This window comes from Neofelis nebulosa, chromosome 17, assembly GCF_028018385.1.
Source record: "Neofelis nebulosa isolate mNeoNeb1 chromosome 17, mNeoNeb1.pri, whole genome shotgun sequence".
In the NCBI taxonomy this organism is placed as follows: Eukaryota; Metazoa; Chordata; class Mammalia; order Carnivora; family Felidae; genus Neofelis; species Neofelis nebulosa.
The window spans coordinates 33,703,175-33,939,500 of NC_080798.1; the positions used below are offsets into that span (position 1 = coordinate 33,703,175).

General features: G+C 48.9%; 2 protein-coding genes across 4 annotated transcripts; one reads left to right on the top strand and one right to left on the bottom strand.

The window, feature by feature from the left end:
* The first annotated feature begins 11,641 nt into the window (after positions 1-11,641).
* On the top strand, positions 11,642-181,912 carry GNAO1 (G protein subunit alpha o1). Of its 3 annotated transcripts, XM_058706794.1 has the most exons (9): positions 11,642-11,773; positions 11,998-12,040; positions 96,457-96,598; positions 156,038-156,198; positions 161,508-161,636; positions 162,863-162,992; positions 176,030-176,183; positions 179,356-179,571; positions 180,573-181,912. In XM_058706794.1, exons 1-8 carry the CDS (start codon positions 11,656-11,658, stop codon positions 179,541-179,543), a joined length of 1,065 nt encoding a protein of 354 aa, XP_058562777.1. In that variant the 5' UTR covers positions 11,642-11,655; the 3' UTR covers positions 179,544-179,571; positions 180,573-181,912. The 3 variants fall into 3 exon arrangements, with proteins under 3 accessions (XP_058562777.1, XP_058562775.1, XP_058562774.1); XM_058706792.1 differs by having other exon boundaries at positions 179,356-181,912; XM_058706791.1 differs by lacking the exons at positions 176,030-176,183; positions 179,356-179,571; positions 180,573-181,912 and adding exons at positions 166,974-167,127; positions 169,241-172,995.
* A 2,508-nt stretch (positions 181,913-184,420) lies between these two features.
* AMFR (autocrine motility factor receptor) lies at positions 184,421-229,470 on the bottom strand. The gene is made up of 14 exons (XM_058706790.1): positions 229,010-229,470; positions 219,830-219,922; positions 215,750-215,914; positions 214,315-214,467; positions 211,232-211,272; positions 210,935-211,067; positions 208,389-208,522; positions 207,413-207,523; positions 199,129-199,319; positions 196,778-196,881; positions 191,695-191,829; positions 189,905-189,988; positions 186,688-186,872; positions 184,421-186,042 (listed from the first exon to the last, which is right to left on the bottom strand). Exons 1-14 carry the CDS (start codon positions 229,262-229,264, stop codon positions 185,895-185,897), a joined length of 1,932 nt encoding a protein of 643 aa, XP_058562773.1. The 5' UTR covers positions 229,265-229,470; the 3' UTR covers positions 184,421-185,894.
* Between the last annotated feature and the right edge of the window lie 6,856 nt (positions 229,471-236,326).

The window sequence follows — 236,326 nt, forward strand, 5'->3', positions numbered from 1 at the left end:
CCCTCTAATCCTCTGATGGTTTTTCCCAATCTTAGGTAGTTTCCTCACATGCATGTAACAATTAGCAATTTGAATACTCAAGAGGGACTCTGCAGATATCCAGAGTTCTCTCTCTGTGCAGATCTCTCCTTCCAGAATTCTGTCATGAGAACTCTAGTTTCCTTGGTCCTTCTGGATTCTCAACTCCATCTTCTCAACCCAAGGAGTCTGCTGAACTTCACCTGGATTCTCCCTCCCTGTACCACAGCCTCAAAATTCCCTCAAGGCAGTAACCTGTGGAAATCATAGGGTTGCCTCATTTGTTTCCTGTCTCGTGTCCCTCAATACTTGGTGTCTGAGATCTTGAAATACATTCTTGTGCATTCTGTCTGATTTTTTTCTAGTTGTTTCAGTAATAGGCAGTGCCTTCTTGACCAGAAGTAGAACTCTTTACCTGGGTTTCTTGATGTCCCCTGGGGGTTCCAAATGATTCAGAATTTTTTTTTCACCACTGGGAGTGCCTTCTCACACACCTGATATAATGGAATAGGAGGTACATAACATGCCCTTTGAAGTATTTATTTCAAAGAATGTTTAACCTGAATCTGAGGAATATTGCATCTGAATCAGAGTGGGCCTCATATAAGCCACAACTCCACAACAGAATTTCTTTTGCACCTGAATTCCTCCTGTCTCCAGAGCTCCTGTGTCCAGCTCCTTTCTCTTTATGCCAATCTATACATGAATTTATGTTATTCCTATAATGTCATACACAGGCACTTTGATAAGAACAGTGTGAATCCAGATCCAAGAGGAGGAAGACATATTCCTCCATTGCCTTAAAATGCAGGCTGCTGGTGGAGACATTGATTCATGCATCTCTAAAATATTCAATTATCTTTACCACAGAGAAGTCAGAGCCCAAAGCGTAGAGCAAAATCTGTGTTCTTTATTTATATATTTTTTTAAGTTTATTTATTTATTTTGAGAGAGAGAGCAAGTTGGGGAGGGGCAGAGAGAGAGGACGGGAGAGATTCCCAAGCAGGTTCAACACTGTCAGCACAGAGACTGACATGGGGCTCACACTCACAAACTATGAGATCATGACCTCAGCTGAAATCCAGAGTTGGATGCTTAACTGAGCCACCCAAGTGCCCCCAAATTTGGACCCTTTAAATTGCGGTATGCTTAAATGACTTACTAGCCGATTCAAGAGCCAGGAATTAGAACCTTTATAAGGTTTTCAATAAGCAGAAAAGTAGAAACAAAAAATAATATCCTAAAACGTAACAATGATTATGATATTTAGAAATTCCTCACAGAAAAGTGATTTTCTCACGATTTGTCAAAATCAGGTTTGATTAGTGATAGGATGCCTAAGGAAGGATCAAGACCCAGAAACTAGATTGAGCTTCTCAAAGTATTTTTGTACTATTTACCTCAAAATTTAAAAGATAAATGTTCAAATTCAGGTTTCTAAATCCTGTTTCAGAATAACTAAGTCACAATTTCTAAGGGTGAAGCCCCAGAACCTGCACTTATAATAAGCACTCTTGGTGATTTTTATGCACATTAAAGTTTGAGAATGACTACAGGTAATCCCACTGGAACTAAGCAGGATAACAGATCCACTCAACAGAGACCAAAAGGAAAAACTCCATATATGCAGGCAAGACATGGCGTTAAAGGAATGTGGCAGTAAGCAGATAGCTCATGTAGAACATAATAGGAGTGGGAGAAAGGTCCTACAATGTCAACAGATGGAAACCAAAAGTGGAGAGATGTATTAGGAGTCAGGGATCAGCAATAGGTAAAGTTTCAAACAGACAGATGATAGGCATCAGAGATATAGTAGCTTGTAGTAAGTCATGCAGACTTAAGTTTAGGAATTGGGTTCTAATATCCACAGGGTTGAAGGCATCAAAGTAGAACTCCAATCCCAAAGCAGGCTGAGAAAGAACCTGAAAGAGCCTATTACTGGAACTAGTCACAAGGACCAAGGTTAGAGCCTACTCTGTAGGGCCAGGGTCAGCTCACAGAAGGACCAGCACAGAGACTGATTTGATGCTCAGCCACCAAGCAGTGTATCTAGGGGTTCTTAAATTTCCTTGCTCATGGCCTGGAGCAGTCCAGGATCCACCACAAGAGTTATCTTGCTCCAGGGAGGTAAGTGGCCCCATGGAAAGGACTTATGTGACTCAATTTCCCATTCCCTACTTGAATTCTGATGCTGTCACAGGAGTGATAGTGGTTTTCCTCAGTAGTTACAATGCTGGCAGCTAGCAGGGAAAGAGGCTGATTCCTAACTAGAATAGCTCCCTAAGGGGAGAACTGAATTCTGGAGCCAACAGCAAGTTGTCTTCAACCCCCCAAAATTCTGAAATGTCATAGCCTAGTCACTCCAGGGTAGAGAACCCAGGTGTTCTCTGTTCAATTCCACTTTTCTTCAACATAGCAGATGAGTTTTGTAGTGAAAGAAAAACTTTAATTTTTATCTCACTATTGGATGAACCTATAAATTCTTGGTTCTTTCAAGCTTAGAACTGGTATCTCTGAAGTTGTGAAAGCTTATGCTGAACCCCTCTATTCCCTTGATGAAACCCAGCAAACAGGCAGGGAGCAACTAGTAGTCACTAACCAAGTGCTTACTAATCTGGCAAATGTATTCTGGGGTATGGGAAGTAAGTGAAGCATTGGGAGAACTATTACAGCCAATGCCAGAGAAAATCACAATGGGAGTACTGAACAGATCTAGTGGAGGGTGTTGAGATAAGGCCTACCCCTTGTCTGGCTTATCTGCCCCTTTGGTTACTTACCACTGACTGTGGCACTCCTGGATCTATGGGACTCCCTTGGCTATCCCTCCGGAGCCCTGTGGGATGTTCCCCACTCATCCCATTCACCCACCAAGAAATACTCTCAAAATCAATTGAGTGGTGATTACGAGCCATTATCTGCCTACTGTGCTGAAAGGAATACAAGGCAATCTGGAGAAAACCTTTCACCATTGGCTTAAAAAAATCTCCAGTATATCTGGAAGTGATGTCACTTCTAAGTTGAAAAATCAAAGCCAAGCTACAATCCTTTCATAATATTGGCTTGTTTTGGTTACAAAGTGTTCTATTTCTAAAGAAAATACCATAAGACCTATGAAAGAGTCATTCTTGATGTGAAGGGAGGAAAAGAGAAAAAGGAACCATTTCAACAGTGGAACAGATGGATTCAGAATCAAGGGTTAAACGGATTTGTAACATTCCCTTGCTCCATAGGAGAAGCCTATGGCTCTGCCTCCTATAGTCTCCCTGATGTCACTCTCCAGGATCTCTGTCCACTTAAGTCAGATTTAGAATTGTGTATGTGGAACACAGTAGGTGCCTAAAATTCAATTCCTTGATTAAGGGAATGAAGGCCTAGAAAAAGAACTAAATTTTCCAAAGTTGGCTGAACCAAGACTAAAAGTTCTGTCTTTTGATTCCCAGTCCAATGTTCTTTCCACTCTGTTGCCTTTCTTGATTTCATTTATTATTTGTGCAAACCTACTGGGACTAAAGCTTTCTAATATTATCCTTTAACAGTTGTACATAATTTACTCCCAATTTCTAGTTGTTATCTTTATGAAAGAGGGCATGTCACAAAACATGGACATAATTTATTCTGTATTAAGAGCTAGGAATTATTTATTGGAATAAATATCATCGGATCACATATTGCTTGGATAAAGTCCACTTATGATGATCAATAATACCTGACAAGGGGTGGGGGAGGATTATTGAGCAAAGTAAAAACTAACTAAAATGTGAATAATACAATTGGTCTAGATGCTACTTAAAAAGAGCAACTTCGATATAATGTTTGAACCACGGATCCTAGGGAAGTAGCATCATATAACATGAAGACTGTCTTGGAACATAGAAAATTGAGGGTGACCATATTGATTACAAAATTTATCAGCTGGTCTTGGGTAAATCACTCGAACTTCTCTAAGCTTAACTTCAGTACGCATAAAATGTAAATAGAAATTTTGGCTATTTCAAAGGGTTGTTAAAAGGATCAAATCAAAAAATGTATGAGAGATTGGTATAATTCAAAGATCAGAGACTATGTGCACCATGATGCCAGGGGACCACATGCATTGCATTCCACAGTTTACTCCCAACACAAAGCACAGAGTCTGTCACATGGTACACACACAGTGCACACATATTATAAAGGCAATGATAGGGGAAGTGTCATTCTTATCACTATTTTCTTGCCAGAGAACTGTTCATGGGGTGGGGGATAAAGCCAAGTGTAGGAGTGGAGCAGGGGTGGGGAAAGTGAAATAGAAGGAAAAATGATTGGCGTCACTTCTTTCCTAGAACAGAGGAGAGGTGGTGGAATCAAAAGAAAGGATGATCAAATTGACCCATTCTTTCCATGCCCCATTTATCCCACCTCTTAATCTCAAATCACACGATTGATTTTTTTTTTTTTAAAGATTGCTTTTGGGCATCCACCTCATTAATTTTGGTCATTTAAACTACGGCATTCAGTGTTTTTACTGAGATCTTTATATGTCCTCTCTTTGGTGACTGAGAATAACACTGCTTTAAATTTATATTGGATATAAGTAATTCAGCGTTCTCCTCCTCCTTTTTTCTTTCCTCTCCTCTTAGCCCTCTCCAAAGCTACAGTGGCCATGGGAAGAGGCAGCAGACTGCAGGGACAGCTTGAGAGGAAAATCAATCTAGTTCTTTTCTTTCTACTTCAAGCTCTGAATGAGTCTAGCTAAAAGTCCAATGGGATAGTTGTCTAGCTAAAAATGTGTCTCTTTCTGAATTGCCCATCTTCAATTTTATAGATGTACCCCATCACACACATAGAAATTTCAATAAAATGCTTTTTCTCTGCCACAGAGGTCAAGGTTTTTCAGGCCTTTGGGGAACAGGTAACATGCCCAAATGTCAGCTCAACTGAAGACAGTGTTACCCCCCATGGAACACCATGTTCTTGGCATTTGGCAGACTTTGGGAACACCCCAAATCACATGTAGAGGATGCAAACAAGTCACAGAATTAAATCAGTCTAGCCAACCTACTTCTACTCTCACACTACTTCTAATGAACTTGAATTAATTAAAGCCCTCCTCGTCCCCCTACTCATAATTGTTACAGCCAATTCAAACTGATTTTACTGGATTCAGATAAAATTCATCTACTTTTTGCTTTCGCAAATAAAACTGACAGGAACAACAACAACAACAAAAATTTCTATTTGTAGAGAGCAATTGATAATTTTTTGGACCTTGAAGCTTACAGAAGACTAATGAGATAATGTCTAAAACGTGTTGGAGCTGCATGCATGAAAGGCTCTATGGAGATAGAAAATACGATAAATAATGCAAGAAACCTTCATGTCAGGAAATCTCCTGTCTTCTGGAGGACTTAGTAAGTATTAAATAAATGCTTTACAAAGACATACCTGCTAATCTTATCTGTCAACTTCAGCCGGGGGAGGTTGAAAAGTACTATTTTTCTCGGTTCTGAAGAAAGATTTTCCAAGAAAATTCCAACACAGACCACAATTGGTAGGTAAGGCCTTCATATTAAGCCAAGCTTCCAACTTCAATTTCAGCACTTGGTCAATCTTATCAATGTGAAAGCACTAGTCCTACCCCCTCAAACTTTCCACTCAATCTCAGCCAAATGCATCCCTGGGGGATTCTTTTTCTACCCTAAATTGAGAAAAATCACAAAGTGCACCCTCTTTGGGGCTCTTGAACCATCAAAGCACACTCAACAAATAATGTTCTCAAGAGTGACCACATAATGGATTTCAATAACTTAAGAGCTCAATTCAATTACCTACAAGTCTTAATCTGCTCCTTCATGCAAGTCCCTTCATTTAAAAATACACAAAATCTTTATTTCTTCCCATGGCATCTTTTATTCCTAACATTATAAATAAAGAAACTACTTTTTTCATGAACTCAACAAAATAACAAGACACAAAATTTATCAAAGAATTTTCTGATGGATTCTTCAAAAGCATTTGGTATACATTCTCTTCTTATCAGCTCCTAAATGCCAATAAATCTCCCACTTGCTTATTTAAAGTCAGTATCATTTCAGTTTTCAGAACCTTACTTGAAAACAAGCCACTATCATTTTGAACTTAATCTTAAAAATCTTCCCAAGTCATCAAGTCACAAAATTTCTATTCGAAAAAATCAAAAGGTCTAAGCGCTAGGGAGAACTTTGACAAGTGATCTGATTTAACTCTTGCCTATAGATAGGTGAATTTAATTTACAAGCATTAAAACTGATGACCTGTGGACAGTGGACCATGCTTGACCTTCTGGGACATTCACAAAGTGATAAGACAACTCTCTCGGCCTCAAAGGAATTTACATGCCAGTGATGTTTCTCAAATTTTGTCAGTATCACTTAGGGGAGGAGATAGGATTATAAAGATGAACATTTCCAGGCTCAATCTCAGACTTACTCATTCAGAAATTTTAGGGATGAGACTCACAAATCCACATTCTTAAAAGCATCCCAGGTAATTCTTAGCACCATTGAACATTTGAGAACCACTGTTCCAACAGGTCTGAGAAATGTGCTCAAAATAATATCAGTCATAGAAGTGTTGAATGTGGACTAAATGGTGGTGCGGGCTATCTTCTAGGAAAAGAAACAAAAATTTGATCAGTATCTTCCTTCATTAAAACCAGATATCTACCAGAATATACTCAGTCATCTGTTAGTCTGGCCCAGACATTTTTGTAAGTTATATTGACCACTAAGTTATATTGTAAGCTATCAATTTCATAATAGAAACCCTTAGTAAGGAAACTTAAAATCTCTAGTGATCTACCATTCCCCCTAAAACACCAAATTCACCTGACATTTAGTTCGGTTTCATTTAGTTCATGAACCACACGTTTTTAGCTTAGTTTCTTACCATGACAGTAGTATTCCAAAGGAATAGCAATTCTCACGTTTTCCTTTGACAAAAATATTTTTAAAACAATAAACATTTTAGAAGTTGAGGGGCACCTTGGTGGCTTAGTCGGTTGAGCATCCAACTTCAGCTCAGGTCATGATCTTCCAGTTCATGATTTCCAGCCCCGCATCAAACTGTCTGTTGTCAGCACAGAGCCCACTTTGGATCCTCTGTCCGCACCCCCCCTCCACCCCTTCCCCCCCACCTCAAAAATAAATAAAACATTTTTTAAAAAGTTGAATTCAGAAACATGTGAGATGTCTGAACTTTTAAAAAGTAACCTCCTACCAGAATTAATTGGCACATACAGATTGTATGTATAAGCTCCAACATTTTGTGTACAGAAAAATCATCTGGGGAGTGGCTATCAATATGGAATGCAGAAGAGTCTGACTTGGTAGAAGTAAGGTGGGTAACTGAATTTTTATGTAGCATGCCAGCTAATTCTGATGTGAATGGTTTTGAATAAAACATTCTAGGGATTTTAAGAATCCAAGCTTATACCCATCCAAACCTTTCTTTGAATCAAAATCAATATATTAAACACAAAAGATTGCCAATACATGCATATTTGATTAATTACAAAAGGGAAAAATAGAGAAGTTTGGTTCATCTAATAAGAACGTACATTCTTTAAGTCAAAACTGGAGGATCTTGCATGTATCATAAATTACTGTCCTCCAGAATTAGAAGCCACATGTAGTAAAAAGGCTTAACATAGGCTTTTGCTGTTGTTCCTCTTATAAAACATTCTAATTCATTTTAAAACTCAGGGGTGCTTGGGTGGCTCAGCTGGTTCAGAAGCCAACTTCAGCTCAGGTCATGATCTCATGGTTCAGGAGTTCAAGCCCCTCGTTAGGCTTTGCACTGACAGGGAGAAGCTTGCTTCAGATTCCCTGTCTCCCTGTCTGTCTGCCCCTTTCCCAGAGCGCGCTCTCTCTCTCTCTCTCTCTCTCTCTCTCTCTCTCTCTCTCTCTCTCAAAAACAAAAAAAAACCAAAACAAACCAAACAAACAAACAACTTAAAATATGTCGAACAGTGTGTGAGAATGGCAAGGCAGACAGTTGACTGAGGACTGGGTAAGTTAACATGATTCTCTGGCCAACAGCAATAATCAGAGAAACATAGTTCTGAGGATCATACAAAATAAGCAAATGAATTTGTCCTTTATCACTCCTGATGTTAGGATTGTAATTTCCCTATTCCCACAGGAATTAACTGTGGACAAATTAAACACTTGTGGTATTATCTAATTACTAATAACTTGCAGAAAACTGAGATGTTCTCATGCTCACTTCTTTTGTTGGGAGGGTGAATATCAGTGGGTTCTGGGGTTGTCAGCATTCTCAGAGTCTAGAAAGTATGCTTTATATGCTTATACAACATGTTATTTCTCAAATAATCCACAAATACATAAAAGGAGCCCTGGTTTATTAGTTAACGATGGTGTAACCTTGAACAAGTTATTCACCCCTTCAGAGGCTCAGTTTTCTCAGCTGTAAAATGGATAGCCAGGCTGATCTGGATTCATACTCTAGGCTCTTTCCACTCTGCCATGACACTCCCAACACCACAGTGTCTAACCGAGGTTTACATGGGAAGATCCTAAGAGGTAATTTTTATAAAAGTGTTCCATGAACTGTAAAGCACTATACAGACACAGTGCATTATTAGTTGCTTTATGAAGCCCAGTTATAAAGATGCAAAGTGACCCAGAGAAAGAAAACAGGGTAGACAAACCTGAAATACAATATCTACAGTACCTAGAACATTACCTGGTGCATGATAGATAAGGTGCTTAATAAGTAAAGAAGTAAAGAAAAACACACACACAAAAACAGGTCTATGCCTTCACCATACTAGGTGTGATACGAAGAAGAAATAAATGTAACTAAAATCAAGGATAGTTTGATTCAACCATATAAGCCACAATTCCCCAATAGCCTAAGATCTCAAAAACTACTTGATATGAAAGAGGATTAAAATATAAGATATGACCCATCATCTTTTAAAAAATGGTTATATTCTTACCTCTTTGGTCTTTCGGATGCAGCCTTGTAGGGATAGCAGAATCTGGGTGAGTTGCTGAAGTTTTTCCCTATATCAGATCTGCATAATCATCTTAGCAACCTGTAGAGGCAATAACAGATTGTATAGAATGTTGGGTACCTTAAGCTCTGTTTTGGATCTGGAAGGCTGACTTTTAATGACACACTAATTTTCAGCAAACTAGATATATCCCTTAAGCTCCCCTCCTCAACAGACCAAAGGAGGCTGGGGTCTGGGTAGGCGAAGAAGTTATTTATTTTATAAAACAATTCTTTATGAGTCCTCTGTCAGTTTCCTAGAATACATAAAATGTGATTCAAATTTAAATATTCAAATTGCATTACATACAGCTTTTGACATAGCTATTTATAGAAAGAGACAAATAACACATTAAATTCAAGGGAAAAAATGTTTTCTTCTGGGTGGGCCTTAACTGCCTTCTCCTCCACCCCCATTGCAAATATATTTTTATGCTGGGTAATATTTCCAAAACAGGGGTGCTTTTTTCTGTTGTTGAAATGAAACAAACAAGTTTGCTTTCAGAGCCATAGAAGTGCCCAACTGTTAGAAAAAACATTTTCTGCTGGCCTCTTGCCTGTCCTATCCCCATGCAACCTTTCCTATTGGCCCCTTTCTCTAGGAGGGCCCCTGAGGCTGTCTGCTGGAACTGTCTGCTGTAAAACCATTTTGTGCAGTGAGAACTAGTCTCTTCAAAATCTCAGAGACCACCCAGAACACGCCTGATATTTGGCAAATGTGTATGTGTTTCCTCGGTACTTGATTAGCTGTATGCTGAGTAACTGACCTGGGTTTCTGGGTCTTTATTTGAAAAAGAGATGGGAAAGTGTTTTTTAAAAATTGAAGAAAGGAAGAAAATCTCTTCTCTCACCAAAAAGCGACTTAACATTCATTTATTTGTGTTTGGGGGAAGGAGCAGGACAAGGGAATTAAATGCCAAGATTTCAACCAAGCGAAACCGTTCAAAATGAGCACAAGCGTTTAAATTCTGTGTTGAAAGAGCAATGATGTGCTAGAAGCTCATGAAAACCTGTCCCTCCCAACCAAAGGCTTCCCAGAGTGGGACTTGTCTCCTGCGCTGATACCTATGGCGGGGAATCTCAGAGCAGGGTCCGCGAAGGCACAGGGAGGTAGAGGCTCCTAGAGAACAGGCCCTGGCTTTGTCTCATCCTGCTGTGTTCCTCTCCTCACAGCCTCTACTCTCACATACTAGGTGCTCAATTAATGATGGTGGGTCGCAGGAAAAGAACAATCCGCGACCGCCCCCATGCCCCAGGCGAATTCACCGGAACGCGGGTTTACTCCGACCCACTGTCTCCTCGCGTTTGCTGAGGTCACTTGGTCTCGGCTGCCACAGCCCTGACAGCAGAAGAGTAACCAAGAAGGCGAGCTGCTGGAGCCAAGATGGAGCGGAAGCGGGAGGACGAGCAGGGCGGCGCGGGGCGCGAGCTGGGGGGCCCACCTGACCGCGGCGCGGGCGGCCCAGACCCGCGTTCCCATTGACCAGGAGGTCGGCGGAGCCCGCGCGTCGGGCGGGGGCGGAGGCGGGGAGGGGCACCCCGGCGCGCGCCCGGCCCCAGGCTCCGCCCCCGCCAGGCCCCGCACGCTCCCACCTCTGGGAGCCGCGGGCCCGGGGGCGCTGGGTGGGGGGGGAGGGAAGGCCGCGCGCGCGCGCGCGCCGCCGCCGGCTGACGCGGTTCCCGGCGCGCGCGCCTCCCCCGTCCCCCACCCCTCCCTGTCCCGGGGGCCCGGCGCGCGGCCCTGCTGACGTCAGCGGGCGGCTTGCGGTGCGGGGTGCGCAGAGCCGCTGGCGCACTCGCGCGCTGCGCTCGCCCCCTCCCCCGCCCGGGCTGTGGCGCGCGCGCTCGCTGGCTCTCCCTTCATTTTTTTCTCCCCTCCCTCCCAGCCTCTCTCCCTCTCTCTCTCTCTCCCTCGAGCTCCCGGCTGCCTGCGGCTCCCTCGCTCTCCCTCTCTCTCCGGTAGGCTCCACCGAGCGATGCGAGCTCTGGGAGACAGCGACGCCGCCTCCCGCTAGAGACCTGCCCCCCGACCCGGCCCCCTGCCCAACCCTGCCCTGCGCGCAGGGGTCGACGAAGGCGCCGCGGACGCACCGACGGCTGAGGACCCGCGATGCACATGCACTAGCAGCACCCCCTCTCTCACTCCCTCCACACCCCGCGCCGCCGCCTCCTCCTCCTCTGGCAGCAGCGGCAGAAGGACCCACCCTGCCCCCCACCCCACCCTCCGCCGGCTCCGGCTGCGGCTCTTGCCTCAACTATTATTTTATTTATTTTGGGTCGTGCACAAGCCTCAGTGCCTGCAGCCCGCGCCTCCTCGGACCGCGGGCGCCTCTTCCCTCGGCCCCGGAGCCCCAGACCCCGGCCACCTTCGCCTCGACACCCCTAGAACCCGCCAGCTACCGCAAGTCTCCGCTGCTGGAATCTTAGCGGCTGTCTTTTTGGGGGGTCCTGGTTTCCCGACATTTTTGTTTTCAACCAAGGGAAGGATATCGTGGTTTTTTCCCCTTTGAGCCCAGGCTCTGCTCTCTGGGGGGGTGGGGGGCGCGCCGAGCCGGGGAGCCGTGCCAGCCGAGTCGTGCGGGCTGTGGCAGGGAAGGGGCCACCATGGGATGTACTCTGAGCGCAGAGGAGAGAGCCGCCCTCGAGCGGAGCAAGGCGATTGAGAAAAACCTCAAAGAGGATGGCATCAGCGCCGCCAAAGACGTGAAATTACTCCTGCTGGGTAAGGACCGGGGCTGCCACCCCCATCTCCCGACCCCAGCCACTCCGCACCCACCTCTGCCCTCTCTCCCACCCTACTCGTGTCTGGGGAGACCTGGTCCCGGAGTTGGCACCACTGTGTGCCTAGGATCGTCCATCCTCTCGCATGCCTTACCTCCATGCCTTCCCCCCCCCCCCTTCCCCTAAGCTGACACTCACCAGTTTTTCCCCCGTCTGTCCCAACAGGGGCTGGAGAATCAGGAAAAAGCACCATTGTGAAGCAGATGAAGTAAGTCCCTGTGGCCTTGGGATTTGTACTTTTATTAATAATTTTTTGTCATTTGTATTATCTTGCTCATTACACATTGCTCTCCAGGCCTGGTTTCTGATTCGTGTACACACACACACACACACACACACACACACACCTGGATTTGACTCCCCTCCCCCACGCCCTCCGTTGGTTCTGGGTCCTCCACCCCAGCTCCCCGGTGGGTGTTTTTTTTGCGGAGGGGGGAGGGAAGTGGAGTGCCTGTAGTTGTATGAATGACAGTGTCCGCCATATTGATCAGAACATCACACTATTGGCATGATTATGATCATTACTCTTTCTTGCCCCTTGTATGTATCACTACCTCCGTTTCTATCTATATGTCTCTGTTTCATTCTGTATTTCTCTCTCCTCCTCCCTCCACCCCCTCCCCCTTCCACATCCACAGTCCGTTCCCCCTGCTCTTCTCCTGGGGCAGTGATTTTGAACTTGGCTAAAACATGGAAAGGACCCAGCCCTAGACTGGGGTGGAGGATCAAGTGTCTGCTGTTCATGGATTTGGTGCTGAATTGGAGGTTGTGGTTTCTGCCCCCCGCCCCCCAAAAGGACTAGGGTCAGGGGAAGGGGTTATGTGGTAGGGGAGGGGGGTGGATTTCCAAGCAAATGTGGCTGGCACAGCTGTATCCAAGGCAGAGGTGGAAGGGGAACTCTGGCTGAGGCTGAATGCCTGTCCCTTGTGTCCCCCCTCATCCCTCCCCCCCCCCCCCCAGCGTTTGGTCTCCTGACCGGCAGTTTTCCTTCACTCTGTGGCCTTTATCAATGTATTTATTTACACTCTGCATAGGCCATGTTCCATGTAATCTACCCACAATGCGGATTTCAGGCCCCACTTGCCACCGCCCCCTTCTGCCTTAGATATCAGTTTCCCCTCCTAATTAACTGGGGGTGGATTTGAGTGATGGTTGAAAATTAAAACAAAATGGGATATTTCTTCCCTTCCACACTTTCTCAGTAAGGAGCCTCGCCCCTCCTTCCCACTCTCAGGCTTGCTTCTTGCCCCATCCATTGGGCAATTCCTAGCGAGCCCACAGGCAGCTTTGCTTGGGAGGGGGTGGCCTGCGGGGAAGGGGTGGATGCCCTCAGGGCCTCCCGGCCCCGCTGCTTCCGTTGGCCTGTCAGTTCGGGACGGAGGAGTTCGTTAAGACCATTTAGCGAGGATTCCACGTCGCTTTGCTGTGACACCTTCGTGCACACACAGCTCCTAATTAGGGGTTGCTGTGCAGTAAACAAAAATGATTATTTTTCAACTTGACAGAATAGCTGAAGTAATTGCATCCCGTAGGAAAACAATGGAAAATAAAAACCCCTTTGGCGGAAAGGTGGGTGGGAATCGAAGCATGCTTGCGGTTTCAGAACCAAGATGCAAAAAATCTTGCATGTGTAACAGGCATGACAAGCGGCTTCTAGGCGGCGCCATGATGGTAGGGAGTAGCGACTAGGAGACAATTCCCCCCACCCCACCCCGTCTGTTTGACATATTCTTATTTTCGTTAGAGGGCTCCCTGGGGCTTTCTTTGCAGAGGCCCCTCGGCTCGCCGCACCCCTCTGAGCCACGGGTAATTTGGCCTGGGGCTTCTCTGGAGCTTGTGCAGCCCAAATGGATGGAGAGGCGGGGCCGAGGGAATTGCTCTTTGCAACAAGGTGCATGTTGCATCTGCCTGGAGCCCTTGCAGGTCGGTAAATGCAAGCAGCGCCACCCCTCTCTCCCAAAGGGGGATGTTTCAAAACTTAAGAAGTCTGTAATCTGCAGTGGTGGCCTCGGAGCCGGGTAGAAGCACCAGCCACAGGGGCTGGGTGAGGTTTCAGGCGTTGCGAGTGGTGGACAGCGCCCAGCTGAGGCCGGAAAAGTCGATGGGGCTCAGCTCGGTGACGCTCGGCTCAGTTCGGGGCGGGCTGGGCGCGGGGCTCGGAGGGACTCGGCAGTGTTCGGAACGGAGTCGGGGCCCCAGCGGAGAGAACCCGAGCCGCTTCGGAGGGGGCCGAAGGCATTCGGAAAGACTCGTGGGAGGAGTGGGGCGGGGGGGGGGGGTGAGAACGAAGGAGGGAGGTATGCTAGAGTCTGCAAATTAACTTTGCGTCCACCAAAGCAACTCCTTACCTGCTTTTCCCGAACATGCCCCATAAATTAGGTTGATTTAATAAGAAGTTTAAAAATATATACTGACTCCCCCAAAGGGTACCTCACCTTTTTTATTCAAAGAGAGCTGAGCTCTCTGAGGAAATAGGTGTGCCATTTTAAAATGAAAATTCCTAATTATATACTGGGGCAGGGAATCTTAAATGAAGGCTGTATGTAGACTTTCCCCGGAAAGTCTTATGTGTCTCAGATTTAGTTACACCGAGGAAGACGAAAAAGTCAAGCCTTTGATGTTTGAGATGGTTAAATCAGATATCTGAACATTTCTTCTCTTTTCCCTGTACTCCCCACTTTTCTTACTCCCACAGAACACCTTTTTGTAGAAAAATGTCAGGCAAAACTGAGGTAAAACTATTAATTTTTTTAAACACACCAACTCTTTAGGAAATAGGCTATGTTTGTTCAAAAGGTCAATCAGAAAGATTTCTGGCCCTGTAAATTTTGCCACAAGGGACCCTGGCATCCTGTCCTCCTGAAGCATTCATGAATGGCAGCTTTTCCTGTGAGCCCTCCAGCTTGGCTTGAAATAAATCAGATCAGGGCCTTGTGCCAAGCTGGATGCAGGACTTGTTTTATTAACCACAAAATGTGGGATTGGTGTCACTGTATCCTAGTGACAAATTCTTTTGAGTCCTCCTTTGCAGAGATGATTTTCCTGATCGCCACGACTGAGAATCACTTGAGTCAGGAGACCTGTATCGTGGGTGGGGCTGGGCCCAAAAATGTAGGTGCCATTTCCAGAAAGCAGTTTTGGACTTGTCTGTGCAGTGTGATTAGTGACCGACCTATCAGGCCATACATATGAATGAATTCGGATGTTGCTTTATTTTACCCAGGTAGATGAAATTAAAGAGTTCTCCATGGGTGATGCCCTGTGAGAACTTGATGATTTCCTAAGGGGGCCTTGGGCTTAATAGTTTCTGTTGAACAGAGAGAAAGAATATTGATATTCAGACATCTCCAGACCCTTTTAAACCAGCGTTTTCAGAAGAGCGTGCCATTTAGCCTCTTTTCTAATCCATGTTGTGGCGTGCTGATTAGAAGGAATAGGCTTCCATATATGCCATAGTAATTGAAGTTATATGATAAAGGGCTAACTGATGCTACTTAAAACAAAGTATTAACACACACATCAGCCTAGAAATGTTGCAGGAGACCGACCTTTGCAATTCTTTTGCTTGATACATGTTGTAATGGGAAACTTACAGCCATTAAAGAGATGCCACAGATGAGACTGTCATTTTACAAGCCTGATTCTTAGTACTTTATTAAATTTGTTAAAAGTTTCATTTGAACATAGCTTGCTGGGCTGTTGTTGTTGTGTTTTTTTGCATGTGTGATCGTGAGCTAGCGTCTGGGAGTTCTGGGTCAGACAATCCAAAACATTTCAGTTCTAAGAAATAACAATCATTGAAAGAGCACAAATAAAATTTTACACACACCATGAACAATGACCTTTTTAAATATGTGGTATTTAACTTGTGCTTGTTAGGAGGTGATGACCTCACCTGTGATATGGGCCTCATCATTTTTGCAATCCATGGGACTGTTTTATTCAGCCTAGTCAAAATTTTATTTTTTATTTGTTTTACTTATTTGTTTATTTTTGAGAGAGCAAGAGCATGAGCAGGGGAGGGGCAGAGAGAGAGGGAGACACAGAATTCGAAGCAGGCTCCAGGCTCTGAACTGAGCTGTCAGCACAGAGCCCTACATGGGGCTTGAACTCGCGAACCGTGAGATCATGACCAGAGACGAAGTCGGTTGCTTAACTGACTGAGCCACCCAGGCACCCCTGGACTAATCAAAATTTTAAAAGGAGGTGTTCATTTTATTTAATTTCCAAAATCCTTACCAAGAAATCTCTTAAAGAATTATATTTTATGAAGTATGAAATCAATAGAATATCCTTTTTAGTGACTTCCCGTTTTGAACAAACAGTGACAAGTGCTTGGGCATTCTACCTGATGAAAATGTAAAATGAGCTGTGGAGGTGCTATAAGAACTGCCCTCATCTGAGGTGTTGAGTTCTCTGTGATGTCACATTCAGGCTCCCTGTGTCTGGAGCATTAGGTGGACTTTTAGGAGATAGGGAGTTGGAAGGTGGCAGTGAGGTGTGGCTTACAAGCTGCTGGCTTTAAACACAAATGGACAAAGTAAAATGGAGTACTCTGGATGTGCACTCATTCCCAAGGCGCCTGCTCAGTGCCATTGTAAAACAAATGCCAGGATTTGTCCGGTGAAGACGTCATTTCTTGTACAAATATCCCAGCCCTTATAGTGGGTTATGATTCAGAGGACAGACCCCATCCTGTTGGAGAAGGTAGTCTTTTAAAACGTCACCTCCTCCATGGGGCGCCTGGGTGGCTCAGTCGGTTGAGCGTCCGACTTCAGCTCGGGTCATGATCTCATGGTCCATGAGTTCGAGCCCCGCATCGGGCTCTGTGCTGACAGCTCAGAGCCTGGAGCCTGCTTCAGATTCTGTGTCTCCCTCTCTCTCTGCCCCTCCCCTGCTCACACCCTGTCTCTCTCTCTCAAAAATAAATACACGTTAAAAAAAAATAAAAACGTCACCTCCTGACAAAAGCTGGTGGCTTCCTCCCACCAGCTGACCCTGCTTTTGTAAGTAGGGTGTCTTCTGTTTGGCTTAGGTTCACAACAAGCCTGTGTTCAGTCAGCACACTGCTGTTCAGCACCTCCCGAGTGGCAGTAATGAGTGGAAGGGAATGGCCACTTGCAGCCATTACTCTGTAAAAGTGCAGCCATCTAAAAGGGCATTTCCTGCGTGTCCCCAAAGGGTCCCATGTTGAGGCAGCACTCCGGAGAACCACCCTTCTAGGTTTGTGGACTTGTTATTTCTGCAATCATCTCTTTGGCTGCTTTGCCCCTTCCCCTTCCTCCCTTCTCCATGTTTATTCAAATGGATGCACCTCGCTCTCTGGAGACAGCATGATCGCAAACAGAATGTCGGATCAAGTAGCAGATGAGTTCTCCTTCGCTGATGGATGGTGCTCTCTCCTTGCTTACTGTTCACTGAGCTGTAAATACCAGCAGACCTTCTTGCCAGAAAAGTAGCAAACAGTCCACCTGATCTCCTCAGCAGTCAGCCATGGAACTCTTGAACCTGAGTTACCTGTTGAATTCTCAAGTAGAACCTGTCTGCTTGTTAAAAGGGTTGTTTCTGATTAGATTACATGGATGAGGCTTCATTTGGGATTGCCATGGCTCTAAAGGAATCAGACTTTCTGTTCTCTCTCCGTGTAGGACTAGATTACATTTATAGTGCTCAGAGTCAGAGTATTGGCTTGTTTCTTTACCACTCGGAACTCCCCAGATTATGATTGTTCTCCTTAGTACACCACATCTGCTACAGATAGGACGGGGTCACTCATGTTTCTCAGCTGCTCACGGCACTCTACCTCTATGAACACTGGAGATTTAATGTGAGTAGAATAAGGTCCTGTTTTTCTGACATGTGGTGAGCCCATCTGGATGCAGGGACTGGGTTAGCTGTCTCCCAGGGTGTCTTCAGGGTCTCCTGTCTAATGAAGCTAGACAGATCATTATCACAAGAGCACGTCGTGATCTGAAAGACAGTAGACAAGCTGGGAAGGGGATGATTTCAAAATGAAAAAAGACATTTTGGAAAGGGTTACCCCCAAACTTTGTGTGTGTGTGTGTGTGTGTGTGTGTGTGTGTGTGTGTACACACATGCTAGGTGAGTTTAAAAACAGTGAATGAGCACTTTACCTTACTTATGGACTGCATCACCATAAACACGTTGACGGTACTCAAATGATCTCCATTCTAAGAATTTGTTTAAATTTATATCACATTCTTATTTTATCTATCCTGTGCTTCTCGCGCATGCTACACAGTCCTGGTTAGAAAAGACACCGTCCGGCAAATCAGTCATTAGCGTAGAGGGGGAAGAGAGGAAGGAGCAGTGGCCTGTTACCGGTTCAAAGAAAAGCTAGTTTCTTTTTTCGAGAAGCAGTTTAGCATGCTTCTCTAAAATTGAGAGGTGATTAAGAGCATGGACGCTGGAACCAGACTGCCTAGCATCAAATCTTAGCTCTACCACTGATTAGGTGTTAGTAACTTAAACAAGTTACTTTACTTTTTGTACCTCAGTTTCAGTGTCTTTGCCTATAAAAATGGGGCTGATAATAAAAACGCCACCTAAAGGAGTTGTTGTGGGCAAGTGCCCTTATAACAGTGTTCTAGCAATCACTATACAGACGTCAGCTATAGTTTTCATTCCTTTGATTGATTAGTGGGTGTTCCCTTCCCATATGGAGTTGTCTTTTCAAGTATGTGGGCCTTGTCTTCCTTAAAAGCCAGAAGGGGAGTGCAGTGGTTCATGCTTATGGCTTCTCCCCCTTGGTGCTCTGCAGTACGAGTTATATAATAAACTGTGTTGTCATAACTGATGTGACATTTTTGATGGTGCAGCTGCTTCAAGCCAAGAAGCTGGAGTGATGTCACAAAGAGTGGGAAAGAGCACTGGACCAGGAGTTAAGGCTAGTGGCTCCTCCCGCCACCTGCCCCTCTGGGGGTACTGTTTCCCCCAGCTCCTTCCCTGTCTTAAGTGGCCCATGAAATCAGAGCTACCTTCATGTCAGGGTCTTGAGGTCTTTGATGCAAGGTTCTAAACATAAAAGCATCATTTATAGTTCCATCCTGCGGTGGGGGGCGGGGGGAGTACGGGGTACCCATGAAAGCTCTTTGAAGGCCAAGATGATTGTAGAAAAGCGACCTTAACCACAAAGCTTTGTCAGCCAAGAAATTCGTAGTTCTGAGAGGCATTTTGAGGAAACCACCTCTAACCAAACTCTTGATGCAGATGTGGTTCTCAAACCAAAGAGGAGGATCCGAAAGTATCCTGCTGGTGAAAAACAGGATGTTTCTGGGAGGAGACCCCCAGTGACATGTTAGAGGGAGAAGTGGTTTGTCGGTGGCTTCCAGGAGTCTTAGAAATAGAGACAGCCTGGCCCCACCAGGGGTGGCTGCAGGTGAAGGAACTTGCTTGGGTTCAGGTGCCTCAGATCCCAGGGGTCTGCCCGCAGACCAGTAAACGGGGAGGATCAGTAGAACTGTGTTTTAGTTTTGACTCATTCTCTGATTCGACTTTGGGCAGGTCGTTTAGCCCCTCGGAGCCTTGGTTTGTTCATCTCTTAATTAGAACGTGGGCTTTCACCACAGGATCTCTCAGGCCTCTTTCAGGTTCTTAGCTCTAAGATCCAGTAAATGCAGAGAGAAACCTAGAAGCCTGAAATGCAGGGGGGAATAGTGGGAGTATTTACCGCCCACAGCTTTTATCTGCTGAGCCATCTTTAGTTCTAATTTTCTTTACAGAGGAGAGGAAAAACATTGTGCTTTTCATAGCACACACACAAAAAATAATAAAGTAAAATAAAATCCTGCAAGGCTAATAGTGCCCTGAATTTGTCCCCCTACTCGCTTAATTTCTTAACCAAGAAGGAGGAAAAAGAAAAGGGGAATAGTATGTAAGGATAGTATTCCATGGCAAGAATTTACCCTGGATTCTCTGCCCATGTCATAGCCAATTGACAGGCTTTCTGTGGAAAATTGATACTTTACAGGGACAGCTTCCCCATGTCATAAAATCAACTCTGGGTCACCCGCCTCCAGAGGCTCAGAGCACTAATGTTTATTACACATTGTAAATTAATTATGTGTTTAATATATCTGTCTCCTTTGCTAGTCTTGGTGCCCCTTCCTTACCAGGGCTTCCTAAAGCAGAGATGGTGACTTCTTTTTGCTCATAATACAGCAGTGAGTGCAATGTCTGGCACACAGGAGGTGCTTCACAAATGCTTGCTAAATGAAGAAAAGAGAAAGGAATGAGGTTCACAGGGGATACAAACTCATTTCTACATAAGCCAGCATAATAACACTGAAAGCCTTTGATGTTCATAGCGTTGATCATTTTCAATCCAATCCATTATCCTCATTTGTTTTTTCACATCAACCTATGCGGAAATACAGTCATCAGCTCCATCTTACAGATGAGGAAGTAAAGCTCAGAGAAGTTGGGTGGCTTGCTCGAGACCACACAGCTTCGTAAGGCCACAATTTGTTTAACTCCAAAGCCTATGTCCTTTCCATTCTAACACTACGTGGTCCTTACTAGACCACCACCAGTGTGGACAAAAGAGAGCTGGCAGACGGGACCCAGTGCCCATCAGCAAATGGGATGTCACTAACTTTGGTTGAGGTCAGTGGCTGAGAGAATAGCAAGTGTTCGATTGGTGCCGGATTTTTGGAGGTGGAGGTGGTGGCCGTCCTCACATATGACATTAATTCTGACACCAGAGTGTTTCCTAACCCTCATCTAGACAGCCTCTGAAATAGTTTTCTGTCGCTGCCTCAGAAATGTGGGCCATTTGTGGGTGCGGCCACTGAAGACTTTGGCTTTGGTAGAAGCAGGTGATTCAGAGGAGGCTTGAGAAAGACAGGACAGTAGTATATACATCCATTCAGCCACCTTCCATCCATCCATCCATCCATCCATCCATCCATCCATCTTTTCATCCACAAGCATTTACTGAGCATTTATCAAATGCTGGACATACGCATGGTGTCATGGAAGTAGAGAGGAAGGCCTCAGTCCTTGCCCTTAAGGAATTCAGCCTAAAGGGAGTTACATGTAAAAGACGCTTATACTTCAGAGCAAGCAGCCAGTTCTCCCCACAGGAGAATGGAGGCCACCAAATCTAGGCAGGAAGTTTGGGTAGAAAATGACACATGGGCTGAGTCCTAAAAACTAGTGGTAGTTAGCCAGGTGGAAAAGGGAATCCCAAGGGGCGCCTGGGTGTCTCAGTTGGTTAAGCGTCTGACTTCAGCTCAGGTCATGATCTCACAGTTCGTGAGTTGGAGCCTCACATCAGGCTCTCTGCTGACGGCTCAGAGCCTGAAGCCTGCTTCGGATTCTGTCTCCGTCTCTCTCTCTCCCCCTCCCTCACTCATGTTCTGTCTCTCCCAAAAATATTAATTAAAAAACAAAACAAAAGAAGGAATGCCAGGCAGAGGGACCAACATGTAAAAAGGTGCTAAGATAGGTCACCACACGAAGCAGGCTGAGGATGTAAAATACTTGATTTGAGGAGTGTCCAGAGATAAAGGATGAAAGAGGAGACAGAGATAGATTGTGAAGGGCCTTGTCTGTTGTGCTAATAACTTTAGATTTTATTCTGAATACAATGAGATGGCACAGAAGGGCTTTTTTTTAATTGAGGTGTGATTAACGACATTATATTACTTCCAGGTGTACAATGTAATGATTTGATATTTGTGTAAATTGCAGAATGATCACCACAATAAGTCCAGTTAACATCCATCACCACACATGGTTACAGATGTTTTTCTTGTGATGAGAACTTTCAAGAACCATAGGGTTCTAAGGAAATGGGTGGCAGGATCATTTTTTGCACTTTAGGAAGATCACCTATGTGGACTAGAGAGAATCATGTCCAGAGGTTAAGAGACCATGTGGAAATTTATTTCTGTGACCCAGGTGGGAATAGAATAAGAAGAAACTCAAAGCAGTGGAGTGGGAAAAGGGTATTTGGGCAGTGGAATAATTGAACTTATTTGATTAGTTGAAAGGGGATTGGGGAGGAGCTCCGTTTTAAAGGATATAGACAAGGGGGCACCTACCTAGCTCAGTTGGTAGAGCATGAGACTCTTGATCTCAGGGTTGTGAGTTTGAGCCCTATGTTGTGTGTAGAGATTGCCTTAAAAAATAAATAAATAAAGGATATAGACAAGACTGGGTCCAGGATTCCTGGTTTGGGCTACTGGTGGGATGACGGTGCCATTCCCTGAGATGGAGGAATGCTGGAGGGAGAAGGAAGGCTTGGGGAGAGAAATGAAGACTTAATTTTGTTCATGTTGGTGATTTTTGTGGATCAGCCAAGTGGAGATCCCTGGCAGGCAGTCAGATATGTGGAGCAGGGTGTAGGACACACCTGGGGAGAAGGATCAGTTTGGAATTCTGTGGTGCTGTGGGCAGTGGGAGCCATGAAAGTCGGTAACCTCACCAGGCTGAGTGAAAAGGCAGAGGATGCACCCCGTGCCACGTGCACACACCCCAGCTCCAGGATGTGACAGTCGTTTAGGAAGAGGAGCCTGCGAGGGAAACTGAGAAGGGATGAGCTGAGGGATGGAAAAGAAACCGAGGTAGAGCAGCATCATGAAAGCCAAAGAAGGAAGGGGTTAATTGAGTCAGATACTGCAGTAGTCAAATAAGCTGAAGACGGACTCATGTCCAGTGGGTCTGGAAAGTTGCTGGTGAATTTGGCAAGAGCAATTCCGGTGGAGTGGCAGGAGAAAAGCCAAATTGCAGTCGGAGTTAAGTAAGTGGTACTGAGGAAGTGGAGGCTGTGAATGGAGACTCCTGGAAAAGAAACCTGGGTTCTAGAAGGAAAGGGACAGAGGGAGGCAGGAATGCAGTGAATAGGGTTGAGCAGAGGCTTTATTGTTCATTTGGCTAGCAAGGTGGGACCTGGATCCACTGAGAAGCAGAAAAGGAAGAGCCCAGATGGAGGGAGATGTTGAAGGTATGGGAAAAAAGAAGTGGTAGAAGGAGTGGAGCCCTAAGAGGATGGGCGGAAACAGGGTGCAGAGTATGGTTGAGCGACCTGATGTTGATGTGAATGTGTGTCACCTGCCCTGAGACTGCCAGAGGGGCCGTAAGGGTAGGGAGATGGGGAGTGCATAGGGAAATTTGGAGGCGGGATGGTGGGCACAAGACGTTGAGGGAGTTCCTGCCTTATCTTTTTTTCTCAAGTAAGGCGCATTAAAAAGCAGCTGTGCTCATTTACTGGCACACACCAAAGACTGGTAACCTTTCTTCCATTCAAACCATTCATGTATTCATTTACCCAGTATTTATCTAGCACCCGGTATGTGTTAGGCACTGTTCTAGGAGCTTGGAGATCCGGTGGTAAGCAAGTCAAGTCCCAGGGGACTCAGGAAATAACTTCATAAACAAATATTCAGGCACCGTAATTGCAGACTGAAAGATTTTCTGGAGCCACACCTTTGGTTAAGACCTTTTGCTGATCACCGAGGGATCCAATTCCTGCCGTTAGAGAGTTGAGTCAGTTGAAGGAGACAAACTGGTGCGGTGAAAGCACGGAAGAGACAATGGCAGAGTTTAATTTGGACAAGGGCTTAGAATTACACATGCCTCAAGACAGCTAGGTGGAGAAATGAGAGTTCAGTGGACACCCATTGTTTTACTCTTTCCAGGCTGCTCCGGTGAGGCTGCCCATCACTGCCCCCTGCCACTTGAAGATAAGAAGTGAGTGTGTGACTCAGGCCTTGCCATTCACAAAATCCCATTCTCCTGGCCACAGTGATTGGAGGATGGGATATGACTCAATCCAAGCCAGACAGAGTCCTTCTTTGGAATTTTATAGTCAGTAGGGGAAACAAGCTCTTCATCAAAGAAGGTCTTCACTGGGTTGGAGTGATGAAAGCCTAGAGCTGCCTGTGGCCACATTTCCACGTCTCCATTACACTGCAAGGAGGAAGTTCGCTTCTCATGGGAAAGACTGAGGCTTTAAGAGACTGGGGCGTGAGGGAGGGAATGAGGAGAAGACAGAAAGAGACAGAGGAAGCCAGAAAGACATCTGATGATAATTATTATAATCTCTGAAGCTGCCTCTATGGACCTGAAAGTTATGTGAACTAATAAATCCTTTCTTTTACATAAACTAATGTGAGCTGGAATTCTCTCCTCTTCACGCAGGAAGAAGAAACAGTGTGAGCTAAAGCACAGAAGCAGTACTCCACTGTGCAGGGCACCATCAGGGAGCAGTGAGCAGTCTTACATGACCGAAGCATTGGGGTTTTGTGGGTCTATAAGGAGAAGTGGTTAGAAAAGAAGAGTGGAGCTACATTGTGAGGGTTCCCAGACCGCCTTGCCAAGGTGTATATACTTTGAATACAGATTAGGGTGCCTTTCCCTCTGTGGTAGGGTAGTAGGGTGCCAAGTCGGCAGAGCTTGAAGAGGAAGAGTAGACAAGAGGCTTAAAAGCAGAGAGATTTTTGTAGTCTGAACTAGGAAATTGGAAGGAAGGGCCACGAGGAACGGGGTGGGGAAGAGATTTTGGAGGCGGAGTAGGTGAGACCTGCTGTCTGCTTGAGTGTGGGGAAAGAGTAGATCAGAGGAGTCCTCCAAGTTTTGAATCTGGTGTTGGAGTTTAGTGATGACATCAAGTTAGGAGGCATAAGAACAAGGAGAGGGGTAATAGTAGAAGGAAGAGGGCAAGTCAGACCACAAGCACGAATTTTGGCTCCTTGAAGGATAACTTTTATGTTCCACTCCCAGTGTTCAGTAGTCTTCTTAGCCAGTCATTCTAGCATTTGGATGGGAGGTCAGGGCTGGAAGGAGGACTGGGCTCAGCTGCCATGCACAGTAAGGCCATGAGAGTAGATGCAGTTTCCCTGGGGTGGTATGCACATGGAGAGGAGAAGGGTCCCCTTCCCCCGCCCCCCGTTGTGGAGGTGAGCTGGGAAACCTGCCTTCGGTAAGCTCTAGACTCCTAAGAAGCTCCAACTGGGAAAAGGGGCTGGGAGTCAGAGGAGCGGAGGAGAACCCTGCTGGGCGCTCTGCAGGCAGGGACTGTGCCTTGGTTAGTTCTGTGTGGCAGCACGGTTCTGTTCTATGGTGGTTCTGTTCCCTGGCATTGCCAAGCTAGATAAGGACTGAGAAGGAGCTATCGTGTTTGGTGATGGAGGCCTTCAAAAGAGCAGTTTCAGTGGAGGGAAAGGGAGAGAAGCCAAACTCAAGAACATTTTAGGGTGGATAAGTCTGGCCTAGGAGTAAAGAAACCTGAGTGCTACCCCAACTCAGTCCCTATTTAGCTTGGTGGCCCCAGGCAAGTTCCGGAGCTTCCCTAGGCCTTAGTATCTTCACATATAACGTTAGAAAACTAGACCGGATATTCTATAAGCTCTTGCTCAAATCTTGAGGTCATAATTTAAATTTTGCTGTCCAACAAAACAGATGTTCTCATGGCAGAGGAATTCCCTGCCTTCTCCCTTGGCCACCCCCAACTGAGATAATAAATTATAACAAAATTAAGCTTTTAGAAGTCTAGTGCTAATTGAGAAAGAAAACTGGGACATCAGCTCAGGGAATTGTGGACACCGGTGCATGTGCGTCCACGTGTACTCTCCATTGAGAGTGTGGAGCCCTGTGCGGGAGGAATATGACTCCGAATGGTATCAGGGTTTACGAGACCAGAGTCCTATGTTGCTCTTCCCTGGGGAGGAGTGCTGAAGATGTTCCTGGGATGCAGAGACAAAACAACCTTGGGGGTCCCCTCTTTGTGAGCTCGCATGGCTAGGAGAAAGAAGGCTTGTAGCCTGAGCTGGCTCCAAGGGGAGTGTGGGGGAGCTCCAGCCAGGGTAGACAAAGAAGAGCTGGAGGGACCCACGCCTCAGGAGAGAAACAAGCCTGAGGGCAAGTGTAAGGGAGGTGCTGGCTCTATCTCTCAGGCACCCTGTGGCTCTGTCCGTCGGGGGGCTCTGGGTAGATGGTAGAAAGGCATCTGGTTCTGAGTCATTCCTGGTCTTCTACCTTTTTTCCCCGGTGTACAAAAAGGCCTGTCTTTTTTGAACCCTTTCCTAGAAGTGTCAGCTATGTGGACCTCACTATTCCCTAACTTCTTTGGCGCGTGTCCGTTCATTCTGTGAGTACTGGTGTTAGACCAGTCGTGTGTTGGCGCTGAGTTTCCAGAAACAGAGCTCTTAGGAAGACTGACAAGCTGCCTGCCCTCAAGGACCTTACAGTTTTGGAGAAGGGAGATAGTAAACAGGTAAATGAATGAGCAAGGTCATTTCAGACAGTGATATGTTCTAAAGGAGGAAATAAGGCTTAAAAACAAGAGAGTGGTTGGCAGAAATGAAGGATAGGGAAGCAGGTCAAAAAAGATCTGAGGAACAGGGAATAGAAGCAGAAGCCCAGAGGCAGAAATGAGCAGAAAGAAGGCTAGAGAGGCTGGACCTTAGGAAAGGAAAAGTGACACAAAATGGGATTAAAGAAGCTGGTGGGGGGCACCTGGGTGGCTCAGTCAGTTGAGCGTCCTATTTCGGCTCAGGTCATGATCCGTGAGTTCGAGCCCCACATCGGGCTCTGTGCTGACAGCTCAGAGCCTGGAGCCTGCTTCGGATTCTGTGACTCCCTCTCTTTCTGTCCCCTCCCCCCACCCTGCTCACAGTCTCTCTCTCTCTCCCTCTCTCTCTTTCTCTCTCTCTCTCTTAAAATAAACATTAAAAAAAAAAACATTTAAAAAGAAGCTGGCGGAGTGGGGTGCCATTGTTCAAGGCCTGGTGGCCATGCCAAGAGAAGCATTTAGATTTCATGCTGAATGCCATGGGCTGTTGAAATAGGGGACAACTTGACCTGACTTATGTATTAAAAGATCCCTCTGCATTCTGGAAAAAGCAAAACCATAGGGACAGAAATCATATCACTGTTTTGGGGGGATGGCAGGAAAGAGGACTACAAAGGGGCACAAGGGAACTTTCAGAGGCGATAGAAATATCTGTCTCTTAATCATACGGTGGTTGCACAACCATCTATGTTTATCAAAACTCGTCAAACTGCATCCCTAAAAGGGGTGAATTTACTTTAATTAAATTATAATTCAATAATCCTGACTTGTCAAGTGTACATTATTTAGTTTAAAAAATTTTAGTAAGCCTTAACAAAATCCCTTTGGCTGCTTTGTGGAAGATGGAGCGCACAGGCCTTGCACAGTCTAAGCAGTACCCCCACTGCTGGTCCCACGATTGAGCCTATATTATGTGCCGTACCTGGTGGCTTTCTCATCAGTTTATTGATGTGTGTTCCCAGTTTTCCTGTTTTACTTAGCTTTCCTTTATAATTGGCTTGAGAACTCAATGTGGGTAGAAACCATCTGCTTCCTTTGTGTGGGCCCATGGTAGATACTGTTACATATTATTTTCCTTACATTTGAATGGCACTCGAGAGTTTACAAGCTGCTTCCACATTCATTATCACCTTTGGGCCTTACAACAGTCCTGTCAGGCTGCATAGACACCCCTGGATCCCCATCTTACAGAAACTGAGATGAAAAGAAGCCAGTGTAGCAGTATCAGAGAAGTGTGAAATTTGGCCGTCTTAGCTTTGCCGCGTGTTGACTACCAGTGTGATTTGGGGAAAATTATTTAGTCTCCCTGAACCCCAGTTTCTTAATTATTAAAAAGAGATAAAGAGGAAACACACTGCAGGTATGCTGTGAGGATTGAATGAGGTAACAGAGCTGAAAGCACTGAGCACATAGTTGAAATTAACTCAGTGTGAGCTATTTATATCATTTTTACTATCAGAGAAGACAGATTTATTCAATACGATGTGGTCAGTACATGATGGAACTCAAGCCCAGTTCTTCTGATTTCAGGTGTGTGTCTCCTTCCGCCACATCACTCAGTGCATTCTTACTGGTTGGCAATTGATTGGTCCTGGGCTAATTAATTTTTTTTTTAATTTTTTAAAATGTTTTTATTTATTTTTGAGACAGAGAGAGACAGAGCATGAGCAGGGGAGGGGCAGAGGGAGAGGGAGACACAGAGTCCAAAGCAGGCTCCAGGCTCTGAGCTGTCAGCACAGAGCCCGACGCGGGGCTCGAACTCACAGACTGTGAGATCATGACTTGAGCCGAAGTCGGACACTCACCTGACTGAGCCACCCAGGCACCCCTATCCTGGTCTAATTAATTACTCTTTACCAAGCTAGATCTTTCAATGCAGTCATTGATTAATTCAACAAATACTTATTGAGCCCCCACCATGTGCTCAACACTGCATACGATATGATGGTGAGCCAAGACAGGCTGGTTCTCTGCCTTGAGAACAGAGATGCCCTTACAATTAATAAGCACCATAGCCAGGATGCTGAGGGCATTCCTTCGTCAATTTGGGGTGTGGGAAGACTTCCTGGAGGAGGTACTTAGAAAATGTCTTTTTTTAACAACGAAAAAGTCTTTTTTATTGTGACATAAATATACATGCAAAGTGTGCATTTGTTTTAAAAGGCAAACGTTCACGTAAGCTTCACTAGGTAAAAAACTAGGATGTTCTTAACAGCCAGGAAAGTTCCCTAAATACCCCTTCTTGATCCCTACTACCTTGATTTTCATAGTGTTTCTTTGCCTTCTTGTAGAGTTTACCACCTATGTATGTATCCTGTAATCATAGAGTTCAGTTTTTCCTGGTCTGGATGTAATTAGAATCATACTGTTATATATTATTAAGTCTTATATCTTTTCTTCGATATTGCTTTTGTATTATTCATCCATGTTGTACATAACTGTAGTCCATTTATTTTCATTGCTATATAATATGCTATAGCATTCTCTTCTGAATATTTATAATTTTTCTGTGTAGCATTCACAAATATTTGTGTGTATTGATGAATATGCTATATATTATTGACTTCACTACTATATAATATACATAGCCAGCTATTTGCTGGCTATGACAATACTGTAATTTATTTATCCATTCTACTGTTGATGTACCTTTGGGTTATTTTGAGTTTTGGACAATTGTGAGGGATAGTGCTATGAACACCTATGCGGATATATATCCTAAGGCACGTGCATTAGGATGTGAAGTGTTCTTTGAAGTGGAATTACTGGGAATCTTCACCATTATTAGATAATGCCACATTATTTTCCAAAGTGGCTATTCCATTTGATAACTGCACTAGCAGACAGAATTCCTGTTGTTCTAAATTCTTGCCAAACTTTAAAATTTTTGCCAACTGTATTGGTAAGCAGTAGTATTTCATTGTGCTTTTACTTTAATATTCTAGCAGCTTTTCACATATTTTTTGGACATTTGATTTCCTCTTTTGAGAAACACCTGTGCTTTTATTACTTTTTAAATTAGGTTGTAATTTTATTAGTAATTTTTAGGCATTCTTTATATGTTCTGGATACTAGTCCTTTTCCAGTGTTATTCATTACAGCTATTACCTCCCATTCTCTGGCTTGGTTTATCGCTTTGTTAATGGTGAACTGTGATAAAAAGATGTTCTTATTTTTAATGTAGTCAGAGTTTTCGGTATTCCCCTTTTTGATTATTGTTTTTTGTGTCCTATTTGAGAAATCTTTCTTTCTTTATCTCTAAGTGATAAAAGCTACCCTCTTTTATCCTCCTGTTCAAAAAAGCTTTGAAGCTTTTTTCTTCCATATTTAGGTTTTACAAGAATTCACCTGTAATTCTTGTATGTGGTATAAGATAGAGGTCTTGTTTTATTTTTTTCCCTAGTAGACACCTGTTTGTGCCAGCATCGCTTATCCAAAAGGCCATTTTTTCAGGCACTGTTCTGTAGAACCACCTCTATTTTAAGTCGTGTGTTTATATATGCAGAGACCTGTTTCTTGTCTCTTTAGACCATTCCACTGGACTCTATTCCTATGTCAGTGCCATGCTGTCTTGATTACTACAACTTTGTAACATGTCTTGATGTTTAGCAAATCCCGTCTCTTCTCATGGTCATCTTCATCAATGTTTGGCTGTTCTCAGCCCTGTGTGTTTGCATGTAAATATTAGACTCGGTTTATGATACTAATCTGTTCGGGTAGAATTGACATCTTTAGATTTGACATCTTTAAATCTTAAGTTTTGCTGATCCATGAACATGTTATATTTCACCATTTATTTAGGTTGTCATAATTTCTCTCAGAAATACTTAACATTGCCCATAGAGATCTCATATACTTTTTGTTAGATTTATAGCTAGATACTTGATATTTACAGTGGTCTTATAGCTGCCTTTTTTGAATTGCAGTTTGTATTTGTTGCTGGTCTAGAGAAATACAACAGATTGCATATTGATTTTGTATTCATCAACCTTACTTCATTTTTATATAAATCCTAATGGTTAATCTGTAGATTATGAGGCCCAGAGAAAGGAGTAACCTGTCTAGGTTCCCATGGCCTTGCTAGTAACAGAGCAAGAATGAGTGTGGTCCCATTTTTCCCGTTTCTGCTTCCCAGTGACTGTTCAGGAAGGGTTGGGGTAGAAGGACACAGCTGGGGAGAAGGAAATCACATTTACCAAACACCTGTTATTTACAGTGCTTACTACATATGTGAGCTTAACTTACTGGAGGCTGATTTTTGGTTATCCCCATTTTATAGATGAAGGAAGTGAGATTCAGAGAGGCTATTCGAAATATTTGTTCAGGGTCACACCTTGGTTTATCACTGAGAGGACATTCCAAAGCTGGAGGTTTCTCTCTCATGCATGTACCAGTTTGCACACCTTCTGTATACGATTTTGGATACCCACAGAAGTCTTTGGGCCTCCTCCCCTCAACCAGGCTGTCTCCCGGGCCTCCGCCCTGTGCAGATCTGCCTCTAACAAAGCTGTGCTATCATCTTCAGACTCACACAGGCCTGCTTCTTGTCAGCTCCTAGGTTGAGTTCCTACCCAAAGTCCTGAGATCACTTTCATCCTGCCCTCTCCAACCCCCCCACCATGGTTCCCTCCCAACTGAGAAAATTAGTTCACAAGTTGTTGGGTTCTAGGAACCAAATTAGGAGTTGGCCTGGGCATCTTGTTTCGGTCCTGACTTGAAAATATGGTTGCGGTTTTATGACTCTGCTTTGTTATACAGTGGACTAGAGAGAATTTATGGTTGCAGTCCTTCCTGGCTCCCCTTGCCCCAGTCTGACTGATTGGCGGGAGCTGCCTGCACGCAAAGAGGAGGTTTGCTGTTACTGGCTGTGCAAAGGAATTGTGAAATGCTGTTTGTGAACACAGCCCAGCAGTGCTCTATTCAGTGTGACAGCTTCCTACTTGGGAACACACAGCCCTTCGCAGGGTGACTGTAAATTATGCAACTCCAGAGCTAAACAATGAGGACTAATGGGGAAAAGGAAGGGACAGACTGGATTTCAGCCTGGATTTCAGCCTGGATCTGCAGTGGTAGAGCGCAAGCTTAGGCTACTTGGCGATCCATGGGAGGAAGGTCTTTAGCAATTGAGAAAAGCCAGGAAGTCCTGTCACAGTGCTACTTGTGAGAGTGGGTTTTACTTTTTTAAAAATGTAAATGTTCTTTTCAAACTCTGTTTATCAATTCAGGGAGCGTTTTAGAAACTAGGAGAGACATTTACAAAAGAAAGTAGTCATATGTTGTTACCCAAAGTAATTGAATGCTGTACACAGTATTTAACCTTTGTCCTCATGGCCCCAAATCATCATTTTTTTCCTTACTGCTTTGTGCTAAAAGTCAGCAGTGCCCCTCAGGGCAATTGATGTACAGACCATTTCCCACCCCCTGCCCCCCCTGCCCTGCCCCCATGGTCTTAGAATGCAATTAACTCCACTTTGATATGCTTTATATAATTTTCCTGTCTCTTCACTTGCTGTCATCTGTCATGCCTTGATGCTTTCTGTGTTCCTACCTCAAGCCTTATTTCCCTTCTCTTGTTCTACTCTGAATCTGTAATGGCCTGGAAAACTACGTGACTAGGTCTGTCACAAGAGTGTGTAGGGCAAGAATAAATAAGGTATAAGTGAGGACCCCTTCTACAAGTAGAGTGCTTGTGCTTTAGTGCCCAGACCTCTCTGCACTCCTGCCTCTTAACGGCATGGCATTAAGTATGTAAAACTGAGTTGGCAACCATGAAATGCTCTACAAATGTACATGATGGTGAAAGGGTTGCTGTTGTTGTGCAGCCTGGTGCTCAGAGTTCTTCATTGTCCTTCATGATTCCTGGCAGGGTTCTGATTCACAGAAATTGTTGGACAAGTAGTTTCCAGATAAGAGTGATGCACTGTCATTTACTACAAAAGATGTTGGGCTGGCCTTAGCAGCCAGGAAGCTGGTATGAAGAACCTCTGCGGTGAAAGGGTTCTGCTGGGCCCTTTCTGTAAAATGACGCAGGCACACATGGGTGCCACAGGGGTCAGCTGTGTGATCGACAGGGCCATCCCTGGAAACCCTCCGCAGTAGTGGGCATCACGGACATCCGCTCACCTGCATGAGAACTCTAGGTCACTTGGCAAATCCAGGCCAGACCCAGTCGCTACTTTCAGGAGACCAGCACTGAGGGAGAGGGTGGGCCGCCCCTTCCTGCTGGTCTCCTAGCAGAGGAGGTCATCACTGGCCCTGGTTCTGCCGCCTGCTCTGCCACAGCACAGTTCCCAGACCATGAGCCCTGAGGCTTGAACAAGGACAGGAGGCCGTCCTACAGTCGACCTCATTCAGGGCTGTTGACCCAGGTGTGGCCTCGGCCTTAAACACACCAGGCAAGCAAACATGGTGTTGAGGTACAGATTCCCCGGGAACCAGAACCAGGGGGCAGGTCTCCTCACGTACAGCCAGAAAGTTTAGTGGTATACAAGTGAACACGTGTGTTATCCTATTTATTTTAACGTGTTTTAGGACGAAAGGTCCCTAACACATCAATACCGTGGTGTTATAAATAATTGTGGTTTAGGATGCAGTTAAAGTAGCGGGACTTTTTTTTTTCAAAGGCATAAAAGCCATGAAGGTGGCCAAAAAAATGTTTGGGTAGTGCTATCCTCAGACCTTCTGACAGTATGGGAGTGCTGATTCTGAGCAGGCCTCGCCCTCTAAGGGGCAAAAGAGTGCCTTGAGAAGGCTCCGCCTCTGTCATCTTGGGTAGGTGGTAGCAGTGTCTCTTTCCCAGCCCCGGGCCCATGAGCTGCCCCACTCAGTCATCTTCTTCCCCCCACTTGCCCGGCAGGCATGTCTGGGCCTGGCCTGGGGCCCCTCTTTACCATCTCTTGCTGAGCCTTTCTCTGGGTGTTGCGCATAGCCTCTCCTCGTGTGTCTTCCAGAAATTCTGTTTTTGTCCTTCACCATCCTGCTCAACCACTTCATGGTTTCCTCTCACCCTCTGCATAGGATCTACAACTGTCCTTAGCTTTGAGAACTTACCCCAGTCCAGCTTCCCACACTGATCCTGAGCTGTCTCTCATTCTGTATAGAATGCTTGTCTCTGGGATCCACCCATGCCCATGCCTCCATATTGCCTCTGTGCTGGATGCTGAGGCAGGCTTCCTGTCCTCTTCGTGTGCAGGCCTGGCCTCTGAGGGCCAGCTCAGTTCTCATCCGCTCTGGGGGGGGGGGGGGGGGGCGCTCCATTCTCTAAATCACTTTGTATGTGGTGCCTGCACCACAGCATTAGAGTTTTTAAACATGCTGTCATGGTCCCTAACAGATTGCCCTTCTGTTTATCTGGTCACAGACACACGAGCGCACACACTTGCACAGGTACCAGAACAGACTTGCTCACCGCGGGCCTGGCAGAGAGCTCTGCCCATGAGCCGTTTGGAGAGAAGCAATTTGAGCTTAGTGGGGAAGTGTTCCAGCTCTTGTGCTAGCTCTGCCTGGTCTGAATCCTCACCGTGCCACCTGTTAACTTTGTGACCCTGGGCAAGTAGGTTTGAGGATGATGGGAAACAGAGTAGAAAGAATTTAGCTCCGTACTAAACACCAAATACACATACACTTGGTATGTGTAAGACTTGCTTCTTCATCTGGGCTCTAAACCTCCTGTGGAAGGAATCCCGATTCATAATCATTTCTACCCCATAAGCCAGATAGGTCTGAGGTGCATAAAGGAATATTCAGGGTAAATTTACATAGTAAGTCAGGTAGCCCATTTACACTGCTCTGAGTTTTCTTGTAAACTGTTGGGCATAGAAGTTTTTGCAATGCTTACGTGAAACTTCAGTATGCATACGTGGTATGTATTACCTGTATATTTGGGTCCCCAGTGGATTAAGAACTGCTGAGCCTGGGGCACCTGGGTGGCTTGGTCGGTTAAGCATCTGACTCTTGATTTCAGCTCAGGTCATGGTCTCCTGGTTTGTGAAATCAAGCACTGCATCTGACCCTGTGCTGACAGCGTGGAGCCTGCTCAGGATTCTCTCTCCCTCTCTCTGCCCATCCCCTGCTCGCACACACTCTCGCTCTCTCAAAATAAATAAGTAAACTTGAAAAACTAAAAGAAAGAATTGCTGAGCCTACCACATCACAGGCTGGATGGAAAAACTATAGTAAGTGCTCCTCACTGGGCACTTACTATATGCAGGAAGAGGAAAGGGCTCTGCTGCCTGTCCAACTGTGGAGGCGACTTCCATCTCTGACTACATTCCCTTCCTGTCTCCCTTCCCCACAGCCTAGGCCTGTGCCTCTGCTCCCTTGCCCTACACACCTTCACTTTGCAACTCATTCCAGCAGGCGTTAGGGCCAGGTTTAAGCAGTAGAGGAGTTTGTGGCAGGGCTACGATGCTAAGCCTTCCTACTGCTAAGGGCAAAAACCTAAAAGAAGTAATATCTCGATCTAGGCAGTGCTTATGTAGGCTATACATTTAATCTAATCAAATCTGAGGACCTGTACACCTAAGATTTTTGTGTCTTACTATATGTCTTGTTCTATATATATTACTCCATGTACCATTTCTCAAGCCTTTAAAAGGCGGCGATAGTATTTTTTGTTAAACAAAGGGCCTGGGAAATTACGCAATGCCCCTCTGAATCTACCAGCCTTGGGAAAGTCTGATTCTGTGGGGAGCAGATGGGGGTACTCAAAAGAGGAGGACATGCCCACACCCTAGTTTTTCCCCACTCAACTACTAGCATCAGCCTTCTGTGAACTTCCTTCATCCCCCACATTTGTACCTGCAAGTGGAGGACTGGGAAAGGATGCCCCAGCACCCACTTTGGATGCCCCGAACTGCCAAGCACCCAAGTTCGTGGTCACAGCCCTCTCTTTGGCACAAACCTGCTTGCCACTGTGAAGCACAGGAATTCATGTCCTTTCTCTGCCATTTGCTGGGCTAGGAATTAGCAAGTCCTTACCCTCTCTGAGCTTCTGGGGTTTTTTACCCCCTGTAAATTGGTGATAAGACCTGTGTTAGTCTTAACAGGAGTAGCAAATGAGATCGTGGATGTGAAAGTCTCATAGGACCATAAAACATAAACGTCAATAAAGTACACCCCCAAGGTCAGCTTAATTCCACTAGTGTTTGAGGGCCCAGGTTTTGAAGAGCAGTAATGTCCAGTGGTTCAGTGTGCAGGCTCTAGAGGCAGCCTGCCTTGGGTTCATTGGCCCTGGCCCTGCCACTTACTAGCTGTATGACCTTGATAACCTGCTTACTGTCCTGGTGCCTCAGTTTCCTCAGTTGTAAACTGGGGATAATGACAGCACTTGCCCTACAGGGTCGTACTAAGGATTAGAGGAGTTAATCCAGGTAAAGAACTTTGCTCAGGGCTCAGTTATGTAGCTAATACTACCATGAGCAAGGCTGGCTGCTGGGCCTTGAGAGGACATCTTTATTGAGCAGAGACTGGGGGCAGAAAAAAAAAGTCTCGTTTGAATATAACTCCTTTGTGCACTAGCTATATTTTCCATGACTTGGGTCTTGGGATAGATTATTTGCTGTATTTGGTAAGTTTTTCCATCCTGAAACCTTTAATCTTTTGAGTTTGCTTAATAAATAAAGGCCCCCTGTGACATGTCCTTGCCTTCAGAGTTCTGCTGCAGCATCACTTGTGAGCTCTCTGATTTCCAATTCAGCGAAAAAGTGACAGACTGGGTCTTCTGGCTCAATTCAAGGTGATTGCTGCATAGTCATTTTTAACAGGACACCAGATTTAGCTAAATGCTTGCAGCAAGGTAGTGTGCATATTCAATTCAGAATGCTGGTTATATGGGCTGAGCCTCTACATCTTTCTGTTATGAGCCTGGATTCTAAAAAGTCCCATACCGCTGACATAGTGGCTTCTGTGCTGCCTACGGGGAGTGGGGGGGGGGGGGGCAGGGCAGGAGACCCCTATCATTAGAGTCGAGTGTTGACTCTTTCTTTACCCATCTTTTTGTTTTTTAAAAAAATTTTTTAATGTTTATTTCTGAGAGACAGAGAGCGTGAGTGGCAGAGGGGCAGAGAGAGAGGGAGACACAGAATCTGAAGTAGGCTCCAGGCTCTGACCTGTCAGCACAGAGCGCAGTGCGGGGCTCAAACTCACAAACCGCAAGTTCATGACCTGAGCTGAAGCCCAGTGCTTAACCGACCAAGCCACCCGGGTGCCCCTTCATCCATCTTTTTAAATGAGTATGTATGAAGAAGCCCTTGGCTGGAAACTGTAGGGAACTCAGAGAAGTAGGAGGGCCACATTTGTTGAAAGTCTGCCAGGTTCCAGGTGTTCTACATGCATTAAGATTATTTGGTCATCAGACATTATACCGTGAGTTACTTATTATGACTTTCTTCTTACAGATGAGAAAAACTAAAGCAAGTCTGTTGTCCAAGTTCACCCTCCTGGGGTGTGGCCTGGATGTCATCCCAAGAGTTTTCTGGGACCCTGTATTGCATTATTCCAGGGTTACCATTCACATTGTGTTATGTATGAATGCTACATCCAGGATCTTTTTTCTGATTAGCTTCAAATCAAGTAGGAGAGAGAGAACACAGAGGTAAATAAACAGTAACACAGGGTAAAGTCTGGTAAGGGGCAGAGAATGTGCTGTGTATGTTCCTAGGAGGGAAGAGGCACTTACTCAGATGGAGGCAAGGAGGTGCCAAGTAGCTCATAATTTGAAGTCAGTTCTGTTGTGTTTTGCATTGTGATCCAAATGTCCGATGCATGTTTCTGATATTCTAGGAAATGTCAAGAACGGCTATTAAGCTGTGACTAGCCATAAGTGGTTAGGACATCCTCTCAAATGTCTGACTGTGGCTTCCCTCTTCTTTTCCTCCTTGCCCTTTTCGGGAGATAGAAAATGTTCCATCGCATTAAGTAGGGCTGTTCCCTCCCCAGGCTGGATGCTCAACTGGTTCACACAGTCCTGAGTCAGGAGGTGATTCATATCTGGGCCTCAGATGCCTTTCCTGGTAGGTGGGGATGGACCATCACCCAGCCTTTCGGTTCTTGCAGGGGTGTGAGTTGTAGGGAGGTACCAGTGTCAGTGGAGAAAACCAGATGAGAGCATTAATGTTCTGCTGCAGTAAGTTTGGCAAGAAAGATTTCCAGCATAAAATTCTCATGTAAAATGTGAGATGGTGAGACCTGATGGTGAACTTGGGGCCCAGCCACACCGCCCACCATGCTAACTGACTCCACGGGCCACTTGAGAGTGGCATTTGCTCTGCTCCCATGGGAGCTCAGCTGAGACTTGCTGACGCCCTGCTGCCCGATTCCCTAGGACAGGCTCCAGGTTCTGCACACTCTGGTCCTGCCTGCCTCTCCAGCCTCTTCCCTTGCCAGCCACCTTGCCTCCTTGTATGCTGATCTTCCTTCCATTTCTGACACAGACTCTGTGTGGTCTCTCATGCATCTCCAGGCCTTTGTCCACATTGTGCCCTATTCCTGGAGCCCTTTTTACCCTACTCTGCCTGCCCAAATCGTACTCAACCCCCAGGCGTCAGCACAGATAGGACTTCACAGAAGCCTTCTCTGAACCCATAGGCCACTGGTATTCCCTCGCACATTGAACAGATCTACCCACTGCTCCTTCTATTATCTTTTCGTTATGGGTATACGCCTACGCCTTTTTTTTTTAATATGAAAGACACCACTTTGAGGGAATGTGCTCAGTTGGAGCCATTCCTTGCCTCCACCCCTAAGCTACACCTCTGAGTTGACCCATTCCAGAGAGAGGCCCCTGCATCCGAGGGACACATTTTTTTTTTTTTTTTGGAAATGTATTTGTGTTTTTATTCAGGAACAATCAAAATGTTTTTGAAGTACGATTTTGGTCCATATCATATAATATAAGCAGTTTCACCCTGCTCCCCCCACCACCCCTTATCCAAAATCCATGGATGGAATATCTAGGAAATGCACAATTTACATCTTAGAAATAGCAGCATCCCCACAGGGGACCTCGTGAGACCTGGAGACTTAGCCTAAAGAAGGCAGCCTACTCTTCCACCTATAACAGCCATCGTTCAAAGGCAAGTTACATCTTTCTCTTAAGATGTCAAGGACGTTAAATGTCCTAAGGTCAAGGACTCAGTTGCTTGTGGAGATGTTGATGCACTCAGGGAGCATACTGGTACCTGATTACCATTATTTTTCCATTCCAGTGGGTCTTGGGTTGAAACTAGCACTTTGGGTTAAGGTCTGCTGTGATTAACCCTCCCCTCTCTTGCAAGCCCCAGTTTAGGGAGGAAGTCCCTGCATGGTTGAGAAGTCAGCCAGGCTTAGAAAGCTAAGGTGTCCCATAGCATCTTTGCTCTTGCTTATACCCTCTCACAAAAGAAGGCTTCCCGGGAATCCCCTTAGTTGCTCAGGTCATCATGATTGTAATTGCCTTCCAGAAAGCCAGAGGTCTTGAAAGGCTTCTCTTTGGTAGCAAATAATAGGAGCTCTTTCCTTCTCCCACCCTATGTCCCATCCCCCAGATAAAGATACTAATACACAAGAAGGAAATTTAACTTTTTCTAGGCCACACAGCAAACCAGCAGTCAAGACTTGAACCCATATCTCTTGACCCTTGATGCAGGCCTTTGTCCATTGCCATGTTCTGCTTTTTCTGTGGTCTGTCATGACTTCCTCTGTTCTCTGGAAGCGTCCTGAAACTCTCAACCTACAAAATAGCCCCTGAGAGAGAAGCATCTGGAGGCATGTGCTAAAATTCCCAGAGCAGAAGGGAAACCTGTCTTGCAGCTCCCATCAGTAGGGTAAGGCCCTGGTGCCTCGGGCTCTCCAAGGTCTGAGAATCTCAATTCCCAGAACTACAGAAGACCCTCGTCTGTCGAAAAGTCCGGCAAAGTAGAGGAAGATTGTCTATCTGGCTGATGCCGAGAAACAGTGGGACTGGAGTTGGAGCCCCAGAAACACGACAAGGGCAGGAGATGGAGGCGCTCACTGACGGAGCTCTTCCACATCTATTCTTTTTGTAAAGCCTTCCCACAGCTCCTTGGACAGCTGTGTGGACCTCTCTTTGCAGGTAAAGAAGCTGAAGCTGGAGGCAGACCTGGGACAAGGGCTCCGACCCGGTAGCCTGGGGGTCTGCCATTGTTCCCACCCACCTGCAGAACTTCATCCCCACCTCCTCTGTACGCACTTCCCTCCTCCCATGAAGACATCACCTTGGAGGGTGCTCCCCAAAATGATTCACTAAGAGCCTACTACAGCCAGGCTCTGTGATAAGTTCCAGGCTTTGGGAACAGAGTGGTACTTGAATTTTCTCCTGCAAGTGTTCAGAGCCTCCTGGAGGAGACGAGGGCCTAAAACTGGGGTTGTTAATGTCCTTCGGGTCACAGACCCCTTTGAGAAACTGACGAAGGCATTAAGAGTCTCCTCAGGAAAATGCCCCTGCGTTTTTGAATTTGAAGAAACACTGCATACAGGGTCAATAGTCTCCCAAAGGGAGCCCCGGACCCGCCACACCCTGCCTGGGGTGCTCCTGGATCGCAGATAAAGAAACTCTAGGCCAGATAATGATATCATAGCCTTGTTCCTTGAGAAGAGTTAATTCTCTGAAGACATCTCGTCACAGTGAACAGAGGATGGGAGCCTGCTTGTGCCTTTGGGATCGTCGTTATCATTTGGGCAAAGTTGTACATGTGCCAGCGTCCCGTAGTCTCTGATTTGTTGTCCCAGGGTTGGGGAGGAAGCCAAGGCACAGAGAAGGGTGACCAGCACCAGAGCCAGCTATGGTGCTCAGAGAGAATGGAGACGTGGGACCCAAGCGCTCTACTTCTGTGGGGGATGGCAGGAGGCCAGATGGGATGTGGGGGAGACTTAGGAAGAGAGCCCAGAGTTAAGCACCAAAGTTTTTGCAATGGGATTTCACAGGGTTTTTAAGAGCTCAACTTTGAGATGAACAGGAGGTTTAGAAAGCCTTTATAAGGTCTTTCTAAGTACTGCTGACAGCTAAGAGTGGCATGCCCCTGAGAGTCTATGATTATCTCACAGGAGAGATCTGTATGGGAGCCTTATTAAGAACAGAGCATGTCAGTGGGAGGGAGGAAGGGAGCAGCAACGTGTTCACAGCTCTGGAGGGCAAGTGAGGCAGCCTCCTTGGTTTGCAACGTGCCTTGCAGTCCGTTTCATTATTTCTGCAAAGACCCACGAGAGTGGCAGAGAACCCCATGCGCCCCGGAAATTCCAGGACACTAGGGTTGTCGTAGCAAGAGGTAGTGGCTGCCCGTCTAAAGGTATCCTTAAGATAAACATGGGCTCGGGGTCTGCCCCTCTACATCCAGAGTGATGTGACAATCTAGATTAGAAGGTACCCCTCAGAACCTAGAGCCCTACAATTCCCTGGATTGGTGGCCTCCAAAAAAGAGCATAAAAGATGTTGCTTCAGTGAGATCTTAATCCCCTCCCATGTGCTCCCGTGTGCAGGGAGTCCCAGTCAGCCCCGCCAAAGACTTGAGGTTCACTCTGGAGCCTGGGAGCCTGAGCTTCCACATCAGGTGGAAGTGCAGAAATGGAATGGGCCAAGGATAAACCCAGGAGACGGATCCTGGGAGAGCATGCGGTCCAACCCCTTCATTTGACACATGGGACAGCAATGTGACATGGCTTTGCTGCTAGACTTGTGAGAACTGCTGATGAGGGCGATAATAATAGCTAGCATATTTTGAGTGCTTGCTGTGTGCCAGGCACGGTGAATTGATAATATCTTATGCATTCTCCGTGAGATGAGCATCATAGCATGGTTGGGTGTCCGTGTTATATACATGAAGGCCCTGTGGAGAATGTGGGCCCTGGAACGTCAGCCCTCAGCTCCGGTACCTTCTGGGTGGGTCCTGGGTAGTAACTTAATGTATTAGTTTCCTATTGCTGCTCTTCCATATCACCACACATTTTGTGGCTGAAAACAATACACATTACTATCTTGGCATTCCGTAGGTCAAAAGTCTGGTACAGGTTTCATCAGACTGAAATCAAGGTATTGACAGGCTTCATTCCTTTCTGGAATCTCTAGGGAAGAATCCCTCTCTTGCTTTTTTAGGTTGCTGGCAGAATTCACTTCCTGGGGGTTATAGGAGGCCCTCTTTTCTTCCTGGTTATAAACTGAGGGCTGTTCCCGATTCCTGGAGGCTGCCACCTTCCTTGGCTTGTAGCCCCTTTTCCTGCATCCTCAAAGCCTGCAGTGGCAAGTGGAATCTTCTCCGTTGCATCTCTCTGGTCTCCCTGCTGTCATTGCGTAGCTCTCTGACCCAATTGGGAAAGGATTCATGTGATTAGATCAGGCCTACCTGGATGATCCAGGATAATCTCCTCATCTCAATGTCCATAACCTTAATGACATCTGCAAAGTCCCATTTGCAGAGTCGGGTTGCAGGGGGGGAGGGGGGATTAGGGTGGGGCTGTCTTTAGGAGGCCATTCATTATTCTCTTACCACAGTGAGAGGGAAGAGCACTTGACTTCTTGGTTTTGTTAAGCAAGGAAGATGAGGGCACCACCTTTGGACTGCTACTATGAGCATTGAATGTAACCGCCATCAGCAGAGGTCCTGGCACAGTGGTAAATGTTTACTTGGTATTAGCCGTGGGGTTTGCTGTCAGACCTGGTCTATGGTTGAGACTAAGAGACATTATGTAACTTGCCCAACGAATGACATTCAAAACTCCATGAGAGAAAAGAGTGCATTTCATTCATCCCCCATAGCCCTTAACACAGTGCCTGCCTGGAAAAGATGCTGAGTACACGTATGTGGAATAAATGACTAAGAACCAAAAAGAGAAAATGACCTGTATGAGCACTATTAGACTCAGAGTATGTCAGAGATGGAGAGAACCTCAGTCCAAGCCCCTCATTTCACAGCTGGAAATCAGCTCAGTGGAGAGGGAATCTGCCTCAGGTGACCGGTAATGGCAGAGCCCCAGAATGTAGCCTGTGCCTCCCTGGCCAGTATGTCTTTCTCTGCGCCAGCCTCTATTTACTTCCGTAGGGGTTTCTAGACCCTGTGGTCCTGGCCAAGCCAGAGGCAGTGCAGTGGGACAGTGGTGTTGACTCTGACCCTGGCCCCTGGCACAGCCTTGGAGAGAGAAACTAGCATAGAGGAGAGAGCCCCTTACCCTCTCTTCTTAGAGGTAGCCTTCGTCAAGGCCTATCTGTAGCTTGTTGCTCAGGCTTCTCTAGATTTCTAGAGGCAGCTCCCCAGTAGAACACAACCAGATGCCTGATACCCACTCATAAGGCTGCATGGCATAGTCAGGGCGCTTGGGTATAGTGTACCCAGTTCACTTACAGCCTTATGGGACCATGGGCCATTTGGTTCCTTGGGACTCAGTTGCCCCATTTGTAACCCATCTGAACATCTCCAGGGTCCCAAGTGACAATCCTGGACTTCAGGCCCGTTTCAGAGGGATGGTTCAGGAACATTCACATCAGCCTCAGACAGAGATGTACTGTTGTCCCGAGGGCTCCCTGGCTCTGCTTAGGCTAAACACAGCTTGGCAGCCCATGAGATCTTTCTGGACAGCTGGTAGTGTTCCCTGTCTCCGTGAGAGCCAGCTAAGGCGGGACGGAGTAGCACCCAGTGTCTGTGGCCCCTGAGGCTGTGCCAGGCTGCCCCTGACACGAGGCCACCACAGGGAAAGCCATTATATTTCTGTAGAGCGGAACGTGGCATATACCCTGTCTCGTGGGAATTACGGCTTCACTGTTGTGTCTGATTGTGTGAGAAGAGTTGAATCAACTCCGAGTTGTTCCTTTCTAGGCAAGAGATGTCAAATGTCACAATGTCAGGGGTACCAGGTAATTTGTTGGAGGAACGGAGGATGTGGCGTACGGTACTGTGAAGGGGGAACTGACGTGTGTTCCTGCCATTTGCCAGCCCAGGCTTGGCACTTTTGCATATTGCCTACTTTCACTCCAATCCCTTGAGGCAGGTATGATTTTTCCCAGTTTTACAGATGAGGAAATGGAGGTTGGTAAGTGGTGACATTCCTGGTCACCCAGAGGGTACTAACGGGAATTACGTGGGCTCTAACTAGTTGGATCTGGGCTTCATTGGCCATCAGGTCAGCATGTAGGTATATGCATTCTGTCCAGATCCGCGGGGGCCAGAGCCACCTCCCCTACCTTCTGATGGAGGATGGAGCTCGTTCTAGCAGAGAGGGAACGGGTAAAACAGTGCTGCGATGACAGCCCCTTTCATCGGTACGACAAAGTACTTACCGAGTGTGTGCTGTGTGTGCTATTCTGGACACTGGTGATGAAACTGTAAGGGCAAGAGTCAGAGTCCTTGCCCTCAGGGAGCCGCCATTCCAGTTTCAGAAAGACACACAACACAGATAATAGATGACAGATACTTAATGCATGGAGAAAACTAGAAAGGAAAACGTGATGGAGGGCAGCTGGGGAGCTGCTTTAGCTAAAGTGGGTCAGGGAGCCAGCCTTCCTTAAGGAAGGAAATCTTAGACCCCAATGATGAGAAGGGGTAGTCATGCAAAGACCTGGGAAAGAACTTTCTAAACAGGAAGAACACAAAGACAGAGACAGCGGTGAGCACATGGTGATCGGATGATAGGAAGGCTACCAGGGTGGCTGAAGCCAAGGGAGTGAGGGGGAGGGGGAAGGGAGGCCGCAGCCCTGGGAGGAGCCTAGGGGCTGTCGGGAAGAAAGTGTGTTGAGAAGCCCCTGGAAGGAGTGAATTAGAGATATGGTCTGATGTATACTCACTCTGATTGCCATGTGGAGGGCAGGCAGTGGAGGAGCAGGGGGGGACCAAGGAGACAGGGAGACGGCCTCAAAGTCCTCCAGGTGGGTGAGAGGTGGGGGCGACTGGGACCCGGGTTGTGGCCGTAGATGTGAGAAATCACCAGAATTGGGCAATATTTGCAGTATGATGAGGACAGTGGTGTGCTGGGAAGCGAGCCCGAGTGGAAGGGAAGCCCTTGTTTGTACCGTGCCAGTTTCTGTGGTGTCCCATTCCCACCATGGCTGCTTCCAGACTGCCAGTCTGACAGTGCGTGATACACAGGCAGCTCTTGCGAGCCAGGGTGAGCCCACTCCGGCACACTGCGGTCCCGCTGTGGACGGTCAGGAGGCAAGAACTGTGTTCCAAGGGCTTCGGGCTGAGCAGCATCGTGGTAGCGGTGAGCTCCACTGAGGTGGTGAGGGGCAAACATGGTTCTGCTGTGGCCATTTTCACTTTCACATGCATATTAGACATCTGTTTTACAAACTCTGGGCATGTGCCTACTTCATCTCACTTAAATGTCAATCCTTCCGGTACCGGTGCGGTTGGTGGTTTCTTCTCCGTTTACAGAGCAATAAGTGCAGATAAAAGGGGCTAAAACCCTGACCGAGGTTGGACAGCCAGTAAATGGCAGAGCTGAGTTTGAACTTAGTTGGGTCTGATGTCACCGTCAAGAACCTAAGTGTCGTAGCCAGAAACTATGCCATCTTCGGCTCTACAGTACATTTCTTAGGATTTTAAAAGTGGGTCTTGAGTAGGTTTGGGAACAGCCTCCAGACCAGAGATTGCAGGATGGTTGCCTAGAGGCCATACCCCACCCTCAGATGTGAATGGAGTATGGGGGTTTGGGGTTTTTTGTTTTGTTTTGTTTTGTTTGAAGATGGGGAGCTTTTCTTGTTTGTTTCATTTTGGTTTTTGCCTTCTATGGCATTTTTTTTAAAAAGAACAAAGAAAGAAATGCCATGGCTATAGACGAGTGTGTGTGTTCTCTGGCCACCACCTCCATCCCCACCCCACCCCTTCACTGCCTACCTGCTTAACGCATGTGTGGCATAGCAGGATCGACAGGAAGGTCTCACCCTGGAGTGGGCTTGACCAGGCGACCCTGAGCACTGCTCTGGAGCTGGTGGCACTTTCCAGAGCCAGGGAGAGGGTCCGGCCTACCTCCATCTGACAGGTTCATGTATTCCAAGTGCCACCAGTGAGCAGAGTTCCCCCAGGCCTAGTCTGGGCCCAGCCAGGCTGCGCTAGGATAGGTCGAGCACACCTGGGAGGTAGCAGGTCTCCCTGGACATCTTGGATGTTGCCCCTCGTTAGTAAAACATGTTTGGGTCTGTATCCTTAATATATGTAATTATATTCTGTATGTTAAAATGCATAGGGACAAATAGGAAAATTAACTACAAATTACTGTAACTAGAAATGTTAGTGTTTCTCCCACGCCCCTGTGGATCACGGGAGCATACCCCCTCTGGTTCCAACCCACTCTCATCCCGAACCTGCTGGCCTGGGGCTAGTGCAGTGGGAAGAGCCTGGCTGGTTCCAGGTCCCAGGTCTGCTCATTAGTTTGCTGTGTGCTGTGAGCACGTCTCCTCACCTCACTGCCTCACTTCCTCAGGTCCACATAAATGTCTCTCTCTTAGGTCTTTTCCGACCACCCACCCCACGTAAACCAGCATCCCACCCTACTGTTACTACGTCTTCTCTTTCTCTGCCTTTTTCTTCCTGAAAGTACTTACTATCCTCTGACATGTATATATATATTTTTGTTCATTATCTGTGTTTCCCCATGTATGCTCCATGAGAGCAGGGATCAGCTGTTCTCTGCTGTGTGCCTGGCACATAGAAGGAACTCAACAAATATTTGTCAATTGAATGAATTTCCTTTTCTCTGTATAACTGAATGCTTCTGAGTGAACCTTTGTGATGAAGGAGAAATGAAAAATGACTTTAATGCTCAAAAGGAGGATTAAGAGAGTAGAGGTAGAATCATTTTAAGGAATGTCTGCTTTGTTGGAAGACACCACAGTTGTCTTTACTGATTGTTGGGGGATAGAAGCTACACGTAATGGGATCTCTGCTGACCACCAGGTACTGTTCTAGGAGGTAATAGACAGACAGACAGACAGACAAAAAGAAAGAACTTAATCTTCACAATAACCCAGTGAGGCAAGTTTCATTATCTCAATTTTATGGAATCATAGCAAACAAACAAACAAAAGAAACGGCCCAGAAACTTAAGTGAATCTCACTGGAAAGCGCCTAAAACCGTGGCAGGCACCCAGTGAGTATCTGGGGATGGAAGAAAGCCCCGCTATTTGTGTTCCTAAAGCTTCTCGGGCTCTTCGACCAGAGAGCCTTCCTGGAAGAGGGGTGTATGCCCAGGGAGGTCAAAGGACATCACCTGAAGCAGCCTACTTCAGGCCCAGAGTTTCTGTGATATCTGGCTTTTTATTCTGAAGCCTCATGTGAAATTCGTATCACAAAACAAACTCGGCTTGTTTGTTTTACTGTAAAAATGATGCTTTTGATTATTTAGCTACTTACATTATAGTTTTGTGTGTTTTGTTTTTTTGAACTTCCATTAGAGCTGCTGCTCGTGGGTGGTAAGCTCCTGGTGTGAGTTTTATATACCAGAAGTCATCCAGCCCAGTGTGCAAAGACCACAGTGGAGCCGGGTGTGGGGCCTGGTCTCTTCCATCCCCTCAGCGGGATCTCGTGCCACTTGTCCCTGTGTAAACATGGCTTGTCCAGAGGAAACGGGATGTTCACTTCCAAGCCCGGGCCATCTGTTGTTTCAGAGCTGGATGGTGGCTGCACCTGGGCGAACGGGGCCTTCAGCAAACAGTGCCTTGCCTGGCCCCCTGATAAGGGCTTTACCTCTCAAGCAGATTTTATAGCTCTGCCCTTCATCCCCAGTCAGAGAGTGGGTGGGGAGACAATGCAATAGCCCCGACGCTGTTGGAATAACCTTTATGGTTTGTTTTCTATAAACCAAAGGTCCAAGGTGGTATGTGAAACAGACCGCAGAGACTTGGCCTGCAAGACGCTGATGTCGGGAGAGCTAAGGGCCTTTGGGAAGGGACCTCTTGTCAGGTTAATGCTTCAGTGGCGGAGTTTCCCATCACCTCTCTAAGGAGGGAGTAACAGCATTCCGCTGGGTCTTGGGTGACGTTTCTCTGAAGAAAACGTCTGTGTGTCTTTGTTGGCCTCCTTCTAGAAGCACAACCCATGCATGTTCAGAGGCATACAGTGGTTTACAACTGGAAGGGCTCTTAGATTCCATCCAGCTCACACATTTCACAGATGGGAAACTGAGGCCCTGCCCCACTGGGATCTGATACATCCTCCACTTCATGGATATATCATGAAGCCAGGGCCCAAAGACACAGCAAGAGGCAAAGAGAATGAGAGTATTCAAGTCCAAAAGAGGACACACTGTTACTTGGGCAGTTTGGCTTACTCTGTCTCTGAAGAACTTGGTTGGTCTCTGTTCAGACCCAGCCCAGCCAGGTCCCAAACCTCTGAAGCCCAGGGTGGCTGACTTGGGGAGCCACTGGGAGGTGGGCTCAGAACAGACTCACTCTACCCACCTTCATTCAGGTCTCTAACCAAACGTCACCTCTTCCAGGAGGCCTTCTTTTAAAATGAGAGCCTGTCTTTTAAAATAGCACCCCTCATCACTCACTGTCCCCTTCCTTTGCTTAATTCTTCACCTGCCACGACCTCTCATGTGTTTATTTGCTCATTCTCTGTCGTCCCTTTCTAGAACATACATTCCCTGAAGGACAGGGCCAGGTCTGCTTTGTTCACGGCCATATCCCCAGAACCTAGAAGAGTACCTGGCATGTTCTGTGTGCTTAATGCATATTTGTTGAATGAATAAAAGGAGGAATGGGGGGTTGTGAGGGATCGGAAGAAATAAGTATGGTGCGGAGGTACTGGGAGGAATCGGGCAGTTCTGAGAAAGATCAAGAGATATGGAATGGGCAAGAAGAAGCGTGTGGGCTGGGGGCCTCTGCAGGATGTGGAGCACACGGAGACCGTCAAGTAGCCGTGGGAAGGAGGGGTGGTGATAGGGTAGAATCAGAGAGATCACCGTATTTGGGGGAACAACTGGGAGGGACTGGATCAAAGAAAAGAAGTGAATATCCCCCTCATTTCTGAACCAATTACATAAATCTGAACACAGACTCTGAGTCTTTTGAAACTCACCGAGCTTGATACTAGGCACTGGCATCTGAAGTCAAGGGTTTTTGATTCCCTGGTGGCCCAACCTATATTTCCCAAAGTGCCTCTGGTCCTTTGAGGCTCAGTAGCTTCCCCCTAACAGGGCAGGGCCCTTGGCAAGGTGAGCCTGGTCCCAGGAGGCAGGTGTATCTCAGTTACAGTGTCACCCCGTGCTGCCTGCCACCGGGTGTCAGATCATAGCGAGAAAGAGATTGTGGGAGCCCGAGGGGCCCCTGGGCCATCTGGTCCATTCCCATCTATTGCAGAAAGGTGAGTGGGGCCAGTGCCTGGAGTGGATAAAGGACCTCCCTGAGGGCACACAGCAAGACAACGGCAGAGCTCAGACCAGACCAGAACCTGCTTTTTTTAAAAATTCATACTTCACTATTGTTGTTGCTCTTTTGATGTTTTCTCCCTCCTAGGGCCTCCCCTACAAAAATAATAATAATAACAACAACAACAATCCCCAAAACCTTGGCAAGGGCCTCCTGATGTCTGCTCTAACATGACTGACCCCCTTAAGCCTTATAGCTCTGAGGTAGTTGCTGGAGAAGTTCATACATTTTCAGAAATGTGCCCAGTGAGACAAATGATGTTTCAGGCTAAAGAAAGTGGTTCCAGTGCGCCAGGTGTTTCCCAAGTTCATATTCCTTGGAATTCTGATTGCATGAGCTTTTAACATGTGGTCTATACCCCCTCACAAAATAGTTGTAAGGCAAGTTAAGTCTAGAAAATCCTGCCGATTAAATCCCCATCTTGGAGAAACACAATGGTCTTTAGCATATTAAAGGCTCTGAGAAGTTCTGTAGTTAAAAAAACTCCCAGCAGCTCTTTTTGTACAACTCAGTTTCCCACACTCGTTTGACCTCAGAACTCTTTTTGCCTGAAAACTGTCGGCCTCTCACAGATCTGGTCTCCTCCAACCACAGGCCAACTATATCACTCACTCAAGTTAATACCCAACTTTTACTTATATTTTATACGCTCCTGGGTTTTTTTACTTTAATAGTAAACATACTGGGGAAAAAATAGTCATACTGACCTCCTCCAAAGGGGTGTGGCAGGGTGCCCCCAACTAGCCTTTGCTTCTTCTTCCTAGAAGGACAAAAGAATGACAGCTTCACAAGGACATCTCTTCGTTACACTTATAATTCTGTTTTTATTGTCTTAAGACAGCCTGCGGGCTCTTCCCATTTTGTGGGTACAGCCAAACACGTCCTCTACACAAATGGCTCTCAAGACAAGCCGAAAAGAAGTCACCATCAGGAAACCGCATCAAAGATGCTCACATAGCTTGTGAGGCAGGTGTCATTGCACTTAAGTGGGTTTGAATCCTGCAATGACCAGGGAACGTTATTTCATCTGGCTATAGTCTCAGTTCCCTCACCTGTTCAATGGGGTGCCCACAGTATCTGCCCAAGACTGTTTGGAGGTTTACGTGAGATCCATGTGTAGCATTGAGGATGGTGTGCAGTGCAGCTCCAATACCTCCTGAGCACTTACTGTTACTGTTAATATCACTAGAATGAGAGCTCTGTGTAGACATCAACTTTGTTTTGTTCACTGCTGTACCCCCAGTGTTTAGAACAGGGGCTGGCACATAGTAGATGCTTAGTAAAGATTCACTGACTGACTGAGAAGTTGAATGGATGGTCTTCTCTGTATGGACAGCAAAGCATGTTTCTGAGAATCAGATTCCAGCTGAGCAGGCACCAGGTTAGAAATGAGCTGCTTTCTGCAGGGCGAGGCTTTCACTTCCTCTGCCCTATCCTCCCTGTGCATCAGTGGGGAGCCAGCACCCAAGAGGATATAAGTCACAATGTGGAACTCAGAAGCAGAGCGTGAGGCAATTTCCTGCAAGGTGACGGTGTCATCTGAACGTTTCAGGCCTCGAGGTTCCAAGCCTTGTGGATTTCTATTCCTGGTTATTGCATGCAGGTCTGTGTTTGCCCCAGCCGGAGAGTTGCCAGCATGAGAACCACTTACTTGTGCAGTATCACAGGAATGAAGCTGCCTCTGGAGCTGCTTTCCAGAAGGGGAAGTAGTCCTCGCTGTCAAAGCAGGACCAAGAGCCCTTTGGCCACCTTAGCATTCTTGCCCCCCAAAGGCTCCACATTCCTTCCTCTGGGGTTTGCACCACAAAATGGCATGTGAACCCTTAGCCTGCTGGTGTTGATTTTATTTTCTCTTGAGGAAACAAAACCGAGGCACTAGACCAAAATAAGCAGCCCAGATGTTGTGCTGACCCTGCTCTGCTGGGAAGCCGTGATATTGATTTGCCCCTGGCCTCCCTTTGCCTTCAGTAACCTCAACTCTGCCTGGGATACCTAAGCTGAGTGGTTGATTCCTCTCCATTCCGTGGCAGTGTGTTCATCCAGACACCTACACCCACGTTGTTTTATTCCTAAAGGAGCCAGGGTTTACCTAGACTTTGGTATTTTTAAGGACTGTGAGTGGCCCAGCCCTCCTGGTCTCTGGTGACACCCCAAGGAGAGTCTACCTGTCTCGCCCTCTCTGGCTGGAGGACCCAGTGGCAACCAGTCTAGGGAGTGGCAAAGGCCTGAGCAAAACTCGCGTGACCAGCCAGACTCATGGCCTTAGCCCTCTGGCCCAGAATGTCTTAGGCTGGGGATACTTAGGATTGGGGAGGGATGCACATCAAGACTGATCTCTGCAGAGGAGGTGGACAGAAATGCTGGGGGCCTGCAGCTGAACGCTGTCTTTCAGGAAGTACAGCTGGAAAGAGAGGTTAGCTGTGAATCAGCCAGGCCTGAGATTCCCATGGGTTCTAACAGCCAGTTTGGAGAGATCTCACGAAAGACAAAAGCCTGGGTGAGCCTGTGAACTATTTCAGAGCTGACTCAGCTTTTCTCAGTTCTGCAGCTTCCATTTTCCCCAGTCCCTGGGTCATCTGCTTCTCATATCCAGAAAGTCTTCTCTGAGAGCATGGAGTTCTTGAGGGCACATGGTTCAGAAGAAGACCAGCAACCACCCCACCCCCCGCCCGCCATCCCCACAACACTCTTGTTCTAGGACCACAGTGGGTGTGCAGACAGACGGTCCTTTCCAACTCAGAGATTCCCCCAAGAGAGCACATTCTAGCCCTAACAGTTGAAGAGACCAGTCTGCCTGTCTCCCCATGGTCAGTGGTCTGGGTCGGAGACCCGTTTCACTTGGGGTGACAAGTGCATGGCCATCTACAGCTGCACTGCACCTGGCTTGTGAATATTCAGCCATCAGTCTCCCCTGCAAATGTTATCCATGTCTCTCTTACCCCCAGCTCCCCAGGGAGTTTAAATATGGGTCTGGGTGCTTGAGATCCACAGATGACACCCATTCTCTGACCAGGCAGAGATGCTTAGCCACAGCTCACAACTCTGAGGGTGCAGTTGGAGACCGGGGAAAGGGTATCAGATTTGTGCCCTCTTGAGATGAGTTATTTCTTCTAGTGTGACTCCCTCAAAGAAATTCCAGGACTTCCCTCTGGTGGCATGTGGCATCAGGATGTTAATAAAAGACTTAGTCCATGTAGATTGTCAAGAAACATGAAATAGATTTAGAATCGCAAAGAAGTTAGGAGCTTCAAGAGAGTAAGAGAGGATGCAACTACCCTGCCCTTCTAAATCTTTTTTTTTTTTTTCAGAGACAGGGAGTGAGCAGGGGAGAGGGTCAGAGGGAGAGAAAGAATCTTAAGCAGGCACCACACACTGGGCATGAAGCCTGAATGGGGGCTTGATCCCACAACCCTAGGATCATGACCTGAGCTAAAATCCAGAGTTGGACACTCAACCAACTGAACCACCCAGGTACCCCCCACCCCACCCTTTTACAAAGGAGGAAGCTGATGCCCACAGAGGCCACAAGGACACACAGCAGGTGAATGGCTTCCACTCTGGCAGCCTCTGCCGTCTGTCATTTCCCCTCAGCTCCTAGGGTGTTCCCTTAGAGCACACACCAATCTAAAACCTGTCTCCAAAGGCAGTGCTCATGGTGGAATGCTTGCTAAGAGAGAACCTTCACTTTCATGGGTCTTTGATGGAGATGTGGAGTGTGCCCAGCCTTCCTCAGGCCTCCCTGACTATTCTGCTCTGCAGGCTGCAGCCTCTGTGTCCTTTTATCCTTTGACCACCTAGCTCTATCCTGGGACTAAGAAAAAGAGTAATCCCACCTTGCAGCTAGCCTATTGGACCAAGAGGAATGTGCATTGATTTTGGCAGGAGGTAAGATATTGATCTTCATCGTTGGACCTGTGTGCATCTCATGGCCATGTGTCAAACAGGGAGGGAAATAGAGTGGCACTTTATGTACAGGACTTGGTAAATCTTTGTCATTTGAAATCATCACAAAGAGGGATCAAGACTCCCCTGTTTTCACCTGAGCTGGTGAGTCTGAGTCACAGTGTATTTTGACACAGGGAAGCTAAGCATTGGTCTCAAGGTAAAGACTGTGTCAGCCCAGTCTCCATTTGAGTCCAGGCAGTCATTCTTGATGCTGCTTCATAGGTAAAGAGGAAACAGTGTTCTCCCATCATTACTTCTCAGATCTTTCCAGAAGAAGCTGAACTGGTTGACATTTGCTGGCAAATCCACATTGATCTCCTCTGAAGAAAAGAAATGAATGACATAGGCAATTCTGGCCGTAGTTGATATTGAAGACTTTTAGTACTGTTGAAGAGAAGGGAACGTATGTTAAATTGTATCTTTTCTGTTCCCCCCACAATTCTCTCTCTCTCTCTCTCTCTCTCTCTCTCTCTCTCTCTCACACACACACACATACACACACACACACACACACACACACACACACACACACACACACTGATCAGTTTGAGTCTGTGGGGGTAACTGTCAGAGGTGGACTGAAGGAGAGGAAGGGGAAATAGAAATGCCCTTCTTAGGGACCTTAGAGATTCCCAGATATGATTTCCAACAGGTATGAACCTCACTGGTCCAGGCCAGCCCAGTCAGTTTAATCGGCCAGGGTCAGAGAGATAAAGTACCAGTGTTTGGTCAAACTGCAAACAAAAGTCAGGACTCCCAGTCCAGTGCTCCACTTTACTGTACCATGTTACTTCTCTCACCTGAAGTGCTCTTTCCAGGCTGGCCCATGACTCCCCAGAGCAAACTGGTCTCATGACATTATAGTCACACGAGCAGCTTTTTTCTCAAACTCAGCGATCGTCCGTAATCATCACCCACCTTATGGCTTTGAATGGCTTTTGTTTGTTCCGCAAATCCAGACTCACCAATAGAGAATGAAGCTTTAGCACCATTAAGTATTTTGAGATTCCGAATACATTCTGGAAAGGGTTGTCAGAAGTGCTTTAGCCAGTGGCGTGTTGGTGGAGCATGTGTGTTTTTACATTTGGATACCTGTGTCTAGTTACATTGCCCACTGCTGGGTGATCCTGGATAGGTTTCCTTCATTTATCTGTGCCTCACTTACCTCATCTATAAGATGGGAATGATAGGACCTAATTTATAAAATCAGAAGGATTAAGTGGAATGCTGGTGGCACATAAAATGCATTCAGAGAGTATTTGCCATCGGCATCTGTGACGTCACCATCATCATCAGTTTATTCTTCTCTCTCGTTTTCGTTTACATTAATCTCTCTTATAGTTGTAGATGTTATCAACCAACACAAATAAATATGAAGAATCAAAGCACTAAAGAGTAATGACATTAGCCTGGTGGGGTTTGTGCAGTCATTCAACAGATAATTTATTTTTTTTTTTCAACATTTTTTATTTATTTTTGGGACAGAGAGAGACAGAGCATGAACGGGGGAGGGGCAGAGAGAGAGGGAGACACAGAATCGGAAACAGGCTCCAGGCTCCGAGCCATCAGCCCAGAGCCTGACGCGGGGCTCGAACTCACGGACCGCGAGATCGTGACCTGGCTGAAGTCGGACGCTTAACCGACTGCGCCACCCAGGCGCCCCAACAGATAATTTATTTTAAGCACTGACTATGCGCAAGACATAGAGCTGTATTTTGGGGTGAATATAATAGATGTTCTACCTCCATGAGTCCTATCTCTTGGTAGGGAGACAGGCATTTATTGGGTAATTACCAGTATGCAGAGTGTCACCACGTGGATACCCTATGTCTGATAGAGGAAGGAGAGAGAAGAAATCATGCATTCTGGTGGCCACCCCACTGTTCCAACCAGAAGAACGCAATGATCTCCCTGGAAATCAGTCTGTGTAAATTTAACTCTAGAGGGAAAAACACAGCCGTTCCATTTCCAAACTGGAATTCTCCCCCCCCCCACCCCATGTGTTTTTGGGAAGCACAGATGCCTTGGCATTTTCCCTCTAACAATAACAGAGATTGTTCACAATTATGAATGGTTTTGGTTGACTTCAGCTCCAACAAAACCATGAATCATTTCATAACTTCTGAAATTGCAAAGAAATAACAAACACCGTGGCTCCAGGGGGAAGAAATGGACAAGTTATGGGGCACAGAGTCATCTAAATTAAAACATGAATCCTTTTTTGTTTATTTAGTAGCTGCACATTGCAAGGCCAGCTGACAATGGATAAAAAAGCCAAGTTCAGTATCTTGGTACCTGGGGGTACCACTTGTACATTCTCATCTGTGTAATCCATAACTGGCTATGATATAACCTCCTTTCTTCGGTTTTCTCAAAGCTTTGAGCCCAAAGCATTATTTCATACATTTTACCATGTTCTAAGGAACTGAGAGGGAAAGGAGGTACATGGGCTGAGTCTCATGTGATAGAGGGTCTCCATCATGAATGGCGTTACAGATACCCACATGCATATACACCCTTAAGGGGGAGCACTTTTTCCAGTAGTCTTGTTGCATCCTTCTTATACTTGGCCATCAGACCAGGTTTTCGAAGGGTGGGACTGAGAGGGTCAGACTTCCCTGATATGTGACAGCCTATGTATGAGGTGCCAACAGGGCCTAGGACTTGAGATACAGGCTAAGATATAGGTTGGCAGCTCCTTCTCTTCCATCTTAATCTAGAAGGATGCTTTTTTTTTCTTTAAAAAAAACGTGCATCCTGGACAAAGACACCCAGATGTCCTTGCCCATGCATGCATTCAGAGGCACAGCCAGGCTTTAACATCTCAGAGTTGAGACTAGGTTGGCAGGTAGGGGCAGACATATGATAACAGTGCCATAGTCTCTGAATCTTGCCTTGCAACCTGTTGACATTCTTTTTTAATGTTAGTAATGTCAGTGTAGCTATAAGAATTTGTCGAGGGGCACCTGGGTGGCTCGGTTAAGCATCTCTGTCGTGATTCTGGCTCAGGTCATGATCTCACAGTGCAGAGCCTACTTGGGATTCTCTCTCTCACCCTCTCTCTCCACCCCTCCCATGCTTGTGCTTTCTCTCTCTCTCTCTCTCAAAATAAATAAATAAACTTAAAAAATGTTGAAAAGGTCCTTCTTTTGGAAAATAGGCTCCAGAGAGCCATTGCTGCCCCAAAACTCTACTTCTGCTCCTGTCTTCTCCACCCTGAGGGGGATAAGACAGATGGCCGTAGGCTCAGACCTGTTGCTCTGGCGTGCCCTTCCATACACACATTTGTTTTTCGTAACATTTTTATTCACAATTAACACTTGCTTATTGTAGATAAGTTAGAATATAAAGACTTAAAAAAGGAAGAAACTCAATATCATCTGGACTCCAACCAGGAAAGCAGTTAGCATTTTGGTGTATATATTTCCAGACTTCTTTTGATGCATGTGTATGTGTTCTTAAACAAAAATTAATATGAAACCAAACACATAATTTTGTTACCCCTCCTTACACCTTTTTTTAAAGTTTATTTATTTTGAGAGAGAGACAGAAAGAGTGAGCAGGGGAGGGGCAGAGAGAGAGGTGGGGAGAGAGAATTCCAGACAGCCTCCACACTGTCAGCACATAGCCCCCCCCCCCCCCCAACATGGGACTCGAACTCAAAAACCACAAGTTCATGACCTGAGCCAAAACCAAGAGTCAGACGTTTAACCAACTGAGCCACCCAGGTGCTTCTGCCCCTCCTTACACTTAATATAGAACATTTTACCATACCAACAAATACAGTTGCCTAGCACTTTGCGTGTGAGAGAGCTTTCCTACTGTTTCTCCCTTCTTGCCATTAGAGAGCAGAGACAATAGAAAATGCACTTAACAGAGCACCTGGGTGGCTCAGTCGGATGAATGTCCAACTTCGGCTCAAGTCCTGATCTTGCATTTCATGGGTTTGAGCCCCGCATCAGGCTCTGCACTGACAGTGCAGTCCACTTGGGATTCTGTCTCCCTCTCTCTTTGCTCCTCCCCTGCTCATGCTCTCTGTCTCAAAAGTAATAAATAAATGAACATTTTTAAGAAAAGTGGAGAGGCACCTCAGTTAAGCATCTGACTCTTGGGCTCTGGTCATGATCTCACCGTTGGGGAGTTTGAGCCCCATGTCAGGCTCTGCGCTGACAGCATGGAGCCTGTTTGGGATTCTCTCTCTTTCCCTCTCTCTCTGCTCCTCCCCTGCTCGCTTGCTCTCTCTCTCTCTGTCTCTCTCTCTCTCTCAAAATAAATAAATAAACTTCAAAAAAAGTAGTCTTAGGAGATAGTTTAAAAAGAAAATGCACTTTACCATTGCATCAAAGACTGACATCTTAGGCACCTTTGAAAGTTTTGCAGTAGCCAGTCACAATCACACCACCTGAGACACTTCCACCTCTGAGTGGTGATTATGAGTACACTCAGTGCATCAGCCATGAGCCATGGCCAAGGTGAAGGCCAGCTCTGTAAAGTACACCACCAGCTTTGCCACTGTATATCATGGGAAATCGCCTTGGTGCTGCTCAGAAGCACTGAGCAGGTTGCCTCAGCAAAGGAAATGCTTTAATAGAACTCTCTTTAGTAATTAGATGCTTTAATAAAAAGCAGCCAGCTCAGTGTTCCCTTCTCCAGTCAAGGCTTACTCCAGCTGGAAAAAACCCCCCAGGGACAGAGAAGGTCCTAGGGATGCACTGGACAGGCCCTGTCCCCCTACCTGCTGAGCCAACAAGGACTGGTCAGATACTACCAGATGATAATATCTGTCCCCCTTTTGCGCCTATATCTGGAGGTTCTAAGCCATCATATTCTTCTGGTTTTAATGAAGGACTGTTTCAGTGATAAATTCTAGAGATAATTGCTGAATGTTAATTATACTGGGGAAAAAGTTAAGAATTTTCATATTTAGAACAGATTGGCTAATGTGGGAGCTCACTACGTACAATCTAGGTGCCAGACCCTTCTGAATGTCATTGTGAATTATCACCGTAGCCTTCAGCGATGGTTGTCTTTCCCAAGGTGAATAAATAAGATTGCTGTTTATTCATTAAAAGACAGCATACGGCATCTTAGGATAGACAACTTGGCAGAGGCTGTGGTAGTGCCTTTGGAGGAGAAGGGTCTTAGCAACTGTCCTTGGGCCATTCAGAACCGGAGTCCTGTCTCCACAAAGGTAGGTCAAGCTTTTGAATCAGAAAAACAACCTGTCATTGTCTCCTGGAACTGCAGAATGTGAACAGGTGACTGGTCTGGAAAGTGAAGCAGGAGGCCTCATAGAACACACCCTGGGTTCGGGGCAGGGGCTCCAACCAGCCCCTGGTGGCTGCGGAAGAGATGGGAAGTGTGTCTGAAAGTCTCCTCAGCAGCCTCTGGGGAAGTGCCTTCTCACTGGTTTTGGCTCAGTCTGTACAGGGCTCAGGAGTGGTACAGCTGGGCATGGAGATGTTGTCTTGTGGACACCATTCCCTGGACCTTGCTTGTCCCATCTAGTGGTGGAAAGTGTTCTGCTATTCCTCATATCCAAATTTAGTTGAGCTAGCCATCATTGGGCACCCTGTCTGTTGCCTTGCCTTCGCGTGTCTGTGGGGGAGGCAGGTATGAACATGATAGTAATTTCACTCCCCTGCGTGATATCAGTTTTCAACTATTTATTTCCCTAAAATGGTTTTTTTGTCCCATGAATCTAGCCTGGCCCTGTTTAATGCTTTTATTTGATGGTGGGTCCCAAATGTGTATACATTTGAATTTGAACATGTTTGATGGCATTTCTTCTGTTGTCTAGGACTTTTATCTGGATCTCATATAAAAATCTAACTTTTCCCATTTCTGTAGACCTTTGCCAGTTCCTCCATGAAATGCCTACACAACATTCTAAGAGGTTTGTGAGTTGATCTTGGTTTAATTGGTTGGTCTAGATTGTGATTTCCTCTCTCTCTCCAAGCACAAGGCTACTCATGGCTGGGTACCGAGGGTAACAAGGTTGTGAACTGTGAAGCAGACCAAGGTGTTCTCCTCAAGTGATGTCATCCTTCAGATCCCAGATGTGGGAGGGATTTTTGGAAAACTGTAATAGGACAAGTTCTCCACGGGCTCCAGTTTGATTTGTCTCCACACAGGATGGCCATCCTTGTGCAGAGGGAGAAGGCAGGTGATAGCCAAGGCCAAGATGCCTCCAGAGGAACAATGCTCCTTCCAGGAAGGTGGCATTGGCACCATTCAGCTCTCTATAGGGCTCTGTACTCTTCATACTCTGTGTGCTAGGTGGCCCGGGCTCTCCTCACTGCTTCATGGAGCAGGGGCAGACCTTGAAAACTGAGCATTTCTGCTGCTGCAGCCCACCAGGAGCCATGCAGCGCTTATCTGCAGACCCTGCATTGCTCCTGTGGAACTTTTCCCAGTAAGTCCAGAATACCTTGGGTGAGTGCTGATGCCCAGAGCCTGTGTTGTAATTCCCACTATCAGGGAATGCCAGTATGATTGAGCAGCAAAGCTTGGGGGTGGGGAGGTGGTGAAGCATCCCTTCTCAAAACACTGTCTCAGTGTGGAACATTGAAGGTACAGGCATGACTGTATATATAGCATACTGTTCACTCACTAAGTGGGAGGAAGTGAGCCCCTCTTCTGTTCTCTTCCAGTCATTCTGATCAAGTCAAGAAGAGAGTTTCAATTGGGCACTAAGATGTTTTTAACATCCTTCTCTAAGGCTTGTTAATCTTCTTTTAACAGACAGCATTTTATTATATGGTTTTGTTTCCTTTGTATTTACTTTCATGGTTATCTCCTATTTAAAGCACGTAATACTGACTTTCCATTTAAGGCAACAATATAGAATTTCTTTTTTAAATAATAAGATATATTTGTTTCTAGTACATAGAATTGTATTAAACTGTTAAGCTAATCGAGTGTGGTGGTACATAGCTATGACCAAAAATCATGAGGGTGGTCCTTGAGTGACCAAAGTCTGAGAAATGCTAAATCAGACCTGTTCCTTACCATGCAGTCCAGCATCCTTTCTTGCCAAGGCAGCTGAGAAGGCATTTTGATTGAGTGTGTGTGGATTGTATCACTCACAGGAGCTCCCGTCTACAGGCCTGTGGGAGCTGAACATGAGCTGAGGTCATGCTGGTGCTGGCAGAGACCCTGGCCTTGAGCCTTAATGGGAAGCTACACTTGGGAAAATAAAAAGCCCCGGACTTGGGAGTTCCCTGTACCATATCTGGGAACAGCCTGTATACAGGGTGGTCACCATGGAGGATGGGGCTGTGGAGGTCACTCAGCCCACTCTCCTGCCAGCCTCGGAGAGCCTCAGGGACTACAAAAATACTAATAATAAACATGTATTGGGCTTGTACTACATGCTGGCACTTCACATGAGTTATCTTATTCTCATAATGCTAAAAGGTAATAGTGGTGGTCGTAGTAAGAAGAGGAGGAGGAAGAAAAATATGGGGAAAAAGTTAATATTTATTGAATACTCTCCTCGAAATGATCTGCAGATCCATTGCAATGCCTATCAGAATCCCAGGTGCCTTCTTTGTAGAAACTGACAAGCTGATTCTAAAATTCATATGCAATTTCAAAGAACCCAGAATAGCCAAAACCACAAAAAAAGAAAAAGAAAACAGGACTTATACCTTCCCGTTTCATGACTGACTACAAGGCAGCAATAATCAAACAGTGTGGTACTGGCACAAGGGTAGACATATAGATCAATTGGAATAAAACTGAGAGTCCAGAAATAAACTCATTACATATATGGCCAACTAATTTTTTATAAGGGTGCCCAAACCATTCAGTGTGGAAAGAATAGTCTTTTCAACAAGTGATACTGGGACAACTGGATAGCCACATGCCAGAGAATGGTGTTGGACCCTTACCTCACACCATATATGAAAATTTTCTCAAAACGGATCAAAGACCTAAATGTAAGAGCAAAAACTATAAAACACAGGGATACACCTTTATGAGTTTGGTAAAGATTCTTAGATATGACACCAAAAGCAGAAGCAACAAATTAAAAAACAGATAAATTGGACTTTGTGAAAATTAACAGTCTTTGTGTTTCAAAGGACATCATCAAGAAAGTGCAAAGACAACCCAAAGAATGGGAGAACATACCTGCAATTCATATATCTGCTAAGGGATTTGTATCCAGAATATATGAAGGACTTCTACAATTCAAGAGACAAATATCCTAATTAGAAAATGGGCAAAGGACATTTTCTAAATAGACACTTCCCCCAAAGATGACATCCAAATGGCCAATAAGCATATGAAAAGATGCTCAACATCATTAGCCATCAGGAGAATGCAAATAATAAAAACCCCAAGATACCACTTAGCACCCAGTAGGATGGCTAGAATGAAAAAGTTAGGTAACTAACATTGGTCAAGGATGGAGATATCAGAACTCTCATATACTCCTGGGGGGAATGGAAAATGATGCAGCTGCTATGGAGAGCAATCTGGCAGTTCCTCAAACACTTGAACATAAAAGCTACCTTATGACTCTGTGGTCTGACATTATGATGTCATGATTGGAAAACAACCCGAATAGACAAGTGGATAAACAAAATGTGGTACCTCCATACCATGGAATATTATTCAACCATAAAAAGGAACAAAATACCGATACAGGCTATAACACGGATGAACCTTAAAAACATTGTACTGAGTGAAAAAGGCCAGTCGTAAAAGATCACATACTATATGTTTTCATTCATAGGAAAGTCAAGAATAGAGAAATGGTTAGGGACAGAAAATAGATCACTGGTTACTTAGGTAAAAGAAGGGACATGGGAGGGGAGGTGGGGGAAGGTGATAGTTAAAGACTATAGGATTTCTTTTTGAGGTAATAAAAATGGTCCAAAATTGAGTGTGGTGATGGTTGCACATATCTGTGAATATACAAAAAATCATTGACTTGTACGCTTTAAATAGGTGAATGGTATGATGTGTGAATTATATCCCAGTAAAGCTATTAAAAACATTTATTGAGCACTTACTAAGTGCCAAGCACCAGTCTAAGCATTTTACCTATATTAAGTCATTTTATTTTCACAGCCACCCAATGAGGTATGCCTCATTGTATGAATATCCCCCATTTTGCAGCAGAAGAAACTGAGGCAGAGTTGCCCGAGGCACTATTTTTACCCAAGCACATAAGGAAGACAAGGCACAGAGCTTAAGTGCTCTGTCTGTGGTCATGTAACAGTCACACAGTGGAGGGAGAATTGTAGTCTGGTACCAGACCCCTCCCCCACTCTTGGCCACTCACTGTGCGGGTCTAGACGGAAAAGAAAGGGTCTCTGTCCTTGGGGAGTTAGTGTCTACTTGCACACCCAAGAAGCATTGTCTGGATGACACTAATTCATGCAGACTTCAGTTAAGGCATGGCATTACTGGGCCTGTTTCCTCTTTCTTAAACCATGTCTTAGGCTAGATGCAAGAGGGCCCCGTCCTGGGGTTTTTGAAGGTAGTAATGCAGGTCTGTGGACAACCTCTAGCATTAAAAAAAAAAAAAAAATTCTAGCAGCTATCCTATCTGTGAAAAGGCCTCACAGGCTAATGAGACTGCTGAGCGTCTTTGCTCTTGGCTGGAATCACATCCAACCAGGGCAGTGCCCTGGTTACCTCAGGCTGCTGAGAAGCTGATTAGCAGTTGCATATCTGACTGTGCTTAGCAAGACTAAGAAATTGAATCCTTCATTGCTTGAGAAGGGCTGTGTGGTGCAACAAGCCTTCATAGCCTGTTTTCTGAGCCACTTGGTGGGAGAGGCCAGCACTCATCTGGAGGCCTCCACCTCTTTGTCAGACTGTGATTCTCCAAGATCCTTGGACTCCCACTGGACTTGCCTGCCCTGGACCCCTGGCTTCCTGTGGTCACTCAGATCCCAGCTAAGGAGGCCTCTCCTCACCACTCAGGAGTTCTCTGTGGAAGGCTGCAGCCAAGGTGGTCAGTGGGTGGGGGCTGGCCACCACAGCCAGGCGCACCCATGCTGTCAGGAAAATGGGCTGGGCCCACAGTTCTCCCAGCCACCACCGCTTTTTCTCTTTAAATAAGCAGAAGGCAAGGCCCCAGGCCCACTCACTAACACCATCCTGCATTATGCCTAGGGAGCTCTGAAAATAAGTCAGATTAGGAATAATTGAGGTATAGGCTGCACCAATGGCCCCTCAGGTCTACTCCAGCATTAGTGTTCTGTGTCACTGATTTTCAAAACCTGTTTTACTAAAATGTTTCCACTGCGTAAAACAGTGCCTTTGGGATCAGCCTATACTAGAGTCTAAAGACAACGGAGCCAAGATGAAGCCACTGAACAACACTGATTTATTTTTATAGATGAGGAAACCCTTTTGGTTTATTTAAAAAGATGCCTCGTCTACCACTATTGGTCTGGGGAGATGTGGCCTTTCTTAGGCTGTTGTTGCTGATCTGATAATCAGGATCATTTATCCGCTCGTAGAAATAGGGGACTGCTTCTTCTGCCCTGTGCAACTACTAAATTCATTTTGTATGGATTTGTCCTGTAATCACAGCCCCGATGCTGCATTTGATTCAGCTTGGCTGGAGGATGCTCAGGTCTTTTGTAGATGAATTCATGGCCCTGACCAGTTAGAGAGTGGCATGCCCTTAGGGGAGCCAGAAAATCTTGCTCACTGACTCATTCATTAACACACAAACACAGCAGAGATGGCCCTAGGTATCTGGGAAGCCTGTAGAAGTTGAGGTGGATGCGTTCCTGACCCAGAAGGAGCTGATAAGTGTCTAAGAAGGTAAATGTTTTATAAATGCACGCACTTATCACTCTAATGCAAAGGCAGGAAACGCTTGAGCCAGATGGAGGGCTGGGCGCTTGAATGTAAGGAGGAATTATTGGCTGCGAGAGGCCGAAGGAAGGTTTTCTGGAGGAGATAGCATTTGAGCTGATCCCTAGGGAATCAGTAAGATTTGGGAACTGATATGGTGTACTTTCTCTGTCAAAACCTGGCCCACAGAGAACAAGAATCCTAGCAGTTGAGACAGAGTACCAAGCCTGGAGCCTGCAAACTGAGGGGGTAGATGAAGGGGAGAGTTCCTAGAAGATTATCAGGGTAAATCACTCCCCCTCTCTGTTCTGAGTTTTCCATTCTCAAAATGGTGAGGCTAGTGAGACAGTGGTCAGCCACTTTGTGCTCTAACTTCTGAAAATTCAGTCCAAGCTCCTTGTTTTTTAGAAGCCCTAAGGTGAAGTTACCATCCATTAGGTGGTTATCATGGCCACGCACTGTGCCAAGTGCTTTACGTGCACCAGAAACACCCAATGAGGTCGTCAGTTGCTCACCAGGTCCATCTATTCACTTAGCAAACTGAGTAATTCTGTGTGCCAGGTACTGCCCTAGGCACAAAATGATGAACAATACAAGCATGGCCTGTGCCCGAATGAGGCTTATACAGTTTTATAGAGAATAACAATAAACACACAAAGGAATCTCATGACAAATTGCGGAAAATGCAGGCATTTTAGGAGAGAGGCTAATGAGAGTGTTATAACTTAGATCCAGTGTGTTGGGGGAAAGGGCAGCACATTCAAACCCAGAACCCAAGTGGTAATGACTCTGTTTCTTCGCAGCTAAGATCTCTGCAGGGTCCATGAGTGAGTCGGGGACGGAAGTTCGGCCTCTCAAGGCCCCAGGTTCGCCTCCTTTCCTCACAGCCCAGCCACCCCTCAGGCACATCCCTGTCTGCCTGACTGGTGGGAAACATGGCTGACTCCTACCAAGACACCTATTTGAGGTGAAGTCAGAGCAGCCCTAACACCCAAACTCCCCTTTTCATCCAACTCCTCAGGACGCATGACTCTCAAGTCCTAAAACAGTCATTGAGCTTTCCTCCAAGGTCATGTTTGGGAAACCCCTGTTTAAATCTGCCAGCTGTAATCACAAAGGGCATCGGTGAGAAAACCCGTGCTGTAGAGTTGGTGTTCGTGGCGACATAACCCGGTCACAATCTGGGACAGATGCAGGGATTCTGCATTGCAGGTGTCTCTGGGCCCTACCATTGCCCATTAATGGATGGTCAAGTTCAGGGTCTCCCAGCTAAATTCAGCTCTAGGAAACTTCCCAGCAGGGGCCATGGACAGGGAGCCAGTGTGTTCATGCACCAAAGGAGCTTCTCCTCTGCCCAGGATTCCCCTTCAGGAAAGCTCCCCGCACCGCTGTCCCCCACAGCCCCCAGCACTCCTCTGTGGCTTTATTGTCTGTGCTTTGTGATCTCCCTCACGTGTCCTCAGGACCCCAGCAGTCTGTCTGTGGCCAGTCTGCTGTCCCTCCTCTCCTGCCTGCCCCTCCTTTTCTTTCCTACAGCCCTTTCCCCTGGCACAGCGCTCTTGTCTCTCTTCCCTGGGTGTCCGCCTCTACAACAAGATGTCTTAAAGAGCGAAATTTTAATTTATGTTTGTTAATTAAATAAATTGATCAAATAAGCCTTTATATTATGTAATATTTTGTATGTATAAAAAGCCTATATAATATCAATATAAAGTATTAACAGCCAGTTTTGCCAAGTTAAATGTCCTATGTGACCCACCCCTGGAGTGACAGCCTCTTTAACTGGTCACTTTTCTCCTTTGTCCCCAATGTAATTTATTGTCCACATATCTGCTGAAGTAGTCTTTGCCCAGCTCAGCTCCCCTCAATCACACACACACACACACACACACACACACACACACACACACACAAACTGCACTCCACAGAGCACGCGGGCTAGGGCTGGCCATTCTGAGCAGCACAGAACCGCCTGCGCCCTGCAGTCTGCTGTCTCCCTGCCTTGAAGTGCAGTTTCCTTTACCTGGAATAACCCCACCCACATGTCCCACATCTCTGCCTGTCACACCCACCTCTTCTAGGCCCCAAAGTGTCATGGTTTTTCCCAAAGCCGCACCTGATTTCTCCATGGGCTGTGCTTCCTCCTCCTCTGAGCCCCTTTAGAACATGGGTGCTTTTTCTTTCCTCTTGCAACATCTCACATTTTGCTGCTTTTTGTTTTACTAAGCTTAGTTTTTTCTAGATCTTATCTCACATACAGGATTATAAGCCTCTTGTAGACCGCCCCATGTCTGAATTTGCAGAGCCTAAGCAGAGCACCAAGCACATAACAGATGCTTGGTAAATCATTAGATTACAATGAATTGAACAGTCCTCCTCCAACTCACATCTTCTTCCCTGAAACCCTGTAAAAATAGGCACCTGTTGGTCTCCCTAGGGAGACAGAGTTTCCTTGGGCAGGAATATGGTTGATTCTTGATAAATACTGCCTGGATGCATGAATATTTGCAAGTATTCTGCCCTAGATAGAGGGTTGGACTGAATGGTTTCTAAGGCAAAAAGAAATGTTAACCTGTGCCACTTCTTGATAAATAGCTTCCATATAATGATATTTGGAATTGCAAATTAAATATCATGTAAAGACAAAGCAATTATGATATTGAATGTGAACTTTTACAAATACCAGATAAGGATCACAGCTCTCAGAAAACTACTCATAAAGGTTTGAAGTCTCTCTGTAAGTGTCTTTGGGGATCAGGGGTTGTGAGGGAGAGTTTTTGTCTACATGGTCTCACTTATCCGTGCCTTTAACACAACACAAACTGCTTTGCTTTAAAGAATAATACTTTAAAAACATGATAAGAAAAACAGGCACAATTCTTTGAAACAATTTTTAACAGTATAATATATTTATGCCTTCATTTTTACTGTCATAACAACAGAGAATTTATCATATAAAAACATCCACCACCCTTAACTGTTATTTCTGTTTTCCTGTGATATTCTCCAGTCCTTGTCCATGTGTAGCAAAGAAGCTTTCACTTTTTTTTTTTTAATTTTTTTTAATGTTTATTTATTTTTGAGAGAAACAGAGATAGAATGCGAGTGGGTTAGGGGCAGAGAGAGAGAGGGAGACACAGAATCCGAAGCAGGCTCCAGGCTCTGAGCTGTCAGCACAGAGCCCGACGCGGGGCTCGAACTCACGAGCTGTGAGATCATGACCTGAGCTGAAGTCAGACGTTCAACCGACTGAGCCACCCAGGTGCCCCAGAAGCTTTCACTTCTGCCAGAAGTGAAATCAGAGTGCTGATGCGCATGTGAAATCATCATGAATGTGAAATCTAATAGATTTTGTGAGCTCCCACTAAGTATAAAACCCTGTGCCCAGAGCAATGGAAAATACAGAGTTTGTCCCCTGAGTGAGTGTTTACTAAGTACCCGCGGTGTGCCTTGAGCTTCTCTGGGCTTTGAGAAGAGGCGGTGAATAAGACCAGCCACCAAAGAGAGAGAAAAGTAATATATCTGGGGCAGGTAAGCTATGAAGAAAAATAAAGCCCAGAAGAGGGATAGAGGGAGCTGCTGTTTCCTGAGGGTGGTCAGAGACATCCCTTCCAAGGTAACTCTAAGAGATTTGAAGGAAATGTGGGAGAGTGGGAAGAGTGTTCCCAGCAGAGGGAACAGCAAAGGCCCTGAGGTGGGGGCCTTTGTGGTGTGTTTAAGGTCTGGGGAATGGTGGGGTCAGGAAATATCAGGTCAGGAGGCTCAGGTTAGCCATGTTTGAGGCTCAAGCAAGGACTTGAGCTTTTTTCTACGCATGACAGGAGTCTTTGGAAAGGATTACTCTCACTGTGGAGAACAGCCTGGGGACAAGGACTGGAAGCAGGGAGATGGCTAGGGGACTGTTGGGAAGTTGCTCAAGAGAGACCTGTGGTGGCCTGGACCAGGGTGATAGTGCTTTAGGGAGGTGATAGAGCAGTCAGGTTCTGGATATGCTTTGAAGGTAAGAGGATTTCCTTTCCTATTGATTGTGTGAAGAGAGGAGTCCAGGGTGAATCCAATGTTTGGGGCCTGGGTAACTAATAAAACAGAGATGTTGCTCGCTGAGACATAGAAAAACACAGGAGGGACAGATTTGGTTGGCAGAATCAGGAGTTTTTTTGGACCCGTGAAGCTAGATATGCCTCCCCCTAAGGTCATAGCAGACATTGCCACAACACTCTTCCCTGCTCAACTCAGATGTAGGCCCAACATCTCAACACTGTGCTTCAGAAACCCGCTCCTAAGATGAAGACTGTTCCACTTTCCTAGTATTGATGGAAAATCCAGTGAGTGTGCATTGGAGAGGGGGCTATTCCTAATGACTGGTGTGATCTGGGAAAGTTCCAAGGAGGAGAGGATGTTGAAAGTGAGCTTTCCTATCAGGGGACTGTTGGCTGCAAGTAACTGAGAACACAGCCCAAAGTGGCTTAAACCTTATAGGAATTTGTTAGCTCACAGATCAAGAAGCCTGGAAATTAAAGCAGTCCCAAGGTTGCCAAGTGAAGCCATCAGGGACCCAGGTCTTTCTGTCTCTGCATTCTGTCAGTCTCACACAAGCTAGCTCCTCGCTACAGCAGCTCCAGGCAGCATGGTTTCACATACCTAAATCCAGGCACAATAAAGAGCCTAACCCTTACCCGTTTCAAAATCCCCAGTGGTAGGCTTGACTTTATGTCTCATTGGACAGATTTGGGTCATACTTCTCTTCTTAATCCAGTCACTGACAAGGCAGGTAGTTAAATGAGGAGCTTAGACCAGTCAAGAAGAGTTATAGACATCAAAACACAGATTCTACTTGGCCAGCAAGGAACAGAGAGAACAAGGTGGATGGCTTGGCCACCAACAGCATCTGCCCAGCCTTGAATTGTCTGGAGCAATTGGTGCTGAGAAGTAGGAAGGGAAGGTGTTCTAGGTGGGATGAGAAGTTTGAGCAGAGGTACAGAAGCATGAGATACAAGGTACATCCATCAGACAAACTGGGTTGTTGAGTTGTGTACGAGTGTGGCAGAAAGGCCAGAAAGAAACCATAATCACAAAGCTTGTTGGGGACCTCTCAGATAATCAGGCGTCTTCAGGGTCTTTAGGCCCTTAAAAACCACAGATCTCTCTGCTTTCCTCTATGTTAACTTCACTCTCAGATGGGCTCACCCCTCAGGGCCACAAGGTGGCCGCCTCAGCCTCAGGCCATCCATGGCCTCACTTTAAATCCCCTTACAAAGTGTGAGTTTCCTGACTGGGTATCCCAGGAAAAGGCTTACTGCTTCTCACTGATTCTAATTGGCTGACATCCCCATCCCTGAGTCCCTGAAGCAACCACCGTGGTTTTGAGGAATGCAGTGTGCTCAGACCTCACCTCAAAGACATTGACCCAGAGCCAGGGAGGGGAGGTCCTCCAAACTCCTGATAGAGGAGTTGTGGATGCCAGAACACAGCTGGTGAAAAGGTGACACAATACTTGGAAGTCCCAAGCCACAAATATCCAATCTAAGATTCTACCTCCACATCCAAGGAATATCTAACAGATTTTATTCCACCATCCCTGACGTGTTTTACACCCTACAACAAGCTAGCACAGACACCTCGTTTAATCCCCACATATCCCTAAGGTGGCTGGATGGGAATTAGCCCACTCTACAGATGAGGGTCAGAGAAATTAAATTATTTATTCAGGACCATCCAGATAGGAAATAGCAGATCTGGCGTTGGAATCCGGGTCTTCTGTCTGTAAGACCAAGATTGTAGCCTACTCTGCCAGGAAAATTGCCCATCACATTTATGACTCACTCAGCCTGCATGCATATTTGAAGAGAGAAGTTCTCAAAACTGCACAAATGAAATCAAGTTGAAGAGTCAGCTCAAGGAGTTACCGTCACTCGAAGGCTTGCGATATGTAAATGGTAAAATAAAGAACATCATTAAGCTCAAGGGCATGTTTTAATAACAGTTAATTAACTTTTACAAAACAGTCAGCAAATATTTCCCCCTTCTGCTGAGATGGGTCCTAGGAAGGACTGTAAGATAGAACCCCAGGTGGCCGAGTATGCGCTGGCTTTTCCTAACAGCCTCCTTTATAAAGAAGAGCTTGCCTGTGGGTGACTGTCCTCACACTCCCCACCCCCCACCCCTTGCCAGTGTGCAAGCCATCATCAGCTGATAGTCCTGCAGATCACGTGGCAGAATTCAGTCTGCTCCCAAGGTTGGTACCCTGAGCTTTTCCCACCAAGTGGCATTGTCTGCCTACCGTCCACCTCATCTGAACTTCAACTCCAGTTGGCCAGCCAGGCTGCCATTTCCTGTGATCAGGAGGTGGCTCCAGGATGGATTCTAAGGCACCCTGTTAGATTTCTGGCTGTTTGTAAGTACTTTTTCTGCGGTCCAGATAGGACCAGAAGGCTTCGGGCAAGAGGGCACTAGCTACCGTCTCCAGTTCTCTGAGGCCCCGTCATGAAGACAGCAAATTAAACCTGTTCCCTACGGATGGAGCAAGGGCAGAAATTACAGGGATTAAAAAGAAGTCATCCTCCACCCTCAAAGTAGGGCCACACCAAAGAGGATAGAGGGAAGTCCCACTGCAAGTGAATTGATCAGGCCAGAAACTTGTGCTTATAATTCATTGAGAATATATATGAAGGTACAAGGTAAATTGTTGGTACTGTACTGTGTCCCCGTTGGTGATTAGTCTCCGGATGGCAGAGCAGTAACAGGACTGAGTGGGACAGCCTCTGTGAACCCAGGTCTTCTGACTCCCAGTCCCTCAGCTGGTTCCCCAGATGCCAGGATTCTGCCAAGACCTGCTCAGACGAGGGCTCGGGGAGGCAGTGAGCCCTGTGCTGTACTGACCAGGCTCAGCAGGTCAGTAGGGTGCAGGGAGAGCAGGGCCAGCCCAGGAGGGAATTAGGACGGGCTGGAGCACTCTAGCACTTTGGTTTTGGAGTTTTGGAGTTAAACAGAAGCCTGGCTCTGCCACCTACTACCTGTGTAACCTTGAGCAAGTGAGTTCATTTCTCCAAGCCTCCACCTCCTCCTCTGCAACTTGGGGATAAGAGTAGCTTCCTCGGTGAGGGTGAAATGAGATGGTGCATGCACTGAGCACACTCTCCAGCACAGAGCAGTTCCTCAGTATGTTCCCCTCAAGCCATCCACCTCTTTGGTCCCAGCCCAGCATCTGGGCCCCCTCCAGGGGCTCCAGTGTTGCCTCGGTACCCGCCTTCTCTGCAGACCAGACCGCAGCCTCGTGGAGTTGTCAGACAGGGAGCAGCTCATCCAATACCCTCACTGGGAACACTCCAGAGGATTCACGGATGCCCTCCACACGTCTGCCCCTGGCCCCGGGCTGGTCCTGCTATTCCTCACGGGCAGTTGGGTGGGCCCTCTGTTCATAGGGAAGAGACGCCCTGCTGCTGCTCCAGTGTGCTGCCCTCCCACAGCTCATGGGGACTCCCTGGCAGGTGGAGTCCAAGGCTCCCCGAGGAGTTGCCCCGCAGAGTCCGACTCAGAGGCTGCAGTAGGGCTTATGGGTGATGGATGGGCCAAACACGCTTGCCTCTTTCCAGTTCATCTGGGGAGCTGCTCTCTCCTGACCTCTGAGTGTCCGATGAGATAGCAGCAGCAGCCACCTCTGGAGCCAAGTGTTTGCGCAGGAAACAGCGTCACCCTCCTCCGGGCCTCCTCTAGCCTGGCCCAGGTTCTGGCCAGCTCTCCTGAAAAGGCTTTCTCGAGGACCCTGGGTCTGCTGCCAGGACCCGTCGTCCCCACCGCTCCTCCACCTCACCCGCGGCAGCGTGTGACTTGTCTTATCACAGAGATTAGCAGGAAGGAAGCCTGGGATGTGGAGTCAGAAGACCGCAGTTGGAGCCCCAGCACGGCTCCTTGCCAGCTCGTGACCTTGAGCAAGTCACATTACCTTTCGAAACTTGGGCTTTTTCTTCTGGAAGGTGGGGAGAAAGAGGATAGCTGTCCCTTTTCCTTATAGAATATATATGTACGTCAAGTAAGATAGCCCATAATGTAGTGCTTGGGTGTTTGAGAAGCTTTTAAAGAAAGCCAGAGGTGAATTTGAGAAATGAAAATATTTTTTATAGTCCAGTGGGACAGATATTGACCACCCTTTCCATCCACGTGGTGTTGGTGAGTGAAAGCAGGCACACTCTCACTGGACCAATCAGCTGGTTTCAACGCTGATCTCTATGTTACCCTGCTGGGTCCCTCTCGGGTCCCCCAGTAAGAGGCAGGTGGGGCTCTGACTTAATAGGCTGTCATCTTGTGGAAACAGAGCTGGGGGCTGTGTAGGTGGCTGAGGGGGAGAGGGGAGCCAGCACTGAGCCTTTACCTCCTCCTTAGGCTGGGAGCGGGAGGGAGATGTCAAGTCTTCCTGGGCTCGAGCTCCCAGTTAAAAAAACAAAAAATGAAAACAAAACTGTTGTTGAAATTCTAACTGAAATATGTATTAACTTCCAATATACGGGGTTGGCGTTTTTGTTTTTTTTTAATATAAAGCCGGTCCCATTCAAGAACATGTTTCTTTTCTTCAAATCTGTTCCATAGCTTTTAGTGACCTATCTTTTTTTTTTCTTTAAGTATAACATACCTAGTAAAAACACACAAATCCTAATGTACAACCTGATGAATTTTCACAAAGTGAACACACCCAGATACTCAGCACCCAAGTCAAGACGTAGAATGTGACTGGCACCACTCTCTTTCTATCATTATTCCCACCTGGGAAACCACCCTCCTGACTTCCAACAGCAAAGATCAGTTTTGCCTATTTTGGTATTTATATGTAAATGAAATCACACAGTATATGTTCTTTTGTTTGGTTGTTCACTTAACGTTCAGGTCTATCCATTCTGTCGTGTATGTAGTTGTAGTTCCTGCACATTGCTGTATAGCATTGCGTTGTGTGACTGACCACAGTTCTGTTTATTCCTCCTCCAAATGATGGAGGTGACTTCCGGTTTTGAGGTATTGCCAATAGTGCTGCTAGGCACTGTTCATGGCTTTTCGCGAACATATGTACACATTTCTCTCGGATATATACCTAGGAATGGAACTGATGGGCAGTAAATTTTTATAGTTTTCTTCATGTAGGTTCTGAAGGCTTCTTGTATAATTTCTCCCTAGGCATGTATAATTTTCTCACTGTTGTGAATGAGCTATTTGCTTTATTTTCTTGCTTTAGGTACTTACTGCTAGGGGGGAAAAACATTAATTTTTGAATATTTATCTTAGATTCGGCCACCCTACCATTTCTCTTATTAATTATAGTAGACTTTTTTTTTAAACAATAGTCTCTTAGTTTCTCTGGATATCCAGATACCATCAAAAAGGCATTTTAGCGGGGCACCTGGGTGGCTCAGTGAGGTAAGCGTCTGACTCTTGATTTCAGCTCGGGTCACGATCTCACGATTGGTGAGGTCGAGCCCCACGTTGGGCTCTGCACCGACTGAGCAGAGCCTGGACCCCGTTTGGGATTCTCTGTCTCCCCCTCTCTGCCCCTCACCCATTTACACACGTGTGTGTGCACACGTGCGCACGCTCTCTCTCTCAAAATAAACGGATAAACTTCTTTAAAAAGGTATTTTAGCTCTTGTTTTACATCACTGATACCATTTTCTTGCTCAACTACATTAGATGGTAGTAGCAGATCCCGTTAAGTACCAATGGTGATTACTGCCATCCTTATCTAGCGCTAGATTATAATGGAAATGATTATAGAATGTACTGCTTATAATCATATTTTCTGTTAGGCTTTGGTAAACAGTTTTTATTTTGTATGAGTCATTAGCATCTATTCCTTGTTTTTAATGAAGGGTGATTTAAATGTTACCAAGTACATTTTCAGCGTCTATTGAGGTGCGCAAATGCCTTTTTCCTCTTTGAGGTTGTCCTAGATAATACCGTTGAACCACTCAAATTCCTAGAATAAACCTGTTTCATTGTAACATGTTTTCTCTCATGATACTTGGCTATATTCCATGTGGTAATTTTCTAAAATAATTTTTGCATCACTTTTAATAAATGAGAATGGTCTCTAGTTTTCTTTCTTGTGCTGACTTCTCCATGTTTTAGTCATTAAAGTTATGATGGCTTCATAGCACTAATTGGGGAATTCTCCATCTTTTAGTATGACCTAGGATCCTTGAAATAAAGTTGGAATTGTCCGTCACTAACAGTTGGATAAAATTCACTGAATCTATTTGGCATTGAATACTTAGTGCCATTTTCAATAACAGATCTTTACTCACCTTTCCAATTTTTTTCCTATGGTAATTTGTTTTTTCAAATGTTCTTCTGCTTATTGGGTCAATTTTAGTAATTTATGTTTGGCTAGGGAATTATCAGATTTTCATGTTGGTGGCCATAGCTCTGCGTGCAGTGTTCTTTTATGATTTTGTTTTTCTCTTCTGCAGCTGTAGTTGGGTCTTCTTTCTTATTTCTAATCTATGTATATTTGATCTTCTCTTAGTCAGTCTCATTAGGTTTTATTTTGCTTATTATATTTATATTATCTGCTCTTTTGTTTTTTAATCTTATTAATTTCCACTTTTAACTTTATTAATTTTCAATCAGAGTTTCTTTGTTTTGGTTCATTCTTTTTCTGATCTCTTTTTTTTAAGAGGTTTTTTTTTTAAGTTTATTTATCTTAGAGAGAGAGAGAGAGAGAGAGAGTGTGTGTGTGCATGAGCAGGGGAGGGGTAGAGAGAGAAGGAGAGAGAGAATCCTAAGCAGGCTTCGTGCTGTCAGCATGGAGCCTGATGCGGGGCTCAATCCCACGAACCGTGAGACCATGACCTGAGCCAAAAGCAAGAATCAGACACTTAACCAACTGAGCCACTCTTTTTGTGATCTCTTAAGAAGAAGGCTAAGTCCCTTTATTCTTCATATTTCTTTTTTAATATACCAGCTTTGAATTTCCTCTCAGTATGATTCTGTCTCATGAAATTGTTATGAAAGTTTCTCTTTAACTGCATTCTAGATTGTCATTTCCCTTTTGATTTCCTCTTTAATCCTAGATTTATCTTAGAGTGGGTTTCTTAATTTCTAAGTCAATATTTTTCTTCTCACCTTTTTTTAATTTCTAATTTTGTTGACTGTGATCAGATATTGTGGTCTATAAAACTTTCCTTTGTAAAATTTGTTAAGGTTTTATCTCTGAAACCCAATACGTGATCAATTTTTGTAAACGATTCAGGTCCCTAAAAGTAGTCCATTCTGTATTCAAGGACTGTAAGGTCCTGCATATTTCTAGTAAATCAAATTATATTATTCGTTTTCTTTGTTACCTTAATATTTGCCTAGGGGATGGGTTCATTTCTGAAATAGACATCTTTGAAATTTCATGCTAAAACTTCATTTATTCCATTTCTAATACATGCTTTACATTTAGCTTGTCTCTTGTTTGATGCCTACAGGTTTCAGATGGTTGTAACTGCCTCATAAAGCATTCCTGTTATCATTAAAAACATCTTTATTTATCCTATGTGATTTTTTTAACTAAAATTCCACTTTATCTAATTAATTTTGACACTCCTACTTTCGTTCCATTTGCATTTGCCTGGTATCTATTTGTGCATTTATTTTCAACATTTCTACATACCTTTATTTTAATTAGTTTTTTAATGAAATTGTGTACCTGGGTTTTGCTTTTTGTTTTAATTTTTTAACCAATCTGACATCTGCTGTCTCTTAGTGAGAAATTTAGCCCATTAAATGATGTACTTGATTTTATTCCTTCCACCTAATGGTATATTTTTAATTTCCTTCCATCATTATTTCTGTGTCCTTTTTTCTTCTTGTTTGTGGCGGTTTGATGTAGTTGCTTTGCATTTCCTTTTTTTCACACGCTAATTTGGAAGTTCTCTACTTTTCCATCGTATTAAAGGTTACATTCTTTTCCCCTGAATTCATAATCAAGTACATATTGTTGCACTATTATTTGAAAACAGGATAACATGAAATGACTATATCTCCCTCCAATATGCCCTATTTCCTCTCCACTCTTCTCTACTTCAGTGGGATGAGACCTTGGAAGACTTTTACTCTCCTCCTCTTCAACTCCTTGATCTTGTTAGGAAAATTTAATATTTTTAGCTTTGGGCCTCTGTTGGAATTTCCCTCATAGTATGGCCCTTCTATTTTCAGAGTCCTTATTTGCCAGTTCCATTTAGGTTTAGGAGAAAGGGGAGGGAGCAAGTGTGTGAGATTCTGTATTCATCATTTTCCCGCACGTTAAGGTCTCTGTGCTGGAGCATTTGTTGTTTTGTTGCTTTAAGTATTTTCCATAGCTGGAATGTGTGGGTGATAAACTCTGTGAATTCTTGCATATCTGGAAATATTTCTTTTTTCCCTGAAAAATGATGAGCAGAATATTTGAGGGGCTTTGGCTCTCTTTTCTGAGTAGTCTGTACGTGGTATTACATGCTCTTTTAGCTCCTAGTATTTCAGATGAGAAGTCTGATGTCACTCTGATTTGTTGTTGTTGTTGTTGTTTTATTTTCTTATAGGCAATATGTTCTTTCTGTCTGGAAGCTTTTATAGTGTTGTGTTCATTCTCAAAGTTGAGGAACTTTACTAGGATAACCTACGTGTATGTTTCTTCTTGTCATCCTTCCTGGAACTTTGTGAGCTCTTACAGTCTGCAGACTCAAGTCTTTTTTCAACACAGGGGAATTGTCTTCTATTTGTCATTTAATTACTGGCTCTCCTCCATCAGTTCCTTTTTCTTCTTCTAGAACTCCCAGTATTCTTGGGTTAGATCTTTCTGGGTCTGTCCTCCAGGTCTTTTATCTTTTCCCTTACAAGTTTTGTCTCTTTATTTTTGCTCTATACTTGGATTGTTTTTCCATATGGTCTTTCAGGCTGCTAACTCACATCTCAACGAGGATTCATCCACTATGGTTGGGAAGACTTTTTTTTTTTTAATATGCAGTAAATCTTTTATATCTGCCCTGAATTGCTTTAGGGCACATGTAATTTTCTGTTTGACTTGTCATTTGTCTCTCGGAGCTGCTCTACTTCACCAGGCATGTGTACTATTTGTTCTGACGGGTCTTCTGCTGCTGGGACTTGGAAGCATGTTGTGAGTGTTCTTTGCTCTTTGTTGGTGCCTCGGGTCATGGAGTTCAGAGCAGTAGCCCTGCGCTGTGGGGTGGAGCCGCCCTTGCCCTCTGGGCCGGTGGTGTCAAAGCAGGTGAGCCACCAGTCTGTTTGGGGGTCATCTGAAGGAATCTTTTCTCCCTGGCCTCCCTGTTCTCCTTTGGCCCCAGAAGCAAGGGTTGTGGGGTGCACAGCCCACTCGTAAAGAGGTCCAGGGACACCTGGGCCAGTCAAGCAAAGATGTCTTTCCCTTCCGTCCTCTCCGGACTCCCACACACATACTGGGCCCCAGGGGTCTCTCTCGGCCAGGCTCTTTCCAGCATCTGCATCTGTTGGTCCTTGTTCCCACGTTCTCTGAAGCTGGTCTTCAGGTGAAGGGGAGAAATCCCCACACTGGTTTTTTACTCTTATCTCCCACATGTACCCCCACCTGCCCAAAGGCCTTAGTAGTTCTCAGGTTCAGGATGGGCAGATAGATTGGAGATGCTAATCTCTTTCAGGTTGCTCTGTTCCCAGGATCCCAGTCATCTTCTCTCAGTTTTCAGTGGGTCAGCTGAGACCGGATAACCCCCTACCCTTCCCTTCCTCAGGGCAGGCTGTCGTTATGCCTGGCACCCAGGCACTTTATCACCCCACCCCCATCCCCTGAAGCCCTCTCCACTCTTTTGTCTGCTGGAATCAGATTAGACACTGGACTAGATTCTAGAATCATATGCTCCTGAGTCCCTTGTATTGAAGGCTGGGTGCTGCTGATGACCCCTGAGATGATTTGGTCTAGTAACAGGGACACAGTGTTCAATACCAGTGAATCCCATGGTGGGAAAGGTTGTTTTCTCCTCCCCCCCCCCCAATTCTCTTTCCATTCTTCTGATTATGAGAAATAGAAAGTCTTGAGTTTGGTGTTACTATGTCTTTGGCACCTCTTTAGCACTTATTAATCTCCCTTTTAACAAAAAAGAGAGCAGGTGTCATGCTCAGAGTCTTTGGTAGGCAACAGTATTTGCCTTTAGCTGGGGTGGGGAAGGCTGACAGAGGAGGAGGTTTGGAAGGAAAATCAGTAGTTCAGTGAGGGACCTATTTGGCCTGTGGTGCCTAGTGCATATCTAAGTGGAGATGTTGAGTAGGCAATCCAGGGTCTGAGCCCCGGGGCATTCCACTGTGTAGGGATTGGAGTTCTTCCCCATCGTCAACCAGTGCATAGGTACCTTTCCCACTTGTTGGCTAAGTGCCTTTGCATTGGCTAACTCAAGAGGTTTGCTTCCCATCACTTCTGGACCACTTCTCGGCAGCCGAGACCACGTGATTGTCATTAGTGCTCCATGCGTCTAACCCGGCAGCACTTACTTAAGTGCAAACATGGACTGTGGCCAAACGTCCAGCTGTGCAGGGCCTTCTGGAGCGGCCGTGCATCTTGTCAGATCCATGGGGTGTGTGGGATCCTCAAACAAGGCTGCATAAAAAGATGGAAGCAAAGTGGACTGGTTTCACAAGTTTGAACATGGTTCATACTAAATGTTCCGGATTCATCGGACCTGTCAAATTCCTAGCTACTACCCATATTTACCAGGGTGACCAAAAAAAAAAAAAAAAAAAAAAAAAAAAAAAAAAATGGAAGAAGAAATCTACCATTAGTTTAGCACTTTTCCTTCCTGCTGACAGGCTGGAAATGTTTATTCTGCAGGAACATGTGGTTAATGTCACTTAACCAGCTCTTTGAAGGAGTCACAATGGCAACAGAACCAGCACGCAGAAGACTGAAGGCTGTGGATTAGTGGGGCCTGTTTGGTTGCCGGAGTGCATTCACCCTGCTCACAGCAGGCAACCAGACTCAGGTCACACTCAACAAGGCAGATCAGCATGTCTGGTTTTTTTCAGAAGCCAGAAGTCAGTATCTTTTTGTGAGAATTCTCCTGATTTGTAAACATTTGCTCCAATAAAAAAAACAAAACTAAACAAAACAAAACAAAAAAACCCTCAAAACCACTGCAGGCCAAACAAAACACATCTCTCTCTCTCTTTCTTTCTCTCTCTCTCTCTCTCTCTCTCTCTGGCCCAAATCCAAGCTACAGCTGGCTAACTTGAGGCCTCTGTGCTGGGCCAGTGGGCCAGCCAGTCACTCTGATTCTCATACCCTCCCCCCACCCCATGACTGTAAAATGGGGCCACTGCTAGGGCCCTTGGGATGGAGGTTAGGGAGGGAAACCCTGCTTCCATCCCCAGTTCTGTTTACCAGCTCTGAGACATTAGCCAGACATTTGGGTAACCTCCTAAGCCTCAGTGTCCTTACCTGTAAAATGGGGATAACTGTTACTTATCCCTGATATTTGTTGTGAGGATTAAATGAGATAACATACATAAATACCGAGTCCAAAGTTGGTGTTTACTAACTCAGTAGGAGCTGTTATTATTCAAATAATATCTGTGGAAATGCTTGGAGAACTTAAAAAGGAAGCGCTGGGTATCCGTCACTGCTGGGGCAGTGGCACACGAGCCACAGTAGGAAGCTCCTCACTGTATCTCTTCAGCAGCGGGAGGCAGCAGGGCTGGACCGCGAATGGCCTCTCTCCGCTCTCTCGCGTTTATTTTGTTCATGATGCAATGGTAGTGATGATACTCCTAAAGTCCTGGGACCTGCTGTCCGGGACAACCCGGTGCCGTGCCCCCACTGCTCCCCTGTGGGCTGCTGTCGGAGGCTGGCCGCCCTCCCACACATGGACCCTGACACACTCAGCCTCTGGGCAGCCCTCCCCATCCAGAATGGAGGGGTGCTAGAGAGACGGAGCATTTCTGCCATCCCCTTTGGGAGAAGTGAGGGATTAGTACATGCTGTGAGAGCAGGGCTGGGAGATGCTTTAGTCTGAGGTTGGACGGGGGAGCCCCTTGCGGCTCTGGCCCCCAGAGCCCTGTTGGTGCTTCGCGTTTTGACGTGACATCGCCGTGCAGGCCACCCTTGTACACAGCTCTTTGTTCTTTGTGGAAAGCACTGCCAGGCACACACTTGGCTTCAGACGGTCCATTATTGGAGGCTCAGAGTACGGTAACAGGCTTGAAACAACAGACCCTGCACCAGGAAGCGGAATATTTGCTTAGGCGTTCTTGCACAGCCGGCCGAAGAGCCCCGGGGATGATTTGTGATCGGTGCGAGTCAGCAACCCCGTGTTGGGGCTGGGGAATGCGGGAGCCTGTGCAGGAGGAACGGCCTGCGTCCAAAGGCATGGGCAGCACCACCCAGGAAGGCCCATCAGGAACTGGAGCCACACACCAAAATCAGAGCGAGTGCACCATAAGCCCCACACCCTGCCGGAATGCCACCTCCACGTGAGGGAGCGAGACCCACACCGAAGAGGCAGAGACCGTGCTTTGCGCTTAGTAGGTGTCAGAAGGTGTTTACTGAGTTGAATTCCATTCTTTGGCAACTCTGTTTGCCTCCGATGCTGGGAAATTGTGTGTATCGTCTGCCCCTCCCGCCATCCTTCCCAGTCCCTAACCACCCCTGTTCCCAGAGGCATGCACGTTGGAGCTCAAAGCGCAGAGGATGCGAAAGTGTCCTGGGGTGGTTGTCTCAGCAGTTGGCTATGGTGATAATAAGCAAAGATGAACGGGGTGGGGACATGAGGCAGTGTCAGGGGTCTCCCAGGACAGACGTCGTCCATTCGTTTGTTGTTCACACCTCCTGCAACCTTGTGTCTGGCTCTGTGGCTTTCAGCCCAGTGAGATAGCAGAGGCGCATCACCGGGAACCGGAACATCAGGTAGAGCGCATTGAGTGGAGTGGATGCCGTACCGGGAGTCGTCAGCAGAAGAGCCGGGACAGGGCTCATCTGATGAGGATTCATTGAAGGCGCTGGATGTTTCACAAGGGCTGCGACTTTCCAGTTAAGAAACCTGGTCGCTGGGACCCCTTCTTAATATGGAAGTGCCCTTCCCCCTCCTTTCCAGTTGGCCAGCATTCTTGCCCCTCATCAGCCTGGTCTCTCCCCCTGGATGTGCTTGAGATCATCAATGCTTCTTGGAAATTGTGGTCCACGGGGCTGTCCATAGAGTGGTTAGGAGGCTGGATTCTTGGGAACACGTCCATTTATTGACCCTGAGAAAGCTCACTAACTGCTCTGTTAGCCAGTTTCTTGGAGAAAACTCAGCCTTTCACTAAGGCTGGATGCTGGGACGTGAGGCCCAAGGGTTGTTGGAAGGAGTGAGTGTGTGAATATCCATGAAGCCCTCAGCACATGCCGGCCACCTGCGGGGGTTCAGCAGATGCTCGCCACCATTGTCCTTCCCCAGGACCCAACCTCACTGCCCCAGGCCTGGCTGAGTGGCGTGCCTTAGAGCTCAGACAAGTAGGCAGTATGCATTTCTCCTCTCTCTACCAGAGATCCCACTTAGAGTCTGACCGAGTGAACAGATTCTCTCAGGGTGGCAGCTTGAGAGGCCCATCCCCTTTGGAACGCTTGATGTCATTCTGAACCAGTTTCAGGCTTGATTCACATTCATAGCCCCTCGGCTGCCAGCTACTGGCCCAGAAGCGGGTCTCTGCCTCAGCACAGGCTCAGAGACCGTGAGGGACCAGGATTGGCCTCACGGATGAGCAACAGAGCCATCCGCTGAACCCCGAGTCCATTGCAAGTCAACCTCAGCCGAAGTGAAAATCCACCGAGAGGGCACAGCTGGGCCCCCACCAGCATCTGCTGCACCTACGGCCTGAGCCGTGTGCCTTTGGCCAGAAGAGCAGAACTCACTGCCCCATCCCCGACATCCCTAGAGAGGCGAATGGATGTGGAAGCCCACAGAGCGATTTCCGTGGACTCTCTTTTTTGGGCTGTGACCATACCCTAGTGGTTATTAACGAGGCGCTTCCATCTGCTTGAGAAAGGCTGGGGCGGGAAGCCCCGGAGGCCACGGCGGGGCTACTTAAATCCACCACACAGAGACCGCCATCCTTTCTGGGCCACATCCACCACCAGGGAAGGAAGGCTGGCGGGGCTGGGTTTTGCTCCGTGTTTCTGTGACTGTGTGTCTCTCGGTCTGGCAAGGCAGGAGGGCCTCACCTGGAATTCTCCCTCACCTTCTTTCAAAGACCCAGCACAGATATGACACGCAGGGAACCAGAAGACTGTGGCTTCCACGGTACACACAGGCTCAGGACCTGAGTGCAGGTATGGTCCTCTTTGTCCGGCAAAAGTTGGCATGATGACTGACCACTGCTGTCTGCTTTGAGGGAGACGCGAGTTACCTTAGAGAGGAATGTGGACTCTGACTTGCTTTTGGCAGACCTGACCACAAGTATTTCCCCCCAGCGGGCATGAGAAATGTGATTTTCCCCAAGGAGCCCTGTTTCGGTGATCTGTACCTTTTGTCTTGAACTCTCCTTGGCAGGGATCTGAGAAGGGTGCTTTTTATTTGTCTCTTTGTTTCAGAACAAACACTCACCTAGAATTGTCTGCCATCTGGGACAGTGCTTGGGAGGCTCTCTGGCAAATCTCAAAGTTATCCCCTGGGTGCGTGCCAAGCACTCTGAACTGGAGAATGAGGATTCTTTTCATGCCCCTTTGTCTCTGCAGGTCGGGGGTGGTGTTTTGGTGTCCTTCCTCCCAATCACATGGTAAGAAGCGGAAGAAAAACAAGTCCTCATTTAAAAAGAACAGGAAGGGGAAAACCAAGAGCCTGTGAAAACCCTTTTCCAGGCTGCCTAGATCTATAATCTAGAAGAGAAGCAAGATGAGTGAAGTTCTGATGCTTTTTTTTTTTTGGCGGGGTTGAGGGGGGGGGTGGTGGGGAATGGCTTATGGGGCAATGGAAAGACTTTGAGAGCTGCTGGTCCCTGAAAAATGCCTTCAGGGTAAAGTGACCTCCAGCCTGACTTGGCCACTGTAAAGTTGGGACAGGTGCTTTCATGCAGTGCTGTAGCCGTCAGAGCCCTGAGAAATCATGCAGTAAAACCAGACAGCCCCCTTTCAGATCAGGAGGTCTCTGTGGCTAGTCCAGTGTCCTATCACCATCGTGCCAAACAAACTCACAAAGGCTGTGCAATGTCTCTGGGGTCGTCATCGTTTCCATGTGGCTGAAACGCAAAAGGAAACACACTGGATCCTGCAACTGAGTAGCCTGGGCATGGCTGGGCAGGTGTAGAGCAGGAGCTCACCCAGGAACTGAGGCTGGAGATAGGGAGAGTCCCCATGGTGGGAGGAGAGATGGTTCTCCAAAGGAAGGGAGCATAGAAGTCGGGCAAACAAAAACAGCAGATGTCCGCTACAACCCTCATTTGCCATTTACAAAGCTCAATCTTGCTCATAGGCGGATTCTGCCGTGACTCACCACTGCACCCCACGGTGAGTGGCGAGGGAGGCACAAGGAACCCAGATAGGAGCCCTCCCACAGATTGTCAGAGTCCCACCTGGTCTGCTTGGGTGACAGAGCCTGTCATCCTGGGGTTGGAGGGAAGATGCTTTAGATGGCTTGAGTTGGTGAATAGCTAGTCTGTGAACTGTCTGCCAGAGACAGTGGGTTCTAGTGGTCTTTTTCCTCTTTCCTGTGGTTCATGAGACCACATCCAGGGGCTCATGAGCAGGGATCATACATAATGAACAAACCTACTGTAGACAGGCAGGGGAAAAGGGATTTTTCCCCCAACGACTGAACAAGAGGAGCAAAGCTCTGCAGCGTCACTTGTGCCTCCTCCACAAAACATAATTAAAAAGCTGTGCACGCTGCCCACCAATGTATAAAATCATTCATATACTAAACATAATGTACTAATAAGAATACTCCGTTTCATTATGTCAGCAGCAGAAGAAAGGGCGGTCTAGCGGCTGCCCTAATCAGGGAGATGGGAAACCAGAAATGTTACTTAGATTTGGGCAGTAAAATCGACGCTGAACCAATTTGCCTCACTCACAGGCTTTTACTGTGTTTAATGAAAGCTCACGTCTTTACATAAGGCATTGTAAAAAGGGCTCGGAAGCCATAAAGCTCTCGGTCATGTCTTTGCAACGTAACCACTGAATTTAACAGTTGGATTTCAAAAAATGGCTTTGGAGTTTCCCAGAATTGAGCGTGGAGTGGGCGGCGTAAGGTGGCTGTATGTCCTGACCCTTAGAAAACCTACGGGAACCAAGATGAGGGGTAAAAGGGAGTGAACTCGCACGGGTGAGTGAGGGAGTAATCCTCGTTACCATCACTGGGAAAAGGGCCACAGGTTCTGGTCCCGAAGGGGGAAGACTGGTGAGCACCCAAGGTCGGGTTGAGGTAGGGGTTGAGGTAGTGGTGGTGGGTCAGGGAGCACATTCGTCCTGGCCCACAGTGTAAAGGCCACCCAGCTTCACAGGAAGGAGTCCTGTGTAGAGCTGCCAAGAGGTCCCAAGCGGCCGCCTGTTTCATTCAGCCATTCAGCCAACATTTACTGACCATTCACGAAGTCTAGGCACTTCTTGGGGACACTGTGGTCAGTGAACGAGACAGACAAGGTCACTGCCCTCGTAAAGCTCATTGGTATGTGGGGAGGCTGTATACAAGGAAGTATACACATCAGGCAGTGATGCATGCTACAAGGGAAAATAAGGCAGGAGAAAGACAGGGAATGATAGAGACCACCAGAGTGGTCTGAGGAAGTGACATTTGAGCAGAGCCTGAATTTAGCGAGGTACGCAGGTCTCTGTTTCAGAGCTGCCCAATCTTTTTGTCCCTCAAGAGCCCGTTTAATTTTTTGTACCCGTGTTTTATGAGCTGTGATATTCCAAAAAGACTGCATTTGGCAAAGACATAGATATGACCATGGAACTTGGTTGACCCGAGTGAAGCAGGGTGGCCACAGGGAATTGACACACCCCAAGTCCAAAGCTAGGGCAACACACAAAGGACACGTCTTAGCTCACTGTAGCTGGTCAGTGGTAGAACCAAGGCCAGACCCCCCCAGGTCTCCTGAGTGACAAAACCAGGTTGTAAGCTGTCACAGCAAATGGCAGCATTTCCTAAAATCCCTGGCATGGGAAGGGCCAGCGGCTAGAGTCTGGGGGTGGGTTGGGAGGCCAAGGGTATTGGCAGAGGAGGCAGGCAGAGCTCCCTCAAAGGCTTTCCTCTAACACCAAGGCGGAGCCCCAGGTCGAGGCGATGGTGCTGACCTAAGAAAGGTGGGCCACAGCCCCTAGCTCCCTGGGGACTTCTCTTCCCCACTTCACCTGGGGCTGTGATGCTTGTTAGTGGCCAAACAGCATAAGAACCTGGGTCTTCTGCCCCCAAGTGCAAGACAACAATGTATGTCTCTAATCCAAGGCCAGGGTCCCAGGATTCAGACCAACCATGCTGCCATGAAGAGAAAAAGGAACAGAGCTCTAGAAGGCAGTGTTCCGAGCATCACACCCCCATGGAATGAGAGCTGGCCTGTGCCCCCCCTCACCCCCTGCACAGAGAGTCTTGGGAAAGGGCAAGGTCCACGTTGTTTTCCAGATAATGGCAGCAGAGGCTCTGTACTGGAATCACAACGAGTCCTGGCCTTGCCCCTGGCTCCGTCTGGTGACAATTGGCAGCTGACATCATTGCTTCTGGCCTGAGTTAGCCCTTATTAAAAATGGCATCTTTATAACAGATTTCTGCAAGTCACTGTCAACAGGACACATCCCTTGTTTTGTACCAGTCGTCCCCCTGGGGGACTGATTTGTTTAATACTATTATTTTAAATACCCTTCTATCCTGTTATTCTTAGAATTCCAAGTTTTAAATACAGTATTAATTAGTAAGGGATCTTATCTATTTTTAAAAAATAATTTTTCTCGTATCATACAACTTCACCCCACAGTTAAATAGCCGGTTTTAAGTTGGATCTCTCTTTTCTTTTCAAATAGCTGAAAGATCCCATCTGTGTTCACACAGTTCACTTGAGCCCAGCGCGTAAGGCCAGGGGTCACCCAGCCTCTGGCTTGTTCCGTCCAGGTTTTGTAGCTTTCTGCCTTTTTTAGGAGAAATTCGCTCATGGTCAGGCACCCTCCCCAACAGCTGACTTTGAAGCTGGGGGGAGCTCCCGTCCACAAGCAACGCGAGCGTCCCACTGACGGCAGCATGGTTGAATGACTCAGGCCCCACTCCAGTGATGGGACACCAGGCAGCCAGCGACAACTCCTGGATGATACAGAGGCACACGGCGTGATTCCGTTTCAGGAAAGACAATACACATATGGGCTCCCAGATAAAAGGACTGAAATGTACACTAACATGTGGACGGTGCTTCCTCCAGGTGGTGGGATGATGGCGATTTTTTTTTTCTTATTCTTTTTTGCCTAGCTGTGTAAGTTAGAATCCCTAACTGTTCTGACAACAGGCCTTTCAGTCAGAGCTGGAGAAGTCAGGGAAAGAGGAGGGAAAGCTGCTATTTAAAAGCGATCCACACTTAGAGCAGAATCAATGGTGGAAGTCATAATGGTTTGTGGGGGACACGTTTTTTGTTTTAATAGGTTGCTGTTTGTTTTCATGTGTATTATGATAAAACATAAGTTGTACGTTGGCCCTACATGGTCAGCTCCCTGCTGCCCTCTCTGACCTCCTCTTCCACTCTCCCTGGTACCTACTCTATTCTAGCCCCTCTGGCTCTTCACCATTCTGCTAACACACAGGGTGCCCCGGGCCTTTGCACTTGCTGTTCTCTCTACTTGAAATGTTCTTCCTCACATACATACAAGGTCCGGTCCTCATCAATCAGGCCTCAGTTTCACATGCCCCCTCCTTTCCTGGCTCCTAACTCCACACCCCCAACCTCCTCACTCTACCCTTCTTGTGTCATCACTCTATACTATTTCTTTATTTACTTCTTTATTCTCTGTCTTCCCCAGCTAGACTGTGAGTCCTTTGAAGTCAAGGGCTATGTCTGTCCTGCTCACCACTGTCTGCTGGGTGCTGTATGAACGGCACCTTACATGTAGTGGTCAGTTGTGTGGATGAGGAAGAGGAAGCCGTCACCTTCAGGAGAGCTCTGGTTTTGCCAATCAAGGAAGCAGCCTTTATGCTTAGGCAAGAGCGAAGCTTCTGACCTGTCATCAGGGCCTCTGGGTCCCAATGACTCTGCTCTTCTGGAACTCTGGGAAATCAGAAATCAGGGTCTCGGCATAATTACTTTGTAAAACACACACATCTTACCTCTGCCCAGCCAGTGGTCTCTGAGCCAGTCGTTCAAAGCATGAGTACCCTCTGGTCCCTCAATGAACTCATTCATTTAGGTCAAGACCCTGCTACACTGGGTAGGAGGGGGACCCGTGTCCCGACAGATAAGACTAGAGGCTTAGCCCTGCTTTAGCACCAATCGGTCTATATCTTTTAAGTAATGTCAGCAACTGGCAACTAACAGGCCTGTGTACCAGGGCCTCCCCACATGTTCTTTAATACTACTGACAGCCTGTAAGGGACATCGTCATTATCCCCATTTACAGAATAGAGATCTGGGCCCACAAAGATTGAGAACCTGCCCACAATCCACACTGTTAGCGAATAGGACGGTCAGTGTGTGTCCAGCTCCTAATGGGTGCTCATTCTATATTGTGGAAGGAAGGAAGGAAGGAAGGAAGGAAGGAAGGAAGGAAGGAAGGAAGGAAAGGAAGGAAGGAAAGGAAGGAAAGGAGAAGGAAGGAAGGAAGGAAGGAAAGAAGGAAGGGTGTCCTCACAGGGATTGGGGCTGCTGCATGTCCTGGAAGCGCCCGCCTCCCATCCACCCCCTGGCCCCACCCACACAGTACCTTCTGGACCACTGTCGACCATTCTGCTTAGTCCTCACTCTTGGTGGCATCACAAAATCAGGAGCCAGGGTCTCTCCTGCGGGTCAAACCCTGCCGGGCACGACACTTTGGCTCTTTGTCAGATGAAAGAAATGTGACCCTTTTACATTTGGTGTAAAAGTTGGTGGGAGCACCAATGGGAAAGAAGAGAAAGGCCTTCAGCAGGGCCCTCCCCTCTGCCTGTTATCCTGGGGTGCCTCCCGTCGGCTGCGCCCGCTTCAAGCTGTCTGCTGTTCCTGCCAGCACCCTTAGCCTGGCCGGTGTTTGTGACATTTACCACATCGGCTTGGCTTACTGTTTCTACTTTTTCCAGGAGGTTGGGTGGAACCCTCCCTCGGGAGGAAACATCAGACCTACGCCGGCGCCAGATCCAGAGCAGCCCTCCCGACTGGGATCTCCGGCTCCCAGTCCCACCCGCCAGCCCAGGAAGTGCCTTCTGTTCCTTTCGTACATTTCCCCAGCACCCTGTGTGCCTGCCAGGGCCTCCGGAAGACACACGGAGACCATGCAGAGAAGTGGCTCTCTGGAGCGCCACCTTGGCATGTGCTGTCCCCCCGTGTGGAATCCTGTCTCTGTCCCTGTCTGTGCAGCCAGCTTGTGCTCAACTCTCCGTGATACTTCCTGAGCCCGTGCTGGAGATCCTCCTCTTGGATCTCTTTCCAGTGGTATTTTAATTCCTGGTAGTGCTGACTCCAATTATAATTTAATTAAGCATTTGTGAAATTACTTATTCAATATCTACCTTCTGCAATAGAATTCAAGCTCTAGGAGGGCAGGAATTGTGTCTGCCAGTTCATTCTTGTCTCCCCAGCACCTGCTACAGTGCCTGGTATATAGGAGGTACCAGAAAAATACATGAAAAGTGAAAGAGGGAATGAGTGAATGAATGAATGAATGGACAAAGAACACCCTCAAAGAAGCCTCCAAATTATTGGGAACTAGAGATTTTAAGACAGAAGGGGAAACAAATCTTTCTGTTTTGCAAATGATAGATGTTTTTCTCACCTGGTATAACCCATCAGCTCCCCTGCCTCAGGGCAGCACTACGGGAAGTGAGAGGCCTGTGGCACAATGGAAAGGCCTCTGGGAATTTTGTCCGTGCTCTGCCACAAGCTAACCATAAGCCTGTAGGCAAACCTCTTCTCTCTATGTCAGTTTCCCGGCTGGAAAATGACTTTCTATGCTGGTTCCAGGAAGGACCATTTCCCTATCCCAGGCAGAGGGCATCCTGGTAGGAGCACGATCTACCTTGCACGATCTACCTTTGTTATCAGATGGCCCCAGGGTTGATTTCGCAGTTCAGCAGCGCCACTGGGAGCCCCCTAAACCCCTTTGACCTGCCATTTTCGGGGTGGTGGCATTTAACCTCACAGTCACAAGATGGCCACCATGGTGCCAGTATTTACTTTTCTCACAACTACATATAAAGGCAAGAAGCCAGGGTGTGACCAGTGGAGGCACAGCCAGGGTCACAGGGTCAAGGAAGTAGTAGACTAGGGAGGCAGGAAAACTGCTCTCAAAACCCTCTCTCTTTGGACCAAGAAGGAAAACCATTTCTCGGAAAACCATTTCTCAGAGGCATTTCTGGCCTACTCCCCTTCATCTTACTTGAACTGGATCACGTGGTCACTCTTAGCTGCAAGGGAGGCAGGGAAAGTAACTCACTGGGGTGACACGGGAATGTTGGGTGGTGGGCAAAACGTCTGACACACAAACCCTTCAGTTGGCCCTTGGCAGATAGTACTTAATATCGCTAGCCTTGCCATTCTTAACACTTGCCTTATCATCCAGAAGGAGAGCCCCGGGGAGGCAGGGACCAGGCCTCAAGGCTTCAAAGTCTTGAAGTCAGGCTTCAAGACCTTAAGTCAGGCTGAACCCAAGTGAAACATGTCAGGAAAGTCCTATTGATTAATGATTCTACCCCTTTTTACTCTGGTCCTCTCTCCCGGCCATAATGGTCCCCCTGTTAAGCACAAGTGTCTGTCTCCCACTGAAAATGATGTGTTGTTCTTTCAAATACCAATTGCACATTTTTTTAATGAGACAAAACCAACACGTACAGAGTAAAAAAAAAAATCCCTGAATGCCACCACCCAAAAGTGATTATTGATGATACTTTGTTAAGCATTCTCCCCCTCTCCCTCCTTTCTCCACACCCCTTCCTCCTACCAACACCGTCACATGCAAATGTAGTTTTATAAAAATGGCCCCAGAGGACACACACATTGTACTCTAACTGGTGTTTTCACCTTAGGACCCGGTTCAGGTCCCATGCTCTCTGATGGGTTCTGTGGAGCCCCTCATTGCTGGTGTGTGAGCCATTAAATCACTGCATCTCACTGTTCACTGTTGGATTAAATATGTGTGGTCCTTTCCCACCACGGCTCGGCAGAGGCGTGGCCCCAGGGCACATGCCCATTGTGGATCAGTCTCCCTGGTGAGTGTCACACAAGTGAGGCACCGAGCACTGACCTAACGTGGACAGTCAACATGTGAATCTCCAGCTGTGATCAGAAACACATTTTATGACATCACGGAGCAGCACCCAAGTCAGAAAATCCAGCTTTTTAACCCACTGCTGCTCCTGTGATGTTCGTTAGGTAAATGAGCAGATTCTCTGCTTGAGTGCCAACAACGCCCCCCTCTCCCTGCCCCATCTTCCCTTCTGTGGCCTTGCTTGGCTTCCTCCTGGTGGGCAGTGGTCCTCTTGTGACCTCCTGGCCTCCCTGCCCTGTGGCCCCTGGGTCACGTCCTCTCCTGAAGAGGACAGACATGGTGCAGCCAGCCAACTGTAGCTCCACCCCAACCCTGCCCCGCTCACCAAATATGATAACAATAATAATAACAGTGGGGCTGATTGAGTGCTTATGATGCCCTGGATGCCCAGCACTTGTCTTTACAAACCACGACTGGCGAGGAGAGTTACTGTTACCAGGCCCGTCTCCATGGAAGGTTGAGGAAGCTGAAGCACTGAGCTGTGAAAGAGATTGCCCAGCCCCACAGTTTGAGTCTGGCTCCCAAAGCACCCCCTGAATCTAGACCCCCAAAGGGACTATGGTGGAGGATAGAGAGACAGTTCCAATGCAGGGGAAAGGGTGCTGAGGAAGGGGAGCAGAGGGGCGTTTAATCCAGCCTACAGATGGTGTGAAAAATCGTGTTCCAGTAGCTTAGGGCCCTGAGTTCTTGAACCTCCCAGAAACTGGGGGTAACAGTATGTGCGTGGGGGCATTTGCCACAATCTCAGAGGCATCTGTGATTCAGAGAAGGAGAGTGGCTGCTGGGCCAGAGGATCCTCCAAGGTCCTTTCCAGCTCCTGAGCCTGTGCTTCTGTGACCATATAAGGCCACTGTGCCCAGGGAGTCTCACTGCAGCTGAGTGCAGTCCTACACTGAGAGGGGAAGCAGAGAACAAGAGAGCCCTGGTCCAGGCCTCCTGCGAGGTCCCAAGGCAGTAAGGAGGGGGAGCCAAGGCAAGGGAGGCCAAGGGTCACTCCTTGTTTGCCTCTTCCCAGAAAGCTCAGACCTGTTCCAGTGGGCTCGGATGCCACCCTCCCCCGTTTCCCCCCCGTTTGCACTTGAGGTCTCCTCCCTCAGTTGTGTTGCCAGGTTTCCAGAGTCTAACTGGTGGCTTCTGTCCAAAGGGAAACACTCAGGTCTGCAGTCAGCCCTTGCCTGCTCCCCATTTCTTCTTGGTCCACCCCTCAGAGTCTCTGAGTTTGGGATGGGCACCATTGTGGCATCTAACTTGGCTTGGCTTTGCTACCCTGGCTCTGCAGGCATAGGAAATCTGGTGGATTCCCACCCCAACACACACACACACCTGCCTCCTTTAGTGGGCTCCTTCGGGGGGGGTGGGTCTTAAGCATCTGTCTACTCCAGTCTCACATTGTTAATGTCCCACTTTCTCTGAGTACTGTCCAGAGCGCAGTCCTGTGCCAAATAATATGGAGAAGAGGAACTGAGACAGACGAGATGTGGTACCTGGCCTCCAGGGACTGACAGGCTGGTGGTAAAGACAGAGAATTAATAAACAAGTTTACTAGGAGATGATCTCTGATTATTGTTATTATCAAGGTGCAAATCATGTTTTAGTCATGACTCTTAGGTATAAGTGACAGAAACCCAGGTCAAATTAGCTTAGGCAAAAATAAGAGGGAATTATTTGGCTGCTGTCACTCGAAAGTGTAGAGATAGGGTTAGCTTCAGGCATGGCTTGATCTAGTGGCTCAAGTGATTCATGTCTCTGGGACTTGATTCTGCACTTGGATGAAGATCAGTTTATAGGACTATTGCAATGTGATGCCACTGACTATTGCTAAAGTGTCTCATACAGCCTTGCTCCTGCTTTCCAAACCCTGGTATTATCTCCTCCAGGGCTCAGACCTCAGATTTCCCTGGGCTGCCTCTCCAGCCCCTGGCCAGATTCCTCCTTTCCTTGCCCCACACTCCTTGGGCTGATATTATAAGACATGTTCTGATACTCACTGTGTATGTGAAATCTCCGGACCCTCTGGGAACCTGGATACAGGGATCCAGAGCAGAAGAAGCACTTCTGCCTCTGTGTGTCTGTCTGGTGGTCACAGGTAGGGTCTCGAAGGCCACTTTGACACCTACCAGCTGTGTGACCCCAGGTAAGTGGTTCCATCTCTCTAGTTTCGGTTGTCTCATCTGTAAAGAGGTGATGATAGTTTTTATCTCCTAGGATTATCTTGAAGATTAGATGAGAGGGTACACGTAAAGCCCTTAACAGAGAGCAAACCCTCAGACATCAGCTGCTATTATTATTGTTTCTTTTATACTGCCAATGAAGGAAATTCTATTTCGGGGATTTTGACTGTGGAATGAGGATATATATTACTAATAGGTACCATTTATTATATACTTATATATGACTGGCACTTTCCATTTATTCCTCACCCAACAGCCCCTTGCAGATGAGAAACCTAAGACCTGAGGGGTGAAATCCTTTACCAATGACACCCAGCTCGTCAGTGGTAGAGCTGGGGTTTGCCCGCACCTGTGTGACTCCTAAGACTAACCACAGCTCTGCTCTGCCTCCAGAATGTGATGGCGAAATAGAAAATCAAGGGGCCTTAAGTGATACTTGTAAGGACACACGACTCAAATCAATGCTGGGGGGGGGGGGGGGGGTGCGGGTAGCGAAAATGAACAAGGTGGTATGGAAAGAGTCCTGGAAGGGTGGACACTAAAAACTGCAGTGTCTTTCCCTGAGTGATGGGATTACTGATGATATGGGTTGTTGTGGGGGGTTTTGTTGGTGTTGTTTTATATGGCCCAGATTTTCTAGTGTTAGCATTTACTACTTGGTAGTTAGAGGGCAATATAAAATCCCACCCTGAAACAGGAAGTCCAATTCTAAGCTCATATGAGCCAGTTTGTACAAGGTATGGAACTCATCGTTGTGACCGGAGCAGGTTTTTCCCACATCGCGTCATTTCTGCAAACCTCACATGAAGCTTCTGTACCTCAGGCCACCCCAGGCACCAGGCTGAGACCTTTCTGGCAGTTTTTGACCCAGTCCAGCTGGTATAGAAGAGCGTCCCGGTCGACCCGCACTCCACTCCTGGGCTGAGAAGACATTAGGCCAAGTACTTAATCTCTCTCAGACTCTCTTCCTCTTCTGTCAAACAGAATAAAAAACGTCCCCTCCCTGCCTTATTAGGTGGCATAAGGACTGATACTCATGGGCGTGGACAATGATAGCCCCATCCCTAGTGTTTCAGGGGAAATCCTGAAGGCAGCCAAGGGTCTAGAGAGTATTTCCGGGAGAGTGGTAAGGCCTCCTGGTCCAAAATGAAGCATGAGAAACTAACTGCACTGACTTCTTCAGAGACAGTGTCACGGGGACCGGCGAATCCCGGCTCCACCTCTCAGGTTCCCCAGCAGGTCCCACCCTCTGTGGGGAGGCTGGTCGCGGAGCCTAGGTAACAACTGGCTTTTTTATATAGCTTTTTAGTTGTTCTAAAGTTTACAATATGTGTCTTAACTTACCGTCTTTACTTTGAAGTGCTTCCTGTGTAAGAATTTTTCAACAGCGTGTTTGCATTTTATCCCTCCTATCCTTTGTGCCGTCGTTGCATAAGTTTTGCTTTTACATATGTTATAAATAACACAATATAGTTTTTTTAGCCTTTTTCCTCTCTTTGCTTCGGTTTGGATAGTTTCCGTGGCTGATTGTTCAAGGCCACTAATCTTCTATGAGTTAGTTGCATACTGTGAAATGTTTATATTTCCATCTCTAGACATTCTGTTCTGTTCTTTTTTATATCTTCCATTTCTCTGCTCGTTATGTTCATGTTTTCCTTTAATTTCTTGAAAATATTTTAAATAGGTATTTCTAAAGTCCTTGTTAATTCCATCACCGCTGTCACTTCTGAGTCTGCTTCCATTGACTGATTTTTCTCCTGGTTGTGCATCACACCTTGCTTCTTTGCATAGCTGGGAATTTTGTATTGGGTGCTGGACATGAAAAAATATTATATTCTTAAGTGTCTGATTTTGTTGTCCTGATTTAAACAGTGTTGGACTTTATTCTGTCAGGAAATTAAGTTACTCGTGGGTCAGCTCAATTTTTTAAAGCTAATTTTTAAGCTTTGTCAGGGTGGGTCTAAAGTAGCTCTTACTCTGGGGCTGGTTTAGACCTACTACTATGGCATGAGCCTCCTAGGGTCTCTGCTGAGTGATCTAGCTGTTCAACAAGGACTCTCCACTCTGCCTGGTCAGAACTCACACATCTCCCAGCCTTGAGTGAGGTTTGGGAAGTGTTTGCCTTATAAGCTCCCTGATGCCTCTTCCTTGCTGAGCCCTTGCAATCTCTCCCTATTCAGCCAAAGACTGAGGAGACCCCCCCATTCATATATCTACTGCTTGGCTCCCTCTCTGTAGATTTCTCTCCCTGGTACTCTGCCCCTCAAATTCCAGCCACCTCAGGCTTCCTGGACTTCGAGCGTTGTCTCATCAACTCAGTAAGACCGCTGTGCTCTTCTTGGGTTCTCCCTCCCTGTGCTGAGGGCTGGTAAATGCCTCCAGGTGGAAAGCCGAGCCAGTCACAAGGCTACCATATTTGTTTCCCTTGTCTTCTGGATCACAGGCCTGTACTACTTATTCCCTAGTGTCTGAAACTTCTTGTTTCTTATATTTTGTCCAAGTTTCTGATTGTTTACAGTGGGAACTAGCCATTTCCTTTAAGATCCCTCTGGGGTGCATCAATGATCCAGGCTACGTGTACACTCCCTCCAGAAACTTGTACAGAAATGGATTTAGGGTCAATAAAAGTCCATGAAAAGTCACAAGGGTCATTCTGATCTGCTTCTTAGAGAAACCCAGGATAAAGACTCACAACCCGGTATCAAGTCAAATTTTACAACAGAAATTGTTAGTGTCCGTCAACTGATGGATGGATAAATAAAATGTGGCATATCCATACAATGGAATATAACCGGGCAATAAAAAGAAATGAAGTCCAGGGATGCCTGGGTGGGTCAGTCAGTTGAACATCTTACTCTTAATCTCACCTCAGTTCTTGATTTCAGGGTTGTGAATTCAAGCCCCACGTTGGGCTCCACACTGGACATGAAGCCTACTAGAAAGAAAGAAGGAAAGAAAGAAAGAAGGAAAGAAAGAAAGAAAGAAAGAAAGAAAGAAAGAAAGAAAGAAAGAAAGAAAGAAAGAGGAGGGAAGGAATGAAGGATGGAAGGAAGGAAGAGGGAGGGTGAAAGAGAGAGAGGGAGGGAGGAAGGAAGGAAGTCAGGAAGGAAGGGAAGGAAGGAAGGAAAGAGAAAAAAAGAAAGAAAGAAAGAAAGAAAGAAAGAAAGAAAGAAAGAAAGAAAGAAAGAAAGAAAGAAGAAAGAAATGAAGTACTGAAAAATGCTGTACCATGATGAAATGATGAATCTTGAAAACATTATTATGCTAAATGAAAGAAGCTTATCACAAAAGACCACGTGTTATATGATTCCATTTATATGATATGTCTAGAATAGACAAATCTATAGAAACAGAATACAGATTAGTGATTGCTTACTGTGAGGTGGGGAGTGAGTGAAGATTACTAATAGGTATAGAGTATCTTTTTGGTGGGGGGACAAAAATTAAACTGTAGTGATCATTGTTGAACTATGCAAATATACCAAAAACATTGACTTGCACACTTTAAATGGGTGGATTGAACGGTATGCGAGTTATGTCTCAGTAAAACTGTTTTTAAAAAAAGAATTGTTAGTGATTTTCTTCTGTACTGAAGGTAATGAAGGAATGGAAAAGTGCCGTGTTGATGTGGAAGTCTCAGCTCTCATATTGATGTATGTACATACCATAAGTAGTATTTAATTGCAAACTGGAAAATGTGTCCAGAGAAGTATTTACACAGTTTTCTTGGGGGAGGTGGTGGCCACTGTTGGGTGTTCATCTCAAAATCCATTCAGTCTTTCCTCGTTACTTCAGCTATAGGAGAACTCTTGCACCGTTTAGGTTTTATCCCCTCTTTCTAGCTTTTTCCCCTACCTGGAACCTGGTCGGCAGTAAGCCCGTACCGAGTGACTGCTCTCTGCAGGGAAAAGGGACATCAGGACATGTCTAGCCTTAACCTTGACCTCGGAGGAATCTGAGAACAGGAGAGCAGAGAGTATCGCGTGGCCTCTGAGAACTGATGGCACTTTTGTGTCCTCCGTGTCACTATTCAGAGCCACCAGAATAAGGGTGACACAGTAGTTCAATCCCAGCCAAGGATGGAAGAGTAGGCACCCTCCTTCTGTTGGTTTTTCTGTTGTCAGAGACGACGACGGTTCATTTAAGTGAGTCCTCTTTCCTTCAAGCACTGTGAGTTTTCTGCAAAAGAAAAATTATCATTCATTTGCAGGCTTCTTGCCGGGGTCTTCATCAATGTACTTCTAAGTGGAAATTTCAGTTAAGACCCTGAGCTTTGCTTAAAAATACCAATAGCTAACACTTACTGAGTTCTTCGTGTGTGCCCCTCCTGTTCTAAGCACTTTCAAGTATTATCAGCACCTTGCCAACTGGTACTTCTTTCACTATAAATAGGGAGTGTAAAGACACTGCATTTCTTTTTGCCACTACTCTGTCTCAGCTTAATTTCAGTAGGTTCTTCCTTCAGATTTTATGGTACTGATGCAGCAGCTCAGTAATTCGGCATCCGGGTCGGACCCAGTCCTCAGCCAGCAAAGCCAGGAGGTTGGCCCCGGCGGCTTCACGCACCTGGCATTCTTGATGCCAAGTGAGGACAGTGCACTCATCAGATGTGTGTGTGGTTTTTCTCTAGGATCATCCACGAAGATGGCTTCTCTGGAGAAGACGTGAAACAGTACAAGCCTGTTGTCTACAGCAACACCATCCAGTCCCTGGCAGCCATCGTCCGGGCCATGGATACTTTGGGCATCGAATATGGTGACAAAGAGAGAAAGGTAGGCCACGGGGCCCATGGGCACCTCAGGGAGGGAGGCTGTGCTCTTTGCAACATCGGCTGCCTCCCAGGAACAGGAAGAGACTGCTGTGTGTGATAGAGAAGGCTAGTCGCCAGCCTAAGCCAGTGTATCAGTCGGCCTGGCAAATACAGTCAAACAGGGGCTTAGGTGATGGGCACACCTCCCAAGCAAAGTCGCCAGCAAAGACAGCAGACACAGAATTTGTTTATTTTGCATATGACAAAGGGTTGGTGACTGTCCTAAATCGGAACTCCTACAACACACAACATTGTGCGAGTACTTGCCCTTGGGCAATGAACTTGAACAGAAAAAGCATTTCTCAAACCAAATAAGCACTACCTGAGCACCGTCTCCCCTCCTTAGGAGAACTGTGCTTGCCTTCTTGGGAGTGGGGGGCAGCCATTTGAATTGACTCTCTTTCCTCCTTTACACCTCGTTCTTCCAGGTGAGTCTGAGGACCTAAGAGGGCTCTCCTTCCTGTAGGAAGTTGATGTCCTGAAATAGGGGTTGTTGGGTTTTTTTGAACGTTTTATTTAAATTGCAGTTAGTTAACATACACTGTAATACTGGTTTCAGGTGTACAATTTAGTGATTCAATGCTTATAGACAAGGAACTGTTTTTCAGTTGCGTTTCCAGGTGTCTGATAAGTGGTGAATGGAATAAGTGCATAAAAGCCTCTTATTTGCAAACATTTGCATTCACTGTAAGACTGAACCATATACAGCTATCCTTGGCAAAGCTAAATAAAAGAGAGGAAGGGAAAGAAGGAAAACAGCCTTAGAGAATTCTATCCACGAGTGGCTCTTTGTGCCCTGGTGGGCTCATGAATCCCAGCAATCCTTTCCCTGTGTCCTGGAAGGTGGAGAAGGGAAGGTGGGGAGGTCTTTGAGCACCTGGGCCCCACACTGGAGCCTCTGGATGGAGAGAATTAATCTCTGATTACTGTGTGATTCAGTAGTGTGCTACATACATATCCTGTCTTTGCTAAAAATCATCTCCCTCACAGAGGAAAACTATCCTCGTCTGGTAAGTAATCTGTGGCCGACAGCTTTACATGTAAAATTCAATAATTTACACACAAAATTCTAATTCCATAGGGCAGACTCATCCCAGCTCAGGCATTGGCTCCTCCTCCACAGGGGTATTTGGTGCCTGAGGGTGTGTTGAAGGCCAGCCCGGGACAGGGATGACTGGTGCTGGCAGGAGGGCCGGGTCCCTACCCCCTGCTCCTCTGAGGGGCCAAGTCCAGCAGTGGTTCTGCAAAGGAGGCATTTCCCACCAGGGGGACCTGCTTTGGTTTCTGTCATAGAACCAGGGCCTGTGGAAAGAGTGGCAATGCTAGGTCTTCAGTCCTATTTCCGTGACGCACGAACTGATGGCTTTCAGCGAGCCGGGCACAGTGCTGACTGCTGGGGCTTCAGGAATGAGCACAGAGTGGGTGGTGCCCCAAGAACCAGGCAGTCAGCGCATACCTACTCAGAGCATCAGAATTAGCCAAGATGGCTATAGGGCTCCATTCGTGTTAATAATAATGGCCACAGTGGTAATTGACGAGCTGTCACTTACTGAGCACCTCCTAGCTGCCAGGTGCTATGTTAAGCATTTTCTATACATTAACTCATTTTCATTAACTCAGGCATTAAAGCCCAGGGCAGGAAATGCCTGGTGTGATCTTTAGACAAGGACAGGCCACAGGCCTCTTGGCCAAAGAGAGAGCAAGGTGCCCAAATCTCTGTTAACCAAATGACAGCTACAGTACAGAAGGCCCATGTGCCCACAGCACATGCCCTCCACGCTTACATGCACACACATATGCACGGCCCGTGAGATCTCCCAAGGGTATGTGTGTTCACTGCCATGCCTGCCTCCCAACCAGCTTTTCCTCCCCAAAATTCTCCTGCCCTGATTAAAACCCAGACAAGTCATTGTGACTTTGGAATGCTTTTCTCCTTCAGTTCTGAAAGCTCTACTTATTCCTGTGGAATTTTTTTTTCTCCGTTTTATTACCCTGAACAGACATTGCTTGGGAATTGGGAGGAATACGATATATCAAGGACTTATGCCAGGGGCCCCTGGGGCCTCTGGGGCTGTGTCTCCTCTGTGACACAAGATAAGACAGTCCTCACGTAGGAGGGCAGGGAAGGTGCCAGTGCAAAGAGAGACTAGGACCAGAGTGGGGCTGCCCTGGAGAGTCCATTGGACACGGTAGGGTCAGAGCCCAGTCCTGTCATAGGTGGCACCATGGCAGGTGCCTGACCCATCCCTAAGGCAACTCAGGCTCCTCAGGCACAATCCTTCTGGCTGACAAAGGCCTCCAGGCCCATGGGCACCTCCTCCCTTTGTTATGTCACCTGTGGGGAGCAGAAAAGAAAAGTTGACCCAAGACTCAGGCCAAAGTGAGCCAGGCAGCCGGAGAAGGTGTTTTCTGGAAGCACGCCAGTATGGATTGCAGTCTGGGAAGCTGAGTACAGGGACCCCTATACATTAATCTGGGTGGGGGTATGGGGGTATGGGGGGTATGCTACTTCAGACAGTTTCCCCTGAATCTGGAAGGGACATTTGTGATGAAACTTGACTATGAGAAAGAGACAGCCATGGGAGCAGAAGGGGACAAAGGTTCCAAACAAGCACGAAGGTCCTGACAGAGGAGTGAGCCTGGCATGTTGGAAGAGAGAAAGCCTGAACTGCACCCTGGGAGAGCGGCAGGGCCCTGGGGTATTGGAATCTTCCAGTCAGGTCTTCCAGCCAGGCTTCCAGCCAGCCAGTTGGTGGTGCCCAGATGCCCTGACCCCAGATGCTGGGTCTCCAATCTCTTTCCTCTCTCAGGACCCCAGGGGCTTCCCACCTGGAGAGTCTGCTGTTTGGATGTTGTGAGAACTGCCCAATGCGGAGCAGACCCAGATTTGTGTTTCGGCCTCTGAAGACTCCCTCACTCTCTTGGCTTCCCCACCTCTGCCCTCCTCCCCCAACCCATCATGGATTATCTAGAGGAAGACAGCCCCATATCCAGAGCATCCTTGGGCCAGCCAGCTTTGCACTCTCCATACAGAGAAGCATCTAGAAGCTTCCTTGCTGTACCTCATTAGAACAGGTGTTCCTGACTTCTCTTGGCAGCTGGTTCACCACCTACCCTGGCCCCCCAGTGGAGGGAGGAGTGACTGGTTTCTCTTTCAGCTTCTCTTTCATGTAGACACCCCAAGCCATATGATTGTGCATGAGCCCACTTCTGAAAGAGCCTCTACCTGGGACAAGTAACAGGGATCCCCCTACATCAATCTGGGGCTTCTATCTCCCATGCCCCAGCCACAGAAGACCACAGAAGCCCACAGAGGTGCCACAGGGGGTATCTTTGGCCCCTCCCCAAAGATGCCACACACTCCCATGCCTCCAGGCCTTGTCTTAAGCCATACCCTGTGCTCCCAATGCCCTTCTCCCCTTCTCTTCCTCCTAGAATTCCTCCTGTTGACTGAGAACCAGCTTAGTTCCCTTCTCTTCTGTGAAGGCTTTCCCTTCCTTCCCCTTGACAGTGAAACTCAGCTCAAGTCTTTCTCTCCATCGAGCATTTACTCACCCACCAATATGAAAATTGGTTGTGTTACTGTTTCCTTAGAAACATGACCCTTGCTCTCTAGGGCATTCAAAACCCATTTGAGCAGCTAATGAAAGCGGGGAGGCTTCCTGTCTGTCCCATGCACACATCTGGGAAATTTTGCCTATAATTTCAGGGGGCTCTGGAACTCATAAAGCCCACGAGGGGAGCCTAGAATAAGAAATCCCTCATAATTTCGGGTCCTTCTGCACAGGCTTGTGTCATTCCATCTTTCGGTCCCCTCCTCACCCATAAAAACCTGCTCAGAATATTGTAGGTCTTCAGAACAATCCCTTGAGTAGAATGACATTTCTAACTTTCTCCGTTGTCGGAGAACCTGTACCTGTAATTCATCACTGAATGAATAGATGTTGGTTGGGTAGGTACTGTGGGTAAAGGCTTTGTGCTAAGTGCTGTGTGAGGATTTGGAGGCATGTGAGACAGAGCCTCTAAGGAGCTGATCTCGTTGGAAGACAGGGTTCACAAGCTGAATGGCTGGGCCATCACGAGGTGTGGGAGGTCAGGGAAACCCTCTCGGGGAAGAGAGGCTGGCACAGACCTTGAAGCAGGGGTGTGGCTTGATGGGGACTGAGGTGGGTAAGGAAAGGGACTCGAAGCAGCAGGAAGAACAGGAGTAAAGACAGTGGGTTGGTAGCTACCAAAACAGATCTGATGGACAGGGGAGACCAGTGGCTAGAACAGAGGTTAGGATACTGCAAGGTGTGGGAGAGTTAGAAGATGCAGTCAGTTAGGTCCAGATCCGGAGGCCTTGGAAAGTGCACCGAGGAGTTTGGGTTTTATCCTATTGGCAGCAGGCAGCTTTTGATAGATTTTGAGTTGGGGAGTGATGAAAGTGGGTTTTTAAGGAAACTCTCACGATGGCTCCTGTGCGAGCAGGGGGTAGAGGGAGGGGGAGGCACGCTGGGGTGTGAGGTCTCCATGGGGGTTGGAAAGGAAGGGCAGCCAGAGCGGTGTGTGGTGATGAGGGGAAGAAAGGGCCTGGGATTGAGAAGGCTACTGGGGCAGAAGGGCACAGACCAGAAAACCGACTGACCAGAAACAAGGCGAAACCTTGGCAGCAAAGTCTCAGGTGGGGCTGGGCTGGGCCCCGTGTGCTAAGTCTCCTTGGAACTCACGGGCTACCTACTACCTGCTACCCAGCGGGAGTGATCAGCAAGTACATAGATCAGAGAATGGAAGCTTTAGGAACTAAAGATGCTGATAATAGTGACTTCCAATCTGTAAATTGCAGGGCCCAGTTTACACGATTTACATTAATTATCTAATCCTAACACTAGCTACCTGTGCGAAGGGTGCTATGGTTATCCCTACTTTACAAGTGAAAAAAAATTAGAGAGGCTCAGTGATTTGCCCCAGGTCATGCAGGCAAAATAAGTGCATATTTAATCTAGCTGGTAACCCTATTGAAGCTGTAATCCATGTGGCTCAGGTCCAGAGCAGAGACCCACTTAAACAGGCACAGCACAACCAGGCAAAACAGATCTTTAAAAAAATCTCGTTCTTTATCCAAAGTCTCTCTAAAAGTATGCAAAGGGACCCAAAGGGCAACTCTTGCTGCTTTTCTCAGACGTCCTTTTCTGTCCTCCTCATGCCTGCCCCACCTCCACTCTCTCTTGAGCTGCTGGCCCCCCAAATTCTGCAGATACCCTTCTCTCCCCGCAGCCTACAAGGCTTTCCCTCTCTTGGCCTCTTCTTCTTGCTCCCCCGCCTTTTCTCTGGTTCCTTCTCCTCCTCTCTGCCTCTAAGAGGTCCCCTCTCTTCCTCTCCTCTCCCCCTTTTCTCCATCTGTTTCTCGGCTTCTTCTTCCTCGCCCTCCACTTCTCCTTCTCCCCCTCCCTCCTCCTGCCTCCTCCTCCACTCCTGCTCCCTCTCTCCCCCTTCTCCCCTTTTCTTCCCTCACTCTCGACCTCCCTCCTTCCTCACCCCCAGCTCATTATCATGTAAATTGTCTTAACCTTTGGAGCAGCCTCTCTCCTCCCTATGCTTCTGCGGTGCTCAGCCCAGGGCCTACATCTGCATCACAAAAGCGGAGAAACTTGTAGGGCTGAACTGGCCTGGACTCCTTGGAAGAAAGGATGGGGGGGAAAGACAATTACAGGATTAGAAGGTTCACTTGGACCCATGAGGGGGTGGAGAAGCAATCCCGTGTTAACAGATTTTATCACCTGCACATGTAAACGTACATAACATTTATGTGCATATCCGTGTATACTTCCATATGTAACATACCTTGTAAACTTAGTGGGGCAGGAGGAAGAAGTAATGCCTTCAGCTTGTAGAAGGCTTTATCCAGTTGAAAATACTCTCGTTTTCATTTGTTCACCCTTTGTCCATGTGCTTATTTCTCTCATTAAATTATAAGCCCCCTGAGGACAGAGTACAGGTCTTGCGTACGGTGCCTGACACAAGAAGTGTCGGATACTACGTTCATATCCCAGCCGTACCACCAGCTCTACGGCCCTGGGTAAAATATTCAGCCTCCTCAACACTCAGTGTTTCTGTCTCTAAAATGGGCATAATCCTAGTACCTTCTTCATTCATCTGCTGTAAAATTAAATGAGATAATGCATGCCAAGTGCTAAGGAGAGGGCCTGACGCAGAGTTCTCAGCGCGTTAAGTCTTGTTCTTTTGTTTGTTTGTTTAAAATCATCAATAAAATCTTGATAAATGATCCTGATAGCAATCTAGTGAGGAATGGGCACAGTTGTATCTGCATTTTGCATGTTAAAAACAGAGGCACATGTACTTAGTCGAGCTGTGCAGGGTCACTGACCTAAACAGGACTAAAGACTGGTGCTGGCAGGAATTGCCGCCTGGGGCTCTTCTGTTCCACCAAGGGGCTTCATTAGAACTGCCCCCCACCAACCTGAGATAATGGCAGCTCTTTGGGGAGGCAGAATCAAATTTCACACTTGGTTTCCAGAATGTCATCAGATCTCCTCTGGTAAAAGAAATCTTGACATTTAAGTCACACAGTGGAGCTCAGAACCCTATCTTTTTTTTTTTTAATCAGGAAAATATTGTGGCCTTGTCTCCATGGCATAGCGTGGTTCACCCTTGTAGTTTGCTTGAATTCTGAAACGGACGAAAACAAGGATGCTCTGTGGCCTGTGTTCTGCCTGAGTTCCCTGGGGCCTGGAGGAAGCTCCCTGGTGGTTGTCAGATCTGATGGGGGCTGGGGGAGGCGCAGATGAAGGCCTCCATGTGCCGGTGCCCAAACCTGAGGCCAGGAAGAGGCTTCTGCTGGGAGCAGCCAGAAAGCCTGTCACGTGCTGTGCACGAGGCTCTCTGGCCATCCCAGCCCAACTCTGTCCTCCCTGCTCTGATCTTTTGCCTGCCCAGATCAAAAGAGCTGGAAACTCCTCCATTTAAGACCATCTAATTCTACTGCTCCATTTTGCAGATGGGGCAAAATAGGCCCCATCTGGCCCAAACAGGAAAGGGACCTACTCAGGGGATGATGTGGCAGACCCAGGACTAGAACTTCAAGTTTCCGGACTCACGGTTCACTTCTCTTTCCATCTGACCAGTCTGCCTCAAATTACCCAGCCAATGGGAGGCCTCATTTTCTTTCATTCGGTTGGCCAGTTAGTCATTTCACAAACGCTTACCGAGCGCTCGCTTCCTGGCTGACCATGCATAGGGCGGCAGGGTTGGATACAAAGATAAAAAGAGGTAGGGCTCTCAAGCTTGGGTGGAGATCCTGTTCCTCAGATGAGAAGGTAGACTTCTTGATTTCTAAGACTTCCTACAGCTCTGACATTCCAGCTCTACGTGACTCAGTGCAGCCGGGTCAGCTCCTTCCCTGTAGTCTAAAACCACCTCAGGCTCCAGGTTTGGGACAGACACCCATTGTTTAAGCCCTGCCATAAGGAGCCCCACATCTGGCTGCTGAGACCTTGGCCCAGGGCGGCAGCACCAGTCTTGTCCATCTGCATGTTCCCCCCATCATTGTGTTTAGTGCACAGCAGGGGCCAGTGGATAACTGAGCTCATGAGTGATTCCGTTCATCCAGCAGGTGTTCCGAGGCCAAGTGCTGGGCTAGGTGCTAGGGATATGCTTGCGAACCGGACAGACACAGCCCCTGCCCTGAACAGACACACCCGTGGAGGAGGGAATGAAAGATACAGAACACACTTATTTTCATGCCTTCTTGATCTCAGTGTTGAGGGCAAAGGTGGCTGGAGCAGCCTCCTGCATTGCCCCATTTATTTGTCCATGCAGGAACTCATGTAGCGGTGGGTCAGACCCAGTCCCTGCCCCCAAAGGGCACAGGCAAGGAGGGCAGACACTTCCATAGAGAGCGGTTTTTATTTTCATGAAAGTGCAGCGAGATGAGCCCTGAGGTGGGTAATGACGATGGAGATAATAACAGTGATCTATCAGTGGGTTGTCTGAAGATTAAGTGACTCAGAAAGTGTGTGCTCTTAGAGCGGGGCCTTGCACACAGTAGGTGCTCAGGAGAGGTTAATTAACATCAGGATTGTGTGCCTTAAAGCAAAGTGACAGCTATTATAGTTTTCAGAGGTTGCTTCTGCCTGGCAGGTGAAGGGGAGCAGGGAGCCAGGCCTTCTGGGCAGAGGGTGGTGGGAGCTAAATAAAGGTATGTGAAAGGGGCCTGAGAACTGGCATGGGGGAAGTACTGCTTTTGCTTAGTTTCTGTCCTGTTGTCACTTATCCGTCCTGGGGAAACAGTAGGAAAGTCGGAGCAGGCTTGAAGAAGTCACTTCACGCACGATTGGCGTTTAAGGAAGAGGTGCCGCTGAGGGGAAGACAAGGTTTCTCATCTGAGCTTTGGCGATTCCTAAAGGCGATGGTCGAAAACCTTTTTCTGAGTCTTGATGAAATGCTAAGCCATTCCCTGTTTTAGTAAGTCTAGTGTTGAGAACTCACCAGGGTCTTTGCTGGTTGATGGAGGATCACACTGGGTCTCTGGGTCCTCCCTGTGGACCTTCGGGCGCTGTGGTCCAGGCGCAGAGATGAAGGACATTCCTACAGGAGGTCGGGCTCAATCTGCTGCCCCAGGGCATTCTGAAGAAGTTGCCTTCTGGATGGACTACATTGCTGGGACAACAGTTTACCTGGGGGAAAGCCCACATTCTTCCTGCCCTGAGGCCTTTGACCTGGAGACAACAGGCCGGATGTGAACACACTCCCTGAGCTGGTTCTTGAGGAACCAGGAGACTGCCATTACAGTCAGGGATGTGTTGTACGCGTTGGATTTCAGGTGGTCGCGCTCTTAAGTGTAATCGGTAAGTGCTTTCCCGTGAGCGAGCCACTCCAAGCTTCACTGTGCATGTTAGCATGTATTTGGCAGCAAGGAAAAGAAGAGCCAGCCAACAGCGTCCTAAACCATAGGAACAGCCATCGTTTCCTGGAGAGGGAGGCCCAAGAGTCGGCAGGCCCAGGGCCGTCCAGGAGGCTGCGCAGCCCGGCTTCTTACCCGGCATTGGCCTAGCAGTCAGGGAGCTGGAGGAAGCAAAACTGTGGCCTTTTTTGCCACTCTAGTGGGACACACAGGCAGGAGAGGAGGGCAGTTTGGGGATAGCACCAGGCACCGCGTGTGGACTGCCAGGAATTAGGCCAGCATGTGCAGGTGGGTGTGCTGAGGTGATGGGGGTGGCAGCGGGTGCCCTGGTGGATGGGGACTCCAAGGTGAGCTGTCTTTCCGAGCAGTGGCAGAGGTGGCTCGTAGTTTCTTCTCTGGTTTTTGCCTCTGTTTCCCCACTGTCTTAGTCTTCTCAGGCTGGCATAACAAAAATACCGCAGACTTAAACAACAGAAATTTGTGTCTCACCATTCTGGGGGTTGGGAAGGCCAGGATCACAGATCAGACTGTCTCCTGGCTTCTGATTGTGTCCTCACGTGGCAGAAGGGATGAGGGAGCTCTGTGGGCTCATTTCTGTGAGGGGGGCTCTGCCCTCATGACCTCATCTCCTCTCAGAGACCTTCCTCCTAATACCATTTCACAGGAATTTGCAGAGGGGCAGGGACACAGACATTCAGTCTATGGCACCCATGGTGGCTCAGAAGGTTGATGTCCCAAGGGGCACCAGAGACAAGAAAACGGCTGGTGGCAGGTGATTCCTGCCAGGGCAAAGCTGGAGGAAGAAGTCCTGAGGAGGAAGTTCAGTCCAGCTGATCCTGGGTCAGGGCTCCCTGGGCAGAGCACAGCAGTCAGACCCCCTCAGCCCCACCGTTCCCCAACACCCCAACTTCTCTGTCTCATTGGGTGTTGTCGAGGCCACAGCCAGCCCCAGCCCCCATCTGGCCCCCCCGACATCCCCTCCAAGGCATGCCAAGCGGAGGGGTATTAAGGCCGGGCCACTGCTGTCTTTGCACGTTCACGTGTCCGTTGCCTGTAGAAAGGGGAGTGGGATTTTTAAAAGAAAAAAAGGAAAAGGAGACATAAATGGGAGAGCCCACAGTAACAAAACGCAGTGAACAGTCAATGAAAGCCACAGGCGACGATGCCTTGCCCTTGCATGTTCTTTGTCTCTATGTCGCTGTGTCTCTCTCGCGCTAGCTTGCGTCCCCCTCCCCCCGTAAGCCCATCATTACGCTGCTCTGCCGGTGGAAGGATGTTACAACTATGCAAGTAAGATTTCCAGAGCTTCCAGACTGACGTGGGTCCCCGCTAATGGCCCTTCCCGCGACTGTCCGGGAGGCCCCTACATTACAACCCTTCCCGTCTCTGCCTGGCCACCCCACAGGGGGACCTGTGAGCCTCCTCTTTGCAGAGGGAGCCTAGTGGATATGTCCTTCAGGCCCAGCACAGTTGTTTTAAGGGGGCAAAGGAGCAACCAAAGAAACCTCCCATCCTTAGAAGATGCAGAGAATGGCTAAGAGAGGCCTGCCTGGCCATTGCCATTTTTTGAGGTCCCTGGCATACTGAAAAATAAAGAATTCCCAAGTCAAGGTCACAAAATTGTGGTATATCTTTTTTTTTTAATTTTTTTTAATGTTTATTTTATTTTTGAGAAAGAGAGAGAGAGGGAGGGACAGAGCGTGATTGGGGGAGGGGCAGAGAGAGGAGACACAGAATCTGAAGCAGGCTCCAGGCTCCGAGCTGTCAGCACAGAGCCCGATGCGGGGCCCAAACCCACAAGCTGTGAGATCATTATCTGAGCCGAAGTTGGCGCTTAAAACAACTGAGCCACCCAGGCTCCCCGTGGTATATTTTAAATGTGTATGCTTAACAGTTTATCTTGGACCCACCTCAGATGCAATGCAATATAGTCACACTACCTAAAAAACAGCCACAGGATCTGTAAGAATATGAATTCACAGGGTCGTGCCGGCCACGTGGTCCTATAGTGGATCACAGGGGAAAGCTTTATGATAAGCGTTGTCACCTCTCACTGCAGAGGTCTCTCCCTGACTATGTCTATTACCTCACTTGATCCAAGCCCCAAATTTGAGTGCTTTGTGAATGTGCGATCCCTTCCCGGTGACCCAGTACACCGTAGAGGAGACTGTTTGCTAAAATCCAGCTCAGTGGCAGGTGTCAGGGACCGAGAAAGGGCTTCGGTTTGTTGAGGTAGCAGCACCGTGTGGGTGAGACTATGAGTCATAGGCCAGGTGGGGATGGCCAACATGGCATCTCTCTCCCCAGCTCAGGGACCCTGCTCTGGGCCAGGGGAGGGGTGGGGGCGTGGAACAGTGGGGAGGGAGGTACACAGGTTGTACCACACACAAGCGCTTGGGAGTGGTTTCCCTGCAAAAACCAGAACCCGTCTGCCCCTCAGACAACCACACACACACATTCACAGTCTGCTTTACTCAATTTCCTCCTCCTTTGTATTACTTGTGAGGCAACCTGCAGTGGTCTGGTATCACTGCCAAAGACCCCTCTCTGGGCAAGTTAGGACTCTCTTGGTCACAAGTATAAAACACACCATCAAACTGGCTTACGGGGGAAAAACAAAACAAAACTGACTCAGGGGTTAAGAAGTCTAGAAGTACAGCTGCAGGTGAGGCTTGATTCAGCAGCTCTGATGACATCCCTGGCTTCTTACCATCTCTCCACTCTGTCCCTCTGTGTGGTCTTCACCTTAGACTCCACAAAATCGCTCTCTCACTTTGCCAGACCATGTCTACAGCAGTAAAGTTGCTATCTCTTCGCACCACACCTGGCCGCTGAGCGTCCCGGGATGTACCCCCCTGCGAGATGGGGTGCACCTCGCAGGCTCTTCCCTGAACAGCTCCCCAAGTCCTGGGAGTCCCTCTCTCTTGGTGGCCCTGTTGGATCACATGCCCATCCCTGAACCAGTCGCTGTGACCAGAGTTCAGCAGGGGTTAGAGCCGGGCTTTGGAGTCAGAGAGACATGACCTTGAATCCTGGCCCTGCCTTTCACCCCGTTGGACTTCAGGTTGGTCACCTGGCCCAGTGAACCTTAGATTCCTCATCCATAAAGTGAGGATGATAACACTACCTGCCCACAAGATTGTTCTAGTTAAAAGAAATTATGCAGGTTAAGAGATAAGGTTCCTGGCACCTGGTCAGTGCTCAATCAACAGCTATTGTTTTCACCCTCCTCTTACCCCACTTTACTGCCTGTTTGGTGAAGACCCCAACTCTGAAATTGGGGTAAAAAGTTAGTGCCGAGGCTTCCAAACTACTGCAGGTCGAAGAGGTGGCTTCCCCCTTCCCGAAGGGACCTGTTGGCTCTGGTTCTAGCTCCAGGGAGAGAGTCAGGTGCCTCACCCCTGCCCTCTTGCTGGCTTTGCAGGAGTGGAGCTGAGGAGCACAGCTCCTGACCCTGGGCCCGGTGAGGCCTGAGAAAGAAGCCAAACGAGGGAGAAACAAAGAGAGAAGAGGCAGGGCCACAGAGAGAAGGCAGATGGTACCAGGTGACACTCGTCTGGGGAGCACTTGAAGGGGTTCTTCATGAGTGGAAGGGTCACCACGTCAGGTGCCCCTGAGCCAGCGTGAGGGCCTGTGGCCCTGTGAACGACAGTCCCGCAGTAAGCCCCTCCCTGGTCTCTGCAGCAAGTGTCATCTCCCTCTCCGAGGTGCCACGTCCGTCTCTCTCTCATCCACTCATCCATCATTTGAGAAACGTGTGTCGTGACCGTGTACACACTAGCAGTGTGCCGAGCCCTGGGCACACGGTGCTGAGCAGAAACGGGTGCTGCCGTCACTGAGCTCAGTCTGGGAAAAGATGGACACCCCTTGAGTAACTCTAGAGAGCTGTGAGCATCCTGGCTGCAGGCCCAGCCTGGCCTGTGCTGAGGACGAGGTGTCTGACAAAGAGCAGCAGAGACCGGCGGGACGGAGGCAGATGAGAGCAGGAGAGAAGAGGCGGAACCTGGCAGGCAGGTGGAACAGCATGTGCAAAGGAGGTGAGGAGCCCTGACCAAGGGTGAGGGTCTGCAAGAAGGGCGGCGTGACCGGTGCCCAGAGGTCGAGGGGGCAGAGGGGCAATAGATGAAGCTGAAGAAGGAGCCAGGGCCAGCCAGGTGAGAAGAGCTCCTCAGCCACGGAAGGAATTTTGGCTTTGTTCCTAGTTCAGCAAGAAGCCACTGAAGGTTTCCTGTGGCTGCTGGGTGTGGAACGGATAGGCCCCAGCAAGAATGGCAACAGGGAGAAGAACGGAGAGGCTACTGTGGGCATCCAGGGACAGAGACGGATACGGTCTGTTCCAAGAAGGGACAGGGCCTCGCTCTGGGTCTGCGCACCATCCACCTGACGTGAAACCTTGTGCAACTGCCACGTTGCCCCGCAGGACCACAAACTCCTCCTGGTACACTGCCTGGCTCAGAGCCTGCCAAACCCCGTGGATGTCTGTTGGGCAAGTGGATGAAGGTCCCCTCCTCCACCCCTGCAGCTTAACCAATGCAGATGGGACCCCAGGCCCTGAGCACAACAACAGCCCTGGCCCCTTCGCTCTCTGCATCCAGGGAGTCCTCAGGGGAACTTCCTCCAAGCTCTGTGCATCCGGAGAGCTATGGCCTCCCCACCCCAACGCCTGACTTCAGCCCCTTCTGGAGGTTCTGGCCTCAACTCCCTGAACCCCTATCCTTGGCCCAGTCTCTCATCAGTAAAAAAGAGATAATTCCATGATTATGATGATCAAATAACCGTGGACAGGGAGCTCTTGCCCTGCAATGTGCTCCTGCAAACACAGCACGAACATGTTACTTCCAGTGACGCCCACGGGCCCTCCTGGCTCAGACGGCAAGCTCGCGTCACCCAGCACAAGTGCTGGCAGGCCGCTCTCCCTCCTTCCTCTCTCCTGAGTCAGCCCAGGAGCAGCTGACAGCTTCTGGAGGAGACGTGGACCAGGAGCATTTGCACACCCAGACTGCCCTCCCCCAGTATCTCTGCTCCGAGGTCCCCAGGGTGCAGTCCTGAAATAGCTCACTGCCAAATTAGGTCCAGCGTTTCCAGCTCTGTGGGCGCCTCCTCTCCTTTCCCAGCCCTCTGTCTTCCTTCCTTTCTCCTTCCTGCCACACTTCCCTGCATGGAGCCCAGACCAGCTGGTTCCCCTGATGACAACTGGCCAAGGAGAGGAAGGAGCTCTCGGGGCCCCGGGTGCCTGCATAGTTAAGTACCCTGACTCCCGGATCCTCCCCTGCCCAGACCCAGGAGTCCTGCTCTGCAGCAGGAAGGTGGAGGGTGAGGTCCCTGACTCGTGTCCTCTCATGGAGGGGACCTGCACCTCCCGGAAGGGAAGCTCTGTGTGCCGTGGGGCTGAGGACACAGGCTCAGGGCTCAGTCGGGTACAAGGTCAAAACCGGATCCTCAATTTTCAGCTTTATGACATCAGACAGGTTCCTCACATACCCTAAACTCAGTATCCTCATCTGTATAAAGGAAATACTACCAGTGTATCTCAGGGGCACCTGGCTGGCTCAGTCGATGGAACATGTGACTCTTGATCTCGGGGTTGTGAGTTTGAGCCCCACAACCTGGGTGTAGAGATTACTTAAAAATAAAATCTTTGAAAAAAAATACCAGTGTATTTCAGTCACGATAGGGGCTTAACCTGCTGTAACCAAGACGCAAATAAGACAAAGGCGTTCCTCTCTGGCCTCAGCCGCCCAGATGTGACATAGGATCAGGCCCTTCTGTCCACAGCTGAGATGCCCTGTCACCTTCAGGGCCACTGCTTCCATGTCAGGCCCGAGGGGCTGCACCAGCTACCCCTGCTACCCAGGAGCATTGGGAGAAAAGGAGAGGGGTTCGATTTGTTGAAGGCCTTGAGTGTCAGGCCAAGGAGGACAAGTTCTCCATGGTGTGGGCCAAGATGTGTCAGAGCTGGGGAAGAGCCCCTGCTGAGCAACATCCACCAGCACCAAGTGGTGGGTAGGATGGAGCACGTTCTCGCTGGAACCTGTTGCATCGTGTCGGTTTGCTTCAGATTTACTTTTCATCCAGGCCCAGCCGCTCTCCCCTGAGCCAGAGCATCAGAGCTCAGACCCCCTTGCACCAGCCGCCGTGGGGCAAGCCTTCCTCCAAAGCAGGAGCCCCTGCCTTGCCCAGCGCGCCTCGGGCCCTTCCTCGGGGAAGCGTCTCCCTGGTGCTTCCTCTCATCCTGCCTCCGCGTCCCTTGTGGTCTGCGGCAGCCCTACGTGAGTGTAGGCACAGCTTTCTCAGTGAGCACTTGCTGGAAGAATCGTTGACACTCTTCTAGCCTGACACTCCTCAGACGTCAGTCCCATGATGTGATCCAGCAAAACACGCTTTTCCTGTCGAGTAAGTTTGAGAACGTGGACCGCATCTCCTCGTGGGGAAGCACAGTGCACCCTACAGCATCGAAGGCTCGCCGAGCCCTACGGAAAGGAAGTTTGTGGATGCATGGCTCATCCAGAATTTTCCAGTCCTTTTCTTCTTGTTTGAGTCATCCTATTAAGTTATGTAACCATTCCCTGGAACGTGCGTTCTCGCTCAGGTCCTTCCTTTTACAGAAGGGGAGACAGAGGCACAGTGGGAGGAGAGGCTTGCGCAAGGTCACAGCACAGGCCGCGGCAGAGCAGTTTTCCGGACCAAGGGTTTTCTTCCACTTGCACGCTTCTCCCCCGCAAGAACCACGCTCCCACTTTCAGCAACTGTTCCGGATCTTCCTTCCCTGCTCCATCGGCCCCGACCCACGCGCCTTGCCTTGTATCTGGTCTCCTCAAACACCAGGAGGGCAGGGCCACTGCCCTCTGCTGCTGTTGCTGCCACCAGTGGGGCACTTGACCCCTGTGACTGAGAGTGAGGCACTGAGCACTGGGCCATTGATCTCGTTCTTGCCATCCCTGAATTAGAGTGGGTCCAAGGTCATTGCCCCTAAGACTTCTACCCTCGCTTGCGCTCTGCTTGTGCCCAAAAGCACAGAGAAGGACAGCCCTGGGCACCTCTGTAAGCTGATAACACCCACCCTGTGCCCACGCTGTTCGAAATGCTGTCTACACGTGAATGCCCTTGGCCCTCCTCTGGCCCCTTTGAGGGCATCCTGTTTCTTGGTGGGACACTGACTGATACATAGATTCCATTACTGTACTCATTCTACAGATGAGGAAACGGAAGGTCAGAGAGAGGAAGTAACAGTTAAGCCCAAGGTCACAGTGCTGTGGGCAAGGGGCAAGTCAGGCCGTCTGGGCCAGAGTGTGTGCTTATGAGCAGGCAGGACCACGTCCTCCATCCAGGCCTTCCCCCCCCCCCCCCAGGAAGGTCACTGGGAGCCACAGTCGGGGACCAGGCACTGAGCTGTGTGCACAGAGATAACCAGTGAATCCTGGAAAACCGGGAAAGGGCCAGCCTCAGCTAGCCACCGACTGTGACGCCGTGCCACAGCCCCTGGCGGATGAGGCCGACGTGCTGACAGAGCAAGTGTTCTGCCCTCGCTGGCTTCTGGGCCTTGCCAGCCACAGGGGTGAGTGGGTGGAAAGACTGCTCCAGGGTCACTCTCTGAGGCCTGCCAGGAAGCAAGCCCAGAGCACATCCTTGCGCTCCAAGTCCTAGAAGTTTTCAAGCTGGGCAGGGGGGAAGAGAATCAGGCCTCGCCTCTGCTGGGAAAGGTGGGGGAGGTGGGAAAGTGCAACCCCACCGCCTTATCTCACCAGCCACCTAGCTCGACAGGGAGAACAGCTGGTGCGGGGCCAGTCCTTCTCACTGGGACTCTGGAGTCCAAAGGGGCAGGAGCCGAGTCTGCCTGGGACCCCCTTCTCAAGCCACGGGCGTGCCAGGCCTCAGCTCATGGCACAAGAACACGGACCCTTCACGCAAGAGCCTGGTTCCCCACCCAGCCCTGCTCCCTGCTGGCTGTGTGACCTCAGGCAAGTCCCTTGTCCTGCAGGGTCCTACAGAAGGAGCAGATGGCCTCTAAGATCTCCCCTCCACCTCCTCCCTCATGTTCGTTCTATAAATTCTAAACAGTTCTATAAATTCTCCTGGCAGAGCTTAATTGCTAAGGTTAGGTGATTGCCAGCACAAGGCTCTTCCCTTGAATCCAAAAGAGAAAGAACCCCAGAGTTTCAAAAGCAGGACACGTGTGGAAGTCGGAGACTGACTTCTCTCAAGGTGGGAGTTGCTGTTAGCGGCAGGCAGAGGCAGCCCAGCCCTGGTGGGGGCTCTCCACAAGCACCCGGGGCCCGCGGCCATAAAGATGCGCATGGTCCCAGCCCCCTGGGAGCCCCAGTGTGGACTGGCACACGTAGGCCACCAAGCCATGGGGATGAAGCCACTGAGTCGGGCAGAAAAACACTGTCGGGTGTTCCCACTGCTGCCTCCGTGTCAAGGGTAACCATGTTGCGGGGCGGCAGTAGGGCCGGCTGAGGCTGTCGGTTTCGGTCTGCTCGATCTGGAAGGCTCCCTGGGTGGTAGGGAGAGGGACGGCGGATTTCAGGAGCTGTTTGCTTGACGAGAAGGAGATGATGGAGCACACGGAGCAGGCTCGGGGCGGGGGGGTGACGCCAAGGACGCCTCTGGGCATTGTCACAAACAGTTTGTACACATGCCGTTGACGGACCCACACCCCCAAACCCAGAGCACCATCTGGGCACCTGGGGCTCAGACCAGTGGGCAGTGCTGCTGCTGTATATCCCTCGACCCATTTAGTGCCCTGCCTGCCACAGTCAAGCTCCCAAGAATCTCCTCGCCAGCACTCAGCCTCTCCTGCCCGCCATGGTCTGTGGAGCTTTTACAAAGGCAGAGCTGATCCTCTGCTTCACAGGCCTCACTGGCACCCTTGGCCCTCAGAATAGAGCCCTGCCAGCCTTGGGTCTGCTTCTTATGCTTTAAATGCTGCAACTTTGCAGTCCCGGGACCTCTGCAAGAGACATTCTCTCCTGCTCCTGTTGCCCCCACCCCTCCCCACCACCTGCACCCCACCTCCCTAAACTTGGGCTCTACTGTCACCTCTGGGAGTCCTTGCTTGACGCCCCCCCCCCAACACCAAGCCAGGCCTTTTGTCCCAGTGCTCTCAGAGCCCTGGGAGCTTACTTCATGGCCTTGTCACATTTGTAAATGTATGTGTAAAATATTGGATCCCCTGCCAGACCACAGGGGAAGGAACAGGACCTATATGATTCCAAATGAAATCAGTACCCAGACCTAACATGGCACCTGCCCCAGAGCAGGTAGGTGCTCAGTTAAACTCTACTCCACAGACAGTCACTCGCCCATGGTGTGCTGAGTTGTCTGCTGGGGTCAGAAGGTACATATCTCTGGTCCACCCCACCTTTCAAAACCGAAAGATCCTCCCACCAAAGTCTCTGTTGAGCCCAGTTAACAGCTACAGGCAAGCTCTCCCCTACTGAGCCTTCCTGGAGCCCCAGCCCCCAGAAGCAACCATCCCAGAGTCCAGAGTCCCTGTAGACATGTTGCACTATAACGTGCAGACTTGGCAGAGTCAGGGTGTCAGACACCCGGCCCATCCCTCCTCCCCAAGCGTTGGCCTACGAAGAGGCTGGAGATGGTGTGAGATCTGGATTTTAGACCCAGCTTTGCTAATAGCTAGCTGTGGTCCTTGAAAACCCCAGAATATGTGCTCTCACAGGGTCTCTTGGCCAGCTGATTGTGTAGATCCTGAGGTCCTAGGGATCATGGCATCCTTGGATGCTCAGGGAGATGGCTTCCCATGGGTGTGGTGGAGAGAGTCACTGAAAGAACCAACCAGAATTAAACTTTGAGAAGCACAGTCTACTGACCTGGATTCCCCATAGCACTCACCGGTCCTGAGTTGGGATTTAAAGAATACCCCCCACACACACACCGGGGTATTGGGTGAGAGTATGGGGACTGTGCTGTGTAGAAGCCAGAGGCCCTGGTAGCCCTAGAACTCCCTATTGTCGCTGCCTAGGCCTAGACATCTCTCCATCCTTCCTCCGGTGTTTGCGGAGCACCTGTAAGTGCCAAGCTGGCAGCGGACAAGTCCATGCACGTGGGGAGCCCACGGACCTGTCACCTGCATCGTGGCGTGGGCACAGTGCGTAGGCTCACACGCCAGCCTGCCTCCTCGCAGAGCCCTGTAACGCTGCTCACCAGCGGGTGGCCTGGGGGGAAACTCCCAATCTGCTCTGTCCTTTTCTTTAGCTGGAACATGGAGGTAAAGGTGGTACCTACCTTGTGCTTGGGACAATGGGAAGGGCTTCAACATCTGCCCAGAACCTTAGTATGTGTAAGCTCCTTATTAGTCTGCTTGGGCTACCATAACAAAACACAGACTGCGTAGGTTAAAAAACAGAAATTTATTTTCTCACAGTCCTGGAGGCAGGGAATCTAAGAGATCTAGGTTCTGGCCCATTCAGTTTCTGGTGAGAGCTCTCTTCCTTACCTGCTGAGGGCCACCTTCTCCTTACATCCTCACGTGGCCTTTCCTAGGTACATGCCTGAAGAGCGGCAGGGAGGAGGGAGAGAAAGCTCTCTGATGTCTCTTCTTATAAGGACACTAATCCTATCAGATCAGGGCCCTACCCTTATGATCTCATTTCACCTTAATTACTTCTTTACTCTGCACACGGCCACACTGAGAGTTAGGGCTTCAACATACGAATTTTGGGTGGACACATATATTCAGTCTACAGACTCTTATTAAGAGGACTTTGCCCTTGGGGCGCCTGGGTGGCGCAGTCGGTTAAGCGTCCGACTTCAGCCAGGTCACGATCTCGCGGTCCGTGAGTTCGAGCCCCGCGTCAGGCTCTGGGCTGATGGCTCGGAGCCTGGAGCCTGTTTCCGATTCTGTGTCTCCCTCTCTCTCTGCCCCTCCCCCGTTCATGCTCTGTCTCTCTCTGTCCCAAAAATAAATTAAAAATGTTAAAAAAAAAAAAAAAAAAAAAAGAGGACTTTGCCCTTATGGCCTGCTACCCTGATTTGGCTCTTGATGATAAACTGACCTGGCATGTCTATAGCCTTTACCAACTGCATAGCTCTGTGGTGAGCCCCCCTGTAAGGGCAGGAACCTTGTGTTTCCCAGCTCCAAGCTCTGGACTTGGCACGAAAGTAAATCCCTGTCACTTCTGACATCTTTTCCCTAATGACTAAGGATGTTGAGTATCTTTTCATATCTTTTTGGCTATTTGTATATGCTCTTTGGAGAAATTGTCTATTAAAACCTTCGTCCATTTTTCGGTTCGGTTATTTATCTTACTGTTGACTTGTAAGAGTTCTTTATGTATTCTTGATACCAGTCCCTTCTCAAATAGATGATCTGCAGATATTTTCTCTCATTCCCGTGGATTGTCTTTCCCCTTCCTTGATGGTGTCCTTTGAAGTCCCACCCACTTCCGCCTCTGCCCACTCGCTTGGACGTTCCTCCTCCTTTCTGGTCTACTCATCTTTCTCGCCTGCTCTCTGGGCATTTGCACTCTTCTGGGGCTATAGGAACTGGCTCTTTCCTGCTTCACAGGGATTCTCTCCCTGTGTTCCCAACGGGCTCTCATCCAGCCAGCATGCTGACCTGCACCCAGACTGTGGATGTCCCTGGGGTTGGGGGTTTCTGAGGCTGTGTGCTAAGCTGTGGCCACAGCCCCACGGCATGAGTGTGGACAAGGGGCGAGAAGACCACCATACGCTGGGTGTCCACTGCATACTCAGTGCTTTGCACGATCGCATCACATCCCCAAAACAGTGCCAAAGACACTAATATTTTCTCTACCCTGTGGATTAAATGGAGCCAGGATTTGCCATCCAGTACCATGCAGCATGTACCTGGCCCATGAGCAACAAGTCTAAAATCCTATTTGGTGAATGTCTACTCTGGGAGGGGCCCAGCGTTGTTCAGAAATACTAGAGAAGTGTTGGGTGCCTTAGTCCCCAGGACTGAGTCCCAGAACAGTAGCTACAGAAGTTCCTTGACACTTCAGAAAATGCCAGACTTCACCTGCTATAACAAACCACCCCACAACCTCAGTGGCTGAACACAGTACAAGACTGTTCCTTATTCACATCAGTCTGATGTGAGGTGGAGGGTTTCACTGGTCCATGTGTTCAAGAGCCAGCTCCTCCATTCTGATCAGTGGCTTTGCCCGGCCCTCAGGGTCTTCTGCTGGACTCCTGGTGTTGGGCCGGCAGACAGGGAAAGGAGGACACGTTGAAGGTTATAAGGGAAGGTTTTGAGAGCCAGGCTACACTTCGTTGGCCGGAACTTGGTCACTTGGTCACACCAAACTCCAGGGGGCCTGGGAGATGTCTGGCTGTGACCTCAGGAAGAAAAGTCAAAATGCCCTTATCCGTAGAGAGCTGATGTCTGGCCCAGGGCTCAGATGTGAATCGTAGCCACATGGCTTCCAGGTCCTCAAAGCACTGCCTCCAGTGTGGGGAGAGGTACACTTCTGTAGCTCCTTTGGCCCCATTGCCTGCCCTGCCCTGGGACCCGGCTGAAAGGTTAAGGAGCATTCATCGTCTGGGACCTGGTGGAGCACAGCTACGAGCCCCTTTGGTGGCGATTGTGGTGGAGTGTCCTCACCCTGTCTCCTTTATCCCAACTCCGTAAACGGGGGCTGTCCCGGTGTTGGTGTGTGTGACAGCTCTGGGGCTGGGGCCCCTGTGCTGTGTGCCAGTGTTCCAGGGACTCGTCCTTTTATATCAGTGTTTCTCTGGTGTGGTACACGTACTTTGGAGGCTATGAGATTAAGCGATACATATAAACTTTTTATTTTTACTTTTGAGGTTATATATTTATGATAATGTGTATCAGGAAAAAAATCACTAACACATAAAAACCCATAATTTCGCATAAATTATCACTGAAGATGAAGCTAATTTTGGGGGCTCTACTGATACAGAAAAAAAAGTGGCGCATGAATGATTGAGTTCGGGAACATTGCATGGGATAGAAAGGCTCAGATGCCGGACCGTCTCGACGAACTGTGGCTCGGTGCTCTCTAGCTGTGTGGCCTGCATGTACCCGCTTCCCTCCTCTGTAGCATGGCCCCATAATGTATTTAGAGGTTAGGGTGCCCAGGGTGTCAAGTAATACATATCCCCTGCTCACTAGGTATGAGTTACTAATGTTGCTGGTACTGGGAAAAATTGGATCATAATGCAGTTTGGATAATCCTGTGCCAATAATCCTGTCATAGGTGTTATTAATGTCATTTTACAGATGAGCAAAGAAGGCTAAGTCACTTACCCATCTAGTAGAAGAGCCAGGCTGTGACCCCGGTGTGCCTGACTCCAAAGCTGAGCTCTCCGAGGGGAGTCCAGTTACAGTCCTGGCTCTGGCACTAACTTAGGAGGCCCCTTTAAGCAGGCACGTCCCCCTCTGAGCCCCAGACTCCCTGTGTGCATGGGGCAGAGGACCCACTTAGTGTTTTGTGCAGGACCCAGCTCACAGAAGAAGTTAGGGACTACTATCCTCATGTCAACCACTGTGGAAGCCTTTGCTTTAAAAAAAAAAACAAAAAACAAAAAACAAATTATTAGAATGTGATCTAGAAGCCTGCAGGCTGTGGCCTCCCAGATCCTCTGCCTGCCTCTGAAACCTCACTGCTGTTTTTCTCCATAACACCTGGGCATTTCGTTGTGACCAGGTTTCAGACTCACCCCATAAATAGACCATCATCTAGTTATCTGTTCATCTGTTGATGGACATTGGAGTTATTTCCTTTCTGGAGCTAATATAAATAATGCTGCCAAAACATTGATGTACATACAGATTTTTGTGTGGACACATTTTTGCTTCTCTTGGGGAATATCAAGGAGTGGGATTGTTGGGTCACATGGTCAGGGTATGTGAACCTTATACACAACTTCCAAAACCACTGTCCAAAGTGGTTGTACTATTTAAAACTCCACTAGCAACGTATGAGAGTTCCTCGTTGTGCCACACTGTCATTGACACTTGGAATTTTCATTGCAGCTGTTCTGGTTTGTACGTGGTGGTATTTCACTGTGATTTTAATTTGCATTTCCTGATGACTAATGATATTTAGCACCTTTTAATGTGCTTTTTGGCCATTCATATATCCTCTTTTGTAGAGTATCAGTTCACATCTTTTATTCTTCCCTTTTAATGGGTTGTCTTCTTATTAATGACTTGTAGGAGTTTTTTAAAAATATATCCTGGGGGTGCCTGGGTGGCTCAGTCCGTTAAGCATCTGACTCTTCATTTCAGCTCAGGTCTTGATCTCAGGGTCATGAGTTCAAGGCTCACTTCGAGCACCTCACTGGGCATGAAGCCTACTTATGTGTGTGTGTGTGTGTGTGTGTGTGTGTGTGCGCGCGCGCGCGCGCGCGCGCACACACACGATCCAGGTTCTTTGTCAGATATATATACCGTGAATATTTTCTCCAGCCTGTGGCTTGCCTTTGCAATTAACATTGTTAAATGGATGAGTGAATGCTGATTTGTGGACTTTCAAGCTTCCATGTCTAGCCCATGCCTCCCTTTTGAGTGCCGGGAACGCTTTACTGGTTATTTGTTTGGCTCTCAGATATCTTCATCTGCAGGCAAAGAGGTGGTATGGCATTAGGGCTTGCACTTGTGACTCCGGGATCGGGCAGTCTTGGGTCCAAGCCTCAGCCCCATGGCTTACGAGTGGGTGGATCCTTCACCTCTGCTCTCTGAGCCTTGTTCTTCTGGCTTGTAAAATGGCAACAGCAGATCATCATCTCGGCTGGTGCGCAGATTAAATGAGGGGGTGACTGTAAAGCACCGGGCGAGGGCACACAGAAGCTGAGCTGTGCACATTCGCCCCCTTTGTCTTAGCACCCCAGCCCAGCGCTAGCCCGTGCAAAACCAGGCCACGCGAAGGAGACTTCTGCCTTCTTTTTCTCTTTGACATAAAACGTTATGTTGGCCTCAGGTGTACAACGTAATGATTCAATATATGTGTGTATTGTTAACTTCCTTCTTTATACTGAAAACACCACCTTCCTCCTGGTTACTCAGGGGCCCCCTTCCCCTCACTTCCTGTTCCAGAATGGCTCCTGAACCGTCTTGTTGGTCTCTGTGTGCAGGCCTGTGCCCTGGTCAGGCTTCCTTCTTCCCTCCGGTGCTCTTGGAATAACTCTTTACCAAGATGGTCGCCCTGCCTTCCGCCTCCTCCCATCTTGGACTCTGCGTGCCACAGCCACCATTGCCAAAGGATTCCTTTCTGAACAGAAACCCGGGGCTCCTGGGGTGGCTGTTTGGGGGAGACCACTTTGTAAGGGCAAGGCTCAGCTGCCACTAGCTTCTTCTCTGGTTATAAATAACAGGCTCTATTCTTAGCCCACCAGTCCTTGCTCTCCTCCCCTACCTTCCAGAGCCTCCGTCAGGGACCTTGGCTGTCCTTCTTGGAGACAGGCCATTCTTTGGCCTTTGGCAGGACCCATTCCTTTAATACGTGATCAGAAAATTCAATTATAAAACCAATTACTGATTTCCTGAGCTTTACAAGGGAGACATGAAAGTTTGATTAAGTTTGAATTCCTGTTTGGCCGATTGCCAGCCAAGGCCAAATGGGCTTGTGGGAGATTTTTGTTGTTGTTGATCCTGTTTTGTTTTGTGGCTGCACTCTTGGGGTTGAGAGGGGGAGGTACGTCGGTTTTGTGTTGTGGGTTCCCCCCACCACTTGCTGAATGGCTGTTCCGTGTTGTGATGCATGAGATGTAAATCCCCCAAAGACCCGTTGCCAGGGCGACAGGCTCCGATCGAGCTCTGCTAAACAAAGTCCTTCAGCTTTGAAGGGAGCGGCATTTGTTTCCCATACGGAGTCCAGCTACAGCGGCCTCAACAAAGCCTCGTTCAAGGGCGCCTGCATGAACGGGGGTACAGAAGTGGTGCACTGGTCCCTTCAGAGTAGCTTCAGCAGTGTGGCTGGGCTCTCTCTGCCTACTCCCTGCCCCTACCCAGGGGACACACACATGCCGAGGCCTAGGATCAAAACGTCAAAAGTCCTGTGTCTCTGCCCAGGTGCTCACATCTCTCCAGAACCTCCCCAGAACCAGCAGGTGACCACAGCCTGCTGGGCCTGGGCAGCAAAGACTCTGGTCAGGTAGGGATTGGAAAGCAAACCTTTGTCTCTAGCCAAAGTGCCTTGGTTTTTCAGGACCTTCTGGAAAACCAAACAGAGCATGTGGTGGTCTTGGAGCTGGCTGAGGCTCCGAGTTGAGTTGGTTCTGGGACCCAGGTTCCTTCGCTAGAAATAAAATGAGAAGCTCCCAGTTCTTTGGAAGCTGTAACCATCCCCGAACTCTTCCTACAAGAGGCATATTATCCAAAAAGCGGTGATGGGACCCCGCTCAATAGTGTCTTCCATAGGCCTAAAACTCCCCAGTTAGAGATGGAGCCCTTTGGGGTTTAAAGACTGTTAGGTCTCTAAGAATCCTGGTTGAAGTACCAAAACCCCTGATTAGAGAATCATCTTCCAGGGGTGAGTAGCCATCAGCCAACTGAAAAGACAGCCCTTTGGGAGCAGGATATGGGATTCCCTGTGCCCGGGGTGGGGTCGGATAAATTCTCCCTGCCTCCCAGCACAGTCAAGGCCAGGCCCCAAAGTCACCCCTTACACCAGAAAACATTCACACCTCTAATGTGTGCATGGTGCCCCACACCTCACAAGGCACTCACACCCTGCCCCTCGTTCTCAGGGCAGCCTCGCGAGCCAGCCCATCTTGACCCCCGTGCAGATTAGCAAGCGAGGCTCAGAGAAGTCCAGTGCCTCGCCCAGCATCACACGGATGGTGAGGCCAGATCCCGAACTTGGGCCTGGGACTTCTGAGTCTAACCCAACCCTGTTTCTTCTGCACACACAGCCTCCAGCTGCATTGAGGCCACAGGCACGGAGCACCCACTATGTTTGATTGGCTTGTTTGTTTGTTTTTACAAGGTGAGAATTTTTTCGAAGGTTTGGATTTGAGGGGTTTTCTTTTTTTTTTCCTTCTCTCTCTCTTTTTTTTTTTTAACGAAACTGTGACAGCTTCCCGGTGGAGTTGTAATTAGGAAATTCTGGGTTAGTCAGCGAGGCAGAATTGACAAATAACCAGGCGGTGCTGGATGGAGGACTTTTTCCCTCCTTAGAAATTCAGGTTCTACCAAATTGGGGAGATAGAGTGGTGAAGATGGGGAAAATGTGTGCAGCTGTGCTGGGCCAGGGAGAGCAGATTCCCTCCTTCATGCACAACTAGACAAGAAAAATGTAGCCATCTTTTTGGGGGTTGCTTTTGTGTAAACGTGTAGACACAACATAGTGTGGGAAAGGTGGGGAAAAGCAGGTGAAGGGAGAACCCAGGTCGGGGTCAGAAACCCAGGCTTTGGCAGAAAGAGTATTGGGACCCCAGATGGAGGGAAGGGTTCTCGAAGCAAGCGCCTGGATAAGCCCCACCGTCAACTCCTCTTCAGCCCGCACTTCTGAGTGACCGTGATGATGGTGGGCAGTGAACAACCAACCATCCCATAAATGGAGCTTTGCGCCAGCCCCTGCCCTTTCTGGTGTCACCCTGACATGCTTCATTTTAATAGTAGAGTATCTATTTTAATAGGAATCCAAAAAATGGGTAGCCCATTCCGTTCATGATCGCCAAGATATCAGAAGGCCAAAGTAAGGACTTAACTTTTTCCAGAAGTGAGTCAGGTAAAAGAGTCACACTGTGCGCTGAAGGGCAGGGGTTCTAAAAGCAGGACAGAGGGGTCTGGAGTCTGGGGATCCTCACCTGCCCAGAGGAGCTAGGTGAGTCTGTGATTCTGCTCATTTTACAGATAAGGAGACTGAGGCTCAGAAAGGGCGGAGTGACTTACCCATGGTCACACAGCTGACAGCTGACAGAGCCAGGACCTAGCACCAGGCTTGCCTGACTCCCAAGGCTGGGTCAGCAGCCCCAGGGTGGCTCAGAGCACACAGCCCAGGTGAACATTCTCATCTTCACTCCCGGTGGGGGGGGAAGCCCCCTTCTGGGGCTGTCTGCCAGAGAAAGGAAGCTTTTCTGGTTCTTTACTGAAAGGTTAATGGAGGTGAATCCCACTCTGGGGAGGTGGGGCCCTGGGCCTGCTTCCTCCAGTCGGCGTCTAATTCTCTCAAATAAAAGCCTTTTCAGAAAGGGCCTGGCGTGGCGCTGCATGTGACGGGCAGAGCAGCCACTGCCAAGCGGTCACTGTGCGGCCTGTCCTGGCCATCCCCCCCCGGCTCCGCCCCCACCAGGGCCCCCCCCCCCACTACCACCTTTTCTCCCTTTCTTTTCTTCCCCGGTCCCTCCCAGCTCTTCCTTTTCTTCTTTCGTTCCTGTCTCTGAATCACTTTTTCCAATAAGCTGTCTACTCAGTATATCAAATAACTCCCTGAATGATTTCTGAAAGCCTCCTCCCGAGAGCCGAACCTCAGAGTTGGAAACACATTTAGATTTATGTGAGACCAGGGTTTCAGAACATTATTAAATTTGCATGGGGAGCCAGCAGAAGAGCCTCTTGCACAGTGTAGATGGTGAGGAACGAGCATCTTCAGCAGGATAGGAAGAGTCACACAGGCAAGTTTGCCAAGAAATCAGCCCCGTTTTCCCAGGCGTCAGGGAGCGGCCTCTCCCCAGACAATCAGAATGGCTCTTGTGGCTTAGGAACCGTTTGGATCCCTGTGTTTTCAAATTGGTCAGGTTCCTAATCAGGGATTCGGGGGCTGTAACCCCAAAACTAAAAGGAAGATAGGGGGAGGGGTGTGCACACATACGCACACTCACATGTGCATTTGGACATGTACTTGCGGGTGTGGTTTTGTGTATGTTTGGCCGTGTGCTTTCCCTAAGGAGAGGGCCTCTAGCTTTCATGACATCTCAGAGGGGCTGTCTATAATCCTGAAAAGTTTCCATTAAAGACCTACTATGTGCCAGGCATGTAGGCTGCTAGCTGAAGCCTTTGAGAAGAGTAATTCTCATGGAAATTAGAGCTCAGAGAAGAAAAAATGACTAACAAGAACAGCCAGATGGTGGCCTCACAACGCAAAGGATTTAAGCAAGCAGGTGCAATAAGTGGGTGGCTGCTTGAAGTCAAGGTGTAACCACCTGGCTTCTCCCACAACTCACCCTTGGCCAGCCGTGTGGCATATAACAGCTGACATCTGCTGACTGCTCACCATGTGTCCGGCACTGTCCTCAAAGGCTTATATTCGTCCCTGTCATCCTCATAACACCCCAGGAAGTTGGAACTATCCAACAGGTTGGATTGCTAAGGCTTGGTGAGGTCACATAGCTAGTGGTAGAACCAGGACCAAAACATAGGGTCACCCACCTCCAGATGTCTCACTGGGTAAAATACTTGCCTCTCCAGACTTCGGGTTCCTCACATGTAAAATAGGATGATTCCCTGTTTGGCTTTATCCCAGAGAAGCAAACAGAATATCTTTTGGGGGCACCTGGCTGTCTCAGTCAATAGAGCATGTGACTCTTGATCTTGGGGTTGTGAGTTCAAGCCCCCCACTGATTCCGTAAATAAATAAACTTAAAAAAAGATATTGCTTTCCTAGGTAACTGAGCGAAACAAAATTTTTTAAGAACATCTTTTTTTTTTTTTTAACATTTATTTATTATTTTTGAGAGAGCATGAGCAGGGGAGGGTCAGAGAGAGAGGGAGACACAGAATCCGAAGCAGGCTCCAGGCCCTGAGCTGTCAGTACAGAGCCCGAGGTGGGGCTCGAACTCACGGACCGCGAGATCATGACCTGAGCCGAAGTCGGACGCTCAACCGACTGAGCCACCCAGGTGCCCCTTTAAGAATATCTTTTAAAACATAAACTTTTAGGGGCGCCTGGGTGGCTCAGTCGGCTGAGCGTCCGACTTCGGCTCAGGTCGTGATCTCGCGGTCCGTGAGTTCGAGCCCCACCTCGGGCTCTGTACTGACAGCTCAGGGCCTGGAGCCTGCTTCGGATTCTGTGTCTCCCTCTCTCTCTGCCCCTCCCCCGTTCATGCTCTGTCTCTCTCTGTCTCAAAAATAAATAAACGTTAAAAAAATAAATAAATAAATAAACTCTTACACAAACAGGTCTGAAAATCACGCCCCTGCTTTTGGCCCGGGCGCTCTTGATGGTACCGATGGCACATCTGTGGCCATAGCCCAGGCATTCCTGAGTTTTCTCGGGCTGCTTCCGGGCTACCAGTTGAACCACCAGTTGTGAGGAGTTTTACTTGAACCTCATTTTACGAAGTAGGGTCTGACCTGGTCATCTCCCACTAATTTGTCAGGGTTCCCAGCGAACAGGTTTAGCTCCAGAACCCTGGTTCCCCGAGGTGCAAGGCCACCTCAGACTTCTGAGAGCTCCGATCTCCGTCCGTGTGGCCGGTATGAATACAGGCTGGCCGATGCTGACAGCGGTTAGTGTTGACAGTGGTTGACAATATCAGAGCTACGGTGGTCTGGCAAACGGAGTTGAGGCCTACTTGAGCAACACAGCTGGTTGACAGTTTTCCATTTCAAGCCCCCTGGAGTATCACCGGACCGCGTAACACACTTCGCTAAGTCCGTTGGGGTGACTCGGATGTGCCTCTGAGGATCAAGGCTCTTGAGGCGAGGTAGAGCCGACAGGCTTTGGGGATCGGGAAGATCCAGACACAGCCCAGCTCTAGCTTCCAGCTCCGGGACCCCTTAGACTGCATCGTCCGCAACCTTGCTCTTAGTTGTTTATCCAGGGGATGAAGAGGCTCCGGGAGGCAGGGCCATTTTCCTGTTGACTCTCTAAGCACTTATCACAGAGGCAGGTAATTTTTTTCATTATTGTTATGTGTGTGCATGTGCGTACAGAGAGATTGGTGGTTTTTTATTTATTTGGCTGCTATGATTTTTTTGTTTTGTTTCGGTGAGTTATTTTTAGCTAAACCCCTGACTTAGACTTGTTTCACTGTGCGTTTGTTGCAAGTGGAACCCAGCTCAGCCATTGTGCCTGATTGAAGGGTTCAGTCAAGCAGCTCTAGACAGATGCGATTAATAAACCACAGTGGCCATTATGTTGAGTTCTTACTATGTGTCCCGCTGAGCGCTTGACTGCACTCTGTCATCATTCCCATTTTACAGATGAAGATAGACTCCAAGAGGCTATGGAAGCCTGGTTCCCAAGTCCAATTACTGCTCATGGTGTTGCTGTCTGGAAGTGTGGGTGTGGGCCGAAAGTCCTGGGACCCTGAGCGCCCCCACCCACGGGTCCCACCAGCTCATCCCGACAGCCACACCTGCGTCCTGCCTCGTGTTGATGTGGACTTTGTCTCCTCGATCTGCAGCTCAGAATCTGCTGCTTCTAGCCCCTCTGCCACCTTTCTGCCTGGAGTATTCAGTTCTCAGGGACACCGGCACCAGCCCAGGCAGGCTGAGGCTCCCTGGGCCCCTGGCTACTTATCAGTGCAAACTGTGGCCTCTGACCAATGGGTGACCACCACCACCTGCTCCTTCTCTCCCTGCCAAGCCCCGCTTCCTGCTTCCCAGCTAGCCTGAACTTGCTCCCACCTCCGTGCTGGGAGTTACCAGCGGGGCCAACATTGACCCTATAGCCTTGAGCCGGCCCCTTCCTGTGCCCCACTTTCCCAACTTGTATGATGAGGGAGCATAAACAGCATCATTTCTAAGCACCCTTCCAGCTCTGACACTCCCCCAAACCTTTCTCATCTGATGGCTGCAGTAGTCTCCTAGGTGTTCTCTCTGTGGCCACTCTTCCAGCTCTGCCACCAACCTCCTGTGGCTTCCCACCACACCCAAAATAGAAGTCTAACTCCTTTCCGTGGTCAGCAGGTAGCAGTGCCCTGTGTGATGGGGGTTCCCACACTGACTGCTGCTCAGAAGGGGCCTTGAACATGGCCAGCCCACCAGCCTGCCCACCCTTATCAATACAGTCACTGTGTATATCGATTCCTCCCCTAACCTGTGTCCTCAACTTTATATGTGTGTCTTGCCCTGACATTTCCCTTTTCTTACACGCCCCCAAATTAATAAAAACAGCTGCTTATAATTAATTGAATGAATCATGGAAAAACGCTTTTTTTCTATCTGTAAATAATTCCACCTAAAATTTTTTCTGGGAGGATAAAATGCTGGGGCCAGCATCCAACAAACACCCAGTGCATATTGTCTAGCTTCCCAGCTGCAGCTCACGGACATCCTGGCGCCATCTCTGGAACTCCCCATGGCCTGAAACGGGACCTCCATGGGCCATCAAGGTGGAATCAGTGGAAAAGGGCCACAGGAGTTGTAAGCAGCCTTTGACCACTAATCCTGCCACTTCCAGACAGTTTCACATGTCTTCAGTCCACCTTTTGTGTGGCCAGCTCTGTGCCCTGTCCCTTGGCTGGGGTGGGTTGAAGATACCCCCAAGAGGGATCACAGTCTTGTTTTCAAGACTGACACAAGGACGCCCATTCAGCAACCAACTGCAATCCGGAGCCCGGTGTAGGACCTCAGAAGAGAGCCAGGTACGGAAGCCGGTGCGCAAAGACTTCCCAGAACAGAGACACTCCACCATCGTGTCCTGGTGCATGAAATGGGCTACAGACATGCCCAAGGAACCCTCTCATGTTCACTTCAAGGTTCCGTACTGATGCCATCATTTTGTCCAGGGACCCTGACGTGGGCAAGGTCGGGAAGACGACCGTATAGCAGAGCTGGAGTCGGCATCTGAGGTGGCGAGGCCTTGGGCAGAGATTTCACCTGGGACGGGCGAGCCCCTCCTGATGGTTGAACTTTTTAAGTACGTGCGTGCTTGTCACAGCACTGCAGAGTACGATGCTTTCAGTGACCTTGGGCATGATCACATCCAAAGAGAGGCAGAGATGTGGTGTGAGAGCTACCATTGACCCCCAGCCCTTGACCCTGGCAGTCACTGCTTCTCCATCACAGTGCTGAACCTCACCTGATTGCTCTCAGGTAACCAGTGCCCCAGAGAGCCACTACGGTGATCAGATTTGGCCCTGACGGTGAAGCCAGCTTCAATGGTCTGGTCTACCTGGGACAGCTCACTTAACTTCACGGAGTACAGCAGGAGAAAGCAACCTGGAAGTCCACAGTGGGGAGAATACCTATACCCCCATGTCTTCCAACCCCTTGGCATGATGCTTTTTGGCTCTTTCCCTGCCAAGTTCATTTGTTCAGCAAATGTTGACTGAGCCCCTGCTGGGTGCCCAGCTCAGTGGTAGATCCTAAATGCAAGAAGGAGCCTGGCATAGGACCTCTCAGGGTCCAGGGAGAGATCTGGAAACACATACCCTAGAAGGTGATGAGACCTACACTCAACTGCCACCCTCATGGGTGGCACTGAGCCCCTTGTTGCTGCCTCACTTGCTTCTCAGGGGCTTTGCCCGCCCGCTGGGCACCTGTGTTCTGTTCACCCCTTGCTCAAGTCCTTGCCCCAAATTCTAGTCATGTCTCCAGGGATGACCAAGACTTGTGGCCATCCCAGGCAGGAAGATCACTGGTCCCTCCCCAAGCTGGTGCTCTCGAGGTGTTCGTCATTTATTCAGTGGATCCAGGGAGATACTAACTTTCCATTAATGAAAATGTGTTTCTTTAATGTTCAAAATAAAGGATACGTTAGATGCACTGAACATAAGCACATCTTTTTAAAATTAACACTAACTTTTTGGGAGCTGAGGCTTTCATGTCCATCAACTGTAAGAAGAGAAGACGGGTTCCTCACAATTCCTGAGAGGAAGGAGCCCATGTGGATTTAATTATGGAATTAGGCTCAAAAGTCGGTTTACAGTTCCTTTTTCTCTCTCTCTCTTTAATGTTGGCCAACAGTCACCGCTTTTCTGAAGTCCGTGTTCTTTCTTCAGTTTTCATTTTTAGGACAGGTTTCCCCCACTACCCGAAAGCAGAGCATCCCTATGAGACCTTTTGTAAGCCAAATGGCATAAAGCTAAGAGTTAATTACTGTTAATTTATACAGAAAAATTTTTGAGCATCGCTAGACCCAAAAAGTAACCTTAATTTTAGGCTTTTCCTTGGGACACATACCTTGGGGCACATCTTGCTAAGGGATGCGCAGAGCAAATGAGATAAAGCATAGATGCTCAGAGACCCGATTCAAAGCTCTGATGGCTTGCTGCTGAGACGCTCAGTGCAGAGGCTCCCAGGGAAGGAGCTCGGCGGGGCGCTCACTGCTCGGGGTGTGCGCTGCCTCTATGACGGCTCACCACGGAAGAAATGTTGAATGCTGGGTTTGCTTTTCGCTTTTTTTTTTTTTTTTTTTTTTTTTGGTAAAAGTGAAAATCGTCTTTGGATTTTTTTCGGTTCGTGAAAACAGCTACTGACATAGGCCTCTCCTAAAAGAGAGGTGGCATAGGGGCGCCTGGGTGGCTCCGTCGGTTAAGTGTCTGACACTTGATTTGGGCATAGGTCATGATCTCACAGTTCATGAGTTCGAGCTCCCCATGGGGCTCTGAGCTCACAGTGCTCAGTGCCCCCTGATTGGGATTCTCTCTCTCCCTGTCTCTCTGCCCCTCCCCTACTCACTCACTCTCTCTTTCAACAAATAAGTAAATAAACTTAAAAAAAACAAAAAAACAAAAGAGAGAGAGGTGGGATAATGCAAACTTTCAAAAAGCGGAGGATGCTCATATTCCAAGCCAGTTTCTTCAGAGGAATATTAGAGGGTTTGAAATTGAGAATATGTGGTTGTCTCCATATTCAGCTGACGTAGGTGGACACCCGGGAAGGGCACTGCCTCCCCCATAACCTCACTTCCCCAGGTTTCCTGCAGAGACCTTGAGAGCAGGTTCCAGGTGGTCTCTTCTCTGCTTCCTTACCCCACCTTCAGCTCACTCTTGGGCTGCCAGGCTTCCCAAGGACAGGGAGATGGCACCTGCTCTCCATCTCAGCTTCTGGCCTAGAGTTCATTCATCCCACAAGCATCACCCTGTGAATGAACTAAACAGTGAACATAGCAGATGCAGGCCCTGCCCTCCTGGAGCTCACAGTCTTGCTAGGAAGAGAAATAGTCACTGAGGAAACACACATATCCAGTTACACATTGCGATAAGTACTATTGAAGGAAAGAATGCTGGCGTGGGAACAAGAAGCCCCTGCTTTAGATGGAGGGACGAGGTAGTCAGGGAGAGCTTTCTCTAGGACTTAGATTTAAACTGAGATTGGAAGACTAAGAAGGAGCCAGTCTTGGAGACTTGAGCTAGCAGGAGGAGCCGTGCAAAGGCCCTGAGCCAGAAATGAGCTTGTTTGTGTGTGGCAAAGCCTAGAAAGGGGGCAGGGTGGCTGGCAGGTGGTAAGTGAAGGCAAGGGTGCCTCAGGATGAGGTTCAAAGGGAGGCCAGACCCAGATCCTGCACTGCTTTGCAGGTAGCTTGGAATGATAAAGAGCCCTGCTCCCAGCCCCAAGGAGAGCCCAGTCTCCGGAGCTGTATTCATTTGCTAGGGCCGCCCCAACAGAGTACCGTAGACAAGGCGGCTTACACAGCAGGACTTTATTCTCTCACAGTTTTGGAGGCTGGTAGTCTGAGGCTATGGTGTCATGAGAGTTAGTTCCCTCAGAGGCCTTTCTCATTGGCTTGCGGGTGTCTGTCCTCTCTTGTGTCCTCACACAGTCTCCCCCTGGAGGTGTCGTAATCTCTTTTTAAGTATACCAGCCAGAATAGATGAGGGCCTAATCTAAAAACCTCATTTTGGGGCGCCTGGGTGGCTCAGTCTGTTGAGCTTCTGACTTCAGCTCAGGCTATGATCTCACGGTTCATGAGTTTGAGCCCCACATCGGGCTTTTTGCTGACAGCTCAGAGCCTGCTTCAGATCCTCAGCTCCCTCCCTCTCTCCCTGCTCATGTGCTCACACATGCTCTCTCTCTCTCTCTCGCTCTCTCTCAAAAATAAATAAACATTAAAAAAAATTTTAAGACCTCCTTTTAATTTAATTACCCCTTTAAAGACCTCCCCCCCCCCCCCCAGGGGCACCTGGGTGGTTCAGTCAATTAAGTATCCAACTTTGGTTCAGGTCATGTTCTCAGGGTTCATTAGTTCGAGCCCCGCGTCGGGCTCTGTGCTGACAGCTCAGAGCCTGGAGCCTGCTTCGGATTCTGTGTCTCCCTCTCTCTCTGCCCCTCCCCTACTCACACTCTGTCTCTCTGTCTCTCAAAAATAAATAAACATTTTAAAAACGCCTAAAAAAAAAAGACCCTCCCTCCAAACACAGTCACATTCTGAGGTACTGGGTGGGTAGGGCTTCAATACATGAATTTGGGGGGACACAGTTCAGCCCATAACTGGGCCCTCCCTGACATACTCCTTCAGGACAGGTTGGGGCTGTGGATCAGCGTTTGTAAAATTCTCTCCAGAACCCAGAGGAGACCCACCCAGGCTGCCCCCTCTTGGTTGGAAGAGATGATCGGTATGTTTAGGGGCAGCACAGACTTAGTACCAAACTGAAATTTTCTTACCCACAATTAGTCAGAATCCTCGACAGAGAATTGGAAACCTCCCCGGGTGTCATCAGTGGTATTAATGCAGGGTCCCCAGTGGCCTGTCCTTTAGGGACTGTCCTTCAACCATGCAGAGCTGGGTCGCCAGCAGAACCTAGGCAGGAAAGCGAGTGACAGGCTGAGCTGGGCCACCTGGCTGGCGAGTGGCCTGGTGAACACTGTTCTGGGGACAGTGCTGGCCATGCCACCCAGCCTCCACAGTGTTCCCTCCCAACCCTTAGCATAGCCCCTTGCCCTTGCCTGGGAGAGAGGGCCTGGAAGGTGTTGTGCTGAATGAAATGGAAGAAGAACCCACAACACAACCTTCCCTGAGAACTCTGAGATCAGTGAGTTTTCAGCCGCCAGGGGAGCCCCGTTGCTGGAAGATGGAGGCGTGCGCAGACCCACAGTTAGCCTCAGTGTGCCCTCCCCCCCACCACCTTATCCTGAAGATAAAAATAACTACAAGGGGGGAGATGTCCTAGAGAAATTACCTTGAAATTCGGAAACATGAAGCCTGGCTCCATCTAATTAAGATGACATTTTGCGATGGGGGGGGCGGTGTAGGGAGAGGCCTGGGTGGCATTTTAAATTGCAAGCTGATTGTGCAGCCTCTCTAATTTTGGTTCTGAGCAAAGTTTCCAATTGGAACAGAGGGCCGACTTCAAAGGAATCGCCTACCGCTGGCCAGGCAAAGGGAGTGAAAAGAGCAGCATGGGGCCTCGGGGCACAATGTGGCTGGGACTGGAGTAAAGGCTTGGGCCCGCAGGGGGCCGTAGCCCTCGGGAGCCTGCTGTGCCTTTTAGGGGATCAGTAGACCCACTCCTGGGAGGAGAGCTAATTGAAGCAGTGGCCTTGCCCTTGAAGAATGAGCTTTTGTCCTGCCTGGGCCATCGTGGGGGTACTTATTGGGCAGAGCTCTGGCCTGAGCTGGCCATAGGCATCGCCCCACCCCAGGCTCCCCCTGTGCTATAGAAACAGGCCTGGTTCTTGTGTAATAGCCTCCCAGCATCCTCTTGGGGAGGGGCCACTCCCTCCTGGGGACTCCTCCCTGCCAGCCTCTGAGGCCCAAAAGGTGGAGAAGTCCCGCCCCCTCCCTCCCAGACTCCGGAAGAGGCAATCCCAGTCCCTTTCAACTTGGAAGGCAGCGGATGGGCCTCCAAGTTGGAGGTGCAGTGACCAGCTGGCCCAGAGAGACACCTGAAGTGCAAGACACTGTTCTGCTTTCTGGAAAGAGCAGCCCCAGGTGTGATGAGCCAGCTACCCTCAGAAGCTCCTTCAAGTGCTTCCTCTTGTCCACCCCGTGTTAGCTCACAAAGACAGGCAGATGTACTGTTACTGTAATTATTACTCACGCTACCAGCACTGATCCCCATGTGTGCACCTGCACCCGCACACCATGCTTTAAGCAGTTCACAGTTCAAAGAACACATTTCCCTGGACCCGGGTTCTCACAAACCATGGGAGGACAGCATGGCATGGAGAACGCCACCATTTATACTTGAGGAAACTAAGCCACAGAGCAATGAGATGATGTGCCCACACCCTTGGAGGCCAAATCCTTTCATTTTGTAAAAATCTGGTGTGACCTTGTGCCACGACCCCCCCCCCACTTGCTTCCCCTGGACTTGCCCCACCCACCTGGCTCCTGACCACCCACAGAGGTCTCTGCCCCATTCCTTCTCTCTGTTCTCCATCTTCTTCTCCACAAAAATCTTTACCCATTTCCTCCAACGGAAGGGAAGCAGGGCGACGAGGTGGCTGAGGAGCGTGGGCAACAGATAGAATGAGCTCTAGTAGGTGATGGGCGGGGTGGCCTTGGATCCATCACTTGTGAGCCATTGGGGGCTGGGGTGTGATTAAATGTTTGCTTGTCAACAGATTAAAGTGACAGAGCCTGGAGGCAGGAGACTGGGTGTTCTGGATGCCTGCTGTTATCCATGCCGGAGAGTCAGGGCTGACCTTGGAGGGAAAGGGAAAGGGTCAGAGTTCAGACCTTTCTGGGGGTAAATGACAGTTCTTCGGAATCAGTTGGCTGCAGGGACAGAGGAAAGGAAGAGAGAAGAGCTGACCATGGGCTCTCCAGCTTCTGTGACCAGAAGCACAGAATTACCCTTGCGAAGAGGCCACATGTCCCCAGAGAGTGGTACAGGCATTCCTGGCCACCCATTCACACAGACCAACATCTTTTGTTTGAGTGCTTTTATGTATTTTAGCATATATTAGAAAAATTAACACCCAGACCCCTGATTTCATGGATATTATTGTTTAAGATAAGCTGATTATTTAAAACGAGCCCATTTGATGTCATTTTTAAAAGGCAAGGAAATAGCAGCGGTCGTTTGATTGCTTTGGTGGAAATCACAAGACTGAGACGGGAAGGAAGGCAGTGTTGCAGACTGTGACATAGGAACGCAGGCGCCGGGGAGAAGGTGGGATTGACCGAGAGCGTGCTGAGCTGAGCGGAGGAGCCAGTGAACAAGAGGTCAGGTGGGGTCACTCGGCAGCCCCCTGCACAGAGGACGATCTGGTGACATCCTGCCAAGGGAGAAGGTGACTTACGAAAGCAAGAAGGGGTTTGAGGACTGAGCCCTTGGGAACTTAAACGTTGGGTGGAGGGATAAGGGCCCACAAGGGAGACGGGGGAGGGCCTGCGGTGGATTAATGTGACCTGGAATTCAGCACACTGCCCAGGAAGCAGCATCCACAGGGCCCAGCACCCAGAGACGGAAGTGAGCAGCAGACGGCAGCTGGTGACAGGGAGGGCACTGAGAGCCCTGACGAGAGGTGGGCAGGGAGGAAGCACAGAGGACAGTGGCTTGCGGTGGGGAGCAGTGTTGGGGACAGACTCAGGATGGGAGGCCAGAGCGTGAGTGTAGGTGGAAGCAAGAGGAAGACTGGAAGGGAGGTGCGGGATGGGTCAGGACGAGAGGTCAACAGAGATGGAGTCGGGACCAGACCAATGAGCCCCACCTTTTTTCAGCAGGTCAAGTCTAATGTGGAGCGAAATCCACAGTGATTTTTCTTTTAAGGGTATTGCTGAAGTTCATTTGGTGGCTGGGTGAGGCGTTAGAGGCTTGGGAGGGGACAGTCCTGGATTTGGATTCGGTGGCTCCCAGGAAGGGGTCATTCTCTGCCCCTCCCCCATCAGCACACAAAGAGAAGAGTCATATAGCCCCTGCTTGGGGGACAGCCCACCTCACGGCAGGGCAAGTGCCTACTTAGCCACAAGGCTGCTGGGGACAGGTGGGCAGGACAGATGTCCCTCCCTCCTTCCTTCCGTCTTCCCTGCTGGCCTTGGTGCTGGGCACTTACCTTCGCACTGCCTTTTAAGAGGACATTGGCAGCTAGGAGACAGAAGTCTCCATGACAACAAAGCTCCTTAGCAGGCCAGAGCCCCCGGTTCTTCTGTGTCTGTGTCCAAGCAATTTGGGGTGACCATCACAGCAAAGCTGAGGCCTCAAGGTGCCTGCTGGGGGTGGAGCAGTGGGGGCAGGGGGTCAGTTAGAACAGACTCACTGTTGCCATCCCCCCACCCAAGTCAAGAAGGCACAGGAGCCCCTTCCCTTCCGGTGAGAATGTCACACACCCCTTGGGAACTGCAGCCACCAGTGGACTCATTCCCTCTTGAAACCAAAACCAGGAAACCAGGGAGGGAAGTGAGGACAGAGAAGGAGACAGGAGGTCCATGGCAGACGAAGCCTGGAGCCCATGGCAAGCCACCCCCCATCCTGTGCTGCCCCCCAGCAAGCAGCATACACTCCCAGTAAATCTGGGTAGTTCTCCAGGTTTCACAGAACACGAAGCCCTGCTGGTGGGAGGAGGCTCAAGGCCATGCAGTGGCGCCCACCGTGGGGCGGTGAAGTGGGTTATTCCCAGCCCCCTGCCTAGGGGCTGGAGCCGGATTCATTGCTCCTGGGCTTGCACCTTCTGCTTGAGACCCTGGGGACACACTGGCCTTGTGCCTGCCTTCTGCTGCTCACTGCGGGGCGGTGCTTCCCAGGTGGAGGACGCAGGCAGATTTTAGTTAGCACAATGGATGCACGTGTTGATTTTTATCTCAGCAGCTATTAACTTACTTTAACGCATATTAGAAAAAGATTAAAAAGCTAAGCTATCAAATATCCTTTTGCAAATGTTGTCAGTGATACTAAATTTCCTTTCTCTTAAAGTAAGTTTTAAGTAGATGCAAGTCTAAAGAAAAATTTTAAGCCAACTAGAGTACAGGTGGTATCCAAACACGGCCAGATTTTAGCATTATTTATTGAGCACCTACTGTGCACCATGCAGGGTTCTGCAGATACAGTGGTGAACAAACATCACGCCAGCGGCAGGTACATGGCTGAGGCTTGGGAGGCATGGCTGGGGGGCACTTTTTCTTGTGTTCAGGGGAGTAGAGGGGGACACGGATTCTTTGATATTCCAGAACACTGGCCTCTGCCCTTGTCCAACTTATTGAGAGGGCAATCTAGTTCCTGTCCAGAAACCAGGAGAGGAGGAACACTAGCAGGATACATAGAAAAGGGCACCACTGGCCACTGCAGCCAACATCGCCGATGTCTCATGATTCACACGCAACAGAAGGTTATTTCTTGCTCTGATAGTGTAGGGCAGGTGCTGCGGGTGGGTGGCTCTCCTCCACACGGTGATTCACGGACCAGCTCCTTCATCTTCCCTCTTGCAGCGCCACCACCCAGGACTTTGTCATCACGTGCATTCAGGGGGCACACTTGCATCTGAGGAGCCTTGGCCCACAAGCAGCACACTTCACAGTCACACCCCAACACCTCCAGCTCAGCTACAGGGCAGGTGGTGGCCTGCAGAAGGGTCTCAAACCCAGGGGCCGCGAGAGGGCTGAAACCCAGCCCGCCTTCCCCTTGCCAGACCGCGTAGCTTGAAGGAAAGAACTCCTTTTCTCCTAACCCCCGGAAAGGTGCTGTGTGGGCTGGCTTCTATCCTGACTGAGGCTGGAAGAGAGGACATGGGAAAGGAGAGAGAGGAGACAGAGGGACAAAGGAAGGCAAGAGCGGCCTTGGAGGGGAGAGGAACCTGAGCCCTGGGGGCACCAGGTGGCCTCCTTTGTGGCCCCGCAGTTTCAGAGAGTGCGGGCCGCCCGAGCCAGTGCATCATGCCTGTCCCCAGCGGGGTAGAGGGTTCCACTGCCCACCCTCTGCTCAGCGAGCCGTGTGCAGCTTTTCTTCAGCGCAGGGCAGGACTGAGCCTCAGGCACAGAGGCCCCTGCCCAGCCTTCCATGCCCAGGTCTGTGCAGCTAGGGCCTTGTCCTCACCCCATGCCCATGGTCACCCAGGGTCAATGTCAGGGAGATGATGAGGATGGCAGGGGCTAAGTGGGGAGGGGAGGCCGGGCACCCTGGTCCCAGGCCTTGGGGAAAGCCGCCGAGGTGGTAGCACCCTGGCTGGAGCAGCTCCCACCCACCGGGCCCCGGGCTCTCTGCATCCATCCCTCCTAACATGAGAGGCCCACAGAGGCTTCACTCCAAGCCTCCCCCTGCCCTGGGCTCCTCTCTCGGGGCCAGGCACTGGGAGTCAGGGGAGCCGGCATCGCACCTGGTCCCACCATGCCTTCCAGCTCCTGCCGCTCCCAGGGTGGCCCGGCCCAGCTGCTACACAGCCACGGGTGCCACTCTGCCTCAACGGTGTCTGGTTGACAAGAGCATTTGTCACCCTTGTTTTTTACACCTGTCACCATCCCGCCTGCCTCATGTAAACAGTGCCAGCATCAACACACTAACACTGGGTCCCCAGAGTGGGCACCAGTCAGGCCCCCTGAGGGCTCCGTCCCCTTAGCAACAGGGCTAGGAATGCCGTGGTGGCGGTAAGAGCGTGTCCCAGGTGCCAGCTTTCCCAGACCCTGGCCTCAGGGAGAAGTCAGAAGACCAGGGCTCTGGCCCAGCGCTGCCCCCAGGCTTGCTGGGTGACCTTGGACAAGGTCCCACCTCCCCCATGCAGGCCTCAGTTTTCCCCTCAGACCAGGAGGTGGGAAGCAGTGCTGTGTGGTAATTATGCAGTGAGCTCTGGAGCCAGACGGCTGGAGTTCAAATCCCAGGTGTGCTACCTGCTAGCTGAGTGACCTTGGGCAGCCCCATGACCCATCTGACCTTTGGTTTCTCTGATTATTAAAGGGTGAAATGGTAATACTTCTGAACATTAAATGAAATAAAGTACATAGGAAGGGCTCACTGAATACTAGCTACCGTTATTATGTCTTAGGGCTCCTCCTTGACAGCCAGACTTCTGAGCACGCGTGTCCACGCAGGTGTCTGTGCTCCCAGCTCCAGGTCCCACAGAAGACACCGTAGTGGCCTCGACTTGCCGACCTTCTGGACCCGGTTGGTTTGGCCTGCCCTGGGTCCTCACCCCAGAACTTCCTCCTCAACCCCAACCCTGGCAGCTTCCACCACCACCAGGCTTGGGCAGAAACCCGCAATTCTTATCTTTCTAACCGAGAGGGGTTAGCTCTAGCTTCACGCCTCACCTCTCCCCCACCTCTCGGCCCATGAGGTATGTGAATCGGTCACTCTTCAGCTGGCCCTTACGAGTACTGGCTGCAGGGTCTTGAGAGACCATGTGCCCAGGGGCCTTCCCGAGTGGAAGTGCCTGCCACCCTTCTGTGCGATGAGCTGGTGTCAGTGGTGAGGTGAGATGGTGGACAGGGTCACCCCATTTACTAATGTGGGTTCACCCAGTCGGGAGATGATTCCTTCCTTTCTTTCAGCCTGAGAAGCTCAAGAAGAAAGTCCCAGGCTGGTGCTAATATCTCCTTAACACTCCTGAACTGCCCCCCTTGTTAACAAAGAGGAAAGGGCAGCAGGACCCTGCTAGAATTTAACATTAGTTAAATGTTTCATTGTACGTATCCTTACGGTCATCTCTATTTAAAATACTTCACGCAGGTTTTCCATGTACCACGATAAGGGTATGACGTTTATAAAGTATGAAGTTGTATTTACGAAACTTAGTAGGTGATACTCATCAGGTGAAACAGGGCTTTTGCAAAAGTTATAAAGGTGCTAGGGGATAATGTTCGAGGAAGAATGAGCTGGTCTACTCTTTCTCAAACTTTTGGGTTTTGGAACCCCTTTAAACTCTCAAAAATTATTGAGGACCCCAATAAACATTTTGTTTATGTAGATTACAGCTACCGACTTCTTTGCATTAGAAATTGAAACCACAAAAATGTCAAATATGCATTCATTTAAAAATAATGATGATAAACCTACTACACATTAGTATAAATAACATTTTTATGAAAAATTATTTTAGTTTCTAAAATTTTTCCAGTAAGAAGAATGCCACTGTTTTACATTTTTGCAAATCTCTTTAGTGGCTGGCGTAATAGGAGACAGCTTGATTCTTGTATGTACTTCTGCGTTCAATCTGTTGTGATGTGTTGTTCTGATTGAAGGATAGGAATAAAATTTGGCCCCACATAAATGCATAGTTGGAAAAGGAATATTTTACTCACCTTTTCAGATAATTTTTCTTTGAAACTCACCCAAACTAGACAAGTGGTAGTTTCTTACCACTGCAATCTGAAACAGTATCAGTGACCTTTTCCTGGGATGTTGCATTAAAATCCACTGATCTCCTCAACAAATGGTGCTGGAACAACTGGGACATCACATGCAAAAAAAAAAAAAATGAATCTAGGGGCGCCTGGGTGGTTCAGTTGGCTAACTGTCCAACTTCAGCTCAGGTCACGATCTCGCAATTCATGGGTTCAAGCCCCGCATCGGGCTCTGTGCTGACAGCTCAGAGCCTGGAGCCTGCTTCAGATTCCGGATCTCCCTCTCTCTCTGCCCCTCCCCAATGTGTGCTCTGTCTCTCTCTCAAAAATAAATAAACTTTAAAAAATTAAAAAAAATGAATCTAGACACAGGCTTTACACTTTTCACAGCCATTAACTCAAAACGGATCATAGACAGACATAAATGTAAAAAGCAAAACTATAAAACTCCTCAAAGGCTACATAGGAGGAAATCAAGATGACCTCGGGCATGACATGACTTTTAGATACAACACCAAAGTCAAGATCCATGAAAGAAGTAGATAAACTGCTCTTCAGAGAAATTTAAAAACTGCTCTGTGAAGGCCACTGTCAAGAGAATAAGAAAAGCCATGGGCCAGGACAAAATATTTGCAAAAAGCATGTTTAATAGAAGACAGGTATCCAGAATATACAAAGAACTCTTAAAACTCAACAATAGAAAAGTAAACACCCCAATTTAAAAATGGGCCCAAGACCCTAAGACACATCATGGAATAAGATATACAGATTGCAAATAAGGGTATGAAAAGATGTTCCACAACACAGGTCATCAGGGAAATGCAAATTAAAATAACAAGCTACCACCTCACACTAGTAGAGTGGCCAAAATCTGGAACACTGGCAACTGCAAACACTGACAAGGATGTGGAGCAATGAGACCCTCCTTCATTGCTGGGGAAAATGCAAAATGGTGCCACACTTTGGAAGACAGTCTGGCAGTTTCGTACAAAATGAAACATACTCCTACCACAGGATCCAGCAAATCACGGTCTTCCATATTTACTCAAAAGATGTGAAAACTTAGGTCCACACAAAAACCTGCACCCAAGTGTTCATAGCAGCTTTATTCATAATTGCCAAAACATGGAAGCAACCAAGATGTCCTTCAGTAGGTGAATGGATAAGTAAACTGGTACATACACACAATGGAACATTATCGCACGCTAAAAAGAACTGAGCTATCAAGCCAGGGAAAGACGTGGAGGAACCTTAAGTGCATATTGCTAAGTGAAAAAAGCCAATCAGAAAAGGCTGCATACTGTATAATTCCAACTGTATGATATTCTAGAAAAAGCAAAACTATGGGGACAGTAAAAAGATAAGTGGTTGCCATGGGTGGGGTGAGCGGAAGCGATGAACAGGCAGAGCATGGGAGATTTTTAGGGCAGTGGAAATACTCCGTACGATACCCTAATTACGGATACATGACATTGTAAATTTGTCCAAACCCATAGAGTGTACAACAGTAAGCGTGAACCCTGAGATTAGGCATAGACTCTGGGTGATCATGGTGTGTTAATGTAGGTGCGTCCTTGGTAACAAATGGGCTATCTGATGAGGAATATGGGATAGTGGGGGAGGCTGGACATGCATGGCGGCAGGGAGTATATGGGAAATTTCTACCTTTCTCTCAATTTTGTTACCAACCTAAAGCTGCTCTTTAAAAAATAGTCTTTTTAAAACATCCATTGCACTTTGAATGGGTCTCTTGCCCAGGCATGATTTTTAACACCATTTTGGTCATTTGGAAAGTGTTAGTTCAGAGTATGCAGATCTTCCAAATGTTAACACATTTTAGCCTGCAATAACGTTGTGTTAACATCGACATCTACCTCATCAGAAAAGTCTTTAGGTATTGGAAAGCTTTTGAGCTCGTAATGATAAACACAAGTTTTCCAAAATTCTTTCACTTGAAAGCTAGGTATTTTTTTTTTTTCATTTTGGTGACAGATATGTTAGTTGCTTTCCTTGAAACGATAGGCTCGGCTGAAATGTCTTCCAGAGACCCAATAGGAATTACCATTGTTTGTCTGTCAGGCTTCTTTTAAGTAAAAGTGGTGTCCCATGAAAAAAGGGACTATTTTGGCTGGTGGCTCCATCTTACAAGAGCATTTCCTCCAGAAAACCATCATCCTTTGGTTTGCTGAAATGTCTTATGCATACTTCCCATTTCATCACACAGAATATGAAAAAGATGTGTAGTCGGGATTTTTCTTAATTCATAATTTTTACTACTTCATCAAGGGCATGCTTTTTTTTCAAGTTTTTACTTAAATTCTAGTTAGGTAACATATAGTGTAATATTGTTTTCAGTAGAATTTAGTGATTCATCACTTACATATAATAACACCCCAGGCTCCTCATGACAAGTGCCCTCCTTACTGCCCATCACCCCTCTAGCCCATCCCCCACCCACCTCCCTCCATCAACCCTCAGTGTTCCCTATCATAAAGAGTCTCTTCTGGTTTATTTTCCTCTCTCTCTTTTTTCTCCCTTCTCATATGTTCATTTTAAGAATTTTGTTTCTTAAATTCCACATGAGTAAACTCATACGGTATTTGTCATTCTCTGCCTGACTTATTTCACTTAGTATAACACACTCTAGCTCCATCCAAAGCATTGCAAATAGCAAGATTTAATTCCTTTTGATGGCTGAGTAGTGTTTCATTGTCTATATATACCACATCTTTCTCCATTCATCAGTCAATGGACATTTGGGCTCTTTCCGTACTTTGACTATTGTTGATAATGCTGCTATAGACATTGAGGTATATGTGCCCCTTCAAATCAGTAGTACAATTGCTGGGTCATAGGGAAGTTCTATTTTTAACTTTTTGAAGAACCTCCATACTGTTTTCCAGAGTGGCTGCACCAGTTTGCATTCCCACCAACAGCGTGAGGGTTCCCCTTTCTCCACATCCTCGCCAACATCCATTATTTCGTGAGTTGCTAATTTTAGCTATTCTGACCAGTGTGAGGTGATCTCTCACTGTGGCTTTGATTTGTATTTCCCTGATGATGAGTGATGTTGAGCATCTTTTCATGTGTCTGTTGGCCATCTGGATGTCTTCTTTGGAAAACTGTCTATTCATATCTTCTGCCCATTTCTTAATTGGATTATTTGTTTTTTGGATGTTGAGTTGGATAAGTTCTTTATAGCTTTTGGATACTAACCCCTTATCAGATATGTCGTTTGCAAATATCTCCTCCCATTCTGTCAGTTGCCTTTTAGTTTTGTTGATTGTTTCCTTCACTGTGCAGAAGTTTTTTTATCTTGATGAGGTCGCAATAGTTCATTTTTGCTTTTGTTTCCTTTGCCTCCGGTGACGTGTTCAGTAAGAAGTTGCTACAGCTGAGGCCAAAGAAGTTGTTGCCTGTGTTCTTCTCTAGGACTGTGATGGTTTCCTGTCTCACACAGGTTCTTCATCCATCTTATTTTTGTGAATGGCGAAGGACATGGTCCAGTTTCATTCTTCTGCATGTAGCTGTCCAGTATTCCCAACACCAAGAGCAGACTGTCTTTTTTCCCATTGCATATTCTTTCCTGCTTTGTCGAAGATTAGTTGACCATAGACCTGTGGGAAGGACATTCTTAAGTAAAAGTGGCATCTTCTGTGATTCGCCATGTGAATGCGTGGTGGCAAAGAATGTAATGGCAGCTAGTGCCGTTTGGTGTCCCTGCTTCCTGATAAGGAGCTAGCGGTCTTATCTCTTACTGCTTTTGCTGCATCAGTGCAAGCAGACAACACCGTTAGCAAGGCAGATAGCATCCTAGTATTATCCTGAAAATAGTTTTGATCTTGTGGACCCACTGCAAGGGCCTCAGAGACCCCCATGGGTGCAGACCACCCTTGGGGAACCATTCCTGTACCCAACCCCTTCCTTATGCATTTAAGGACCCTCAGACCTTAAGAGGAGACGAGGCTTGCCCAGGGTCCCAGAGCTAGCTGGAGGCAGGGCCAAGTCTTCTGATGCCATGTCCCTGAGATCCTGGAAGCAGGGTGATCCACTCCTGGAAGCAGTATCTGATCACATTAGTGGATGGTGACAGTGAGGGGGCAAGGAGACAGGAAGGGGTGGTAATGCATAAGCCTGACTAGAGGCACCAGTCAGCCAAACCTGCCATCCTCCAGCCTTGCCCGTCTCCCCCCAAAACCACTGCCGTGTGTGTGGTGGCCCGACTTCCATCTTCCCTCTCCCATAATTGTGTTGCTAATATCTCCCGGCCCAGGCGGCTCTAATTAAACTATTCACCATCGTCGCCTCGTCACTTCGTGTTCTGAAAAGATGAGGTTGGCCATTATCACTTTTCCTCTCCCTTTGACTGAGCTCTGTGTGGGTAATTTTATTCTGCCCTTGTTCATTTCTTAGAAATTTAGCCTCTCCATTTTTAGTTCTTTTCTCCTATCTTAGAACATTGTGCTCAGGAGAAAGGCGGCAGAGGGTGAGGGTATCGCAGGTTTGGAAATTTCTGTCCCGTTCACCTTAAAGTTTATTTTTGACTGAACAGTGCCTGCTTGGTGGTTCAGCTGTCCCCCTGCACTCCTGCCTAGGAGAGACTCCCAGGAGATACGGACTGGCAGGTCTGGACCCACCAAGGAGAGAAAGGCACTAATAGAAAGTGGTGCCATGTAAGGCTGTCCCAAGGTGGGTAGTGACTGGAGCTTTGGACAAGCAGGAATCTCCACTTCATCCTCGGGGACCTGAGGTGGTCAGAGGCCTTGGTGACATAAACATACCATTGCTCCCCAAGGACCCAGGCGAGCCTCTATCCTGCCTCCCCCTGACTCTGCCAGTCGCCTGCATAACATACCCATCTGCACTCTGGCAGGCCTCCTCCACAGGCCCTCCCCCCATTCTGCTTTGGCCTCAGCACTGCCCTGCCCAGAAGCTGTGGACCTTTACCCAGCCTGGCACTGGATGTCCTGCCCGGGGTGGCCTTGGGAGATAGACAAAATGAAGCAGCTTCTTCTGAGCCTGGCAGAGTTGGGGTGGGGCTCATTGAAAGCCCAGGGCACAATGCTAATGCTCCCTGAGGAGGGGCTCCTTGAGGAGGGCCAGGAGCCAGGGAAGCACAGGGAGAGAGTGAGTGCCCCAGGCCCCACACTCAGGGAACATCGGCATTTGCTCCATGGGACTCCGGCTATCAGAGCTGCCCCCACCGTGGGACCTAGGCACCTCTATGGAGGTACACACATTCACACTCAGGACAGAAGCCCCACCAAGATGGAGTCTGTGTGGAAGCCCTAAGGTGGCTGTTCCCAGCTTAATATCTAAGCATTATATGGACCTCCAAGCCCCACCATCATCTTCAGGCCCTGCAAATGGCTGAGGGGGCATCTGACGCCCTCTAGGACCCTTTGATTAGGATCTCTGCCCTTCCCCCTCTAATTCCCTGCCCAGAGAAGACCAGTCTCTGGACTGTGCCCTGCTTCTGGGCCTGGCTGACCCTCTGGCTCCCAGACATTCCCCTCACCCATCTCCCCACCCACACCAGTTTCGTAATAAGGCCCAGTCCTTACTCGGTGGCTGCCAGGAGGCACTCAGTTGATGTGTCTGATATCCCCACTGGGTTGCAGGCTTGGTCAGTGCAAGGTCTAGATCCTGCTATCTGATGTGTCCCCAGCACCCAGCCGTGGGCTCAGCATGGGAAGACGCTCGGCCAGCGTGTGGTGAAGAAACGCTCACTGGACTAGCACTGGCTCCTTCTGCTTAACTTGGGCCAGGGCCAGGGGTAGGAAACCATACCAGTTGCAGGGGTTGACAGACGGTTTCTGAGTGGAAAATTCTAGGCGTCAATGTTGGAACCGGTGAAGGGGTCTCAGAGGACTCAGGCCACTGTCACCCTTACGAGCCCCGGTTCTTGAAGATACATAGTAAGCCAGCAGGAAGAGCTGCCTCTAAATAATTGTAGGATCCAAAGGTTTTGAGGCTGGAAAGAGTATGATCCTTCAGAAAACTCAATCCTTCTCCACCTTCACGGGAGGGAGCCTGGGCCCCAAACAGAGAAGGTTCTCAGCAGAGCTTAGGACAAATCTCTGAAGATTCTAGGCTCCTGACAAAGATGGGGGCCCTGGGCAGAGGGAGGAAGAGCCAAGGGGGCAGTTCTCCCCTGATGTATCTGGGGCACCATCTAACAGGCTGACGAGATTCAGGCAGTTCTTTTTTTTTTTTTTTTTTAATGTTTATTTATTTTTGAGAGAGAGAGTGTGTGTGCAGGTGGGTACAAGCAAGGGAGGGGCAGGGAGTGAGGGGGACAGAGGATCCAAAGCTGGCCCTGTACTGACAGTGTGGAGTCCAATTCAGGGCTCGAACTCAACAAACTGTTAGATCGTGACCTGAGCCGAAGTTGGATGCTTAACCAACTGAGCCACCCAGGCGCCCTAGCAGTATGTTCTTTTTATGCCAAACGTGGAAGTTCTTAAGACTGAGACTGCACTCATTAGTGGGTGTACAATGGATAAATGAGTGAATGGGTGGATGAACGGGTGGGTGGCTTGATAGATCAAGGAAGAGTGAAGGGAATGGGCACACCAGTGAGTAATTAAGGGACAGACAGGTGCTGTTGAAGGATAGAAGGGGGGCAAAGGGCCAGGTGGGTGGATGTGGACATGAGTGAATGGATGAACAAGGGTAGATGATGTAATGGATGGGTGGGTGGCTGAGTGGGTGGATGTATGATGGTTGATGGGTAGGCATCGCAGATAGGTAGTATAGGGATGGATGGATGGATGCATGCATGCATGGGCAAATTTGAAAGGAGGCAAGATTGGAAACCATCAAATCCTTGGTTCTGCAAACCTTTCTGGGGAACCAGGAAAGTTCCCTTCCTAGGGGAATGACAGCATGCTGTGGCCACAGGCCTTACTAAGACCCTTAAGCCCAAGTGAAGAAAGAGCCCCAAGGATGCCTGGCCCCAACCACTAAATGCCTGTAGTGCCCCAACTGTCACCACTAACAGAAACGCCTCGCATACGTCTAAGAGGCATCGTGGCACCGCTTCCCTCAGGGTCACAGCGAGGGAGCCATCTGCCAGGCCCGGGCCAGGGAAGCGGGCCCCTGCCGCAGGGGTGAGCGAGCGGCGCCTCTCACCACCGCCGCCCCCACTGGCCCAGGGCCCCGCTGCAGAGAGGGAGGGAGGGCTCCCCGCTGTGTGTGAGAGAGAGAGCACGACCGCCCAGCTGCCTCAGGTGCACGGGCCTGGGCGGGGTGGGCTGACAGTTGCTGAGTGTCCAGAATGCCCCCCCCCCACCGCCCACCACCCTCCGCCAGCTGGGATTGCAGTGCGGCCGCCAGGCCTCCAGCAGCTGGGGTCTCTGCGCCTCTTCCCCTTGAGGAACAGGGTGAGCAGCCCCAGGAAGACAGCGACGCCCACTGCTCCTGGCCCTGCCCTGCCTGGTCTTTTGAGCTCCCCTGTCCGCCCTGGTTCCTACTCCCATTGGCCTGTGTGCTCCTGCCCCCTGGCGGGAGTCAGGACAACTGCAGCGCACCGGGCGGGTCGGGATCAGGTGGAGGCTTTTCCCTGCGACTCAAGGAGTACTGCGTGTGTGTGCATGCACACGCATGTGCTCACACCTCGCTTGGCCTAGAAGATTGGAGATGGAGCAAAACTCTGAAAGATCCAAAGCAGCTCCTCAAATGGAAGGGGTTATTATTATAATTACTATGATTATTGTTATCAAGAGGATCATGCTTGCCTGAAAAGTCTTGTACAAAAGCAGGCTTATTTTATGTCAGCTTGTTGTTTGTGTCTGAGGGACTTCATCTCTGCTTACAATAACGAACATTTGCAGGGCTCTTTATGTTGCAAAGCTGTGTCATATCCTTAGCCTGGTTCATCTGCACAGACAGCCCTGGGAGGTGGGAACTAATCAGGGAACAGAGGCTCAGAGAGGTCCCGTTGGGCTGTCCAAGGTCGCAGGGCTAGAAAGCTGCAGAGCCAGGACGTGAACCTGGGTCGCCTCACTGAAAAGTCCTGTTCACTTCCCCACCACATCCTTTGCATCCCATCGCCTGTGAGGGCAGAGGCTTTTTATCGTACCGTAGCTCCAAGCCTTTTTGCGGCTGTTGATTGAAAAGCGCGCACTGCCCTGAAGAGAAGGGAAAGGTTTTGAAGAACGAAAGATCAAATTAAAAGTGCAGTTAGCCGCCCCAGTTTCGGCTGATGAATGCACCTGAGCACTTCAAGCGCCTGGCAGTGTCTGGCAGGTGAATGGAAGTGTGTGGTGTGCGTCCAATGGCTCGGCTGGGCTGGCGCCAGCCTCCCGTGGTCAGCACTCACGGCCACCCCCCAGTGTGGCACAGCGCAGACATGCACCAGCCACGTCTTGGCGGGGGTTGAGCGCGAGATGCGAGGGCAGGAGAAGTCAGTGCAGGGATCTGGCTTCGGGCCCGGCAGCTGGGAGCCCCAGGGGTGGGGGTGGGGGGGCGGGTGGCAGGTGGAAAAGGCCCCGATGACCTTGGGAGCCCTCACCCCTCCTTGTAGTACCGGTTCCGGCTCCTGGAACCAGCTGGCTGATTGCAGATGGCTTTCTGGAAGTAGAGCCCCCCACTCCTGGACGCCAGTGTGCAGTCCCACTGATGGCAAGGACAGTGCCCGGATTGTCCCTTTGGGTCTCGGGTGCTGCCTCCCAAGCACATTCGTGGCCAGTCCCCGGCAGCACAGACCTTGTCGTGGGAGGCCTCTGGCCTGTATACCACAGTGAGGGACCCCTGTGTACTCTCAGTTGAGGGGCAGAGCTGCCCCAGCACCACCCTGGCACCCTGCTTGCTCCCCGGCAGTGGCCCGAGGCAGCCCGCCTCTGGGAAGCATCCTGTGCTGAGCTTCCCACCCCACCCGGCGATGGAGAAGTCTCCTGGGCCCTGTCTCCACATGCCCCCCCTCCCTGCCCACCCCTTTCTCCAGATGCTCACGGATGCGGTTTTCCAAGAGGGTTCTCCAGAGTTGTGGGCGTCCCAGCGGTACCTCGCCTCCACCTAGAGCAGCTTCAGGCCATTTGTGTGTCAGCATTATGAGCAAGACACCATGTTAATGCTGTTTTTAAATCACTGATGTGGTGGGGCGCCTGGGTGGCTCAGTCGCTTGAGCATCTAACTCTTGATCTCGGCTCAGGTCATGATCCCAGGATCGTGGGATTGAGCCCCGTGTCCGGCTCCGCACCGAGAGTGGGGCCTGCTTGAGATTCTCTCTCTCTCTCTCTCTCTCTCTCTCTCTCTCTCTGTCTCTCTCCCTCCCTCTCTCCCTCTCCCTCTGCCCCTCTACCCGTCTACCCCACTCATGCCCTCTCTCTTAAAAACAAACAAAAAAAAGCATTGATGTGGTAAAAAAGAGTCTCGCGGGTATCTTCTGCACAGCCTCTCCAGAGCCTCCTGACCCTGAGGTGCCCAGGATGGTACCTTACCCACATTCACATGCTGAACACACTATCTGGCCATGCCTCAGAATGTTCGACCCCGTTACACACAACACGCACACACACACACACACACACACATGGGCATCACAAGAGCAGGCAGGCTGGCCTCCTTGTCTCTCTGTGGCCCCCCAGCAGCTTGGGGGGGGGGGGGGTAGGGCAGCGGCACCCCTCAGTTTCATCTCTGTGCTCGTGCCTTCCATTTGGTCACACAGCCCTGTGAAGAAAACGATGGTTCTGTAATGCCCATTTCTCAGGTGAGGGCTTTGAGCCTCAGAAAGATTAAAGCCCAGACAGGCTCCCAAACCTGTGGCCGAGGCCCCCAGAAAGCTGCCTGGAGCAGGGCCGGGAGCCTGGGGAGGGAGGGGCCAGAGGGGACCCTCAGAGGGGTGGGTGGCATGAGAGCCGGGCACTAAGCCAGGGAGTCCTAGCAGGTGGAGAGTGGTGGGCGGGGGGGAGGGGTGGGGGCGGTCGTTGTGGACACTCAGCAACTGTCAGCCCACCCCACCCAGGCCCGTGCACCTGAGGCGGCTGGGCGGTCATGGCCTCTCTCTCACACACAGGGGGGAGCCCTCCCTCCCTCTCTGCAGCGGGGCCCTGGGCCAGTGGGGACGGCGGTGGTGAGAGGGGCCGCTCCCTCACCCCTGCGGCAGGGGCCCGCTTCCCTGGCCCCAGCCTGGCAGATGGCTCCCTCGCTGTGACCCTGAGGGAAGCGGTGCCACGATGCCTCTTAGACGTATGCAAGGCGTTTCTGTTAGTGGTGACAGTTGGGGCACTACAGGCATTTAGTGGTCGGGGGCCAGGCGGGCTGGTGTGTGACAGAGCCGCACGGTGCAGGATGTCTTGCCTCGCACTCGGCTGTGCAGGGCGCTGTCAGACGTGCAGGTCCGTGAACGGCCTAATTAAACTCCCTGCAGAGCCGTTCCCACAATCCCACCAACCCGCCTCTAGTGTCCAGCATGCGGCCGGTGCCCACCTCACACCTACAGCCACACACACAGGAAACCGAGGACAGTATGCAGGCACTGCACCCGGAGCGGGGTCCACGCCCTAAGAGGCGGGGGGTCAGAGGAGCTGCGTGGGTCCCAGTAATGAGAGGTAGGCCTGATGGTCTCAGCAGACCAGGAGGTGGAATCGTCAGGACTATTTGGCGGTACAAATGCATAAGTAAAACAGACAAACGAAATACATCCTCGACAGGATTTGGAAAAAAAAGAAAAAAAACATCAAGAGATTGACTCAAGTAACTGAAAAGCCAGAGGTATATGTGACTGCAGGCACAGCTGGATCCAGGTGCCGACAGATTATCGGGTCTCGGGGTGTCTCCCTCTCTCAGCTCTGCTTTCCTCAGTGATGGCTCCATAGTCAGGTGTCTCTTTCCTAAAAGTTCCTACAAATGTCCTGGGGCTGGTTGGGCCAGTGAGACTGATTGTCGTCTAATTGAACAAATATGGATGCGTTGTCTACCCCAAACTATTCACTGAGACCAGCGGGATGACTGGCCGGGCCCCGACCATGTGTCGCTCAGGCTGAGTCAGGGGACGGTCTCTCCTTCAGGGAGGCTGGGGCTCTAGGACCAGAAAACGAGGGGTGGAAGGCATCTCAGTAGAGAGGGCAGCTGTCCGGCAGAATGGGATCGAGGGAGGGGGCAGGGAGCTGCCACCTCCAGGCTGGCCACCGCCACCTCTCGCACTGCCTGGCGAGAGCACAGCACGTGCTTTCCACAGAAGTTAGCCTCAGCATTCTCCACTGAGTACAACTCTGTAGGTCCCACCTGGTGAGTCTGTCTTGAGGACCCGTGCGTGGTTTGTCATACTTCCTATTGCCTAGACAGCCGGGCATTCTGTGGCAAGAGGTGACAGCACCGTGGGGACTATAGCAGAGGCAGAGGTGCTGGAAAACATTCCCGCTACTGGCCCAGGAGGAGACCTGGATGGGAAGGTCGGGCCCAGTGTGAGCACCATCCCCTGGGCCCCGGAAGACAGGCAGACAAAGGGACAAGGGCCTTCCCTGGCTCTGTTAATTGCTGTTAGGCTTGGCACCCACAGGGCTAGGCCCAGCCTCGCACCCTCCACAGTGCCCCAGAGCAAATTGGCAAGGTCCCTCCTCCCCTTCCAAGCCTGACCCTTCGTACCCTTCCTTCTTACCCATCTCCTTCCCATTTGTTCAGGGGGCTGGGCTGGGATGAGCCAGTCCTCGGCTCGGGCCTCAGGTAAAGAGGCTGTTGACTAGAAGCCAGTAGAGAAGGTTGACCTTGGCTCCAAGCTGTCCTACTTACTAGCTGCATGGGCTCGGGCCCGTTCCCTCACCTCAGAACCTCCGTCTCTCCATCTGTTAAATGGGGTGGTGACCTGCAGTTACTGTGATGATTAAATTAGCTATAAATATTGGTGAAATCAATGAGATGAGAAGAGTTGGGGAACTTAGAGAGGAGGGAGTGAGAAATTGGGGCTGTGCCCGATAAAATGCCAAGGGCCCGTTCGTTCCACAAATGTTGCTGAGCGCCAGCTCTGTACAAAGTACGGTGTGAGACCTGGGGTACTGTGAAAAATCAGGAAACCCCCTGCCCTGAGGAACAGGCACCTGTGACACCAGCTGTGACATGTGTGGTCGGTGCGCTGTGGGAATACACTCCGCCTGGGGGCATCGAGGAGGGCTTTCCTGAGGAAGTGACCTTTGAGATGGGAGGAGCCCAGGCACAGGTCCGTGAGGTGGGATGACCCCGGTTTACCTGGGCAGCAGAAAGAAGGGCTGTGTGTTTGGAGCCCCATGAGAGAGTCCCATGAAGGGTGGGAGGAGATTGGAACGCAGGGGTGGGTGGGGGCTTGGAAGCCAAGGTAATGAGTTTGGAATTTAGGCCTGATGAGAGCCCAGTGAAAGAGTCTCAACAGGGAGAGTTATTGTACTCATTCGGATTAGGTTTGATTGTGAATATCTGAGCTCTGGAAAATAATGATTTCAATAATAAATTTATTTTATTTTTTAATATACTTTTTAATGTTTGTTTATCTTTGAGAGAGAGAGAGAGCAAACGGGAGGGGGAGAGAAAGAGGGAGATACAGAATCTGAAGCAGACTCCAGGCTCTGAGCTGTCAGCACAGAGCCCAACGCAGAGGGTCCAACCCAACGAACCGTGAGATCATGACCTGAGCCGAAGTCGGATGCTTAACTGACCGAGCCACCCAGGCGCCTCAGTAATAAATTAATTTTAAATTAAAAAAGAAAATCCAGAAGGCATGGGGTGCCTACAGAGTTATCAAGGACCTAGGCTGTTTTCATATCGCTGTTCTACTATCCCTAGGGTATAGACTTTGTCTTCACGATCCAAGTTGGCTGCTAGAGCTCCAGCCATCACATCTAAGTTCCAGCTTCAGGAAGGAGGAAGTGCGAGAAAAGGGTACAACTTCCCTTTAAAAAGGACATCCTTGGGGGTGCCCCAGTGGCTCAGTCGGCTGAGCAACCGACTCTTGATTGGGTCCTGGGATCAAGCCTCATGTCAGGCTCTCTGCTGAACATGGAGCCTACTTGGGATTCTGTCTGTCTCACCCTCTGTCCCTCATCCCTATTCGCTTGCTTTCTCTCTCTAAAATAATAAATACATACATACATACATACGTACACACAGACATAAATAGGGTACTCCCCTTTGGTTTATGTCTCATTGGGTAGAACTTGTCACTGGGTCACACCGAGCTGCCAGCGAAGTTAGGAAATGCACACTTTTACTTGGATGTCAGTGCGTTCGGTTCTTTTTCTAAGGGGAGACTTTATGTCAGGAGGAAACTAACAGCCTCCTGCTGGCTGCCGTGTGAGGAACAGACCAGAGAGAGGAGAAGGAGGCAGGGAGTGCTTGGGAGGGGACTGAGGGCAGCTGGGAGGAGAAAGACGGTGCTTGCTGGGACCCAGGGAGGTACGGGTGCATGAGGAGACGGGGAGAAGTGGTCTGGCTGAAAACAGCTCTGCCGGAAAAGCCGGCGGGACACGGGACGTGGAAGGGCAGCAGCGGAACCAAGCGTGACACCTAGGCTGAGTCTGAGGAGCTGGGCCAGTGGTGGGGCCAGACGCTGAGCTGGGGGGAGAAACAGCAAGGGCAGGTCGAGGGTGCTGCCAGCACAGGACCCCCCCCCCCCCACCGACCACCACCCCTCGGGGAGGAGATGGAACTGGGACGACGGCTCCAGACCCTGGGCTATCCCCTGGAGAACCCCCAGCATGCCACCTGTTCCAGCCTTCCCGAGCTGTGCCCTATGCTGCCAGACTCCAGGACACGGGTGGGGCAACCGAGGGTTCAGAGCGGTTTATAGACCACACCTCGCGGGGTGCAGCTCCAAGGCACTCAGATCAGAGGGTGTCTCTCACCCAGCAGAGTCTCGCCTGACCCCCACCCCTCCCCCCCAACCCCATCCTGACTCCCTTCTCACAGATCGGGCAGAAACCACGAAGGTGAGGCCCACCAGAGGAAGCTGGGAGCACTCTGGCCAGGTTCCCCAGCCTCATTCCACAAATAGGACAGACGGCACACGGGGAGCTGAGGGAGACCGAGATTTCCCAAGGTCACCAGGCACTCGGGAGCAGCATCAGCGTGTTGGCCCCTGTTTCATAGACCTCTTTTTAGCCCCAGGTGGAGGCAGCACCCCTGCTCACCCACCCTGCCTGAGTCACTGCCTGCCCGGGGTGCCCATCACCCAGGCGCCAGGGCCAGCTTTCCAGGTCGATGTCCCGGGGGAGGCTCAGATGCTGCAGAGATGCCTCTCCAACACAGTCCTGCCCCTCTTGGCGGGCAGCCCTCCTTGTCCACCATGGGTGACTCGGGAATCCGAAGCCTGGGGTCTTTGGGACGGGAACCCTAGGGAGCACTGTGGCCTGGCCTGGCCTGCTAGCCTGCAGGCCAACTGTAGCTTGCTTCCCAGGGTAGATGGCCGCCGGAACTTTCCCATCTACCTTCTGCAGTAGACGGGCCTCTGACACATAAATAGCTACCTCGCTACATAGCTCAGTTCTGGAAAGTCTCCACAGAAGGCTTTGGCCCCGCATACCTTTTGTGCAGAATCTTTTGTCAGCCATGCAGTGCCCAGGTGCTAACCTCATTTCCTTTGTGTCTCTCCCACCCCAAGGGACACCTGCAGATTTCCAGCAGTTTCCCTCACTTCTTGAACCACATGCCACGGATGAAGTAGTCTGTGTTTCCTCTAGCTCAGTCGGAGGACTGGGTGTTGAAAGGACTTGAGAGTAGAGTGACGGGCTAGTGATGATTACCATGCCCATGAATAGAAAACCCGACGCCAGAGAACCCAGGAGGTCAAGGATATGGCAGGCCTGGGGCACCCCACTCCCAACCCCCAGCAAGGGCTCAGCCTTACCATGGGCTCCAGCCCGTGCACGCTGAAACTGGGGGAAAGGCAGCTGGAAGAGGGGTCCCAGGGGTGCTGACGCATACAGCGGGGCCCACTCTGCCCTGCACCCACTCAGCTCCCTGGAGCTGCCCCTGTCCGTGCTCTACGTCTTGTCTGGGGCCTGGGATGTATGAGGGGCCAGGCTGCGGAGAGGATGAGGGGGCCTGAACACCATGGCTTCCTGCTTCTTTCTGGTAGCCTCATGCTTAGGGGCTTCTCCGCGAGTGGGACACGGGTCTTGGTGACACCACTGACTCTGGGGGCGCAGCCCCTTAGGCTCGCCCTACCGAAAAATCCCAAGGAAAGAACACAGCCGGCCCAGAGCAGGGCCTGTGCCTGCCAGCCCCCGTTCACCCGTTCACCCGCTCCTGGCCTCAGCTTCCCACACCTGCCTTCCTAGGCCCATGACCTGCCCGGGAAGCTGGCCTGGGCCCCGAGGGACTGTGGGCTTCTGAACACGAGGGGTCCAGCGTGCGGCCACGCCCACTCCTCGCCTGGCCCTGCACTCCCAGCCACACCTCTCTCCCCACCGCTGGAATGCCACCCAGCGCTAGGCCATTACAGCACCTACGAAGAGCCAGGGACCCGGGGCAGGCAGCAGCCACGGGGCAGAGTTGTTCTTCAGAGCCCTCTGGGGTATCGCGGGCCAGAGGGGCCACACGGTGGCTGTCTCCCGCTGTTGGGTCAGGAAAGTGATCCGAGCAAGGCTCTGTCGCAGACCTTTCTGGTTAATGCCTGTCACCCTTGGTGTGCCCCCTGCTCCAGGCACCGACTGCCATCAGAGGTGCCACGGTCAGTCAGCAGCTGCTCTCGGCACATGTGGGTCTCCTCACGGAGGCTGGCCTTGGGGTCGGACACTCCTGATCTTGAGTCCCAGCTCTGGCACTTTCCTCTTGTGAGCATAGGCGAGTGCCTTCCCCTCTCTGGCCCTCAGTTTCCTGACCTATACAATGGGAATAGTAACACCGTGACTAGTTATCGCCACACAATAGTACTAACAAACTTTCCCTAACTCAGTCACTTACAATGGCAATTCTTTCCCTTCATGAGGCAGGGCTTCCGCTGGGGATCAGAGACCCCAGAGCGGCTCAGCTGTGCTCCGCGCGTCCCTGATCCTCTTCCTGGAGTGACCAGGAGAGCCTGGGCGGAGGCCCAGTGGGACAGGTGGGACCACGCAAGGCCTCTGAAGGGCTGGACCCTGTCCCACAGCCACTCACAGTCAGGCACAGAGGAAATCCACTCTACCTCCAGGGGGCAGGGACCGCAGAGACACAGGCAAAGGGCATGCACATGGGCAGGGGTGAAGACCCAGGCCCTTTAACGCGGTCTCCCGCCGCTCCTTCATGAGGTGCTTGTGAAATTCTGAGCAGAGAGGGAGTGTGCCCTGTAGCGTCCTTTGTAAACTGTTAAGTGCTACATGTGTGCACGAGGTACTGGGGATGGTGAGGTGCTGGGACTTCTCCAACAGCCTCCGACTCTCTGGAGAGTCCACTCCCCCCCCCGGGGCCTCGGACACAGGACTGTGTCCAGATTGTGTCTGGTGGCTCACGTCTCCTGAGCGGGCTGAGGGCTGAGCCGCTGTCCCGGGGCCCCGGCAGGTGCCCGGCCGGGGCTCTGGCCCCACCGAAGCCTCAGAGCCACCATCATCTCCCCTCACAGGCCGACGCCAAGATGGTGTGTGATGTGGTGAGTCGGATGGAAGACACCGAGCCCTTCTCCGCAGAACTGCTCTCGGCCATGATGCGGCTCTGGGGTGACTCAGGAATCCAGGAATGCTTCAACAGGTCTCGGGAGTATCAGCTCAACGATTCCGCCAAATAGTGAGTGTCTCGGGCCTGGGGAGGCCGCCAGCGGGGCGCCGATGTGAGCGTGGAAGGGGATGGGGACGGCGGCCAGGGGGGGTCCGTGGCTGAGGTCAGAAGTGCCGTGAGATGTTCTGTCTCGGGTGTCAGGAGAGGCGTCAGGAAGGAGTGGGAAAGGGCTTCTCCCACCCCCTGGATGAGGACGAGGCCAGGGAGGTGGAGGACACAAGAGACCGCTAACCGCGGGGGCTCCCAGAGGGCAGAGCTTGGCACTCCAGAAGGAAGGTCTTTAGGAGAACGACCATTTTTCCCCCCCTGGAGAAGCCCGGACCCCATAAGTACAAATCGAGAGCCATGGAGGCAGAAAATAATTTACATGATGGCATTTTGTTTCATTTGAGGCAAACTTTCCATTCCTCTATCTTTAAAATTAAAAATAAGGAAATAATGGAAGACATCCTTTGATAGTGTGTTAGAGAAGAGAAGAGAGAAGGAAAGGGAAGGAGAGGGAGGAGGCTCAGTGACAGCCAGAGAGCGCTGGAAGGGGAAGACAGGAGAGGCCGAGAAAGTGGCCTGCAGGGTTGGTGGGGTGGGGATGGGAGGTCTCTTCCTGTGAGAGCAGCTTTGTCACTTCAGGCTTCCCTGGGGTTACATGCCCTTGGTCCCTAGATTGGAGGCTCCACACCCCTGGGAATGGTCCACACCGGTTGGGAACATGTCTTCTGTCCTGGAGATGTTGGGACGACACCCCACTTTTGCAGCCTTGTGCCCAGGTTGTCAGTGGGAGCCCCTGGGCTTAAACCCACGATCTTAGGCCGTGTGCGCTCCGACACTGAACTGATCCAGCCATCCTCACCCCTGCTGCTCTTCCAGGACCACTCTGCCCCCAGGAGACCTTTGGCAATGTCTGGGGACAGTCTTGATTGTTCTGACTAGGGTGGTGTTCCTGGCATCTAGTGGGCAGAGGCCAGGGATGCCGCTGAACATCCTATGGTGCACAAGACAGACCTCCATAGCAAGGAATTATCTGGCCCCAAATGTCAACAGTGCTGAGACTGAGAAACCCTGCTACATAGCAGAAGCTGGGGCCCAGAAAATGGCAGCTGCTGATGGACATTGGGCCGTATCTGTTGGCCCAACTAGGGACTTGAGTAAGGCCAAAGCATCTCCCATTTCTGCACACTTAGACTGTCTACTGGGTAAGTGCTAGGCCCCGTGAGCCCCAGGTGGTAGGGACCCAGGCCCCAGGCCCGGATGAACCCCCAGGGACACATTGGTGGGCCAGGGTGCGAGCCCAGGGGTTTGTGTCCACACTCAGGTCACTCCTCCAATAGATCTGGGTCTTCCTCCTAAGACGTTCCAGTGGGGAGAGAGTCCTGCTTCCTTCTCCCCTTCCCTGCCCCTGCTGGGCCCAAGTCCAGGGACTTCCCATCCCCCACTCCCCTTGATGCCCTCAATTGTGCTCTCCACTTAAGTTGTTGTCCATTGAATTGTAACATGAATTCATTGCAAAAAAAAAAAAAAAGTTTAACAGTATAGAGAGGTATAAAAGTAATAGTAAATTCTCCCAAGCCTGTCCCCCTCCAACTTTTAAGTATTTCCATTTCTTTGTCCCAGTGTTGTCCAGGAAAACCTGACCCTCCAACCTGCCTGTCTTCCATGTCTCTTCCCTGCTTCCAGTGTTTTGCTAGTTAGGGCATTATTTGTGGATCTTCTGGTGGTTACTTTCATTACTTTAAATAAGAAACTTGAGTCAGTATTTGTCAACTCCCCAAGTCAGCTGAGGAAATCAGCCTTCTCTCTGCGTGTTTGTCTCTGGAACAGGGTCCCAGGGCAGGCAAGGGCAGGGACCCACAGCAGTCAGGTTCAGAAGGGCTTAAACACTTCCTGGTCCAGGGTGTGGCTTTGCTGTTGTGGTTTTAGCAGCCAGATCTCCTCTTCTGACTGAATCCTGGGTGCGACATATGAAAACAGTTAACAGTGGGTTTGTTGTGACAGAGGGAGAGGGAGCCCCACTGGGCCACCTCAGGGCACAATTCCAGGGGGATGGTGTGAGTGGCTCCCCAAGGCCCAGAGCCTGTCACTAGGTCCCCAGCCCGGTCACCTCACTTGCAGGTGAGGATACCAGGGCTGGTGTGGCCAGGCTCCTGTGCAGGCTCTCACTGTCTCCCTGCACCCAGGCCTCTGTGAACAGAGCAGACTCTCCCTTTGCGCCTCTGACCGATCCTGAGACAGGCCCCAGAAGCCCAGAAATCTGAGCACCCGTCCAAGCAGGGGCTGTACAAGCCAGTTCCATGGTTTGGTTAGGACTGTTTTTTCTCCTGCCTCTCTCGGGAGCCCACCCCTCAGGCTGTGCTCCCACACCCCTGCTAAGACTGCTCGGGCTCTTGACTGCCTCCTGGAGCCCACTCCTCACAGTGCCCCCAGGGAGGGGGTGGTGCCTCAGGCTTCCTTGCCTGCCACCCTTTCTCTGTCACCTCCCCGCCCTCCGCCTGTGCCCTCACTGGAGTCCTTGAACCTCTTCCAGTCTATGCAGAGTGCCTGGGTGATCTCCAGCCTCGTCGCCCTGAATTCCTCACACACCCGGACAGATCTCATTTATGTCACCAGCCCAGCCCTCCCTCCCGAGTTCAGCCTACTCGGTGTCCATTTGGACACCTCAGCACATCTCAAATTCATACGTGCCCACTGACTCCTGGCTCCCAACCACCCCAGACCTGCTCTGCCTCTGTTCTTCCTCCCACCGAGTGCAGCTTTGTCACACCGTGAGGAGGCGGCTTTTATGGGCTCTGCGTCCCACACCCCACCCTCCCCCAGGCCCCTGCATAGCTGCCACTGTGGTGTGACCTGCCACAGCCTCTCTCCCCTGCACGGCTTCAACAACCTCCCGACAGGTGTCCCTACTCCTCCCTCCCGATCTGCTCTCCTTACGGCACCAGAGCCATTATTCCAACACTCTGCATCAGAACCTTCCAGAGGCTTCCTGTCCTACTCAGAGTGAAAGCCGAGGTGCCTAGAGTCACTTCACGGGCCTACCAGCCGTGCCCCGCCCTTGCCTCCGTCACCCCACTCCAGTCCCACAGCCCTTCTCCTGCCACACGTGCCTCCGACCTCCCCACCCCTGTCCCGTGTCTGTGTCCCAGGCTCCTCCTCCACCGCAGGACGGCCTCTGCACGAGCCGGCTCCCTCAGTCTCCACTCCAGTGTCATCCTGCCTTCCCCAGCCACCCTCTGTCCGATAGCAGCCCTCCACAGACCTCCTCCTTACCAGCCGTCTGAGTCTTTCCTCCTGATATGCTCTGTACCTTACTTAGCTGTTAATTATCTCACATGCGCACGCACACACACGTAGGCTCCAGGAAGGCAGGACTGTGTTGGTCTTGCTTGTGGTCTCCTCCCAGCACCCGGGACAATGGGTAGGTGGAGTATACAGCAGGCCTCTCCCTTGGCCACCTCCCTGGGCGAGGCTCGGCCAGCACAGAGACGGAGGGCCAGATTTTCTGTCTAAAGGAGGTTTCCCGGCTGGGGCGGGGGGGCCAAGACTAGAGGCTCGCAGCCCTGGTGTCCAGCTGGAGACAACAGAACGAGGGTCATTTCAAAACCAGCGTGGCTCCTGAGCAGAGGCCAGGGGAGTGGGGGGAGGGCCATGCCCAGAGGATTGGGAAGGGCTGGGACGAGCTCCTCCAGGCTGAGCCCAGAGCCCAGACGCCCCCATGGGCCCGGCGAGGATACAGTGAGGCAGCCAGAGCCTCCAGGTCTGCTCTGCGGCCGCTGCTCCCCTCCGTCCACAGAGGAGAGGAGGCCTGGAGGCCTGTTTAAAAGCACAGTATCTGGGGTCAGGCACACCCGGGCTCAAAGCCTAGCAGTGTCTCCTTTTTGCAGCGTGACTTCAAGCTTATGCCTCCTCTGCCTAGGAACCCAGCATTCGGTTTTATTTCCTTAGGGAAAATCCTCACAAGGATTTGAGGCAGGCCTGGATTATTGGTTTACCAGTAGAAACCCTCATTGGTGAAGCCGCCCCACCCTGCAACCCCATGAACGTCCTCAAGCCAAGGAGCTGGTCCCCACGTGTCCCAGGGCTGGTGCTAATGAAGCACAGCCCCTTCCACTGGCAACCCAGGACCCCACGTCGTCCTGTGGCTTGGACCCTCGGGGCTCCTCCCCTGTGGGCTGTGTGTGCTTCTCCCCCAGCACAAGGGGTGGATGGCCCAGCCAGCCTTGTGGGTCACTGAATGGCCTTCAGGCCTGGCTCACCTCCCTCATTCCTGGTTTTCCAGCTCCCACCCCAACTTTGGGTTCAGGCCTGACCCATACAGACCCCCAAAGCCCTTCTGGGTGCTCGGCCTGGGCGGGTAAAATGCAAAGGCCTGGTCTGTCTCCAGAGCGAGTGGTGATAGAAAAGAGAGCCCCGATGCCAAAGACGCGGCCCGCAAGGCCCAGCACCCTGCCCAGCTGTGTGACCTCTGAGCCTCCCTTCCAAGGGCACCAATGGGAAGGTGCGGCAGATGCCCCGGTAGACTCTGAGCAAGGCTGGAAAGGTGGGCGGATGCCCAGAGGGCCTTCCGGAAGCACTCTAGAGTACTGTTAAGAGGTGGACCTGGCGCTAGATGTCTGCCTTCGAGCCCGGGCGCACGGCTGGGCAAGGTACTTGGCTTTGTTGACCGTTGGTTTTCTAATCGATAAAGTGGTACATTGAACTCAGGAAAACTAAGGATGAAACCCGATCACAATGTAAAGAGTCAAACGTAACTATTGGCCACTATTATTTTAAGAGGAAGACATGACAAAACAGCACTACAAACGGTCTCATGTAAGAGTTTGAGCTTCTCTAGGGGCGCCTGGGTGGCTCGGTCGTTTAAGCGTCCGACTTCGGCTCAGGTCATGATCTCACGGTCCGTGAGTTCGAGCCCCGCGTCGGGCTCTGGGCTGACAGCTCAGAGCCTGGGGCCTGTTTCAGATTCTGTGTCTCGTTCTCTCTCTGCCCCTCCTCTGTTCATGCTCTGTCTCTCTCTGTCTCAAAAATAAATAAACGTTAAAAAAATTTTTTTTTTTTTTAAAAAAAGAAAAAGAGTTTGAGCTTCTCTAAATGCATCTGGAACTACACACACAGCCCTTGACTCAGTGAGAGGCTCTTTGAGAATGTGAGGCCAGGACTTAAGTAAGCTTCCCCTCCTCCGTGGGCACCTCCCACTCTCTGCCCCCAACACCGGCCCCTGGATGGGGGGTGAGGGGTGGGGGGGCGCCATCGCTTCCATGGTTGGCCCCCAGGGGGCGCTGGCCAGGGCCGGGCTGGCTTGTTCCAGGGCCCCTGTGTGTTGCCATCCCCAGCTACCTGGACAGCCTGGATCGGATCGGGGCCGCCGACTACCAGCCCACCGAGCAGGATATCCTCCGAACCAGGGTCAAAACCACTGGCATCGTGGAAACCCACTTCACATTCAAGAACCTCCACTTCAGGTGAGGCCCAGGGAGCCTCCCGAACCCTGGCGAGGACACCGGGACAGATGGGAGCCACCAGCCTCTCCGCCTTGTCTTGTCTGGAACACCCAGTTATCGCCCCGCCTTGGGGGGCTTTGCAGTTGGGACAGACAGTAGATATGAGAAGGGACCTGTCTGTGTGTCTGTTTTCTACCAAGTTCGGGGCCTAGGATGAACAGGGAGGCTTCCTGGAAGAGGCAGCGTTCTAGAGTGAGTCTCCAAGGAACAGAGGATTTGAGTAGACAAAGGGCGGTAGTCTTGTGCCTGGGTGACTTCTGAGGAGGGGGTAGCCCCTCAAAGGCCTCCCTGTGAGGAGTGGGAGGGAATGACGGGTAAGTGTAAGAAAATCTATGAGACCCGATGACCCAGATTACCTCAGAGCTAGAAGGCGCTCATAGATCAGCTGACCCACTGTCTCCGAGTACATGTGGGGGACACCGAGGCCTGAGAGCAAGGCTGTCCCCAAGCACAAAACACAACTCAAGTCCAGGAGCCCAGAGCACCTCAGAACAGAGGCCTGAGGCATGAGGCTGGACTTCTTGGGCCCTCCCAGAGAGTCGTGTCCCCACCTGGGGTCACCTCCATGCACTGAGGCCTGGAAGTCCCTGTCTTGCCCCCACCTACCTTCCAGATGTGGTTTCTGGGTGTCGGTGGAGCAGAGGGAGAAGTCAGGAGGGGGGAGCGGCAGGCAGCCATCTGCCAGGGAGGGGTGGCACAGAGCAGAGATGAGGCCGTGTCCGTGGACACATCCGGGTCAGACCCCGGCCCTACCGTGCCAGCTCTCGCCGGCGCCGCGGGCACTTAACCCCTTGTGGCCTGCCTTTCCCTCCACGAAACAGGTGACAGTCCCCCCCTGCCCAACTCCCCCCAGGCTGGTTTGGAGTGTGCCCAGACCACAGATGTGAGCAGACACACTCGGAAGGCCAGGAACAGGATGTGCACGTTGCCCTGAGAGGAGGGCCCCGCAGAGACCTTTACTGGGGGCGGCTGAGGCGTAGCCCTCAGTACGGTTCTCGAGGTGCGAGGGCAGGCGCTTGAGTCCCAGCATGTGAGCACAGCCCAGGCACGGGACCGACGGCCACGGTCTGCCCGTCAGCACCTGAAGCGGGGTTTCTCGGCAGGCTCGGGGCTTGACCAGGCCTCCGCACACCTGCCTGGGCCCCACCGCCCACCACTCCCAGACAGCTTCCCTGTCTCCCCACCAGGCTGTTCGACGTCGGGGGCCAGCGATCTGAACGCAAGAAGTGGATCCACTGCTTCGAGGACGTCACAGCCATTATCTTCTGTGTCGCGCTCAGCGGCTATGACCAGGTGCTCCATGAAGACGAGACCACGGTGAGTGGCCCCGGGCCCGCCCGGCCTGTGGAGGCACCGAGGGGCCCAGTCGCACTCTGCCGCGGGGTGAGCCCCAGGGGCACTGGGGCAGGGCCCGCCGCTCCCTCTCCCGACTGTGCGGCCGGGCAGACGCCCCGTGACGCCAGCGCAGGAGGGGCGGCCGCAGCCCGCCCCAGCTCAGGGGCCGCGTGCAGATTGATGACCAACATCTCTGCAGCCTCTGGGACTCAGGCACTTAGTGCCTCTTCAGTGAACACGGCAGAGTCACAGAGGCTGTCGGGTCAGAACAAAATTAAGCAAATCCTAAAAGAAATCAAGGTTGCAGTCGAGCAAGAGCGTAGGTACGACAGAAATAGCTGCTCTTTGCCCCGACAGCCTGCCCCACGCGCTGGCCGGGCCGCTGCCAAGAGAGGTGCGGGGCTGGCAGGGGGAGGGCAGGGCATGCGGCACGGTGGTCAGCCCCCCTCCGCTGGAGGACGCCAGCCCCGGTCCCCGCCTGTGTCACCCGTGCGTCACCCTCAGTCTGGGGCCTCGGAGGACACCAGGCTGGCTTCAAAAGGAGGCCCTCACCTGGAGACGGAGACGGGTGCTGCCTGATCTGGGCCTGCTCCTGGTTCGCTGCCCAATTCAGGCTGCACCCCCGCCCCCCGCCCCATCTCGGTTACTATTATCTGTCAAAGTGGGTTAACGACAGTACCTACGTTGGGGGCCGTTGGCGAGAGAATGAGAGCGCGCGTGAAATACTTGGAACCGTTTCTGGCAGAGCAGCATTGAGCTTGGTGGTTGTATTGTCCCTGGGACTGTCCACCAAGCAGCGGGCCCGTCTGCAGAGCCCGCAAGGGAAGCCGGGTGTTGTCGTGATGCACCCGCAGGGCCCCCGGACACCAGCCCGCAGCACCTCGCGGGGGTCACGGGGTCCTGGCTGTGGGGTCGCTCCCTCGGCATGAGCCAGCTCCTGCTGCGGGCGGCGCGCACAGACCCGGAGCCCCGAGCCTCTCAAAGTCGGCGCTGAGAGTTTGAGGCCGTTTGTCATTATGGTAGGGCCTTGAGCGAGTTTGTCTCCTCTCTGGGTCTGTTTCCTCCTCAGTCCTGGCCTGCTGGCCCCACACAGCGTGGCGACGCAGATCCGGTGGGCTGTGGGCGGTGGGGAGGGACGGGCACAGCAGTGAGGCTTTCGGCAGACTGGGGCTGGAGCCGTCGGCGGGGTGGGTGGGTGATCCGCGTGCCGGTGTGTCCACCTCGTCCTTCCTTGCTCAGGGCCAGCTGCGCCCCTGAGTTGGGTTTTGGCCAAGCCCCCGAAGCCCTGGCTCGTCCAGGGGCAAGGCTCCTGGGGCCTCCGCTCTGAGCTTTTTCTGGTAACGCTGTTGTTCTCAGGGGCTTCGGCGGGCTGTGGCCCCTCAGATCACTGGAGCTGGGGGTGGGGTGGACGCACACCCTGGGCTTTGCTTGGACCCGGACTCGCTGGCCACCCCACAGCCTGGGGTCGGTTCGTGGCCGGCCCCGCAGTGAGTCCCTGCGCAGGGGACGGTCCCTGCACATCTCTTGCTGTTCCGCCGGCCAACTCTGTGCTTTTGGAGCTGCCAGGCCACCCACGTGGTCGGGGCTCCACTCGCCTTGTGCTTCCTCCCTCCAATACCCGGGAGTAAGAAGCAGGGCTGCACAGTGAACCTGATGCTAACCCAGCCACGGGTTTCAAAGAAAGCAGAGAGCTGGGGGCGGGGGGCGGGGGGGGGGGGCAGAGGGGCCCCTCTCTCCTGCGGCCTGCCCTCTCAGGGCTGCCCGCAGCTTAAACCCGAGTCCCGGGCTCGACAGCCACAGGGCCGGACTCTCATTCGCCTCTGGAGCGTCAGGCAGAAGCAAAGGGTCCGACAGCTACAGGGCCCCAAGCTCCTTGGCCCCTGGGCTGCCAGTGAACGAGGGGCCGGGCAGCCGTGGGCACTGTGCTCGGTACCCTCCCCGTCTGCCCACCTGGTCCGGCCCTGCTACCGAGTGGAGCGCACCCCCTGGGGAGCTCTCCCCATAGGCACCTGCGCCTTCCTTCCCTTCTTGCCTTTACTGTCCCTCTCCCACCCTCCCTCCTCTCTCCTCCTGCCCCATTTCCCCTGCCCTTCTTCATAAGCGCCGAGGCCCAGGACCGTGGGGAAACCAAGGCCAGGAACGGGCCTTCGCTGGGGCCCTTTCCTCCCCAAAGCAGGCTGCCCCTACCTCCTGGGCAGAGCAGCAGCCCTGCAGGAACGGGCTTCTCAACATGACAACAGCTCACCAGGCGGCTCGTTGCCGTAGGGGCAGCAAGAACGATACCTACCTACCGTTGCTCTAGAGCTAAGCAAAAGTCTGTGCGTCTGGGACTCGGGACTCGGCAGCATCGGGCAGCAGAGGAGCCAGACGGGCGTGGCCCGGGGCCTGGCCCCGCCTCTGCCACTGGGCGAGTGCGAGCCGCCTCTCCACTTCCTCCTTCGTAAAGTGGCCGTGGTGGCAGAGCGGCCTGGCGGGCAGCCATGACACCCGCCGCACACGGAGCCAGAACGACACCCGCACTCAGGACTCTGCGCGCAGTGGATGACCGTTGTCGGGACTCTGGCCAAGCGTGTGGCCGAAGGACAAGCTGGAGGACACGGACGCTCGGCCCCCGGGAGGCAAAAGCTAGGCCCTGCTGGCCAGTCCTTGGTCCTCAGACTTCCTCTGGGGTCAGCCTGAGCGTCCCCGCCCCCCCCACCCCCCGGCCTGGGGCAGAAGTTGGGACTGTCAGGACAGGTGTCTGGAGGTGGCTCCTAGAGGCTGGCCAGGAGCCGGGGGGCTGGAGGCTGCCCACCTGCCAGCGGGCCTCCCTGTCCACTACACCCCAGCACCCCGAGGGTTACATCCTGGCCTCCTACCTCAGGCCTGTGGCTCCAGCGGCCTTGGGCCTCAGCCTGCCGCCATTTCTTCACTGTCACCACCGTCACCACTGCCTGCAGGGCCTTAACTTGCCAAACCAAGGCCAAAACCATGAGCAGATTCTGAGAGACCCTCCAAGTTGGGCAGGTATGAAGCGCCTCCCTCCAAGCAAAATCATCAGCTAAGAGTTGAAAGCACCAGGTTGTCAGGGCGCCGCTGGGTGACTTTGCTGTGAATGCCCTCCCTGCCCACCCTCGCCTTCCATCTCCAGTCCTCGGGCACTGTGGCGGGCACCGTGGCCTAGGCCAGCCTGCGTAGGGGCCTCTGGATGGGCTGGCCTTGACCTCCTGGCCCCGGGACTGGTTGAACCAATATTTCCATTTTTCTCTCTTTCTCTCTTGTGTTCCGCTGGGTTTTTATCTTCCTTTCTGTTTTAATCTGTTTTGCTGGGTTTCTTCTTGGGGTTCTTCTGGCCGCTCTACTGAGAAACCAGCCCCAACAACGAGCTCCCCCAGAGCCGCCCCTGGCCCAGCCACGGCCCAGCCAACCAACCCGATCCCCCAACCGCACCAAGGCCACAGCAAGATCACCCCCTAGACGCTGTCCCCCTGGTGGCTGCTTCCAACTCTGGATTAATTCGAGGATCTCTCAGTCCTCGGTTAATGTTTCCCAACGGAATGCGTGCACCCTCCCACCCCCGCGGGTGAAACCGAATGGGATCCCAGTAGAGAAGTCTGCATGGCCCCTGGTTCCGTGTAGACGTGTTGGATGGCAGTGCTGTCCCTGCGTGCATGGTGCATGTCCTGTCCGCAAGCCGGAGACCCTGCGGGGCCTTCTCTGCCCCCTCCAGGGCAGACCTCCTCCGGGGGTGGGGGGGCAGCATTCTCCATCCTGCCCGCCCTGCTCTGCCCCAGCCTGTCTGCGTGTGGAATGAAGTAGGGACCGTGTCCCGTTTGTCCTGTGGGTCCCCCGTCTCTGTCCCTCGGTGGTACGTTCAGCCACGCTGGTGGGCCTTTCCTTTGCTTGTTCCGCTGTGTCGGTGGCCGCGGTGAGTCAGGGCCCCGGGCACCGCCAGCCCTCACTTGCCTCTCCGCTCTGTTGCAGAACCGCATGCACGAGTCCCTGAAGCTTTTCGACAGCATCTGTAACAACAAATGGTTCACAGACACGTCCATCATCTTGTTTCTTAACAAGAAGGACATATTTGAAGAGAAGATCAAGAAGTCCCCGCTAACCATCTGCTTCCCTGAATACACAGGTAGAGCCCCCCTGCCCTGCAGGGACAGCAGGGACACCACAGCGGGCTTCTAGCCACGCTAATGCCGGAGGGGGCGGCGCCTCCCGCCCCCGCCAAGTCCAGTCCACCTCTCCCGTGCTCTGAGGATGCCCCAGACCCTGGGAGGAAGAACCCAGCCCAAAACAGAAGACGGGCCTCCAGGCCCCCGGAATGTGCCGTAGTGAGGCGGGCCGGGCAGCCCGCCGGGGCCTCCTGGTCGGAGGAAGCAGGGCTACAGTCCTGGCTCTGCTGCCTCTTGGAACCGCAGCTTCGTCACCTGTAAACACAGGTTATCAGTGAGGCGACAACAGCAGGATGATGAGGGGGTTGAAAGCCGGGGCTTCCAGTCAGGCAGCCAGTGAGGCTCACACCGGGCTCCGCCACTCATAGCAGGTTAGGTAACTTCTGGGAGCTCGCACGTCTGTGAGACGGGGATAATCGCTGTGATTATGCAGCCCTCCCTCAGGACTTGCCGTGCGGACAAAGTGAGCTAATGAGCATGGGGAGCTTAGCATGGCAGCTGGCACATAGTAAGTGCTCACTAAACATTCGCTATTACTGTCACAGTCGTGATGATAACTAACGAGCGCCATAAGAGCACCTCCCACAGGGGCAGTTAGAAGACGGGAATGATCCGTTGGCTATGACGGAGGTCTGCAAGCAGCAGAGACCCTGGCCTCCTGGCAGAGGGGCTGAGGACGTCAGAGCCACCTGTGCTAATGTCGCCGTGGTTCACCTAACTGGGATGTACGAGCAGCCAGGGAAAGCAGCCTGACCAGGGCCCCAGCAGAGGCGGCCAGAACGGCCCAAGTGCCCACTGGCTCTTCCAGATGGCCAGGGCCTGAGCAGACGGGTGAGTGGGTGGAGAAGTGGGCATTCCCAGCCTGACCACCCCCGGGCCTGGAAAGCACAGGGTGAGGGCAGAGTCCCAACAAGGCAGGCCTGTCAGGGGAGCCCCCAGGCTAAGCCCCCACCTCCCTGCGAGTAGATGTGGGGGTCATGATGGAGCCAGGCTAGCAGCACCGTCCCCCACTTCCTCGAGGCCAGGCCCGCAGTGGCATGCACCCAAAGACGGACAAGGCCCTCATGCCCACCAGTCAGCCTTCTCTTAGCCCTAAGTTGGTCTGTGGATCCTGCCCTAGGTGACCTGGGCTGTGGCTTGTGGTACAGTGGAAGCAGGCAGGATGGGTCCATCCCCAAGGCTGGTTGGGGGCTGAGGACGTCTGAGTGCCTATGTGTAAGTCCCAAGGACGCTCTCCCTCACCTGTAGCCCAGATCGCAAAAGGAGCTGTGCTCTGGTAGACCCTCAAGGCCAGGCCCGTGTGCTCATGTGCCTGAGGGGCTGGGACCCCCTTCCAGGTCCCAGGCTTCCAGTCCATACAGCAGCCACCCTAGCCTAGCACTGTGGCTCCAAGATCCCGCCCCACTGCCCGGCTGCCCTTAGTCGGCCGTGGGCCCCTACTCTGCCTGGGCCCAGACTCCTGCAGGCTGTGGGGGCCTCAGTGCAAAGCGGGGAGTCCTGTTCCGCTTCTCCCCAGACAGCAGGTGCTTCTCCCGGGCTCACCTGGGAAGGGCAGTGTGGCACTCCCCAGGGAGGTGGCAGAGCCAGGCACTTGTGAATCCCAGGTGGTGACTGTGACGAAGGGGAGGGGTGAGAAGAAGGAGGGAGGAGGCCCAGGTGGCTCACCGACGTCCAGCAGTGGCCAAAGGAGGTGACATGGGGAGGACCTGTCTGCAGGCTGTGCATCAGCCAGGGGCCCACCTTCTCTGAGCAGGACCCACGGTAAGAAAGAACATTTGCATCAGGAGTCAGTGGGGACAGATTTAAAAGGAAAACAGGAGTGTCACGAAACATGACTCACCCTTAATAGGAGCAAGGCACAGTGAGATCTGGTCTTTTTGCTTCATTTCAAACTGGACGTGGACCACTGACTTGCTTGTGTGGCCCCCTGTTGACTTAGCTGAGCCGTCAGGCTGCCCTCCCCCAGTCAGGTTTTCCCCTCAGGGTTGTCAGTGGGAGGTCCTGGCCCTGGGTCTGATGGACACCCTGGTGGCGGCCTCGACTCACCAGCTCCGCACCTGGTCTCTCCTGCAGGCCCCAGTGCCTTCACAGAGGCCGTGGCTTACATCCAGGCCCAGTATGAGAGCAAGAACAAGTCAGCCCACAAGGAGATCTACACCCACGTCACCTGTGCCACTGACACCAACAACATCCAGTTTGTCTTTGACGCCGTGACGGACGTCATCATCGCCAAAAACCTGCGGGGCTGTGGCCTCTACTGAGCCCCAGCCTCACCGACCAGCTGCCCGCCCGCCTCCCTGCCTGGACTGCCACCCCACCCCACCCCTAGGACCAGAGCTCCGTCGCCTCTCAGACCGCTCTCTGCACTTGACAAAGAAGCGCCAGCCACTGGCACTGAGGAAGGAGGAGGAAACACCCTCCGCCAGCCGCCCCTCCCCCGGACATCAGAAGGCGTGGTAACACAGGGCCTGGGCCGGGGTGCCGAGTGCCCGCACCACTGGCCTCCACTTTATCTCTGAGAGTTCTGTCCTGGGGAGAGGGGTGTGGGGGCCAAGGCCACCATTTGGCCCAGAATGGGCATGCACTGCACTTGGTGACTCATACTCAAAGTCCCAGGGTCTCCTCCTGTGTGGGGGTGGCTCTGGGCCAGGGTGCTGGCTGGGGTGGGGGCCGCGGGAGCCACTGCTCAGCCTCTCCTGGGGTCTTTTCTGGTCAAGTGCGGCTGCGTCACCAAAAGCCAGGGTGGGACCGGCCCAACCACGTGTGGGTCCCAGGGCTCAGGCCACGGCGAGTGCCTCCCTCCTCCTTGTGCCTGGATCTCGGCCCTCTGGCACGAGCCCCTTCTTCTCTGGACCATCATCCCTCCTTGCACACTTTGGAGGTTCCCATTGCCTTCTGGGGAACCCCCATCCCTGACTCCTCGTAGGTCTGGATTTGCTTCTGAGACTGACTTATTGCAAAGGCACGTGGTTGATGGTCAGAGGGGTCGAGTCCCGCGCCTGGAAGGAAGTCTAGGAGGAGGTGGGAGGCGGCAGGGGAGGGGAGGCTGAGGGGAAGTAGCTCTGGGGTCGACCGGGATGGGGCCTCACCCCCAGTGCTTGCGGGCTCAAGGATGACCCGTTCACTTTCTCCCATCACCTGGGTCTCTGGCAACTGCTCCAGAATGTGAGTAGTCAGTCGTGCTCTCCCTTCTCAGATTCACAGTGAATCCGGCTCAAACCAGCAAGGCCAGGTTGGTGGGGGGGCCCTCAGGCACCGTGTTCTGAGGTTGAGGAAGCCCCGGGGAGGTGTTGATGTGGCCCCTGCAGCCAATAGCGCAGCTTCCTTCTGTCTCGGTGAAGAAAACAGAGTTTGTCCAGAGCTGTGGGTGTCCTGCCAGCCCTCAGGGGCAGAGGAGAAAAGACAGATGGGGCCACCATCCTGAGGGGCCCAGACTGGCTCAGACATATACCCACCTCCCCCACCCCCCGCCCCACTTCTCTGGAGAGAGAGTCCTAGAACACCCTGGAGGGGCTTTGCTGCAGAGATTCCTGAGCAGAAAGGGGTGGGGTGACTTCTTTTGGTGACCCAGGCCGTGGCTGGCCTCGGGCAATCAACATACCTCTCCCTTACACCCAGGAGCCTCCAGCGGGCTCACACCAACACCCTAGGCAAGCCCTGTGTGCTTGTTTGGCAGTCGGTCCTAGGAGTCAGATGTGCCCATGGTAGGGGAGAGGGCTGCCCCTTAAGAGGCCTCTGACCCCTTCCTCGAGCACTCTGTGCTCTCGGCCTCACTCTGGGCTCTGTTCCTGGACTCCCGCTACAGCCCCTGGGCTGCCCCAGAGCCAGGAAGAGCCCTGTGCCAACAGCTCTGGGCTTCTTGGTTCCGGTAGGCACAGAGCTCTGGGTGGTGCGCAGGAAACCCAGGGCATCCTCCCTAGTGCCAAATGCCTGCAGGGATGCGTGCCACTGGGAAGCCACACCCCTCATCCGGCGCACTTACTGCTGCCCCCGTCCTTGTGGGAAGTCACCGGGCAGCCAGGCTGCAGGGACCAACCCCCCACCAGCCCAAGCCCACTTCAGCTTTGCTTGCCTTGTTGCGTGCTGGACTTTGCACCAGGTGCTGGGTCGTGGCAGAGGACAGGCCCCTAGAACCAACAGTCTCCGTGTCCTACTCTGAGCAGCCAAGGCCAGTGAGGCCATTTTGTCCAACAGTGAAGACGTAGCAGGTCTTTCCCGGCATCACCCCACCCTGGAAGTGATCTGCTGTGCCCCTAACTCTGCCCCGTGACCCCAGACTCAAAAGCAGCCACCAAGAGGAGGCATGCTTGGACAACCCCACCTCTAAGGCCATTGCCCTGGAGGTGGAAGTCACTGGCCCTCTGGGCCCAGGGTTCTCCATCGGCCAGCTGCCCCCACCCTCCCCTGTGGCACCAGGAGGCTGGAGGGGCAGGTTGCCTGGGGCCTTCCTGTCCTGTGCCCCAGGCTGCCCGCAGTGCTCTCGCCGTCCCACCCTAGCCTGCGGTGGAGTCCTCGGCTAACGGAAGCCCACACGGAGAGGGCATCTGGGACAAAGTTCCCTCCTTGTCCACTGCGTCTCCCATCCACGTCGTTACTGGTGGCTCCAGTATGGGGAGGGATGACTGAGGGTGACAGATGAGTTCTGGCTCCGTCGTGGGTATGGATGTAAGGGGACGATGTTGTGAGAGACCAGGCATTGGGGGGCGGGGTGGTGTCTCTCATCCATGGTGGCTTCGTGCGTGTCCCCAAAGGACCATGCCTTAAACTCTATGACTCTAATTTAGCAGGCTGAGGGGAAATGGGATTTCTAGGAGGGATGCCTTTGCCAAACCCATGAAAAGTGTGCCTGCCATTTAGATGCCTGTGGGCAAGTTCTGTGCCCTGCACCGATTGCCCTCACAAAAGCCCAGTCTGGGCCTTCCCGCTGAGAACTGTGGTTCCCCAGGGCTCTCCAGCCTCCCTGGAGGGAGCCGGGCCTAAGGCCCAGGCCGGGGCTCAGTTGAGCCTGTGGCCTCTGGCCTGAGGAGGGCGTGGGCTCCACCCTCCCCGGCCCCCTCCCCTGACCAGAGGAGAAAGCACGGCTCTGCATCTCTCGCCATCAGCCGTGACAGTCTGGGTTCCATGGCCATCTTCCACGGAGGCCTTAGATGTCACGTGCCCTGGCCCTTCCTCTCCCGTCCGTCCCCAGCTGAGCCTGAGGGCCCACAGCCGTGTGCGCCGACTACCCAGGCGCGGTGGCTGAGCCCAAGCAGAGCCACCTCTCCCCCAGCCCGGCTCCCCACCCCGCTGTGGGAACCAGGACACCCAGGCCCTCCGTGACTGCGCTGGGCATCGGTGAGTCTCCCCCAGGGCGGGCAGCAGCGGCGGGGGACCTCCCCACACAGAACCGCAGCAGGGCAGCCCAGGACCCCTCCAGCCAGCCTTCCCTCCCGCCAGCATGAGCCCCGCAAGGCAGGGCCCCCACTGAGAGCGAGGGCGTGTACAGTCATCCCCCAAGGGTTGATTCTGCAAGTTTTTCCTGCCCCCGCCTCCCTTCTTGCCGCCCCCCACCCCCAACCTGGCCTCACTCACTCCTGCTCATCTCCTGCCTCCTCCCCACCCGCCCCTACCCAGGCAGGGGTGAGTCCGGGTGCTGCTGTCCCTCTGCGTACAGCGGTCCCCCCTCCCATCCCTGCCAGCGCTGCCCACCCCGTATTAACTGTAATTTTGTAAGAAGAGTGACTTGTTGGTTTAATAAATCTCTAGTCATTGTAATAATTTATTGGCTACCGTAATGTATTTATTAGTCACCTGCCGTTAATAAAAAGTGCCAGCTTTTTCTAGTGCAAGTGTGGTGTGTTGTGTCAGGGCCCAAGGAGCTTCCCCCAGGTGCACCCACATGACACATGTCCTCGTGCCCTGCACAGGCCCGATCCCAGGGCCAGGACTGTGGGCCACACGGCAGAGGGGGCACACTCGACTGGAGGCCAGAAGGTTTCCGGGCATCCGGCCTGACCCCGCCGACCTCTTGGGATTGTCACGAGCCCACCTTCCCGTCCCAGTGTGCTTGGTGCCGGCCACACCGCTGCCCTGGGGGACGCAGCAGCCGGGCGGACAGAGCTTTCCTGTGGCTGCTGGTGGCTGGTGGGGGGAGACGGGAAGGTGACCGCGGACAGGAGTGGGTGGCTGTTGCCTGGCTGTGACCTCTGGCTTCTTTCTCTTACCCCCAGCGGTGCTGTCTCCACTTTGCGTGTACTGCAGCATCTGTTTTCTCCAGGGAAGCTGGGGAGGACAGGCAGGGCTCCTGGCTCGGTGCGCGGTTCCGGTCAGCGTGCAGAGGGATGGCAGTCGGGCGTGTGCGTGGGGAGGGGGGCTCAGTGCCGGCGCCTCCCCTCCCCACTGCTCTCCCTGAGTCTCCTGGATCAGCCCTCTTCCAAGACTCACTGCGAGACCCTCCCCGCAAAACCGGGTCCGACTGTGCGCAGCGCCTCTCCAGACCACAGACCTTTTCAGTGCGTGTGCCCTGTCCCCTCAACTAGACTGTGAGCTCGCAGAGAGCAGGACTTGAGCTGGCTGTTCCTACCGCCCCGTAGCAGCCCAGCAGAGGCAAATCCAGTCGGTGCTGCTGGGCAGAGCAGGCGTATACGCACACACTCTGCAGCCCTGGGCAGAGGCTGCGGAAGGGCTGAGCCTCAGGCTCGTGGAGCTGTGGGGCCCAAGCGGCTGGCCTGCACTTCTGCGAACCTAAGCTCGGGGGCCCATGTGCTAAACGGACGCAGTCCCTCCTTGGTTCAGTTCACCCTGGGAATCCCTTCTGGTCCTGGGAGTCCTCCAGCATACGTCCCCATCACATCCTCCGGTGTCTGAAGACCAAAACAATGCTCGGGACGGTCTGTTGTGCAATGGGCCTGGGGACTGGCCTCTGGCTGCGGGCTTGTGGCTCTTGGTTGAGCAGCTGTGGGACCAGGCAGCTCTGTGTGGTGGGAGGCATTTTCCTATTGAGTCCTTGGGTCGTGGAGCGTCCCTACTCTGCCCTCAGAGGTGACACATCGGGCCTGAGTGTTCCCAGCCCTCAGCAGGGAGCTTCCGTTCACGCGACCTCCGCCCGTCCTCCTCTGAACAGGCCCCGTGGCACCAGCACCCCCGAGTGCAACGGTGCACGTGACAGGCCAACTTTGGGGGTGCTGAGAATGGAATGTGCTGGTTGGGGCCAGGAGGCTAACAAGGTCATAGCTGTTTACTGGTCCAGCAAAGAGAAGGACAAGGCCGTTCACTGCAGCTCCCAGAGTGGGTAGTACAACCATGCCAGTCGGCTGCAGGCTCCCGAGGGGCAGCAGAGAACTTGTTCCAGCGACTGGCCTTAGCCGTCGGCACAGGGTTTGGGGCTGAGACTCTCACAGGTCATTGGTGTAATAACGCGGTCATGGGAGAGCGGCCGGAGGCGCACAGAGCTGGTCGTGGCCCTCTTCCTGTCTACTCCTCTAAAGGCCGCAGACTGCTCATACTGGCCGGACGAACCATTGCGTTTCGTAAGCTCTGGATCTGGCCCAGAGCCGGGTACACGTCTCGGCTCTTCCGGGCCCCAGCTCTGTCACGTCTCCATGTCCCCTCATTCTTGATGAGGCTAGATAACACGAGGCAGGTGATGTGCTGGGCTGGGTTCTGGCAGAGTGGGGCCCGGGGAGCAGTGGTGGCCACTCCGCCGTCTTCCTCACTGCCTTCTGCTCTGATAGAGGAAGGTGGCCATGGCAAATGAGCCAGAAGCTCACTCAGCTCTTACTGCTTGCGAGGCCCCGGGGATGGGTTCCTCCCCCACGGAATAATGCCCAGTGATGCCCACACCACCTCTCCGCAATGACCTGTTTCAGTCTTACGACAGAGGGACAGTGTAGCCTGGAGTTACCCATGGAGCTGAGTGTGGGATGGATAAGTTTCCAGGGCTGGGACAGGGTCCGAGGGGAAAAGGAGTGACTGTCCCTTTCCTTGGGAAGGTACGTTTCACGGAGGAACCACCTTCCCGCGCAGAAATGGCTTTGCTCACAGAGAGACGTGCTCCCCTGCATTCCCAAGAAACATGACCCAAGTCTGTGTGCCCGGTCCTGCGCAGCACAAGTCAGTGCTTGCCCGGGGCAAAAGGCTATTCCCCCTCAGGTTCTGCTTTATTTGGAGTGCCCACGGTGGTCACTCGCTTGCTAAATGGACTTCTGTGTGCAAGGCAGTCCTTTGTGTCTGCCTTGCTTCAAACTGCTTGCAGGGTCAGACATGGCTGAGTTTGCCCCGGCCAGAGGAAGTGTGGTCCCCCAGAAGCCTCCCAGGAAGCAGCCCGGGCAGGAGCATCTCCCCAGAGAGGTGGCCCCCGAGGATGCTGGCAGGAGCCTGGCATGACCTCCCCTCCATCCACAGGAGGGGTGGAGAGTCACCGTCTCCACCCACAGATTGGGCCCCAGAGGAAACACCTGGACAGGAAGTGCTGAAGCCCTGCTCTCGGGCCCCAGTCCAGCACCGCCTCCCCCGACCAACACACTCCCACCCACGCAGGCAGACCCTTCCGTGGCGGGGGACCGTGCGATGGGGACAGTCCATGTCGCCCTGTCCTCGGCCCCACCCGGGGAGCCATGGCTGTTCCCAGCCCGGGCTCTGCCATTAGCCCCGAAATGATGGTGTCGGGTGCCCTGAACGCCGAACTGAGCAGCCCTGTGCTGTGACGGGTCACGGGACTACTGTCGCCTTCGGAGGAGCCGTGGGGGCACAGGAGCCCCACCTGAGCTGCTGGGCAGCCCTGTTCTTCTCTCTCAAACCTAACTCTCTTCTTCTCTTTCCCTGTCTCCATGTCTGTCCCTCCCACTGTCTGTCTGGCTCTCTTTCCCCCCGCTGGGGCTACAGAACCGCATGCACGAGTCTCTCATGCTCTTCGACTCCATCTGTAACAACAAGTTCTTCATCGATACCTCCATCATTCTCTTCCTCAACAAGAAAGATCTCTTTGGTGAGAAGATCAAGAAGTCACCTTTGACCATCTGCTTTCCTGAATACACAGGTGGGTGTCGGGGAGGTCCCGCCTCCACCAGGGACCTGGGCTCTTCCAGAGCCACGAACCAGAGCCCGGCTGCCCCGTGGGCTCGGGGACAGGCTGCCTGGCCAGCCCCCACCGGCCCTGGCACGCGGGCACCTCTGCCCCAGTCGGGCAGGGGTGCAGAGAAACCCAGCAGGGTGGGGGCCTGTTTGGCTTTTCCCGGGACACAGCCCTGGGCATGGTGGGAAATGGACCCACCTGACCCATTTGTGTTGCCATCAAGTGACTCGAGAGCGACTTGACAGGAATCAGGAGGCAGGACAGGACCACAGGCTTCCCCTTACGTCTTGTGCTCACCCTCTAGGAAAGCTCTCCTGCCTTCCCCAGTCTCACCGGTGGCCTCCCCTTGCCCCTGCGCTGGGAGGCTACTGGGCCACACAGCACCTTGCCATGAATTAGAAAGGGTGAACTCGTGGTCTGGGAGGGGGCCCGGGCTGCTTTTCAGCCCCTACCTGCTTGGGTGCACTGTGCCCAGCCAGGTCCTTCCACCCCTCGCCCACCACACCCGTCCCCCTCTCCGTCCCCTCCCCCATAGCTGCCGTCCCCCTCTTCCTACGCCCCTGGCCCTTTCCCCAAATCAAAGCACTCTGGCTCTCTGCAAGCCGCCTCCATCCCTGCCTGCCTTCTTCCGCCTTCTCTGGGGAACGCACCTTCCCTCTCTTCGGGCTCCCAGGAGGAGGCATCACAGATCCCCACGAAGAAGCTCTTTCTGAAGGGGTGGGGAGGTGTCCGGCTGTCTCTCGCCGAGCTCTGGGCCGCTGCTAAAGGCCGGATCGGTGCTGATGGCATACCATCCCTCCGGGGACCGGGAAGCTTCCAGGGTCCCCTGGGGTGGCGACAGAGGAGGATGTGTCACAAGTTGGCTCAGCCAGGAACGCACCAACTGACGACCCTGGAGAGAGATAAGGGCATCGACTCGGCTCCCAGGGCTATCCGGGTCCCCGAACCCAGCCAGATTCCAGAAGAGATGAATGCCGGCCCCTCCATCCATCTCTACTGGGAGGAAGAGTCAGCTCACTCTTGCGTGGGGAGGAGGGCCCATCAGCTTGTTCGGAGCACAGCCCGTCTCCTCACCGATACCCCACACTGCTTGGGAACCTGCAGGGGCCCAGCCCAGGGTGCCTGGGGAAGGAAGGGGTGCGGGCTCCGTCTGACAGACGTCTGCAGCGCACTCCCCTGTAGGCAGGGTGCAGGCTGAGTCCCCAGCAGCTCCTGGGGCCAGACCGCCCGCAGCTGTGGGCAGGTTGACCACCTGTGCCCCGCCTTTCATCTGGGCACCACAGCGGGTAACAAGAACGCCTAGCGCCGAGGGCGGCCATGCGGATAGATGGAGCGGAGCTGGGCGCCAAGCCCACTTGCCACTGTCAGTAGTGTTACTCAGAGGATGAAAACCAAGAGAGGGGGAAGCGGTCGCGGAGGCTAGAGGGAGTCTGGGGGGCGGGCATGGGACGAACCGGAAGGGCCCGGGCCGAGGGGGGCCCTGCCTGTGGCCAGTCTGGCCAGTCTCTCGCAGCCTCAGCTTAAGGTCCGTCGGGACCGATTCGGGTCTTTAGAAAGTTGTGGTGACCGGAGAGGGGCTCAGTAGCCACAAGCCCCAGCAGGCCTTCTCGGGCCAGTGCCACCTTCTCGGGGGCAGGCACAACCCTAAGACCCTCCCTCGTCCCCAGGGGCCCGCCCTGTGGGACCCCAACCTGGGACATGGTCTGAAGAGTGGTCGGTCTTGGTGCTGCAGAGCACGGGGCTCTCGGTGACCCCAGAGAAAGTCAGCCTCTGGAATCCAGAAACATCTGAGTTTTCCAGGGCCTCCAGAGAATCCAGTTTGAGTTCACACACCACCATGATGGATGACAAATGGTCACTGATGCAGCGGTGCCATGAACTGCCAAGGCCTGTGGGACGTAACACAAGCCGTAAGGCGGGGGGCTGGTGGGGGCCGCGTGTCCGAGGCAGGCTCGAAGGGACGGCTGGACTGTGCGAGGTGCCATCTCAGCAGATGCTACGAAGCCACAGCTGGGCATCCCCACCATCTGGACGGGGCCCCTTGGGGGTTTTCACCTCCATCGGTGCTGATGGGGTCCACCCTGGTGCTGTGTTCACTAACTTGATGTCTTTGCTACAGCCGCGCCTTTTGCCTTTGGTGCCCTGCCAATAGTGGGGTTGAAGAGCGGTCTCTGCCCTGACCCCCACGTCCCAGGCATCCCCAGCCCCTTACCTCTGACCCCTCCTATTTGCTAATCTGGCCACAGGACCCCCAAGCCCCGGTCCGCCCCTGCGGCGCACACCCCCCAGCTGGAGAATGGGGCAGGGCAGACCAAGGTGGGAGGGGAGGGTCTCATCCCACACCCTCAAAATAAGATCAGATCATTTCCATGCTGGCTAGATCCTGGCTGCACTGATGAAAGTGGGGCATCTTCCTGAAACGGGTTTTAGGCAGTTCCACGTTTTGTGATAATTCAAAGTTGTCTACAGGGTGGAGCCACAAAGGTTTGGGTTGTAGCTGGATGGACAACTGTCCTTACGTTACCCACAGAAATCCCTGCCGGGCCCCAGCCAGGATCAAGGGGATGGCCAAGGGACTGTGGAGGGCAGTGAGGCCCAGTTACGCACCGCAAGCCCCCTTAAACTTCCCACCCAGGGGATACCACTGTTCCCACATCCCAGCCCCGCCAGGACGCCTCTCGGGAGAGAAAGCCCTGGAGAAAGGAGGCACGGCCAGGACCCCGGGAGCCCTGGGTCACCACCCTTCAGGGAGCTCTTCTATCAGACTTCACTGTCTTGTTTGTCAGAAGTAGCGGGACTGGTTTAGATCACGGGTGAGTGTTGTGACTGTCAGCCCCAGGGCCCCAGCCTCGGTGTGCTCATCCAGAAAGCAAAAGAGGTGACCTGTGGCCCTCGCCTCCACAGGGCTCCTGGGTAGATCCAGTGTGAAAACAGAGTAAACGGCCTGAATAGGGCAAGAGCCAGGCGAACGCTAAGCTGACGTGGTCTTTAATGTAAAATGCGGCCACGCCTTGGGGTAAGGACCCCGTCTCGTCCTGCTTCCTGGACAACCCGTGACCCACTTCTCTGCCTGTGATCCCAGCCTGCACCACCGCGGCACTCACCGGGGCCCCTGCCCTGTTCTGTCTTGTTGCAGGCCCCAACACCTATGAGGACGCGGCCGCCTACATCCAAGCACAATTTGAAAGCAAAAACCGCTCACCCAACAAAGAAATTTATTGTCACATGACTTGTGCCACAGACACGAATAATATCCAGGTGGTATTCGACGCTGTCACCGACATCATCATTGCCAACAACCTCCGGGGCTGCGGCTTGTACTGACCTCTTGTCCTGTATAGCAACCTATTTGGTAATGATTCCGGCACTCAGAAAAGCTTGCGCGTACACACACACACACACACACACACACCCCACTAACAAATGCAAGTTGGTAAATAAACTTTAAAAAGGTATAACAAGACCTTATATATATACAGATATATATTAAAAATTCTTTTTAGTTTGTATTAGAGCGAGCTTCGGACAGAACTGACCACCATCCCATAGACCATCAGGGGTTTTCTGGGACAGCACGTGAACAGGCACGTTAAAGCGTGCACACGCTCTCACACACACGTCGTGATGGGGGTCCATCCCTTTCCAGAACAGCCACGTGATTTTACTCTGAGACCCATTTCTGTGAGCAGGGGGAGGGCAGAGAAAGGCCTGCCATTAGTCTGGCTTCTCTGCTTCCACCCGCTGAGGCTGCGTTCTCAGTTCTGTCCTGCTCCTGGGCAAATTCCAAAGCCCTTCAAAAAATGGCCAACGCCCTAGGCATCTCCCTACCCTATACTCCCAACAACAGAAAAACTAAGGATGCTTCTCTTTTGGGTGGCGGTTGTTGTTAATCTCAAGAATTTAGAAGAATCATTGCTCCGACCAACCCACTGTCTCCTGAGTTTTCTTTATTCATGTTAACAAGGCAAGAGAGTCGGAGAATGGGAGACTTGGCCTGCTTTCTAGAAGCAGCTGAGGGGAGGGGACACTGAAACCATGGCTGAAATTTGCCTGCAGAGTTGAAGCCAGCCCCCTTGAGAAGGGCTCTCCTCGTAGGGAGCAGGGGACGGCCCGATATGGAGGCCTGACCTGAGTCAGAGGCCTGCGGGGTAAGGTCTCCCAGGGGGCCTGGGCCTGGGCTGGGCTTCCTTGGGGTTCTTAATCCCTGCTGCAATGTAGCCCTGTCTTGCCCTACCCCAACATTATTAAAAAACATTCTAGGGTTTTTGTTTTTGTTTTTGTTTTGGTTGGTTGGTTGGTTTTTGAAATCAAAGAAAATGGTCAGACTGGACCCCCTTATCTCTCTCTCTACAGACTGCTTCACGGACTCTTTGCTGTTGACGTTGATCTCCTGGTAGCATGACCTTTTGGCCTTTGTAAGACACAGCCTTTCTGTATCAAGCCCCTGTCCAACCTACGACCCCAGAGTGACTGACGGCTGTGTATTTCTGTAGAATGCTGTAGAATCTGGTTTTAGTTGAGTCTTTACATTTAGAATTTGAAAGGAAAAAAGAAAAGAACATTTCTCATGTGCTTTGTAGCTTAAAAAAAAAAAAGGAAAAAGGAAAACTCACCATTTCATCCATATTTGTCTTTTTTTTCTTTTCTTTTCTTTTCTTTTTTTGGAAATAAAGCAGCATACACATCTGCACCCGCACCGCGCCCCCCCCCCACCCCTGCCTGCCACCTCTATCCCCAGCATAGAGGGGCCCCCAGTGTACCCGCAGAGCCACCCCTCCTGGGGGCTTGGGTCCCAGGGGAGCGTGTTCAGGTGGCGCTTCCCAGGGTGCCCCCCACCCCCATGCCCTGCCCACCACCTGCTCCCTCCAGGTTTGCATAGGAAAAGCACAGCTCTGACTGGCCAGTAGCTGCCAAAGAGTACCGAACAAACATATATAAATAGAGCCCTTACAGACAACAATTTTCCCACAACCTCCTTTCTACAGATTCCCTTTATGATTTTTCATTATTGTTTCCATTTTTGTTTTTATTTGTGTCCCAAAGAGCACGATGTATCACATACCGGCTCAGCTCTCATAGTCTGGGAAACGGGGTTGTGGATTTTTTTTTTCCTCTGACACTTTTGCTTCTCAGTCTCTCAGAGGGATGCTCCTTTGTGTGTGCGCCCCTCTCCGCCTTTTCCTTTGTTCCAGTGACCTGTGTCCGCTCCTTCTCATGTGGGGATGTTTGTGCTGCAGATAAAAAGAACAAAAACAAACAAAAAAAATTTTTAAATACCATGAGATGGAAAAAACAAAAAAAAATTTTAAAAACAGGTGGAATGTAGTGTTTACACGAAAGCCAGTTTTCATGATCAGTCCTATGTCATTTCTACTTTGACTAGTATCCAAACCCCAAACCTCTTCACGGTGTCACTTTTAAGACTTACTATTTGCTGAAGAAGACCAGTCACGGCCATTTCAGATAAAGAGGAGGTGAAAAGACAAAACACACAAAAAAATCAAAAATATGGAAAAAAAAAAAAAACTTGAAAAAAAAGGAAAAAAGAAAAAAAAAAAAAAAGCCCACGGGTCTTTCTAAGCCTTTCTATTCCCAATCGGTGAGGTTTCTGTGATATCTTACACACTGCCAGTCTACTTCTCTGACTAATGGAAAATTCATGTGTAGCTCAATAAAGAGAATGTTTGTCTGTATTCTGAGTCTCTCACCCTCGGGCTTCATTCTGACAGGAGGGGAAGGAAGGGTTTGACTGGGCCACAGACACTGGGGAGGCTGGCAGGTAGGGCTGTAGGTACCAGATAAGGACCTTCTCCCCACCCCCATCACCCCTCCCTCCGCCCCCAAAACCCAGACCTTCTCCATATCCACCTCCCCCCTCAGTGCGGCCACCAAGGGGAGCCAGCTGAGCACAGCCACCTGGGAGCAAGGAGGGCCCAGCGATCGGCCATGCCCACCTGTGGATGCCCTCTTCCTCCTGGCCCCGGCTCCTCCTCACCTAGCTGGTTCGGGAGGAGGGTGGAATTGAGGGCTAAAATGGGAAATAAATGGTGGGGGAAATAAATGGAATGGCAGGTAATCCCAAACCTCCTGCTAAGACAGGAACTTGTTTCTTCTGAACCAGTGGTTCTGCAACAGGGGGGGAATGGGTGGTCCTAAGAATGAGGCCAAGTTGCCTGGGTCTTCTGCACCCGAGGGGCCACACCCATCCACTCGGACATCTTTAAAAATCTCCCTTCCTGTGCCCGGATACGGGGCACCCACCACAGGCGAATCGCACAGGGCACCTGAGGTCCGCACAGCCTGGCACCAGGAGCCTGATTCTCCTCTCCTCCAGGCTGCAGGCCCCACCACCTCTCCCCTAAGCTTACCAGGTTTTTGCTGGAATAACCAGCCAAGTGCTCGAGGCTGGGACCTAGAGGGGACACAGCCCAGCAGAGTCCCTGTGTGGTGTCCACACAAGGATCGCTTGTCAGCCAAGCAGTCGGTGGTGCCACAGCCATCCAGGGAGACGGGAGGGCCGGGAAGAGGTCAGCTCGTCGGACTCTCCACATACCAACAAATGGCAGTTGCCAGCCAGGGAGGCACTCTTGCTGGCACCCCAAAGGGTGTTTCAGATTTAGTGGGGGTGGCAGGAGAGGTCTGTTGCAGACAGCCTGGAATCACAAGAGGCTGTGTGCAAGAACTGATCGGGCACCCTAGGGCTTCCTCCGCCGGGGCCGAGCCTCCCTTCCAGTGCTCTATCCACCCGCAACCCTCACCCCCGACCTATCCGCAGGGGGCTGCCCACCACCATCTTCCGTCACGGCAAGGTTGCCATCGTGGCCACAAACCTGACAGGACACCGGTCGAGGGGGCAAACCAGGACAGAGACGGAAGTCAAAGGGCACCAGGACTCTCTCTACCTGAATTTCCCCTAAAAACGAGCCATCTTCTAGTGTTCCTTCCTAACTTTCGAGTGAGTTTTGTAGGTAAAACCAACAGGTATCTTTGCCTTATCTCCCTTAAAACGGAAGTCAGGAAGCATTCGGGGGCAAAGAGTGCAGGGAAAGACCAATTCAATTAGAACAAGGAACATGGAGGCAGAACTCCTGCATCACGGCTTCTAGAAGCTCCAGGAGTGCTTCTAATGTGCAGTCGGGTTGGAACCACTTCTAACCTAACAGGAGCAGGGGCGATGAGATGAGAGACAGAGGCTTCCAGGTGATGAAGGGCCTTCCACGCAGGCAGGCGGTTACTCCTGGACAAGCTCGGCAGCAGGGCCTGGCTCCCCACTTCAGCGCTCGGCTTGCTTTCCACCCCCGAGGGGACATCTGCTGGCTAAAGATAAGAGAGCACACATTGTCTATACCGCTCCGGTGGGAGGGAAATTAGGTCCAAGCAGCCACCTGGACACCTCGGATTTATAGCCGCACAAGACATTCACAAGGACCACTGTTCTGTGGTTTGGACGAGCCTCCAACTTTGGGAGCGGGGGGCTACTGAGGAGAAGCTAAGATGTCAACAAAACAAGGCCCGCAGGACAATGGAGGGAGCAACACAGACCACTTGCAAAAGAGCCCAGAGAGGGCAGAAGAGGGCAGAGGGCAAGGGCAACCAGCACTCACCACCCCGCCCGGTCAGGCGCCTTGTTCTCAGCCGACAAGCCTGAACCAGCAGCCTGCCCTCAGCTCCCAACGAGGGTGGCTGAGCACAGGGCAGGCACCCTGAGCCCGGGGACAGCCAGGACACGGAAGATATGATGGGCTGGGGACGGGACCCCACCCAATGTAACAAGACCCTGGCCTGGCCTCCCACCACCGCCCTTAGCATCTGTCCCAGATGCCCCCAAGAAGCGACAAAAACCGAGAGACCGTATGGGGCCCAGGATCCTTTGCCGTCCAATTGCAAAACCTATGGGTGAATTTAGGACTGCTCTTCTTGGGTCATTTTAAGCTATGGAAGGCAGGTCTCCGCCTTGATCACGGTCATGTTGCTATATTCCAAGGTCCTAGGACCCTCTACCGTGTCTCAACCATTCTCTCCTTCCACACGTCTCCAACTAAGAACACGTGGAATTAGGGTCATCGTTAATGTGTGCCACCTGCAAGGTGTAAGGATGGGAAAAACTCTCCAAAAACAGTACACAGAGAATCAAAGTGGGGTCTAACTTTGGCACCTCTGATGAAAACTGCCTTAGCGTCCGGCCACACACAGCACACTAGAAGAGTTTGCTTTTTATTATTATTATTGTTTTACAATAAAAACAAATAGCTATGCTCTCAGCAAAACAAAACCATTTTTTTTTTTTAAAAATCACAGAAATTTACTAACAGCATTTCAAGGTAAGGCTTTTGAAAGATTTATTCAAATAAATTATCTCGGCCTAAACATTTACCCATTGTTCTCTTCAATTACGTTTCAACATTCCGAAAACGTTCAGTTATGTAAAATACATTTAACTTTGCCAATCATTTTAGATAATACTGGATTCTTCCCCGAAGGACTACCATAAAACTATGCTTTCAAACATTAAAAAAAAAAAAAAAAAATGTAATCCAACAGAACATAAAACTGAACTATGTAGCCTATGATTGCGTGTTTCAAATCCTGAAAGTTAAATGTGGGAAGAATTTGAACAGGTTCAGGACCTGGGTCCGCTCCGAGGCAGATGGATTCAGCATCTTACCTTTCTATGTTTAATTAAACCAACAGGAGCAAAGTCATGAAAATGAAGGGCTCTGGGGAAGAAAGATAAAAAAGATCTCTTATTTCTTCAAGAAAGCCCTCTAACAGTGACTTGCTCAGTTTGTAAGGCTCTCCTTTTCTATAAAGGACCAAACCCACAGCCCCTGGCATTGCCTGACTTGACCAAGGAACTAGAACCATAAACCAAAGCTTTGCTGCTCAGTCCTTTCAGGGCTGGCCTTCCCCAGGTCTGGAACACAGAGGGGGGATAGACTCTCAGAGGTACTCGTGAGCCGCATGAGCACCAGTGGTCACGGAAACAAAGCCAACTTCAGACTGGAGCTCGGCAGTCAGTCCCCGATGTCCTGGGACACAACAGGTCACCTCCTCACACTCCGCAGCCCCAGGCTTTCCCCTCCTCTGCTCTACATAGCAAATCAGGAGTCACTTTTCCGAGATGTCCCCACCAACCCAGGGCTCTGGCCCTGCTCATCTGGCCTCCGTAGCGTTCTGAATGCCGCCCAAGCGAGAACAGCAGCTTGACGACAGAAACCACCCGGCGGTGGAGTCGGGCTCACGCTGCACATCTCCGCGCGGCTTTTTATGAATCCTGGCCCCCCCTCACCTTCCTGCCAGACTTGGGGCTAAAGACACCAGCGTCTGCTGTGACCTCCACAAGCAGCAGTAACCCAGTAGTCAGAGCAGCCTGCTTCAGGGTTTCCTGGCTGCCCTCTTCCACTCGGCTGCCCCGCCCCCTAAGAAGTCCCGTCGATGCCAGAAGAGATCATGCCTAGAGTTAAAATGTGCAGTGTTTCTAACGGGAAGAGAAATGTCACATAGAAAGTATTACAAAAAAGGATTAAGTTTGTCAGCTGTCCAAACACTATTAAGACCACATGCTTTATACAGCGGCAGCGCAGCCGACCCCTCCTCCGGCGGCGGCAGAAGCAGGGTCGGGCCTCTGTGGCGGCGCGCTGCTCGGAGGCGGCAGCGGTGGACGGCGAGGAAGCGCTAGGACGTCTGCTGCTTCTGGAGCCTCCGTTCGGCGGCCGCGGCCAGCATCCTCCGACGCAGGGTCACGGGGTCAGAGGCTGTGCCTTCTGCCGAGGGGCAGCGCTCCGAGGCCGAGTCGACTTCAGAACTTCTGTTCAGGAAGCGCCTACAAAACCCAAAGGCCTCGCGTGAGGGACGAGGGATGCTCTGGGACACACACACACACACACGCAGAAACACACAGCTTCCCGGGCACCTTCCTGTGGTCACCTGGCACCAGCCCGTGGAAAAGACACCCATCCCCGGACAGAGGGGCAGAGGCTCCCTGCATCGGGGAGGAGGCCTGTCAAGCGGCTGTCCGGCCCCCCTCTCCACCGGCCACCACAGGGCCACCCCACACCTCCAGTGGCAGGCCCAGTGGCCAGGAGGGCGGCCTGGGAGCGGACACCGGGCCGGGTCGGCCTCTCTGGGCCTGTTCCTTCAGCCCTGCCTCTCACGTGGATGCAATTAGAGTGCTCCCCTCGGGAGTTCGGAGAAGCAGAAGCACCGCTGAGGGCTCAGAACACACGGGCACGGGGGCGCTCCGTGCAGGTGTGGCCAAAGGCGTCCACGGGAGCTCACTGGGGGACACCGGTCAGGTCCGGACCCTTTGCTTTTCCAAGAGAGGTTTGGAGTCTGAACGTTTTGAATGGCTTTTCAATGTTGGAATCTGTTTAAAAAGCCAGGACGTGGGCCTGACGCGACAAGGGTCCCCGGGCCACTGGGTTGCGACCGGAGACGCGCGCGAGCGAGAGCCGGAGGGTCGACTTACTTGCGAGCCTGCTGCAGGAGGTCATCCTTCCGCTGGACCAGCATGCGCTGCCTCTCGTCCGCAGACTTGGAGAAGCGGCTCCCCCGGGCCTCAAAGTCCTCGCCCTCGCCAGGCTCCGCCTCCACCTCGCTGAAGTCCAAGGCCTCCTCCAGCCGAGGACTGAGGTCTAGGGGCACACGCTCGGTCTGGGCACAGAGGAAGCAGGGGGCCTCTGTGAGCACGGGCCGCCCTCCCGCTAGGACTCCCCGCCCAACCTGAGTGCCCCGAACAGTGTTCTTCTGCACCCACAGGGAGCCAGGCTGCCGGGTGGGGAACCATCGGCGTATGAATAATGGCCGGCGTGGGCTCTGGGAGGCCTGTGCGCCACTAAGGACAGCACCCGACTCACGCCAGATGTTCAAGATTAGTGCAATTTTTTGTAGATGATCACCGGTACGAAAAACACAGACACCTTGAAACTGTACTCTCAGAAAACAATAAAGTTAACTCCAAGTTGATTTACATTCTGGGAATTTTTTGTTCAACTCTACTAATTGCTCTGAAACTTAAACAAGTCTTATCACATTTACTACACAAATTTTACACCCTCACTTGATTCTGAAAACAGAGGCGGGCAGATAAAAAAGGGTAAATTTTTTTTTTAATGTTTATTTCTTTTTGAGAGAAAGTGAGAGAGAGACAGACTGGCAGAGAGAGACAGAATGAGCCAGGAAGGGGTAGAGAGACAGGGAGACACAGAATCTGAAGCAGGCTCCAGGCTCTGAGCTGTCCGCACAGAGCCCGATGCGGGGCTCGAACTCGTTAACTGTGAGATCGTGACCTGAGCCAAAGTCGGATGCCTAACCGACTGAACCACCCAGGTGCCCCTAAAAAGGGTAACTTCTAAGGATCTTTTTAAAAACAGATATAAGATCACAAGACTCTTTGTGTAACAGGATATTAAAATGGGACTCTCTCAGTTTTGGCTAAAGCTCTGAACACTACGGCAATGCCCAGGCGCCCCACACACTTAGGCCAGTGCCTGAACATTGATGTTCCTGCTACCAGACAGACCCAGGTTGGCCAGTGTCAGCCTAGCCACCCACCTCTAGGTGACGAGAGTGTTGAGGTGGAAGAGGCTGAGAGACTGGCACATCTGTAAGATTTCTTGGCGTGTGGCACCTGTTACGCGACCTCACCACCCTTCCCTGCCTTTAGTCAAATGAATGAGGGGACTTCAAGACAGCCATGTGTCCAGACTCCTATTCCCTAGAGTTTGGGGGCCCCCGGGGACTGGTGGTGACTAACACACGCAAGGAGTCGAAGAGAAAGACACCTGCTTGAGGCAGATAAAAAAAGGGGAGCGAGTCCAACTTCCACCGACGGTAAGGCCCCACTGTGTGTCCTTCGGGGCGGCCACAGATGCTGGAGGGAACCAGCCTGAGGTTGTTGAAACAGACCCGGCCCAAAGGACCGCCTGGAGGGTGATATGGTCTCCATGAAGGGAGGGATGGTCAGAAAAGGCCAGCCCAAGTTCTGAGGAAGGACAGCTGAGGCTTCTGCCGCTAGCTGGGACAGGGAGATGGGTCAGGTAACAACTGTGATACACTCACACGTGTAGCACACGCACACACACGCATGGTGGGGTCATGTGGCCTGTCCTAACCCGCCCTCCTCCTGAGCCCGACCCTGGAGGAGGTAGAAAGAGCAGCTGGTAAATGGGGGAGACGAAGGAAGGAAACGGATGCGCACCCCCAGTTCTGCTGGCTTCCAAGCAGGCCTGAGCTCAGGCCGGGGACAGGCCGCATTCGGTACCAACCCGCACAGCCAGTGCCACGCTTGTGCTACACGGAGGTTTTACTAACCGGACTGTTATCCAAGAACTTCTTACTTGGGAATGACTGGAAACACTATACAGCGCGTTCCTTGTGAAGTAAGTACATTCCCTTCACTGTGCTAGGAAAAGTTCAGACATCTTCCCACTAACTATAAAAACAGAGTTAAGGATCAGGACAGAAAGTGAACGTGCTCTACCCCGAGGGGCCCCCAGCCAGCCCAGCACTCAAATCTAAGCTGGGCCTGCTATCCAAAAACCCGGGAATGCAAAACCGAATTCCTTCTCCAGAAGCCAGGTACCACTTTACGAATGCTGCACAATCCAAATATGGATTTGGGTGTGAAAAATTTAACTCAGCGACAGATCTGAGACAGTCTTAGTTTCTAGGGCTTCCTGTTTGCAGGGAAAAGCACACGAGGTACGGGGTGAAAGCAGCTTCCATGTCACTCACCCATCAAAGCAGCTGCTTCAGGAAGAGCAGCGTCACCCTGAGCAACACCGCTGGACAAGGCAGCACCAGCGTCAGCCCCCAGCCCCGTGTGTGGGAAACCCCACATCACAAGCACAGAAGCACAAAGACGGGGCTATCTGGGGTATTCTCCAGTCTCAAGAAAGTTTCTGGAAAGTGTGGTAATTGATTAAGCAAATGGGAATTACAGACAAAGGGTGTGAACCAGAACCCCCACGGTGGGGGGCTAAGAGCATGGGGGAGGGGGAGGCCTCTGCCCTGGAGACCAGACAGAGGAGCTGCCTTTGGAAGGGACGGCCACCTCGACTCACCTAAGTGGATATCCAGGCCAATCTGGCTCCCAAGATAACCACACTCCTCCCCACCCACACACCGCTCAGAGGGTCTCATTGGCGTGAAGTGCACAGAAGCACTTAGAAACTCTGAGTTGGCCAAGGGAGGTGTTGGGGAGAAGACTTCAACGATTTCAGCTCGAGACAGCCGAGCCCCAGTCAGCCCCTGTCTGGGTTCAGATGAGTCCGATCACCCAGAGTCCTGCCTGTGCCCAGCTTCCCCGTGCCCCTCCTAGGGCTACTGCTCAAGGTCAAGATGGCAGGGCTGGCCCGGGGACAGCATGACTCCGTTCTCCCCCAGGTCCCAAGGAAAATGCCCAGTGAGTGGGTGGCGGCAGGCCCTAGGTGGAAACGCAGGCCATGGCGTGGGCACAGCCGGGTTTGCTAACCTGACATACCGGAACAATGTGGCACGAGGCCTTCTCTGACACCACTGAGGCCTCATGCACATCAAAGGCAGGACTGAAGACCACTGCCGGGCACGACAAGACTGCCCCCGGTCCCATACACTCTCTCTCTCTCTCTCTCTCTCTCTCATACACACACACACACACACACACACACACACACACACACACACCCCGCCTTTGCACACCTTACCTGCACAGAAGCTTCTCCCTCCTCCTGGTCTCCGTTTGGCCTCTCTACAGGACTGTTCAGTGCAGGCCTGATGCCATCTGAGCGCTGCAAGAGAAAAAGCACCACAGACCGTACAGAGCTGCTCAGGGGCTTATGGAACAGGGCCGGAGAAATCCTGGGGTACAGAGGGAGCTCCGGTCCCCAACGCTGTCTGGGCTTTTGACAGAGTCTGCAGCAGCAAAGAAATGAAGATGCTACTAAGATCGAAGAGAAGATAAGGGAGCCTGAGTGTGAGTCTGCGTCATCAACTGGCACCGCATTCAGTTTCTCCTCAGTGACAGTGACTGGACGGTGACAAATCGACAGCAGGTGACACTGACTGAACGCTTGCAGAAACTCAACGTGACCATCTCGTTTATCTTAACACCCTACGAAATAGGTACTGTCGTTCTTCTCATTTTCAGGCAGTCTGAGATCTTGGCCAAGGCCACAGACGCTCTGGGGCCCTGCCCATCTCCCTGCCATGTCAGCGCGGGCCGGCCAGTTTCTGTAATTCATTGCCTGAGAGCTCACTCTGGCTGCACAAGGTCACTCTGAGCCCCACCCCCTCAAGCAGCCGTCAATCAGCAGCTGACGAGAAGTGGCATATAAATGCCCCTGCTCACCGCCACTTGGGAGGCCCCAGTGGGATCAAGCCCTAGGCATCCACGACAGTAACCTGCCGGGTAACAAACCCTTACTGGCCGCCTTCCCCGCACCGCCATCTCACAGCCCCACCTGCTGTCTATTTCCTGCAACCTTCCCAGATGAACCACTGGCACTCGAATCCTTGTCCCAGGCTCTGCTGCTGGATAATCCAAAGCCAACAGCCAGGTCAAATAGGGAAGGACAGATAAGGCAAGTCTAATGTCAGCCCATTTGATTCCATGCTCTAGGCTCATTCTCTCTTGAAAGATTCTCAAATTTTAGGATTTTATTAATAGATTTCTACATAGTCTTATACATGAAGTTGAATAATTTCTTGTTAAATGACTCCTGGTCATGTATCTATCCCCTGGTCCTGCCAGGAACCTTGTTTTGAAACGTTAATACTGCGTCAAATCGCTAGTATACATCTGAAACTAATATAACATTGTATGTCAACTCTATTCCAATAATAAAAATGAGAGTAAATAAATCAAATGTTAATAGTTCTTGTGCCCATCAACGAGGTTATATAATGGGCCAGGAAATGTGACCTTTTAAAAACAGAAGTATCATAGCTATTACAGCTAATGAAAAAAATCCCACCAATGTGCAAAGCCAACCGGGGACAGAGGGCATTACCTCCTAGAGCTGGGGGTCAGCTTTGGCCTGCAGCCAAATCCACCCTCCACCTATTTTTATGGATAAGTTTTTCCTAGAACACAGTCACGCACATCCATTCACACACTGTCAGTGCTATAGCAGCCACAGCTGAGATGCGACAACAGGAGCCACATGGCTCACAAAGCCTACGCCTATCTGCCCTTTACAGAGAAAGGTTGCCAATCCTCGTCCCAGAGGAACCAAGGTTATGACCTCCTGGACTGGCGAGGGCAGGCTGATGTGGGGTGTGCATCTGTACAAAAAATTACCCCAATACACTTGTCCTTGTCTTAATCTGAGCCTCTTTGATGGGTCTGTCCTCAAACTTTGCAAAGTGAGGACATTCACAGAGACCCTTCATCAAATCATGAGTGATATTCAATTAAGTAGCTAAAGAGTTAAACTACACGATTAAATCTCTGTGAAGACAGAATCCACTTTTCATGCATAAAACCCCAGTGTACCTGCGTGGGAAAAGGTACTTGAATCCGTCCTTCTAAAATGTTGTCCGTTGTTATTTCTACCGAGCGTGTCAGCTGGAGGTCCTGCAGCACCAGGTGGTATGGCACCTGGGGAAACATTTCTTGAATCTGATGAGCCTGTAGGAATACAAATATGGAAGCCTTGGAAACGTTCACCTTCAACAGTGACTCCTTGGGGTCATGGTGTATGGCAAGCTCTGAGCACTGAACTCGGCATTCCGCCTTGAAAACACAGGCAAGGCGCCCCTCTATTCTGCAGATCCCCATCAAACCTCACTCATTCTAGCATTTTCCTAGGATGCCAAACAGGTAGCTGGGGACAGCCTCGATTTCAAAATAAAAAGAGCATGGAAATCCAGCTGGATCCCGAAACAGGTTCAATTAGAATATCCCAATTTTAAAAAGTGTTCATTTATAAGCTCGGTATAATTCAGGTAAAAAAAAAAAATGTGTTCTCCTTAAAGAATAATGCCGAAAAGGGACAAATTTCTGATACCACACCCGCATGGATGAAATTCCAATGCATTAGGCTAAGTGAAAGAGCCTGGCTCAAAGGCTATGCACTGTATAATTCCATTTATATGACATTCTAGAAGAGGCAAAATTAAAGGGACAGAAAACTGGTTAAGTGGTTGCCAGAGACTGAAGGTGGGGAGAGGAAGCAATTTTACAAAAGGGCACAATGGAATCTGGGGCGGGGTAGATGGAACTCTTCTATACCTTGAGTATGGTGGTGGCCACACAACTGTATGAATTTGACAAAATACACAGAATCGGATACTACGAAGGGTGAATCTACCCGATGTAAATTATTACACCACCATCAGAAAAAAAAAGATTATAAAGAATGTAAATTCGTAACACTAGAGCTGTAGGTTTCAAACCACCCTCTAGAAACGTCTCAGAGTCCACGTGGCCTGGGGCTCTGAGCAGCAGTCTGTGTCTAGGGGAAGATGGCACAGGTCTCCCAGCACACCACCACCCATACTTGCATCAAAGGCCCAGATTTTATTTTTCAGGTATGTACATTCATTTTGCAATGCTTATGTTCATGGTTTTATTGTGGAAAAGCCCCAATGATCAAAAAAACAAAAGAGCAGGAAAAATGTGATTGCTTTCGAAGCATAAGGAAGTCTACCACTGGGGTATTAACTCCTCAGGAGCACAGCACTGTAACTGCAGAAGGAGAAGGTGTCCAACATCAGGGCCTTGAGAGCAAAGACCAGGGTGAAACACGCACAAAGCTTCGCTTAGTGTCTCACTGGGGTGGGAGGGCTAGACAGGCAGAGCCCAGCAGCGGGACCAATAGCCCCGCACTTCTGGGTCCCCTCAGGGTTTCTATGAACGGGAGCTGGTCATTCCCCCCGCCCCAGGGTCAAATGAACACTAAGTGAAGAAGAGTCCATAAAAACCCAGACAATCAGGTAACATTCTTCTCCATTCTTCAACAGCTTCCCCCTCATTTCCCTGAGATTCATTTTACCAGACCAAAGCTTTTCTTCCAGAAAATCCAGTGAATTAAATATTGGATCTTTATAAAAAAGGTATGTTCTAGTAAACTAATTATGTTAAGAATAGGCTATTCCAATCCATCAGGGAGCTAGAGAAAGACCAACCGGGGACTATCAGAGACTGCTAAACACACCAACTCCAAGAATAATTCTTATTCCTAGAGGGTTACGTGCCCGTGATTCTGGCTTTTTTAGGGAGCAGGCGAGGTGATCCACCTGCAGGACTTCAACAGCTGCCAGACCCCAAAGTCCACACACAGAGCCTGACACAAGCCGGTGGGTGGCCGCATTAGGCCGCCACACTGCAGACCATCTGTGTCCATTAGGTCGTCACTCACACACTCTGCTGATGTGGCCGAGCACTTCCCTGAGGAAGCAAGAAGCAGCAGGAACCCAGGACTTTTTCTGTTATTACTATGGTCAAAAACATATAACCATCCTAACCATTTTTCAGTGTACGGTAGGGCGAACCATATGCACATGACCGTGCGACAGATTCTAGAACTCTGCCATCTTGCAAAACTGAAACCCTGAGGAGCAACTCCCCATCGCCCTCCCCACTGGTCCTTGGCAACCCCCATTCTAATTTCTGTTTCTAAGAGTGAGACTAATTTAGAGACCTCATCTGAGTGGAATCCTGCAGGGTTTGCCTTTCTGTGATGGTCTTATTTCATTTAGTGTAACGTCCCGGAGGTTCATTCACGTTGGGGCACGTGATGAGATTTCCTGCTTTTCTAAGGCTGGCTAATATTCCACTGTATGCACGTACCACACTTCTGGAATCCATTCATCCATTCACCTGGCAGACACTCAGGCTGCTTCTGCCTCTTGGTTATCATGAGCCAGGCCTTCTACTTAAACCACGTCTCAACGAAGCGCTGGAGCTGCCTCCGTCCGCCCTCCTAACAGAGGCGAATGCCTCTCTCCTGACCCCACCCTCCAGCTTCCGGTCTTCCTCTTCCATCTTTACTTCCCTGTGTGCACCGCACTTTCCATCTCTCCCTCTCTAGTGATCATTCCCATTTGCACCCCAAGCATGCTTCCACATCTATCTTTACAGAAGACCCACAGGTACTCAAAAGAAGTGAGACCAGAGAACAGAACTCGTACAGCCATGCCCATCGCAGCATGATGCACAAAAGCCCAAAGGCGGAAGCAATCCAAGCGGCCGTCGGCGGAGAGTCGCGTAAGCAACGTGTCCACACGACGGAACACCACTTGGCCTAAGAAGAAACTCTGACCCCTGCTACAACACGGATGAACTCGGAGGACGCTGTGGCAAGTGAAATAAGCCAGGCTCAGAGAGACAAACTGTGATTCCGCAGCTGTTCCTGGGCCGGGGACTGGGTGGATGGACCAAAGGATGAGAGAGCATGACTTCCCTGCATCCTCCTCTAGAGCTTCTGGAACTTGTGCAGAAAGGACCTGCTCAAAAACCTTCAAAAAAGAAATCTTAAAAAAGCCAAAAGCTCCCCTGACACTATAATCCTCGCGAGCTACCATTTCTACCGCTCCGCCCACTTTTACCACACGCTGCCAGCCCCGGTCTGTTTCTTCAGTGCCCACTCATTTCCCAATCTACCGGGAAGATCCCATCCCTCAGGCCACGGAAGCCGCCTGTTCCTCTGCAGTTAACCAACCGCCTCCATTCTGCCGAATCCAACACGTCCTCCTCCGACCTCACCTTCTAAGAATCCCCACGTGCTCGCCTTGCACCTTCTCCCGGTCTCCCTCCTCCTAGGTCACCATGTGGCCCCTCCATCTCTGCCAGCCCTCGGCCCGGAGTCCTCTCCTCGTCGTGAGCCGCATCCTCTCCCAGGAAGAGACCTGCTCCCCGCCTCGAGGAGCACCTACAGACCGAGAACTCCCAAGTGTTCAGCTCCAGCCTGACCTCTTCGGCGAGGTCCAGATGCCTACGTGGCATCTCCATGCGGATGGCTCACCTCTGGCCGGAAGGAAGGCCGAAGCCCCGTCCTCAGTCCTGCTTCCGCCCATCTCGGTACGCGGGCCCATCATCTGCTCACCCAAAGCAAAGTGTCGTCCAGTCCTGTCGGCGCATCATCCCAAAGTGTCTTCAAGCCGCCCCTTCTTTTCATTCTTACTACCAACACCCTGGTCCAAACCACTATCTTTTTCACCTGCATTATTGCACAGCCCCCTAACTGGGCTCGCTGCTTCCATCCCTGCCCCTCTATAACCCAGTCTCTCAGAAGCAAATCATTCTGTTAAATGTCCTGTCAGTCCCCTGTGGGAAGAAAAAGGCCTTGAACAACCTTCTAATACTTTCACAATAAGATCTACACCGAGCTGTGGCCTACTAACCCCTGCCATGACCCGGCTCTGCAAAATCAGCATGCATCACAATCTTGGTCTCTGACTCACTAGGCTCCAACCACAGTGACCGCTCTGCCCCCAGGGCTTTCTCACCTCATGACCTTTGAGGGCTTTCTCACCTCATGACCTTTGAACCCATAGGTTCCGCTGCCTCTTTTTCTCCCAACTGCCTCTTTCTCGTCCTTCTTGTCTCAGATCAAGTATCAGCCCCTCAGAAAGAACTACTCAGACACCTCCGCTAAAATAGCTCTTACCTCCACCTCTGCCGCATTGCCGGCCTTACTGCCCTCAGAGCACTCACTGCCATCAGCAATGATCTTGTTGTGTTTATAACCAGTCTCCCCGGCTAAAATCTACACTTCCTGGGAGTGGGGCCCACATCTACCCGGTTTGCCTGGCAGGTGCTATGCAACCGTTTACAGTGCATCATGCCTGTCGCAGGAGTGGGCTTTCAGTACAGATTTGTCAAGTAAATACATGAAGATAAAGGAATGAATGAACAAATGAACCAGTGCCTCTCTGAAGTACTGACCAGGCTTACCCAGGTCAGCCAGCAGCGCTATCTAAGTAGGACTAAGGCAGTTAGCATTTTAAGAGTCCTGCATTCATCATCACAATGAACACTAAATTGCAGTGATAACGACACATGTTTCTCTAAAACAAAAATACCCGCCATATGACAAAGCTTTAGAGAAACACAAAGAATATTTGAACAGTATTGAACAGTATCCTTGAGCTAACAGTATGTGTGCCTCCATATCTCAAGGTATATAGACACATGTGCATACCCACAGATGTGTGTGTGTGTGTGCATGCGTAAGCACGTGTATTTACTTATTTGGGGGGAGGGAAGGGGACAGGGTCAGGAAAACACATTTAGCAGGTGTCATACAACTTTTAATAAAAGGCCCATCATTCTCTCCAGTCACTAAGTCTCTAAATATTTTTGGTTAGCATCAAGGAGCATCCCAAGATTGGCCTAGATCACAACAGAGCGAACCTGGCGGTGCTCAGAAACAGACAGATGATCTGCCGCACATCTAAAATGGAAGCTGGTTTCCAAAGCAGTTTCAAATTTGAAAACACATGAACTGAAGTTGTCCCAGCTACTACGTCACATGCCCCTGAAAATCCTGCTATTTGGCCAGAGTGAAGCACACAGTGCACAGCGTCCGGCCCCTCCCTGATCACCAACCACCCAGAAGCACGGCGGTCCTTACCATCGCATTCAGCTGGGAGTTGCTCGCCTGTGTAATTCCTAGGATGTTGGTGGTATGCATCACCTCGACAGAGAAACTCGGCAGCCAACTTGCGATCCGGGACCCTAAGACAAAGAGAACCCAGCACAAGTTAGAGATCTTGTACCCTGTGTGGTCCAGTATGGCGTCAGCCGCTCGGGGACCCCAGCTCGTTCCACTGACGGCTTACTGTGTGCCAGGCCTTTTGTACCAAGGGTTGCACACAGATCAGCTCATTGAATCATCGCTACTTTTATACCCGTTCCACTCTTCTCAGAGAAAACTCAGTTCTCATGGTCTTTTGTCCTGAGGGCACTCAGAAGTCAGGTAACTTGCCCAACATCACACAATTATGGTGGATTTGCAACCAGACAGTCAGGTTCCAGAATCCTTCACCACTAGGCCCTCCTGCTTTCCAGACGCCCTGGATCCACAGGTCAATCTGTTCTCCACCTGGCACAGAAGGAAGGCTTTAAGGCTCTACAGCTGCTACGTGAGAGGGGCTTGTGCTCCTGTCACGCCGTACACAAATACCACTCACGTGGAGACATCATTTTCACAATTATTTTCATAAGGTATTTTCTACCGCATCATCTGATTTAAAGACCTTGGTTTTCTGATTCGATTCGAAATTCTTTTCAAAGAGTTCGACAACACAGGCTTGTGTGTGGAGCCAAGAAGTCGGCGGCTTCTGCCATTTCCCCAAGAAAAGGGGGGACCCTAAGCTAAAGCTCCAAGTATTGGTTAATCAAGCTACCTGTTTAGGAGTTATTTTGCTTTCCTTCACAAAGAAGCACCGAGGCATGGAATATAAAAACAAGTTCAACGGCTGTCTCAAGGTCCCGCCCAACAAAATGTGCCTGTTAAAAAACTAGGTTCTTACTTCACGTACTTCCCAGGGAGAAACAAAGTTGACTTTTCTATTTTGACTAAGTTTTTAGTACAAATTCATAAGGTAACGGATTATACAGCTGGGCCCCACGTGCAAGATCTGCTGGCGTATTTCCAAAGTCTTACCTGGTAGAGGCCTTAATCGATAGCCAACAAAGCAGCTGCCTCTCAGCCCTCCGGCACCTGTGGCCCAGCCAGCCACGCGGCCTCACCTCCTAGTCTCAGAGACCACTCTACTGCCCTTCATCCTCCTATGAGGGGTCTCATCAACACACCATGGCTCCCATAATGCTCCACCCCCTGGCAACTCAAATCAGATCAAAACAGCACTCCTCCTGTGATGACGCACAGGGACACAAGTACCCCAATGTTTACAGCAGCACTTTCAACAATAGCCAAATTATGGAAAGAGGTTAAATGTCCATCAACTGATGAACAGATAAAGAAGATGTAGTTTATATATACAATGCGATACTACGTGGCAATGAGAAAGAATGAAATCTGGCCATTTGCAGCCACGTGGATGGAACTGGAGGGTATTATGCTAAGTGAAATAAGTCAGTCAGAGAAAGATACCGTATGTTTTCACTCATATGTGGATCTTGAGAATCTTAACAGAAGACCATGGGGGAGGGGAAGGGGAAAAAATAGTCACAAACAGAGAGGGAGGAAGGCAAGCCATAAGAGACTCTTAAATACAGAGAACAAACTAAGGGTTGATGGGGGGTGGGAGAGAGGGGAAAGTGGGTGATGGGCATGGAGGAGGGCACTTATTGGGATAAGCACTGGGTGTTGTATGGAAACCAATTTGACAATAAATTATATTTAAAAAAAAAAGAACACTCCTCCTAACAAAATCCCAAGGATACCTATTTCATGGTAACAAATATTAATTCATGGAACTCAGTGGTATTAGAAGTGATAAGAATCCACAACAGCTCACTGCAATATGAATTAAAGAAGGATGATCAACCAGCCCCTGGTGTGCAGCCCATGGCTTCAGAATTTTAAGTAGGGTTTTTACTACAACTCCTTGCAAAACTGTAAGGGGCAGAATATTCATATTTTATGGACAAGGAAAAGGCTCTAGCTCTGATTCTGCTTCTGGTACTCACTGGAAAGTCTACTCAATGCTCCTGCATAAGTACTACACTGATGTAATAAATTATTAGCAATGGTTAACTATCATTAAGCGTGGTCCTCACAGGCCTGGCTGAGTCAATATTCATTCCTCCTCTTTCTCCCCCTCCTCCCTGCCCCCATATTCACACAGAATCCAGCAAATGCCTGGCACAGAGTAACTCTCCAGTGCTATCCATGCCTACTGAACACTTTCAACTGAGATGGAAATATTTCTATTAAATTGGCCTAGGCAGGGCAATTTAACCAGCATCCCCTTAGGGGAGAACTCCGTGGGTATGGGTTTAGAGGTTGAAACTAACCATCAAAGTGGAAGAAGTGATTGTGTTGGTTTAAGCGAGGGCGGCCTTCGGCGGCTGCTACAGGAACCAAATTCTCATCCAAGTTCTCTCCTTGATGGTCCTCCCGGACCCGGTTATTGTCAGCGATATTAAGAGACATTCTGCATGTTGGGCAGGAGGTGTCTTGTTCTAGCCAGGAACGAAGGCAGGAGCTATGGGAAAGTCCAAAATAAGATAGATATCCTTAGTATTTTTTGTAAGAATTCACCAGAAGTACTCCAAATGTACCAAATGTGTTGCAACTTTAGCTTCTATTTACCAATAGTGAGATTTAAATGTTGAGAAACGTCTATTGACATTACCTCTTTACTCATACACCTCCAGTGTGTTCTGCTGTGAACATTAATCCATCAACATATGTGGTCACCTACCGAGCTCCTGGTCATGACCTGTCTGCAGTAAGACTCTACCACATGGCCCGTCATCTTCCCTTCCAACTCCATTGTCTACTTCAAAATCCACGAGGCTGAATCACCCAACACTCTAGCCTCTTATGTCTTTGAATCTTCTACTGCAGTAATCTGTTCTCACTCTGCTTTAGCCACTCACTAACACAGTCACAATCTTGGCCTTCTCTTCAAACTTTTGACTCCAAAGATCTCATTCTAACTAAAGCTCTTCTCCTTCCAGTTCACTCCTAAGACCATTATTTGCTGAGAGCACCCATCCACAATGCCACCACTTTCTCATCTAGCGTCACAACCCCTCAAGTCCTTACTCCCGTCCTCCTCTCACTTACCTACAACCCCTCCCTTACACCTGCCACCTCAGCTTCTCCAGCCCTCTGCTATTCATACTCTGGTCTCCCAACGAGGCTGGAAGCTTCTTCTGCCCCCTCTCTCAGAAGATGACAATGCCCTAATTATTCCAGATGGGATAACTACTTGTGCCGTCATTAACGGGAAGTATATTAACAAAACCAAGAAGGTTGGATGATGTCATCTCTAAGGTTTCTTCCTATCTTATAACAATATATTACCTTTCTTCTAAGATTTCAAGAAGGCTCCCCATCCCATAACACATTATCTTTCTTCTAAGAGTTCAAGGAGGGACTGAATAAAAAGTGCTCACTTCCTTGGTGTCATTTTTAGTATCTGCGGACATGGGTACATTTATGAAGGAGAGCCTCACCTTAATGTGATGATCCCCTGAGCCTCTGGCAACCTATCAGTACTTACGTATCAAAATTCTCCCTGAGGCCAAGATGGAGCTATTTCTTACTATCTCTGCTCCAGAAGAGCTTATGACAATTGTAATGTGACAAAATAAAGAGTGTGTACGGCCAACATTATCACACCTGAAATAAACATCACCTATATATAAAGGACTTGTTTGTGATCATTTAAGTCAACCAGATAAATGATTATATATTTTAAAAGTTTGTTTCCTTTTCTCATAAGTAAATAAGTAGATAAGTAATTAACACAAGTCCACTTCCCTAATGAACACCCTTAAATCACACCACCAGTAAAATGAGCCTTGTGTGGGACTACAAAAGTATGTTAAGATCCTGGGCACCCTCCAATAATGCCACATTGTGACACACTTTTCATAAGCAAACCTAATTTCATATTCTGCAAAAACCTCCCACATTAAATATAACAGCCTGAAAACTCCAAGGTGAGGACTAGACACAGTTGCCTTAAAAATAAAAGGCTAGACTTTCACAGCTAAAGAAACCAAACTTCAGAAAAAAACACGTATTTTTTTCTATAACTATAATAATACTCTATTGAAAGAGTATTTCTCCTCCATCTAAGTTTGATACTTCAATGTGACAGAATATTTGTCAGACTCTGAATGAAATCTTGCAAAGACCTATTCTATCAAAACAAATTATCTAGCTATATAATCTGCTAGAACCTAGACATTTAGTTTTATCACAGATTAAAACGAATCTGCCCTTGGTTAGTGTAGTGTTAAGCCCGGACAGCCGGCTTTTCTTTTTGCAGTGCAAGTGCCTGCTTTAAGTTTTGACAGCCTAGGCCTTCACTTCAAAGATGACTATCTCGAATACACACAATGCCAGCCACATGACTAAATAAAGAGCCAGCCCCTCCCCTCCCCCCAATTTGTTTTAGGGATCTTGGTTGATTTTGAACACTGATCAAGTGGACAGGTTGCGTCTTCTCTTTCTGTGCTTTAAACTCATATTCTTATTTTTTAAATTCACCAAGAAAGAGTGAGCCCATGAAGCCCTAGGCCTCCACCCTCCACCCTAATAAAAGCAGAACCCCAGCCCCACACTTTCATCCTACCCACAACCTGTGTGGCCCCAGGTGTGCTATGTGCTTTCTAAGACCTGTACCTACAAATCTTTTTTCCCCAAAGTTTCCTGATGGTTATTGCTAAGGGTGTCTTGCTATTATAATAAGAACCACAAGGGCCAGGGCAGCCCCAATACTGATTATCGATAGGCTGAGACCAGCATGAAACAACTTATCATTCCACAATCCCACTCCCATTCTATTAACCAAAGCTACAAAGTAGGGCAAACCAAGAGGTCCTATTAATGTGTTGTTCACTCAACCAAGACAGATGAGTGTCTTAAAAATTAACCCTTGTGCAGTTAGAAAATACTGAGACAAATGAAATAGAAAACACAACATACCAAAACTTATGGGATGTAGCAAAAGCAATGCCTCGGAGGCAAATTTTATAGCTAAAAATGCACAAAAAGAAAAAAGATTTCAAATCTACAGCCTAACTTTGTGTCTTATGGAACTAGAAAAGGAGCAAAGAAACCCACAGCCAGAAGAAGGAAGGCAATAATAAAGATTAGAGCATAGGTAACTGAAAATAGAGAACAGAAAAACAATGGAATAATCAATGAAACCAAAAGCTGGTTCTTAAAAAAAAAAAAAAAAAAAGAATCAACAAAACTGACAATTCTTAGCAGGACTAAGAAAAGATGCAAATAATTAAAATAAAAAATGAAAGTGTGAAAAAAAAGAAATGAAAGTAGGAACATTATTACCAACCTTATAGAAATGGTAAGGATTATAACAGAATACTAGAAATAACTATAATCTAACAAATTAGAGAATATAGATAAAATGGGCAAATTCCTACCAACAAAGAAATTACCTAAAACGACTCAAGAAGAAATAGAAAATTGCAACAGACTTAAACAAGTAAAGAGACTTGACTCAGTCAAAAAATCTCCCAGAGGGGCGCCTGGGTGGCGCAGTCGGTTAAGCGTCCGACTTCAGCCAGGTCACGATCTCACGGTCCGTGAGTTCGAGCCCCGCGTCAGGCTCTGGGCTGATGGCTCAGAGCCTGGAGCCTGTTTCCGATTCTGTGTCTCCCTCTCTCTCTGTCCCTCCCCCGTTCATGCTCTGTCTCTCTCTGTCCCAAAAATAAATAAACGTTGAAAAAAAAAAAAAAAAATTTAAAAAAAAATCTCCCAGAAAGGAAAAACCCAGGACCAGACGGCTTCACTGGTGAACTCTACCAAATACGTCAAGAATGAACCCCAATCCTATTCAAAATCTTCCAAAATACAAGAGAGAAAAACTTCCTATCACACACTATGAGGCCAGCATTACCCTGATGCCAAAACCAGACAAAGACACCACAAGAGTATCTCTTATGAATACAGACGCAAAAATCCTCAACAAAATACCAGTGAACCAAAACCAACAGTACATTTAAAAAGATTACATACCATGAACAAGAGGGATTTATCCTAGGAATGCAAGTGTAGTTGAACATAAGAAAATGAATCAGCATAACATACACTAGAACAATAGAAAAAAAAATCATACGATAATCTCAATAGAGGCAGAAAAATCACTTACCAAAACTAACCACTCTTTCAAGATAAAAATACTCAGCAAACTAGGAACAGAAGAGGACACCCTTAACATGATAAAAGACATTCATGAAACCCCACAGGTAATATCACACTCAATACTGAAAGATGAAAAGCTTTTCCTCCAAGCTCAGGAACAAGATAAGGATGCCTGTTTTCACCACTACTATTCAATATTGTACAGCAAGTCCTAGCCAGAGCAATTAGGCAAGAAAAAGAAATAAAGACTTCTAAATAATAAAAAAAAGTAAGTAAAACCAGCTCTATTCACAGATGATATGATCCTATTATAGAAAATCCAAAACAACACACACACACACACACACACACACACACACACTACAAAAGAGCTAATCATCGAATTCAGGAAGTTGCACAGTTATAAGAGCAACATGTAAAAATCAGTTATGCTTCTATACAGCAGAAATAAATAATCCAAACAGGAAATTAAGAAAACAATTCCAGGGGCGCCTGGGTGGCTCAGTCAGCGGAGCGTCTGACTTCAGCTCAGGTCATGATCCCATGGTCTGTGAGTTCGAGCCCCGCATCAGGCTCTGTGCTGACAGCTCAGAGCCTGGAGCCTGCTTCGGATTCTGTGTCTCCCTCTCTCTCTCTGCCCCTCCCCCGCTCATGCTCTGTCTCGCTCTCTCTCTCTGTCAAAAATAAATATTTTAAAAAATTTTAAAAAAAAGAAAACAATTCCATTTCCAGCAGTATCCAAAAGCATAAAATACCTAGGAATAAATTTAACCAAGGAGATGAAAGACTTGACCCTAAAAACTACAAAGGATTGCTGAAAGAAATTAAAGAATACCTAAATAAAAGGAAAGACATTAATGTTCATGGTTTGGAACACCTAATATTCTTATAACAGTAATACTCCCCAAAGTGATCTACAGATTCAAAACAATCCCTATTAAATTCCAATGGCATTTTGTGCAGAAATGGAAACATGGATTCTCAAATTCATACAGAATTGCAAGGGGCCCCAAACGGCCAAAACAATATGAAATAAGAAAAAGTTGGAGGACTCACCATTTCCCAGTTTCAAAACATACTACAAATTCACAGTAATCAAAACAGCATAGTACTAAAATAAAGACAGGCATGCAGGCCATTGGAATTGAGAGTCCAGAAATAAACCCAAACATCTATGGCCAACTGATTTCCACAGGAGTCCCAAGACCATTCAATAAAAACAAGATTCAACAAATGGTATTGAGACTACAGGACAACCACATGCAAAATAATGAAGTCAGATCCCTTCCTCACTTCGTGTACAAAAATTAACTCAAAAAAGGGGTGCCGGGGTGGCTTAGTCAGTTAAGCGTCTGACTTTGGCTCAGGTCATGATCTCATGGTTTGTGGTTTCAAGCCCCGTATCAGGCTCTGTGCTGACAGCTCAGAGCCTGGAGCCTGCTTCACATTCTGTGTCTCCCTGTCCCTCTGCCCCTTACCCGCTCACATTCTGTCTCTCTCTCTCTCTCAAAGATGAATAAACATTAAAAAAAAAATTTTTTTTTAACTAATTGAAAATGGATCAATGACCTAAATATAAGAGCTAACACCATAAAACTACTAGAAGAAAACACAGGGGTAAATCTTCATGACCTCGGATTTGGCACTGGATTCTTAGACTTGACACTAAAAGTATCAGGGGCGCCTGGGTGGCGCAGTCGGTTAAGCGTCCGACTTCAGCCAGGTCAGGATCTCGCGGTCCGTGAGTTCGAGCCCCGCGTCAGGCTCTGGGCTGATGGCTCGGAGCCTGGAGCCTGTTTCCGATTCTGTGTCTCCCTCTCTCTCTGCCCCTCCCCCGTTCATGCTCTGTCTCTCTCTCTGTCCCAAAAATAAATTTAAAAAAAAAAAAAAAAAAAAAAAAAGTTGAGAAAAATAAAAGTATCAGCAACCAAAGAAAAAATAGGTACATTGGAATTCATGATAATGAAAAATCTGTGTGCATCAAAGGACGTTGTCAAGAACCTGAAAAGAAAAGCTACAGAATGAGAGAAGATATTTGCAAATCATAATATCTGATGAAAGCTTAGTATCCAGAATTTATAAAGAACCCTTACAACTTATCAACAAAAAGGCAAACAACCCAATTCAAAAATGGGCCGAGGACTTGAACAGACATTTTCCAAAGAAGATACACAAATAGCCAACAAGCACGTTGTTTAACATCAATGGTCATTAAGGAAGTGCAAATCAAAATCCCAATGAAATACCACTTCCCACTAGGATAGCTATAAAATAGAAAAATAAATAAATGTGAAATACAAAGCGTGAAGAAATTAGAACTCTCACACATTGTCAGCGGGATATAAAATGGTGTGGCTGCTGTAGAGAACAGTTTGGTGGTTCTTCAAGAAGTTAAAAACAGAAATACATATGACCCAGGAATTGCACTCTTAGGTGTATACCCCAAAGGATTAAAAACAGGTACTCAGATACTTGTTTAAAAATTTGATCACAGCATCATCTGCAACAGCCAAGCGGTAGAAATAGCCCAAAAGCCCAACAATAGGTGAATGGGTAAGTTGTTAATTATTATAAAATTATCATTTTTTAAATTCAGCCATAAAAAAGGGAATGAAGTGCTGGTATTTGCTGCAACTTGGGATTTGAAACCATTCTACGCAGTGAAGGAAGCCAGTCACAAAACGTAGGATTCCTTTCCTATGAACTGTCCATACTAGGCAAATCCACAGAAAGCACATGAGTGGCTGCCCGGTAATGGAGAAAGGAGAAATGGCCAGTGATTACTTTAGCGAGTATGGAGTGTTATTCTGTGATGATGAAAAAGTTGTGAGACTAGAAAGAAGTGACAGTTGCACAACATGGTGAAATGCACTAAATGCCACTGAACTGCACACTTTACGATGGTTAACTGTATGCTGTATGAATTTTGCCCTAATCAAAAAAGTAAATCCGAAACTTAACCTAATCTTGTGCTTTACGTTTCTTCTAGACCGACGTACACTCTTGGAGTTCTTCTTCCCAACTGTCTCCCAGCAACTTTGAAGAAACGAGTGTGGATTCTCAGGTCTCCCAATCTCAACTGACAGCAGCACTAGACGTGTAGCCGCACAGCCACAAAACCAGGAGAATCCCTGACCAGTCTTCTATTCCTTTCTCAGGGCCAATCCGATGGATCTGTCCACTGCTCCCCAACCCTTTTCCACCGCTGTGGCCCAAGCTACTCTCAAAACACACCCGAACCACCGCGGCCATTACTAACTAGTCCTCCTGATTTTCTTAGGCTGCAAATCTGATCCCCAACCCCTCCTAAAGCCCTTCGATGACTTCGCCCCTCCTTCCACTGGCCCTCAAGCCCCTGCAGGGTCTAGCTTCTGCCTGCTTCTGCTGCATCAGCAAATGCCACTCCTTATGATCTAAGCCCCGGGCATATAGAATCTCTTCCCATTCCTTCCACACACCTCATCCTGCCCTGTCTAGAGGATCTCTCTCCTTTTGCTGACTCAACTCCTACTCATCACCAAGAGTCACTTCATCCAGGCTTGAGTCAGATTCCTTTGCTACAAGCTCTAAAGAACGATGTTCCTTCCCCTTAGAGCACTTAGCTCGATTTATAATTATACATTCAGAAACGTGCCTGCTTAATTCATGTTCGTCTCCTCCATTAGGCTGTAAGCTGCATGAAAGCAGAGATCATGTCTGTGCTGTTTCACTCCCAGACCCCAACACAGCACCCAGCACACAAAAAATTCTATCAATAAATGTGTTCAGTTACTGATACTCCAGCTCCAAACCCCTTCCAATATTAAAAAAAGAAAAGAGAAACAATTTGGTAATCTAAAATAAGGAAGGTTAAAGATATAAAGATGAAAACTTTCCCAATATGCAAAAATGATCACTCCCTGGGAGAGGAACAAACCTGTCCCCACATAGAACTGGTGCAATCTAAGGATTTTCTGAAGATCCTGTGTTGTTATCCCTGAAAATACACTCACAGCTCTTCTGGACTGTTCGGTAGTTCTGGTCCAGTCCCCAACTCAGCCCACTTTGCTGGCGTGTTGTTGTGGTGCTGCTTTTGTGCATGCGAAAAATGTAAAAATACACATTCTCTTACCCCAGGGAGCACAGAAGCTGTTTGAAAGCAAGGACTCCCCCACCCCCATCCCTTTCTTTTAAATCTTAACAGGCGTATCTGTTCTACTTCAGAGCTTAAATTGACAAGGAGCATGAAGACAGTTAGCAGACCCAGAAATTAAGATGGCGGACTTGTGAGTGGGGAACAGTCCTGCCGTGTAGGCAAGAGGCTGAGAGACAGAGGAGAACCTCCCAAAGCTCCCCAGAGCCCGCACCACTCGCTCCACGACCAGTCTGAGGTAACATCCCCACTCTCTGCTAGGACTGGTCGTGAGCCAAGCACAAACACCCACATGCCCTGGATAGGACACCTGTCCCTACTTGTGGAAAAGATGTCCACAGGGCAGTTTCCTCGCGGCCTGCATGGAGTCCCAGCAGATGGCACAGTCGTCATTATTGACAGCCAGCTCCTCTGGAGTTGCAACCGCAAACCTATAAGAGACGAATGCACCCGGCAGACAGCTCCGTCAATTCCACACACGTTCACAGAGTGCCACTTCACAAACTTCGCCCTTCTGACACCAGTTACCCCTTCTGACATCTTGTTCCGTAAAACATTCCCGACCATCAAAAACATTACACCTGCTTTCTCTTCACAGCCCACTGAAGCAAGAAACTTATACACAGAAACTAACTCTGTCTTAACAACAGCTCCTCTTAATTCCTTCCACATAACACATTAGCTAAAAAGGACTTGAGAGAGCATTCTAGGCAAACCCCCAAACAGCCAAACTGTTCCCCTGGACACAAAAAGGATACCCATTAATCTCACATTGTCAGGCTTGGTTTACCCTCAGGTTGGTGAGTGAGTCCCTCCTCTGGTGAGGTTAAGAGCGTGTATGTACATAAACACGCATGAGTAAGGAATAAGTGAGACCCACTTCATAAAATAGAGGGCAGAAGCCCAAGGAAGCTTCTGCTTAATAATAGTGATGATAAAAATAATGACACAGTAAGAACCACCTGATATTTATTGAGTAGCTACTACATACCCATAACTGTTCTAAGTATGTTACCTGCATTATCCCCTGATCCCTCCCAACAGTTCCAAAAAGAAGGCTCTGCTATCACCCCTAGACAGGAAGCAACTGAGGCACAGAGATTTAAATTAAGTTGCCCCCAAATCACACAGCAACTACGTGGGGATCCACACCCAGCAGTCTTCCAGAGCCTCCACTTATTCTCCTCACCATTCTGTAAATAGCTTACAAAAGCAGTTCTCATGTAACCTGGGATATGTTACTATGAAAGATCTAAAATGAGTGCACTTGGGCAACATCAGCTCAGGCTCGCTCACCTGGCTTCCATGTTCCCAACCACACGCAAGTAGTTCTTGTGTCGCCGGATCCGACGCTGCACTTCGTGGAATAGGTAACGCAGCTGCATAAAGATGACCAAGCTGGCCATGGATAACCAGATGTTGCCAAATAACTGAACAAGAAGGAAAGAGAACAGAATACACCATAAAATGAATGTGAATTTGCTAGTGACGAAGGTTAAGGTGTGCAACAGAAGCTCTTACTGTTGGAAAAGCTGAACTAGAACAATCTTTTGGGAAGCAAGCACATATATTTACCTCACGACCATAAACAATGCACATGCTCTTTGGCCTGGCCATTCTATCACCAGCTATCTTTTCTCAGGTACTAATCAGAAATTTAAAAGCTTTATGCACAAAGATGTCCATCCATGCAATTATAAAAAATAAAACCAGGAAATGAGCAAAATGTCCAGTAGGGAAATGGGTTCATATAATGTAATAATATATAGCCACTAATTACATTTATTATAAAGTTATATATTAACATTATACTGTATTTTATGTATAATCTTTTTAAAGAATAATTACATGGAAAAATAAGTGAAAAAGGCAGGATAAAACTACCTTAAAAGAACTCATATGTGGGGTGCCTGAGTGGCTTAGCCAGTTAAGCAACTGACTCTTGATTTCAGCTCAGGTCATGATCTCACAGTTGGTAAGATGGAGCCCCGTGTTGGGCTCCAAGCTGACACCTTGGAGCCTCTTTGGAATTCTCTCTTTCCCATTCTCTCTGCCCCTCCCCTGCTCGCTCGCTCTCCCCTTCTCTCACTCAAAATAAATAACAATAAATAAACTTTAAAAAACACTAACATGTGATAAAAAAGATTATGTAAAGATGTAAAATAGGAAACAACTGAATACAATCTAAACATCCATTACGAAGGTTAGTTAAATCATCATACATCTATATGATGGGATTTTTATACTGAAGGCATTAAAATGGTTTAGAAGAACTGTGGCTAGGGGCACCTGGGTGGCTCAGCCAATTAAGTGTCCGACTCTTGATTTCGGCTCAGGTCATGATCCCAGGGTTGTGGGGTCAAGCCCCACGTTGGGCTCCATGCTGAACACGGAGCCTGCTTAGGACTCTCTCTTTCTCTCTCTGCGCCCCCCACTTGACCCCTCCACTGCTCACAGCTCTCACGTTCTCTCTCTGTCTCAAAATAAAAAAATAAAATTTTTAAAAAAAGAACTGTGGCTAGCACCCGACAATAGAGATAAATACATTAGCTAAAAATAAAGCAAAAGTGAACTGCATGTCTAAAATATGATCTCAATTTATGACTAGATATACCTGAATATAAAAACAAATAAAATATTAACAGTTATCTTTGGGTATTTGTTTCGGGGCGAGGGGATTTAAACAACTATACGTGGTTTTTTTTAATATGTTTTCAAAGTTACTTTCAAAAATCAGACTTAGAACTGTTCTGTGTCAAGGCACCTAGGTGGCTCAGAAGGTTGAGGGGCTGACTTCGGCTTAGGTCATGATCTCATGGTTCATGGGTTTAAGCCCCACATTGGGATCTGTGCTGATGGCTCAGAGCCTGGAGCCTGCTATGGATTCTGTCTCTCCCTCCCTCTCTCTGCCCCTCCCCGACCTGTATTGTGTCTCTCTCTCTCAAAAATAAATAAACATTAAAAAAAAAAAAAAATGTCCTGTGTTGGGGTGCCTGGGTGGCTGTCGGTTAAGCATCCGACTCTGATTTCAGCTCAGATCATGATCTTGAGGTTCCTGAGATCCAGCCCCATGTCAGACTCCCTGTGCTGACAGTGTGTGGAGCCTGCTTGGGATTCTCTGTGCCCCTCGCCCACTCATGCAGCACATGCTCTCTCTCTCTCAAAATAAGTATTTAAAAAAAATAAAATGGTACAAGTACTAAAAAGAAAAGGAAAGAAAAGAAAAGAAAAGAAAAGACAAGAAAAAGAAAAAGAAATGTCCTGTGTCTAACCCAGTAATTTTTAAATACAACTTTAACAGGCTTATAATAATTCAACTGCCCACCAAATATGTTGATTCTCACCATCACTGAAGTGTTAACCATTGAAACAGAGTTTCAAATTTCTTGCACACTAAGTAAAATGTAAACAACGAAGTAGGAGGAATTAAGTACAGGTGCTTTCTTTTTAATTGTAAAGACAGAAAATTTATGAATCCATGAAGTAGCTAACACTGCAAGAGCTCCCATGATCCCCTACAAAGTAACTGCTCCATAGAAGTCATAGAAACAGGGTGTAGCACACTTTCTAATTTCATATTAGAAGAATTCTCAGTGACTTAGTCAGTGGAGTTAGCCGAATGTCCTAGAGGGACAGCAAACCCCTCCTCTGGCCAGGCTCCAGCCGAAGAGGCACGCCATTGCTTTCGACCCGGTGGCAGAAACACAGAGGGGCGCAGCTGCATTTATTTTTATAGTCTTTACATCCTTTATCCACAAATGGTGCATTTGCTATGAACTAACCAGGGCTTCTGTTTCTAAAAACCTTTGCTCTCTGTTAGAGCTCCTTCTGAGGAAGCTTACCAACATGTGAATATGATGCATGAGGTCCAGGGACAAGAGAGTGAGTTCCATTACAAAATCTGTGTAATAGACATAGGTTCCTTTTCCTTCCCATGTCCCTTCATGGTTGAGGTCCCAGAGGTGAATTACATATCTGCAATGAACAGAGAAAAATCTTTTCAGTAATTACTGTGACAATTTAATTTGGCTTAAACATGATATAGTACAGTCACATTTGTATAGATTTCATTCAGGTCATATCTTAAAATCAGCAGTATGAATAGACCTCGATCACCTCCTTCCCAAATTTCTACTCACCGTAAAATCACATGAGCGGTCCTCACTGTCACAAGAAGAGACTATAAAGAAAGGTATATTTTTTCTTTTTAGTAAAATTTGTAACTGCTCAGGCCAAACTTACTTTTACAAACAGATAAGAGACAAGCATTTCTCAGTTCAATTAAAAAGCAGCTTTATTCAAGGGACATTTAGGGAACTGGACGAACGTGGTCAGAAGGTACAAACTTCCAGTTACAAGATAAGTAAGGACTGGGGATGTCATGCACAGCTATTTTTTACCTGTTTCAACTACAGTTTTACCAAGTATTTTTTATCTGCTTCAAATTTCCACGGAATACTTTCATGACCTAGAAACCCAACTTTTATTAAGCCTTTTCCTGTTAATAGGTGACAACCAATTACACTTGTCCATCTCCTGGGGAGCCCTTTTGCAATCCTGAGGTTCATGCTAGTGGTCTGACGATCACTTCTATTTTATACAGCAGTAAGTCACCATCATCAGTCACCTCAAAGGGCGTCTGAATACCTGGTGACCCTATACCCGAGCATAGTTTAGGTACCACAGTCTGAGATAAGTACCTGCTCTCGACATAACACTTTGTGTGCTCCCTTTGCCCACACAGAAGAACGAAGGAAATAAAAAATAAAATAAGCCCTTTGTAGAACTCTGTATCACAGAAATTGATATTTAAAAAAGTCCTCTTAGGGGCGCCTGGGTGGCGCAGTCGGTTAAGCGTCCGACTTCAGCCAGGTCACGATCTCACGGTCTGTGAGTTCGAGCCCCGCGTCAGGCTCTGGGCTGATGGCTCAGAGCCTGGAGCCTGTTTCCGATTCTGTGTCTCCCTCTCTCTCTGTCCCTCCCCCGTTCATGCTCTGTCTCTCTCTGTCCCAAAAAATAAAATAAACGTTGAAAAAAAAAAAAAATTAAAAAAAAAAAAAAAAAAAAAAAAAAAAAAAGTCCTCTTAAACTGCCAGAATAGAACTATTACATTGTTTGAGATCTGGAACTTCCAATTTATAAATAGAAAGTATTTTACAAAGAGAAATACTATAAATATAAAAATATGATTAAGTTTAAAACATGAAAACTGTAACATGATAAATTATCTTAAAAAATCAATACTAATGAACTAAAATAAAGGACGCCTGGGTGGCTCAGTCGGTAGAGCATCTGACTTCAGCTCAGGTCATGATCTCACGGTTTATGGGTTCGAGCCCCGCGTTGGGCTCTGTACTGACAGCTTGGAGCCTGGAGCCTGCTTCAGATTCTGTGTCTCCCTCTCTCTCTGCCCATCCCCCACTCGCGTTCTGTCTCTCTCTCTCAAAAATAAACATTTAAAAAAATTAAAAATAAATAAAATAAAAATATGTACTATAGTATAATCCAATAGGCCTAACTTAAATGTCTTTATTTTTAAGTATACCTTTTCCAAAGTTTGGCCTAATATTAAAAGTAAAGGGTGTCTCAGTTCATTAAGTGTCTGACTCTTGATTTTGGCTCAGGTCATGATCTCATGGTTTTAAGATCAAGCCCTGCATCAGGCTCTATGCTCATGGAGCCTGCTTAAGATTCTCATTTTATCTCTCTCTCTCTCTCCACACATACACACACACACACACACACACACACACACACACACTCCCTCTCTTAAAAAAAAAAAAAATGCAAGAAAACCAGAGTATCATGCAAATGGTGATTTATAATAAAATATATTTAAAGCAAATTAGTAACATAAATCAGTGCAAAAAAACTTTTAAACAGATATTTTCAAGAGAAATATACACATGCAGAAACTATTCAACTAGAATTGCAAATGTTTTTACTAAATACTTAAATGCTCCTTTCCTAATTTTACTTATACTACATTATATTCTGAAATCAATGCTATTAAGCAAAAAAAAAAATTTTATTTGTTCAGTTATTAACTTATATTTTAAAGTAAACTCTACCCCCAACGTGGGGCTCAAACTCACAACCCTAATCAAGAGTCACACACTCTACCAACTGACCCAGCCAGGTACTCTAATAAACTTTAACCCTATTCTAACAAATTCCCAAACAGTAGTTCAAACTTAGTGTTTTGATATTAGTTAATTAGCTTTAACAATCTATTGTTTCATTCTTTTTCATTAATAGTACCAATTATGGTAAAGATAAAAGTATTTTGCCCTTGGCCTGAGGAAAAAAGCAGATATAGCAAATGAACATAAGGACATCCAAAAAATTTTTCTCATTTTTTTTTTTTTTAAAGCTTATTTATTTTGAGAGAGAGAGAGAGTATGCGTGCACACACCAGCAGGGTAGGGACAGAGAGACAGGGAGGGAGAATCCCAAGCAGGCTCTGCATTGTTAGCATAGAGCCCGATGAGGGACTCAGACTCACAAACTGTGAGATCATGACCCTAGCCAAAACCAAAAGTCAGACACTTAACCAACTAAACCACTCAGGAGCCCCCCAAATTTTTATTTCTAATGAAAAAAGCTGGTATATTCAGAAAGTAAATTTAAAATATACATGAGTATCTCAGATTATTCTTCCAAAATAAAAAAAGAACTTATTTATGTTATTCTGTAAAATATTATGTAAATAAATAATTTATGTTCTATATTAAAAAAACCCAATTATAGAGTATTTCCTTTTTAATCACCACCAATCAGTGTTCATTACATCTGAGGGGGAATAATGCCCTTCCTACTAGGGAAGGATGGCACCTTGGATGTCACCACTGCCCGCTCTGGAACCTTAAACAGTTCACTGCACCCTCTATGCCTGTTTCCCCATTCATAAACAGGAATAATAAAATGAGTCAATACACATAAGGTATTAGAGCAAACCCCAGCATACAATAGGCACTATAAAAATGTTGGCAAAAATAATTACTTTATTACGTTGTAGCAAAGATTACACAAAGTAACACTTTTCCCTTCAATATCAGTATCCAACACAAAAGCAAGGAATTCAAAATATGCTTGTTAACAACAAAAGACCAAATATCCATCAGTCACTGCATGAGTGAAAATAACCTGACAAGGATCCTCTCGCTTCCTTGAAAAGTAGACTGGAATATGATCAGAGCAAAAATCTGCATCCACATCTTACCTCTGCTGCCATGAAAGCCAGTGTGTGCATCCCGTGGGTGTAGCCTGTGACACAGCAGACAACTGCTAATCCACAGCAAGAAAGCAGCATCGCGATCAACAGAGACAGCACTCGCCCATGGCTGCTCATGGGTGTGGTGGGGGAAAAGGAGAGCTGAAATGTACAAAACAGGAGAAGGAAGCTCATTCTTCTTCACTTCAGTGTTAAGCTTCACTGAGAAACTCAAGGTTAATCTTGGTGTCTTTGCTCAGGAATCTGTGCTTAGCTGTGTGGCCATAAGCATCCCACTAACAGACCGTCAAAATTCTTCAACCAACCTAAATATGAGTATGAGCTGATATTTAAGAGATCTGTATCACTTAATTGACAGAAAGTAACAATATACATTATATTTTTATCTCAAATTCTCCAGGATCCTCCTACCAGTGGGATTATAAGCCTCCCCAAGCAATTTTCCAAGGGTATATCATTCTCTTTTTCAACATTCAACGGCACTCCAGATTGCATCATGTTCTGTTGTGTTTCTTTCTGGATCTTGCTGTAGAGCCCTCCTCCTGAAAATTCACTTGGAGAAGGTTCCTACAGTGTTTAGGGCTGGGACAGCAGAAATGTAATCCAGGTGCAGAGCGCCTAGATCACAATGCTATGTTAATAGTATACAAGGAGAGGCCACAGCCAGGAACAAAAGGCTGGGGCTGGGACTCTGAGCAGGAGGGTGGAGATAACAAACCAGTTAGGGAGGTTGGGCACTCCTGTTCTTGACGCCTTAACGGCTTTCAGACTGAGATGAACTCACACAGAGGTGCAAGGACCACCTGGTCCTCAGGGACCAGGGGCAAATAAGGCCCCGGAGTGGGTTTAGCCGAGGGGCAAAACTGTAGGTGAGAATTTCCCCAGGATCCATGACATTAGATTGGGTGCCCTCAGGAGTGTGGGTTCGCCTGCACAGCTCTGAAGTGGAGAGGCAGATCTTGTACCCAAAGAAGGATTCACTTCTCCCGGGACCCAGGAAGCCAAGAGAGCTAATTGAGTCCTGGCCCAGGGGTAGAAACAGCATAAACCAGTCAGTAGGAAAGCTCCAAGAATTACAGGAAAAAAATGGAAGGAGACTAGAACAGAAAATATCTGGAAGACAGCTGCTTGTTTTCAGTTTATATATTAAGCTTTCCTTGAGCTGTGATCAAAACAGTTTGTGTAGGTGAACTGACCCCACATGGGCTGTAACATAATATGCTACTGGGTAGGGGAGGAGACATGTTCCTACATTCCTTGGCTGCTGCAGGAAGTCCCTCAAGAAACAGGCAGTGGCTACCTGATCAAGGAACCTTGCCTGGAGACCTCTGTGGGACATGGCCTTTATGGCTCATTCATCTTACACAATCCAAACCTGGCAAACCTGTGACTAACCAAGGAAAGAGCATAGCTAAAAACTCACATATTCAAACCGGTCCTTGCAGAGCTGAACCATCAGATGCAGAAATACAAGTCCAGCAAACCAGAGGCACCACATGACCACCTCTTCCACTGTTTGGACATTCAGCACACCAAAAATGAAAATGAACTTGTAGAAAATAAAATTCCAAAACTTGTCCTTGAGGTGCTGAAAAGAAAAATATTTATAAAGGTGAGTACTATTACGTCTAACTGATTTACGAGGAGTTAACATAACAAAAACTGGCCTCCCTGGAGAAAATATTCTACATTCAGCTTTCTAATGTTTTCCACAAGAAATTATAAGGTAAAGAAAAAAATAAATCCTCTGAAGAATAGCGCTAAGACTTCTAGAAAATAATTTATAGACTCTGGATTGTAACCCTGTCAGTTATAAAATTTTAGCCAGTAAAAGGGAGTGATATTAGTCTAGTACCTTGTATATTAAGAATGATATACTTCCAACACAAAATTTAAAAAAATGCTGAAGGCTACAAGTATCATTTTTAATACTTCTGTTCTCTTGGACTCTTAAACAGTAGAAAAGATTAAGTTTTTTTTTAACACCTTTTTGATTAAAAAACAACATATGCTCATTGGCCAGTCTATAATCAATAGGAAAAGCGAAACAAAAATGATGCCTTAGCATTTTTATGCTTTTTTCTTGTCTTCTTCCTAATGTGCAAAAACAATTTTTGTACATTGCTTTATTTCACTTATTGTGAGAGCCTTACCAATGTCAGAGAATAATCTGTGAATACACCATTTTAGTGGTTACAGATAGACAATAAAAACAACTTTGTTCCATACTGTTGGATATTGTGCAATATCCAAAAATATTGCAATGAGTATCTCTGCAGGAGTTTCTATTTCTTCAGCATTATGAAATCAAGGGTAACAAATGTTTTTATGGTTTCTAGTAAGCACCATCCACCTGGTTTACAAAGAAGTTAATAAATGTACTGCTCCTGGGAGCACTGGGAGAGTACATCACCTACAGGGAGGGTATCTAGTTTTTAAAATCTTCACTACCCTGGGACACCTGAGTGGTTCAGTCAGTTAAGTGTCCATCTTCAGCTCAGGTCATGGGCTCACCGTTCATGAGTTTGAGCCCCACGTTGGGTTCTGTGCTGACAGCTCAGAGCCTGAAGCCTGCTTCAAATTCTTTGTCTCCCTCTCTCTCTGCCCCTCCCCAACTAACGCTTGCTCTCTCTCTCCCTCTCTAAAAACTAAACATTAAAAAAAATAAATTAAAAAAAAATCTTCACTAGCCTGAAGAAAAAGGGCAACGAAGGGAGTTTAGCCACCAGATATTAAAATATACTATCAAGCCATCTGTGGGAGGGGTAGGAACTGAGGAAAGAAGAATGAAATAGGACTTCTAAGTACATTTGTATAAATTGTTCTGAACCATTTGTTTCGCAGATTCAAACAACTGAAACAGAAAACAAGCAAAACTGAATAGAAACAGAAATAACGGAGTCTGAATGTATAACAAGTGAATAACTACAGAGAGAGAAGAATACTTTTGAGAACTTTTACACACTGTACTCTATACATTTGCACAGAGGACAACTGGAACTAGGAATCTTTGGTGAAGGCTTGTTTTCAGATCTGGCACAGGTAAAGTACAAGGTGAACCCAGGACATCTTATGCTGGGGTTTGAATCTTCACCCCACCATCTATCTGCTGTGCAATTTTGGACAAGTCACTTCACATTCCAGTGCTTTACTCTCCCCATCCGTAAGATGGGCCTTATTACTCCGGGATCACAGAATTGTGGGAGGAACTAAACATGTGTACTGTGCTTGGACATGTGCTACGGTAGGCTTTTAAAAAAATTCCTTGTTCTAAACCTCCATCCATTTTTACCCCATCTTCAATATTCAGTGTCTTTGCCTCTAACATGACTATTTATTGAGCGGCCTTGAACCACCTACAGAGCAAACCTGTGTCAGTTCTGCAGAGTTCGAACTCAAACTGGCGCCTGATAAACGCCCCTGGATGACATTCGTCAAAAAACAAGTCGTCACAGTGGTGAGAACACCATAATGGCATAATGTGTATAGAGATTTTGAATCACTGTGTTGTACACCTGAAACTAATGTAACATCATGTGTTACCTATATTCAAAGTTTTAAACAAGTAAATAAATGAAATGAAAGATGTGATGTCTACCGAAAAACTGAAAGTACAGTAACAAATGTGTTCATTTGTTCATTTGTGTAAAAGTCTCTGTAATGCTCCAAGGTTATACTTTCTGTAAATTTTGAACTGATATGTAACATTTTAGAAAAACGAAAACTATAGATCAGGTCCACTGGTGCCAGGTGAGTCCACCAGCATTCAGACAGCTTGCCTGGGCCTGACCAATTTCTGGCCTGCAAGTCAAAAGTTTTTCTTGAAAAAGAAAGAAGCGTCAGGGCGCCTGGGTGACTCAGTCAGTTAAGTATCCAACTTTGGCTCAGGTCCCATGGTTCGTGAATTCGAGTCCCACATCAGGCTCTCTGCTGTGAGCACAGAGCCTGCTTCAGATCCTCTGCCCACCTCTCTCTCTCTCTGCCCCTCCCTTGTTAGTGCTCACTCTCTCTCTCTAAACATGAAAGAAAAAGAAAGAAAGAAAGAAAGAAAGAAAGAAAGAAAGAAAGAAAGAAAGAAAGAAAGAAAAAAAGAGAGAGAGAGAGAGGGAGGGAGGGAGGGAAAAAAGAAAGAGGCATCAAAAGGAGCTTTTTGTATCCCACCAAAGAAATGACAATCTATTGATGCCATTTGGGAGACCTCTGGAGTTGATATTTTGGAGAAAGTGCTCAATACTCACTAATGAAAACTCTCTGGGAGAACAAACAGTCCTGCTCGTAACAGCATCCAAGGGCTCAACCACACAGTTACCTCATTTCAGCTCTGAACTAGGACCTCAGCCGACTTGATAATAGAGGACTTGGGTTGAAAGGGTAAAGAGTGAGACCAATGTAGGTTCATGCAGCAGCTTCCTGTGTCTTATCACCGGAGGAAGATAAAGTAAAACATAGTTCTGTTTGTATGGTGTTGTGTTAAGGCCAGTTCTAAATTCTTATTTTAAAACACACCATTCTACATTCTACACTAAAATCCTTGGGGGACTGCCAATCTGTCCAGTACGCTTGTGGCACATTCTTTATCCGAAGTACCTCCTGTTCCTATACGTGCATATTCTGGGAGTAATGCTCCAATGCCAGACCACCTCACCTGAAACGAGAACAAGCCACCTAATTGTCTGCTCCTGGAACGATGAATCTTAATTTACTTTTCCAAAGGGAATAACTTAAATCTCTCAGTAAATCCCTTTGGAAAGGAACTTCTATCCTAAAGAGTGGTATTCACTACTATTCAAACTAAAATAAATCTATGCTTCCTTTCACACAACATTCATGAAAGTTATGGGGGGAAAAGCTGTAAAGAACAATACCAGGACAATTTGGCTACAAATTGAATATGGGCTGCGGATTACAGAAAGTATTTTATCGGTGCTAAGTTTCCTGATTTTGGTCACTGTGCTATGGTCACATAAGAAAATGTCCTTGCTCTTGTGAAGTACATAGTGAAGCATCTGGGGATACTGTCCACAGATGATGTGTGGGGGGATGATGTCCACAACTTACGTTCAAATGGATCAGAAAAAAAACATTTAATATAAATAAAAGGTGAATGTTAAAGCAAATGGGACAGAACATTGGCAACTGTGAATCTGGATACAGGTGTATAGAAGTGCTTCAGAGTATTCAAGCAACCTTTCTGTAAGTTTAACATTATACCAAACACTGGGGCTCCTGGGTGGCTCAGACGGTTGAGCATCCAAGTTTGGCTCAGGTCATGATCTCACAGTTTATGAGTTTGAGCCCCGCATCAGGCTCTGTGCTGACAGTTCAGAACCTGGAGCCTGCTTCGGATTCTGTGTCTCCCTCTCTCTCTGCCCCTCCCCTGCTTGCACTCTGTCTCGCTCTCAAAAATAAACATTTTTAAAAAATTAAAATTATACCAAACACAAAGTTAACAACAACAAAAAAAATCTGGTCACTAGAATCCATCCTTGCCATTTGGACTTACCTGTCTCTCACTCACTCGAAGAGGGCCAAACACAATACACTGGATTAGTTTAGCCACCAACATCAAAACACAGCAAGCAGTATTTACTAGAACCTGTACACAAACCAAAGAAAGAAAGTTTATTTCCTCCTGCTAAAAAATAAAAACAGCTCTAAAGATTTTGTATTCGGAATTCAGCAATCATTTCCAATGACTGAGCCTCTCCAGTTCCCTACCAACACAACTAATATTTGAAGGGGCACACTTGTAGGGGTGGTGGGAGTAGAGAAAAGGAATGGGGAGGAGAGGCACCAGCTTAGCAGCCAATTCACAGAGCCCTGTCCCAATATACCATCCAGCAGGCCACCTTCCCCTTCAGTCTTTACTGAACTGTGTGTGATAAACTTTGTACTGAATGTATAAAACTATATGCACCTTGTAAGCCATACGTATCGCCTAGGTACCTCACTTCACACATTAAGATTTTGAAGAAAACTTTGCTAGAAATGGAAGTTATCATAAACTAAAATCCAGCACCTACATAGCTTGCTCTGCCCTGCAGAAAGGAATAGCAAGTGAGGAGGAGAGGGTTGATAGTCACATAAGAATCACAAGACCATAAAAAATAGAGAACTCATATATATATGTACATATGTACGTATATATGTATTTTAATGTACTACAATGGGATAATCTGCCAACCAAAAGATAAATGTTCCCCATGCTTGGTGTTGGCCTTCAAGTAAAGGTTCTGGGGGCATCAGAGGGAAATGGAATAGAGAAACCAGGAAGAAGGAAGAAGGAAACTAGCAAGGGGGTCTGAGAACTGGAAGGCAACCAAGAGACACCAATGCAAAACCAAGGCCTTCTTCAACAGGAGGTGAGAAATCTTCTCTTTTCTTAGGTAATTAAGAGAATGGATATCCCTACACCTAAACAAGAAATCTAATGCTCACAAAATGAAAGAGTTGGCTGCCCTTGACCAAGAGGCTAGGGGGGCACATCTCACCATTGATGCTCAAATGATTTTTAAAACTCTGCATGACCCCAAAAGCCAAAGGGACCTTGATAAAGACAGTAAACATGACTTTTATTGAGAAATTAAATTAATGGAATAGATGGAAATGAATGGAAATTAACCCCAACTCCATGTAAAGACTGCTTCAAGCTTTGATTCATTAAGCTTATAGGAAGGTGGCCATATTCTTCCTGGGTCATTCTTCCCTCTTCTTTTAAAAGAAGCAAATGATACTATGGAACTTAAAAAAAAAAAAAAAAAAAAAAAAAAGATGACAGAAGAAGTAATATAAAAAAACAAGCTCCTTAAGATCTCTTCAGGTTCCCCTTAGTATTTCACACCATCTACCCCTCTGGGAGAACATACGTAATGGCAGTCCTGATTCATTACAAAAAGGTTAAATTATGTTTAGTCCTATTCTGCCTGTCTAATGGGGCAAGGAAATGTGTGATATATTTTTAAAGAACTGAAAAAAAAAAATAGTTTGGCTGAAAAAAGAAACTATTCTGGTAATTAAATCCTTCAAATAACCAGGAAAAATAATTAGTTATCCAAAACATCCTATATCCCTAACTTGTGACTCCAGTGGAACAGCCCTATTCCAAACGGTCCAACAAATAGCTTAGGATCCTAATTTGCAAGGAAATGAAATAGATATCAAAAAGATCACTATCATTGTACTCTAAACCAGTCAATGGGAAGCTTGGTCATGTTAATTTTAAAAAACTTCATAAGACAAAGCAACCATAACCCTTCAAGCCACATCTCCTAGCTGAGCAGAATTTTTTTTTGTTTTTAAAGTAAACTCTGCCCCCATTGCGGGGCTAGAACTCATGACCCTGGGATCAAGAGTCACATGCTCATTGACTGAGCCAGCCAGGCGCCCCTGAAAAGAATTTTTTAAATCAGCCAAACATCCATCCCCCAACCTAATTATAACACAATTTTTAAAAAGAATTCTTGCTGGTTTTGCAGGTGGGCATAGCAAATAAAGAAATGACTCCACACATTTAGCACCTACTTGTTCAAGGCACGTGGGATGTTAAGAGAAATGAGAGAGCTCTGCACCCTGCATTAAAAGAGCTTTTAGAATCTGCAGGACACAGAACTTGGTAAGCATCTAACACACCAAGCAGGCTGCAGGGAGAGCCATCGGTGCAGGAGAAGAAAGTAAATTGAGGGCCACGTAATCATTGCTCTATCCAAAAGCACACTCTAGCACATCTTGGGTTGCAAAACAAAAAATAAAGTATTATTTACTATTTCTGTTACATTTCTTCAGGTTCAAAAATACAGTTCAAAAAATTAGCATCATTTTTTTTAAAAAGTCAGTCTGTCATAATCCCATCACTCATAGATAATCATGTCTTACTTAAATTTCAATGGAAGATTTAAAAATTAGCCAGGGTAAAAAGGAAAAAAGGCTTGAGAAAATACACTGATATTAGAAAGGGAATTTATGTAAAAAGAGCTAATCTTTTGTGACCTTTATATGAAAGCCAGGCTACACAGAATTGGAAGCAACTAAAAATTATTTTAAGATGATGAACGAAGTATTTTTAAAAACACCTTAACAATTATTAGTAACTATTTATTCTTTGTCTATTTATAGAAAAATTACTTAATATATAATAAATTCTCAACTTTAAAACTGATTAAGCCTTGGGGCGCCTAGGTGGCTCAGGTCATGATCTCACGGTTTGTGGGTTCGAGCCCTGTGTCGGGCTCTGTGCTGACAGCTCGGAGCCTGGAGCCTGCTTTGGATTCTGTGTCTCCCTCTCTGCCCCTCCCCTGCTTGCACTCTCTCTACCTCTCTCAAAAGTAAATAATAAACATTAAAAAAAAAAAAACAATAAAAAAATAAAATTGACAAAGCCTTGAAAATGTGCAAATACAGAAAGCAACCTAATTGTAGCATTCTCCACTTAAAAGCAAATCCCACCAACTATACTTCAATTAAAAAAAAATCACCTGCACACAAAAATTTTTTTTTTACCATGTTTCTATGTGTGAGCATTTGCTAAACTGCACACTGTATAAAATCATTTGTTCCTGGGCCTCTGAATAGGAGACAAAGATAAAGAAATGGCAATTTCTTTCTATAGGGGATAAGTGGTATTTTCTAACTAAAATAAAGTATGGCATTCTAAAAAATTAAATCAATACATTAAAGCAAATCCCAAATCAGATCCCATTAGGTCACCAGCAATATTCTTACAGAAACACTTTAGCCCAGATGTAAATCCACAGAACCAGGACAAACCTTCTCACCTCCACTAATCAAAACGAGGCTCACCTCTAGCAAGCCCAGTCTGAACCCCTTTATCCACACAGACCACAGTAAAAGTACTAACTTCATTTTATTTGTTCTGTGCAGCTAGTTTTTCCTTGCAGGCAGAATCCAAACTTGACTGTAAGGATAAAGGGTTCACTGGAGCACTGTTGACTGACAGCAGAAAAATGGAACACAATTAAATGTCCATCAGAGAGACAAGTTCAATAAACTGAAAGAGGCATTTGGTGGAATACAATGAAGCCAGGAAAACTGGCTCAGCAGCTTTTTATTTACGGGTACTGTATGGAACCTTCAAGATCACTTGCTTACTGAGAAAAAAGCAAGGTGTAGAAAAACTATTATATGCTTGCCTGTATGCAAAAGAGAAAGCATGTGCATACAGACACGCATACGCACTTGTATAACTGTAGATGTGCACTGTGCCAAGGACTTAATCACCTGGGTGTTTCTCGGTCCTCTACTTAACACTAGCACTAATTACAAGAAAGTGGTAATGGCCACTTCTGGGAAAGGGAAGCAGAAGATTTACTTTTCACTGTACATCACTTGTGTACCTTTTGACTTCTGTACCATGATCATGTATTATTTAATTGATTTTTCTAAAGTTTAGAGTCTATTAAACTTTCTGACCAGTTCTGAAATTCCACATTTATTTTCTCATCATACGATGGGAGACTGAGCAAATGGGGTGGCCTCAATTATCTTGTTACATGAGTATTTCTACTATATTAAAATGCTTCAGAAATGTTTCTCGTATCTACAGCAATGTAAAAACTTTAAATAATGTTCTTTAAGTCCTCACCAAACTTCTTTATTTTGTATCTAGTCTACACAAAATAAGTTTTGTGTGTTCCTAAACAGTCTACAACAGAAAATGTCAAGGCAGTAGTGACCCGAGGAACACCTATTTAATCGGGCTTAACGTAATTCCTCTTAAGGCCCCATAAGAAAATTCCCCTCCCACAGTGGTTCTGCTATGCTACTTGAGAACAACAGAAACGAAATTACAAGACAGTGTGCCCTGAGAGGAAAAAAGAAAGCAATAGCAAACAGATTAGCCATGTTTATCACTGTGTAATTCTGGAGGTATTTTTGATCCTATACAAATGCTGGCCACCAATGGGGTGTTATTTATAAGCTTGTGATAAAATGTAGTTAAACTACCAGGAACGGTCTCCAGGCCAGGATCAATATGGTGTTTCTTAGTCTCCTACTTAACACCAGTACTAACCACCACGCCCACACACCATTTGTCTGTCTCTTCTCTATAAGGACAAGTGGAATATGTTCTCTCTCTGAAGGCTCTCCGTGACCAGTATAAAATTCGACAAAATGCAAAGATGCATACTCCCCCTTTATTACACAGATGATCATGCTCTTCTTTTCACAATGTCAGGGCAATAAGTGAGTTTATTTATACTCATCATGCACGTAGCAAGCAATCAAATCATCTCTTTCTCCTCCTCACCCTGAGGATCTTTTCTATATTTCTAAGTTGTTTATCTAGGCTTATATCCTCTTGTCTAGAAGTGTAGTCTTTCTCTCTAGCTGCCCCAACATTTTTTTTTTTTTTTTAACATTTATTTATTTTTGAGACAGAGAGAGACAGAGCATGAACGGGGGAGGGTCAGAGAGAGAGGGAGACACAGAATCTGAAACGGGCTCCAGGCTCTGAGCAGTCAGCACAGAGCCCGATGCGGGGCTCGAACTCACATACGCGAGATAGTGACCTGAGCCGAAGTCGGACGCTCAACCGACTGAGCCACCCAGGCGCCCCATGCCCCAACATTTCTAAAGCTAACATTTTTCTCCAAACTTCTTTGGAATATTCAACTCATAAAGACTCAAACCTAATAAATTACTTTCAGTTCTGGAGTTTCATAATTATATGAAGATGAACTCTTTAAAGCAGGAGTCAGCAACTTTTTCTCTAATGGGCTATCAGACAATAAATATTTTAGGCTTGGTAGGCCACATGCTCTCTGTCACATACTCTTCCCCTCTAAAAAAAAAAACAAAAAAAAAAACAAAACAAAAAAAAAAACTTAAAAAAATATAAAAACCATCAGGGGCACCTAGGTGGCTCTGTCGGTTAAGCAACCGGCTCTTGATTTCAGCTCAGCTCATGATCTCATGGTTCATGAGGTGGAGCCCTGCATTGGGCTCTGCAACTGCCTACACAAGGCCTGCCTGGGATTCTCTGTCTTCCTCTCTCTGTCCCTCCCACGTGCTCCCCCACTCTCTCTCCCTCTCTCTCAAAAACAAGTAAAAACTAAAATAAATAAATAAATAAATAAATAAATAAATAAATAAATAAAACAAAAATATAAAAATCATCATTAGCTAATAGACTTGTAGAAAATGGGCCAGGCCAAATAGGCCACTGGAGTTTGCCCATCCCTGATCATAGCGGTCAGGTCACTTTTCTCCATTTTCGTTTTTTTGGTGATTTTTTTTTTCCCCCTAGAGACTTCTATTTAAATTATTTGATTTGCATACAACTAAGTCAGAACTTTAACACTTATTTTGTATTTCCATTTCTCCATTCTACCATGTCCTGCTCGTATAATTTTAGAAGCAGATCTGTAAAAAAAAAAAAAAAAAAAAAAAAAAAACAGGAAGGAGATACAATGAAAATAACAAGAATAAAGAAGGGGAAAAGCCAAAAACACCTGTACAATTCAAAACAATAACAGAATGGATCAATAAGGGAAGTGACATCTGAAAAGTGTAAAATAAGCCTAGAAATAAATAATGAAACCTAATCTCAAATGAAACTTTAGAAAGAAAGTTCTAGAAAGACATGCGGAAACAAGTGATCCCATCATCCCTAGGATTTGCCAGGGCAAGAACCCTGGAGCCTCCCCTCGAAACAGTTATGCTCACCCCAGAGGGCCGCCTGGAGATACCCCCCTTGGGGGAGGCCATCTCCTGGCCTCTTCCCATTCTACATGACTTGGTCCTCACCACTGCTGCCACAGGTCGCTCCTGAGAAAATCACCTCATCATGCCAGCCCCTCATCCCCTCCACCCCCACTTAAACCCTATGGCCCACAAAATAATGTCCATACTCCTTAACAGGGCTGTCAAGGTTTACATAATCTGACCTTGACCCCACATCCTAGTCTCCCTAATCCATTTCTCAACCATTAGTGTGCCTAAAATCACCTGGAACATTAATCAAAATGAAGACTCCAAGGTTCTGCCCTTCCCCCTGAATCAATCCCTAGAGAGAATCTGAGAAACTGTATCTCACAAGTACCAGGTTGCCAGAGGCCCACAGGTCCACACTTTGAGAAATACATGTTTAAACTTTAGAGGGGTTGGTCACTTCGCCCACCTCCTGTGACTCCTGGGTGTCCCCTTTACTTTCCCAAACTCACTCTTAATCATAAGACCCAATGGAGTTTTAATTTAAGAGCCCAGTTTATGGGCTGCTCTGCATAGGTCGCGCACTACCTTTCATACGCTGTCTGAGCTTCACGGGCTCTTTTCTCTACTTGGAACACACACCGCTACTTGCTCAGATCCTTCTCACCTCCCGAGGCTGGGTTCAAACACCATCTTCCACGCATCCTTCCCCTAGGCATCACTTTCTCCTTCCCCTAGGCATCACGTTCTCCTTCCCCCAGACTCTGCCGTATCTTCTTTACATATCTACTATCACTCATCAAATTTTGCTTTATTTGTATACGGATTGCTTTGAGGGAAGGGGGAAAGGGTTCACAGCTATGCCTTCCAGAGTGCCCAAAAATGGTACCACTGAAAGGTTTTGAGCTGAGTTTGTTAATCAAAAACGCCCTGAGATGCTATCAGACCTATACTGATTTAAATGGTGCTCACAAAGAGAAGTTTTAGAGATTCCAATAAGCCAAACAGCAGCTAACAGGATTTGCAAACTGGCAGAAAGATCAGTTTTTGTTTTGTCTTGCTTGGTTTTTAAAAAATTGAATCTGAATGTCTTTGGGCAGGACCAAGGCCCCACCGTACATTCACTCAACAATGCTGTCAGGCCAAGGAAGCAGGCCTTTGAAGACTGTGAGTCCCGCTCAGCTACTATGCAATGGGTGATGAGGAAAACTTATAGGGGGTCTGAGAAACCAAGGAAGACCAGCATCAAAGTGTGAAAACCATGAGGAAAGATGTTAGAAGAACAGTAGGAAGATCAACTGAAAAAGGGAAAAAAATCATCAGATTAGGAAGGAATGATAAATCTGCTTTAGGTAAGACCTCTAATGAAAAAGATGGGGGAAAATGGCTATGTTCGTAAAAGAAATAATTTCTGTGGGAAAATCAACAGGCTTTATGCAATGTTTAATGAAGAGGTGTTAACCTTGGAATTTGAACACAGGTTTTGTAAAAACAAAATCTCCTGGAGGGCAAAAAATCGTTAAACAATGCTAGTAGCTGCTATATTCTACAGTGGTTCCTTCTTATTTATGTCTTTTATATCGAAGACTGCATTGTAATCTTGACATTTGCCAGAAGTACTCTTGACATCGATTTAAGTTGTTTACCTGCTAACTCAAACGAAAAAATAGATCTGAGATAAGACAAGAGACGGGAGTTGGGTTCTTTCTCTTGTCCCTTCTTCTCTACTGTTTACACAGTACCCACCTCAGGTACACAGCAGTGAAAGAAGAAAACTTCACCCTTCACTGCCTTCTACTAATCTCTTCATCAGAAGGACCAAGAGACGTAATCCACAGCCCCCCGAGTTCATAAATCCCACTGCTTCCTGATGAAGCACAAAGGGATTAATTATAACAAATGAGTTGTAGATCATTCTCTATCCTTGGAATATTAATCTTAGTCATTTACAGCCTACTCTTAACCCCAAATGGGAACTGCAGAAGACAAGCCCGAAGACACCACAGCAAACCCAAGTGACAGACTTAAATCCTGGAGCAACTTTTCTGATCACTGTGTGTGTACATACATGGCATTCAAGGCCAAGGTGGAAGCGAAGTTCTTTAGTCAAAATACTGTTGATCTGCCCAGCCTGAAATTATCTGTCCTAACAAGCGAAACCAGCACTTATGGCTCGTAGGTGCTGCTTATCTTGCATTGACAGACAAACTGAAAACCCTGTTGTAACATGGATCACTAAATGGACAGATCCGGAGTGAAAACGATGAGCCTGCTCTTGACTCCGAATGTTTTACTGCCCTCACACATCAAAGGAAACCGTCACGACTCATCAGGTAAAAGCAACAGGAAAGGAAGCACGGTTTGTGTGTGTGTGTGTTTGACCCAAACAGGACAATCACATCCTAAATGGCCAAAACGAGAAAAGTTGTGGGAGCCGGCCTCCCTCCTGAAAGAAATGTCCCAGCACACCCAAATGCGTACAGCTGTCCCAAAGCCAACATCTGATTCGCCTCGGCCCCCTCCTCTTTACTGGAAACCCGCTAACAACACTCCGTGCCGACCGAGTCAGAAAAGCCTTTCAACTTCCCTCCACAATTCACTGGCCCACTGGGGTAACCGGCTGCTGGAGGGCTTCGAGTTTCCGTCCCGGGGTCCCTCAGTCACTCCCCCCCCCCCCTCCCAGCACCTCGCCCCTTCCCCTCCTCCGGCTGGACCGCGAGCCCTCGCGCCCTCCGCACCTCCCCGAGCCCCGTCCTCTAGCCTCTCTCGGGTCGCCCCCGCTCTCGCGCGGGCTGATCTCTCCGCGTCCCCCACCCCCACCCCGGGCCACCTCAGCACCTCAGCCTCCCGGAGGGCAGCAAGCTGGCGGGAGGGCCCCGCCCCTCAGGCCGCGCACCCCGGGCCCCAGGGAGGCGACCCCGGCCCAGCCACGCCCCCCCCCCCCCACATAATGGGTGACATGGCGCCCCTCCCCCCGCCCGCTCCCCCCCGCGGCGGCCCGGGCAGCTTCGCTCACCCACACGAACAGGCTGTCCGAGAGCAGGTACTGGGCCACGTCGCGGGCCCGGGGGCCGCCGGCGCTGGGCCGGGCGGGCGCGGCCGCCTCCGTCTGCACCGGGGCCGTTGGCGACTCGGGCTCCCCGGGCCCGGCCTCGGGCTGGCTGAGGGCGCGGTAGGCGCTGACGATGGTGCCGAGCAAGGCCAGGCCGCTGAGGCCCGTGTAGGTGCGGAGGCTGGGCCAAGGGAAGCGCTCCAGGAAGAGCAGCGGCATGGCGGCAGCGGCGGCCTCCAGGCCCCAGGCCTCCCCGCGCTGCGGCCGGGCTCCCGCGGCGGCCTCGCGAACGGTGCCCTCGGGCTCTGGCGTCGCCGCAGCCGCCGCCGCCGCCGCCGCCGCCGCCGCCGCGCCGGGCCGGGCCGGGCCGCTCCTGGCCGCTCGCGCCGCTCCGCCCCGCGCCGCTCCCGCTGCTGCCCCTGCCGGCGCGGAAGAGCCTCGGCGGGCTCGGGGCGGGCCGCCGCCCCCAGCGGGGTGCGGGCGGGACGGGCGCGGGGGCGCGGCCTCCGTCCCCCGCCCCCAGCAGTCGCGCCGTCGCCGAGCGGGTGAAGGCCCGGGCCACAGGCTCTGGGGCCCAGCACCCAGCATTCCTATCCGCCGACACCCCAGCCGGGCCGGGCCCGCGGGCATACAGGGCGCCTGGCCGGCGAAGCAGGAACGTCACGCGGGCCTGACGGCGCCGGCGGGCGGTCGAGCCCAGGCAGCGTCGCGAGTCCGCAGCGCGCGGGGACCCGGACACTCGCCCCTGGGTTTCCTTAACAGTTACCCCGTCCCGCTTAGGCGGGTTACCCCTGAGTACCCCACTGGGCCTAGCGGCTTCCCTCGTGGTCCAAAGAGGAGATAATGCTTAGGGAATAAGAGAGGCTAGACCCTAAAGGAAAGCATATTAATCAACAGACTGAAATGTATCGCCAGTAAGGTGACCTTAAGGTTTTATTGTTTACTAGTAGCCTCCAGCAGAATCTACAACGGACTTAATTCAGCAGGAAGTAAAAATGTGTTCCCTCATACACCAGGAATATAAAATAGGAATATAAAATAATGCAGCTTCTTTGGAAAATTGTTAGTTCCTCAAAAAGTTAAACACGAGTAACCATTTGACCTAGCAATTCCACTCCTAAGTACATACCCAAGAGAAATGAAAAACATTAACTCCACAAAAAATTGTACACAAATGTTGGTAACAGAATCATTCACAACAGCCAAGGGTAGAAAGAACGCTAATGTTCCTCAAGCGATGGGTGCATAAATAAGGTATAATCCATACAATGGACTATTATTCAGCCATGAAAATGAGTGAAGTAATGATACATGCTACAGCACGGAGGAACCTTGAAAACATGCTAGTAAGTAAAAGCAGCCTCACACAAAAGGCCACACATTGTGGGTCCATTTATATGAAATATGCAGAATGCGCAAATACATGTACAGAAACAGAAAACACAGGAATGGTTGCTGGCTGGGAGGGGTGGGATAGGGTGTGGTGGGGAGGGGGAGGCCAGGGATGAGGGAATTGGGGGGTAAAAAGTATGGATTTTTAAAAATTGCAATGGCTCCACCACTCTGAATATACTAAAATTCATTTCACTGTACACTTTAATAAAGCGGTGACCAAAAAAAAAGTGGTGACCAAAAAAAAAGTGCTATACCAAAAAAATGTTTAGCTCGAGGGTCTTACTCCTCATCATATCCCCAGGGTCTAGAATTGGGCCTGCTCCAGAGTAGGTGCTCAGTATATATTTGTTAAATCTTACAAACTTTCAAAAGAAAAGGACTAAACCATGTTCAAGGTCTCTTTTTCTTAAGGTTATTAATTAGAATACAAGGTTCTCTCAAGGTTATTACCATCCACTTTGGAATTGTTAGAAACATCCTATTAAAGGGCCTGTGATGGAACACAACAATTTGGCTTTTGGGAGGATGCGGAAATTACTTACACCACACACACTCTTCTATGTGAAGTCTATATGAATTTTAGGCTTCAGCTCCCTTTGGTTTTCCACCTGGAGCCATTTGATTAAGATGCTCCGCTTTCAACTTTATTGGTAAAGTAAAGGAAGCCTTATTTTGAAAAATGAGGATATTTTCCAGGGAAGTAACCATTCTACTATATTTGAGCTCCCAAGATTTTTAAATCACAATACTGGGCCATCTATATTCAATCCAAGTCAAAATACAGTAACAAGATCCCACACACCAAACTTGTCCAGTCACCATAAGAGGGGTTGCTAATAGATCTGCCTATATATATATATATATATATATATATATATATATATATATATGTGTGTGTGTGTGTATATATATATGTATATATATATGTATACATATATATACACACACATATATATATATTCCACCAACATTCCACCATCTGAATTCTAAAGTGCTATACTCTTCCTTGAACTATGTTGAGATAACCACTACTTTCGAAGTGTTAGACAACCTGTTTTCTGTAACAACTTTGTAAAACCCTTAATAGCAACTTTTTAAAGTTCTGACTACATAAAAATTATAGTCTAAGTTTGAACTTCCTGAGGACTCAATAGGTGAGATTAACCTAACTATATGAGATAATTTTTTATTTGCATTTTAAAAGATTTTTTATTTATTGGGAGAGCACACACACACACACACACACAAGCGAGGGAGGGGCAGAGAGAGGGAGAGAGAGAATCTCAAGCAGGCTCTGAGCTGTCAGCACAGAGCCCAATGAAGGGCTCAAACTCACGAACTGTGAGATCATGACCTGAGCCAAAATCAAGAATTGGGTGCTTAACCAACTGAGCCACCCAGGTGCCCCAGCATTTAAAAAAATGTTAAAGGTTTGTGCCTGAATATTTCACTAGAATAATCAGTATTTGTTCTACCAACATTTTTTTGCTCTCCCACTCCAAGAAGGTAGCCAGGCTTTTGCACATTCTTCTCTCAAGGATTTTTTAGCAAGGTCAAAACTCGCCTTCTAAAATCTACCAGCACTTCTGGTTCTTTGCATTGTCTCCTACTCCCTGAGAGGACCAGGGGAGAAGGCAAAACACAGAGCAATAAATACTTAGTGTGCCCAGCAAGACTGAACATAGGTACAGGGACTACCTTTACAGTTAAGTCCTCAGGCCCGAATGTGGCAGGAAGTCAACCACACCAGACCTTAAAGAGCTGGCCCACCTTAGACAAGAGAAGTATCTGTAGAGTCCATGAGGGAATCTAGAGCTCTCTGCACCCCCACCCTCATTTCAGAGTACCATTTATGCTTTCTGGATTCTTCTGAGACTTTGGGCCCCAAAGTCTCCCAATAATGACTAAAAGACTGAATTTTCTGCCTTCTTCATAAGATGGTAACTGTGATTTAGCTTGAGTTAAAAGAAATTTTTTTAAAAGTATCACTTCAGACAAACCAGAGTTTGTGTGAATTAAGATTCACACCTAGATACATTATTGGTACTCTTTTTAAATATCTGAAATCCTTTCACATTCGTGACTTCATTTGATTTCACCGTACTGTGAGAAAGGCTGAGTACTTTTGTTGTTGTTGAAGATTCTCAACATCCTAGAAACTGAATTTCATTATCTAATCCAGTAGCCTTAAGTATACTCCCACAGAATTCTGGTGTTTCATTAGCGAGACCAATGGGTCCCTCTACTAAATCTAGCAGAGGGAGAAAAATAACCAACTCAAGTTGTAGGTTAAGAAGTTAATGGACATATTTCAATTTGGGGCTTTTCTTTCATAATTTTTCACAGCTTTTTGGTACCTGCCATAAAATACACAAGCAGTAAAATTTTCAGAAAAGTCTTACAGTAACTTTATCAGGTTTTATTCAACTTTTGTTCAGATATAAAATCTTACGGCTATGGTTTTATTACACACCTGTTCCCATCTTTTGGGCACGCTGTTGCTATTTAAGATGCTGAAATTACATTACACAGTATTACATAAGCAGAAAGCCTGGTGTCTGAAAAAAAGACTTAACGGAACCAACACTCTCTTTATAGGTGAGAAAACTGAGTCGCCAACGATACAACAACACACTTAACAAAATTATGGGACAACTTCTAAATCCCAGGGTTCAGGTTCTAAATCCAGTGTCCCCCTTCACAATGCAGGAAACTAGATCTGCCTAAGACCACGGCTAACACACAATGGAAGAGTGCCAGGAGAGGGCAATATCAATGTCCCAGTTCTTCAGGCCCTTGCTATTCTGCCAAGTTGTCTCTTACCTAATGGCCCCCAGCCAAGGACACTGAAAAAGAAGCATGCAGGATTTCTAATTGCAAACTAAGGTTAGTAGCCACACACAGAGTCATTGTTTTATTTTTTTAATTGAAATGACAATAAAATAAAATTTAAAAAGAACAGTGACCATTTTAATCCAACTTTTACTTTACAAATATAAAAATATAACCAAAACTTCGAACAGTTTCTTTTATACATTTTCTGTAAGTGTAATGCCATAAAAATTCTCAAAGCCAAACCATAAACGATGCTTGTACACTATGATGTAAACACAGTAACCCAAAGTTTTTAAGTGTTTAAGTGCACTGATCTCTCCCTCAACAGAGAACGTAATACATTTTCCCCATTTTTGTCTAGTTCTATGTACAATCGATCACTAAAATACAAATTACACCTAAACTGGCTACATCTAGACTCACTTAGGTTTTAGTCCATTTTTTTGTTTTGTTTTCACAAAAACAAGCTTGATAAATACGAGCTAATATTAAAATGTCTTCTATGGCTCAAATTATAGTATTGTTTTTCATCATCTATCTAAACAACAAAGGCAAACTACTTTAAATGAGTCAGTTTAACCCAAATAATAAGTGATGCAAAGCAAGTGGAACAATTAAAGGAAATCAAACTTTTGCTAGGGAAGCAGACTTGTAATACAATGAAAACCCACTTAAAGCTTCTCTGGCGAAGCTGCGTACAAAACTGCACACTGTCTCAAACAGTCGTAGTGACCAGGAGGTACTGTCCTGAACACTATGAACCAGTAAAAACATTAAGTTTGAGAAACTCCAACGTGGAAAAAGCTAATCTAGGCATTTCACCTCAAGTGACTGAGCAAGTACTCAAAAATAAAGTCATTAAAAACCGCAAGCATAAGAGTCACATCATTTAAGAAGGGGAATTTTTAAGCTGCTAATGCTTGCTGGTCTGTTGAATTTAGAGGACCTCTACCTACCTTTCTTCTAATTAAGCATGAAGAAAGACTGGCGAATTTGACTATGTTTTATCTAAATACATGCTAATTTAATGGAACCTGTAAAAAAACAAAATAATAACTGAACCATATAAGCTAAGATGATAAAAAATAAAAAATCTTCCAGATCTCATGTTATAAAGTACAAATTCATAAAGAGAATTATCATAATGCCATTTTAAGTATCATCTACTGATTAAAAAACCACAATAGTCTTCATCGCTTAAAAAAATTTCACTTTTCTTCAAAGGGATGTCAATTCTAAATATGACTGAAAACATCTGAGTAAAACTTCTAGTCTTTCCTCCAAGCTATTGAATATTTTCCAGTGCCATTTAGCAGATTTATATACAATATGCACTACTTGGATTACTCTGAAAAAATAACACGGCATATATTGTACTCCTACAATGCAAAAGAGGACTCTCATCTATAAACAAACCTGAAACATAGAAGGCATTCAAAAATACAAGATCGGTTCAAGAGCTCATTTTAAAATTATTCCGTATTTAATATGTAGAGAATCAGAATGCACAATTTTAAGACTGTTAGTTTTTGCAGAGGTGTGTTAAGAACTTACATTAAAAGAGCTTAGCGTTAAGCAATGCCCATGTACCCTCTTCTAATGTGTAGGAATACATCAGATTTGAATTTCCTAGTTCTACTATTTCCATCAAGAAAACCTAAAACACCAGAGGACTGAGATACAACCGTAACTGACCAGTTCAAAGACAGTTTAAAACATTTGTGTTTGTGTGTTGTCAGTTTTACATCCCAAACCAGATCTTTTTACATTCTAAGGTTAGTAACCCAGACAGCTGAAATCAAAGGTGTTTCTTACCTCGGCCCCAACATATAAATGATGGACTCAAGTACTTACACTGTGAAGTAGTGATCAAGAATTTCTAGGTCAAAGCCTATGTTACAAAGGACATGAGAACCTTCATATTAGATCTCTTCAACTTATACAGCATTTTATAAACCACACGAACCCACCTCCTTCCACCATCCCCAAATGACAAATACTAGCCTAGCACATCTGAAATGTGGTTACTGTAGCCTTTCACTTGGATGCCAGAAGCAACCAAGAAGGTGGACTGGATTAAGCTGTCTCCATCTTTGCCTTCCCCAATCTTGACAGGGCTCAGCTAATCAGTGAGCTCACCAGGAAAATTATGGTAAGTTATAAACATATTAATGTAAACCAGAGGAGTGGGACTGTTAGCCCTTGAGGGAGATGACTATCCACAGAATTAGTGGCTTTTTCAAAAAAACAAACAAAAAAATCACTAATCATTTTTGGTCCTAAAGCCTGGTGGTGCTCACCTACTACAAAGCATGAGCATGGTCACGATCACTACTTGACACATAACCTTGTGATGGTTTGATGGGACCTCAACTAAATAAAATTGAACCTTTACTAACATAATTGCTCTTGGTCTAATTTTTTCAAGTCTAAATAGGGAAGAGTATGCAATGTACCTTTCAAATCACCCTATGTTCAGGAGAAAAAGCCTGTGATCACTACCATAAAGATATAAGAACTAATCAATAGTTCATTTCTGTTTATCTATTAAAAACTATAGCAATCTGTCTTAAGTAGTTGCATCTTACAAGATTTCCTTTTCACCAGACCTACCATCAACAAGTGTGCTACAAGGCATATACACAAAATACTTTGGCCATTAAGCTATGACACAGCCAACAAACTCCTTTGCCCTAGGAGTCTTTTTTTATTCCCCAAAATTTGATCCTAATTTAGTAGTGTTATTTTAAAGAGCTTTTAAAATTTGCCATTTTTCTCTTAGGCTGATAAAATCTATCCCCTATCCTGTCCTTATATTTCAGTTGATTCAAATTATTCCAAAATATTTTTGAAAAGGCTTATGTCACTTGCTAAAACCAAATTTTCGTTTCTATGGATATAAACTGAAATGACTAACTTTGCAATCCAAAGAGCTCAAAACCTAACAGACCCACTTTTAGAAACTTCCTTTACAGACCACTATTTTACCATGACTAAGAATGTCACAACACAAATAATTAATACCTCCATTATGTGAAGGAAAAATATCTC

What these genes read in the sequence shown, in the direction of transcription:
- GNAO1 (XM_058706792.1), top strand. Translation starts at nt 11,656, where the DNA reads ATGGGATGTACTCTGAGCGCAGAGGAGAGAGCCGCCCTCGAGCGGAGC. An exon ending in ATGGTGACAAAGAGAGAAAG is followed by an intron (nt 96,599 to 156,037) that starts GTAGGCCACGGG and finishes CTCCCCTCACAG; the next exon opens with GCCGACGCCAAGATGGTGTG. An exon ending in TCCATGAAGACGAGACCACG is followed by an intron (nt 162,993 to 176,029) that starts GTGAGTGGCCCC and finishes CTGGGGCTACAG; the next exon opens with AACCGCATGCACGAGTCTCT.
- AMFR (XM_058706790.1), bottom strand. Translation starts at nt 229,264, where the DNA reads ATGCCGCTGCTCTTCCTGGAGCGCTTCCCTTGGCCCAGCCTCCGCACC. An exon ending in TGCATCATATTCACATGTTG is followed by an intron (nt 208,523 to 210,934) that starts GTAAGCTTCCTC and finishes CTTCTTGTTCAG; the next exon opens with TTATTTGGCAACATCTGGTT. An exon ending in AAGTACCTTTTCCCACGCAG is followed by an intron (nt 189,989 to 191,694) that starts GTACACTGGGGT and finishes TTTCTCTTGCAG; the next exon opens with CGCTCAGATGGCATCAGGCC.